Source organism: Kogia breviceps, chromosome 11 (genome assembly GCF_026419965.1).
Source record: "Kogia breviceps isolate mKogBre1 chromosome 11, mKogBre1 haplotype 1, whole genome shotgun sequence".
Lineage (NCBI taxonomy): Eukaryota > Metazoa > Chordata > Mammalia > Artiodactyla > Physeteridae > Kogia > Kogia breviceps.
This window is the reverse complement of record NC_081320.1, coordinates 4,504,139-4,792,496: the sequence shown is the minus strand read 5'-3', so window position 1 is coordinate 4,792,496 and position 288,358 is coordinate 4,504,139. Positions and strand designations below refer to the sequence as shown.

At 43.7% G+C, this 288,358-nt stretch overlaps 4 protein-coding genes and 1 long non-coding RNA gene across 9 annotated transcripts; 4 read left to right on the top strand and 1 right to left on the bottom strand.

Annotated features, from left to right (window-relative positions):
- Nucleotides 1-5,674: 5,674 nt before the first annotated feature.
- SLC9A4 (solute carrier family 9 member A4) lies at nucleotides 5,675-68,898 on the top strand. Its single transcript, XM_059079633.2, has 12 exons — nucleotides 5,675-6,378; nucleotides 11,764-12,227; nucleotides 38,280-38,539; nucleotides 40,007-40,224; nucleotides 43,240-43,442; nucleotides 44,015-44,101; nucleotides 47,775-47,845; nucleotides 50,444-50,605; nucleotides 56,157-56,253; nucleotides 61,387-61,518; nucleotides 62,281-62,368; nucleotides 67,907-68,898. Exons 1-12 carry the CDS (start codon nucleotides 6,123-6,125, stop codon nucleotides 68,263-68,265), a joined length of 2,397 nt encoding a protein of 798 aa, XP_058935616.1. The 5' UTR covers nucleotides 5,675-6,122; the 3' UTR covers nucleotides 68,266-68,898.
- Nucleotides 68,899-78,446: 9,548 nt separating this feature from the next.
- On the top strand, nucleotides 78,447-113,700 carry LOC136792063 (uncharacterized). The gene is made up of 5 exons (XR_010835224.1): nucleotides 78,447-78,513; nucleotides 105,117-105,270; nucleotides 106,055-106,123; nucleotides 108,190-108,338; nucleotides 111,714-113,700. It is a non-coding gene; the product is annotated as an uncharacterized lncRNA (long non-coding RNA).
- Nucleotides 113,701-118,966: 5,266 nt separating this feature from the next.
- On the top strand, nucleotides 118,967-202,801 carry SLC9A2 (solute carrier family 9 member A2). 2 transcript variants are annotated; one of them, XM_067007036.1, is made up of 13 exons: nucleotides 118,967-119,293; nucleotides 150,003-150,466; nucleotides 158,093-158,343; nucleotides 176,284-176,501; nucleotides 176,943-177,145; nucleotides 183,674-183,766; nucleotides 185,984-186,073; nucleotides 186,779-186,849; nucleotides 191,480-191,641; nucleotides 195,632-195,728; nucleotides 197,951-198,082; nucleotides 199,308-199,398; nucleotides 200,413-202,801. In XM_067007036.1, exons 1-13 carry the CDS (start codon nucleotides 119,005-119,007, stop codon nucleotides 200,781-200,783), a joined length of 2,532 nt encoding a protein of 843 aa, XP_066863137.1. In that variant the 5' UTR covers nucleotides 118,967-119,004; the 3' UTR covers nucleotides 200,784-202,801. The 2 variants fall into 2 exon arrangements, with proteins under 2 accessions (XP_066863137.1, XP_058934884.1); XM_059078901.2 differs by lacking the exon at nucleotides 183,674-183,766.
- Nucleotides 202,802-206,852: 4,051 nt separating this feature from the next.
- Nucleotides 206,853-213,182, bottom strand: MFSD9 (major facilitator superfamily domain containing 9). Its single transcript, XM_067008276.1, is given in 7 exon segments — nucleotides 206,853-208,740; nucleotides 208,743-208,781; nucleotides 208,784-208,912; nucleotides 208,915-209,315; nucleotides 210,747-210,988; nucleotides 212,388-212,680; nucleotides 213,086-213,182. Coding segments are annotated over 7 exon segments (1,416 nt in total). The 3' UTR covers nucleotides 206,853-208,525.
- Nucleotides 213,183-221,180: 7,998 nt separating this feature from the next.
- Nucleotides 221,181-283,052, top strand: TMEM182 (transmembrane protein 182). 4 transcript variants are annotated; one of them, XM_059078291.2, is made up of 5 exons: nucleotides 221,191-221,340; nucleotides 238,088-238,187; nucleotides 239,845-239,943; nucleotides 265,936-266,073; nucleotides 282,242-283,052. In XM_059078291.2, the coding sequence occupies exons 3-5, from the start codon at nucleotides 239,901-239,903 to the stop codon at nucleotides 282,460-282,462; spliced, it is 402 nt and encodes a 133-aa protein (XP_058934274.1). In that variant the 5' UTR covers nucleotides 221,191-221,340; nucleotides 238,088-238,187; nucleotides 239,845-239,900; the 3' UTR covers nucleotides 282,463-283,052. The 4 variants fall into 4 exon arrangements, with proteins under 4 accessions (XP_066863135.1, XP_058934274.1, XP_058934272.1 ...); XM_059078288.2 differs by lacking the exon at nucleotides 221,191-221,340 and adding an exon at nucleotides 237,491-237,849; XM_067007034.1 differs by lacking the exon at nucleotides 238,088-238,187 and having other exon boundaries at nucleotides 221,181-221,340.
- Nucleotides 283,053-288,358: the final 5,306 nt, after the last annotated feature.

The following is a 288,358-nucleotide window of genomic DNA, read 5'->3' as shown; positions in this document are numbered from 1 at the left end:
GGACCAGTTTTTCAATTTCTAAAAATAGGAAAAAAGACACCTAGGATTTTGATAGAGATTGCGTTGAATCTGTAGATCGTTTTTGGTAGTATTGCCATCTTAACAATATTGTCTTTTGATCCATGAGCAAGGATGTCTTTCCCTCCTTATCTGTGGTTTTCCTTTCTGTGGTTTTTGTTACCTTTGGTCAACCTTGGTCCAAAAATATTAAATGGAAAATTCCAGAAATAGACAATTCATAAATTTTAAACGAGCACTGTTGTAAGTAGCGTGAGGAAATCTTGAGTTGGCCTGCTCCATCCAGCTCAGGAAGTGAATCACCCTTTTTTCCAGTATATATAGCCTGCTGTTGGTCACCATGTAGCCTTGTCTAGGTTATCGGATTGATCGTCCTGGTATTGCATACAGTGATTGTGCTCAGGTAACCCTTGTTTTACTTAACAATGACTCCAAAGCACAAGAATAGTGATGCTGGCAATTCAGATATGCTAAAGAGAAGCCGTAAAGTTCTTCCTTTAAGTGAAAAGGTGAAAGTTCTCAACTTAATAAGAAAGGGGGAAAAAAATCATATATTGAGCTGGCTAAGACCTACAGTAAAAATGAATCTTCTATCTGTGAAATCATGAAGAAGGGAAAAGAAATTTGTCCTAGTTTTGCTGTCACACCTCAAACTGTAAAAGTGCTTAGTTAAGATGGAAAAAGGCATTAAATTTGTACAATAAGATATTTTGAGAGAGACCACATTCACATAACTTATATTATATTGTTATAATTGTTCTATTGTGTTATTAGTTATTGTTGTTAATCTCTTACTGTGCCTAATTTATAATTTAACTTCATCATAAGTAGGTATGTAAGGATAAAAACACAGTATAGGGCTTCCCTGGTGGCGCAGTGGTTGAGAGTCCGCTTGCCAATGCAGGGGACACGGGTTCGTGCCCCGGTCTGGGAAGATCCCACATGCTGCGGAGCGGCTGGGCCCCGTGAACCATGGCCGCTGAGCTTGCGCATCCGGAGCCTGTGCTCCACAACGGGAGAGGCCACAACAGTGAGAGGCCCAAGTACCACAAAAACAAAAAACAAAAAACACAGTATATATAGGGTTAGGTACCATTGGCTGTTTCAGGCATCCAGTGGAGGTCTTGGAATGTATCTTCCACAGATAAGGAAGACTTCTACATTTAAATCTTCTTTGACTGCTTCCAACACTTTGTTTTTCAGAATACAAGTTTTACATCTCTTTTTTTGAGAGTATTCTTAATAAGTTTAGTTTTTGATGTTATTGTAAATGGCATTGCTCTTTCAATTTTATTTCATTTTGTTCGTTTTACTGTAAGATACAATGTACTTTTGTATGTGTCATAGCTTGCAAATTTGCTAAACTTATTTATTAGATCTAACAGTATTTTAGTCAATTATTTAGGATTTTCTATATAAGAGGTCATGTCATATGTAAATAAAGATAGTTTTACTTTTCCCCTTCCCATTTTGACATCCTTCATTTGTCCATTGCCCTGGCTAGAACCTCTACTAGAATGTTGAACAGAAGTGACAAGATTGGCCATTCTTATCTGGTTTCTGATCTTATGAGGAATTCATTTCGTCTTCATTATTAAGAATGATGTTGGCTGCAGATTTTTTTATAGATGCTCTTTATCATATTGAGGAAGTTCCCTTTTATTCATAGTTTGTTGAGTATTCTTAAAATCAGTGTTAGATTTTGTCAAATGCCTTTGCCTGGTCTATTGAGATGGCCATGTGGTTTTGTCCTTTATTGATATGATGTATTATATTAAATGACATTTGTATGTTAAAACAACTTGCATTCCTGGGATTAATCCCACTTGACGTAGGTTAAGTTTATAATTGTTATATCCTCTTGATGCATTGACCTTTTTATTTTTATAAAATGTCCCTCTTTATCTCTAGTAACATTTTTTTCAATCTTCACGTTTATTTTGTCTGTTATTTGTATAGCCACTCTGGCTCTCTTTGCTCATATTGCTTGTATGGTGTGTACCATTTTTAATCCTTTTACATTCAATCTACTTGTATCTTTGAATCTAAAACTGTACGTTCTGTAGACAGCATAGCGTCTCATTTTTATTATTGTTGTTAAAAACCGGACATTTTATTTTATATATTTTTTTTTTTTGGTAAACAACAGAAATTTATTTCTCCCAGTTCTGGAGACTAGGAAGTCCAAGATCAACACACTGGCAGGTTTGGTGTCTGGGGAGGGCCTGCTTCCTCATAGATGGTCATCTTTTCACTGTGTCCTCACATGGCAGAAGGTGCTAGGGAGCCCTGTGGGATTTTTTTCATAAGGGCACTACAGTTTTGTTCAGAAAACATGTCATTCCTGGAGAAAAACCAGCTGTTACCTCTAACCTTGATCCCTATTCCACTATGATCTTAGAGTTCCTGGAAAAACCGGACATTTTAAATAACTTTGTAGTAATTCTTGATACTGATTCTCCCCCTCCCCTCCCTCCAGGTTTTGTTGTTGTTTGATTGTCTGCTTATTTATTTGTTTAGTAATTTGGATGAACTATTTCAGTAAAGTCTATTTCCCTAGCAGACGTTAATGTTGCCCTCAGTCACTAGAGCCTTGGGCATTCTCATAATCCCCTTGACCTCTTCCTCTCTCACCCAGGATGACAGTGAAACCAGGTTCTCTTGGGCTCTCTCTGATCTCCCTGTTAAGCTTCTATCTGGTCTGCTGTCTCTGTTGATATCACTCCACACCCAGTCATTGCTAGCTGAATGATCTACTGTTTTCTACATGCCTTAGGTCAGAAATTGCTCCACAGTCTGATTCAGTTAAAGTGCAGGGTCATTTTCACAGGAGTAAACTTTGAGGCCAGTCTTCGACACTTCTCTGACCCCCCAATGGTTCTTCACGGCCCTCTCTTCCCATAGTTCTTCTTTTAAACTTCTATCTGGTCTACCCTTTCAGTGTATAGATATCATGGAGCAACCAGCCCTTCCTACCTGCTCACTACTTAAATGTCCATTGTTTTTCACAGTGTCCTTAGGCTTGAACCTCCCTATGCTCTGTTCCAAATAAAGCAAGTTCCCTTAGTGACACCTATGGAGTTCTCTGTTCTATGGGCTGCCTCCCACTTGAACAGAAGCTCTAGTCCACTGCTCTGAAAAGGGATACAGGAAAACAACCTGCTTCTTTTAGAGAGACACCCCTGCTTTAAGAAGGGGGTGCTGAACAGGGGCTGCAGATCCCACCCTTCTTGGCTTGTCTCCCTTTGCGCAGAAACTCAGCCCTATGAGGAAGCCAGGGTGAGAGGGCTCGGGGCCCATTATTCTTGGCCTGCCGTGCCTGGGGTAGAATTGCAAGCCTGTGAGTAGGGGCGTCTGAAAGAGGAGATCTCTCAGTCATATTTGCCTGCCATAGAGCTTGTGCAACACCTTGCTTGGGGCAGGGAAGGGGGTTGATGACAAGTACTGACAGCCTGATTTTCTGGGTAGAAACTGTAGCCCTGGACAGGGAGCTGGGGTTACAAGGGAGCCCCATCCTCTTGGCTGTGCCCACCCAGAGTAGAGCTTTCCTCACACCGAGCTGGGAAGTAGGAGAAGGAAACAGGCCAGGACACAGACTCTTGCAGGTTTTACCAATATTTAGAAGACTGTCTTCAATTGCTGTATGCTCCAGTACCATTTCCAGAGATTGAGTGGTGGTTTTTGTTTTCTGGTTTTTTTTTTTCATTTTTAACACTTCTCACCAGTGATGGTTTTTCCACTAGGGAGAGCATCTAGGGCTCTCAGGCTGTCATTCTGAAAGTGCTTTTCCCTTGATTCCCTTTTTTTCTTACTCTTGCTGCCTTTGGTTTACAGAATTCATGTAATCTTTGTCTTACACTGTTTTGTAAGGAGCCCGGATTAAGAAGGCACTTTAGAAAGAAGATTCAGGCAGCTGTGTGAAAGTACTACTGCATGGGTGGAAGTGATACCAAGAGCTGGCCAGGTTGATGAGAAAACCTCATCCTGGAAGAAGATAGCAGGATGCCACAGAATTCTAGTTTTTCTTCTGTTACCCTCCCTATATTGGCATCACTTCTCTGATACCATCAGCTATCAATTGATTAAAACATGTCAAGTAGTCACAAAGATTCAGAAATTTAGAGCAGGAAAACGATACCTGGTATGGCATCTTCACTGTACAGATGAAAAAACTGAGGCTTAAACAGGTAAAGTAACTTTCTCAAAGTCACTTGGATAATCAATGCCTGAGGACAGAGGCTTCCTGATGCTTTTAGTTTTGGTCTTTCCACAGAGCACCACGGGAAACGCTCTCTCTCTCTCTCATTTCTTTTTAGAAGAAACATAAAATAAAATTCAGATAAAAAGCTAAAATATCTATTATAAAGGAGTCGTCCATTACAAGGCCATTCATACAACCTTTTCTGAAAAAAAACATTGACCCAACACAGACTTCATCTGTGGTTCACCTGATCGTCTCGTTTTAGTGACTGGATCTGGTCAATTTTAGAGGCAAACTGTGAAGGAAAGAGAAGAAAAAAAAAATCCAAATGTGAGCTTTTAATTCTATTGCCTTACTAAGAAGTTACGTCTAGAAGCTAGCTTTCCTCAACATTTTCCACCTCAATTTTCCAGTGATCTTCGCAGGGTGTGGGGCTGAAGTGGGAACCATCTACGTGCACTAATATGAATGAAGAAAAAAGATGCAAATCAGCCTGAAGTTTGATATGGAAGACGTGTTGAGACAGTCTATGGATTATGAATAATAATTCTCATTCTCTATTGAGGATTGTTCACCATTGCAACAGAATTCTTATCCTCAGAACAACAGATGTGATTAATAATAAAAACTAGCATTTATTAAGCATCAGTTATATGCCAGATACTTTACTTGCTTTATCTCATTTAATGATCCTAGCCACTCGATGAGATAGATATTAGTCCGTTCCCTCTTTTTAGACAAGGACGCTTTGAAAGGTAAGTGACTTGGCTACAGTCATCTGGCCAGATGTAGAGGAAGTAGGAATAGATTCAGGGCATCCATCTCAAAATTCTTCCATAAACAGCCTGTTATACTGCTTCTTTTGAACAAATAGGCCATAATAACACGATTCTTTAAAATTAAAAGTTTGGACGTGCCACAGAATTTTTCAAAACTGGTTTTTAGAGGTATTTCATGGAGCTTGTCCCTCTGCTTGTTCTTTTTTTTTTAGTAAAGTTTATGTGTAAAGTTTACGGAGCGCTAGAGCTTCGTGTTTTGAATTACTGTCCAGACATAGTCTATGCTGCCTCCTCCTCCTCCTTCCTCTTTTACAGTGACCACATGACTCAGTTTTCCAGCACTGTTCTGGTTTCCAGCTGTGGTCTGGTATGACTATTAATAGGTCACCTGTACTTTCAGAAGTGCCCTGGTTAGGATGAGAATTACAGGGTCATGCATCCTTGAACCGGTCAAGGTGTAGTATTGTGGCCGCCCACTAGGTGTCAGCAGTGTAACCCCCAGAGAATTAAGGGAAAGCATTTCATTACAAAAGTCAAATCTGAGCAAATAATGAAGTGTAGCTCTCAAGAGCTACCTGCAGCCTCGGCCATTCAAAAGCAGTGAGCTAGCAGGGGGAGGAGAGAAGGAGCGGGTGCAGAACAGGTAGCTCCTTTCCTAGGATCTGGAAAAGAAGGAAGGATTCTCTTAGTGGTTAGAAGGGCTCTAGTGACATCTGGACTGAGCATCGTGGTGCTCCTTTTAATTTTCACTCACAAAGTGAAACCAGTGTGCAGTGAGGTGAGGAAACAGCTTTGAATGAAGAAGTATTTTTGCTTCATAAATTGCTCTTCTAATCACGATCGGATGAAGGGTCGCACAGGTAGTTCCCTGGGCTTTCTCAAGTCTATTGAATGACTCGATGCATTGGGGCCAGAGACTGAGTTGCCTGAACACAAATACTTTAAAGGTGATTTGAAAATATCTATACTCAGAACTCAGTGACGCGCTCAGACTCCTCCCGGAATGGCCCACGGACCGTGCGTAGTTCACCTGTGACCCAGGCGGACGTAGCCGCTCTCTGGAAACCTTCCTCACTTCAGAAGTGCAGCACCCAAAGGCACGCACAGTCAGAGGAGCCCACAGCATGGGTTTTCAGACGCTTGTGCCTTTCGGTCCTTGGAGTTGGTTGTTCTTGCTAGTGGCCCTCAAGTGCGGTGGAGCAGCTTCTGATTTGAATGAATCCAGAAATTCCTCTGCCCAGCATGAGCTGAACGTTCGGTTTGCTGCTGCCAGCTCTGAGCCAGCTGAGACCGTATCTGTTTTCGCACTGGATTATGACTATGTGCAAATTCCTTACGAGGTCACCCTCTGGATACTCCTAGCATCCCTTGCAAAAATAGGTAAGGCCCCAAACACCTACCTGGTTTTGGGGAGTTGTTTTCCACGTGAGATAAGGTGTGTGCAAATGCCTTGTAGATGGTGAATTAAGTGGATTTTAACTCTTGCTGCTATTACATAAAAATTCTATTCCTGACTCAAGGGGAAGTCATAACTGATTCCGGTCAAGCCATTTAATACTTCAGGTTGTGTTTTGAAATTCAAGAGCCTACTTTTGGGCTCTCGGTTGTTTTGATTTCCTCTCCTTTCAGGGTGACAGCCATGTGACATTACTTGGCATATAAAAATCTCAAGTTCTATGCTTTAAGAAATACAGAGTGGGCTTCCCTGGTGGCGCCGTGGTTGGGAGTCCGCCTGCCGATGCAGGGGACGCGGGTTCGTGTCCCGGTCCGGGAAGATCCCACGTGCCGCGGAGCGGCTGGGCCCGTGAGCCGTGGCCGCTGAGCCTGCGCGTCCGGAGCCTGTGCTCCGCGGTGGGAGAGGCCACAGCAGTGAGAGGCCCGCGTACCACACACACACACACACACACACAAATACAGAGTAAAGTATGTCGAGCTTGGAATGACACCATTGGAAATTTCAGGAACCATATGATGATTCTTCTGTAAAATATGCTTCCTTCGTTCTTGACCACGGAGCCATAGGCTTCATCAACGATGTCCATTGTTTGTTCTTTAAAAGCGGCATGTGTGCTCCTTGCAAATGGACAGAAAGCAAGGAACAAGGCAACCAGAAGCAACTCACATCACTCGGTGATGGGATATGGTGGAATAGCGATGGTATCTGTCAGTAAAATCTTTGTTTACACCTGAGTCGAATGGAGCCAGTGGGGCACCCCTGGTTTCCCCTGTGACATAAAGTGGGTTCAAGTTAATAGGTGAAATTCTAGCCAGGGTTCTTTGTGCCCAAACCAAAGTGATGGTTTCCAGTCTGTGACCATTTAATCTCCAAATTCACCCCCTTGTCTCCTTAGAAACAGCGTATTCCAGAGTGCAAGACTGATACGAATATCCCAATTGTCAAGCATAATGTCTCCTTTGCTTTCGTTATGAACTTTGTTATTTGAGTAGATAAGATTGCCTCATTGAAATAGACCCTATGAATCATGTTAGTGCTTGTTTATATGTTTCCTCTGGAACAGCTGCGAAATACGGGGTGAGCCATGAAATCAGGCAGTTAACTCCTTGGCGTCAGAATGGTGGGCTCTGTCTTTTCACCTAAGTCCCTGCCCATGGAGGTTGGGGGGTGCCGGCATATTCATTAGGTGCCCGTCATAAATGCCATTCATTCTGAGCTCATAAGATGTGAAGATTGAATGAAATTCTTAGTTTGAAGACCTCTTGTGCAGTTTATCAAATGACTCAATGACACAGAGCGTTGCACATTATTTCTGAGAAGGGCTCAAGTAAAAAAATGGGTTTCCAAAGGGATGATATTCTCAGTTCAGAGCTAGGGGTCTAACACCTTTCATGCAACCACGTGGATACTGAGAATGTTCAAGTTGGTCTTATGCGATCTTGCGTTTTCCTTTGTCAAAGTGCCAGAGAGTCTGACCCCACCCACTCCCTTCCTTTTCACAGTAATGGGTGAAGTTGGTCTGGAATCGGGAAACTAGCTGATTCCACTAACTCTGTCTTTCTTCATCTCAGTTCGTTCGTCTGTGAAATTATTTCTGAGATCTCTTTTTGGTACGAATAAGAATTTTCTAATGGAAAGAGGCTTCTACTCTATATCAGTGAACATCTCAAGGCGCAAAGTATATGTTTTACGTTAGCATAAGACACAGATTGTCCTTTAGAGGTGTTGTGTGTGCCCAGACTACATCTACAAGTTCAGAGTCCTGTAAGGCCGCTATTGTTCATAGAATTGCTGTTTAAACGTTCTTGATTTTCACGTGGATGCAACTCCACATACTTTAGCAAAAGAAGATAACCGAAGTAGGTTATCAGTGGGATCATACTTATTCAAGCACAATTTCATATTTACTGGATTTTAAGAATTCAGATTATTTTTATATTGTACATGAAAAGAACGTCAAATTTACTGAATATGTTCTGTGATCCAAGTACTGGCCTTGTAGCTTTATATATGGTAGCTTGTGAAAAGAACGTCAAATTTACTGAATATGTTCTGTGATCCAAGTACTGGCCTTGTAGCTTTATATATGGTAGCTTGTTCACCTGGGGCAAAAAAAATAATAATAATGACATAAAACTTTAACGCTTAAGGAAACCATACCGCTTTTTTAGATTCTATATTATAAATCTTGAATCAAAATATAATTAATAATCGCTAGTATCCTTTTATCCCTTCATTCTATCAAGACACCTTCATTGAGCAGCCAGGCAAGGTGTACGAATGATTGTGGCCCCCAGCCTCAAGCGGGAAGATGGGTGAATCTAGCCCGATAGGTGCTCCGGCAGGGCCGTCTTTGACTTTCAGGCTGGACTTTGTTATTCGTGGCCTTTTAAGTTTCAGGCCAGGGAACTAAAACCTCAAAGTGACTGACTCTATTGTCCATTATGGAAGGGGAGAAGAGTTTTGAAATGTGAAGTTCATGTAGCAATTCCCTTAAAGGGCCCCGCCCCGCTTACAGGTTAAACCCTCTTCCTGCTATCACTGTGTAGATGTAACTCGGCTTCAGGCAGGTGACATTGGATCCATTTCAGGAAACTAGATCCCTGGAAGCAGGACCAGGCTGGGGAGACACAGGGCCTGAGAAAATCACACTATGGGCTCTTCCGCCTACCTTACATATTTAAAAATTAAGTGTGATTAAAATAAGCACTAACTCAAGAAGGAGGAGGAGAGAGGACAAGAAGGGAGCTGTTATTAGGAAATGGAGAGAGCAGGACTTTAGAAGGAGGCCTTAAGCTGGTCTTGAAGCCAGTGGGCTGTGTGGTTTGGAATAATGTCTCTTGACACTCCATTGTATTAACCTGCGTGCTGATGGTGGATGGAGAACTTCAAAGCTGTGGTCAGGGAAACCCACGTGTTCTTTGGATGGCTGAACCTAAAACTTCCTAAGGAGACATTCCATGGCCCCAAGACCTATGGGTGGGAGCCTACCTCCTTAGCCTTGAATTTCAGGCCCTCCATTGCTTGGCTCAAAATCAGTACACTTCCAATAGCCAGGACATGGAAACAACCTAAATGTCCATCAACAGAGGAATGGATAAAGAAGATGTGGTACATATATGCAAAGGAATATTACTCAGCCATAAAAAGGAATGAAATCGGGTCATTTGTAGAGACATGGATGGACCTAGAGTCTGTCATACAGAGTGAAGTAAGTCAGAAAGAGAAAAACAAATATCATATATTAATGCATATATGTGGAATCTGAAAAAATTGGTATAGACGGTCTTATTTACAAAACAGAAATAGAGACAGAGACGTAGAGAAAAAAAGGTACAGATACCAAGGGGGAGTGGGGGGTGGGAGGAATTGGGAGATTGGGATTGACATTTATACACTATTTTTATTATGTGTAAAATAGGTTACTAATGACAACCTACTGTACAGCACAGGGAACTCTACTTAATGCTCTGTGGTGACCTACATGGGAAGGAAATCCAAAAAAGAGGGGATACATGTATACGTAGAGCTGATTCACTTTGCTGTACAGCAGAAACTAACACAACATTGTAAAGCAACTCGACTCCAATAAAATTTGTTTTAAAAAATCAGGACTCTTCCCAATTAAAATTTGCTCTGGCCAGATGAATCTCCTCGGTGAATGTCACAAATATCTGGCTGGGCCGTCCCTGTCTCTCCCCTCTTTCTCCTGGAGTTCTCCCCTCCTAAAATGCCTTCCCTCTGTTGTCCAACTGTGTAAGCCCCACTCACGCTCCAAAACCTGTTCAACTTCTCCTTCCCATGCAAGAGCTTCTCTGATGAAGAGCTGACCCGTTCATTTATTCATTTATACGCTTAAGGAAGATTCTTTTGGCAATTAGACGTGCTGTTATGGACAAGACATCTTGCTAAGCGTTTTAGGGAGATATAAAGATGTGTGCCATCCTGCCTGAGTTTGAGGAGTTTAGACATTAGTAGGGGAGAAAAGTCATGGACCGAAAATGGTAGAAAGGGATCGTTGTTAAACGGGTACAGATAAAATGTTACAATAATTCAAAGGAGGACATATTATTTCTTTGGGACGAGATTGGGAAAAGCTTAACCTCAAGGATTGAGCAGGACCAAAATAGGGTGGAGAGAAGGACAATGCAGGCAACAACAATAATAATACGTAAAGACAAGGAAGGAGGCCTCCAGGATGCAAAGGCGTGAGCTTGGCCATAATGTAGGATGCATGAACACAGTGCAGGGTGTGTGGGATATGGACTCGGGGGGAGCCCAGGTGGCCTGCTGTGCCTGGGTCTCTTGTCATATTTGTTGATGGATTCAATATACAGTTCTCTGTATACTTATACATTATCTTGGCTTTATCTTCTTATTTGTTAAGAACGTTTCTAAAATTTCATCAGTAGTTGGAATTGCAGAAAACACGTTTGGTCCTCCGCCTCCCAGGACTTACAGTGGGTTGTTCTTGTCACAGGGATGCTTAACAGATATTCTCAGTTTAAATTCCATGAGACGCGTTGTGTGCCTTCAGAGTCTTAGGTGGGGAATTGAACAATCAGGTAACGTGGTGTAGGACAGTGATCTGGCAGCAGGATGCGGAATAGACGGGGACGGGGAGGGAGAGGGAAGAGATCAGGAAGACACAGTAGTGAGTAGGATGAGAAGTGGGGAGGTCCTCAGTGAAGGCAGTGGCCGCAGGAGTGGACAGGAGCAGACGGACCTCCGGGGCAGCTAGTGGGAGACGTAACTGATGAAATAGGTTGCCAGTTGCATGAAGGGGCAAAGGTGATGGGGTCCCCATAAGAATGCGACTTGATTTCCTCTCCAGTGGCTGACTGGGTGGCAATGTCATTGGTTAAATAAAGGAAACAAAATAACGACTCTTCATTCTTATTCATTTGTGTGTGGTGGAGAAGGAAGTGAGGCAAGGTAAGCTTGCAAGGAGCTGGGGTTTAGGTCACTGTCACAGACTCTTGCAGGAGCTTCAAAGGTGGGCTTTGCATGAGAGCAGAAGAGTTCCTCCGCTCAGATCCCTCAGGATGGGGAAAACTGGGAGGAGGAAGCTGGAGGGCACGGCTGGCTGAGAAGATGCTGGAACCTGCACTGAGCCTGGGAAGCACTTCATCACATCAAGCCGCAGCCACGCTGGCAGCTCCTGCTACAGATGGGTGCTGAGGCTGGGCCCGGAGATGCTGCCATCTGCGTGGCTTGGAGGGGCCTCTTGCACACCCCTCCCCTGCTGTCCTGGGGGCCAGAGCCGGGTTATTCGCCCACATCTAAACGCGGTTCTCTGCTCTCCGCAGGCTTCCACCTCTACCACCGGCTGCCAGGCCTCATGCCTGAGAGCTGCCTACTCATCCTCGTCGGGGCCCTGGTGGGCGCCATCATCTTCAGCACCGACCACAAATCGCCTCCGGTCATGGATTCGAGCATCTACTTCCTGTACCTCCTCCCGCCCATTGTCCTGGAGGGCGGCTACTTCATGCCCACCCGGCCCTTCTTCGAGAACATCGGATCCATCCTGTGGTGGGCAGGGCTGGGGGCCCTGACCAACGCCTTCGGCATCGGCCTCTCGCTCTACCTCATCTGCCAGGTCCAGGCCTTCGGCCTGAGCGACGTCAACCTGCTTCAGAACCTGCTGTTCGGGAGCCTGATCTCGGCCGTGGACCCCGTGGCCGTGCTGGCCGTGTTCGAAGAGGCGCGGGTGAACGAGCAGCTGTACATGATGATCTTCGGGGAGGCCCTGCTCAATGATGGCATCAGCGTGGTGAGATGCGGCGCCCCACCGTCCCCCGGGGGAGACAAGGGGCCTTGGGGGGTGGAGAAGGCCAGGCGGGCCTGGGCCTCAGCAGGACAGAGCTGGGCCAGGGCAGTGTGGCCCCGGGTCTGGCCACCGCCCTGGGGATCTGCGCGGCGCCCACGCTCGCTCACTGCGCTGCTCGCCGTGCACTGGCTTCTTTAAAGGAGAAGCAGGAGAGAGGAAGCACGATTCTTTAGTGGATTCGGTGTTTCACGGAGCAAGCAGAAACCGTGGCTGAAGGCTCTTCTGGGTTTAAGGCTCTTCTGGGTTTTCACACTAGGACAAGCAGTACTTGTGCTTTTATTTTCTCTCAGTCACGGGACCTCACCCTCCTTCCCTTTATATGCTTTTTTTTTTTTTTTTAAGCTCTGTTTTAGACGATGGAATTAAATAAAAGAAAGGGGTAGGGAGAGAGATGACGGAGCATTTGCACAAATGCATCGGCTTGTATATCAGTCTCAATTGCGTGACTCCCGCGGAGAATGTGATGGAGAAGCTTTGCTTAGGAGTCCTTCCAGAGAGAGGCCGAGAAGGGTTGACAGGCCAGATCAGCGAGAGCATTAAGGCCCAGAGATGTCTTTGGCTAGAGGTGCTGAAATATTCCAGATTGGCTGCAGCATTGCCCAGTTTCCTTACGTTACCGCAAACCTTCACCAGGAGTTAGTCTATGTGATTTTGTATAAACTTTGATGTGCTTTTCTTATTCTTACATTTATATCACGTCACATAAGTAATACTAGAATGCATTTTCAGTGTAAAAGACTACAATAGTACAAAATCATACAGCATAAAACACTAAAGCCTTCGCCTGACCCTCTGCCCTCCCCCTTGGATCCAGTTTGCGTTTTTCCCTCCACATTTTTATCGTGGACACATGCGTACACGTTCGCAGATATAGATGTATTGATACATCATTCTACAGAAAGTGGGTGGCATTAAAGCATATGTACTGCTTAGATGTAACAAATCTTGGACTTCTTTCTAGGTCTTTTCCACTGTTTCAGAGTATTTCATAGATTACGTTTATAAAGATTTATTTAACCAGTTCTTGATGGGTGAATTTTCAGGTGGTTGTCAATTTTTCACTCTAAAAAACAGTGTTGCGATAAGTATTCTTGTTTCTGCATGCATCTCTTTTCGCACTTGTGAGTCTTTTTCTAGGGTATATTCTTGGAAGTGAAATTGTGGGGTTAAAAAGTAGGTATACTTAGAAATTTGAGAGATGCTGCTATAATCGCCTCCTCTTCAATCAAATGATGAGGGAGGAATTCCCACCAGAAGGTTACGGGGTGACACCAACGCTAAACAGATGAGACTAATGACAAGTGTGTTCGTCACCTATACTCACAGCCCGGGGTAGGGGGCCACCGCACACCAGGCCGGGCCACACGGGTGCTGCACTGGGGAACAGTGAGCTATCAGGGGCTGCGGGAGGAACTAGAAGGATGGGCTACCTCCTGGTTCCTAGGGGATGATGTGATTGACTTACTATTTTTTTATTCAACAAACTTTCATTTGGTACCTGTCGTGTTCTGGGCACAGTGCTAACTGCTTGGGTGGCAATGATGATGAATGAGACGAGGTCCCCTGCTCTCTTTTTTTTGAAATGTTTATTTTCTATTGGAGCATAGTTGATTAACAATGTTGTATTCGTTTTAGATGTACAGCAAAGTGATTCAGTTACGTATATATATGTATCTATTCTTTTTCAAAGTCATTTTTTTAAAAATCCCTTTTAAAAATTTTTATTTATTTTATTTATTTATTTTTGGCTGCATCGGGTCTTCGTTGCTGCGTGCGGGCTTTTCTCTAGTTGCGGTGAGCGGGGTCTGCTCTTTGTTGCGGTGTGCGGGCTTCTCATTGCGGTGGCTTCTCTTGTTGCGGAGCACGCGCTCTAGGCACGTGGGCCTCAGTAGTTGTGGCGCGGGCTCAGTAGTTGTAGCCTGCGGGCTCTAGAGCGCAGGCTCAGTAGTTGTGGCACACGGGCTTAGTTGCTCCGCGGCATGTGGGATCTTCCCGGACCAGGGCTCGAACTCGTGTCCCCTCCATTGGCAGGCGGATTCTTAACCACTGCACCACCAGGGAAGCCCATCAAAGTCTTCTGAGTAATTCCACAGGCTGTCAGGGAACTGATCCCCAGTACACATGGATATACGAGTACTGTGCCTAGTCCCTTGATAAGGAGGGTTATTGGGCTGGGGACCTTACCGTGGGGTCAGATTGCAGGGGGAACTTGTAGTACAGCCGTTCAGGACCCTTCTCATTTTACCAAATATATTAAACCTTAATTTTAGTTTTTATGCATGCAGCTGCCAAGATTTTCCAGAAATCTTTATGGGCTTGCATTTCCATACATGGTGTGTTAAGTGCATATTTCCTTGTATCATTGTCAACAAGGGGCATTGCTTTCTTAATGTTTTCCCATCTAATGAGCAAAATAGGATGACACATGTTTGCTATAATCTGCATGATGATATTAAGCATCTTTTCAAAGATTGTGGATCATTAGTGTTTCTTACGCTATGAATTGGAAGTTCATGTTCTTTCAGGGTTGCCAGACTTAAAAAAATACAGGATACCAGTTAAATTTGAATTTCCTATAAACAATGAGTAATTTTTTATCAGTATGTCCCAACTATTGTATGGAAATATTGCTTCTAGTCAATTTTTCTTTGAGATCAGTTGCTGTTTTTTTTCTTTTTTAGTTGATTTGTACAAACTCATTAAATCATCTAAACTTCTAGCTTTAGATAAACTTTAAATTATCTAAACTTGAATGTTACATAAAAAGCAAATATTTTGGGCTTCCCTGGTGGTGCAGTGGTTGAGAGTCTGCCTGCCGATGCAGGGGACACGGGTTCGTGCCCCGGTCCAGGAAGATCCCACGTGCCACGGAGTGGCTGGGCCCGTGAGCCGTGGCCGCTGAGCCTGTGTGTCCGGAGCCCGTGCTCCGCAACGGGAGAAGCTACAACAGTGAGAGGCCGGCATACCGGAAAAAAAAAAAAAACGCAAATATTTTCTCCCATTCTGTCACTTAAATTTTTTTAAGTCATGTATCTTCCATCTGTAAAAGTTTTAAATATGTATGTAGTCAAACCTACTTACGTATTCTTTTATTGCTCTGGGTTTCACATTTTGCTTTCTGAGACTGCCTAACCAAAGAATGTGCACACACGTTTTGTTTTGTTTTTTAATTTTTCTCCCTTTTGCAATTAATTATTTAAAACACCTGGCACACAATTTTTTTAGTGTTGTTATTCATAATTTTCTTTATTTTTTCTTTTTTTAATTTTAATTTATTTTATTGTAGTACAGTTGATTTACGTCGTGTTAATTTCTGCTGTACAGAAAAGCGACCTAGTCATACACATATATACATTGTTTTTAAAATTCTTTTCCATTATGGTTTATCCCAGGATATTGAATATCATTCCCTGTGCTATATATCAATAGTAGGGCCTTGTTGTTCGTCGTGGCACACAATACTTTATCATGAGGACTTTATGCCAAAATGGATAGTACCGGGGGGAAAAGCATTTGAGGATAATCCAAGATATCCGGGGTGGATTCACCAAGTGGAGGAGACCCACACTTGAAGTCAGAAGCCAGGTTATTCATTCATAATGAGGATCTCTAACTACTGAGCAAGATACTAGACTCATCAGACCTGCCTGTTCTTCCCCGCTGGGCGAGCATCTCAGAAAGCCAAGTTGCCAGGGGAGCCTGGACTCCAGCCTGCCATCCCATTTACGTATCTCATTTCTCAGTGTGTGGCCCTCAAGCCACGTGCCTCAGAATCCCCCAGGTGGGCTTGGTGAGCGCTCAGATGGCCACACCTCAAGCCAGGACCGCTGACCCCCGCTCTCTGGGAACAGAGCCTAGGAATCTGTATTTTTAACCAGCACCTCAGAGGATGGCTGATGTTTGGGAACTACTTGTGCATGCCTTTAGGTGGCGAGAGCTGATATATCTTGATCGAAAAGGATGCTACGTCTGGGAAAGGGCTGGGCTAGATTTGTCTCCACCCATTCTTTCTTCAGGTGCTGTCCTACTTTGGCTTTTGTTACAGCGGAATAAGTCCCCTTGGCTGGGAACCGATTCCACCTCCTAAGGCACCCCTGCGAGCCGGGATGCCTCCGTTTCACAGTTTATGCAGAGAGCATCTCATTGTACTCATATCCAGTTCCTTGGGGTCCCTCGCTGACCGTGACCCCACGAAAGCGATGCCCTCGAGGGCGCTCACCTGTGTCAACACCAAGGCCACCGCCTGGCACCCCATTCTGCGGCAATTAGCCCACTTCCCTTCTTAAATCGTTAGAGAAATTTTAGCAATGACAATAGCACCTCACTTACTTTTCACAGACCAAGCTCTTTCTCGATACGACCCACGAAAGCAGTGGCTCTGTTCCCTCTGTGGTGCTGCCCCTGAACTTGAGACTCACTTCAGCCTGACTTTTCTCTAGACTTTACATCTAGAGCCAATCACGGCCTGGGGTTTCTTTGCTAACTGCATTTGTTTGACTTTCCCAAAGTTGAATTGTTTCCACTTGGACTTTTTTTTTGGAAAGGATCATTTCCAAATAAAATTGTAACTTGCAGCTGACCAGAGTATCTGCTTGAGGGCACTGCTGTGGCCTCCACGCGGTGGAGCTGCTGCGGTGCTGGCTCCAGGGTGGGCATGGAGGTGCCCACATGTCACTCTGGGTCACCTCGGGGTCACCCTGGGGTCGCCCCGGGGTCACCCACAGCGCAGTGATGTTAAGTGTGTGCTGGGGCACTTCTGCGTCTCTGCGTGAAACTGGAGAAGCTCGGGGCCGGATTTAGAAAGCAGTTTGAGAGCAACTGGTATTTAATGCAGCGCAGGTGTCTTTTGAGCCGAGGGCCTTGGACTCACCCTTTCATTGAGGAGGGAGCCTTCCCGAGGGCAGCCATCACAAGCGGGCTCAAGTCTGAGTCATCCAGAGAGAGACCTGTGATTAGTGGGTTACATGTGACAACTGCAGATCCTTATCCCACGGAAAGAGCTGCCTCTCACTAAAGAGGAGATGCTCCAGAGGAGATGCAGCCATCGAAAGGGCAATGAACCTGACCCTCCAGGCCTCTTGTCCACTTCTTTCTCCCTCTGGCGGGATATTTTAGGTTACGACTCCAATCACGAGAACTTCCTTAATGGTAGGCAAAAGGAGAAGAGACAAAACCCCGGCAGCTTTCAAATGATAACTAGGATCCCCAGTTGAAATCTCATGGCCAGTATCATAGCAGTAAGAGAGATGCAGCCACTATACCCAGGCCCTGTATGGGGTCACTTGTACATTTATTATTTTATTAAATCCTTAGCTTTTCCTGTGAGGCTGAATTAATAGTCACATTTCACAGATGAAGAAAATGAGGCAAAGGGAGTACAATAAATTGCACCAGGGCATCCTGTCTGGCCATGACAGAGTGGACATGGGTGCCCAGGTCTGTCTCTTCCCAATCTCTTTTCTTTTATTCTTACCTTTTGAATTTTCAACTCATGGAGCTGAGAGGAACAGGAGAGAACCCACATGTTACCTATGAAGAGACTGGGCTCATGTCCAGCTGGTAGGAAATCCAGTGCCCTTTCTCCAAAACAGAACTGGCTTGTCTGGCCAAGTCCAGTATGGGGCTCGGGGAAAGATCCTGGTCATCTCCGTGCCTGATTTCTGTAAAATCGGGATGATGGTATTACTTAGCTCGTAGGGTCCCTGGAAAATTCCCATCAAGCTTTTAGGATAGTGAGTGTTCAGCATGCGGTGAGAACTCCAGGCTCGCTGGCTATTATCTTTTATCACACCAGCTCGGGGACAATGCATGGTGGTTGGCTCCCTCTTAACAAGCATTTGGTTTTTGTTTTTTTTTTTTTTTGTGGTATGCGGGCCTCTCACTGCTGTGGCCTCTCCCGTTGTGGAGCACAGGCTCTGGACGCGCAGGCCTAGCGGCCACGGCTCACGGGCTTAGTTGCCCCGCGGCACGTGGGATCTTCCCGGACCGGGGCACGAACCCGTGACCCCTGCATCGGCAGGCGGATTCTCAACCACTGCGCCACCAGGGAAGCCCCAAGCATTTGGTTTTAAACACGGCACTGCTTCATGCATTGCAGCAGATCGTTCTTATATTTGTATTCCTCCCTGGTTTTCCTGCATCAGTTTGCTGCATAAGCAACAAGGTGATGCCACCACGGTTTCTAGCATCTCGCCCCGTCTCCCCTCCTCCACCTCACCTGGGAGGTCCCGGCATCCCCCCCCCCCGACCCCCGAGACTGGAACCCAGGCAGCCTGGCTCCAGAGCGTCTCTGCTCCTAACTCCTACTCCATGCTGTCTCTTCACCCCTCCCTCTCTCCCCACCACTGTCTTTTCCTCCTGCCTCTGGTGATGTCTTCATTTCGCATCTTGCTGCTACTGCAGCCCCCTCTCTAGGCAAAAGGTGGACGAGACAGCAGTGGAGGGAATGGCGATAAAATTTCTGGGCAGGACCCTTGGGCTGGTCACACTGGCAGGTATTTTATCTGCTTTTTCTTCTTAGAGCTTTATAACAACCTACTGTGGCAGGATTGCTGTCCCCATTTTGTGAAGGAGCAGGGCACAGCGCTTAAGAGCAGGGGACCCCCCGACCCCAGATGTCTGTCAACGGAAAAACATTGCACAACGTGAAAGTCGTGACTTAAGTTGTTTGGGGCAAAATGTGGACCATAGCCTGGGAGAGAGCCTCTCGGAGAGCTTGGACAGACCGCTCCAAAGAGGTCAGAGGGGAGGTCATATATACGTGATATTGGTGAAGGGGGTTCGTGGAGTCAAGCCCACACTTTGGCAGAAGGTTGCCGCTTGTCACGAAGAGCAGATGTCACCGTTAATGATTTTAGTGCTTTTCTAGATATGAGAAGACGCAAGAAGTTGGGCTCATAAACTCTTCTCCTGAAACTATCTACCTGGAGCACAGAGAGCCTCATTCCAGATCTCTGCCCTGAACTCCTTTCAGGGGGTGTTTTTTTTTTTTTTTTTTTTTTTTTTTTTTTTGCGGTATGTGGGCCTCTCACTGTTGTGGCCTCTCCCGTTGCAAAGCACAGGCTCCGGACGCGCAGGCGCAGCGCCCACGGCTCACGGGCCCAGCCGCTCCGCGGCATGTGGGATCTTCCCGGACCGGGGCACGAACCCGCGTCCCCTGCATCGGCAGGCGGACTCTCAACCACTGCGCCACCAGGGAAGCCCTCAGGGGGTGTTTGAGGTCAGCGGCCGTTGGTTTCATCCACGTAGAACCCGCCGGCGAGCAACAATTTTCAGTTGGCACGTCTGTGCTCACATGTCTGTACTGGCCCTTCTTGGTCCTTTGAGCCTCTCAGGTGAATTACCAGATCTCCAGGTGCTTAAGTTTCTTCATTGTTATTTTTATCATAAACACACAGACGGTCAGAGAAGTCATTTATTGAATATAATTTATTCTCTGTAGCTCAACATCCAAAAGATATAGTGGAAAGCTGTCCTCCACTGCTTTTCCCAGCCCACTATCAGTAACAACAGTTTCTTAGCATTGACCTTTCATTCAGCTTGCCTCTCTTATTTACTATGCATTCTTACTGCTGGCATCAGAGCCTGAATCTCCTGATGCCTTATTCTAGAATTCCTCTGACCTCTTCTCGTCTCCTCTTTGCATCCCTTTATCAGCCCAGCTTTGCTGACTAGTTCCCCGTCGACGCTCATGATTTTTCTCCTAGGGCCTCCCGCCATCATCGTAGGACCCAGCAGGTAGCTCTGAGCATCACGGATGCGGATGCTGCCTACAGAGAGGAGAACTGAATGATGGAAGGAGTGATGGGGACCGGGAAAGGCTGTGCCCAGGCTGTGCTGTGACCACAGCCCTCCTCCTCTGATTCCCAAGAGTGACACTTCCGTTTGAATTGGGATTTGTCGGGGAAGCTGCGAGCAAACCAGGGGGCTCCCTCTCTGACCAGCTCCCATCATGGAACTTTGGAATTGCTCCCTGAGAGTAAAGGCTAGAGGTGGGATGCCACCAGGGGTAGGCACGCAGGGAGAGAAGAGTCCCAGTGTCCTCCCTCGCCACACCTTCCTGTTGCCCTGTCTGTGGACGCTGTCCTGGGCGCTGTGAGTGCGAAGATGAGCTGAGTGTCTCTGCCCGTCACTCAGTGGTGGGGGACAGTCATGGACCCTGCCGGTGTGAGGATGCCATGGCGAGTTCAGACCAAGCTAGACGGCAGGGAACAGCTTGCCAGAGGAAGCTGCGTCTAATCCGGGAAAGATTTTTAAAAACATTCATTTAAGGGTGAATTTTCCTCCAGGATTCTGCCTGGTTTATATTTTCCTACCTCAAAGAAGTCCTAGCTCCAGGAACATCCCATTCAAGAGGCAGTAAACTGTGCCCAAGAACATGGACAGAGAGGCCAAATGCCTTCGTTCTAGTCCTGGCTCCTGTACTAGTAAACTGTGTGACTTCAGATGAGTGACTTAACCTCTCTGGGCCGCCTTTCTGTAAACTGGAGATCAGGTTGTTTGAGGGTTAAAGTGAGTTGATACAGGTAAGCATTTAAAACAGTGCCAGGCACGGGGTTCAGTACAAAGTGTTTCTAATATTATGATTTATAAGAAGAAATATATATTTGGTCTTTGTCCCCATTCAGGGCACAGAGCTCATTAAAACCCTTGAAATTTCCTAAGTGAAGAGAGCTGCCTTTTGTTATGATAATGAGGCGAATTTTGGAAAGCCCCTAAGTAACCTTAGAAAGGGGGCTGGTTGCCAGTGGAATGGAGTTTGTGATTAGGGAGTTGGAGCTTTCAGTCTCCCTCCCTAAACCACCCTCAATCCCCACCTCCAGGAAAGGAGCTGGAGACTGAATTCAGTCACCCATGGCCAGTGATTTAATCAACCAAGCGCACGTAATGAGGCCTCCATAACAACTCCAGAGGATTGGGTTTGGAGAATTTCCAGGTTGGTGGAGTTTCGGGGAGGGTGGAGCTCCTGGAGAGGGCATGGAAGCTCCTCACCCCTGCCCCATAACTTGCCCTAAGCATCTCTCCCACCTGGCAGTTCCTTTTTTTTCTTTCTTTTTTTGGCGGTGCACGGGGGCCTCTCACTGTTGTGGCCTCTCCCGTTGTGGAGCACAGGCTCCGGACGCGCAGGCCCAGCGGCCACGGCTCACGGGCCCAGCCGCTCCGCGGCACGTGGGATCTTCCCGGACCGGGGCACGAACCCGCGTCCTCTGCATCGGCAGGCGGACTCTCAACCACTGCGCCACCAGGGAAGCCCTCCTTTTTTTTTCTTAATTAAAAAAAAAAAAAAAGTGTTTTATTGGGGTATAGTTGATTTACAATGTTGTGTTAGTTTCAGGTGTACAGCAAAGTGAATCAGTTATGCACGTACAGATAGGCCATTACAGAGTATTGAGTAGAGTTCCCTGTGCTCTACAGGAGGTCCTTATTAGTTGTCTATTTTATATACAGGAGTGTGTATGTCAATTCCAGTCTCCCAATTTATCCTTCGGCCCCTTAACTCCTGGTAACCATAAATTTGTTTTCTACATCTCTGTAACTCTACTTCTGTTTTGTAGATAAATTCGTTGGTACCCTTTTTTCTAGATTCCACATATAAGCGATATCATTTGATCCTTTTGTAGTAAACTGGCCATCTAGTGAGTAAAATGTTTCTCTGAGTTCTGTGAGCCATTCTAGCACATTAATCAAACCCAAGGTGGGATTGTTGGAACCTCTCGACTATGGCTGGTGGGTTAGAAGCCCAGGTGACACCCTGGACCTGCGATGGGCATCTGAAGCGGGGAAGAGGCTGTCAGGTGGGGCTGAGCCCCCAACCTGTGGGGTCCGACCCTGTCTCCACGTAGATGGTGTCAAATTGAGTTCATTGCTTGATGCTGTGAGAAAGAAGCACACACGTGGGAACCCGAGTCAGGGTCGGCGTGTTATTTATAGACGTCCACCCCCATGAGTGCCTGAGAGCCACAGAAAGAAGCACACACGTGGGAACCCGAGTCAGGGTCGGCGTGTTATTTATAGACGTCCACCCCCATGAGTGCCTGAGAGCCACAGAGCCTTCCTTACAGCCTAAGCGATGCCGCATCTGTCTGGACTTGGCGGTCTCAGCTTTTCCGCGAGAAGTGCTGCACACACAGACCTGAACAGACTCTCTCTGGGGGAGTGTCGGGGCATGTTTTTCTCGCCTTATTTACCTTCACTTTTTGCAGGTTCCTAGGAAAGGAGGAGAGAGGCTTGCAGATACCTTTACAAGTAGACAGTTTCCTCTGGCCAAGGATGTGGGTTTCTACAGGGGAGGCGTGAACCCAACAAGTGTCATCTTGAGCAAGTGACTCCATCCTTTTGTGCCTCCACGTCCTCAAGTGTAAAATGGGAATGTTTAGTCTGACCCCAGAGGGTGTTTTTGTGGAGGCTGTGAAATCAGACACACAGACGCCGGCACCTAGTAGGTGAGCAATCAGGGTCCTGTTGCCTTTCCCAGGTTCGAGGGGAGGTTCCACGCAAGATGGACCATCTGGGGCTTCCCTGGTGGCGCAGCGGTTGAGAGTCCGCCTGCCGATGCAGGGGACGCGGGTTCGTGCCCCGGTCCGGGAGGATCCCATGTGCCGCGGAGCGGCTGGGCCCGTGAGCCGTGGCCGCTGAGCCTGTGCGTCCGGAGCCTGCGCTCTGCAACGGACGGGAGAGCCCGTGACAGTGGGAGGCCTGCGTACCGCAAAAAAAAAAAAAAAAAAGATGGACCGTCTGGTTGGTGTCTGTTGGCCTGGAAATGGGGATCAGGCGTAAACGCCAGGTGGCCACTAGGTGCACCACCCTCCTAGCACCAACAGGGAAGCGCCCACCAGGGCGCCCAGGCCGGCCCAGAGCCCGGGCATGTAACTTCTGGCCCGACTCTCTTCAAAGCCTCTGGAGGTCTGCCTGGTGAGCTTCTCCTTAGCTCACAGAGGCCACTGGCCATCAGTAAGGGTACTGGCCGTGGAGCCCGCGGGGGCGTGTGTGATGCAACACCCACGATAGCTTGGGTTGGCACTTAGGCAGTGGGGGTGCTGGGAGAAATGAAGGGCTGAGAGCAGCCCAGCGCTGGCCCCAGCAAACAGGGATGTTCGAGGGGTCAGATGTGCACCAACAGAGAAGCCAAATTTGACTCCTAAGCTTTCCCAGCTGGGAGACACCTTTACCTCCCCGCACCTGGGGTTTCAGCCGTAGGCTCCTGTTAACCAGAAGCCTGAAAGGTCTGCTCCCTGGGCCCGTATAAATAATTCAGAGATGCGCGCTCCGGCAGCGCAGGCTCGCAGAGGGACACTTCAGCCGCAGGTCATTGGAATTCCTCAAGTCTGTTTCAGAAACACTGGTTTGGTTCATTGTCTTCTGGTTGGAGAAACAGACTAATTGAAGTCTAAGGGTTACAAGAGGGTTTCCAGCAGCCCGCGGCGCTGTGAGCCCCTGCTGGGTGGTTAGAACTACCTCCAGGTTCACAAGGGCAACAAGAAGAACGGAACCTCGCTGGCTATCAAGTTGTCCTTCCTTTGTCAGGAGGTAGGGTTGAGCCGCTATGGACATGGATTTGGAAAAGAAACACTTCTGGGGAGAAAAGCAAACTCTAAGCCTGGGACTCTGGACAGCCAAGAGAGTTTCCTAGTTCAGTGGTTTCCAAGAGACTCTCCCGCCCCGAAGAGCACGCCTGCATGCGTTCTCAAGGGTGTGTCAGGTGAGTCGGGCTTTGCTGTGGAAAAAAATCTGCTCAGGGTCACGTGAGCAGCGCCCCAAGCTGGCAGTTTGGAAGAGGTGGTGAGCAGCTAGTCTGTTCCCCCGTGGCTTCCCCAATGATTATGTAAAACGAACGGGTCTCTGGCAGAACCTGTCCTGCGGGCCCGGCTCTGTCACATCCCATCCAGGTGATGGGTCAGAGACGGAGCCCTTGGTTCTATCCCCAGGCAGTGGTTTGCCCCAGTCCCCCCTGCTCACCTGGGATCACGTAAGTGATCGTTGTACTAGCAGCACATGGGAGAAAACGGAGAGCTCACGGAATGCAACTACTTTATTTCAAAGTTGAGTCCTGTTTGATTGAGCCTTGAGTTTGAATCTTTCATTTATTCATTCGTCATTCATTCATTCATGAAAAAAAAAACGCTGAGCAGTACTTTTTCTCAGAAACTGCTCTTTCTGTAACAGAGGAGAGCCACATCCCACTTTCCGCTGCTTTTGTTCACTGAAAGGTTACTGTCTATACACAATGGCCTGCCTCGGGGAACCCCGCCCCTCTGCCCGAAGGTTAAACCGAAGTGCCTTTGTTCAGGCAAGCGGTCTGGCCTGCGGATGGCGGCAAGAAAGAAGAAATGAACACATCCCTTCCCTGAGGCTGGCCATTCCAGGGGATATTTGCAAATCTTATGGCCTTTTTACTTGACTTCCTCATCTCCTCCCACTCTGTGCTATAGCATCCAAACCCCGAAAAGATGGTTATTTTGAGACATTAGTCCGCCATCTTTCTGTCTGCCCAGCACCTCGTCTCCAGTTTATTAGCCACGGTGCCGGACTGACCCTCTCAGAAGAAGCAAATCACTGAGTCTTCAGTGAATTGACATCTACTGGTCACAACTGATGTTTGCTTTTACAGTTCAAAAAGTTTGGAGGTTAAACAGCCTTAAAATGACTTTTCCTGTCCTGCAGGTGTACTAGCACCAGATGCTGAAAGTCAGTCCTCTGGGCGTTTGCTTCAAGTTGGCCTGGAGGTGATGGGAGGGGACGATTGCCCAGACTCAGAGGGGCCAGGCTGGGCGGCTCCCTGAAGAGATCATGGCTGAGGAACAGGGGTGGGGGTGGGGGTGTGATTGCTATTAGCTCTGAACTGCTAAGTTTCATTTACCTACAGGCCACTGAAAAGAAATTTTCCATAGTTTTAGAGATAGAAGTCTGGAGCCTGGGGGAAAGATTGAAGGGAGATAGTATGTAGGAGCCATTGGCAGGTAGGCGGGAATAGCAAATATGAAATATGGCCCGTCCTCTACCCTGCTGTTCTTCAGGCTGAGAAGAATGTTCAGACTTTTTAAATTGAAAACAATTTCCTTAAAGAAACATCTTTGCTGCTCCCTAAATCAATAAAATCCTGCTGCATCTTCCTGGCCTTTCTGAGATTATAAGCAGCTAATGATCAAGGATGTCAGTCCTAAGAGACTCAGGAGATCCCACCTTTAATCTCCTGTCCTGAGTTTCAGATCTTTTTTCCCTTCCTTTAAGGAGTGAAGTATAAAAGCTTCCTACCTTCTGTCCCTTTTTTTAAGCTTTTTTAAAAAATTGAAATAGAGTTGATTAACAATGTTGTGTGAGTTTCAGGTGTTCAGCAAAGTTATTCAGTTATTTTTTTTCCAGATTCTTTTCCCATATATAAAATGTTGAGTATAGTTTCCTGCTATAAAGTAAGTCGCTGTCGGTTATCTATTTTATACATAGTAGTGTGTATATGTTAATCCAAAACTTCTAATTTTTCTCTCCACCCCCTTCCCCTGTGGTAACCATAACTTTGTTTGCTATGTCTGTGGGTCTGTTTCTGTTTGGTAAATAAGTTCATTTGTATCATTTTTTTTTTTTAGATTCCACATATAAGCGCTATCATATGCTATTTGTCTTTTTCTGGCTCTATCATTCTGGCGGCTGCTAGGTAACTGCTGGGTTTCTTGTTTCTTAGTTAATTTTCTTTAATAGTCAAAGAAAGTGGTTACCAAGGAACTGCTCTATGACAACTTAACATGCCAGTGCCCTTTCATTATTTAATTTCCTGTGTCAGGTTGATGCATACAGTGTGTGTGTGTTATTCTCTGTACCTTTCCAGCATCTGATGTACAGTGAAGATCATTTCTGCTGTACTGTGCTGTGACTCTGAACTTAACAATGTTTTTTTTTTTTAATAGATCTTTATTGGAGTGTAATTGCTTCACAATACTGTGTTAGTTTCTGTGGCAGAACCAAGCAAATCAGCCATATGCATACACCAAGGCTTTTTGTTTGTTTGTTGTTTGTTTTTGCGGTACGCGGGCCTCTCACCGTTGTGGCCTCTCCCGTTGCGGACACGCAGGCCCAGCGGCCATGGCTCACGGGCCCAGCCGCTTCGCGGCAATGGCCCCACCCTTACCTCATTTTAACTTAATCACCTCTTAACAGACCCTATTTCCAAATCCAGTAACATTCTGCAATTAAGACTTTATGAATTTTCTTTTATAATTTTTTAAAATTTATTTATTTACTTTTGACTGCGTTGGGTCTTCACTGCTGCGCGCGGGCTTTCTCTAGTTGCGGTGCGTGGGGGCTACTCTTCGTTGCGGTACGCTGGTTTCTCACTGCAGTGGCTTCTCTTGTTGTGATGCACGGGCTCTAGGGGCGCGGGCTTCAGTAGTTGTGGGGTGTGGGTTCAGTAGTTGTGGCTCACGGGCTCTAGAGCGCAGGCTCAGTAGTTGTGGCGCATGGGCTTAGTTGCTCTGCGGCATGACCAGGGCTCGAACCCATGTCCCCTGCGTTGGCAGGCGGGTTCTTAACCACTGAGCCACCACGGAAGCCCAAGACTTAAACATATGAATTTTGAGGGACATAATTCAGCCCATAGAAGACCCCGCAGTAACCCAGGAATAGGAAGTGCTTTACGAGGGGTCTCACAAAGGCTGTAACTGGAACCTAGCTGGTTTTAGTGATTTCAGATCTTATCTTACAGTCAGGATGGACCAGGTTATGTTCTGGTAATAAACATCCCTCCAGACCTCAGTGGCCCACAGCAACAAAGGTGTATTTCTTACTTATACTTCTTGTCTTCTATTGGCCAACAGAGCCGTCTATCTATTCAATTCAATTCAATTCTATTCTATTCCATTCCATTCCATTCCATTCCATTCTTCAGGATCTAGGCTTATAGAGCAGCCATGTACTGAGCATTGCCGGTCTCTGTGCCAGAGGGAAGGAGAGAAGATTCATGGAAAGCCTCACCTCAGCAGACAAATGCCCAATCCCGTAAAGGACACATCGCTTCTGCTCAAAACTCATTTAAACACAAAATTTGGCCAGGCAGAGTCACATGGTAGAGGCTGGACATGCAGTCCCATCAGATGCCTTGAAGGGAAAGAAATACTGGGTGAACAGTGCTAATAACTGTCATATTCTTACTCCAGAGCCCCTCCACTGCATTTTTGTAGATCTTTGCATTTCTCTTCCCTCTCCAAGTAGCTTCCACATAATCTCCTCCATCATCTGTCCCCTACTCCTTAGTTTTTATTATTTACAGTTTTCTGGGGCTCATAACCCCTCCCTCCTTATGGCCTCTCATAATCTCTTAATCTGCCTCCTTAGACTTCTCTGTTCATCCACACCTGGTCCATTATCTCCGTACTTCTCAGAAGACGTGGTTGCTACAGCTCATAACTGGACAAAGGTTTTCACCTCAAGCTACTTCGTGGTCCCTAGTCGATGAACACATTTCTCAAGGGTCTGTCAACTCCTGTTCTTGGATGAGAGGTGTCTGGTTGAAAGTACTGTAGGCACGCAAGGCTCCTCCTCCTCCTCAGATGCTTTGTCATAGATGTTACCCTCACAAGGAGCCATGGTGGGGACTGTGGTTATCAAGTCTAGGAGGACTGGTAGTCAAAAGTCTGCAATCAGTTATCATTAAGCTATCAGCTCTCAGTGTCAGAGAAATCCAGGAGGTTTAATATTGTGAACAGCTTTTTCACTCCAGTTCCTAAGGATAGTTAAAAGTCAGTATGTTTAATGAACCTACATGGTTATAAGTGTTCTTTATTTTCGTGAAGTGGTATAATGTTAACGCAGAGTGTCCTGTAAAAAGTTAAGAATGTTATAGTGTAGAGTGCCAGTGAACATAATGCAAAGAGGTATGGCCCATAATAAAATTATAAAAGAATTTTAAAAGTATTCAACTAATCAGAATGAATGCAGGAAAAGAACAAAACCAGAGGAGGAAAAGAGAAAACAGCTAATAAAACGGTAGATCTAAATCCAAGCAAGACAATAATTATACTAAATCTTAGTAGACTAAACACTCCAATTAAAGGTCAGAGGGGCTTCCCTGGTGGCGCAGTGGTTGAGAGTCCGCCTGCCGATGCAGGGGACACGGGTTCGTGCCCCTGTCCGGGAGGATCCCACATGCCGCGGAGTGGCTGGGCCCGTGAGCCATGGCCGCTTAGCCTGCGCGTCCGGAGCCTGTGTTCCGCAAAGGGAAAGGCCACAACAGTGAGAGGCCCGCATACCACACACACAAAAAAAATGTCAGAGATTATCAGAATTGATTATAAAGCAAGACCCAAGTACATCCTATTTGCAGGAAACATAACTATAAAGATGTAGATAAGCTGAAAATAAATGAATGCAAAACTATACCAGGCATATGGTAGACCAGGCATTAGAATGCTGGTGTGGTCATATTAATGTCAATTAAAATAGACACAAAGGTAGAAAAATTTACAAAGATAAAGAGGGATGTTTCATAATGACAAAAAAAAATGTCAATTCATCAAGAATACCTAACAATTATGCATGTGTATGCACCCAGTAGTAGAGCCATGAAGTAAAACTGGACAAATTTCAAGGAAGGAAATGACAATTCCACAATCACAGCAAGAGTCTTAATACTTTTCATTTAGAAAATGATAGAACAAATAGGCAAAATGTGAGCAAGACACTGAGGAGAGGTGAACACTGTCAACCACCTTCTTCTAAATGATATTTCTAGAGCTCTGTGCCCGGCAACTACAACCCATACATTCTTTTCAAGTTCAAATACCATGTTCATCAAAACTGACCACGTATTTGACTGTAACAAAAAGCCTCAATAGATTTAGAAGCCATGCAATCAGAGTGTGCTCTCTGTCTCCAGCAGAATTAAATTAAAAATAAATTACATTAAGGAATATCCCAATATTTGGAAAGTAAACAATACACTTCTAAATAATCCATGATTCAAACAAGAAATTACAAAGGAAATTTAAAAATACATTTAACAAATGCTAATGATGTACCAGAGGAAAATTTATGGCTTTAAATGCTTATAGTAAAGATTTTAAAGTTCTAAAATCAATGACATATGTTCTACTTCTTCAGGTAATTTCTTCAAACTAAAGAAAGGAGAGCAAGGTAAATCTAAAGTAAGTAAAGGCAATAGTAAAAGTAATAATAAATGATAATAATAGAATAAATAATAAATTAAAAGATATAAGACATCTTGCCTGTATCTTAAGGAAAAACTAATACTTATTCATCATAAATGCTTTCAAAAATAGGAGTGATCACTTTTCAACTCACATTTGAAGCCACCTTTACCCTGATACCCAAAGATAATGAATGCAAAGAAAGAAAATTACGGAAGGAATATAGACTAAAATATACTTAAAACATTAGCAAGTCAAGTTCAGCAATATATAAAAAGGACAATAAGTCATGGCCACACAAGGTAAATACATCCCAGAAATAGAAGTTTCTTTAACGTGGAGAAAAGTCTATTAATGCAATTCAGTGGAAAAAGTGATTGTATCACTAGATGCAGAAAACCTTTTGACAAAATTCAACACCTGCTTATGATGAAAACTCCTGGCAAGGTAGAAAGAATAAATAACTTCTTCAACCTGATAAAAGATATTTATGAAAAACTTACAGCTAACATCACATCTAAAGGTTAAATATCAAACACTTTTCTTCTAAGATCAGGATCAAGGCAACACTTCACTCTCAATGCTTCTATTTTTAGAAAAAAGCATAAAGACAAGATCACTAATGAAATAATATATATGTCTCTATTTGTGAATGACATGATGGTTTATGTAGAAAATCCTAAGGAGTCTATAAAACAATTACTGGAGTTAATAAGTAAATTTAACAAGGCCATGGGATATAAAGTTAACATACAAAAATGAAAACACTTCAATATAGTAGTGGCAAACAACTTTAAATAGTAGTGGCAAAAGGAAATGTTAAGATTCCATTTATAAGTACTGTCAAAACAAAAGTACTTAGAAGTTCAACAAAGTTGTGTGAGACCATTTCACTGAATGTTATAGAACATTGCTGACAGGAATTAAAAGACCTAAATAACATCACGTTTGTTAATGGAAGACTCAATATTATTAAGAGGTCAGTTTTCTCCCAGTTGATCTATAGATTCAATAAAATCCCAATCAAAATCCCAGGAGACTTTTTCTTGTAGAAATCAAATCGACAATCTGATCCTAAAATCTTACTGGAAATCCAAATGACACAGAGTACACAAAGGAATTTTTGAAAAGAACAACAGTAGAAGACTTATTTGAAAACTTGCTTTAATGTACAAAGTTACAATATTGATTAAACAATAGACGTGACATTGTGGAAGAGGATGGAGAGTCTGAAATAGACTTACACATATATGGTCAACTGAGTTTTGGTGAAGGGACCAAGGCAATTCAATGGGAAAGGAAGACCTGGAGCTGAAATAACTGGATATCCATGTAGGAAAATATGGAAATTACTCCTTACCTCAAACCAAATTCAAAAATTACCACAAAATGTACTATAGACTAAATGTAAAAGCTAAAATTATAAATCTCTTGGAAGAAAACACAGGGAAAAATCTTTACGATGTTGGAGTAGGCAAAGGACAGAAAAAGGACAAACGAGAAAAAAGGTAATAAACTGGTTCTTATCAAAAGAAAAAAAAAATTTGCTTTTCAAAATACACTATTAAGTAAACAAAAAGCCACAGAATGGGAGAGAGTATTCACCATGCATGTATAAAAGACATCCAGGGTATGTAAAACATTTTATAACTCAAAAAGAACTCAAAAAGGAGTAAAATATTTGAACAGGTACATCATAAAAGATGGTATATGAGTGGTCAATAAGTGCATGAAAATATGCTCAACATCTTTAGTAATCAGGGAAATGCAAATTAAAATCATGATGAAATAACGTCTATACACCCATCAGAGTGGAATTCCTGGACATCTCATACATTCCTGGCAGGAATGGAAAACGATCCGGTGTCTTTGGAAAACAATTTGGTAGTTGCTACTGAACGTCTGTGTCGCCCGGAAATTCATACGTTGGAATCTAATCCCCGGTGTGATGGTATTTGGAGCTGGGGCCTGTGGGAGGCAATTAGGTCATGAGGGTGGAGCCCTCACGAATGGGATTAGCGTCTTCATAAAAGAGACCCCAGAGAACTCCCTCGTCCCTTCTGCCATGTGAGAACACAGCGAGGAGACAACTCTCTAAGAACCAGGCTTTCACCACTGAATCTGCTGGTGCTTTGATCTTGGACTTGGCAGCCACCAGAATTATGAGAAATAAATTTCTGTTGTTTATAAGCCACCCAGTCTATGGTATTCTAGTATAGCTGCCTGTATAGATGTAGACAGCAGTTTCTTACATTTTTAACTTGTATCTACAGCGCTGCCTACCCATTCTACTCCTGTATATCCAGGGGAAATGAAAACATAAGTCTGTGCAAAAGAGTTGTACGTGAATGTTCGTAGCAGCAATATTCCAAGAGCAAAAGCTGGGTGGTGCGCAGAGCAGGAAACAAATGTCCTTCAACAACAGAATGGATGGGCCAATTGTGCTTTAGCCACATAGTGGAATACTACTCAGTAATGAAAAGGAACGAACCACTGATCCCTGTAACAACAACTGCTGAGTTGAAGAAGCCAAACACAAAAGAGTCTGTACGTTATTATTCAATTTATATAAATAAAAATTAATCTGTGGTGACAACAGTAGCATGGTGGTTTCCTGGTGTCAGGGTTGGAGGGAGGGATGGACTTTTAAAAAGAAATGAAGAACCTTTCTGGGTTTGTGGAATTGTTCTAGATCTTGACTGTGGTTATTTTACGGGTGTATACAGTGGCCAGAATTCATTTGTTTTAGATGCAGCTTACCATATGTAAATCATTCCTCAATAAAATTGATCAAGAAAAAAATATCGGGCTTCCCTGGTGGCGCAGTGGTTGAGAATCCGCCTGCCGATGCAGGGGACGCGGGTTCGTGCCCCGGTCCGGGAAGATCCCACATGCCGCGGAGCGGCTGGGCCCTCTCCACCTCTGCTAAGGCTTGGGTGCTGGGCTGCTGCTGTCCTAAGTCATCATTCTGTGTGTTGAAAGGGCTTTGAAAACTTTTACAGTGGTATCCATAAAGGGTCACCAGTACTATGATCTTGGGAGGTTGGTGAGCTTGTTAAAAGTAATAGGAAAGGACCGTTTTCTGAGCCTTCTCTGAACTGGTTTGTTTGTTTGTTTGTTTGTTTGTTTGTTTTACAGCATCACGTCTGACACCAAATGTGTGCGTGTTTCTTCCCATACCAACTAGTTCTCCAACTCTCCAGATACCAGCTAGGTGACTTACAATTTAATTCAGTTCTGACACTAACCACCTAGAATTAGCACAAACCCCCAAACCCCACAGGCTAAGGGCTCAGTCCCATAAGACTCCTCAGCTTCAGACACCAGTTCCAAGACTGGACCTCTCATGTGTCTAACTGACGGGTTGTAAACTTGGGGGGGGTTCCCACAAGCCCTCCTCAGGTTTGACAGTTTGCTAGAGCAGCTCACAGAACTCGGACAACCAGTTTAATTTCTATGACCCGTTTCTTAGGAAAGATGCAACTCAGGAAGAGCTGAATAAAAGGGATGCGTAGGGCGAGGTACGTGGGAAGGGGTGCAGAGCCTCCCCAGGGGCACCACCCTCCTGGCACCAACCTGGAAGCGTTCTGAACCCCGTTGTTTGGGTTTTTCTGGAGGTTCTATTACGTAGGCATGACTGATTAATTTATTAGCCACTGATAATTTTTTTAACTTTTTATTTTATATTGGAATATAGCCGATTAACGATGCTGTGATAGTTTCAGCTGTACAGCAAAGGGACTCGGCGATACCTATGCATGTATCCATTCTCCCCCATGGCCACTGTTTATTGAAATCAAGCTCCAGCCCTTCTCCCCTTCCTGGAGGTTAGGGGATGGGGATGAAAGTTACAACGCTTTACTCACTTGGCTGGTTTCTATGGCAACCAGTCCCCCTCCTTGGGGTGGGGTGTGGGTGGGGTGAAACCCAGGCGAGAGTCACCTCATTAGCATAAACTCAGGAGTGATTGAAAGGGGCTCATTACAAATAACAAAGATGCTCCTCTCATCCGTACCACTTAGGGAATTACAAGATTTTTAGGAACTCTGTGCCAGCTGCTGGGGACAAAGACAAAATATATATTTCTTATTATGTCCCAATATTGCACCTCCCCACTGAGTGAAGAGGGTAAATCTAATCTTGTTTTCCCTTAGTGCCAAGGACGTGTTTGAGCTTTAGCATTGGCTTGAGTTTTCCCTTTCAATATGTAAGAAATACACACACATGATTGTGATTTGAAAGAAGTCCAAAGAAAATCTTTCAGACCCTAATGACATCCAGAGCCGTATACTTTGAAAGATAAGAATTGTTTTTCATGCAGTCATATGGATTGTGTCTGTAACTGTAGTCTTCTTAATTACATGTACTACTTTAGCTTCTGAAACTGCCATGGCCTCCTCCTGGCAGGGTGCACTGGTGTCTGGGGACAGGGCTGGCCCCGTCGACTTTCCCAGGCCCTAGGGACAGATGGGGTAGCTACTTATAATCTGGAGAGCTATGCAAGAGTTTTCGTTTGTGGCCTCAACATGCAAATCTTTGTGTCTCGATCCTATTCCCCGAGTTTCCTGTGGGTGTGAGAGTCCAATAAACTCCCAGGTCCCAATTAAACTCATTCAAACTCGCCTTTTTTGAGTCTTGGGCAAGCATCTGGCTCCTTGGACCATGAGCACAGCTCCAAAGGTGCAACACCGAGGGCTTTTAAGACGCATATGTGGGTTGCTCCGGGGTCAGGCAGAAGGTGAAATTGAACTAAACAAACTCACTGAGTTGGGATACAACCACTAAAGTTCTTTTGGATTTGTTTTGAAACCATAAATCACAATTTTCTTCCAAACACTCAGCCAAGATTTTTTTCTTAGAACGTGGCTTCACTTTGCTTAAATAAAATAGACCCATATTACAGCAGTTTTGTAAAATATGGTTGATACACAATGAGACAGCTAGATATTGTTCAGGCCGTCCATGCATCAGACACACAGAGGGTGTTAGATGTGCAAGAGATTTATAGGGGAAACTCTTGCCAGAGAAAATGGGGAGGGAGTTCAGGGAGAAGGGAGAGCAGAAAGACCCCGGGGAAAAGAGAGGGATGGAGGGAAACTGGATGCGTTTCTACAAGAGTTTATCAAGCGCGTCCGGAGTCTTCAGGCTAAGGGCACCCATCAGAGGAGTCCCGCACCTTCCAGAAATGGACCTGCCTTGCCTTAGTAACCCTGCCACACTAGGTTTTTGGCTGAGATATTATATTATAGATAATATTGTATATATATGTATATATACATATGTGTGTGTATAAGTATATACACACACACAATGTTTATAGTGGTTTTCTTGGGAAATAGTAGGTAACATTTTTGTATGGGGGGAGGTTCCTTTGTACTTTTATATTTTCCAAAATTTCTGCACTTCAGTATGTGTATTCTTAAATCTGGTTTGAGATTTCAACAAGTCTCTCTCTCTCTTTTTTTAAAAGTAATCCGTCTCCTAATTTCAGAAATTGGTAATGCTTATGGCGTGGGCGTGTGCACGCTCATGTGTGTGAGTGTGAGAGTGTGTGTGTGTGTGTGTGTGTGTGTGTGTGTCCTTGCTTGGGCCAATTTGCACCAAGCTTCTTGATTCTTCTTTTTCACCTTCCCCAGATTGTCCTTCTTCCAGAAAATTCACTGGAAACATCTCTTTGGGATAAGAAACAAACCTGTTTATAAACTTCTGTCACTTTCCCTTACCTAAGTGAGTTTGTAGGTTATTGTACACTAAAAATTGAGAACTAATCCAGACACAGAAAACCATGTGTCCTGGGATCTCCAAAGAAGCATAATGGATCCATTTGGAGGGCAAGCCCCAGATTAGGGTTTTATGAAGTTCAAAATGAAGTTGTGCCCTGAAAGGATATATAACTAAGACCTTCTAGCCTATTTTACAAGTTAATTGCATTGTAAGGTCATCTGGGCTACCAAAGCTGCATTGGGTTCAATAGAGTCCCTTCCAAAATTCACGTCCACCCAGAACCTCAGGATATGATCTTATTTGGAAACAGTTCTTTGAAGATATAATTAGTTAAGATGAGCTCATTTTGGATTAAGGTGGGCTCTAAATCCAATGACTGGTGTCCTTATAAGAAGGCAACGTGAAGATGCAGGGGAGACACATCCAAGGAAGGCTAGATGAAGACAACGGCAGAGACGATATTGATGTGTCTACAAGCCAAGGCATGCTTTCCAGATTGCGTCCCCCCACCAGCACCTTCAGAGGAGGCATGATCCTGTCCACCCCTTGATTCTAGACTTCTATGCTCCAGAGCAGTGAGAAAATAAATGTTTGCTGAATTAGGCCACCCAGTTTGTGATACTTTGCCACAGCAGCCCTAGGGAACTAACATAGAAGGCAATGTGACAAAGCTGCTCTGGAGAGGGTCACGAGGACGGAGAACTCATGAGCAGAGAGGTCATCGCATGCCCTCCTCATGTTCCCTCCCCTCCATCAACAAAGTTCGCCAGATGAAGCATCCTAGATGGGGCTCGGTAACACCTGAGCTACGTGGAGGACTGGTCCTCTCTGCCAACTCACACGCCAAAGCCAAATGCTGGGCTGGATAAGATTCTTCATTTTCATGTGCCAACAGACAGCAAGAAGTGTATAAAGAGTTTCCTGCGTGGCTCCGGGTCACCCAGGAGCAGAGATGTTCATCCTCACAGACTAGCTGGCTCTTCTGTTTCTCTCCGTTGACTGGAGAGTGCAAATGAGATGAAGGGGGGCTTTGTTTTCAACGCACCCTGACAGTTTCTGATCATGAACGTGAACAAGGTAGCAGCCTAGGGACCATTTGCAGGCGATGGTTCGTTGCCAGCCTCTCGGTGGGAAAACATCGATCTTCAATCACAAAGGTGATGTCGTGGGAAGTCAGCAGAGGCCATGCGCGCGGGGGACCTGGAGGGGCCAGGACTGGGAAGGAGGACTGGGAGGCTGACGGGTCAGCCCGCAGTCTGGTAAGCCCTGGGGGTGAAGCCAAAGCAGAATCCAAAGGCTGTCAGGGCACCCTGAAGAACGGAGGGGCCGCGGAGTGTCTCTGTCAGGAAAGACGAATTGGGGATGGAGAGGGGGTGAGCAGGAAGCAGAGCACAGGATGACGCCCAGAGGGGCGGGGGGAGCGGCGTGTGAGGGAGGAGAGGGAATGACCGGGGAGCAGATCCACCCGCGCTGGAGGGCCCCCACAATACTGCTGCGGCTCTTCAGCACGCACAATACCAGCACGGACGTGGTTTCCTTGAGTTTAACTTCTGCCCCCTGCTCTGCTTTTGTCTTTGGTCTAAGCAAAGTTGATAGCTGTGTGCTGTGGTTTAGCAGGACCCTTCAGGGTCTGGGGCTCTCAAAGGTCTTCATTTCCTGCACGGATCTTACTTTACCTGTTTATGTGCCTCCCTGTGTGGCGGGCGGCCACTCTTCAGAAGTCCAGTCCGAGTTCTGGGTTGCCAAGTGGCATGAAATAGCGTTAAATCGATCCCTGCAGCTTCATATGAATGTGGAAATAAGCAGAGAAAGAGTAGGAGAATTGAGAGTGTGTATCACACGGACTGGAGTCATTTGGGGGATTCTAATGAGACACTGTATATGGAAAGCAGGTGGGGTCCTACCAAGAAAGAGAAAGCACACCGTAGGTTATACAGAGAAATTTTAATATCAAAATTATTAGCTATAATAAAGGAATAGCTACGAGCCATAAGAGAACTTTTTAGGGTACCCTAGGGATGAGGGATGACCCCCAAAGGAGGACCAACTTGGAAGGGGTTCCGATCTCCCTGGAGAAGGTGTGGATGGGCCACTGGACAGCACAGAAGCCGGCTGATTTAGCCAAGCTAGAGCTGGTCTGGACTTGATGGGCGAGCAAGGAGGGCAGACGAGAGAGCAGTCTTCTGCAGTCAGTGGCACTGGGCTGTGGGATCCCGGGCTCAAGAGGGCCCAGGGGGCCTTCAGAGGAGCAGGCTGCGTGGCTGGGTTCACAGAGGGAAGCCTGCGGAGGTGGACCCCTGGCCACAGGCAGGCTGCACCAGGGCCATGCCGGGGCTTTCTTGTCCTGTGCCAAGAGGTGTGAGGATAGTTCGTCAGTCAGGTGGAGGGTGCGGGGTGGCAGGGGACCACCCACTTCCAGCCCCTGTGGCCCTGTCGGGACCCCCGGGAAGTTCTCACGCCCACATGGCTGGTGGCTCTCATCCCTCCCACGGAAGTTGCAGGAAGCCCCTACCTCGGTGCAATGCCCCTCAGCTGAGCAAAGCTTAACGTGGTGCTCTTTTTTTTTTTTTTTTTTTTTTGCGGTACGCAGGCCTCTCACTGCTGTGGCCTCTCCCGTTGCGGAGCACAGGCTCCGGACGCGCAGGCTCAGCGGCCACGGCTCACGGGCCCAGCCGCTCCGCGGCATGTGGGATCTTCCCGGACCGGGGCACGAACCCGTGTCCCCTGCATCGGCAGGAGGACTCTCAACCACTGTGCCACCAGGGAAGCCCCGTGGTGCTCATTTTAAAGGAGAAATAAAGGAATGTCATTTTATATTACCAAGCCTATGTTGAAGGGTGCATCCGGAGCCAGAGGAAATCAATTGATGATGACACAGAGCTTAGTGAAGAGACTGGCATGTATGTAGTAGGTGCTCCGTGATTGAAAGCTGTGAGTGTTCTACGTCTTACTCGGAGAAACTGAATACATTTAAATCATTTGGAAGGCATTTCAATGTTAGGCAGCCGTGTTCATATTTCTTGTTGTGTAATTTTTGTGGTGGATTATTTAACTAGACGCAAAGTTAAGAATCTGTGTGTAAGCTGTTTCTCATTTCGAATTCATGTTTACTTTTTTTTTTCATTTTCTTTTTGTCTAGGTCTTATATAACATATTAATCGCCTTCACAAAGATGCATAAATTTGAACACATAGAACCTGTGGACATTTTGGCTGGATGTGCCCGATTCATTATTGTGGGGTGCGGGGGAGTATTTTTCGGCGTCATTTTTGGATTCATTTCTGCGTTTATCACACGTTTCACTCAGAACATCTCCGCGATTGAACCCCTCATCGTCTTCATGTTCAGCTACTTGTCCTACTTAGCGGCTGAGACGCTCTATCTCTCTGGCATCCTGGCGTGAGTACAAATCAAGGACCAACTCTCATCCAATAAAAGAGAGCTTAGGACCACAGATTGTGGACCAGCCTTTGAGAAAGGCCTGACTCCTAAATGCTAATCTTCAAAAGCGTTTCAGGATTCAGGTTTTTTGGAACTTTTGTAAAATCCAATTCAGGTCCTTTGCCAAACAAATGTTCTCTCCAGCATTTGCTTTTGCTCTGTTCTGGTGATTTTCCTGCATAGTAGTTATAAGGTCAATTTATAACTCTCAGAAAAACTGGTGCAGAGAAGAGCTGGGGGAGGTTCAAGGTTAAAGTCTCACTTCAGTCGTTATTTTTTTCCTTGAAGAATGCATTATTTTTTAATTTTTATTTATTTATTTTTTTTGTGCTAGGCGGGCCTCTCACTCTTGTGGCCTCTCCCGCTGCGGAGCACAGGCTCCGGACGCGCAGGCTCAGCGGCCAGGGCTCACGGGCCCAGCTGCTCGGCTCTGCTCGGCGGCATGTGGGATCTTCCCAGACCGGCGCATGAACCCGTGTCTCCTGCATCGGCAGGCGGATTCTCAACCACTGCGCCACCAGGGAAGCCCAAGAATGCATTATTTTAAAGTTAAAGGGAAGCATGCCATGAGCTACTCTCATTCCCGAGCTCTGTCTTCTGCTATCTCCCTCAAATCACATCAGAGCTCCAGGACTGCTCAGTGTGGAGTGAAACTAGGTAGATGGGATAAGACTAGCAATTCGGACTTTTTTTCCTAATGAAAATGTTTTTGAAATGTTTATCCCTGCGTAGATCTTGGAATGAGGCTTCTCAGCTTGGCTTATTCTACCCGATCGTGTTGCCTACTTTAAGACCTCACCCTCATACCCAGCCACTTGGGCACGATGTTATTGTATAGAAATATTTATCTTAATTAAATACAATAGTGTAAAGTCTAGGCACTCATCAATTTCCCACCTTACGAGTGAGCCAACCACTAAAACAAGGCAGAGTCCTTTCTTTCCCATCCAGACTTGCTAAGTGGCTCTAGAACAAAACATTTTAAAGGAAAAGTGTCTCCTTAAGATTTTGCAGGAAACATTACAACATGAGGGGGTCTCGCTGAAGTATTCTTTCTAGGTAACTGCACTGGGTTATTTTGGTTTAAGGCAGGTGAAGTAGAGAGTGCGAGGTGGGGGTGGAGGGAGCTAAATCAAAACAGTCCTGCTTCTGGCTCTTGCATGAATTGTGTGCCTTTTTGTTGCGGGAAAACCGTGTCATGCCCACCTTCCCTGCCACACACCCAACTTGTGCAGACCCCTTAGGGAGGAAGAAGAGGAAGAAAGAAAATCTCAGGAAAAACCTGCAGCCAGAAAGAGGACTGGAGAAGATGTTCTCTCTGGATAAAAACAGGATTTGTGTCTCTGTGCCATCACCAATAGGGAGGACTTTCCAATGAGGGGTAAGGCCTTGTGGCTTCTCCCTGAGACCCTTTTCCTTTTGCAGAATCACAGCCTGTGCAGTGACGATGAAAAAGTATGTCGAAGAAAACGTGTCCCAGACATCCTACACGACCATCAAGTATTTCATGAAGATGCTAAGCAGCGTCAGCGAGACCCTGATCTTCATCTTCATGGGCGTGTCCACCATTGGGAAGAACCACGAGTGGAACTGGGCCTTCGTCTGCTTCACCCTGGCCTTCTGCCAGATCTGGAGAGCCATCAGTAAGACACAGCAGGGCCCGGAGAGTCCCACCTGCTTCTTTTTTTTAATTTTTCTTATTCCTTCCTGCAAGGTTAAAGCATAATTAATGAGGTGATGCCAACTGGTTTTACTGGTTGGGGGGGTTGGGGTACCTTGTAGTGACCAGGAATGTTCTCCGTTTGCTTCCTCAATCAGTTCAGAATCATTACTGGCCAATAAGGTTGTGCGCTGAAGCAAGGCTGGAGCAGGGGCACTTTTTTTGAATTGAGAGGAAACTTTCACATCTACACGTTTAAATATAACTCGGTACATTTATCCCTTGCTCTTCACTTCTTTGCCAGTTTATGAGTTCTTGCACCTTAAATCAGATATAGATTATAAACTGCGGGCTTTCTTTTATACTTTGGTTACAGCAAAAGTGAGATCTCACAAACTGTAGTCTTTGTAAGGCAAGTACTGTTAGAAAAGTCTCCTAAATATTACAGGTGGTTTTAGTCAAGGGTTGAGTGTGATATATAGAAAACAAAGGAAGTGAAGCTCTCTTTTTGAAAAGTGCTTAGTAAAGGCAACTTTACAATGTAACTGGTATCACCCCTATAAAATATGCCTAATTTAAAAGCACGAGGTGTCTTGACTAATGGCTTTTAATTTAACTTGTATATTTATGTTTCTGGAGCTAGAAAGAACACTTAGTACTGAACTACAAGATACGCTTTACCTTTTGATTAGAAGCGATTATATTTTTAAATGACTTTAACCAGTACTTGAAGCATTTTTTTTTACATGACTTGGATCAGTATTTTCAAGCCAGTTGCTCAAAGAGAAATTAGGAGAAATGGCTCAGAACTCATCTTGAACATATCCATTCTAAATTTAGAATGATTTTTAGAATTTAGGCAAGAATAACAAGAATGTAGAAATATTTAAAATATTCATAAAAATAACTCTGAATATATGTGCCTGTTGGGTCTCCAAGGATTCTGTGATATAAATTTATAATCTCACAAGTCCTATCGGTATTACTAACTAGCTATTTGACCTTGGAAAGATAGTTAACTACTCAAAATCTTCTTCCCCAACCACAAAATGGGGAGTCTGGACAAATTTCATAGGTCCCTTTCAGTTCTGATGCTGCAGGGACCTACAGGAGAGTAGGGTTAATGTCAAGAGGAGCATCACCTCAGAGCTTCCGCCCAGCCGACAAGCGTAGAAACCAGCTGGGAGATGAATGTTGGGGAGACCTCACGATGCTTCACCCTTGGTGACCAGCCACCCAGCTCCTTCATTGTCCGTCCGAGGGAAATGATGTAACAGTTCCCGGGAGAATGACTTGGCCACGTCACAGCGAGGGACAGAGCCAGGTGTCGGAGTCCAGCTCTCCCACTCCTGCCTGACTCATCGTAGCTAAGAATAGTTCACACTCATGAAGGCTTATAACAGAGAAGGTCATGCTTTATGTTATTCATAGATATTAAATTCTTAAACCTTATGTCCACCTTCTGGTGTAAGTACTCAGTACCTCCAGAAAGCAGATGAGAAGACTGCGTACATGAAAAGATTGACTTTTGCCCAAGGTCATAGAACTAGCCCGTGTCCGGGACAAACAAAACAAAATGAGAAAAATTAAATTTTACTGCCTCCTGCACTGTCAGAGTGTCCCTACTATCAGAGGATGCTAGGAAAGAATAACAAGAATGTAGAACTATTAAAAATATTCATAAAAGTAACTCTGAATATATGTGCCTGTGGGGTCTTCAGGAGAGAAAAGAATTAAGGGTACTCTGGTATAAATGTATAATGTCACGTCAAGTCCTATCACTGTTACTAACTAGCTATTTGACCTTGGACAGACAGTTAACTACTCAGAAGCTTCTTCCCCGACCACAAAACAGTAGGTGTGGACAAATTGGTTAGGTCCCTTTCAGTTCGAGTACCGTGTGGATCTAGAGGGCAGTAGAGTTAATGTCAGTGATGCTTTTGCTGTGATGTCTGTGCGATTAGAAGCCACATGAGGATACCGAGAGGTTTATTGTTCTCCAGGGAAACCCCTGCTTTGATGAGTCACAGCATCTGTGAAGGGACCTTTCTCACTAGGAACCACTGCATGGGTGGCAGCTCAGCCACACGGGGATGAAAAACCAATGTGGTAGAAAACACCTCTGTGTTTTCAGCAAGCTCTCCTGCCCTCCACCTTCTACCTACTGACAGTAAGAAGCCCCCCCTTGGACCCCTTGCCAACTTCCTTTCTTTTTTGCATTGAGCCGCAAGAAGAACCAAACCAACCACCAAAGATCTGCTCACCTGCACAGACCCCTGGCACTGGGAGGGCTAATCTCACCTTCAAAATCACACACCTCCTCTGCTGACCCAGTGAGAGTATGAGCTGAGAAAAATGCTTCTACCCTTCAAGTGATACCCTTGATTTTCTTAGTTTTGAAAGGCTGACCAAAACTTATAAAATAGGTTAGAAAATATATACCATTTCTTATATCAAAAGTATCAAGAGGGCTTCCCTGGTGGCGCAGTGGTTGAGGGTCCGCCTGCCGATGCAGGGGACGTGGGTTCGGGCCCCGGTCCGGGAAGATCCCACGTGCCGCGGAGCGGCTGGGCCCGTGAGCCAGGGCCGCTGGGCCTGCGCGTCCGGAGCCTGTGCTCTGCAGCGGGAGAGGCCACGACAGTGAGAGGCCCGCGTACCGTAAAAAAAAAAAAAAAAAAAAAAAAAGTATCAAGATTTATTACTTTAAATACACACACACACAAACACACACACACACACACAAACACACACACACACACAGAGGCAGTCATGCTGGGAAACTACCAGAGAACACTTCTGACTTGAAGCACTGCTGTCTCACAACTACCCAAGAAGTAAAAAGTTTTGTAAGCTGTTCTGTTTGGGACAGACTGCCATGGGTGTGATGGAATCAGGTTGCCTTGTTTTGTGGGCACATGCACACGACTTGGGTTCACTAACGCTGCTGTGTCTTCTCATTCGTGACCCTCTGCTCTAATACGTATTTCCCCCCTTCCAGGCGTGTTTGCTCTCTTCTATATCAGTAACCAGTTTCGGACTTTCCCCTTCTCCATCAAGGACCAGTGCATAATTTTCTACAGTGGTGTCCGAGGAGCTGGAAGTTTTTCACTTGCATTTTTGCTTCCTCTGTCTCTTTTTCCTAGGAAGAAAATGTTTGTCACTGCTACTCTAGTAGTTATATATTTTACTGTATTTATTCAGGTTGGTAGATTTCTTTCATATTTGAATTAAGTCGATTCTTCTCAGGATTGTGTATTAAATTAGTAAAATACCAAGAAAGGGCCGCTTTATCTGATTTTCGGACAAGTGCCCAATACCCAAACTAAATTCCCAAATATTCCTAGATCATGATTTTGGTCATCCTGTAACCTCAACATTTTGTGACCTTTTAATTGATAAAACATATTAATCAAAATATCCCTTTGTACAGGTGAATGATAGCTCCCCTAATGTCTATTGCTGAAAATGAGATAACAATTAGTGCTAAATAGTTTTTATTATAGCTGGTATTAGCTCTCAGCAAACTAATGGGAGGTTATTTTAAGGAATGAAACTAAATCCCTGCTTTAAATTATAGACCTCAGGCCTATTTTTATTGCAGAGTGTAAAGGTATTAAGGAAGAACTAAAGTAAACACTGGAGCATTTATCCAGGAGAAACTAGTACAAAACAAAGACATTAAAATTGGAAGTTTTAAATTTGCAATAGATTTGCTCTCTATCCTGACAGTCTTCACTACAACAAAATGCTTTATTTTGTGGTTTACGATCTAGGGAATCACAATTGGCCCTCTGGTCAGGTACCTGGATGTTAGAAAGACCAATAAAAAAGAATCCATCAACGAAGAGCTTCATACCCGTGTAAGTTATCTCTTGGTCATAATTAATAAGTTGATAAGACGTTCCCTCTTTGTCACCTATGGGAGTGATTTAGAACTTTGAAGAGGTGTGTATATATCACTAGACATGGCCTCTTTCCTCTCCAGCTCCACCAACAGTGACCGTACTAGTTTCCTGGTGCTGCTGTAGGAAATGATCGTAGACTTAGTAGCTTACATCTTACAGTTATTATCTTACAGTTCTGGAAGTCAGAAGTTCACAATGGGTTTCACCGGGATACAATCAAGATGTAGCAGGGCTGCATTTCTTTCTGGGGGTTCTAGGAAAGGGTCTGTTTTCTTGCCTTTTCCAGCTTCTAGAGGTTCTTGGCATTCCTCGGCTTGTGGACCTGTCCTGTCTTCAAAGCCAACAATGACCAGTCAGGGCTTTCTCACGCTGCATCACTCTGATACTGACTCCTCTGCCTTCCTCTTCCACAGTAAAGATCTTTATGGTTCTACTGGGCCCATGTGGGTAATTTAGGGTATTCTCTCTATCGTAAGGTCAGCTGAAGAGCAAGCCTAAATTCACCTGCTATCCATTCCTCTTTGAATAAAAACTAACATGTTTGCAGGCCCTGGGGATTAGGACTCTGGACGTCTTTGGGGACCATACATTCTGCCTATTGCATCTGTCCTTTGCCCTTCAAAAACTCATGTCTGTTCCACATGCAAAATACATTAACCGATCCCAACATCTCAAAAGCCTCAATCTACTATAGAATGAACTCAGAGACCAAACATCTCTCCTACATCTTGTGAGTTCCCAACTCTCAGCATCTCAACCATCTAAATCCAGGATGGGTGAGGCTCTGGGTATAATCTGTCCTGAGACACAGTTCCTCTTCACTCAGAACCTGTGACACTCAAGAAACAAGTCATCTTCTCCCAAAACGCACTGGTAGGACAGTCATCAGATAACGGCTATAGATCTTCCCTTTCCCAAAGGGGGAAATGTGGAAGGAAAAAAGGAGTCATCTACCCCAAGCAAATTTCCAAGTCTGCCTGGGTTTCCAGTCCTGGCTTCCAGTCCTGTGGACAATCTTCTATGACACTTTGCCCCACCTTCTGTGTTCTCCCCTCCACCCTCTGAGTCATAGTTCTTTTTTCATGCACAGTAGCAGGTGTTTGTGACTTATTAGTTTTGTTTTGTAATTTTTATTGGCGTAGAGTTGATTTACAATGTTGTGTTAGTTCCAGGTATACAGCAAAGTGAATCAGTTAATGTATACATATATCCACTCTTTTTTAGATTCTTTTCCCATATAGGCCATTAAAGAGTACTGGGTAGAGTTCCCTGTGCTCTACAGTAGGTCGTTATTAGTTATTTATTTTATGTATAGTAGTGTGTATATGTCAATCTCATTCTCCCAGTTTATCCCTCCCCCCCTTTGGCCCCTGGTGTAACCATAAGTATGTTTTCTACATCTGTAGCTCTAGCGGCTTATTAGTTTGATCAGCCTGCTTCTTGCCTGTAAAATTTGGGGCCCAGTAGCTTTCTTTCATTTCATCTTCTCTCTCTCCCTTTTGGGTCCCAGCTAGCAGTGTTTCTGTCAGGGTTCAACCAGGGGAGCAGAACTGGTAGGAGATATATATTAACAGCTTTGTTGTAAGGAATTGGGTCACCTACTATGGGTGCTGGGAAGGCAGGTCCAAAATCTGTAGGACAGGCCATCAGGAAGGGTGGGCTGGAACTGTCAGGCGAAAGCAAGTGGAATTTTCTTCTGCTTTGTTCTTCAGGCCTTTCAAATGATCAAATCAGACCCACCCAGATTATCTAGGATAATATCCCTTACTTAAAGGCAACTGATCAGTGACCTTTAATCCTATCTACCAAATACTTCCACAGCAACATCTAGACGGGTATTAATAATAGCAGGGAGAATAGCCTAGCCAAGTTGACACCTCAGAAAACTATCACAATGAATAATGTTCAGAGTTGCCTGACTTGCTTCTAAAATCATTGTTCTAAAAAAGAAAGGAAGGAAGGAAGGAAAGAAAGAAAGAAAGGAAAGAAAGAAAGAAAGAAAGATCATTATTCTAGTGGAACATGGGATTTTCTGCTCTTCCTGAACTTATAATAAAGAAGGGGTGACAGCTTCCACTTCAGTAGACATGGCCTAGTGGCAGTTTTGATGAAAACATCCAACTCTGATAAAAGTGAAAATGAAGTCGATCATGGTTTCTGCCAGTTTGTTTTAAGTCCGACACAGTATTGAAGGGATGGCGTTTCATGTGGCTACAGGAAATAGAAATGAGAACTAACGTATGGAAAACATAGGGTGAGAGGCTTCAGCTCTGTTAATGAAGAGGGTTTGGACGGTTGCTTGTATGGCTCACGCGAAGGTGAAGCAGATGCGTGCAAAAGCAATAACCGGAAACACGTGGCACAGTGTCTCTACAAGAGATTCAGCCTTGGAGGGGATGATTGGCCCACATAATCTGGAGGTTTCTTTCATGCTTGAAAGTCCATAACTTTAATGCTGGAGAAACTGATGAAGTCCTTCAAAAGTCAGACCTGAATTTCATGGCCAAAGTCACCTAAGGAAATTAATTTTAATTCCAGGAAACGCAAATGAAAATTTTTCAAGGCCATTTGAAACTATTCAACAGATGGGGATAGGGAGTGAGCATTTAAAAATAAGTAGTGCTTTAACCCGATTGAAGATTTTTGTCTCTGTCTTCATCCCCTCTGTCCATTATTTTAAGAAGTTAGATATATACCTAGGACAATAGAACTTGAATATTTCACCCCTTTCTTATTTTTCTTTTTCTCAGACAAAGGTATAATTATTGGTAGAGAGTACATCATTATTTCAGAATTAATTTAGTATTTTAATCTATTTTGCAAAAAAAAAATTTAGAAGCCATGTTAAACTTCAATGATTAACAATTTAAATTATTTGTAAGGTAATAAATTATGAAGAGACGGTGCTTTTTCCTAAATTCCTATAAACAATTTGGGTAAAGCAAATGTAGTATAATTGGCTTGGATGGTGAAATATAAATACTGGGACAAAATGATCAGATAAAAACTGAGGCGTGGGAATTCCCTGGTGGTCCAGTGGTTAGGACTCTGTGCTTTCACTGCTGAGGGCGCGGGTTCAATCCCTGGTCGGGGAACTAAGATCCCGCAAGCCGCGTGGCACGGCCCCCCCAAAAAAGAAAAAACAAACAAAACAAAAACTGAGGCATATAGATACATTTTGTTGTTATATGTTGCTACTATAATAGAATACCTGTAGAATTATATTTTCAGGAGCTGTATAAATCGGATACTGGCATATTCTTTTCTTTCTCAATGAAATTAAAGGAAGAGTTAATTATTAGGCTTTATATCCATGTGATTTCAGTAATGAGAAATTTCCTAGATCATTCTAGAAAAATAGTATTCAAAGCAAAGCAGGTACCTTGTTTTCATTGCAAGTTATGTGCTTTATTAAAGAAATTGTCTCTAGAGCCTTTGCATCATGAAGCTAAGTGGTGTTACTGGGAAAGGCATTATAAGCGTCAGGTACATGAACAGAGTGATAGAAGAGAGGGTATGCTCCTGAAAGTAAAGCCCCCTTTGTTTTCCAAGGTGTATTAACCTTCCTTGTGTGTCTTGTAGGGTTAATGTTTCATCAGCACTCATTTTCCTGTGTTTGGTTTGGCAGCTGATGGATCACTTGAAGGCTGGAATTGAAGATGTGTGTGGGCAGTGGAGCCACTACCAAGTGAGAGACAAGTAAGGAGGCAGAGGTCTCACCACCGAGGAGGGATATATGGGACATGGGGAACCCCAGAAGGTTCCACTGGAAGCTGAACATAAAACTAGAAGGAATCCTGAGGAAGGATGCCAGGAAGATAAAGGACCTGGGAGCCGGGCCATACGGGAAGCAGGCAGAGGTCCTGGGAAATGGAGCGCTACCAGGTGGAGGAAGCAGTGAACTTGGGCTTGGTTGCTTTCGAGGAAACTAGTACAACGGACAGGTGGAAATTAGAGGCCCCAGATTGAAGTTTAAAACAGGGGCAGGTTTCCCAGTGATACGAGAAACACAACCAGGGAATGACAGGCTTCAAGAGGCTGCAAAGGAGGGTTGGCGAGAGTCATCAGGGATTCTGGGAAAGAGATTCCTCCATCGTGGGGGAGGTCCTTCCCGCATAACGATTCTGTAAGGAGGCCGGGGGCCCTCTTCTCCACCACAGCTCACATTTCGGAACTCATCCCCTTCTGGATTTAGTCTACAGCCATATTTCTTAATGACGTGGCTCTGAGGAGAGTTTATTGAGGATGAGGAAGACGAGATTTTTGAAGTTTTACACTGCTGTTTGGAGGATTCGCAGTAGTTCAATTAACCAAATGGGAGGCATTCCCAGCACATTGATGTTGGTGATGCCAAGAGAGACTAGATCTTAAAAATTCTGGCTCTTGCATGGTGGTGGCACAGAAACTGAGAGCTTCTGAGTGGGATTTTTTTTTTTTTAAGATTTTTTTGATGTGGACCATTTTTTTTAAGTCTTCATTGAATTTGTTACAATATAAGTTAGTTCCCCGACCAGGGATCAAACGCACGTCTCCTGCATTGGAAGGCGGATTCTTTACCACTGGACCACCAGGGAAGTCCCTAGTCTCATTTTAAAGATGAGCAAACCAACGCCAAGAGGTCGATTAACCTGTTGTACGGCGCAACCTTGATGTGGGTTCAGGTCTTTTGTTTTCAGTGAGCTGCAGAGCTTTCCGACTCGTGCGGGTAAGGAACCAGCAGAAGAGGTACTGAAATACTTCGCGGGTAGACAGGCTGGCTATGGCGTAAGGGGGGGAAGATGAGGAAGGGGAGAATGAGGGTGACCGTCAGATCTTCAGACACGGAACCTAGGCAGGTAACGGTGCCGTGGTTAAGCTTACGGTCTGTAGAAGAATGTTTGGAGTTAAATAACAGATTCTGTTTAAGATGCTTCAGATACTCACTCAGCCCGCGTTTGGAAGTTAGTCTCAAGCTCAGGAGGAAATCGTGTCTGTGATAGAGGTTGTGAGTTGTCACTGAGTATTTGGTAGCCAAAGCCGTGGGTGTGGGTGAGAAGACGACCAGCTAGGGAAGAGGGGAACCTTCCCGGGGACGGGACTCTGAGAAGCTTCCATGCCTCCGGGGCAGGTAAGGAAGAGCAAGGACAGAGGAGGCTCGGAAGAAATGGTGAGCAAGGCTGGAAGGGAAGCAGGATGTGCAGGGGTCAGAGTGAGTGACCCAGGGGCCCATCAGAAGCAGCCAGTGGCTAATAGGGCAAGGACAATGGCAACCACTGGCCTTGACCAGCCCAAGGTCAAGGTGAACCCGAACCCAGGGTGAGGAGCCTCAGGGAAGTCCTGATGGGTGCGGTTGCCGATGGCAGTAGATCGAGGAGTAAACAGCAACAATAGCTTCTCATGAAGAAAGGCAGAAAGCGAGAAGGCTGAGAGGTGACCCAGTTGGAGCCAGAGTGAGCCTGGTATGAAGCAAACACAGATCACAGAGCCCAAGGAATCACAGACTGCTCAACGCAGAGGAGCCTCGGCTGATACGGAGTCCATGCACCTCACAGACCAGGAGACCAACCAACCACCAGATAAGCCAGCATCCCAGAATAAATCAGGCAGCAAATTACTCTTCAAACGGAAAATGATTGAAGGTGTGGAAAATTCCTCCTCCAGACAGATGGTGGACTCTGACTCTGAAGGCACCGTATGCTCCGTGTGGCTCCGTCTAATGGGTCGGCCGGAGCTTTGGCGCAATAGTCAGCATCCATCAGCGTCTGGCCTGTTCAGATGCTCCATCACTCAGACTGTCAGGGTATAAGTGGGTTCTCCCCACACCCCGCCTAACTGGCGGGATTCAAAACGATCTGCAGCGTAATGGACAAAACTACTGAAAGTACGAGGCTGTTTAAACTTGTGGGTTCTGGTTGAACAGGCCAGCATCACTGTGCGTGCAGCTGCCGCGGTTAGGAGCTGCTAGGGTGGTACAGCAGACCCCCGACCCCGTTTCTTCTCCCGCAGTTAGAACTCAGCTGGCCTCCCCGCCTCCCCACTAATGCCCACTTTCTGCCCTGATTACACCTTGTCCCTTCCTTTTGTTTGGTTGATTTTCAATGTATTCAGCTCACTAGGCCATTCTTTCTTTATTTTAAAAAATGTATAAATGCTATGATTATTATTATTTTTTAATGTGTTCAAAGTCCCATGTGTTCCAGGCACCGTCATGGTGTTTTTCAAAATAAATTGAAGTGTAGTTTGTTTCTAGAAAAAGTAGATACTTACATAACACATACAGAGATTGAAGATTTCCAAACTGTTGGTTTCCATTTTTAGGTTTAAGAAGTTTGATCATAAGTATTTACGGAAAATCCTAATCCGAGAGAACCTGCCAAAATCGAGCATCGTTTCTTTGTACAAGAAGCTGGAAATGAAACAAGCTATTGAGATGGCAGAGACCGGGATACTAAGCTCTACAGCCTTTTCCATCCCCCATCAGTAAGTGACATCTGCCCCGGATCTAGACGTTCAATGTCAGAATTACAAGGGGCACTAACTCGTGTTCCATTTAAAGGTACTATTAGGAGTGAAGAGGTGGAGATATGACAAAGGAAAAATGGAAGAAATAAGATCTAAGTCTTGGCATCTTATAGCTTGGTCCATGCTCAATCTGTTTCACCTAGTTTCTGAAAATTACTTTCTAGCAAAAAGATGAGAGTTTTTTTGACATCTTTCTTTGGGAGGGTGGGGCAAATGAATTTATGGAAGATTTTTAGCGTATGTTACAAGTCTTCCTGTTTAGACATGTCTACCTGTAACCCATGCTCATTTGCTTCTGCTAATCTTGCCATTGTCTTTCTCCCATAAGTCATCTCTCTTCCTGTCTTCTATCAGGAGAGACCAGGTCAGCATCCTAGGGCGCTGACTTGGATTTGGGCATGAGGGGTGTAGGAGCAAGAGGTGTGGTGATTGGTGGGATATTTAAAGAGAAGGCCGTGTTTGTAATTGTGTCTCAGGCAAAGATCTGTGTGCAGCTGGGAGAATGCCGCGTCTGTGTGAGACCAGCTGTGAACAGGAGGAAGGAGGGAACTGGCTACCGGTGGAATGGAGGGTGGGCTAAGCCTGGTACACACCCCGTCATTACAAGATGATGCCCTTTGAAGCCTGGTGCTTCAGCTGGAGCATCTGGAAACCAACTGTCCCAAGAGCCGGTTAGACATTTTGTAAAGCTGCTTCAAGTCTCTGACATTTAACGAGAACTCCTTGAATGTCATAAGAATTAATTCGCCCCCTCCCCGAAGGTGCCCAGTTTTCTCCCAAGGAATGGTTTACGAATTGGGGAAATTAGTCACAACGTATATGTAGCATAAGGAACACCAGCCCCTCCATCCTGACGTCTTCAGAAGGTAATGAGTTTCAATTATCTCCCCACATCCTCACCTTAGAAAAGCGAGTTGAGAGCAGAGCTAAGAATAGATAGCAATGAAATTGTCATTAACACCTGAGTGTTATTTCTCATCCCTTAGTTGCTAATAAATCAGAAACACCATCATCTTTGTTACATGGGGAACATTTCCAGCCAGGGAAAAATCTAAAGGAGCGCCCCTGAGGGCATCTTTGTATAAACAGAAAGCTTTCTGCCTTATTTCTCAGTGAGACTGTTTTTGTGGTTGGTTGGTTGGTTTTGGTGCTGCCCGCTACATGGCTTTAAGGACATTTCTGGTCCTACAATGGGAATGTGCTAACAAATATTTATTGGCAACACCGTGCTGAGCCGTATGAGAGCCTGAGGCAGAAAGAATAATCGGGGATACTGATCTCGTCTCTATTTAAAATGTTGATATGTCACTCATCATGGATAATTTTGCATTCTTTTTTTTTCTACAATGTTGCCTTCAAATCCTACTTCACTTGATTCGGGAACCTTTGGGCATCCCCTTAGCGAAGGGGAGTACCAGGGCACCTGTTATGTGCCACGGCCTGTGGAAGCAGACGGTCCCTGCCCTCAGGGAGCCCAGCCCCGGAGCAGGGTCCTGATGGTAATAAAATAGGGCACACAAACTTAGGATCACAAAGCCCAGGGAGCTGTGAGAGCGTGAGAGGGAACCTCGTCTGGTTCCCAAGCATCTGACCTGCTCACTGAAGGATGGATGAGAATTAACTCAACGCTCAGCAGGAGGGCTGGACCCGGAGGGGGGCAGGCAGCTTAGACCAGGAGGAACTTCCTCAACCTTCTGCTTACTAGTGGATGCAAGCACTTGGTCTAGGAATGTAGGGGCACTTATCTCAAATGAGAATCAGTCTCTCATGTGCTAAAATATATTTTGAATCTCTGTACATTACGTTGCACTGGTCATAAGCAGGTTTCCCAGTTCCTAAACTCAAGGCAATTTTTAAGCCAGTTTCATTTAGAGGATGCCCTTGTGTTGAGTCGATTATTTTTCAGACGTTGACTCAAGATTAGTAAGAGAGCCTTCTAGGTTGGAGACATTTCTTCCCCCTATAGCCCAAACCAGTTAGTTAACCGAGGTGGGAGAGGAGATTTTTTTTAAACCGATACTTACTACAAGTTTAGTATTTAAATTGCATTCATTTGATCTCATCAGAAATCTGTAGGACGTCAAGCAAAAAGGAATTCCTTTCCTAAGATCAAAGCAGTAATTTCTTTAAAAACAAACCTTCATACAATAATAGGAAAGAGAAGTGTGTACTCAGCTCGCTGTTTGTGACTCCGTATGAGAGGATAACAACAAAACGCACATATATTTTTTTTCTTTAGAAGTTTAAGCGATTGTTCTGCGAGAGGTTTAGATTTCCAAACTCTGTGACCTTCAGGGGAACACTACCCCCAGAAGCTGTCTATGGCACACTGCAGACAATGCTGATTCTAGGGAATTCCTTTACTTTTACATACATTATTTTATTTGACTCTCAAAACAACACTATGGAATGAATAGACTATGTACTTGGATTATTATTCTAACTATGAGGCACCTTGCTTTACCCATGAGTAGGAGGTTCAGGGGGTAGAGGCTCAAGCCGATTAAAAAATATTTGGTTACTATTAAAGAGAAGAGATTAAAATATTTATAATAAAGATGTTAAAAAAAGAAGAAAATGAAAGATAACAAATATATATATATAGTCAATGTATAGGCATAACACACTACAGCTGTGCGACTTCAGGATATTGTCTTTAGAAACTCCCAAATAATTATGTCATTTTTTAAAAAGCACAAATTAATTTATTGCAGTTGAAGAATTTTTAAATTGATCACATATTGACAGGTATAAGTTCACAGTCATGCATTCTGACACCAAATAGTATGAAGATTCTGATGCCACGTTCACTTCCATGATGGAATGTCGCCTTGTAGGGAGCTGGGCCCACAGCTCTGCATTCTTCACTCGTTCTCAGTGTTGGTCACCTTGGTGACCTTTGTAAGAAGACACAAGGCAACCACACACACAGAAGATCTGTTACTACCATTGTTTACTTAGTGGACACATCCTTCAGTCAACATACATTTCCCTGGATTTCATGTATAAAGCTACTAAAAGAGGATGGATTCTTCCAAATAAATCAGGATATATCTGATCTTTTGGGACTCCATCTTATGGCAGGAAGATAACATCTACTAGATTTCATATCTCTATTGCTGTTTAGAATTGAAACCTCTTTTTACCGCATTATAGCATCTGATTTTTTTAAGTTTAAGTAATGTGAGCCTTTTATTCAAATACATTTAGATTCAGATTTCTCCAGTTTGATTTCAATGGCCATGAAATTACAAGTGGTCTTTTATTTAAGGTAATAGAGGGCTTCTTTTATATCTTGTTCCAGTGGCGAGACTTTCACTTTATAATTTTACTTTTTTGCCCTAGAGGTTACTAACATGCAGTTTTTCTGAGGATTGTATCTTTTTTTTTTTTTTTTTTTTTTTTTTGCGGTACGCGGGCCTCTCCCCGCCGTGGCCTCTCCCGTTGCGGAGCGCAGGCTCCGGATGCGCAGGCTCAGCGGCCACGGCTCACGGGCCCAGCCGCTCCGCGGCACGTGGGATCTTCCCGGACCGGGGCACGAACCCGCGTCCCCTGCATCGGCAGGCGGATTCTCAACCACTGCGCCACCAGGGAAGCCCCTGAGGATTGTATCTTTCCTGGACTCATGATATGATCATTTCAGGAGTGATTTTGCTAACGAAGTAGCAGGTAGGAAAGTCCATGAACCAGTAATTGCCCGAATCGATAATTCATCCTTCTGATTCTATAGCTGCAGCTTCTCAGTGTGGATAAATACGAGGCAGTGCTGCCGGAAACCCTGTACTGCACATCCAGCCAGCAGCCTAAACGGGCTTGAACTAAGTCTGGTCCTTCCCAGAGTGGTTAATTATAAACTGGGGAGAATGCCAAGTTAGATTTCCTATCTCAGGTTTAACTTTACCATTTCCTTTACCCATAGTTTTTTTCCTATTTGGTCATTTTATTATGAACACACAAAGTGGAACTATTTGATTAGCTGTTGTTTCTGTTTAGCAATAGATTTAAAGGAATGTGTTCAGATTGTGGGAATGCGTGGGTGTATCTAAATCAGAATAAATTTTATTTGAAAGACATTTAAACAGTTAGGTTGAAATGCCCTGATAATAATGTTTAACTCACCGAGGGCGGTAACTGAATATCAATAGTGTTGACGTGTGCACCTCCGCGATATGGAAACTGATTTCAGGGATTTTGCAGGAAGGGCATTAGTCAGTCGACGGATCGCATTGCTAAGTAAATGCTGGCGTCCTGTGATATCCAGCATCCAAGCCCTTAAAAATCTTTTACCCATTATGCATTACTTACAAAAATATCCTTGCTATTTATGGCGATATCGCTACCAATGTTTGGGGAAAGGGACTTAAAAAGTGGCCTGTCTTGAAGCCAATAACTTCTTGTCTCTGTGGTCAATTATCATAAGACCTGTGCTAGCAGGTACCAGCACATCAGCACATGTGTGCATTTCAAAAAGCTGCAGCCAGAGAAGAAAAAAGAATCACAGCTCTGTAAGGGTTTATACCAATATGTCAAGGGAGGTAATAGTACTAAAAGATGGGTTTAATTGTCTTTAGTTCTCCTTTTTTTGTTGTTCCTATGTTCTACAGTGAGCGTATATTATTCATACAATAAGTTTCGAGAAATTACCACCACTAGACCGAAGTGATTGAAATCAAATATGTGTGTCACATGAGAATTCTGCACATAGCGATGTCATGACTGAAATCCTCAGAGGACAATTGTTCATTGACTGCTAACCTGGCCATGACTTGGCTTTTGAGCCTTTTTTGGTGGCGGGGAAGGGAGGGGTGCTCATGGTGAAGAAGGCAGAAAGAAGTCAACTGCTTCTAGAATCTCAGAGCGTTCAGTGTCTCTGAGCTGGCCTGATTTTCATGGTGGCAATGGTCTAATTCTCCTCGTAAAATATGATTTTAGTTTCTTACCATTATTCTTTAACCAGAGATAAAGTCCCTAAAGGGACAATTCCAAGATAAATGTACTTATAAAGGTACTCATAACAATTTAGTACTGCATAGATTAGTGCTATTCAAAATGTGGTTACTACATGGTGTTGTCCGTGAGCCTTGAAGGAATAATCTTATTTCTGTTGAATCTAACAGTGAAACATTTGGTTTGCCCTTTGTGGTATCCTTTCCAAAAATGTATTTCCTGATCATTGATTTTTATTGTTTTTTACAAACGTGTCTGTTCATAATAGATACGGAGGAAAAAAGTAACTGGTTTGCCGTGACTTTAAACTCCTTTTTAAAAATGGGTTAGAGAAATTCCCATATACAAGCTATATAGGCAAAGAAGCCACATGTTCAAAAGGTAAGTCAAGACACGCGTGCTGACATTTCATATGAATTTACTAAAACAACAGGAAAAGTTATGTTAAAAACATAACCTTTATGTTTATCAATTAGAACTCCTGAAAGTAAATTGATGCTTTTGTGGTCCCCTTGCCAAGATGGAAGAATAATGCTTGACTTCCCTCCAATGATGTTTCCAGGGACCAGAGGACACAAGAAACCAAAAGACTCTCCCCTGAAGACGTGGACTCCATGAGGGACATTCTGACACGCAACATGTACCAAGTTCGACAAAGGGTGTGTATAAGACGTGTCCCTGTTGCCTGTCCTCGGATCCAGTCCTCCAGGAACCAGTTCTTGTTCATGTTATTCTCTCCAAAGCGGTCTTCTTGATGAACAGTTTCTCTCTGCTTAGTTTGGAGAACAGAAAGCTAATTGTTATGTTTCTGCAGCAGAATTGGCACCCGTGGTATAAAGAGAAATGCAAATCCAGTTGCTGGCCCTAGGGGTCAGGCTGCCCTAGCCCTGCGGCCCCAGAGTTTTCCAGAACCAGCAGGGCTCCCTCCCCCTCCAGAGACTGAAAAGCAGTGACACTCATCCACCACCGAAGAAAGATGGCCCCAGGATGCCTGGGATGGTGGAGTTGTCTCAGCGTGGCTGACTGTAATAGAGCTTAGAAAACTGAGATGGTTTAGATTAGAATATCGAAACCACAGTGCTGAAAGCCTAAGGTAAAACAGGGGACATTTCAGGGAATTTCCTGGCGGTCCAGTGATTAAGATTCCAAGCTTCCACTGCGGCGGGGGGAGGGGGGAGGGGGACATGGGTTTGATCCCTGGTCCGGGAACTAAGATCCCACATGCTACTCGGCCACAAATGTATATATATATGTACACACACACACACACACACACACACACACACACACACACACACACACATATCCACAAAAAGGAGACATGTCAGGCATAGTATTTTTCAATTTTGGCAAAGGGTATGGAGGGTATACTAGCACTTGGGACCTGGCCCAAAGTTCACAGCAAGAACGTTTCACGGGCAGTAAGTGAATCCTCCTGAAACTTTGATTTAATCAAATGGTATTTTCACCTGTGTCCTCTAATTAGGAGTTATTTAAGTTTGAGGAGCCAATGGAACATCTCAATTGTTGAGTAGGGTTATAAGTGAGTTCACTGCTAGGACCTTGGTTTTTTGGTATTTTTTTGTTTGTTTTTTTGTGTGTGGTACGCGGGCCTCTCACTTTTGTGGCCCCTCCCGTTGCGGAGCACAGGCTCTGGACGCGCAGGCCCAGCGGCCACGGCTCACGGGTCCAGCTGCTCCGCGGCACGTGGGATCTTCCCGGACCGGGGCACGAACCCGCGTCCCCTACATCGGCAGGCGGACTCTCAACCACTGCGCCACCAGGGAAGCCTGAGGGCCTTGGTTTTTGTGACCATGTCATGGGACTCGAAAAACTCATCTAGTCAAAGTTCCTCATTCTCAAGTAGAAGATGCTGAGGTTAGAGGAGTTGTTTTTCTGACTTGTTTAAGACCTCAAAATGAATTTGAGTTAAGAATTCAGGTCTGCCAACTACCCACCCACAGCTCTTTCCATGACTTCAGAATTACATGATCCAGGGCAAGGGAATGTCTTCTGGCTGCTGTTTCGAGAAGGTCAGTGATGAAGGGGAATGTGTCAGCAAAAAGGCCCTGCACCTGCTGGAGGAACACAGGTCAGCAGCACTCATAGCACACTTCGAGTACATTCAGCAGCTTTCAAATCGTTCCAAGTGAAACTGTTTCAGCAAGACTATCACATTCCACCTTAGATAAGTAGTTAAGAGCTTCCTGGTTTGAAGAATGCTGGCCAGCTTAGCGAGGGCCAGAGCCCAGAGGGTGCCTGGTACGCAGACTTGCCCCATGGTGGTGGGGGTTGAGTTTAGCGAAAGTCCAGAAACAGAGAGAGAGATTCGGGAGCTCCAAGCCGCCCGAAAATGAGGCTGACGGGCCATTCTCTCTTTTTTATCAGGTTGCTACATAATCACCTTTCTTCCTCTTTCATCAGTGCCTACTCAGTCCGATCTCCAGGTTTCTCCCTTCTAAGCTGTGCAGGGTCCCCCTTCCTTGTTGATCAAGAAGAGCCAATAGGTGACGGAAAGTCCCACGGGGAGAACATACATAGTGAACAGAGGGGAACTCCACCCCTGAGATGGCTTTTGCTTCCACTTTTATTACTTGGGAGCATGAGACTCACCAGTCTTACCCTTTCTGTCTTTCCTTTCTCATCCTATCCTTTTTATTTATTTATTTTTTTTTGTGGTACGCGGGCCTCTCACTGCTGTGGCCTCTCCCATTGCGGAGCACAGGCTCCGGACGCACAGGCTCAGCAGCCATGGCTCACGGGCCCAGCCGCTCTGCGGCATGTGGGATCTTCCCAGACCGGGGCACGAACCCGTGTCTCCTGCATCAGCAGGCGGATTCTCAACCACTGCGCCACCAGGGAAGCCCTCATCCTATCCTTTTTAAAAAAAACTTTTATATTTTATTTAAACCACTATATCAAAAATATTATTTCAACACATCATAAATTTAAAAAATTACCAATGAGATATTTTATACTCTTTTCTTTGAAATTAACGTCTTCAAAATCAGCGTATAGCTTATTCTTGCAGCACATTATGATGCGGATTAGCCACGTTTTTTTTCCTTAAAGCCTCCTTTATTTTTCTTATTTTTAAAAAATTTTTATTTTATATTGGAGTATAGCTGATTAACAATGCTGTTGACTAACAACGGTGTGCAGCAAAGTGATTCAGTTATACATATACAATGTGTCTATTCTTTCTCAAATTCTCTTCCCACTTAGGTGATTACAGAGCATTGAGCAGAGCTCCCTGTGCTACACAGTAGGTCCTTACTAGTTACTATCCTGTCTTTATGTAGTTCGTGTGACTCCTCTCCTCCGCCGTGGTCCTCTTGTTCTCTTGAAGGAAACAGCAAAGATGCTATCCAGGACAACCGTCTGTCTGCTTTGTTGCTGGTGGGAAGTCTGCAGTTTTGAGGCCTGTCACAAAAGGTGACATCTGTAGCCCTCTAGCTTGGCTGATGGGTCCTCAGGGCCCACACAGTGCCGGGCGGATGGTCGGGGCGTTTCTCAGTCCATGTCTTGGAAGAAACCATCTCGGGAATCAGGGGTCACTTCAGGGCAAGGCAGGCGTGAGTGCAGGGTGTGATTCCGGGTGATCCTAATACCTAGTCCGTCTGAAACTATGCGGGTCCTACTGAGTCCGCTGTACCTGAGACGGCTCTGGCCACTCCTGTTGGAAGTCACACCCCTCGGCGCGTCCAGCACAAGCTCTTCACTGGTGGAGAAGCTGAGGAACTAACCTCTGGAGGTTCTCAGCGGGGCAGCCAGCAGAAGCCCTGGGGAATGCAGTGGGGAGGGAGTTTGAGAAACACGTCCTGAACTTACCCTCAGCCCAGACCCTAAAGATAAGTCAGAGATGGATGGGTAGCACACTCCGAATTTCTACATACTTTCAAAGAAAGAAAACAATTTATTCAACCTCAGTTCCCTTCAGCAAATATTAAATGCACGTCTAGGATGCATCATCTTTCTCCCATAGAGCTCAAGCTTTAGTGGGAAATACAGGCTTTGAAAAACCACCAGCTCCTTCACTGAAGCACGGACATGGAAGAGAGGAAAGAAACTTGCCTATACATTAAATGCACAGGACCTGCTATGCTCCCTGCAGACGGGCAAATTAGACAAGCACCTGGGTGATGTGGTATGAGGCCGAGGGGAAGAGAAAACGTCTAAATGTTCCTTAAAGTACGGCCTCCCCTTAAGCCAAGGTGTAGGAAATTCCCACTAGCAACGTATAAATACACACACACACACGTACATACACATATATGTACATACACATACATATGTGTACGTGTGTGTGTGTAAAAATATACACACACTGGATGCCGTTTTGCATGAATTGAACATTGATGAAAAACTGTAAACGTTTTTCTTGGTATTCTAGGTACTTAATTTTTAAACATTTTTTAATGATAATGCTGTATATAATTCTTCAGTATCTCATTATTTAATATTCTTTAACATCATCTTGGAGTGGCATCCCTTGGAACACGTGTACCCTGCCTGAGAGACCCTTGGCCTGGAGGGTGGAACGTCCTCTCCTGGACGGTCGCCCCCAGCCCCTTCCTGCACTTCTGGTCTCATCTCTTACCGCACTTTGAACAAAGAACTTCATTCTCCTGTGATAACAGATAAAGTCCCAGATCCGCTCTTCCAGTGGCCCCTCCTAGCTCCCTCCAAGTCGCCTCCCAGCTCCGACTTTTCCCTCTGCCTGGAGGGAACGCCCACACATCTTTCACCTCTCAGGTCAGTGCCGCATGCCTTTCCCAGCCAGACTGCACCGAGCGCCCTTTGCCCGTACACCATCACTGCCCGAGGACCCCAGTGTCTTTTCCATTTACCTGTGCACCAAACAGTACATGCTTATTTGTTTGCCTAAGCCTTTCGAAGATCATTATTCATAATTGTTAACACTCTGGGCCTCCCATGGCACCTGGCACACGGAGCATTTGCTCTCCTGCTGTCGAAGTGAAAATCCTTAGTAAAGCATGCATTAACCAGGAGCGTCCTGATCCTATTGTCCAATGGGACCTATTGGCCCAGGGAAAGCAGGAGATTCGTGAGGAACCCTTAGCGAAAGAGGGAAGAAAGGGACCCCCGTCAGGCACTGTGTAAACATCTGAGGGCCATGCTGGTCTGTGGTTCAGGACACATGTTCACTGGCCTCGGTGAGGATAAGGAAGACATTTTTCATAAAACTAAACTGACTCAATTTGAAAACCTGTTCTGTATCTAAAATTATTCCTGTCCTACTGCTTTGGTTAAAAGACTTTTTCCTTTTTGAACCGAGGGTGGTGTTACTAACAGGCTGATATTTTGTGCGTATCTTTGGTTGGCAACATTTTAAAATAGCAACCTTCTAGAAATTGCCAAAGTCGTTTTCAAATTCCCCTGATGCCTAACCATTCAGTAAGCGCTGGCCTAGCATAACACACATGACCTGGGAAAGAGAGTGTGTGTTGGCTGGGGGGGCGCCGAAGTCTGTGGGTGCCTCAGGGGTGATCCCTGTGGGAGGGTCACAGGGGGACAGCACAGATGGGGGCACTGCCCTGTGAGCCAGAGGCGAGGCTCCCAACGCAGCTTGGTCCTGATGGGCCGGCCCCGAGCACAGGCCTTTCCTCCGGGGCCACAGCTTGTGCCTGTGTCGCTAAGCAAGTGCCCAGGGGACCTGAGCATCGCCTTCTCGCTCTACTAGTCTTTGTTCTCGGCTTCTCCATGGTCTCCTGAGGCTGGAAGCTGTGTTGAGATGTCTGTACATGGGTGACATCCCCTTCTTTCTACAGACCCTGTCCTACAACAAATACAACCTCAAACCCCAAACGAGTGAGAAGCAGGCGAAAGAAATTCTGATCCGCCGCCAGAACACCTTCAGGGAGAGCACGAGGAGAGGTCACAGCCTGCCCTGGGGGAAGCCGGTAAGTCGGGGACACTGACTCCCCTGGGCTGGGCCGTCCCCCGAGCAGGGCCCCGTCAGGTGACTACCTCGGCATTTTAACAAACAAACGAAACCACTACCTCGTTGCCAGAAAAAAGACAAAACTAAGGGGGTACAGGACACCAGACACCCCCTTCTCTGGGCCTGGGCCCTTTGGAGCCCAAGGCATCCGTCCACGGGGTATGTGGCAGCAAACTGCCCCCCCCCCAGGATGGGTCAGTGGCTGGAACACACTCCCTGGGCTGTGAGGCTAGACTAGCTCCCACGGTGGCCTGGGACTGGACATTCCAGGGGACCCTCCATGGACGGAGACCCTGGCTCTAGGAAGCTTACCCCTCCCCCAGGGAGATACAGGGAGGAATTTGTTCTCCCCACGTCTCTTGGACCCTATCTTCATGGCAACCACTGTGCCTCTGAACTACTCCATCTGAGGCCATATCCAAGCAATCTTACTGGGACTTTGAATGGAGGTTGGGTCTGGAGTAGCCCCTAATCTCTCCCCTAATGTCAGTGGGGCTGCAGGAGAAACTTTGAGAGGTTTATCATGGTCTATTTTATCATGAGAGGGAAAGGACATATATTGAAGGCAGAGACATTCTGTTTTCCTTAAACTGAAGTCACTGAAAGGCAGTGATCCAAACGCGATGCTCCAGGGTGGGTCTGTATCTCTCACTTTGTTTGTGGTGTGCAGCTGTCAGTTGTGTGGCTAACTCTGCTTTTTATTTCTCCTTGTTACCCACAGGCTGGTACCAAAAACATCCGCTACCTCTCCTTTCCTTATAGCCATCCTCAGCCAGCAGGCAGAGATGTGAGGGTGGCTGAATTCACAGGTAACCTGCATCCCTGGCTGCTTCTCTTTTCTGGAAAGGTGCAGATGGTAAACAGTTTCAGGCTTATGGGCCAAAAGGCAAAATCAAGACTCTTATGTAAGTACATATATGACAAGAAAAAGAGAACACAAGTATTTTATTAGTTGAATTCAAAACTGTAGTGATGAACACTGAAATTTGAAATTCATATAATTTTTACTTAACAGGAAATATTCTTAAAACAATTTTTTTCAGCCATTTAAAAGTGTAACAACCATTCTTAGCTCAGGGGCCATACCAAAAGATGCATCAGAGAGATACACCTGGGGGTCATCAATTGCTGACCCCTGTCTTAGGGAAACATAAAATGGGCACTTCTTTGAAGTGGTGGGATTCTCCTGTGTTTTATAAATTAGCAAAATTCTCCAAAGTTGGCTAAATTTTACTAAAATAACTTCATCAGATTTACTGATTGGACGTTTCCCATTTAATACCTATTACTTAAATAGAATTCTTAGAGTTATTGAAACTGACTATTGTGCTCATAAAAGCTATTATTTTTTAAACGTGTATATAAAATGATTTTCTATTAGCATAAAGTGGCATATAATAGATATGATACGCCATGTTCTCTAGTTTAATATTCCTAAATTTTTAAGACTTGGAATCACATTGGAAATTTGAATAAACTAAACACATAGGATTTGAGAATTAAATCTTTGAAGAGGGAATATAATCATTCCTTACAATGAAACTTTATTTTTTTCTGATATAAAAACATGCTTGCTATAAAATCAAAGTCAGCCAGTGGAGAAAAGCATAAAAAAAAGTTTAAAAGCACTCAAAACTCCAACACCCAAGATAATCACTATAGAACATTTTGGTAAGCATCCTTCTATAATTCTATCTATATCATCCTGATCTCTACCCTACCTGGACCTGATACAAACAAACAAACAAAAATCACAAACACACAGGAAGGTATTATACATAAACTCAAAATACAGTCATTGTTTTTCAATATTTATAAATTGTCTAGTTCACTCAACCATATGTTGTGGACATATTTCAGTATCAATAGATATGAACCTAGTAATCACTTCATGACTTAATAATAGTCAATTATATGAAAGCCCCCTAGCTTATTTAGCAAAATCCTTATTAACAAATATTTAAGATGCTTCCAATATTTAATGAATAATAAGCAATGATATCTGATCATTTCTTTGGATTACTTGTGATTGATTTTTGCTCAAATAACCAATTACTCCCTTAGTATAGTTTCCTGGAAGCAAAATTTTTAGATCAAAAATTACGTATATTGAAATTTACCTTCAGATCAACAATTGTGAGAAAGGTAATTTCTGAACATTATCAGAATCACTGGGCTATTTTGAGTTAACGTTTGAGTAGTCTACTATATGATAGGATAAAAATCTATATAACATAGTTAATTTTCACCTCAGTCTTTTTGATTTTCAGTGAGGTTGAACATCTTTTCATATTTTCAGGGGCAACCATATTTCTTTTGAGGAAGTTTTTGTTTCTGCCGTTGCCCATTTTTTCTGCTTTTTTTTCTTAAAACGAATTTGAAGAACACCGTATAATAGGAAGATCACCCATCGTTTCATATTTGCTGCCGATACGTTTTCCGAAAGTTTCACATTTATCATTTAGTTTTTAGATATACTTGTCTTGAAATTTTTGTATTCTGATTCATCGAATCTGCTCAACCTTCCACAGAAAAATTAGAAAAATGATTCACCTAGTAATTTAAAATCTCGAACTTTCATAGTTTAATTTTTTCAATTTCAAGCCAAATGGCTAATAGTTATTTTGATGATAAATATAAAGGTATTTATCTTTGTGTAGGTTAAGACAGAGACACATTTCAAATTGTTTTCAAATGGCCATGCTCCTGCACCAACACCTTCTTTTCCACTTTTGTTGTACTAGTCATTTACCCCTAAACTAGAGAGTTTGGACACTTAATTCTGTTTCATCGATCTAGTCATCTATTCCCAGGTCACACTCTTCTAAGTAGTATTATTTTATGTTAAAAAGAGCTATAGCACAAACAAAACAAAAGAACACCAAGTATAGGGTGTATAATAGATTAACTTTTAAAACTCTTCCTGGTACAAGCAGCTGGTGCTATTTACGTTGCTTGAGTGATAGAAAACACGAAAGCCTCACAGTTATTTCTTGAGATGAATGTCAATACCACAAGCTACGGTAGCAAAAAATAATCACACAGCAGCCTCAGCTGAGCACTAATGTACAAACACGTTGTAAATAAAATACAGCAGGATAGTAAAAGAATACTACACCTTACAAAGTAGGACTTATCCCAGAGGTGGGGTTGTTTAACATTTGGAAATGCATTTACATTATTCACCAGATTAACAGGTCAAAGCATCCTTTCAATAGATGCCCTAAAACACATCTCACTCACGCTTTCAATACAAATCATAAAATCCTAGGAAAACATATATAGGACTTATATGAAGACAACCAAAAACTCTCCTTTTCCATGCTTCATTTCCTCCCTGTAAAGAGGAGAATGTTGGTACCTCCCACATACAAAAGTGTTGCCCTGAGTGAAGCCATTTGGTGCAGGTAAGACTCTTAGAACAGTGCCTGCAACCAAGTAAGTGGGCAAGAAATATTAGCCATTATTAATTTTATTACTAGTGAGGGGTATCGAAGAAGACTTGACTTGGGTAGCTAGAAGACAGTACTTTAGAAATGTCAGTTCTACATGAGTTAAGCTAGACGTGGAATGAAATCTTAGTCCCAATGAATTTTTTTTTTTTTCTTTCAAATGTGCTCAACTGGTTCTAAATTTCATTAGGTGAGGGAAAAGAGTGGGTGACCTAGAAATCTGTGAAGGAAAAGTAATGAAGAGGGACTTATTGTATCAGTTATTCTTAAGTTTTAAAGAATTATAATACTAACCAGGATTAGACTGAGATAGTCCTCCATGGGTATCTGGGCACCATTATTCGCATTCACCTTCTCTCCAAATCTGAAGCCTTTAAGCACCAGGACACGGTCAGGGAATGGCTGGAGGGGCTCTCGGGGAAGATGTAGAGGGAGGTGTAGCATCCATCAGGCAGTCCCCCGGTGCCCCCCGCAGCTAACCAGGCTGTGACTGCAGAGCGCCGTCCCTCTTCGTTCCCCCCTTGTCCTCCCGCGTTAGGACACCCCTTCTCTAGATGTTTGGGCGCTCCCTGCTGGATCGCACACTCTTCCTAGCTCCTTTGCCTTTGGGGCTCCCTTGGGGTTGTAAGTGGAGAGGTCCTGCCCGCCCAGCCCTCCTAGAAGCCAGGAGCACTGGGGAAGGTGAGCGACTTCTGTGGCTGGACTGTGGGCGTGGTTGCCCTACTATGTGTATGTATCTAATGCCACAGAACTGTACACCTCTAAATCGTTCAGTGGTAAATGTTATGTTTTGTGTCTTTTACCACCGTTAAAACGAAACAAAACAAGACCATGGGGAGGGCAGGATCTGAGTTTCTAAACAGCCTTTGTTGTATCAGGTGTGGGTCAGGCTCAGCCCCGCCCTGAGGAGAAGCCCTTTCCCTGTCTCTCCTTCACCGCCCCCCCCCCCCCGCCACCGGTGCCCATGTCTAGATGTCAAAGCTCTCAGCCATCTGGAAAGTAGAGGAACGGACACTCAGATTGTGCTGCAAAGGTTTCCATTGCTCTCTCCCTGGGACTGCGCTGCCTGGTGCCAACCTGGAGGAGGACCGTGCAATAGGAGAGCCCCCACCCTTCCTCCTTCCACCTTCCACTTTCCAAGCAACTCCTTCCTCCCATTTTGACTTAAGTTGAGTGGAAGCTTGCAAGTCACCTGCCCAAGCCTCTCCCTAGTTCTAGGACCCCGCTCTTCAGTACCCAGAAGGTGGTCAGGAGACGCAGCTGGAATCTGTCCTCTGAGGGGGGCCATAGCTCAGAAGGATGGTTGGAAACCAAGAGGGGGGCTGAGGAGAGAGAGAGGAAGGAACGGCTCTTGGGGGCGTGAGGACCAGCTGTTGTTTTCTTAGCTAGTGTTCCAAGCGCCAAAGGATCGAGAGGAACGCTGGTTCCAGACCAGATCGTAAAGCACAAATTAGAGGGAAGTCCTGAAAAAATGGACAAATATTTTAACTAACTTTTATTTTTTGTTCAAAGCAGCTGATTCCCCTCCTCTCAGCTCCCACCCCCTCCTCAACTTCCAGACAACCTTCTCAGGATAATTTGGTCACATTTTGGAAACATAGTATTGAACAGGATATTTTAAGTTTTTCTGATGTCCCACACTCCAAACACATTTTGTCAAGTATAAACCTGTGTACATATTAGTTCTAGCTGTGAAGTTTTTCTTTTGTTTTTTAGAAGGAAGTAGAGAGTGGGAGAAAGAACCCTATTTCAGATTTAAATATAGATGTCTTAAAATACCTAAGTTTTCAGGAGAAGATTTGAAGGGAAAATAAATGTATAAGGTTAGAACTTGAAGAAATGAGAAGAAATGAGATTTCTGAAAAATAGTCCCTTGAAGGCATGTGCACAGTGAAGGAGGGAAACACAACGTCCCGGACATGGTTTAGGTTTTTGGAGGGGACATGACACAGGTACCCACTCCGTCCTGGCCCACACACAGCTTTTATAAAGGAGACCGGGACAGCCTGGGGAGGGGCAGATGCCAGCTTCTCAAACAGACTCTGCACAACCCGCAGCCCCATCCTCACTGTGTGATACTGAAAGTCACTTAACCTCTTAAAAACCTCAGCCTCTCACCTGTGAAATGAGGCTCGCAATCTTCCTCCTCCCCAAGTGCTGTTGTGAGGATTGAATGGCATAACATGTAAAGAGGTCAGCACCGTGACAGCGCAGAGTAAGTTCTCGGTGAGTGGACGTCCGCAGCCCTTCTCATTGCCGTCGTGGGCCAGATGCAGCCTGTTCACCCCTCACCCCCTCTGAAAGGAAGGCATCACGGCTATTTTGCTACTCGTGACTCGGCTCTGGTCCTCTCCCATCCCTGTTTCTCTAAGATTAGCTATTTCAAGGTCCAAAGGATGAAACTCAGATTTAATGATTTCTGGTAGCCACTGATTAAAAAACAAACGTAGAGTTAAAAAATGAAAAAGAAAACCAAACCGAAAAACCACCACCAAACCTAGATAAAATCCACCCTTTTCATATCATAGTACCTTGGGACCTTCAGTTTAGCGTTGGTCTTTGACAACACAGAGCATCTTTTCGAGCTTTATGGCTAATGGATCTGGTTTTGTGAGAGACACTCCCCCACTGCCCTGGGAGAGACGAGCCGGACGCGCAGGTTTCCGTGCGTTTCTGTTTATTGCGCACACCGCGTCTGTAGCTTCTATTCCAGCCCACCTGCAATAGGTGGGTAGCAACCTGGGAAAGGGGAAGCCGTGCTGAGGAGGAAGGTGTGTGTAGGAGCTGGGACAGCAGGAGGACACTGCTTCCCTCTGAGTCCTCTCGCCTGGATATGCAGTCTCCACTCTCTGATCTTAAGTCCTCTTGTTTCCTCCTTCCATCATCCTTTCTCAGATCATGACGGCGGTGACGCAGAAGCCCCCTCCATCATGTTCTTCTACACACGCTCTCCAACGGCGTCACTTCAGGAAGGACGAAGGACACAAGAAATAATCCCGATGAAGAGCTTACGCAGAGCAGGGAAGCCACCCCACTTGGGTTATCAAAGAAATAGGAGCCAAGAAGAACAACCGGGCAGGGGCAGAAGGGCGGTTTTGAGGCCCAAACCGCTCTTTCACGCAGTAGATGAAGAGTTCGAATCTGGGGACGAGAGTGAGGGAGAAGCCTCAGCCATTGGGTCCCGATGGGCAGCGGAGCACAGACCCGGCAGGGACCTCCACAGATCCCATAGCCCTTTGCTCCAAAGAAAGTGACGTCATGGGCCACAGGATTGTGTTGGGTTTTTCCAGAGTCCATGTTCCGATTATTGTGAAAGAAGGATGTTCAGAGTTCTGAAGAGAGCAATTGAGTTTTGTTCTTGTTTATTTTTATTTTTTTGATGTGGACCATTTTTTAAGTCTTTATTGAACTTGTTACAATATGGCTTCTGGTTGTTTTTTTTTTTTTTTTAGAGAGAGTTTGGTTTTTTGGCCACATGTGGGATCTTAGCTCCCCGACCAGGGATCAAATCCGCACCCCCTGCATTGGAAGGCAGAGTCTTAACCACTGGACCTCCAGGGAAGTCCCTTGGGTTTTGTGTTTGTTTCTGGTTTTTGGAAGCTATTATGACTCTCCAAGAGGCAAGGAGATTTTTCAGAGGACTCGGAGCAGACTTGCAGGCTCCTCCACGTTCTTAGCTGTGCTTAGGTGTGCTTTGTAGATGAATTCCCTGCGAGAGACAGACGTCAGTCACCCCAGGAATGATTCACTAAATGTGTCATTCATGTAATTGATTGAGATACAAACATGATTGGTCAATAATTCCCCTTGACTCTATGCATGGGCAACTTCTGGTCAGGTCAGAAGCAGGAGGGGCTTTGGAAACGGCCTGGCTCAGCGCCCTGTGTTCACAAAGAAGGACAGCTTGCCCAGATCACGTGGTGAGCTGCTGCCTTCACAAGCCGATTGTCCTGCCTCCCAAGAGAATGCATGCAGTTTTGATTTTGATATGCACTATGCAATAAGTTATATGTCTGGGGAGAGGTAACATTGGTCCTAACATTGCTATATTTAATCAGTAGCAATAGTAGATGTGCTACAGAATATAGAATTAATCCTGTCAACTGTGGGCTTGTAGTCTTTCTTGTGCTTGGAATGCTTCTTTGAAAAATAAGGATATTAGAAACAAAACGGCCATAAACACGCTTTAATAGCAATGACAGAAACAATGGGTATTTATTAAATGTGCGTTTGTAGGGTGTGACATTTTCCTCTAGGGTTTGCAGCTAATTTCCAATTTAAGTTTCCACCCTCATCCTCCCCAAACTTGACCTTGAGCTTGAACTTCACACTCCAGCTCACCAACTTTGCTGCCTAACTTTTCTTTCCACGCTCCTTCCAGTCTCTTCCTCTTCTCTCTCTTCTGGCCACCCACCCGTAGGTTAACAAGAGTTTCCAAGAGCTGTCGATTGTGCCAACTAACTAATCCGCACTAATCAGCTAGCCAAAGTCTCTTTTATCATTGCCACTTTTGATATCTATAACCGTCCCCAACTGATTTAATCCTACGCATATTTAAAGGCAACCATCCAGTGCATCCCAGGAGTCCCCAGACCTGACTTGATTCCCTTAATCAGAAGCCATCAAGTGATCCTCTTCCTCCTAGGAGAGCCCACGTCACTTTGCATAGGTCATAGGACTTCTCTGGGAATTACACTTATACGTGTGCATGTGGGTCGACCGTGGTCTGAAGGACAAAGAGGATCCCCGGCCCACTCTGGGGGTTGGTGGAGGGTGTAGTAGGTACCCCGGGAGTGCTCTGGGGTATCAGTTTCGCATGACGAGTTTTTCCCAATAGGCACCAAGCAGTGCAGCAGAGACGATTTCCTCTTGAGTGTTGAGAAAGATCTGGTTCTTGCTCCCTACTCAGCTCAGGAAGGGGGAGAAACCCCTGGGGGTCTCCTGGGCCTGGCCACCGGCTTGCTGGGCGGCGCACCTCATCCAGCAAGGGCAGAATTCGTTGTTTTATCTTTAACCTCAAAAACTCGGACACACATAACAAACTTATGGTCACCAAAGGGGAACATGGTGGGAGGCATAAATTCGGAGTTGGGGATTAACATCTACACACCACTATATATAAAATAGATGAGCAGCAAAGACCTACAGTGTAGCACAGGGGACTCTACTCAGTACTCTGTAATAACCTATATGGAAAAGAATCAGAGAAAGAATAGATACATGTATATGAAAAACGGAATCACTTAACTGTACACCTGAAACTAACACGACATTGTGAATCAAATATACTCTAATGTAAAATTAAATTAAATTTCAAAAAAAGGAAAAAGTTTTTAAAAATTCCTACAGCTCAAAAAAAAAAAAAATTCGGACACACAACCTACAGGATCCTGCTTCTCTCCATACGTTTTTTGTTTGGTTTTTTTACTTTCTCAAACCTGTTTCTATTGCTTGCCTGAATGGTCTTGGATTTCAGTGAATTCTGAAGTTGGGCAAAGAGGCATTTCCTTGTACTCATCCTATGCAGAGCCTTTCCCCCTTGAAAGGGATTCCACATGTTTTCTGGTGTTTGGGATGTGGTAAATGTCCTTATTTATCCTCCCCAAACCTGATGTGATGCCATGGGACCTCTTCTGTCTTTAATCAACCTGGTAAAGGAGAAACATAGGCTGTAGAAGGGAGTCCGCCGTGACCAAGTGCAGATGAGACTCTGGATACTTCATTGTTCTTCCTTCATGCTTTTCTCTCTCTCATAACGGCCATATACTTCTGTGCTTCTCTTCTTGGAAGAAGCTACAGGGTCACAGGCGGTAGAGCTGTAATTACCACCTGAGTTCAGTGATGATTAGAATGACCCTTCCTACGTAGGGGGTGAGTGCTGTGACCGATGTGTAGCAAAGCTCAGGTCTTCAGCCTGCAGGGAGGCTTGCAGAATACTCGTCACCTACTCCGGTGCCTGCCACTCAAATGATTTGGCTTTTTAAATCAATATAGTTAGTTCAGAGCTCAGGCCCTGAAGTCAGACCACTTTTAGCTGTGGGACCCTGGGTAACTTAATTATCTTCCTTAAGCTGAAATTTGCCAATTGATAAAATAAGGTAATAACTTTATCTACCTCCCAGAATGATCATGAGGATTAAATAAGATAATATATGTAAAATGCTTAGCTTAGTGCTTGATCATTAATGGCTATAATTATTTAGGCTAAAATATATGTGTTCATGAGAGAGGACATACATTGGTTTAATCACACGAAGAGTGATAACAGACATCTGAGACCTTTCTGAGAGGCAGTTTGATTGACATAACAAAGGATACTTCGGGCCACTGGGAGGAAGATGTGACAGAATTAGAGAGCCTTGAAAACCATCATCACAACTCTACCCGGTCGAGGCTCCAGCCATCCATCAGCCAATAGCAAAACCAGAAATAAGGTCTGGATATGGATTCATGTTTTTCAAGCAAACTCATTTATGTTTGTGTCCTTACCTCAAAATTACTGCATTTTCTTGCTTTGGAGACACTTACCCTGGTGTCCAATTCTAACCATCGTTGATTCTCAGAGGTCAGTGAGTTGAGAGCCCTGCCTCTGCATATTACGATAGGCACCCAGTGAGAAAGAGAAAACTCCTCTTTTTGGGGGAAACATCAATGGGCTTTCATTCTTCAACTTGGAATCCTTCCTATATGGAGATCTGTCCTCCAGAAAAGTGATTCCCTTAACTTATAAATATTAACTAGAGAGATAGGTGTTTAAGAATTTTAAGCACAAGCACGGGAAAAAAATAGCTTCCAGTCATAACTTTCCAAACTTAGGAAAAGTTAGTTTTTAACAAATAAAATCAGTGAACGTATTGATGTTGTCTAAAGTTTTTGCAAGTAGATTTTATCCATGAATAATACAGGTGGTTTCTTGTAGTTTTTAATTGTTCTCGCCTGACTAAACTCTGTCAAGTATCTTATTTCTAACTCTTCCTGAGAAAACCCAGCCATGCAGACAGAAAGGTTCCTGTTAGAACATCAGTCACTGTTAATTGTTAATTGGGCCATAAGCCAAGGGGAATAAAAGAGATGCCTGCTCCAGTGCTATAGCCACTCCTCTAATTAGCAAGGGATATGTTGTTTCATCTGGCCACAGTATTTGATTTAATAAATTCTTTTTCTTTCTGAGACTCTAACCAGCTTCCAAGCCAGGGATGCTCAAGAAGTATGACAGGTGAGAAGTCACAATTGCCACCCCCCAGGCTTCTTACTCAACAAGGTAACCGGAGCCATGTTGTAAAATGAACCAAGAGGGTCACTACTCTGTTTCCAGGCAGAGTAATACAGATCGCGAATCAAAATGGGGGGGTCCTAAAATCAAGGTACATACTCCGTGTGCTAAGAAATCAGGCTTGACTAGAACAGTCATAATAGGCGGCATTTACAGAGCGCTTACTACAGGTCGGGAACTATTCAAAATGCTTTTTATATGTAGATGCAGCATCACCCCGTCTTTGTTGTGTTGTTGTTTGTTTGTTTTTTGGGCGCACAGCACAGCTGGCCGGATCTTAGTTCCCTGACCAGGGATCGAACCTGTGCCCCCTGCAGTGGAAGCTTGGAATCCTAACCACTGGACCCCCAGGGAATTCCCAGCATCAGCCCATCTTAAATCAAAGGATACAGGTTTAGAGAGATGCAGTATTCGGTCCAAGGTTTCCCTGCTTCCAAGGAAGACCTTGGAAACCAGGTCTGTCTGGTTTATAGTCATTGATGTAAACTTTTTCCCTGAGAAGAATTGGTAAGTGTCTCAAATCCATACATCGTTATATTTCTCACTTGGGAAGGATCCAATGGGAAGAAACAGAAACTCCACCCTGCCAGAAAAGAACGTTGCTTTCAAATGGAAATAAATACAGTGGAAGATGATGTGATTTTGAAAATCTGTTTTTACAAACTTCATAGATGATCTAAAAATCAGATGACAAGCAAGATTGATCACTTGTGTCATTAAGATTATTTTCTGAAGACAAATAAAATGTTTGGTGAGTGATTTTAAACTGAGCCTCTTTTGAATATCAATTGTATGTTGTTTCCAAAGACCTTTGCTCTTGGTTCCCAAATGAGGTCCCCAACCAGACAATCTCCACAGCCCTGGGCGGCTCTGAACCACTGCACTATGCTATTTACTTACGATGGAAATAGAATCTGACAACCCACTGAAAGGATGGAAGAGGGCAGGGAGAATGACTTTGACCGTATAATATTTAAAGAGGAACCTATTCTTGGTAACTGTACCATTCATTGAAAGCGTACTTTGTGCCCTGCTTTCACTAAGAACAGTACATACACATTTTTAAACATTTAATTCTTAAAACAATCTTTAGAAGTATTTATTATGATTGTTATCCCCACTTTGCAGAGAGGACACTGAGTCTCAGAATAGCTTTCACCGAGACACAGAACCGGCCCAAGTTTTCATCAAAGACACACAAGTGGTGGTATATCTACGTTGAGAGCTGTCTGACTCCAGAGCCCCTCCCTCCGTCCACTAAGCTGTAGAAACAAGCCTCCTAGCTGTTGCAAAGAAAACAGAGTAACCTGAAAAGATGAATATGCCTTCTGCCACCACCATATGAATTCTTAAGATCACTTCACGAAATCAAGTAACAGTTTTGGTCTTGTTTATGGGCTACTGCCACTTTCCCAAGGTTCCTTTCTGTCTTACATGATGCTGAAGTGCTAACTGAAGCTGACAGTGGCCACAGCCAAATTATTGATTCGGGAGTCTGCGTCTTGGATTCAGTACAGTGAAGTGGAAACGTGAATTATCCTTCAAGCGATTTTTTATTTCAATATTTTTATTCCTATCGGCATATTATCTTTGAACTAATGGAAACACTAGAAATAGAACCAGTTAGAAACTTTAAAAATAAGGGGTCACCTAGCACCATGGCCCTGGACCAGTTTAAAAGGAAGGAAGGCCCCACAGGGTTTCATTTATTTTGTTTCCTCACAGGAATTTTTCTGGGTAACCAAGAGCAAGTGAAACTCGGATTCTGGGTTTCGCTGGTGTACTGTTTCACGGGTGAAGGCTGCCCTTGTTCTGAGTTTGTGCTTGTCCTGGACCTGGTTCAGGAAGCAGCCCTGTTATCTGACTATGCTATCTTCAAAAGGGGTTGTGTGTATGGGGAGGGGGGTGTCCCCAGAGTTACAAAGGCAGAAGTTAAAAAAAAAAAAAAAAAAAAAAAAAAACAACGAATCAGAAAGAGGAAAGGGGGGAAAAATTCTGTCCTCCAAAAAGGGGATATTCTTACAACAAGAGGACAGAAGGACGGGTCCTCAGCCAGCGACCCACCCACTGGAAAGTCACACAGAGCAGGGTAGTACAAGCCAGCAGTCTTAAGAGCATGGGGTTTAGCAAACAATGCTTGCTGTTCTCCACCCACACCCCCGGGAGCTGAATTTCAAGTTCTGAATGTGGACAATACCGCTGGAATTCCTGCCGTCTCACTGCACCGTACCCACGGGGCTTCAGGCAGCTCTCTGTTAAAAATATCTGGAAAGATTAGGGAGTTTGGGATTGACATGTACACACTTCTATATTTAAAATGGAGAACCAACAAGGACCTACCATAGAGCACAGGAAACTCTGCTCAATATTATGTAACAACCTAAAGGGAAAAGAATTTGAAAAAGAGTTAAAAAAAACCCAAAGACTGATTAGGTTGGTGAATAACAACATGTCAAACTTGAAAACACTGGAAAAAAAGTCTGGAAAGAATATTCATTACCTCTCATTCGTTACAAGAATGAAAATGAATATTTGCAAAGTAAAATACATCTATGGTGAATTGAGGTAATTCTTCCAGGTAGAATGAGAGAAAATAAGCTCTTTGAAGAGGACCTCACAGATGGGGGTTAGGAATCTCATAATGACTTGAGGAGGGAGGATGAATTTGTTGGAGGAGAAAATGTGTAATTGGAGTTACATCTCATTGGAGTCTTCCTAGCGCTTAGGGTAGACTCAGGAAAACTTCATACCCAGAAAGAGAGTTTTACATTTGATAAATTATTTTCAAGGCCAGAGATGCCACCCACTGTCTGCTTTTAGGTTATAAACTCTTTGAATGCCAGATATAAAGAAAGTCCTGGGGAAATGTTGCTGCATTAATGTCCTAATAAGTCCTAAGATCTTTATCCATTCCTCTGTTGATGGACACTTAGGTTGCTTCCATGTCCTATTGTAAATAGTGCTGCAATGAACATTGGGGTACATGACTCTTTTTGAATTATGGTTTTCTCAGGGTATATATATGCCCAGGAGTGGGATTGTAGGATGACATGGTAGTTCTAGTTTTAGTTTTTTAAGGAGCCTCCATACTGTTCTCCATAGTGGCTGCACCAATTTACATTCCCACCAACAGTGCAAGAGGGTTCCTTTTTCTCCACACCCTCTCCAGCATTTATTATTTGTAGACTTTTTGATGATGGCCAGTCTGACCCGTGTGAGGCGGTACCTCACTGTAGTTTTGATTTGCACTTCTCTGATAATTAGTGATATTGAGCATCTTTTCATGGCCAAGACATGGAAGCAAATCTAAATGTCCATCAACAGAGGAATGGATAAAGATGTGGTATGTACATTCAATGGGCTATTACTCTGTAGTAAAAAAGACTGAAATGATGCCACTTGCAGCAACATGGATGGACCTAGAGATGATCATATTAAGTGAAGTAAGTCAGACAGAGAAAGACAAATACCATATGATACCACTTATATGTGGAATCTAAAAAATGATACAAATGAACTTATTTACAAAATAGGAATAGACTCACAGACATTGAAAACAAACTTCTGGTTACCAAAGGAGATAAGGGGGGAGATAAATTAGGAGATTGGGATTAACATATACACACTACTATATATAAAATAGATAACCAACAAGCACCTACTGTAGAGCACAGGGAACTCTACTCAATATCTTGTAATAACCTATAGTGGAAAAGCATCTGAAAAAAAATATATGTGTGTGTATACATACATATCTGAATCACTTTGCTGTACACTTGAAACTAATAAAACATTGTAAATTAATTATACTTTAATTTTTAAAAAGGAAAAAAAATAGTCCTAAGATCTAAGTGTCTTAGAGAAGTGGTCCAAGCTTGGTTGAGCCTCCATGGTCAGTTCTTGCAGAGCTTCAGAACTGAGACAGGATATGTGGGGGCACCCGGCGGTCAACTCCTCCTCCCTGGCCTGTCTAGGGGTGACCCCACAGCCTCCTCTTCCAACGGAGCAGCATGGAAGAATTCGGAATCAGAAGGTCCGGGTTGGAGAAGTAGCTCCATCACTTGGAGTCTGTGAAATGTCGACCGAGTCCTTGAACCTCACGAGTTACTCCATGTAAGTAACTTGAGGGTGATGACGTCTACTCTCCTTACGCTCCGAAAGGCTTGTGACTTCGGAATGAGGCCAAGAGATGAGCAAACTCTGAAGTATAGAGCCTGAATCAGTCTCGAGCAAGCAGAAAATTTCTGTGGTTATGAAAGTACTTCAGGAATAAATATAACACAGCAGTTAACAGCTGGAGCCCAGGAGTAAAGCAGACCTGAATTTGAATCCTTTTTTTGTGGCTTTGTAAAACTTTACTTAGGCAACTTGTTTTAACAACTTCAAGCTGTTAGCAGAGCTATTGTGATCTACTTAGTGCACAGTAAACTTTGCCTATTACCTCAGTGAAGGTGTTAGTATAGTTTTGCAATTAGGGGTGGGCAAATGGAGTCAAACTGCTAGACTCTGTGAAAGGGTAAGGTGTTTTGGGTTTTTTTTTTTTTTTTTTTTTAAGGTAAAATCATGACTCTCAGGAAAAAAAAGAATAATTTGTTAAAGATTATATTTAACTCGTTAATTAATGAGGGAACCAATACGGTGTATCAAAGGAAAATTCAAAACACTCCTCATTTATAGGAAATCAGAAATGCTAAAAAGAAATTACTGATAGATGCAAAATAAGCTTTTAGCACAGAGGAAGAGAAATCAATTGTCTCTCCCCCTGACGGAATCCACTTGCCTGTGTGGGCAAAGAATACTTGGCAATGCTATTAGTTTTCTACAATTTATAGAGCTGTAATTAGCTGAAAGACTAAAACAACAGCGCTTATAGCTGATTAAAGTTAATCTAGAGATAAGAGAAAGTGACCTTTTTTGTACTCTAATGTGAATTTAAATTCCCCTTTGCTAAAAACCGACGGGAGGGAAATACTATAACCCAGAAAGTTCCTGTTTCTCTGGCAAAGGGGATAAACAACATTCAGATTACAGCTATCCCTTGCTTTTAGAAAGTTTACGCCATTTTGCTTTTATGAAAGACCTGTTTTATCAGGTCCTGTTTTAAACAGGTCCTGTTTTATTAAGACCTGTTTTCGCTAACCGGAAGGAATCTGAAGAGGATTTTTGCTTTTATGAAAAAAGCCATTAAGTGAAAACAGCTTTCAGCGTTTGTTTTGCAGCGATCCCATTACAGAGGCAGCGTGCACCCGGAGCACCTCGGAACCACCAAGTTCCTTCCCGGGGAACCACACTCGCCGCCTCAGCATCAAGCCCCCATGGCTTTGAACTATATCTGATCATCTGTGCTTTATCTCGCTTTATTTTAAGCATCCATTAGCAAGAAGTGTCCTAAGGTAATTGCTTCTTTGCTTTACACCATTTCGGCTTAGGAAAATTTCATACTGAAGGCTCTACTTTCAGATACCGGGGGAAACCGGTATTGCCTACTCTTCAAATTTGCAACTAATTCAAATTGGATTCCTTTGTCTTTTCAGTAGACTTGACACTGTGATTTCAATAGATTTGATACTTAAAGAATCCATGTAGGACTTCCCTGCTGGCGCAGTGGTTAAGAATCCGCCTGCCGATGCAGGGGACACGGATTCAATCCCTGGTCGGGGAAGATCCCACATGCCGCGAAGCAACTAAGCCCGTGCGCCACAACTACTGAGCCCTCGCGTCACAACTACTGAAGCCCGTGCGCCTAGAGCCTGTGCTCCGCGACAAGAGAAGCCACTGCAATGAGAAGCCCGCGCACCGCAAAGAAGAGTAGCCCCCGCTTGACACAACTAGAGAAAGCTCGCACGCAGCAACGAAGACCCAACGCAGCCAAAAATAAATAAGTAAATAAATAAATAAATTTATAAAATAAAAAAAAAGAATCCGTGTAGTCTACCGATCCAGCTGATACTCAGATCAGCAGTGCTGCCTTCGTTTGATTGTTGCTGACTTTGTCAGCAAATACCCTAGGATGCACTTCATTTTAGTTGTCTGTTTAAAACTCTTCCTTAGGGCTTCCCTGGTGGCGCAGTGGTTGAGAGTCTGCCTGCCGATGCAAGGGACACAGGTTTGAGCCCCGGTGCGGAAGGATCGCACGTCGGCACGTCGGCACGTCGGCACGTCGGCTGGGCCCGTGAGCTGTGAGCTGTGGCCGCTGAGCCTGCGCGTCCGGAGCCGGTGCTCCGCAAAGGTAAAAAAAACCTCTTCCTTACCCTATGAATTGTATTTACATTTGTTTTGAAGCTACTCCCGACTTTCACAAAGCTGTCCTAAAATACAAAGTTTTCTCCTATTCCATTATTCAGGTTGTTCATTTCATTTGATGTATTGGGTGCAGCACTGGTTTGGGGGTGTAATTGATGCGGTATCAAATTACAGCTGTGTAACCTTCAAACTGGGGGAACTTAGACCGGTTACCGTAACACTTTGAACCTTGTTTATTGATATATAAAATGAGAACAATAATATTACCACTAGTGTGAGAAATAAATGAATTAATGCATGTAAAACCCCAGGTAAGGTATCTATCAGGCCCTAATTGAAAAAAAAAAAAGTTACACTTATCCTCTATTTATCCAGGAAGAATGTGTGTGTGTCTGTGTGTTTGAGAGAGAAAGGGAGAGAGACAGAGAAGAAGAGAGAGAAACTAAGGCACTAACGATATTTTCTTTGTGTAACTGGTTTTGGGCACTCAGAGCTCGTCCCTGGACAAGGTTTCTGTGCGCGCCCATTTGCCCTATATGGACAATTTTCCCCACGCTTCCTAAAGAGAGAGAGCTAGTTAATTATTCGCAGCACTGATAAAACCAAATCAGTATTTTTCAATTTGTTTTTGTTAGCTTTCAAAAAAAATAAAATAAAATAAAATATTTTGGTATAAGGCACCATATGACAACATTTTAATGGAACCACTGGCCTGGTGATGTTTGCCTGTGTATACTTTTCTTCTTGGGGTCACACGAGCTCCCAGCTCTGCATCATTTGCTTAGATGATTTTTTTTCTTTATGATTGGTTATAATTTCTTGTGTGGGTGCTGGGATTCAAAGAAAAAAGTCAAATAGCATAAATTGTAATGTATATAAGCGTAGCTAGAAGATTCCGATTATCCCTCATGTGTCCATCACCAGCTTCATCGAATACTAACACATGGCCAAGCTTACCTCACTCTACCCATACACTGACACCACATCCACATCCATCTGATGGAAATTCTCACACATCAACTCATCTGTACATAGTTCAATATTTATCACTCAAAAATAGTAACGGTAGTATTGTGAAAACAAAACTGTTAGCATTTTATACAAAGTTTAAGTAGGATTTTATCAGAATTAAGAAAATTTTAAAGATTAAAATAATAATTCTTATTTTTACTGTATAATAATTGATACATTAAAAACAATATCTGTAGCCCAATGTACATTATTAAGCAAAACAGTAAAATAAATATAGATGAACCAACAACTCACTTGAAGAGCTAGAACGATCCTGATGTCATTGCAAGCATTCTTTCTTTATCCCAATCCCTGCCTCTCCACTCTGTCCTGTGGTGACCAATGTTCTAAATTTTACATTTATTTTTCTGTTTGTGGTTTTATCCCAGATGTTTGCCCTGCTGACACCTTGGTTTTAGCCTCATAAGACATATTTCAGGCTTATCACCTCAAGTGTTATAAGAGAATACATTTGTGTTGCTTGAAGTCACTGCTTGTGAGATACTTTGTTGCAGCAGCAATAGTAAAGTAATTGTTCATTTTTAAACTATAAAGTCGTGGTATAGCATATTATACTCTTTTGAAACTGACATCCGTTAACTATGTATTAGATTTCTGAGTCCTCTAAATTATTGTAGCTAGCCACATTCATTGTTACTGATGCATAATTTTCCATTGTGAAAATGTACTATGGTATGCCCACTATATATAAAACCTATCAAACATTCTCTAGGAAAAGCTCTTAAAAATACAATTGTTAAATCACAGAGTACATTAACGGTAAAATTTAAAGATTTGCCAAATAGCGTACCAATTTACACCACCACCAAAAGTGTTTTAAATGTTCTTGTTATTTCCTATTTATACCATTCTTTGGTATGATTGAACATTTTTTTTCCTCTAAAAAAAATAGTGTACAGACTATTTTGGAGAAAATTCTAAAATTTTTTGAGATTATATTAATGAGGACCCAGTTCAAGTGAGAGGATGGTTGGAAGACTCAACATAATAAATATATTAATTCTCCCTGAATGTGTCTGTATATTTAATGAAATCTAAATAGAAATATGAACATGTTTAATACAGGATTTGTCAATATTTAAACATTTTAAGAGTAAAAGGAGACTTTAAAATTAAAATTTATGTGAAAGTGCAAAGTCTCAAGAGTAGGCAAGGTAAAGAAGAAGGAGGAGGAGGGGGAGGGAGAAGGGGGGAAAGGAGGAGAGAGAGCAGGGGAAAAGGAAGAGGAAGAAGATTTGGAGGACTAGTTAAATTAGATCTCAAGTCTTTTTGTAAATCTACAGTAATTAAGACAGCACAGTCTTGGTGAAGGGGTAAATACATTGACAAATAGAACAATGCTGAAGACTCTAGAAATGGACTCACCCATCTATGTAAACATATTATCAATTAATGTTCATGAGAAAACTGGCTTCCATCAGAAAAAAAAAATTGAATTGCTATCTTTCATCCTACATAAAAATCAATTCCTAATTATTTAATACTTAAATATGGTAATATGGCAGACTTTTCATTATAAATAAGACCTTTAGGTCATGTAAAGCCCAATGTTAATGTGGTAGATAGCATTCTAAGGTGGCTCCTGTGCTAGGCTGGCTGGATTATGACCCCTAAAATATGTCTATATGCTAATTCTAGGAACCTGTAAATGTGTTACCTATAGGACAAGAGGGATTTTGCAGGTATATTAGCTTAAGGATCTGGAGATGTAGAGGTGATCCTGGGTTACCTGGGTGGGTCCAATGTAATCACAAGAGTCATTATAAAAGGAGGCAGCAGGGTCAGAAGGCAGAGGAGAAGATGCTGTGATGAAGGATGTAGAGATTAGAGTGATATGGTCATGAGCTAAGGAATGCCAGAGGCCTCTAGAAGGCAGAAAAGACAAGGAACAGATTCTCCCCTGGAGCCTCTGGAAGGAGCCAGCCCTGCTGACACCTTGACTTTAGCCTCATAAGACATATTTCAGATCTATCACCTCACGTACTGATACTATAAGAGAATATATTCGTGTTGTTTTAAGTCACTACATGTGAGATACTTTGTTACAGCAGCAACAGTAAAGTAATTCAATCCTTAAGATTTCCTATTAGCGTAATACCCTGCATAATCCATGGGACTGTGAATAGGTTAGATTTTACTTCTGGGGTTCAGTTATGTTATATGACGCAATTGACTTTAGGAGATTATCTGGGTGGGGCTTATCTAATCATCTTTGAAAGCAGAGAGTTTTCTCAGGCTGGTCACAGAAAGGATGCAAGAGAGAGGCATTCAACTAGGGTGAAATTCTCCATTGCTGCCTTGATGATGAAGGGGCCGTGGGATGAAGAAAATGTTGAGGTCCAGAAGCTGAGAGTGACCCCTGGCTGACAGCTAGCAGGAAAACATGAACCTCCATCCTACAATGGCAAGGAGCTGGATTTTGAAAAATAATAATAATAATAATAAATGATAGTAGTGGGCTTGAATGCAAATTTTTCACCAGAATCTCTAGATGAGAACTCAACTTAGGCATGTGTATGTGTATATATATATATATATATATATATATATATATATATATATATTTGCCATCCACAAACTGGACACCCAGGAAAGCCAGTGGTACAGTTCCAGTCTGAGTCCAAAGGCCTAAGAACCAGGAATGCTGATGATGTAAGTCTCAGTCCAAGGGCAAAAGAAAATCCATATGTCAGCTCAAGCTGTCAGACAAAGAGAGAGAATTCAACTTTTCTCTGCCTTTCAGTTCTGTTCAAGCCATCAGTGGATTGGATGATGTCCATCCACAGTGGGGAGGGCCATCTGTTTTACTCAGTCCACCAATTCAAATGCAAATGTCTTCCAGAAACAACACCACAAACACACCCAGAAATAATGTTTAACCAGATATCTGGGCATCCTATGGTCCAGTCAAGATGATACATAAAATTAACCATCATACTTCTGACCCCAAAAACTGTGAGGTAATAAACTTTTGTTGTTTTAAATTGCTATAATTGTGGTAATTTGTTACGCAACAGTTGAAAACTGATACACTCTATGTTGCAGTTCTATTTGATGGTTGAGTGCTGTTTGGCTTGGTGGTTCAGGTAAAACCCCATTTATGATGAGCAACTCAGACAGCATGGCCTCCTGGTGTCCCATAATCAGGCACTCTCAAAAGAAATGCAGTTACTTGCTTAAAAGTTATTTGCATGGCTTAACTCCAAACTCTTAGGGGGTTCTGCTATGATTTTTCTACTAGGACTTGCCACAGGCTTTAAAGGGCTCTGATCTTTCATAATATTTTAAGCATCATTGAATTTGTGATAGCATAAGGGTCAAGAAGAAGAGCTGCTTGTTTTATAACCTTAATTATCTGGAGAGCCTTCTGTTTCTCTGTGCCTCACTCAAATTTGGCAGTTTTGTGAATCACCAGGTAAATATATCAGAGAAGCACTTACAAATGCAGCATATGTTACCTTCACCTCCCAGGGTAAATATTATAAGGAAGCCCTGAGCCAGCCTGATTGTAGTGTTGCAGAGTTGAATCTCCAGTTAAATGCTCAACCCTACCCGGTCACTTAAGCTAAGAACAGGACAAGTGTAGAAACCTGAGACCTGAGATGGCAAAATCTGGGTAGACAAAAATGAGTCTGAGAACTTGAAGCTGCAGAGCATCTTCTGCACCCATTAATAACAGAAGCAGTCTCTGTCTTCTCACTACAAAGAGCCAGCTTTCCCCTGTATAAAAATATGTCAATAACTTTACCAGTGTTTATGGTAAACAGAAAAGTGAGGCAGCCAGAGCCTTAGAAGGGCAGGGTGAGTAGTAAGTCAAAGCCATCAGGGATGTGGTATGAGCCATCCTACCAGAAAAGCCACCTAGATGAGCAGCAATGACGGATGACAGTGAGGGAATCCAGAATGAATAAGGCAGGAGGAAGATGAGGGTATTAGTTACAGCCCCAAGACCAGCTAGAGGGTTGGGGGCCACAGTTCATCCTACTAACCTTCCTCTTTTAAGATTCCCTTGGAATCCTGAATAGGGGCAACTTATTTTACAGGGCAAGTGGATTCAAGTGGTGCTAAGGGTGGACTATATTGGATCCTGTAGTAAACTGCCCAGATCTCCCTTCAAAATTTTGTACTCATACTTCCAGCTTTCAGAGGTGTTGCTCGTTGATGACTGAGTCCTTACCCAGAAACTATCCTCAGGTGAAGAGAGCTGCCTTGTGAAAGTTTTCTCCCCCTCCATAGGGGCTGACTGCATCCAGTGACTCATCTGTGTGGAGACAAAAAGGCCATCCCTCCTACATAATTCAGGACATTTCTGAAATTTTTCAGCATCTGAACGCCCTGTGAAATCAGCTGAAACTTTGTTGCAACTACATTGAATTTAACTTCTCTCTGTGCCCAAAATGGCCTCCACCTGTTTCTCCAGACACCAATCTCCAAAAAATTTCCTGCACACAAAGCTCCGTCTCAGAGATTGTTTCCTGAGGAAGCTGACATAAGAAAATGGATCTGGGACGGTAACAGTGGATTATTACAGGCTTAATCGTGTTGTGTCTTAAATTGCAGCTGCTGTTCCAGATCTGGTAGATTTACTGGAAGAAATTAACAGAAGCCCTGATCTTTAGTATGCAGTTATTTAATTCAAAAATGCCTTTCTTCTCTATTCCAATAAATAGGGAACACCAGCAGCAGCTTTCTTTTCCTTGGAAGGGGTAGTAGTATACTTTCACCATTTTGTTCTCGGTTATAACAACTTCAGTTCTATTCCATAAATTAGACTGTAAGGACCTTGGTTATTTTACCATCCCAGAGGACATGCTTGTCCACCACATTGATGACATTCTTATAAGGTTAGGTGACCAGGAAATAGCAAGGAGTATTAATGTCTTGCTAAGACATATATGTGTAAGAAAATGGGTACTTCATTCAGTAAAAATCCAAAGGTCATCCAAGTAAGTCACAAGACGGTGATAGTTACAACAAAGCAGGGTAGGTACACCAAAATAGAGTTAATTTATTTGCTTATTTATGTAATTATTGTTTGTTTCTTCTGTCTGTAGTGTAAGTTTCATGAGTCCTAGAAGTATCATGTTCATGAATGTATCTTCTAGCCCTGGCTAGGACAGAGTCTAAACCATAATAAATACTCAGGAAATAGTTATTAAATGATTTAAGAAATAAATGAATAAATACCATCTAGCTAGGCTTCTTGATATATGGCCTGCTATGATGTACACCAATGAGTTCAAGGTTTACTATTGTTTTTTCTAGAGTCTAAAATTAGTGTTTGAAATATAGCAGCTACTCAATTAATGGTAATTATTCTTTTGAAGTAGAACAAATACTATCATTTTACTTTTAGGAAAATAACCTGTCTGAGACTACCCAGTTAGTGAAAACGTGATATTGGTGATAAAGATACAGATTCTGTAGTCAGAATATTTTTAATTGAAAATATGGTTTCGTCTCCTCCAGCAAGGTGACCCTGAGCAAGTTACTCTACTTCTCTGTGGCTCATTTTCCTTATCTATAAAATAGGGGTTAATAATAGTTAGTATCTACTTTCTAAGATTGTGGAGAGTTTTTCAAATTCCACTTAAAGATCCTAAAACAATGTCTGCCACATGGTAGACATTCAACTGCTTTTTTTTTTTTTTTTTTAACAAATGACCAATTCATGTGAACATATATGGAGATGTGGTTTCTGCAGTCATAGGGTCTCAGTCTGGAAGTCAGACTGGGTTTTCTTCTCTAGCCTTTTCTCTAACCCCACACAGGAGTCTATTAACCAGTCTGCCACTAACTCATTCATTAGCTGCTTGAGGGCAATTACCAGGTTTTCTTTACCTGTATTTCTTCAAAGCCTAGTATATGGTACCTGACACATTTGGCAGAACGATTTTCACCTCTACATTAAACAAACTCAGATAAAGGCGTCACACATACCAAGTTCTTACTTCAGCAGTGTTGTTTAAATACAAGACTTTTGTAAGTTTTCTGAAAGAGTGTTTGGTTTGGTATAAGATAAGGAAATGAGCAGGAGTTTCCCTGAAACTTAGACATCTCATACAAAGGACAATATGGAAACCAAGACATAAAAATGGTAAATATGACTCAGAAAGAGAGGTAAGGAATCATACTCAGAAAATGTAGCAATTCAACCCTGCACAGACTGGTAACAAGGGAAACAGGTTGAGCACAGGGTGCGGAAATGTTTGTCAAAGGAGGTTGGAAAAAAATGAGACTGGTGTTTTTGATGTGAATGTGATGTTTAGAGCACTTGTGCCTCAGTATTTTGCCAATGATCCAATTACACACAACCTGTGTAGAATACAAATGGAGAGGACATTTGGTAGAATTTTATGAAAGCTTCCTCAAATACATATACCTCATGGCTGCTAGGGCCTATTTTAAAGTAGTGTGCCGAGTGGGGAATGAAACAAGAAATTGCAAAGATCAAATGTGGGGAAAGGGCTTCCCCGGTGGCGCAGCGGTTGAGAGTCCGCCTGCCGATGCAGGGGACGCGGGTTCGTGCCCCGGTCCGGGAGGATCCCACGTGCCGCGGAGCGGCTGGGCCCGTGAGCCGTGGCCAATGCGCCTGCGCGTCCGGAGCCTGTGCTCCGCAACGGGAGAGGCCGCAGCAGTGAGAGGCCCGCGGACCGCAAAAAAAAAAAAAAAAAGTGGGGAAAAATGCCAAGGAAAGGAGGCGTCAAAGTGTCTATTTTGGAGGAGTTGATACCAGTGGTTAATTAAGGGTGTAGCTCTGGAGCCTGAATACCTGTTTTTTTTATATAAGCTTTTATATTGATTGGTTTTGATGTTGGGCAAGTACTCTTTGTTTTTCTCATCTCAAAAATGATGATAGTGGTCATGTGAGTTGGGAAATTAATACACTTCTTGGAAAGCATTCAAGATATTCTGGCCTTAAATTCCAATATAAAATGAATACTTAAGCACTTGAAACAGTCCCATGATTTTTAAATAGGCATCTTAGCAAGACTACAAATAGCAATGGAAAGTTTAAAAGGATTGAAGTTTCTGGGACTTCCCTTGTGGCTCAGTGGTTAAGAATCCGCCTGCCAACGCAGGGGACACGGGTTCGAGCCCTGGTTTGGGAAGATCCTACATGCCTCGGAGCAACTAAGCCCGTGCACCACAGCTACTGAGACTGCGCTCTAGAGCCCGCAAGCCATAACTGCTGAGCCCACGTGCCGCAACTACTGAAACCCACACGCCTAGAGCCCGTGCTCTGCAACAAGAGAAGCCGCCGCAATGAGAAGCCCATGCACTGCAACGAAGAGTAGCCCCTGCTCGCTGCAACTAGAGAAAGCCCACGCGCAGCAATGGAGACCCAACGCAGCCAAAAATAAATAAAAATTTTTAAAAAATCTAATGGGTTAAAAAAAAAAGAGGACTGACGTTTCTCAACAATTACGAGTTTGATTCGTCAGATGAGGGCCAACCTTAAATGTTTAGAGAAATAACTGTTTGAATTTGAAATGTGTAACTTTAGTAAATTTATTATCAACTTTATAAAAGCAAAGTAAACCTCCAAATAGCTTTTGCATGTACCATACTGCCCTGCAGGGCACCGAAACACACATATTTAATATGAACTAATCTCTTGCTATGCTTTCTGCCTGTTTGGCTTCCATTTGGCTGTTCTTCAAATCCTCCTAGAAAACGCCTTCAGGCTTAAGGATGTCAGGTGGAGCTGAGGACAGAATCACCCGGTGACATCCCAAGACCACTAGCAGGGGTCAGCACTGCGAGGCTCTAAGCTGAAGAGAACCAGAGGAGGCTTTGGGAAACACTGGAAAGTTTTCAAGATATTTCAGATGACCTCTGGTTTTAATTTGGAGAACACCAACTCCGTATGCCTAAGTACGTGCTGTACCCTTCCACCAGAGGGACCCAATGTTTGGTCTTGTTATCTTCAATGATAAAGGATTAAGGTTTCCAGTGTGTTTCTGAGATTACCTTTTGTTATTCCGTGCTTGTTGGGGTTTTGTCTCTCCCTAAGGGTGAATTCCTGCATAATGGCCCACTCCCTTCTCTATGTGGATGCTTTAGCTGGCAAAAGAACTGAGGTTGAAATTTGAGATTGGCTTTATGGGTGAGGTTCCTGTTTGTTCAAAGCCACCTCCTACCTTTCCCCTCTGAAGCCACCAAAGAAAACTCAGAAGATCCTGAAGTGACCCTTAATTAGCTCAGCTTGGGGAGGAGGCCCAGAGGAGCTAAAAGAGAATGCCTTTCTTTTTCCGTATGGCAAATATAGTCTGGCTGAAAGGCTTTCATGGATTAATCAGTTCTCCCCAGTTTGATCTATTATCTGGGTAAAGGGAAACAATCTTTCCTCTGTTCCTTTCAGACCGGGGGCCAGACTTGGAGTTAGTGGTTCCTTTAGCTACAGTAGCTGTGCTTCTGGTAGTCAGTCTAAATGTTCCCTTCTCCGGAAGGCTCTGCATGTGCACCTTACATTTTGGTGTGTTAAGATGTCTCAGAGCCCTAGCATTTGAGCCTCGCTTGAGAAAAATGAATTTCAGGCATCAAAGTGGTTGAGAACAGGGACATCCCTGGCAGTCCAGTGGTTAAGACTCCACGTTCACAATTCAGGGGGCACAGGTTTGATCCCTGGTCAGGGAACTAAGATCCTGTGTGCCTCGTGGTGTGGCTAAAAAAAAAAAAAAAAAAAAAAAAAAAAAAAAAATGGTTGAAAGGGAAACAGCTTCTTAAAAAGAAATGTGATATGCTCAGATCTGGATACAAATCCAAACCAAAGCAGTGATCTGAATCAGATCATTTGAACTGCACTGACCTGACGTAACCACTTGAAACCCAATTTATTGCAATAAAAACTAGAAAGCACTGATGAGTGTCTCTTTAAGCTTCGTTGAAAAGAATATGAAAATATGAAAAGAAAAGAAAATGAAGTTGGTTTTGCCACACAATTTTACACTGCCTTTTTGTGGGGGAGGTCTTCCAATAGAGGCGATTGGACGAGTTGAAAGTTTCAAGGTTATTTTCTGGACTTTGGACACAGGAAATATTTTCTTAAGAACAAGGGTAATTACATGTAAAAACAACGCTTGTCCTACCAACATTTTATCTTAATGATTCTCAGACTTTATTGTGCGTGAGCGTCACCTGGGAATGTGTTCAAAGCACAGGTATCTGCACACCCTCCCTCCCGTCTCCCCTGAAATGAGCCCTTAGGTCGGTGCTGGGGCCCAGGCATCTGCATTTTGAGAAATACACACAGTGTCCTCTCTTGGGTAAATCAGAGGGTGTCATTGGCCTTCGCTGTGTGGGGGACTCTCACGGCCCCTCCTTCTCCCCTTTGCCTGCTTTACCCATTGCCCTCGGCTACCAAGCTCCGTGCACCACACATCGAATCCCTGGGCCTGGACCTTATAAGATTAAAATGGTACAGAAGTTTTCATAGGAGGCAGAAAAAATAGGTTAGCACCTGTTCATCTGGAAAGTCAAAAGCTCCCCAGTAAGACCCCAGACTCAGAAGGGCAGAACCAGTTGGTACCATGGGGCCTGTGGCGTGAGAGCCTCTTACTTCAGAATCACTGAAAAAACCCATGTGTAACAGCAACGCCACCTGGCCTTGACTCCTACGGAAAACGTCCTATCACAGTTTGAGAAAGATAGTTTTAGGAAGATAAATGTATTACCTGAAAAATGATGGATTAAATGTAGACAACTTATTATCAGCAAATAAATCACGTACAAGATTTTAAGAACATTCTGGAGACATTTATGCCAGTTGCAAACACGAAGAAATACTTAAGGAAAATTAACTATGTTCAGACGCTTCTCTAACATTCGAGAGAGACCTGTATCATCTCTCCCAAGAGGATTTCTTTTTTCTTTACTTAAAAAAAAAAAAAAATCACTGGTTTGCTGAAAACAGGCGTTTCTTCTTCAACGAACAGGCGGAATGAAGCCTAGGCTCTCCTGTAAGGTAAATGTCAATGTCGTAACAAGACGTGTGGTGGGCAGCTCTCTGGATCATCCAGCGTAGACGGGACACCAAACACATTCACGAACAGAAAATAACCAGGTGTGGCCCAGCCGATAGCATGAGTTGTAGGTGGGGAGAAGGGCCCGGCCCCGTGAGAGGTAGAATCACCTACTTAGTCTCCAGTGATCTAGAGGCTCACTTCTTCATAGCTTTGTGCCTCAGTATCTTTGTCTGTAACATAGAAATGATGTCGACAGTACTGATACCTACTTCACCAAGGTTCTTCTAAAATCTGATCAACGCACATAAAATGTATGACATCCAGTATAAGAGCTTAATAAATAATAAGATCTTCATTGTCACTGTAGCCTTGCTTATTTGATATTTTCTACCGTTCCACACTTTCTCTTAACTTGACTAACTCTTACTAACCCTTCAAAACCCTGCTTAAATCACACCTCCCTCAGGAATCTGGCCCTGATCCCCCCATCCGATTTTGGAGTGGGTACCTGTCTGTACTGATCACCCCATCCTTGGTCTCCTCCACGAGACCCCGTGCTCCTTGAGGACAGAGACGAGACTTTCTCGGCTGTGTCCCCAGGGCCGGAGAGCATGTCCAACATAGAATAAGTACCAAGCGACTATTTCTTCACTAAACGAAATGGCTTTTCTTAAATAAGGACGGTGGGATGTGCTACTAAATCTCAAAACCCAGGTAGAACCCTGAAGGACAGAAATGGGAGGGGGAGAAAGTCTCATGAGTGAAAGACTGTTGGCTCACAGGCACGTTCAGAAATGCTGTAATCCCCTCTTCCTTCTGGTTGGAAATTTACTTGCAAGAGTGCAATTGTAGTTTGAGTGTTGATGCCTACATTGTTACCCTTTTGCCAAACTACAGAGGCCTGACACAGAATTTCCAATTCGTAAGGTTTTTATTGTCAGTAAATCTAATAATAACTATTGGGAAGCATAGCCACCCAATACCAGTGTGTTGCACTTATATTAATCTAACACTTCTTTTCCGTCTTATGCTTTGCAATATGTGCCCCTGGAATGCAGGGATGGTGTCTTACTCACCACTGTAACATATACCAGGAAGTGTCTGGTCTAAGTAGCTTCTCAATAGATGTTGGCTGATTGAATGAATGAATGAATTACTGGGTAAGAAGGTATGAATTTTTTTCTCAACAAGATGATTTATTTTCACTTCTCCACCATGCCTTCTGCATTCGTGTATTTCTCCCTTTGCTTGATCGGCATTCTATAGGTGGTTAGCCTGCTTTACACAAATATCTGCTTGCTGGTACTGTCCTTTTCAGTTTTATTTCAGATGCTCCCTTCTTCATTCTAAAGCCTTGCTAAATCCTGCAATATGAATGTTTGTCTCTCCATCTCAAGTCCTGTAATAATGATCACCTCTGTTATAGCAAAGAGTGCACGCCACTTGATTTTTCTCATCCTTATCCAGATCTTAAGCAACTCATCTTTGTACCTTGAGCTTGGAGTGGACTCATTCGTGATCATATATATGAATGGCATGACCATTTTTTTATGTTGCTTCACAGGTACTTTTTAAATTATGAAACGAATGGCTTTAACATATTCAGCCTATCAGTAATACCTTGTATGTAGATTTATAATTACTTACATAATGTACTGTTAGATATTTATATTGATTTATTTTCCAAATATTTTTATTTGTGAAGATTTAAATAAATGTATACTCTTGCTCTATTTTCTGATTTTAATTTTAAGAAAAGGTATTGTTTTTGTGGGTTTTCTCTGCATTTACATATGGCTCTGTAAATGTTAAACATTTAGTTTTCTTTCATAGTGTTTAAACATAATATTACATATATCATGTATTATATTACTATTACTTGGTTGTTATTAGTTAGGATATGAATGTCGAAAGCTCTTAAAAAAGTATTTTCAAATTATTTTTCAAATGTTTTCTGCCACTTTATGTGGTCTCCAGAAATGGACAGATATACCAGTTCCATTTACATCTTTACCAGTACTACACACTACAATTTTAAAAATAATTTCAGACTGTAACTTCGTTATTGCTTTCGTTTGAGGTCTTCTACTATAAACGAAGCTGAACAATTTTCAGTCGACTTACACTCTTTTCTTTACTTTCCCATACTTTGTCCATAATGTAGTGGAAAATACTGTAGCAATTTTTATGCATTAAAAAGAATCTCCGCAGATAGCAATGAACTACCTTTTCACACAAGCTTTTTAACTAAAACCGATTCTCTTCGTGCACCTCGTGTTCACATAGCTTAGAGCTCACGTTCATGAAAAGAGTAGTCGTTTCACTTAAGGAAGAAGTAAAAATAAAGTTGTGTACCTTTCCCTGTTGGGATGAGAACCAGCGAGTATGCTGGGTAGAAAGGTCTCTGTAATCAATTACAGAGCAGGGGCGAGAGACAGGAGGCCGTTTCTGTTTGAGACCAAACGGAGGGAAAGGGAGCCCTCTTGCCTAGGGACACAAAGCCAATCAAAACCGGCTCCTTTCCCCCTTTCCCCACCCCACGTTTGTTTGCCTATTTAACCAGGCGAAGAAATACTTAACCACACAGAAAAAACAGTTTCTGCTCTACTGACATAAATCTCATTTCACGTGACCCACGGAGAGCGGTTGTCAGCCTTCGAAAGGGTACGAGCTCACAACCCCACCATCTCCTCCATTTCTGTGAAGTGGGCTCTTTCTTAAATCATTTATACAATCTCATTTTCAGTGTTGGATGACAATACAATTTGATGACCACAGCTGTAGCCATCCTCGGGCAGAGGCTGTCCGCCCTGGCTGCACCCTGGACTCTCCCGGGGGCTGCAGACGATACTAATGCCCCCCACCGCACCCTCGTGGTTCTGGTGTAATTGGCCTGGGGATTTCTAAAAGACCCTCAACCAAGTTTGAGAGCCCCTCCGCACTCTGGGGGGGCCGGGGTATGGATAACGGATATGGGTTGACCGTTGTTCCCTGATGTAGGGACCTCCGTTCATAAAAGACGGATAATAACATAGGGGTTTATTTGTCAAAGGAAGAGACCCATGAGAATTATTTGGTCTGTTTACTTGCTTGTTTTGAAGAAATGCCTCCAAGGTATTTTGAAATATAGACAGGATTTGAATGATGCGACTTAATCCAATCTTTTAAAAGGTAGCTCTTCCTGTTTGAGACGTTACATGAAGCTGTTAAGCACAACGCCTCCCGAAGGCAAAGAGGGTATTTGTGCTTTTGCCAGTGATCTGGTCCAAATTCGCCGGTTTAGCCTGTTTAACTGTATCCTCTTTTCCTCCTTCCCGACATTCCCATGCGATCCAGACCACATCCTTTACCCACCTCTTCGCCCCTACTGCCTGGCTATGGTGCCTGATTCCATCCAATACGTGGTTGTTGACTGACTGATTGACTGCACTTCTCTATTGTTTTGGGAGCTGAAGAGAGTGTTATTAGTAGTAGTGCCACAGTGACCTCTCTTGATGAAACCAGAAAGTGCAGTGAGAGAAACTCCAGAAAGGGGTCAAACTGAGGTTGAAATGTGAGCTATTTCCAGTCTCAGACGGAAATGCTATCAGAGGTGAACGAGCTTAAGGCAGAAGGGGAGGGAGACCAGCACTGTGCTCTGCAGCCCAGCCCAGCGTTTTTCTTAACAGCTTGTCTGATTCTGTCTCTCCGTGGCCACGTTCCAGAGGCACGAGCTTAACTTCGCTCTTTTAAATGATTTTGCTAGTTTTTCATCATTTAAAGAATTAAATATTTCGTACTGAGCGTTGGTTTTTTATGAGCTACCCAAGGTATTCTAGTTAAGGAAGTTTAAAAACTCCATGCCACATTTTTTTTTTTTAAGTCACGGTGCTTTAGAGTCGTTTTAAAAAACTATTCTTTTAATTTTTATTTGTTCTCATTGCTTGTGTACTGATGCGTGGAGCCATGCATCCAATTCCACATCTCCAACTCCCCCTAACTTCCCACATATTCCTATTACTTGATGTCAACCGAGAGAAAACGGAAATGGAAGAGACAGCCTCCCGTGACATGGTCAAGGTGATAGCTTTTATAAGCCATTTAAGAAATTCGATACAAAGCAAGACATGGAAGCAACCTAAATGTCCATGGACAGATGAATGGATAAAGACGATGTGGTCCATGTATACAATGGAACATTACTCAGCCATAAAAAGAAACGAAATAATGCCATTTGCAGCAACATGGATGGATCTAGAGATGATCATACTAAGTGAAGTAAGTCAGACAGAGAAAGACAAACGTGATGTCACTCATATGTGGAATCTGAAATACGACACAAATGAACTTATCTATGAAACAGAAACGGACTCACAGACATAGAGAACAGACTTGTGGTTACCAAAGGGGAGGAGGGGTGAGGGAGGGCTGGATTGGGAGTTTGGGATGAGCAGATACAAACTATTATATATAGGATGGATAAGCCACAAGGTCCTACTGTGTAGCACAGGGAACTATACTCAATATCCTGTGATAAACCATAGTGGAGAAGAATATGAAAAAGAATGTATATATATGTATAACTGAATCACTTTGCTGTACAGCAGAAATTAGCACATTATAAATCAACTATACTTCAATAAAATAAATAAATATTTATTTATTTTTAATACATCTTTATTGGAGTATAATTGTTTTATAATGGTGTGTTAGTTTCTGCTTTATAACAAAGTGAATCAGCTATACATATACATACATCCCCATATCCCCTCCCTCTTGCATCTCCCTCCCACCCTCCCTATCCCACCCCTCTAGGTGGTCACAGAGCACCGAGCTGATCTCCCTGTGCTATGCGGCTGCTTCCCACTAGCTATTTTACATTGGGTAGTGTATATATGTTGATGCTACTCTCACTTCACCCCAGCTTCCCCTCCCCCTGCCGCCGTGTAATCAAGTCCATTCTCTGTGTCTACATCTTTATTCTTGCTCCGCCACTAGGTTCATCAGCACCTTTTTTTTTTTTTTTTTAGATTCCATATATATAAATATTTTTAAAGAAATTAAATGTAAGACACTTTAAGCCAGTGAAAGTAGTAAAAATGGGAATGCAAATCATAAACACTTTGCCGTGGGAGATCAGTCAGCCAAGAGTTAACTTGGACTCCGGCTCTAAACTAAGTGCTCGAATTTTAACCTTTGCACCGACTGAATCCCTTAATTTTCTGCCCAATTAACTCGACTTTCACATGGGACTACACACAAAGCATCCCATATGGACAGCCGTCCTGTTTCCCCATCAACAAGGAGGTATAAGATGGCTTATCTGTGTACTGATAACTTAGAGGTTAAAGAAAGAAACAGGAGGTAGGATATTTATTTGGCTGGAAACGTGATATTAATACAAATGTTATTTGAACAAAATGATGATTTTAGAGGTGGTAATGAAGGAAAGAGGCTACAAAACACCAGGTGAAAAATTCAGACATTTTATTTCCTGAATGGAGCATGGAAACACGCTGGGTCTTTACTCCATGGCCAGCTTTGGGACTTCAGCTGTGGGACCACCTTCAAAATGGACCCAGGTCAACCTCCTCGTAGCAATTCAGTAAATCTTTCGTCACAAAACCATTTTAGATGCAATTCAAAATAAAGAATTCCACGCCAAATTATCAAACTATTTTTGTAATAAGGCTGCAGGTTTAGTCTGTTTATTTTTCTTCACACACCCTGTCCCCAAGACTTTTGAAGAGTGCTAAAAATGATAACAAAAACTGAGAAAATAACAATAACAAAGTAGAAGCAACAGAAGAAAGGAAACTCAAGATGGGGCCAGAAAATGGAGCCAGAAAAGCAGCTAAAAATATGCATAAACATGGTACCCACGTGCTCTCTTACACTTGCATGGGCCACAGAGGTGGCTCCAAGACTTCCAGCAGCCAGGGTGAAAACAGTAGACTGATGAAGGGCTCCTGTGCCTTGACCAAGACCTTCTAAAATAAAAGCAAATAGTTTCACAGAAGACAACCAAGGCTCCCTGGCATTAAGACCAGGAGAAAAAAAAACCACAAACAAACAAACAAACAAAAACCCTATGTTTGGTCTCTGTGAGAAAGAAGCTACACAGTAGAATAAACAATGTCCTCAACAATGTATTAATACAAAGTTTCATGGGACTTTTCCTAAAATTACTCCTCAGGGCCCAGTTTAACTTGAATTCCAGATAAACAATTGAGACATACTCTCACAAAACAATTATTCATCGTTTAACTGTGATACAAGTTTAGCTGGCACCCGGGACATTATTCGTGAAATCTGGCAACCCTGGATAAAGGCCTCATACAGAAATGCAAATCCCTAGGTCTGTGCATGTTTTCAGTATTGATCAAAATATAAAACAGCTTGCAGGGACAGGCAGGGCAGGGCTATAGCTTAGTGACCTTGAGTATCCAGGGGAAAAATATTCACACAAATTCAGAAATTAAAACACTTGATAGGAAAGCACTTTTTGGGGTAGTTGAGAATTGGAAGAGGTTTTATTTTAAAATGCACATAAATCTACTATATGGGCAGGTCATTACTGCTACCCTACAGTTTGTGGAATACCAGTGTGTTTGCTTGTTTATTTTTTCTGTTTCTGGTGCCATATAAAACGATTGGACACCAATGTAGATTAATTTCTTAAAATAGAGCTTCCGATCAATCTAGTGGAGCATGGGAACCCATATAATGGAGCGCGAGAACCTAGTAAGATGTTCAGATTTTTTTTTTTTTTTTTTTTTTTTTTGCGGTACGCGGGCCTCTCACTGTCGTGGCCTCTCCCGTTGCGGAGCACAGGCTCCGGACGCGCAGGCGCAGCGGCCATGGCTCACGGGCCCAGCCGCTCGGCGGCACGTGGGATCTTCCCGGACCGGGGCACGAGCCCGTGTCCCCTGCATCGGCAGGCGGACTCGCAACCACTGCGCCACCAGGGAAGCCCTCCAGATGTATTTTAAAGCATGAATTGCTAATAAAAAGGCATTTGACAAAAATGGCATTGCACAAGTTTTTAAAGTATTTTTAACTTTGAATGCATTCGAACTGGCTACATGTAAACTAAAGCTCAAAACTATTTCTAAACACTATTAAACTATTTAGTACCACATTTTAAAACTAAAGGTAGATGCTTAGGAAGACTATCCTGTCACCAAAGCCATCTGAGTCCCCCCCCTTTTTTTTTCTAGATGGATTGCCCCTATCATGGTTAGTTGTTGTTATCAAGAAGGATAAATGTAGCTACTTATTTCATTCGATAACTTATTCTATTAATTTTAGTCTGAAAAAATTCAAGCGTTGCTTGTTCTCAACGTAACTGCTTAAACACATAATCAAGGTGGGGGATTGAATTTTCTCTTTCTTCACATTCAACTCACTAAATATGCTTAAATATAGTTTTCAAAATCTGCCTTCTACAACTTTGTATGTGTAATAATAAAATGTACTCCCAGTACTTTAGAATTCAAAATTAATCACTGATTTGACAATCAAGAATGTTATTGAATTCGCAAAACAAAACGTTGAGTATAAAATTGCTTGACGTTTATTAATCTGTTGAGACACGGGTCCATGGAGGGGTCAATTCTTTCAGGTGGATTAGTGGTAAGTTTCTTCACGAAGCTATGTGAACATCAGTTCATCAGTATTTATTGAGGGAAACAACACAATTTATCCTAGTTAAGTTTGTATTGAAGCTTTGGGAGAAAATAAAGTTGCTCTGTCAGCTCAGTCGTGTCTTGGGACAAAAACGGGATTAGCAGTCTGATCAGGAATATTCTTGACCCACTTGCGCTGCTTCTGATGTTCCAATCACTTAACTTCTCTGATTCCCAGTTTTGGACAGGAGTTTCCTGTCAGTAAACATTATATAGCTTATAAAATTTAATTTATATACGTAATATGAGCTACTTATGGTTATTATGGATTTTGCAATAATCTAGCTTTGCTTAAGGAATTTGACTCCTCTTCTTTTACCAATTATTGCAGGTATTTCCTTCAGTAAAAGATACATGTTGGGTATTCAGCTTACAAACATATGCAATGTAAAACCCCTTTTATTTTTAAAATTTAATTGAAAAAGTATTACAATATGTGTTTTAAAAACACTAGTTAGGATTTACAATGAAAAGTTTCTTTCCTACTCTAAACCTCTTGTTCACTCTCCAGAAGCAAAACCGAATGAGAGTTTCTCGTGGATCCTTTAAGAAGATGTCCACGTATGTATATAAGCATAGATGTTATATATGCCTTTCTTTTATCCGCTCTTTTGTCTTTAACCTATTTAGTTTAACACACGTGTCCATAGTATACATGATGTTTTACAACTTGCTTTTTTTAACACAAGATTCTGTGGAGATCTTTCCACGTCTACGAAGTTTTTAAAAGCTGTCTATTGTTTCATTGTTTGGAGGTCGCATCTTTTGCCTGTCAATGTTTCTCTTGATGAAGACAATTTAAACTGCTTCCTCCGTTTTCTGCTGTATAAACAATATTGCCAAGATCACCCTCGTAAATCCATTTTGCAGGTATGTGTTAGGAGAGCTGTAGGTGAAACCTTAGAAAGTCAACCGTGATTCAAAGCGATAACACAGTTTTAAATGTGTTAGACATTGCCAAGCATCCTCTATATAGGTTAAATCCGTTTACAGGCCAACTCACAGAATAAGAGACTACTTTCCAGAGCTCTTAGTAACTCACCATGGGTATTTTAATCTTACGTGTCTTTTAGTCTTATAGGTAAAAGAAATTATACCTCCATATTGAATGGACTTGAGGCTCATCAGTTATGGAAGAAGTTGTAGTTGACATTTGTCCATTTGGGGGCTGCTCAGCACCCTTCCCTCTTTGCCAGTCCTTTTTCACACTTCGCAGTCCCTAAAGGATCACTCTTTAGAGGATGTGACTTCCTGTGCCTTTGGATCGGTGGGTAGAGTCCAAATCTCTGGAACGTGTGGGGTCCAAATCATCCTTACTCCCCATTCATCAAAGCAGGGGGATCCAGGTCGGGGACAGTCCCTTGGACGGTCGGACCTTCTGGTGGCCTCTGATGCCGGAGAGAACAAGCCAGGGGCGAGGGCGCTGGATGAAGCCGCGGTCACTCTAGTGGCCGCTGCCGTGTGCGTGTCCTGTGCCTGCATGTGACTTTCTTTGGCTGTGGTTCTCGCCACACGGTGTTCTGGGGCCGTTACCTGGTTTGGAACATACGCTGTTACTCCTCTGAGCCCCAGATACCTTCCCAATGCATTCACTTCCTCTTTGAGAAAATGAACGTACTCCTTCTTTTGTAACCAGGGACACTGCCACAATTATATAGAGGTTCTGAATAATATTTCTCTAAATAGCAAGTCCTTTAAATAGAGTCTTGCCAGTGCATGAAAATGATTTGACAAATGATTTATACACAATTTCCTCAGAAATTCATCTATGGTATTAAGCAAAGAAAGTGTAAATAATAAAGGAAGAATGATTAGGGCGAACCCATCTAGAGGGCAGTGATATCAACTCTCATGAAGGATTGGGGCATTTTAAACAAAACTATTACACCATAGTATAAACTGGGGCAGACGTGCGCGCACACACACGCGTGCACACACGCACGCGTGTTCAGGATTTAGAACATGGAACAGAGTGATGAGAGCTAAAGTTTGTTGATCCCTGGGTTCAAAGATTAGTAAAAATAAGGACTTGGCCCTAAATAGAAATAGTTTCATTTCATTTCATTAGCTAGCGTAGAGGATCACAAGGTACCATATACCCCAATACACCACGTTGGCATATGGATTATTTTGAGCCGGAGGCAAATGAGAATCAAGTCCCCTCTCCTGGGGAAGCTTTGTGGCCGTAAAGATGTAAAGCAGGCCCCGAAACGGATCTTACCAACCAACCTCGCTCAGATGCCTTATCGCCAGTTAGTTTCCCCTGCATATTTACCTCCCTACAGCTTTGCAGCCCCTAGAAGCCTGAAAACCATTTTCTTTTGTCTTATCCCTTCCCTACACTGTTATTTCCCTTTGTTAAGATCCTCTATCGGTCCAAGTTCTAACCACCTCTGAGTTACTCATCACTGAGTTTCTTCCACAGGTATGTGTGTGCTGCGCATGTTAATAAGCTCTGTTGTTCTCTGGTCAATCTGTCTTCTGTCAGTCTAATTTTCAGGCCCCAGCTGGAGAACGTAGAAGGGCAGGGGAAAAGTCTTTTTTTCCTTCCTCACACTAGCAAGCAAACAAGCAGTGCCAAGGCTGTACCAGATAAAAATGTCCAGTAAGGAGATGCAGCTGCCCAGGGCCATTCAATTCGAGGAAACCTGACTCCTGAGCGTTAGCTCTACCTGTGCTCTGCCAGGCAGGGAAGGGTCTGTCCACCTCAAGCATCTCCCTGTCTCGTGCTACCTTGTACAGTTACGTCTTGTTGAGACCAAATTGTGCTCTATGTGTTGCTGTTTTTCTTCTTGAGGCAGTAGGTCTTTGGAAGGTCACGCTGAGGCTCCTCAGGACCATTCGAAGCGTTCACTCATTTCACAAAGACCACGTGTACTCTGTAAAAAGCACTATTTCTTTTCGTTATTAAATTTTGTGTAGGGAGAGCACCTTCTCTTATCTTATGGTGCAACTTACGGTAACTATCACCTTGAAGTGTCGTTTTGAATTTCGATGATTGCTTTCTTTCTCCCTGTGTCACTGTGTGCGTTTCTCTGTCTCTCTCTCTTTCTCATCTATCTGTATATTTTCCCTACCCTCTTTGGCCAGGACAAGCTTTATTGATGTAGATATATAATTTAAATACAATAAATCATAGAACTTAAATATTGAGTCTAAAGACTTCTGTCAATTGTATACCTGCATTTAACCACCACCCACCAAAGATAGAAAACGTTTCCAAAACCCCAGAAAACCCTCTCAAGCCCTTTTCTAGTCAGTTCTGTGCCCCTCCCCACCAAGAGAAAAACCACTACTTTAGTTTCTATCACATAAATTCATTTTGCCTATATTGAACTTCACATAAATTGAATTGTACTATTTATGGGTTTTTGTTTTTTGTTGTTTGCTTCATATAGTGTTTTTGAAATTGATCCAAATTGTTCTGTGTGTCAGGGGTTCATTTCTTTTTACTGAGAAGCATTCCACTAGGAGTATACAATTTACTTATCCATTCATCTGTTAATGGACACGTGGGATCTTTCCAGATTAAGGTAATTATGAATAAGCCTGCAATAAGCATTCTTCTCTAAGTCTTTTTGTGGACAGATAGTCTTTACTTCTGTTGCGTAATACCTAGGAGTGAAATTTGGGGTCATGGGGTAAGTTTATCTTTATGAGAAATGGCAAAGGAGCTCTCCAGTGTGGTCGGGCAGTTCTGTACTCCTACCAGCAATAAATGAGTGTTCCAGTTTTTTACAGACTCCCCAATATTTGTTTTGTCAGGATGTCAGGCTTTGGCGTAACAGCTGCACTAGTGTGTGTGAAGTAGTATCTCATTGTGGTTTTAATTTGCATTTCCCTGATGGCTACTGGTGTTGAGCCCCTTTTCATATGCTTATTGGCCATTTGTATTCCTTCTTTTGTGAAATGTTCCTCCCAGCCTGAGGTGGGTTTTGTTTTTTTGTTTTTGCCATTCTAAATTGTTTGTCTTTTTATTTTTGCTTGCAATGAGTTCATTTTTTTCTTTTCTTTTTAAAAAATTTTTGGCCATGCCTCACGGCTTGTGGGATCTTAGTTCCCCGACCAGGGATTGAAACTGTGCCCCTTGCAGTGGAAGTGTGGAGTCCTAACCAGGAAATCCTTGATATATTCTGGATTTAACTCTTTAGCAGACATATGTATTGTAAATATTTTTTCTACAACTTCACTATTTTTTAATGAACCGTGGCAAGTATATATCATAACCATTCTCTGGAATAGCTGTACCCAAACATTCAAGTGACAGACATATCAGGAAGTTACTGCTGCAAGACTTGGGTGTTAAGAAAACTACCCCAAAACTCAGTGGCTTAAATCCATAAGCCTTTATAGAGCAACAATGGGTCCAAGTCAGCTAAGGTCAGCTGAGCTAGGCTGGGGTTAGCTGAAGCATCCTGGCTGGGGGACCTCGACTCCATGGGTCTCTTATTCTCCTCTGGAATCAGTGGGTCTGCACAGCCATATTCTCCTGGCTGAGGCTGAGGCACAAAAGGACCAGCAGAAACACTCAAGGCCTCTTGAGTCTTAGACTCAGAAGGACACAGCATCATCTTCACATCAATCTATCGACCAAAGCGCACGTTGTGGTTGAAACCAGAGTCAAGAGGTAGGGAAATGTGCCCTGCCCACAGTTAGAGACCTGTGCAAAATTATGTGACAAATGACACCGATACTGGGAGGAATGGAGAATGAGAATAAATGGAATCTATCATAAACAAGTAAAAGTCACGTGTTTATAATGCATTTTAAGAATGTATGATAGAACACAGACATAATAAATAATTTATAGACTATTTTGTCCTCATGCATCACTTTACTGAGTGAATGATTTTCTTCCCTCAACCCAACTTATTTCCATTTAGTCTTCAGCTAGTTCTAAAATGATTTGCTTATCTAGGAATTCATGAATTTATTTAAGAATTATTTGGAACATTCCCTCCATGCCAGGCAGTGTATGCCAGGTTCCAGAACCACAACAGTGAACAAGATAGGCAAGGTTTCTGAAATTCAGTGGATGCAGACAACTAGGTAGGAAGCTTCAGTTCAGTAGGATGCGACAGGAGCCCACTGGAAGGGCAGTTTACCCAGACTCATAGTGTGAAGGAATTTTTTACAAAGAAAGTGACATCTAAGCTAAAGCCTAACCAATAAGTGTGAGTTAAAAAGGCAAAGGTAGAGAGGAATGTGTTAGCATGTGCAAAGGTGATGCAGGACAGGATGACTTACAAGTTAAATTTGTTGGATGTAGCATGGTGGTTGAGTGGAAAGATCTCCGTGGCCACAGGAGGGAGAGTAGATCTCAGACGTGGAAAAACAGGAGGCAGGGAGGCTATTGCAATATGTAGGCTAGAGGTAATGGTGGAACAAGAGGGTGGATGCAACAGGGATGCAGGGATATGAATGGATTGCAGTGATATTTGGAGTCACGTTGAGAAGTGGTGGAATTTGATTCTATGTAGGTTTAAGGGGGAGTGAGAAATCAAGTAGAATGCCAAAATTTCTTGAGCCATCCACACACGGTTTTGCATTTAATGAAACAAAGATTAGGGTCACATTGGACGGATGGGAAGAAAAGATAATACATTTTATTCTAAAAAGATTGTTACCTGTGTTAAAAGATAAACTGAGGCAAATTAAATATTTTAAGGGTTCATTTGAGCAAAAATTGATTCGAATCAGGCAGCATCCAATCCAACAGAGAGAAAGGAGTTCTGAGGAGGTATACAAAATGAAAGACTTGAATCGGGCGGAAGGGAGCAGAAACAAGGAAGTTACACTTGTTGATGGCAAAACAAAAACAAAAACGGATTGGTTATGGCAAGATTACATTCCTTTAAGGGATAGCAAGGGTCTATCAGTCAGATGACCTCCCTAGTGCTGGTGAGGTAATTCCTGATTGACTGGTTTAAGATTCCATTTCTGGGAGAGCTGAAACTGTAATTAAGTTAAGTCTGTTTTTGGTGACTTGGGGCTTAGATAAGTGACTCCATTTGGGGCTGTTGTCTTATCTTTAACAACTGTGAGATACCCTGGAGGCATTGTCCCACAGTAAATGTGAATTTGAGTTCTGTAGAGAATTTAGGGCTGGTGGTCGATTTATGTATCACAAGTTCTGGCAGACTTGAACACCAGGGGAGAAGGGGAAAATGCTCGTGGAAAATACAAGAATAAGAGGACAGAAGGATGAAGGATGTTGATCAACAGCTCAATGATTAAGGGGCAGGTAGATGAGGGGATCTTGCCGGTTGGGGGCTAGGAATGTGCCTCCAAAGCGGCAGAAGGAAAGCTGTGGAGGAAGAGGGGACCCCTGCTTGTACAGAGGGAGAGACTAACTAGCCAAGAGCCAGGGAAACGGCAGGATAATAACTTCTTGACAAGACCCAAGAGAATGAGATTTGAAGAACAAAATTTAGGTAGGCGTTGAGGCCCCCATCCGTAGGGACAGAGAAGAATGCGGGTATGCAAGCAAATAGATGGTTAATCTGGTGTAGGAGAGAGAGCTCTTGCTGATGCTTTCTCTTTCTTTTTTTTTTTAAAGGAGGACAGAGCGGTGAGGGGAGGAGGTGAATTGCTATTCTTGAGAAAAGTAGAGAAGGTTTGAAAAAAATAAACACAACAAATTGGGAGAGAAAACTAAGAAAACCCAGCTGTTGTCCTGGCAGCATGAAGGGTCCAGGAGTGGTGGGAGATTGTGAATTGATCATGTCCCAGACCTTAATACCTGCGATGTTTTCCACTGGTGTCTGTGTGTACGTACAGAGAAGCCAGACGTTTGGCTTAATTCAGGTAGCAGTTTGCCAAGTGCCGTGCCTGCCAAAAGGACAGTGCAGCACAGGATTTGAGGATGTTGGATTTGCTCAAAACGAACTTCTTATTTTTGTAAATATTTTCTTCGAATTGATTGAAAAATTCCAAAGTTTAGTTATTTTTGATGCTTCTCAAAAATAATCAACTGTTTAGTCAATGGTAAAGAAATAAAAATGGGTTTTCCCATAATAATGCATGCTTACTTGTTCAATCTCGTGTTGATATTCTTATATTTCTTTTCAGGTGACTTCAATGGACACGATGAATTTCTTAGTTTTTCTTATTCTCTGTGTCCAAATACCTCGGGACAAAGCCCATATAGTAATAGGTTAATTTACCACGATACTTTCAAATTTTTTGAAAAAATTTACATGGATCAACATCTTACATGTTAATACATCTAACCAGGAAATATTCCTTTAAATAGGCATCATTTCAACCACAGGCTTTCAGACCAAAGTACAACCATGCCTGATGAAGTATTTTCCCATTTCCAGGAGTGTAAACACATCTCAGGATAGAAACACACTGAGATGTTGGTGGAAAACATGAGGACGCCATGACATTCAAAAATTGTGGTGAAGCGTCTTGTGATTAAGTCATGGGTTGCTTAAATGGGAACTATATATACAACAACTACAAAAAGGTGGACTGCAGGTACTAGTAGGAGAATATAGGTCTATTTACAGGACAAATACATAATCTAATAAAAAGATTTATAGAAATAGGTTCTTGTCTTCTTGTTACAGACTAATAGAGGAACTGGTTTTACAGCTTTGTTTGATGTCTGTGAATTAAACAACTGGTCTTAAGAACAGGTTTATAACTGGTTCTTAAAGACTAACAACTGGATTGCACTGTAGGCATATTTTTCAAAGGTAAACTAACTCTTACCTTGAGTTGAATATACACAAGGTGGGTAAGCCAAATAGCCCATATATTTTGGTTGTGTTCATAATCTATGACTCAGGCCGCGAGCCACACTGTTTGTGAAAAATGACTCAAACATAAGCCAAATCACTTGTTCTTGTGAATACTGACTAAGCACTATTTTTAGGTTAATGGACATATTCTCTTCTTTTTTCTTCTTGAAGTTTAATTTCCAGGTTTTCCTGGCCATTTTACAAGCCTGAATCCTAGAGACCTTCTCTCTGAGACCATAGCAAATGATTTTAATGAAATGAAGAAGCTGAGAGTAATCAGAGATCACTCTCTGACCAGCTGAAATATAGTGAAACCCTGGAAAAGGTTAGATTTAGACTGGATTGTGAAGAAAAGGAAGCATGCTTCCTTGTTTAGATATGGAAAAGTTATGGGGGTGGAGATAGATAGATACATAGATACATAGATACATAGATGGATACATAGATAGGTGGATAGATAGATACATACATACATACACACATATATATAGATGGATACATAGGTAGATAGATAGATAGATGGATACATAGGTAGATAGATAGATAGATAGAGCAAGCTGGATATTAACATATTATCATCAGATGAAATCATTTAATTCTCTATACATGGCTTCAAACTGAAGTATGTAAGTATGTATATAATAGCGCATGTGTATGTGTGAAAGGAAAGAGAGAGAGGTGGAAGGAAGAGTTAAAGGAGGAGAAGGGGGAGGATAGGGGGAGCAATGTACAGACCTACCATGAGAAAAACGTGTGAAAAGCACAGGGCACAGTCCCTGCCCACCCTAAAGGATAATTTTAGTTTCCTACCCTCTTTTGTGAAAATACAAAGGGAAAGACAAAACACATAAACATACAGAAGTGATTTAAAAAATAAATAAATTTAAGAGTGTGTGATATGCATTTAAATGCAGTGTATAATATGGACCATACACAGAATGAGAGAGTCATATAGGAATGGGGAGTGTCTGCCTCTGCTGGGGTTATATTGGAGATCAGTTCTTCATCAGAAAAACCACATGGAAAAGAGAACCAATTGTACAGGTAATGGGGGGGGGCAGTGTGTTAGTGGACATAACCATTTCTTTTCTTTTACTTCATTCATCCAGATAATGAAAACTTTTTCCACTTGTCAACAGACTGGAAGTTTGAAAAATAGTAAGGACATCATTAAGTGGGTAAGTACAGAGCACGGGAACAACGGGGTTGAGATTTCTTTTCTAATTTTGTTTCTTCCTCATCCACAACTATGGAGATTCTTATCACAGCTGACCTTTGTCCCAAGCTTTACCACATGGGAACTGTTCTGCTTAGTCACCAAAGGCTCCTCTCGGCAGCTGTTTCCCTAAGAGAGGCAGGCAAAGTTGTGGGCATCTAGAAAATAGGGCACAGAAGGCAGCAGGTGCTGGTGTCAGTAAAGGCCCTGCTTGACTTTCCTGCTGAGAATCCAGGCCACCACCGAGCTAGGGGTGTGTGTGTGTGTGTGTGTGTGTGTGTGTGTGTGTGTGTGTGTGTGTGTGTGTGTGTGTGTGTTGCAGTATAAAGTTTCTTGAGTTGAGCTTGATTTGGTTTCAACTCCTGAGTGAGCTGTATTTTCATGGAAAATTAACAAGAACTTTCTACAATTCTTTCTTTTCTGTAGGTCAGGAGGATGGACTAGGCTATTCTGCATACTTGGGGATTAGAAAATCATTTGCGTTTCTCTTCTCCTAAATCTCATTTACTTTGATAAACTCTTAGCTAACTCTTTCTTCCGAAATCTCATTTTCCTTGATAAACATCCAATATTTCAAAATGATAATCTAGTAGTGTGGAATCTCATTGTTTGTACGATTTCTGTGATTATGCTTTATTCATATTCAAGGGGAAAATTTTCCAGCCAATTCCAGATAGATTCCTGGAAATGTTTAAGGTTCATTAACCTTTTTGGACCATCAGCCACAAGGATTATTAAGCTGAATGGCAAGAGACCAAGCTACCGAGTCAGGAGGTCAGAATTTCCTACTGGGATGTGGCACTGATCTTTGATTAAGTCAGTGCATCTTTTAGGACCTTATTCATTCTCTTTGCCTGTAAATGCAAGTGTTGGAATGGAAAAGATTGTTCGCGTGTGCGTGTGCACGTGTGTAAGTGCTCCCCCGTAAGAGGAAGACCCAGCTCTTTTTTTTCCAGCTTCTTCCTTTTCAGCTGGATGTTTGGAGATTGATTTATGAGAGGAGAGGCGTTGAACACGCTATTCCTCAGAACTGGTTTATGGACATTTCGCTTCCTTGTTTCCTCTACTGTTTCATATCGTGGAGACTGTCACACCCCTCTGTGAGTGCTGATGAAAAGGATTCTGAGCCCTTTCGGCTTCAGTGATTCATTTGGTGCTAGTTTATAAGCCTGGATCATCTGGCCCCTGCCTGTGATGTAATCACAAAGCACGAACATCTGGGAAAACAGGGTCCCAGGCCCAGTGTAACTCTTCACTGGCGGCCCCCCTGATGGCTATAGTTCATATATTCTTAACAAATCGTTGTTGGAAGTCCACTCTGCTAGCCTTTAATGTCAGGGACTACACAAGGTTCCGGGATAATTGAACCATTAACTCCTTAGATTAGTAACTAGGTCAAAGTTTTCAAGTAGTTGGCCATGAATCCAAATAAGCATGAATTTAATCTAGAAATCAAAGCCTGAATTTAAACCTAAATAGACCTGAAATTAAGTCTAGTAGAACTAAAGTTAATTTGTTATTTGTATAGCCAATAGGGTTTAGCCATTCTTGATGTACGGTGTACCTACAGATTCAAAGGCAAATGGTGGATTGAGTACATGATAAAGACTGGTGCTTTGGCCAATTAAACCCTCCACCTTCATTATTTTTATTTCCATCGGATTGTTTCCATAGTGCCTACATAATTTAAAAAAATAGAAATAAATTACAAGTTAATTTTGAACCATTGACAATCTAAGTCCCTTGGATCCATAAAGGCAAAGGATTGCATTTCCTATCCACACTTGTGAAGGAGGTATATTTCTACCAGTACAGACTGGCATCCCCTGAGTTAAGTGGAATGAGGCCTCGTCTGAAAATACATTCTTATGATTTTCTGGGATGCATAGAGGACCCAAGTGTTACTGACCAGTATGGATGGTCATTAGGCATTGCATCATGTGACACAGAGAATCTCGGGGCTGGCAGGGACCTCCAGGGGCCATGTAGGAAAGATAGCCATATTCATTTAGTGTGTACTCTTTGCAGATCTGGGCCAGGTGCTTGTACATACATTTTCACAGTCAATCCTGACAGCAGCTCTCGACAGTAGACATTATTACTTCAATTGCATAAATGAAGAAATACAGAAGTTGAGACCTGGGAAGCTGCAGAAATGTGCCCACCTAAGGATGCATGTAAGTATCATGCACCTTCATGATCACTACCGTGTCTTCCTTACCATTCATTCATTTGTACCTGTGTACCATTTTTTTCTCAACTAATTCCAAGATAAGAAAGATATTCACACTTATAAAGAACAATTCAAGACAAAAATATAATAAGTATAAAATTTTAGTTGAATCATCAAAGGGCTGGTAACAATAATATGCACTAATAAGTCTACTATTTGCTCCATTATTCCAGAAAAGGGACTATTTACAGAAGGGTCACTTTACTTCCTCAACAGAATTCTCAGGGAGCCTCACTGTATAATGTGAAATTTCATTCCTCGGGCCCGTGGTTGTGCACATTTGAGTTATTTATGTTGATGATGCCATATTGCCTCTTATAAAGGAATCCTCTTTGGATGTTTATAGCCTGTTTATTTTATTGGATATATAATTTTATTTTACTTATTTATTTTTTTTTGTGGTACGCGGGCCTCTCACTGTTGTGGCCTCTCCCGTTGCGGAGCACAGGCTCCGGACACGCAGGCTCAGCGGCCACGGCTCACGGGCCCAGCCGCTCCGCGGCACGTGGGATCCTCCCGGACCGGGGCACGAACCCGCGTCCCCTGCATTGGCAGGCGGACTCTCAACCACTGGGCCACCAGGGAAGCCCGCTGGATATATAATTTTAAAATGCAGTAAGAGGGTAATATTATCATTTATATCATCATATTATCATCATTATTTCTAATACAGCAAACTACATTACACTTATCTCATCAAAGCTACTGTAGTATTTTTCATAAAATTAAATCTGTATTCTAACCTAGAAGAACATGAATATATTAAATGCATATCATAAAACATGCATCTAAAAGTAGTTTTGAAAAAAAAAATAAATAAAAAAAAAAAATAAAAGTAGTTTTGGGGAGTAAAACTGTCTTGATATTTGAAACACAATTTGTGTGGAAGCTGTATCAGGTATCTTGGCAAACAATGTATGTGAATCATCTCAGTTCTCTAAACCCGCAATGAGTCGATGGTTCTCTCCCTGAGATTGGGGCATAAGCACGAAATTCACACTGTTTTCTAAAAACGTAAGAAATTAAACATGTAAATAGCATATTCATCAAATCAGACACCATGGATAGTGTGGTTCTGCATTACTTTCCAATTTTCTCTCCAGAAGGGAACGTGCGGAGCCCTCACGTGAGGTAGGCGGAAACCGATGGCCCTGATTTTGTATTTAGCAGGTGCGTCCATTCTGTATCTCCCATTGTCAGAATAAATTGGAGATCTCATCTTTATACTTTTAAGATTTAAAATACAAGGATTTGACTCACCTGGTCCATTTGTGAGGATCTACCACGCTGCAGGCACCGCCTGACCTGGGAGACCAAGAAAATGCACTCATGGGACCCAGGCACCCGTGGAGAGGTGACGGCAGCAACGCTTTCCTTTTAGCAGGGTTGGAGAGGTTACGTTTTTGAAAATGTTTCGTTTTCTGAAGGAAGCTCCGCAACAACTCGGTTGGGAAGGGTAATGTGTACAGCACGGCAACGCCATTGGTACTCACCTGAATGACAGTGTGTAATTGCTTTTATACTATACTTTCCATTGAGGTTTTCTTGTACCTCGACCCTTTCATTTCCTTTCAGTTTAATCAACTGGCACCTTAAATCGGAGTTTTAACGTCACCCCTCTTGGGACGAGAAGAGAGAAGAGGGACTGTCCCCCATGGGGTATAAGTGGGGAATGCTCTGCTGTGTCCAAAAATCGGGACTAAGGTGGCTCTGCCCCAAACCGTGCTCACCCTCAGCCTTTCTTGAGATGATCCTTTTGCTTTGCCCAACAACAGACTTGGACGGCGGGCAAACCTAGAGACACACCAAGCAGTGCTGCTTTGAAAAACCCACTCTACATGATGTTGTAAGCTATTATTTTGCTCATCACATGAACAAAAAAGGATATTCCGGAGAAGCCATCAATTGCTTGAAGAAGACTGGTTCCACAACTCCAGAAGCGGCCCCGGATGAACTGTCTTGGGTGTCCCACAGTCATTTTCACCTCAGGAGGGAAGCCATGCATGGGACAGTTATGATTTGTGCAGACGTTCTCAGGACTCCAGAGCAGAAAAAGCCAGTTCCCAGCTAGGACTTGTGTATTACAGGGCTCAATTTCTTTTTCCTTATCTGTATACTTTCCAAGAATGAGAAAAGCAAGTGAGAAAGACTAATGTAGAGAGTTTAGACAAAACTGCAAGGAGCAAGCAAACCTTTGACAGGGAGGAGAGTCATCGGTTACCTTGTAAGCAACTAATAAGTGCTGTGTAAAGTCATCTGCACAGATTTTCTTCCTCATAACATTCCTCAGAATTCCAAAATTGCAAAAGTACCTCTAAGCGATGTCTAGACCCAGAAGGAAGTAGGGTCCTAGAGGTCAGGGTGATTTTTTTTCTAAACAAGAAATTTTAAATTTAAATCTAATTTTTCCAAACTAGAAATTATTTGGAAATATTTTATTGATTCAGCACTACAGGGTATTTAAATCTTGCTCTAAATCTGTATAATTCTTGAAATGTATATGCTCATGTTAGGGATGAATTACTATTTAATACAAGTAGCACATTTGCTCAAGCACAGCATTCTGAAGAAATCCCAGGCTCTGTGCCATGCAAAAACCTCTTGCGATCCACATTTTTGGTTTATAAATTTGAGCTTTCAAGGCCAGTATCTTATAGGCAGTTCACTTGCTTCTACAGCCAGAACTTCCTTTGAGCTTGAGTTACCATGTAAGATTTATACCAACCCATGAGAACATGAGTTCCATTAATGAAAACACTTTCTGCTGCTATTACAAAGTCTTCAAAAATTCAGTTGAATAATCACGTGTTGAATGAATATGAATATTGAATGAACACATTCCAAAATTTATTTACATCATAAACCAAAGTATATATTAAAATAAACAAATTCAGAAAGAAATAAATTCAAACTGTAAACATTCCACTCTCTACTCCTGCTTCTTATCTTTTGAGCTGACTCCCCCCTAGTCCCCCAGTGGCATCTACCCTTGCTTCCACTGGCACTTGAGTCCAGTGATGCTACCTGATGTAACTGCCCCAGTCCACGTAATATTACAAGCACGCAACCTCGCACCTTCCCGCACGCCTGGTGAAAGCACAGTGCAGGTTAAGCCTGATCTCTGCCCACCGCATGCACAAGAGAATGTAGATACAGAAAACCCACCATTGAGCTGACTGGTCCCATTTTATATTCACAGTTATTAACCTCAAGTGTGCTCTCTTTCTGTTTGGAATTCATAATTTATATCCTTAGTCACCTCCTCTTCCATTCCCCTTGACAAATATTTCATATTCTCATTTTCTCCTCAAATCTCCAGGGCCTCTTTCCTCATCCTCAGTCGCGCTGGAAAATGCAAGTGATGAGACCAGAACTTGAGAAAGCTGCTCTCATCGCAAAGGCTCACCGACCTGCCCCTCTACCTTCCTTTCGCATCGCTGTGGATAAACTCCCCTCGCTTCTAGCCAAGCCCAATCCCTCCACCAGCACACTAAATACCATCTCTCTCAGCTAACCGGAATAGTGAAGCAATTCCCCTTTTCCTCCTCTAAGGCATTTATTTTTTCCCTTTCATTGGCTCATTCTCATCACTATGCACATATGCTGTTAGTTCTTCAATCTTTACAATTTTTTCTTTCTTTGACCTCATGTTTCCCTCTGGCTACTGTTCTATTTATTTCCTTCCCCATTCAGTAAAATCCCTGAAATAGATGTTGATACTGTCTCTAACTTCTCTCCTCTATTTCTTTCTTGACTCCATTCCCATCAAGATTTTACATCTGCTGCTCTACAAAAATTGCTCTTCTCAAGGTCCCCAAGCCGCCATGTTTCTGGATCAGAGGCCCTGCCTGCATTCTCATTTGGCTGGACCGTCAGTGGTGATGCTGACCGGCGAGCCTACACGAGCCTAGGCCCCTGAATAACCATGTGGGCTCCTCCTCCTTCTCCCCATTCCCACTGTGGACTGGACTTTAAAGGGAATGAAAAATTTCTATTAATTTAACCCAGTAAGGTTTTGGCTTTGAGTTTCAGCTCTGTCAATTAGAGGCTGTGTTTTCTCTGTAGTAGAAACTGGTATGTCCTAAATTAATACACCAATCTATTGGCTAATGCCTCACAGATTTATTTATTCATTCTGAGTCTCTTCCCTATACCCCAAACCTGAACCCTTCAGCCGCCTTTGGCATTTCCACTTGGAGGTCTAATATGCACCTCAAGCTTACTGTCTCCAAAGTTCCTGATAAACAGCTCTGTGAACCAGTTCCTCCACAGCCTTCCCTGTCTGTCCGAAAGAATCAGAACTTTCTTCAGGCAACGTCATTCTTCCAATGGCTCAGAGAAAAAAATGTTTATAGTTTACCTAGGTTTTTCTCTTTCTCTCACTTTCCAAATCTGAACTTTCAGGTTACAATTTAGCTCTACCTTCAAAATATATCCAGGATTCCAATATTGTCAGAATTCAACCATTTCTTACCACCACTCCAGCCACCACCTTGAATCCAACTAGCTTCGCCTCTTGTTTGGATTATTATAAAAGCCTCCTGACTTACAGTCTCAAGGCAAGAACTGGAAGAATCCTGCTAAAATAAAAGTCAGGTCATCTCTCCTGTTTCTGCTCAAAAGATTTCCCATGTTCGTGTAAAATGCCAGTGTCTTTGTCAAGACCTCCAGAGCCTTCCATGATAAAGCCCGTTTCCTCTGTGATTTTCCTACTTCTGAATTTCTACAAACCTCTGATATTTATTTCTCTGTGGTTTCTATCACATTTGATGCACTTTCATGGCTACGTAGGCACAGCCTTGCAAAGTAGAAAGAGACTTCTGTTCTAGTTTCAGCTCTGTTACTTAGCAGCTGAATAGCTTTTGATCAACTTTCTTAATTTTCCTGAGTCTTACATTTCTTATATCAAAACTGGAGGAAATAACACTCATCACACAGGATTACTGGTTTCTAGTGAGTAAAAAAAAAAAAATATGAAAGCTCCAAATTCATGCTGATATCATAATTATCATCACCGTCCTCCATCGTTATAATCACCGGCTTCATTAACATCACCAGTGCCACCAGCATCACCACTATCACCAGCACCACTGCCATCATCATGACCATTGTTCTATGGCATAGTGTTGAATGGTGTAGCTTCTGGGTTAAATTACCTGTATTAAAATCTTGACTAACTCTGTGACCTTGGGCACATTACATAATTTTTCTGTCTTTAATTTACACATTTGTGAAATGAGCTGTACTAAGAATATCTATACTGTAAGGTATTATGAATACTTAATGAGATGAATGACGAAGTGTTTGAAAAAGAGTCCATCTCGTTGTGTGTGCTCAGTAAACGTAGCCATTGCTAGTATTCTATCTTTTCTACCATGCTGTGTGGTCCTCAAGGGTAAGATTCATATGGCCCGTCTCTGTATCTCCTGCAGGAATGAATACCTAGCACTTAGTAGGTTCTCAAAAAGTTAAATAAATACTTGATGTTTGGTTGTTTGAAGAGGTAAATGGATGGATGGATGGACTGAAAACATAGGTCAAAGATAGGCATGGAGTAATGAAGCCCACAGTAAGCTTCAAGCCAATGTTGTCTCTTTAAGCTGTTTTCAAGTTTTAAGGCTGATCATAACACGGTAGGTGCTGAAGGACTGTACAAAGCCCAGAGATTCAGAAGTATATCCATTAGATTTTGCTCCTCCCCATTGGGAAAGTACTAGGAAACCACAGAAACAGTCAGCTGTGACCAGTCTGGACCACAGTTTACACTGGAGGCAGCTGATGAGATTTTCTCAGAGTAAACTCATTAAATAAAATCTGCACAAGCATGCTTTTTAACAGTGACCTTTGGACAGATAAATGGAAACTCAGAAAGCTTTAAGGAATTACTCATGATTCAAGGGAGTGGGAAGTGGACGGAGATGCTTAGATGAAGATCAGTGTTTTAAACTCTGCTCCTTTTTTTCCAGGTTTGGGTTTGGTCATATCTCTGTCTGTTTCCACTACGGTAGACATTGATTAAATTCTAGAACACTAAGCAAAATATACATTTGCAAAGATATTCCTCATCTCCAAAGGTGATGAGGTGAAACATCCAAAGATGTTTCTAGAAACATCTTTGCCATGATCCTGAAGGGTAGCAGGATATGCAGCCCCAAATCTGCCACTTTGGTATATTGATTATTTTGAGCTGTAGCCACTTGAAAAACAGCCAGTGCAGGGAGAGGCTTTCTCTGAACTTGCCTTCCCTGCCCAAGGACAGATCCTCTAAAAGGAACTCAACGGTCATAAATCTTCTCCCTGGACGTTTCCTCAACCAGGATAGATTGGTCACAGGAGAGGAGACTAGAAGTTGACATCAGACAAACTGTGTCACCAGCTGTCATATCTCCCATCTCTTCTTCTAAGGGCCCATTCATTTTTCCTAAAAATAATCTATTCTCCTCTAAAAGGCTGCATCCCCACTTCCCTTTCCCTACAAAGATGGTGTTTCATCCTGAATCTCACCCCGGAGAGGGATCATTTCTCCCTGGGTAACTCTCATGTATACATGAGATACACATGTTAATAAACTTGTTTGTTTTTCCCTTGTTAACCTTTAGGGGTCTCAGCTAAACACTCAGAAGGGTAGAGGGAAAATTACGTTTCCTCCCCCATAATCCCCTGAAGCACTCTTACTTATTGGGCTTCCAAACGTACCACGAGACTTTTAGTTGCAGGTGCCCAGCAGCTGTAGGGACTCTACAAATATATGTTGAATCGATGAATGAACGTGCCTTAGGTTGCATAGTGGGAAAGTACTCAGACGGTCCTATGGCTTGTCTTTTTGCTCTCTGACTGCATTGCACATCAGAGTTCAGACACAACGTGGCAAAGCTTAAAGGACAGGGCGTCTCTCCTCCCACAGGTGACATCAAGGTGCCTGAGGAGGGTGAGGAAGGATTTAGGTGTATGTCCTCTTCACACAGATGTGTTGGATTCAAATTTTAGATCTGTAAAGTCCTTTATGAGGAAAGAAAGTTTCCTATTCCAAGTCTCTCATTTTGTGGAGGAAAACTGAGGCTCTGAAAAACTTCCTGGTTGAATGTCTGAAAACAGAATCTCATCTTAAATAGACTAGGAGATGTTGATATTAAAAGTACCACTCGGGCTTCCCTGGTGGCGCAGTGGTTGAGAGTCCGCCTGCCGATGCAGGGGACACAGGTTCGTGCCCCGGTCCGGGAGGATCCCACAATGCCGCGGAGCGGCTGGGCCCGTGAGCCGTGGCCGCTGAGCCTGCGCGTCCGGAGCCTGTGCTCCGCAACGGGAGAGGCCACAACAGTGAGAGGCCTGCGTACGGCGGAAAAAAAAAAAAAAAAAAAAAAAAAAAGTACCACTCATTTATAACCTTGAATTTGCAGAAAGTAGCTTTTCAGATAGTAAAACATTTCTCTGCTGAAATGAAACAAATACCTCTGGCTAAAACGAAAGAGAGAAAAGCATTTAATTCCACGAACAGCAATAAAAACCACCAATAAAAACCAATAAAATACCACTGCATGATCCTTGATAGGGCTGCTCTCTAAGAAAAGGGCTCCAGCTTTTCGCTGAGGACTAAGCCTTAAAAAAAAAAAAAAAAAAAAAAAAAAAAAAAAAGGAAGCTAGTTCGGACTTTAAGACCTCAAATATAACAACAACAACAAAATTCAACAGTACTACAAGCATCAACTTTTTACAGGCAAAGGTTTTTGAATTGAAATATTATTATGAAACTAAGGGTTTGTGGTTGTACAATGCAGATTTCAAAGAAGGGGGAGTTAAGGTATGATTATAAAAATCTGTAAAGAAAAATAGTGTGAAATATCAGTTCTAACTATCGCTAGGTGCTCTCCTGACTATTATACTAGCACCTGACAATGGAGGCTTTCCCTGTCTCCCGTCTCCTGATCAAGCTCACACACAGGGCTGGACGCTCTGGGAGCCGCTGACCCGTGGAGAGGGTGCTGGCGCCGCGCAGCGGTGCAGGGAGGCCACTGCCACTTAGGAAGCCAGTAAAGTACAGTAATGGGTCGTGGTATCACCTTCAGGGGCTGAGTTCCAGTCATGGGGCCCTTTGAAGAAATGGCTCTCAGCCAAGTCCTTGTCAGCAAGCCGGTGCAATTTAACTCTTTCTTATCTGCTTTAGGGGAGAAATGACAAAAGTGTTTTTTAAACCAAGTTGTTCATCTTCCATGGATAAGAATAAATAAAAGAGCATTTTTCTAAGTGTAAAAAAAGGTTGATAACCTTTAGCTACACTAGCCTAGATTCATAAAGTTAAAGCGATCCTGGATTCTGTAGTCACTACAGCCACCATGGGCAGGAAGGCCTCAGACACGTAGATTTGTCATTCATCTTCCTGGGCCTGAGGCACAGTTATTCTTAAAAGTATTATGTGACTCAAACTTCTAGAAATTATTGTCTGAATGTGCCCGTGCCCTTGCCCTACCATTATTTCACTCGATGTGTAGAACTGGCCCGAGTCACTTACTGGAAATGAGACTTTATTCTGCTATGGCTTTTGTGGATAATTCCTATAATATTCTCCACTATTCTATCTGAAAGCACCTGAGAAACTGACCTGCTGTTTTGGGGCAAATAGTCACAGGGTGGAGGGTGGGATGGAATGAGTGTTACATGGACAGGCGTGGGCTTGAATTCCTTTTGGACCTTTATTTGATCTGTACACTTGGGTAAGTCTGTTTGCTTGTTTGATGGTTTTCAAACCTTTCTGCATCTATAATTCTTGACTTATAAAATGGGTACAAGAATGTCTGTCTCTTTGGCTTTTATGATTAACAACAACAACAAGAAAAATACAAGCAAAACACGTTGCATAGAGCTTCCCACGTAGAGATGCACTTTTTTTTTAAGCAGTTGTCATTTGCTGCTCCTTCCTTATGAGGAATGTGACACCCACCCTTTAATACAAATTTCCAGCAGATTTCCAGAAATTTTCCAATAGAGAAGAGGAGGCAGATTTTTGCATGGCTCCATGATTTGTTTTTGTTTTTTTTTTAAGAGGATAGAACATCCTTACATTCTGTTCTGTTGCACTTTTGAAACAGTTATGCTTTATAAAGTATTACGTGAACTGTTCTGTGCCAGCTCCTAGAATCCTCCCATTTTTATCCTGGACTTGTCTCTGCATTACTTTCAAGGTCCGAGGATGGCTGTTCCTTATATGGTTCTGTTTAGGTGGAGGATTCTTCTTCTTTTTTTCTTGTACCTTCTGCTGACATTTCACGGATTCCCTGTGTTAGAACTTTGAAAAGAAAATCTGCTTTGAATGTTGAACTGCAGGGTGTTTAATAGCAGGAGCCATGTTTGGACACATTTTAAAAAATGAGAAAAGAGAAGGATTTTATTTCCTAAATATCGAAGGGAAAATGGGTTCAGTTAATTGAGTGACAACTGGTCAGCTTTTAGGGTCCCTTCAGTTCCTGGTGATAAAGATGCTGGGACAGCAGATTGCAGGCAGGTCTAAGACGCCTTGTGCGAACCAGGAGGACTGGCTGCGCTGGCGGATGAGCCTCTTTTGGGTGCAGAAGAACCACGCTTCCTCCCCACCCCCACCCCGCGCCCTGACCACAGCCCGTCCTGTAATTAGCGGAGCCGGTCAATCTGAGCTCTCGGCCAATCACGGGCTTTCCACGAAATAATGGTGGTTTTGCTGTTCGCGGACATGGACACCTCGAAGCCTGAAAACAGAGAGGATGTTTTTCTTTTTCGTGACCGGGGCGGGGAGGAGAAAAGTGGAAGCGACAGGGGCCCGATGAGTGACACCCGTACACGGTGGAAAAGAAAAGAATGGGCTTCGATGGGAGCGTGGGAACCGGAGTTCTGCGCGGGGAGCTTCAGCGCCCCGAGAGCGTGCCCTGTGCGCGACCTGATTAAGCCCAGGAAGGGGAACGACAGGAGGCTTTTCTGAACCTTCCCTACGGGGCACGGAGGTCCGCGGGGCGCGGGCTGGGCCGGCGTCTGCGCCCGGCCCCGCGCCCCGGGTCCCCTGCGCGCGCCGCCTGGGTTGCGACGGCCCCTTCCCTGGATGGACTCCCGCCGCGGCCTCCGGGGCGGGGACAGCTCCGGCCGCGCGCGCGGCCCCTCCGCCCAGAGCTCGCCGGCTCCGAGGCTGGCGGGTCTCGGCGCGCGGCGTGGGCCCCCGGCGAGCGCGGCCGCCGCCCCCGCGGCTCCGGGCCCCGCTTCGCCCGCGGGCTCGGCCGGTGCGTCGCGCGCCCGCCCCGGGCCCGTCCTCCCGCCCCGCGGCCCCGGCGCCGCGCCCGCCCCGCCCCGCCCCCGCCCGCGGGCCGCGGCGGGCGGCGGACGGGACATGGGCCGGCTGCTGGCGGCGGAGGGCGGCTGAGGGCGCCGAGGCTCCGCGCCGTGGCCTCGCGTCCCGTGCGCGCCCACCAGGCGCCGCGCCCGCTCGCGGCGGGGACCCGGCCGGTGCGCGGCAGACCTCCGGCCCCGCGGCGGCGCCTCTCGCTGCCCGCTCCGTGCCGGGCCCGGCGGGCGGCGCTGCCCGCTCCGGGGCGATGCGCTGAGCGCGCCGAGGGCCGAGCTCTGGGACGACGGCGGCGGGTGGAGCCGAGCCCATGGAGCCGGCGGGTACCCGGCGGAGCCGGCGGACGCCGCCGCCGCTGCTGTTGCTGCCGCTGCTCGTGCAGGTGGCGGGGCCGGCGGGCGCCCTGGCCGAGACCCTGCTGGACGCGCCGCGGGCCATGGGCACCAGCTCCATCCCGCCCAGCCCCGCGAGCGTGGTGGCTCCGGGCACGACGCCGTTCGAGGAGAGCCGACTGCCCGTGTTCACCCTGGATTACCCCCACGTGCAGATCCCCTTCGAGATCACCCTGTGGATCCTGCTGGCCTCCCTGGCCAAGATCGGTGAGCGAGCTGGACCCGCGGGGTGCGGCGGGGACCAAGGCCGGGAGGGTGCCCGGATCGGCGAGTTGACCTCTGGGTCGTGGCCGCCTCCCCGTGGACCAGGGCAGTGACGACAGAGCAGCTTCAATGAAAGGGACCCCGGGAGGGGCGGTTTCATGCTTTGGCTCTTGAGTGGACCTTGGCCTGGAAATAGCCCCGGAGTTTTAACCCGTACAGACTTAGCGATTCGCGGCTTGCTCTGCCTGGAACGCCGAGTGTGACAGCCCTCTGCTAAAGCTGAGACCTCTTTACTGAGGAAGGAGGGCAGTGGCTGAAGTTCATGGGTCTCACCTACTGGGAGAGGGGCGCCAGCAGCACCCAGGCTAGAACGGTGGAAGCCCTGGATGCTTGGGAGAGAGACGTGCCTTGGCAGGGACGCAGACCCTGCCGTGCACCTGACTAGTGAGGGGCCTGGAAGGGGACCAGGGACACCTGAGTGCCTGCAGCACGACGGGGACGCCCTGTCTCCTCCCTTCCTCTGGGCCGAGGCTGTCACTCTCCAGGAAGCGTTTTCGTGGTGACTGAGGCCAGTGGAGCCAGATGCATGTTTAAAAATAATTAACCCACGTTTCCAAACTACATTTTAGTCTCCTTTGGAAAGCAGGAGCCTCCGAATGGACCTCATCTTCATTTATTTTCACCCCACATAAACTTTTGCTAGGATCGTGGAGCTTTACGTTATTTGTACCTTATATTTTAAATACCTTTTAATTTAAAATACGGCAACTACCGTTGTTGTAATGATTCCAAAAAGTTATCAGGTCGACAGAATTTATGCGTGATTGCGTCTGTTTTATACATCTGCTCCTTGAGAGGTCCCATGCTCTGAGGCCTCCATAAAGGATGAAAAGGAACATTGCTGCATCCCCAAGCCTAGAGATTGGTGGGAGAGATGGCACCCACGTACACAGCACCCCTAATCCAGGAAAGTGCTAGGTGGGATAAGACATTCAGAAAAGATGATAATGCGGTATAGGGAGAAGGGAAGCACTTCCTCATATGCCGAGGATGCATTTAAACTAGGTTAGCAAGGATGTGCAGAAGACGGTCAGTTGGAGGTGAAATGGAACAACATTCCAGAGAGGAATTAGCAGAGGCCTAGATTGAGAGGGAAGCGTAAAGCAGGGATGGTTTATAGAAAGTGCAGGGTGCAGGAGGTACGCCCGAAACAAACCTTCGATGTCAGATTAAGTTAACTAGATTCTGTTAATGGTGACCAAAGGAGGCATGTGCTATTTAAGGGCTTTGCAGCCTGTAATCGCCTGGTTTTGATATGGCTCTACTAGTTGAGTGTTTTAATTTCACCTGGGAAATGGAATAAGGGGGAAAGGGTGTCCCTGTCCATTATGCACGTTTGCATGAACTCGTTGCCTGTCATAGTAAACGCAGGTGCCATCTCATGCGGCCCTCACAGCAGCCCTGCCAAGTAGGAAGGGCAGATATTAATACCCACTCGGTAGAGGTGGAAACTGAAACTCAGAGAGTTTGCCCGAGTTGCCCACGGACGCACGAAGTGCGGAGCCAAGCGCGGGCTCTGTCTACTCTTTCTCTCTCTGAGCCTCTGTCACCGGAGGGGTGCTTTCAAGGCCCTGTTTCCATGACCGCGTCTCTGTTGCCATTTCTATTCAATTACAGCTCTTTCTTCTGTTCCTCACTCCTGATGATTTTAATCCGATCAATCACACTAATAACAGCCGCTAGTAGTCACTTAAGTTCATTATCTCTAATTTTCACAACCACCCGGGACAGGTATGATGACCCGCGCGTTTCAGACACGAGGAAACTGAGAGCTGGGGAGGTAACCTTGCTGCCGGATGGTGAGCCAGAATTCCAGCCAGCTCTGCCCGGTGACTCATCTTCCTGTCTACCCTGGAGGCTTGTTTGGTGTCAGGGTTAAATGAGAAGAGATCTGTATACCCTTCTTAGGACAGTGCTGGGCCTGCAGTGAGTGCTGAATATGGTCACCATGAGGGGTGGTGGACGGGTAGCAGGACTTACTCAGCCAGTTTTCTGCCACTACGGTTCCTTTTCCCCTGGACTGGGCTGCCTCTTGCATTTTCCTGCTTCTGTTTTAGGCTCTGCCTTTTCCAAGCGTTCTTATTCTGAGCGTTGCCTTTTTACACTTGCTTTTTTCTATCACAATTCTGTTCCTCTTACGTGACGTTATCATGTTCATGGTACGGTATTTTATTAGAAGGCCTTCTTGCTTGTGTGAGCTCATAGGCGTATTTATCTGCCTGTGGGCAGTTTTCTCATCCAGATGTGTTTCTGTTCCCTGGCACTTGCTGTCCTGCCTGTCTCTTTGCCTGTACCCAAAGTGGACCTTCTCTGACTACTGTTTCCTCTTTCCTCCCTGCACCTGAGGTGGCGCCAAGATGGAAACAGACAGATGTTCGTGTATCCCAGCCAGAACGGTCAGCGTGGAGTGGAGGCCGCCATGGTGGGGTGAAGGCTACGGTTCTCAGAGAAATAAGTGTAGGCTGCCAGCACCAAAAGCTAGTGCTTGAGGGTCTTTTCTAGGTGCTGCCTTGATATAATCCAGCCCTGTCCTCCTGCTGTGGCTCTGATCCTAGAGGACCTGGGAAATGCCCAGGGATCCCCCCTCTACCTCCCCTAGGCCCTCAACCTTCTTTTTGGCTTTGGAGAAGACTGTGCCGGTACCAAGGGCACTTTTACAGCCCATTAAACTGTGGTCTGGCCATTCAAATTCTATTTTAACTCTTGCACTGGAAAACCTATTGCTTTGGCAGGACTCATATGACTTAATTGGCTCACATTTGGGTAGGGTGATGAACTGAGCAGCGGGCGGGGCGGGGGAGGATGTGAGGCTATAAGGTAACAGGAGTGTTAACGCATGCAAAATGCCATGGTTTCTATTTGGGGTACTTTTATGCTGTGTACCTAATGTACCTGCGCTTACCTGCCCCAGAGAACATGGAGAAACGTTGCTAGTGATTAAGCTGACCGGGGATCACAGATTGCCCCCAATGGAGGCTCTTAATAGCATTTGCAGGAGGTTGAAATCATGCCCGAGGGTGAATTCAGAATCGTTTTTCGAGATTGCTGCACAATATAAACTTAGAAATAACTACAGTCAGAAGTGAGAATGTGCATTTTTGGCAGAGTATTGAATGATTCAGCTTTTCGTTGCTTTTCTTGATTATCAGGGATACTCGACTTTCTAATTGTTGGGTCAAAAAGAAAGTTCTGTAGAAAAGAAAGTCTCCTAAAATGATGACGGTGGTGATGTTGTGTATGTGTGTGTGAAGTAGGTTAAATAAATAGAAGAACATAGCAAATTCAGTCCTCCTTTGAAAAGTCCTTAAAAAAAATTTTGGCAAGAAACATCTCCCAATTTGTTTTTCCCTTAGATCCTCATGCATGTGAACTCTTATTGTTCTTTCATTTTGAATGTTTATATTTCAAATGAACTGTTGATTTTTTAAACAGTTATAAATGCTCACTTCGCTTGGTAAATCCTGTATACAGGGATGGAGTTCTACAGCTTGGAATACTAGGTAGCCAAAGAATGAAGAAGAGAAAATTTTCCTAGAGTGTTCTAAGATCGTGTCCTCTGATATCCTTGCCCATGACGTGGGTCAGTGAGATTTGTCCTAAACTGGGTAAACTTGGGCATGCATTCTACCTCTGTTCAGGGTGCTGGGACAAAGCAGTGGGTCCCCTGCTGTTTAAAGTAACAAAGCCCCCTTCTGTGTCCTCAGGGGTTCCCCAGACACCCCCTCATTTATCTTGCAGTCTTGGGAAGCTGGCCTGTTTCCCTCTTCTAGGTGTCAGCTCTCATCTGCTCTTTTCACTTCCTTTACCCTTGAACTTGGGCTTAGGATGCAGCATTTTCCACTTCTCTTCATCCTGTTGTCTTGAAATCAAATAACTTGTATTATTATTTTAAGGGAAAGACAAAGTAATTTGGTCCATGAAGGTTTCTCCTGTGGGCTCCAGACTATCCTGAATTTAAAATAGAAACCAGACTTTCTTTGGTTACTATCCACCTGATTACTGAGATCCTGCTCTCTGGAAAATCCTATCCTTGCCTTTGATCTGTTTCTTTTTGTCATATTTTGTTTTCCTGAAGCACATTTACTGGCTGGTTGGTCAGTGGATGAAGCTCACGGTCTTCACTTATTATTTGAACCACATCTCACTTTGAACATACGCCTAAAGCCAGGCCCTCCTGTTGGCCTGTGTTTGTTCCTGACAAAGCTCAGAGAAGACTTCTAATTTCTTACTCTCTCAAAACCTCCAACTCTTTCTATTGGGCCAGCCATACATTTCCTGTTTTCTGTCCGAAGGATGACTTCAGTGGGTCTCTTTCTAAAGACTGTTTCAGGTGTCTTCTAGAATTATCACTGCACTCTACCACAGACATATTTTTGTACCTTTTAAAATAATAGCAGGTGATTTTCTACCAAAAATATTACTCTTTGTATCAGCTTTAAGAATGAGAATAATGTTTATCATTAATAAGATGCTTTATTTTTTACACAATTCTTTCATATAGCTTGAAGCCCTAAAGAGGTATACAAAGAACCTTTTGTGTAAACTTATTTGTTTCTTGTAGGGCTTTAAAAACTCACTGTAAAACCAAGTGAATTGGATGGTTTGTATATGGGTAGATTTTCACCAATGATTTAATTGTTTTAAAGTTTATAGTTCTGTTTGGCTTATCTCTGTCCTCTTAGTTCAGTTTTGGAATCTGTATTTTTATTTTTCTAGAAAGTCATTATTTCATTTGTGTTTTTAAGTTTATGGGAAGAAATTTATATTTTATGATTTAAAAAATCTCCACTTTGTGTTTAAGTTCTACTTTAGTATTCCTAATATTGTTATTTTTATCTTTCTTTACTTTGATCAAAATCCATAAAAGTTTATGAATTTTTCTGGTTGGCTTCTTTTTCAAAGAATTAGATTCTGGTTGGCTTCTAATTGATCAATTCCTGAACTTTATTATTTAGTTACTCCTACTTTATTTGGGTGTATTTTGTTATTTTTTTAAAAAATTGTTGAATTAAAGCTTAGCTCATTAATTATTGAATTTACTTGCTTTCTGATATGTTGACTGCCACCTTACAAGGGTAATTAATCCCTGAAAAAACACAGTTGAAAACATATTTAACATTGTTTTCAATATTTTCAATGATAAATATTTTTATGAACTCATAAGCTCCACAGTTGGCATGGCTAAATGACATTAGTCTTATTAAAATGGACAAAGGTATTTCAGTAGTTTACTTTAGTTGTTATAACTTCTAATAAGCCATTTTCCCTTAATACATTTTTTCAAAATATGACTACTTGTTCTCATTAAATTCAAAGCAATGAAAAACTGACACTTGACTATGTTACAAACAAAACATATTCATGATACTCTAAGTTATGTAAATTTATCTTTATTGCAAATTATAATAACAATAAACAACATGGCAAAGACTAAAGAATTCAGGGAGATGATGCAACTATCTGTATTCTGAGGAGAAGTTAACACAACATATTAGTGATAAAACTGAAACGATGACTGCGTGATGTATCAGCCACCAATTTAAAGTCTATAAAATCCAACTTGGTCTTTATAAAGTCACATAAATGCTTTATGAGATGAAATAGGAGTATTAAATGAAACTTCTTAAATATGAATTCTCATGATCCAAATGGGTCTAACTTAGAGGAATGGCAATATATGTATTTAAGGCTAGAAGTATATCCTTCTGATCCTATTTTAGTTGCATTGCATAGATTTGATATAAAGAGTTTTTGCTGTTCAGTTTTCAGTATTTTTAAATTTCCTTGAGATTTTTTTTTTTATTGTAGCCCGGTAATTATTTAGAATTGTAGTAGTTCATTAATAAACACATAGAGATGTGTGGTTATTTTTTATTTTGTTCATATTTTAGTCCATTTTGGTTATATAGACCTGATTGATTTTTTGATATTGATTGAGATGTTCTCTGTGACTTAATAGGTGGTCATTTAAAAATACATTTCAAGGCTTGCTTGAAAAAGATTGTGTATTCTCTCTTTATCGTGTGCAGGGTTTTATACAGGCACATGTGCACATATACAGACATACATATGTACATACCCACAGAGGACTAGATGAAATTTCAAATTACGGTATTCAAATCTTTAATAGCGTTACTAATTTTGGGGGCTACTTTATCTTTTAGGTTCTGGGGTACATTAAAGTCAACCTCTAAGATTGTGATGTCAGTTGCTGTTTGTAATTTTTTGCTTTATATAGCAATATTTTGACGGTATGTTACTAGGTACATACTAGTTCAATATTGTTATATCTTCTGAGTGAATTCTTCCTTTACTTTTTTTTTTTTTTTTTTTTTGCGGTATGCGGGCCTCTCTCTGCCGTGGCCTCTCCCGTTGCGGAGCACAGGCTCCGGACGCCCAGGCCCAGCGGCCATGGCTCACGGGCCCAGTTGCTCCGCGGCATGTGGGATCCTCCCGGACCGGGGCACGAACCCGTGTCCCCTGCATGGGCAGGCGGACTCTCAACCACTGCGCCACCAGGGAAGCCCTTCCTTTACTTTTTAAGTTACGTATTAACTTCTCTATTTTAAATAATTTTCTTGTGGCTCAGAGTCTATTTTTTATTATATTCCTACTGCTATTCAAAATAAACTTCATTTTGCATATGTATTTTTTTCTGTATCTATGTTTTTCACATCTATATTTTCCAGACATATCTTTTCCCTTACCATAACTATCAAATCAACTGGGTAATTTTCCTTTAACTGTAGCTCATTAAACCACTTGTAGCTGATTTTGTATCTTTAATTTAAAATTTCAAATATCTGTAGTTTAAGGAGACATATAATTACATGTATTGTGCGTAATGATATATTTGGACTTTGCTCTCTGTTTACTGTGCTTTTACTCAGTGTCTTCAGTTTTCTTTTCTTGCCATATTTTGGCTTAGTCAGATTTTTCCTTCATTTTTTTATGCATTATCATACATTGTGTTTCTATTCCTTTTGTGGTTACACTTCAGTTTTAATATGATTACCTGCTTTAGCAGGAGCCAGGCCAGACTGCCTTGGCTCACGTCCCAGTTACATTTTCCTACATATTTTGTAGTTGTATGATTTTTGGCGCATAACTTAAATTCTGAGATGTTTTCCGGGATGTTTACTTGGTAGTGGTCTGTTTTCCTCATGTTGTGAAAGGTTCTTACAAAATGGTTTTGAGTGTTCTTGCTGGGACCCAGGGTTTCAGTGATTGGTTTTTAGTGTTAGCTTGATTTTAGCTTGGTTCTCAGTTTGGCTTTCCTATATGACTCAAGAATTTTGTTTTCCTAAATGACTCAAGGTAAATAGATCTTATATATATCTTACAAGGTGGGGTAGACCTTGAATTTTATACTTCACAGCTGAATTTTTCCTCTGCCCAAGGCCATAAAAAGTTGACATGTTTCCTTCCATTTTTCCTGGCTATAGGCGACTTTTACTATTTATTTTTTTATTTAGGACAGAGTAGCTCTTGGAACTCGGGAATTTATGCATGAGTCCTTCCCTTACTGGTGTGAAGTCACATTTCTTGTCCTCATGTAGGTATTCAAACGCCAGATCCTGGCACACAGGGCAGGTATTTTGTCTGGAATCCCCCTGGTTCACTGTGGCTTGAAATCCTACTGACATCTCTTCTTTTGATTTCTCTCCTTATTCCTGGCTTCCTACACATTTTCCTTTCTTTTGAGTGTGGCTAGATATCAGTCGTGTATGTTTGTAGTGAGAGGAGGCTCTGTGTCCACATTGTGGGATTACTCAGTAACATTTTACATGATGCTTTAAAAAAAAGGGCTTTCTATGTAATATTTAAAGTCCGTGGATATGTCCTGCTTATGGGTTCTCTTTAATGTAAGGTGAAAATAGTATGCATTTTCCTAGTTTTTCAGTATGAAGAATTCGAGTATTCTGCCTTTGTTTTATCTGCTATATTTCCATACTTGGATAGAAGAGCAATAGCTCAGCAGTTGAAGAAGTGTTGGACCCACATTTTGGAAAAGATATGGAAGTAGGAAGACCCTGTTCAGTCCCACCTCCGCCATCACCTTTGCGTTGCGATCCCGGCACGTCTTCCCTACTTGGTTCTTGCATTTAATTAGTAGAAGTAGGGATCTGTATCTGTGTCATCTGTTTAATATTTCCATGGGGATAATATGAGATACTCTGTAGGGAAGGAAAACATTTACAACTAAGATTTTACTTCTATGGCAAAAGAAACTTAGGCCAAGAGAAAGGTGTTCATTACATTAAAGTGTTGTGTGAACATGGGTGTCTTGTCGTGCTAAATGAGACACGCACAGTTAGAGTTTACTGTCTTGCAGTTGCATCTCTTAAATGTAACGAATCATAATTGATGTACTTCCTGCAACAATCCTGCACATTGTTCATCACTGTCCAAGGGCTTTTTCTTCATCTTGACTTTTATAGTTTTTTCCTGTTTGAAGATGTGTGTATTCCTCTCCCTCTTCAGTAGTTCCAGGAGAGGGCACAGGAATCTCTCTGAAGGCCTTCTTTGTGGTTGTGACAAAATCATATATATTTTTTTTTTTTTTTTGCGGTACGCGGGCCTCTCACTGTCGTGGCCTCTCCCGTTGTGGAGCACAGGCTCCGGACGCGCAGGCTCAGCGGCCATGGCTCACGGGCCCAGCCGCTCCGCGGCATGTGGGATCTTCCCGGACCGGGGCATGAACCCGCGTCCCCTGCATCGGCAGGTGGACTCTCCACCACTGCGCCACCAGGGAAGCCCCAAATCATATGTTTTAATTTCTTTTAACTTAATTTTTTAATTGGAGTCGAGTTGATTTCCAATGTTGCATTAGTTTCAGGTGTACAGCAAAGTGACTCAGTTATTCACATACATATATATGTGTGTGTATATATATATATATATATTCTTCTTCAGATTCTTTTCCCTTATAGCTTATTATAAAATATTGAGTATAATTCTCTGTGCTATACAGTTGGTGTAGCGACTATGGAGAACACTATGGAGGTTCCTTAAAAAACTAAATATAGAAATATAGAGGTACCATATCATCCTGCAATCCCACTCCTGGGCATACATCCGGAGAAAACTGTGATTCAAAAATATACATGTACCCCAGTGTTCACTGCAGCACTATTTACGATAATCAAGACATGGAAGCAACCTAAATGTCCATCAACAGAGGGATGGATAAAGAAGATGTGGTACATATATATACACCACTCCTCCTCCTCCTCCCCCTCCCCCTTCCTTCATATATACACATATATGCGTGTATATGTATATATATGCATATATATGTGTATATATGTGTGTGTACACACACACACACAGACACACACACACACACGATGGAATATTACTCAGCCATGAAAAAGAATGAAATAATGCCATTTGGAGCAACATGGATGGACCTAGAGATGATCCTACTAAGTGAAGTAAACTGGACAAAGGCAAATACCATAGGATATCGCTTATATGTGGCATCTAAAAAAAGATGATACAAATGAACTTATATACGAAACATAAGTAGACTCACAGACACAGAAAACAAACTTATGGTTACCAAAGGGGAAATCGGGGGAGGGATAAATGAGGAGTTTGGGGTTAACAGATACACACTACTATATATGAAATGGATAACCAGCAAGGACAAAGTCGTATTTTAAAGGTGAATTTCATGTCATTCCTTAGTGTCGGCATCCAAAGGCTCGCGTGTGGAAAGACAGAAAAATCAAATTCACCGTTACGTTTAGCAATCTCAACTGAAAAGTGAAACAGAGTACACATGCCCACCCTGCATTGGAGGAACGCCTCTAAGGCAGCCTGAAGGTTTTGTTAACCGCTGGACTCCCCTTATAGAGGCACAGGGCCGTGAAACTCCCCGTCGCCATATTTCCGTGACTCTGCCACTGCTGTTTCTGCTGCTCCGGATTCCTGAGCTTGTTTCCTGTGATCCACGGGCTGGGAAACCTGAGGGGTGCGCTGCGCCCCAGCACAGTCTTCTACTGGGGCGTGGAGGGCGGGGATGGGTGAGGCTGGGTGGTCCCGCTATGGTGGCTTCTTTCATAGACTAGCAATAGCTAACAAGGATGGAGCCTTATTCCATGCCAGGTATTTGGGTCAGGTGTGTTACACCCGTGATCTTATTTAATCCTCACAGCAACTCCGGGAGGGGGGCACCATTAGGACCCCCGGTTTTGAAAATTAGATGAGGAAACAGGTTCAGAGAGCCTAGGTGTCACAGCCGTGAAGCGGAAGGGGTGGGTCTGCGGCAGGTGTACTCGGTGACTCCGCCGCGCCTCAGCCTGTCACCCTGCCTTCCGTGGAGACGGATATGAAGTTCTAGACCTCCGCCCGTGGTCTCCGGAGCGCCTTGCCGTGCCTCGTCTTGCTCGCCCTTAACCTGGACCCGGGGGCCTGCGCTTGAGTTTCCTGCTGGAGCCTTATTACGTCGTTTGGACCGTCTCAGATTTTCACTGTGAAGTCGGACAAAAATAACATCCTGCCTGCTTCGTAGGGTCATTGTGTGGACCAACTGAAATAATACGTGAAAGCAAGTTGTGACTGCAGAGTTAAGGCGAGTGTGATCTCACGGGGACTCTGCACTGCGTAGGACAGAAGGCGCTACGAGAAGGCAAAGTCACCTCACTCCTAAGCAGTATCAGAGCTAGAACGTGCATCTAAAATTCCTGAATCTAGGGCTTCCCTGGTGGCGCAGTGGTTGAGAGTCCGCCTGCCGATGCAGGGGACACGGGTTCGTGCCCCGGTCTGGGAGGATCCCACATGCCGCGGAGCGGCTGGGCCCGTGAGCCATGGCCGCTGAGCCTGCGCGTCCGGAGCCTGTGCTCCGTCCGCAATGGGAGAGGCCACAGCAGTGAGAGGCCCGCGTAACACAAAAAAAAAAAAAAAAAAAAAAAAAAATTCCTGAATCTTGGTCCAGCCTTTTCCACCTCCCTAGCTTAGGGAATGTAGAATTCTAATGCTTTTGAAATATATTTTTAACATATTAAGGATTCATAGGTTAGAGGTTCAACCCATTATAACTTGAGCTACCATGTAAATTTTAACAGGACAAAGTTCTATTTCAACAGATTTACAGGAGAAAAGATGTTAAATCTGTTTCACTGTTGCACACGCATATACACTTACTGAACTGCTCACGCACACGTGCACATGGACACATATGCACACTTTAGGACGTAAGCTCCATGAAGGAAGGGAATTTATCTATTGGACTCACTGTCTAGAACAGTGCCTGGCACGTAGTAGGTACTCAATAATCATCGTGTAAATAAATAACTGAATAATGTTTAAAGATACTTTTTGTTGCATCTCACTTAAATCAGGTGGTAGCGAAGGTTACCATGCATCCTGGTTTGTCCATGGTGTTCATGGTTTACATTTCTTGTCCTAGCATATATCTTCATACTGTGCCCTTTCCCTCGGAAATATACTAGCTTGTACGGTAATTCACTCGGTCACTTATCATGCATCTGTGTTTATTGCATATGCTTGGAGTGGTGTCTTGGGCTCTGTTGCCCAAAAATCTGAGCTCACCCACTTACTAGCTGTGGATCCGGGGGTGAGTTAAGAAACCTCTATAACCTCAGTTATTTCATCTGTAGGATAATGACAGTGGCTTCCTGATAAGGTTGTTGGGAGGATACGGTTAATCCGCTTAGAAAACTTGCTGCCTTACAGGCCTTGGAGATTTGGTTAGCCCTTGGATGAGAACAGATGTCCTGCTTCCTTCTGCAAAGCCTCAGAGCACTATGCCCCCCAAAGTCTCTCCTGTCCAGTGGTTCTGTAGCAAGTCGTCAGATGGTCTAGATGCTCCCGTATCCTGCTGTGGGTGTTATGCAAAGGTTTCTCTCTAAATCATGTATATTTTGGTTTCTGATGTTGCATACATTTAAAAATCGTCATTCTGCTTTTGTAAGCTAATTTGCAATGGACAAGAAAGTGCTTCATTTTATGCCAGCTTCCTGTCTTGAAACTGAAGACTCAGGGTCAGGTGAGCCCTCCTCTGCAGGGGCAGCCTCTCTTCCAGACCCTCATCCTGACACCCCTGAGCTGCCGACTCTACTCAGTGTCATGGGGGGTCCCCAGACATGTCCACTCACACAGAGGCAGGGGAAATGCGCTTTTCAGTAGATTTCCACGTCCCTTTGTGTACAGACGGGGCTCCTTTAGGAATCTGGATGGGAAAGAGTTTTGAAACAAATGCTACCCGAAGTCATTACTGCTATTTTAAAACTGTCCACCGACCCTCTCTATCACCAGTATCCTAAAGCAGAATTACATGTTGGCTGACTGTACATCTTCTCTAACAAAACACTGGAATGGTGAGGAGGAGGGATGATGAGAAATCGCAGCCCCCGCCCCCCCTTCCTGTCTGATTGAAGTTTCCCTTCTGCGGGGCTGGGAATGATACACTGTTGATATCCGCTGGTCTCCGTAGGAGAATGGGCATCATTCTTCGTGCCTTCTCTGGCGAACCGTCCGTAAGGCCGGGAACATGCCGCCTCTAGCTTGAGCTCACACTTCTAAGGGAATTAGAAAATATACAGGCCAGCCTGCAACAGCCCCGGCGCCCGTCTCTGCACCCCGTTGGTCCCGGCTGAGTTGCTGTAGAGCTTTTATCACTATCTGACGTGTGGCTGTTTGTTTATTAGCCGCTCTGTACTCACTGCCCCCGCCTCCTCCTGTAGAGGTTTCCGGGATTGATACGTTGTATCTTTTGTGTTTGTCTACCTCTGTGGAGCTTGGAACGCTGGGTGGTACAACCTACCATGTCTACATTCTCAATACTGTTTTATATTTTCAGTTGTTTGACATCTAGCATCAGTGTTGCTTCTCACAGGAGTCTTTCCTTTATTTTTCCTCATCCTTAACCCGGGTTTTAAGTGCTAATGGTTTTGCCAAAGGGATCGGTTGATTTGATAGCTAATGTGTGTATTTAACGACTTTGCTCTCTGCAGTGACTTTTGTTTGTATGTTTTTTTCTTTTCGTTTGGTCTTGCTGTTTTCAGTTTTGTGTTTTGAAGTCACGTGGCATCAGGGGAGTTGTTACTTACTGATCCTAAATCTTTGGACAAATGTACATGGTTGGCAGGACCCTGGTCCTCCGTTTTTCCACTGAGGGCGTTAGTAGGTTTGACTGTTATCTTGATGAAGCATATGATGAAGGTGGAGCCCTAAGAATGTACGTAACGATCCTTCAGTTTCCTACATCCCGATGCTCCTTGAAACCCTGGTGGTCTTTGCAGTGAAAGGCAAATGGTACCACACGTGGGTGTTTGAAGACCACTGAGCTGGTAATCAGAGGCCAGGGAGGAAGCAAAGTGGACAAAAATGTTATGGCTCTAGGACGTTTGGAAAAGAGTGTGAATTTGCCAAATAGGGCACTTTCTTAGTTTAGCCCGAGGCCCCAGTATGCCCATAGGTCCCCACCATGTAAATCACTGCTGACTAGAGTTGAGTGCAAGAAACCACTTGACTGAACAATGAAATCAGGTAGCAATTACCGGCACTTGTGGGTTCCTTTCCTATACTCTGATCTGCTTATTTTAAGCAAGTGGTCAATTTGTTTGGAAGGCAGGCTCTTCAAGGACTGAAAACCAAACAGAAAATAAAACTCTGGCACAAGGTGGTCGGGTGGATGGGGTAGGCTCCCTGGATAGCCTTGTACAACTTCACGATGACAGCAGGCAAACAGCAAAACCCAAATGGCCATAACTCATTGCCCAACGCATGGGCTCAAAGACAAATCCCAGGATTTAACATCCAACCCGGGGCAATAAAAGAAAAATTGCTTTCAACTGTTGCCCTGCACGGAGAATTTTGAATCTAGGTTACAGTTTTATCAGCGCTTCCCAGCTCAGAGCTTCCTCCCTCCCTGCCCGCCCCCGTCTGCCAGCAGGCTCTACAAAGGGTCTGTTCTGCGACAGTCACCAGAACTTGACAACTCCCTGGATTCTGTAATTCCCCCTAAACACTGGAAAGCTTTTACCCTCCGAACGATCTCTTCCAAACCTAATCCTTTCTTGGTCAAACCCCTTCTGTCACTAAAATGGAAAATGAAGAGAAAAAAGAAAAAAGAACAAAGATGGGGGTCTAGAGCCACAAGGAGATGAAACCCAGTCAAATTAAGGGTGCTGAGCACCGAATGAGGGCTGCAGGATTTGCTTCATAGTCGTACAATCTAAACCTGCAATCCCGCCGGAGGCAGAACAAGTTCTGCCACCGTTCTGAGCCGCAATTCACATGAAACACAAGCTGGAGACTTTTCTAAATAAGAATACTCAGCGTCTCAGCGTGGCCAGGGCCGGCGCTCAGCATTTTTCCAGCAAGGATCTTGTTTCCCACCTGGCTGTGTGAGAAACTCCCCCAGATCACTTTACTCCTCCGGATGAGATACGCGTTGGGAGGCACGTATTTCACGCCCAGGCGTCATGTATGCAGAAATACTTTGACGACTGTCCAGTGTCATGGTTATTTCTTGAGGCAGAGTTGCTGCCTTGGTGAGCTTTGGGGGTGATCTTTGCCAGGCTGTCTGTCTGGATGGTGCGGGATGTGTATCCCACCTCGGCTGCACTGTGCTCACGGAACATTTTGCAAAATTGATACGATACAAACCTCACGTCGTTCCGCTGTTGGCTGCCCTAGAATCTGAGTGTGCTGATAGCAAGAACTGAACATCCTTGGAACCCATCCCCCTGTCCCCTTGCTCCTGTGGCTTCAGGAAGGAGAGTATGACCCGTTACCAGAGTAATCCAAGATGGTCTGTTTGGCAGGAAGTAGCCAAGGCAGTAAAGTACATAAGTGGTTTTGGTTTTTTGAAAGCCAGCTAGTGGTAAACAACTGAACAGAAAATTCAAAACCATAAATAACTCTAAGGAAGACGTGAGAAATACGATTACAGAAGAGTACAGTGTGTTTGTTTATTTATTTACTGTTTCTTCACTGGTGTCCCTCAGACTTCAAGCACAGTTTCTTATCTTGGAAAGGAAGAGATTGATTTGCTTTTTACAAGATCGTTATGCAAAATAATTATCATACGTATACTTTACACTGAGGCTGATTAGCCAGCGAGTCTCTTGCATGTCCATCTCTTGGAAAATCCCTGGACAGATAGTGACCTTGTGGACCATGGACGTAGCCCTCTAGTGAATGGGGCCTGTGCTTGTCCTTTCATTGGAATAGATTTTAAAGAGATATTGGAGGGTTCTAGAAATTCCGTGAGGCATAAGATGGGGGGCTGTGTCAGTGGGTTGTTTATTTTGCCATGTGTTCCTCCCAAACATCTCCATGGGTGGGACCAAAGAATTCTGTCATTTGAAGGGATAGCTTGTTATTTTTTCGATTTGTGACTTTTCCTGAAATCCAGAGAGATATAGTCTCCCCCTCCATATGTATGTGTATATATATATATATATATATATATATATATATATATATGAGTGTGTGTGTGTGTATATAGATAGATAGATAGATAGATAGATAGATAGATATAGATAAAGCAGCATCTCCAGCTGCCTCTGCCTTTGGCCCCAGCAGATGTGTCCTTTTGTGACAGGAACCTCTCCGTCAGCTTTGGATACAGTATCTCACATGAAGCACCATGAACCTGAAGGGCTTCATGGATGACTCTGTGTGTGTGTGTGTGTCCTTGTCTGCGTGTGTTATGCACACCGCCACACACACACAGACACACACACAGACACACACACACACACAACTTTTAAGTCTGTCATGAGGCTGCCAGTTAAAAAACTAAATGTGAAATTTCTAGCTATGGATGTTTGCAGAGTCTATGCAGCAAAAATACTTTTCCTGCTCATTAGATACAGGCTAATTCTCTGTGCCCAACTCCTTATACAGAGGAGTATATAATACTGGGGACTGATCTCATCTGACTGGTGACCCAGGAGTAGAAATGATGAGTCTGAGATTGAAGGATGGTTCAGCGCAGGTGGTGATGAGACCAGGGCGTGAGTCGAATCCGTGCCCAGCCCTGGCTCCAGGCTTGGATCAGGATATGACCGGCCTCCAGTGGACAGGAAACTCCCAGGCCAGTGGCAGTGTACCCTCAGATGTTACGTCCGCCTGCAGAAGTGAACGTCACCACCTCCACGTGCTGGCCGGCACGTGCCAGAGAACTCAGCCCGTTGGCAGAAACCAGCCCAGCAGGGACAGGGAGGCCCCGGCCCCTCACTCACTTGCTTCAGAGATGGGAAGCCAGATGTTTAATTCAGGGAATCTCAGTGCCTGAGCTGGGATCTCATTGCCACAGCTGAGACTTGAAGTCAGGAGTCCAAAAAGACTAGTAGTGAGGAGAAATAGAGTGGAAGGTCTCCCCGCTGCCTCCCCTCCCCAGTCTCCATTACAGTCTTAGTAGCGTCTGAAGATTGGCTTTTGGACTTGAGGTCTGGACAGGTAGCAGACGGAGTGGGCCTAGTGGTGCGTGAGCAGGTCCTGTGAGATGCTTGTAGCGGCGCCAGGGTCGGGGAAGCAGGCAGGAGAGCTGGAGGACCGACCCTTGTCTTGGTTAAAGCTGGTTGCCCCCCTGCACACATTGGTATGGAGCGGGGGACAGAGGGCCCAATCTGCTGAGTTTTTTCAAGATAAACCAGACCAGAGAATTTGTACGTGCAAACTCTGTTTCCAGATATTAGCTCAATATTTAAAAACACCAGATGAACACAATAAAATAGGCCTGCCGACCATGACGGCCCGTGGCCTGCCAGTTTGCAACCTCTGGTCCAGACTTTTTCAGGTTATTTGAAATTTTGCTTCTCGGATTTATACCTGGTTATACTGAAGGGAGCAGAGTCTGTTGTTTGGGACACTTATGCACTCAGGATCACTTGGAATTTGTTATATAGTCCACTTAATAATAATCAAAATAAGTGCCATTCTCAGAGTGGGATCATGTTACAAAAAGAGAGATAAGTAAATACAAACGGTGACATACTCTTACCATTGAGGAAAATGGGAAGGCTGTTATGGAACATCTAAGGGAGAGGCTTTCACGTTTTACACCTTGAATAAGGATCCCAGGCGTGGGAACGGTGCTGGGACGGCTGTCAGGAGGCCGGCGGGTCCTTCTCACGCCGCCTCTGATGTTTAGCTAAATCACACAGTAGCTTCATCACCTGTGAAAGGTAAATTTGTGGGTAAATCAAATATCATCCTGACAGTTATTGGTACCCTAAGTGAAAGTGTTACTTACCCTTGAGAAAACTTCCCTGTTTTGTCAATTTAGATAAGAATATCTCTCACTTACATGTGGAATCTAAAATACGACACGAACGAACATAGCTGCGAAAACAGAAACAGACTCACAGACATAGAGGACAGACTTGTGGTTGCTGAGGGGGAGGGGGGAAGGGATGGAGTGGGAGTTTGGGGTTAGCAGACGCACACTATTTTACAAAGGATGCATAAACAACAAGATCCCTATAGCACAGGGAACTCTATTCAATATCCTGTGATAAACAGTAATGGAAAATAATATGAAGAAGAATGTGTACGTGTATAACTGAATCACTTTGCTATACAGCAGTAATTAACACAACATTGTAAATCAACTATACAGCAATAAAATTTTTTAAAAAAAGAATATCTGGTCTTAGAGTCTCAGATTCTCAGGTCCCATGTAGGCACTTTCCTTTAAAATATTTCAGTGAATAAAATAAGTGAATTTAACAGTTTTAAATATAATTAAAACAATATTGTAACTTCTTGTGCCCTTGTTCACTGACCATTATTTTGAATAAACCCATGGAAATATTGATATAATAAACACATGTGCAGCAGTAGATTGTTATATCATGTTAATATGTTATAAAATTCCCTCACCCATTTCCCTCTTTTTGATGTCTCACTATGATCATTTTTGTAAAAATTACTTTTTTTAACCCTTTGAATTGCAGAAAAATTCTTTTTTGCTTCTAATTTTTGAACAGCTCAGACTTTGCCCATTTTATATCACTGCTCCTAGAGTTGCCTTTCAAAGGCCCAGTTCAGAGGCCGGGGATCAGCCGAGCAGTTAATATTTGGGGTGATATGCATGGGGACAATGCCTACCAGCAGACATCAGTTTTAGCAACATCACCTTTTCATGCTTATTTGTTTTGCAGTGTTTATGCAGTTCTGTCAATGTTTCATTTTACTTTGCCATAATTATTTAAATAAAAATGAGTAGGAAAGTGAAAAATGAAAGTGAAGATTTTTTTCCATGGACGTAAAATATATGTAACACAAAATTGACCATTTTGACCATTTTAAGCGTACAATTCAGCAATGTTAAGTACATTCACAGTTTTGGGCAACCATCAGCACTATAATTTCCAGAACTTTTGCATCTTCTCAAGCAGAAACTCTGCCCATTAAACAGTAATTCCCCACCCTCCTTCTCCCAGAGTCCCGGGTAACCTCTATCCTACTTTCTATCTCCGTGAATTTGACTGCTTTAGGTATTTGATATAAGTAGAATCGTGCAATATTTGTTCTTTTGTGTTTGGTTAAAGTGAAGATTTTACTCTTATAGTGTAGTTCTTACAACCTTAACAAAATTGAGACAAAGGTGCAAATTGCCAGCAGTGATAAAAGCATAAACCTTTAGTGTAATCAGATATAAACCAGTTGGCTATGCATTCCACTGGGAAACAAAAGAACAAACTTAAAGATGAAAGAAGACAGCTAGAAAAGTTGGAAGTAGGCAAGTGAGGGACTGTAATAAAAGGTGAGGCACACAAGTTTTAGCTTTCAGGTATCGGAACCTCCACAGAGAACACGTGCAGCTCATACCTTTTCCCTGTGTGTCTCTCCGTAGATGTGGAGTAAAATCCCCGGAAAAGAGCCAGATCAAAGGCAGGGTCAAGTGCTCTAGTGCAAGAAACCTCTTCTCAAGACTTTGGCGCAGTGTTACTGAGGGCAGAGAGCTCCGTGGGTCAACACTGTCCTCTCAAAACACTTTGTCAATGTCTTGATTGAAAAGTGTACCTGTTTCTTCATATCCTTGACCATGTCGGGTGTTACTACTTCCCACTAATTTGGGGTAAATCCAGGCTGTGGACGACAAGGCCAGGACTGGTCATTCTCACCCTGTCTCTTGGATTTCTGGCAGCACCTCCGATGGACCACAGTCATGTCCACTCCAGAGAGTTTTGCATGTGCTGTTCCCTCTGCCGTGGAAGACCCTTCCACCCCTCTTGGCTTTGACAATTCCTATTCCTCTTTATTTCTCAGGTGAAATTTTGTTTCCTTAAGGAGCCCCTCCCCCATGGGGTAGACAAGATAAGGCCCCCCCCACTTTCCGAATGTGACCTCATTAACATAACAAAAGACATTTAGAAAATACCAAGGGTTTTAGGAGCTCTGTGCCAGGAACTGAGGGTCAAAGACCAAAAACATATTTTTTATTTTAAAACACAGTGTTTGCAATACTCATAAAGGATATTGGTCTCTGGCTTTCCTTTTTGTCCTGTCTTTGGTTTTGATATCAGGGTAATACTATCTTCATAAGATGAGTTGGGAAATCTTTCCTCCTCTATTTTTTTTTTGGAAGAGATTGTATAGAATTGGTGTTGTTCTGTAGAATTCACTGGTGAAACCATCTGATCCAGGAGATTTTTTTCTTTTGATAAGTTTTAAGTTACAAATTCAAATTTATTTTACAGGGCTGTTCAACTGATCTCCTTCATTTTGGGTGAGTTGTGGTTGTTTGTGTTTTTTAGGGAATTGGTCCATTTCATCTAAGGTGTCATATGTGTGTGTAGAGTTGTCTGTAGTATTCCTTTGCCATCCTTTGATGTCCGCCCGCTCTGTAGTGGTACCCTTTTAAATTCCCAATGTTGACAATTTTTTGTCTTCTCTTTTCTTGGTAGTCTTGCTGGAGGTGTGTCGATTTTATCACTCTTTTAGAAGACCCAGCTTTTTATGTCACTGATTTCTTTTTTGTCTATTTTTCTGTTTTCAATTTCACTGATCTCTGCTCTTATCTTTAGTTTCCTTCTTTCTTATTCTTTTGGGTTTATTTTGCTCTTCTTTTTCTAGGTTCCTGAAGTGGAAGATTAGATTATTGATTTGAGACTTTTCCTATTGTCTAATGAATGCATTAGTGCTATCCATTTCTCTCTCAGTGCTATTTTAGCTGTGTCCCACCTTTTGATATGTTGCATTTTCATTTTCATTTGCTTCAATTTTTTGATTTCCCTTGAAACTTCCTCTTTGACCCATGGATTTTTTTTTTGAATAGTATCACTGAGATGTAATTTACAGAGCATGTGTTTCACCCATTTAAAATGTACAATCTGATGGTCTGCAGTATATTCACAGATGTGCAACCATCACTACAATCAAATTTAGAATATTTTCACCACTCCCAAAAGAAATGCCATATATTTTAGCTATGCCTGGGCAATTTCCCCATCCTGCCCCAGCCCTAGGAAGTCCCTAATCTACCTTGTCTTTGTAGATTTGCCTATTCTGGACATTCCTATAAATGGAATCATACAGTATGTGGCTTTTGTGGCTCCGTCTCTCACTTAGCACATTTTCAGGATTCATCCTTGCAGTAGCGTGTGACAGTGCACGCCGTCCTTTTTATGGCCAAATCAGGTCCCGTTGCATGGTTTTACCACACTTTGTTTATCCGTTTGTTAGCTGATGGGCATCTGGGATGTTCTCACCTTTTGGCTGTTATGAATAATGCTGCTATGGATGTTTGTGGCCAGGTTTTCACTTCTTTGGGATATATACCTAACAGTGAATTTCCTAGGTCAAATGATAAGCCTTTAACTTTTTGAGGAACTGCCAGACTGTTTTCCAAAATGGCTGCACGATTCATATCCTCACCAGGACATGAGGGCTCTGATTTCTCCACATCCACAAAAACATTTGTTATTATCTGTCTTCTTGATTACAGCCATCCTAGTGGGTGTGAAGACCCATAGATTATCTAGAAGTGTGTGGTTCCTGTTTTCTGTATGTTACTGATTTCCAGTTTGACTCCGTTGAGATCAGAGAATGTACTCTGTATGATTTCAGTTCTTTTAAATTTGTTGAGATTTATTTTATGGCTGAGGAAATGTTCTATCTTGGTATATAATTTGTGGATTCCTGTTCATTGATGATCTAATTATTTATTTTACCAATTATTGAGAGAGGAGGTGTTGAAGTTTTTAACTATAATTATGTATTTGCCTATTTCTCCTTTCAGTTTTATCAGGCTTTTTTTCATAATATTTTATAGTTCTGTTATTTGGTGCATACACATTTGGGCTTGCCTTATTTTCTTGGTGGATTGGCCCTTTTATAATTATTTAACGTCCCTCCCTGTCTCTGGTAATGTTCTTTGCTCTGAAGCTTACTTTATTGGATATTAATATAGCCAATCACACTTTCTTTTAATTAATATTTTAATGATGCAACTTTTTCCATTCTTTAATTTTCAGCCTGCCTATATCATTGTATAGAAGTGAAATTTTTTTAGACAACATATAGTTGTATCATGCTTTTTAATCCATTCTACTAACAGCTGTCTTTTAATTGATGCATTTAGACACTTTACATTTTTTGTAACTATTGGTGTGCTTGCGGTGTTCGGGTTTAAATCTGCCACTTTTTCTTTTGTTTTCTCTCTGTTTTTCATTTCTCTGTTTTCTTTTCCTGTGGGTTACTTGAACACTTTTTAGAACTCCATTTTCATTTATCAATAGTGTTTTTGAGGGTATCTCTTTGTATAGCATTTTTTAGTGTTTCCTCCAAGTATTACATCATCAGTATGTGTATATGTATGTGTATGTGTGTGTGTGTGTGTGTGTGTGTGTGTGTATATGTAACTAATGGCAGTTTACTCATGTGGTCATTTACCAGTGTGAGTGAAGTAAAGAAACCTTTCCTCCTTTTATGTTTTTTTACCTTCTCCCACTTATAATATAGTCATCTTCAAAACATTTTCTCTATGTACATTGAGAACCACATCAAACAGCATTGTAATTTTGGCTTCAGTGGCCAAGCTTAATTTAGAAAATTCAAGGGAAGAAAGAAAATGTATTGAATTTCTTGTATTTTTACTTTTTTCTTAATTCCTCATGTTCCAAGATTCCATTGCTTTCCATACTGAGAATTTCCTTTAGCCATTATTTTGGGGCAGGTCTGCTGGCAACAAATTTTCTTAGTTTTCCTTCAAATGCGAATGTTTTGATTTCATCTTCATTACTGAAGGCTGTTTTAGCTGGGTATAGAATTCTGGGTTGGCAGTTCTTTTTTTTTTTTTTTTTTTCCTGCATGTGAACAATGTTGTGCCACTTCCTTATAGCCCCCACGATTTTCAAAGAGAAATCTGCTAAAATTCTATTTTCTCATCTGTAGATAAGGTGTCCTTTCTCTGTCTGCTATCAAGATTCTTTTCTTTTTATGTATTTTCAAAAGTTTGAGTATAGCTTGTCTTGATGTGGATTTCTTTGGGTTTACCCTTTTTGGGGCTCATTCATATTCTTCATTCTGTAGGTTTATATTTTTTGCAAAATTTTGAAAGTTTTTAGCCATTATTTCTTGAGTACTTTTCCTGCCCCACCCTCTTTTCTTTTCTCTTTCTGGGACTCTGATGACATGAATGTTAGATCTTTCACTATAATTTTACAGGTCCCTCATGTTCTAAGCCTGTTTTTTTCTCTGTCATTCAGATTGGTTAATTTCTACCATCTGTCTTCTAATTTAGTAATTCTTTCCTGTTTACTAATTCATACTTTCAGTTTACTAATATTCTGCTGTTGAGCCAATACAATTGAATTTTTTTAAAATAAATTTATTTATTTATTTTTGGCTGTGTTGGATCTTTGTTGCTGTGCACAGGCTTTCTCTAGTTGCAGTGAGCAGGAGCTACTCTTCATTGTGGTGCGTAGCTGGGTGCCCTGCAATTCAGTTCAGTTCTGATATTATCACCCTGGACTTGGCATCAGATCCCATGCATCCAGGGCTCAGTCTCACAACACTGCCCCCATTGCGGGTGCCACATCTGTGAGTCCCAGGTGGCCACCTGTGCTTCTCACTGGCTGACTATACACTGGGGTTCTCACGATGCCTTCCATGGGTTCAATAATTTGCTAGCACAGAACTCAGGGAAACAGTTATGTTGACTGGGTTATTATATAATAAAGGATACAGATGAACAGCTAGATAGAGAGATACATGGAGTAAGGTCTGGAAGGGTCTTGATTTCAGGAGCTTCTGTCCCTGTGCAGTTGGCATGTACCACCTTCTCAGTGGTTAGATTTGTTCATCAACCCAGGAGCTCTTTGAACCCCATAGTTGAGGGGCTTTTATTGAGCCTCCATCACATGGGCCAGATCAATTAGTAAGGCCATTGCCAGTGGTGGGGGAGGGGTGGAGCTGAACATTCCAAGCTTCTACTCATAGTTGGTCTTTCTGGTAACGTATCCAGGAGCCTACCAAGATTAGAGCAAAAGATGTTCCTATCACCCAGAAAATTCCAAGGAAGTTAAGAACTCTGTGTTGAGACTTGAAGGCAAAGACCAAATAGTAGAACAAAAGAGGATCTTAGCACCTTTATCACTTAGGGAGTTAGCAAGGTTTGGGGAGCTCTGTCCAGGAGCTGGGGATGAAGAACAAAATAGCTATTTTTTTTTTATTATATCACAGTATCACACTCACACCCCTCATCCAGGCCAGCAACACATTCTGTTGGAGCAACTCTCAGAATATATCCAGCATCCAACCCCTCCTCACTCTCCTCACCACGTTCATGAAAGCCACCCTCATCTCTTTCCCGTGTTACTGGAAGATTCTTGACTAGTCTTCCTGCTCTTTTTCTTCCACAGCAGCCAGAATGACCCTGTACAACTGTGAATCTGATCATGACACTCCTCTGTTCAGAAACCTTCAGTGGCTCCCTGTTGGCCTCAGAGAATATCCAGAGTCTTTCTCGTGGGGACAGGCTTGGCATGCTCTGGCATTTTGCTGCCTCTCTTTCATCATTTCCTACCGTGTTCTCCTTACTTCCCTTGCTCAGGGCCCTTGTTCCTCTCTGTTTTAGAAAGTTCTTCCACCATGTCCCACACCCTCACTTCATGCAGGGTTTTGTTCAGAGGTCACCCATCAAAGAGGCTTTCCCTGCCCACACTGATGTCAGATTCTACCCCGACCTGTCCTCCTGGATACCCTCACCCTTCTCTGCCTTTCTTTGTAGTGTTCATCAGCACCTGTCAACTGTGTATTTACTGGTTGATTTATATATTTTATTGCCCATCACTGAAGCCGTCCAGTGAAAAAAACTTCCTTTTATTCACCACTACATCCCTAGTGCTTTGATATGGTACCCAGCACATAGTGGGGTCTCCATAAATGTCTACTGTATGAAAAAAAAGATTGAATGAGATGGATACTTTTCATTGCTTGCTTTTTCCCTGTCATATATAATGCTGGAATGTAGTTTTTTCTTTTGTTATATGTAACTGTTTTTTTCTTTTTTTCATTGCTAAATAGTAGGATTCTGTCATTAACCCCTCCTTGTGCTGAGTGGCTCTCCTTACAGACTGGACTTTATGAGATTATGTATAGATCCCTTTGGAGTTTGGGCTGTTCTTACACTTTTTAGTCACATGTTTGCGTCAACTTTTTATTTATTTCTACCAACGGTTAATCACATACATCTGGTTTAAAACTCTAACTGGACAGCCTTGATCCTCTCATTTCCAAAGTCTGCTCTCTGGTTTCTTGGGAGGAGCTTGTCCACTCCATGTGTGGAAGACAAGGATGGTTTGAGACACCCTCACTGGCTCCCCCTCCCCTTACCCACAGAACAAAGGCGGGTTGTGAAGGATCAGCTTTCCAGGCCTTCTACAGTGTGGCTGCTCCCTGTTTGATGGCCCCTCTCCGTTGACTTGCCCTATACACTTCATATTCAGGCCAGCCCTGCCACCCTGTCCTCAGGATGCCCAGCCTTTCCTCCTGTCTTCCTTGTGCTTCATCCCCTCTGAATGGAAATATCCACATACAGCTATCTCAGTGCCACCTCCTCCAGTTCCTTCTTGAATTTCCTCATCTGAATTAATTTCCCTCCTCTCCTTACTTCCCTAGTACTTATTATACCTCTTCTTTTAGAGCATGTATCACTTTCTATCTTGTACTGTGATTACTTACAGTCTTATCTTATGTGCCAAATATAAGCTCACTGAAGACATGGCCCATTTGTGATCCATCTCTGGGCCCCTCAGCGTCTTATACAGGGAAAGTACTCAACAAATACCCTCTTAAGGGTTTAACTCTGCTTGTTCCTTCTCAGGTTCTTCATGGACAGACTAAACACATATTGGTTTTCTCTTTTTTGCAAGTGGTCAAGTCATTTGGAAAAATTAAATACCATCTAAGTTCTGCTTTGGGATAATCCCAACAAAATTTTAATGTTTCCTTTGTAATTTAATATTTTTCAATTAATCTATTATTATAAGTCCTTTGCAGATCTCATAAGTGGAGCATTTTTTATTTTTTTTATTTTTTTAATTTTTTTAATTTTTTTTTAATTTTTTTATAAGTGGAGCATTTTTAAGACCTCTGTCTTCACAGTTGTGCTGCGTTTTCATAGAGAGAAATTAGATGTATGTTTCAATCCCAGCATGTGACTAAGTGTTGTGAGAAATCCATATTCACAGGTTAAAGTTACTGACATAGAGCAGTTTATTCTGCTCTATTTACTGACTTTTGTTCTTTTTATGTATTTATTTGCTTATCTTTTTATTATTTCATTGTATTATTTATTTACTCAATTTGATTCTACTTATTTTTAGAGTTAAATATTCTTACTTGGTCTTTGTCGACTAGAGTTATCATGCAGTGATAGCAGTTTGTTTTTATGTATCTGATCAGAGTGGTATTTCTTATTATTTTCTCTCTGCTTCTGCCTATTGCATGTTGCAATTCTATTTTTTTTTTTTTTTTTTTTGCGGTATGCGGGCCTCTCACTGTTGTGGCCTCTCCCGTTGCGGAGCGCAGGCTCCGGACGCACAGGCCTAGAGGCCATGGCTCACGGGCCCAGCTGCTCCGCGGCATGTGGGATCCTCCCGGACCAGGGCACGAACCCGTGTCCCCTGCATCGGCAGGCGGACTCTCAACCACTGCACCACCAGGGAAGCCCGCAATTCTATTTTTTTAATGTATATTTGATTGCTATGTGAATTGGGATACATAAAGTCAGCATTTTTAGACTTGAACAAACTTGTTTATTTCTCTTAAAAACAAGTTTAATGTACTCCATAAATATTTACCTTTTGTTCTCTAACCAAATAGGCATAACTTTCTGAATATTCTTTATTTTAAATCCACAGTTTCCCAGAGTTGCTTCAAGAAGCACCAGCCAGGGAAGCTAGTTCTGGGTCTGGCAGCCACAATGGCTGTCCTCACTGACCTTGTTCCCAAAGTTACTTGTCCCCTACTTAACACGGGCTTGGCATATATTTGTGGATCTAATAAATATCATTATTTTTTTAGGCTCCCTTAAAACATGGAGCGTGAGTTAGAACGTGTGTGTCTGTATTCACCTCCAGTGAGAAGTTTCTCAACTGAAGGTGTTTCTCTCTTCTTAGCTCTGCAGGTTTCCACTTTCCCTTGCTGTTGTGCTGCTCGTTAATTAGAACTGTATTTTTTGCGAAACATTTTGTATTTTTTTGTTGGTGGTGGTGGTGGTGGAGGGGTGGTTTTCTCTGATTCAGATTTTTGCATTGTTGGTCTTTTATGGATCCTGCTCTCTGGAAGCTTCCTGTGTTACTATTGTTCACTTTGCTTTCTTTCCAGAATTTAACAAATGGATTATTTTATGTGTAATGAGAAAATGTAGTGAATTAATTGCATTGCACTCAGTAATACCTAGATCTTTAGTTTTTAAGTTCAGTTCATTCCAGCACTTATATGCAAAGAGAAATGAAGATAGAGTCATTCGACTATGTATTTGGTATGAGATCCTAATTCTGTTCCCTTTCCCACTAAGTGAATTTCTGTTGCAATTAAAATAAAATAAATTTTAAAACATCCATCCTCACAGACTTTTATGTTCCAGAAATAAAAAGTGAATGACACAAGTACAATGCCCCAGACACTCTAAATAGAAGTTAGCAGGAAATACAAGGTGCAAACTGAACCAGGGTAAGTAAACCACATAGACCATATAGAACCATATAGACCATATAGAGCCATGCTGGGGGCCAAGAATGGCTTTGACATTTTTAAATGGTTAAACAAAATCAAAACAAGAATGATAGATATTTGGTGACATATAAAATTGTGTTCTAGTTTCAATGCCCATAAATACACTTTGATCGGAATACACCCAGACCGATGCATTTAGATATTAACTCTGGCTACTTTTGTACTATAATAGCAAAGTATGGCCTGCAAGCTGAAAGCATTTACTATCAGGCCCTTTACAGAAAAAAGTTAACTGACCCCTGGACTAAATAGTGGATTGTACCTTCAGTAGCTCATGTTTAGCCTTGTAAAAATCATCAAAACGTTTTCTCCTGATAACTGATGTATTTGCCAAATACTATTAGGTGGCATAATGATCCTGGTCTATTCAAGTTCATTTTCTCTTCAAGAAATACTTGGTTGTGGCCAGGGGAGCCATAAATATATGCACATGTGTAAACGCTGATTTATTTGTTTTATTCTGTGAACAGTGAAATTTAAGAAGCCTTTATTTTGTTCTGTTTTGACTAACTGCTTTGCTGGGAGGTTTGACTCCTGTGCTTGGTGAAAGAACAGACACTTCCGCACAGAACCGTTTTTTGCCAGGAGGGAGTGTTATAAAATTCAGCGTCTCTGCTTATGTTCCCCAAAAAGCACTGGACTCAGATCTCTTGTGACTGCGCTGCATCTAATCCCTTCTTGCCTGTGGAACAACTGGGCAGGTTCAGTAACTGCTGTCCTATTTCAAGCAAGGGTCACTCAGAGCAGTTCTGAATGGCCTAAGCATTCAGAAGAGAAAGGCAAAACAGCCTTTTCTAAATATAAACACCTGTTTTCTTAAACAAGTGCGCTTGGCCTCTTGCCGTTCTTTTCTGATTTTGGCGACCACGGGATCTTCCCCTGCTCCTTTCCCTTCCTCCAGGCCTCCTTTAGCCCTCCATCCTGGTGGCCCGGCGTCTGCCTGACTGACTGCATCCTGGTTTCCCGCTCACCTGGGGTCCTGGTCAGGATGAGTCACGTGGCAAGCACGGCGGCCATTGGTCCCTCCCTGTGATGCATATAAGTGGGCAGGGTTTCTTCCTTTCTCCCACCCACCTGGCTTGTCTCCCGTGCTCCGCCGTTCTTAGGAGTAAGGATCTCCTTTCAACACAGTGAAGGACGGCCCCCCCGTGTGAGGGCACAGGGTACCAAGGCTGGGTGGCAGAACAGGAAAGAAAAAGGCAGAAGAGGAAGCAGGAGCCCGCCAAAGCAGCCTTTGTCCAGTTTCCAGTTGGTTTGCAGAGATTCTGTTCCTCGCTTCTGGGCCTCTCACCGCTGCATCCTCTCCCGTTGCGGAGCACAGGCTCCGGACGCGCAGGCTCAGCGGCCACGGCTCACGGGCCCAGCCGCTCCGCGGCACGTGGGATCCTCCCGGACCGGGGCACGAGCCCGCGTCTCCTGCATCGGCAGGCGGACTCTCAACCACTGCGCCACCAGGGAAGCCCTGGGCATTTCTTGAGAACCGTTGTCTCTTGCTTTTTCAAGTAGAAGAGAGACAGAAACCAAAGAGCATACGTGACATCGCAGACCAGTGGTTAGTTACTGTTACCGCTCTTTATGGGAAAGGTGTGTGTGTCCCCATTTCACAGATGAGCACACCTGGCCTGGGCCTGGTGGGAACCCCTCCGAGGCCACACGCGGGGAGTCGGGGATCTGGATTCCAAGCCAGGGGGCAGTTGTTATGGCCCAGGGCACACAGGGCGCCCTCAGGTTGGGCCTCTGTGCTCTGCATTCCACCGAGGAGCAGATTTGCACTGGACCCCAGGGGGCCAGGGAGGCTGTACCAGGACACCCTTATCTTACAGGGAAAGTTGGTATAGAAGCAGGAGTCAGCGTGCGGAGGGGTTGCAAAGGTGTGGTTTTCAGTGGACATATATATTTTTTAACTTCTCTGTTTAACATAGAGAGGTCAACAGGCCAGAGGGTCAGGGGTCCGGCGTGGCTGCATCAGCTGAATGCATTTATTCCCCAATGATGATTGGAGCCTGCTGTAGCATGAGTAAGAAAAGACTCCAAGCTGGAGGGATGAATTGAATACCCAATATAAAGATGTTCACTTTATTATTTAGAAATTAATTCTTAAAGAAATTTAAAATTTCTTCAAATTATGGTTACGTTTTGGGGGGGGGCACACATATTTCATGCTATGACTTCAGTATGGTTTGTAGGCTTCTAAGGGTTTACTTGTTAAACCTGCGGTGATTGTAAGTTTCTAAGGACTGACTCTGTCATTTTAATACAATCTTCCTATAATTCAGATAATTTCCATTTGCTGCTTTAATTCTAAAAGGTATGAAATGCCTTCAGGATGGCCCGCTATTGCCTTGCCAATAAGGGCTGGCCGTGCGTAAGCCCTGCCAAGTGACCTCCGTGTGTGAAGTTGCTTTTCCTGTGCTGCCCACATGCTGGTATCACACGCATTTCCCTCCCGTTTCCCTGCTACGGGCCGCCCCCTAACGTGGTGTCTGCGTTAAAGCCACGCTGGGCTCCACCATGAATTAGGAAAAGGCGTTTTCTTCCATTCCTTCGCTTCTTAGGAGACTCTTCCCGCCTCCTCTGTGTGATTAATGCAAGATGCTGCCTCATCCAATGCCATGCCATCCTCAGCAGATTTCCTCTTCGCTGTTCCCTTAGTGCTTGACTGGGGCTCTACCATATGACGCCTTATACATAAACACATCTGTTCCTGCCTTGATTAGAAACTCTGTGACATTGGAGATCATGGCATGTTTATATGCCTCACTTTTCGGTAGCTATCGGATGGACCTTTGATGTTGATTTGGTTGTCTCTGAAGGAGCAGACCTCTGAAAATTAACTGTATTCTGCATTCCAAATGGAGGAATCTGAAATTAGAAATATTGATATTCAGGAAGTTACAAACTCTTCTCAATACCAGAGGGGACAGCGGCAATCCAAAACCTGGCCTGTGATCCGGCCATCATGGCAAAGACCCCGTATCTTTTTGAGCCTCAGTTTCCACTTAAATAAAAAAAGGGGTGAAAATGCCTCCTTGCCTACTCCTTTGGGTTTTTATGAGGATGAAATGGTTTGTGACATCTGAAGATGTGTTGGGAATCAACAATATTGCTTCAAATGTAAAATTGCGGTCTTATTTAAGAAAATAGGCATTTAGATGAAAGCTGTGCTGTTTAGATATCGTGTTCCTATAGTAGTCTACTTCTGATTTAAATTGAAATGTGTACCTGAATGTGCTTTGTGAATAGTTTTAAGGGGATCCTCTGACTTTTGCATCGAAATATCTAAAGCCAGTGTGTAGCCAATCACGTTGACCTGGGAGACTTTGAAATAGGACCTACTGGTTCTGTCAGAGAGAACCAGCTCGCCTTTTCCATGATTCTCACATAACCCAAATTTCGCCTTTATTTATTTCTTCTTTAACAGGCTTCCATCTGTATCACAAGTTACCCACCATAGTACCTGAGAGCTGCCTCCTCATCATGGTTGGACTTCTGCTGGGTGGGATTATTTTTGGAGTGGATGAGAAATCCCCCCCGGCCATGAAGACGGATGTGTTTTTCCTGTACCTCCTCCCCCCGATCGTGCTGGATGCGGGCTATTTCATGCCCACCCGCCCGTTCTTCGAGAACATCGGGACCATCTTCTGGTACGCCGTGGTCGGAACGCTTTGGAATTCCATTGGCATCGGGGTGTCTCTGTTTGGCATCTGCCAGATCGAAGCCTTCGGCCTGACTGACATCACTTTGCTCCAGAACCTGCTCTTCGGCAGCTTAATCTCGGCCGTGGACCCCGTGGCCGTGCTCGCCGTCTTCGAGAATATCCACGTCAACGAGCAGCTCTACATCCTGGTCTTTGGGGAGTCCCTGCTGAATGATGCCGTGACAGTGGTGAGTGACGGTTCACACGACATCACTCCACCAGGCCGGGGCCGCCACCCACCAGCCGCCGAGGGGAGACCCTGTCTGCAGAGCCGGCAGCTGAGCCGTCCCCAGCCCTGCGCCGGGAAGGGCCCCTCCCTCGCTCGGTTCAAGGCTCTTCTCGCTGTCTTAAAATTCCCAGTAAATTTATTATTTGTTATTTATCTGTGATTCTGCAAAGGGCCCCTCACTTCATTCTGCCTGGATCCTGCCAGCTATGTGGCTGGTCCCTGCTTGTACGGCTTTGCTGCTGCCAGAGAAGCATCACAGTGACCGTGACCTGTGTATCCCTGGAGGCTTTCTCGCTGTGACGGCTTCAACAGTGATGGTTGTTTTTTTTTGCGGTACGCGGGCCTCTCACCGCCGCGGCCTCTCCCGTCGCGGAGCACAGGCTCCGGACGCGCAGGCGCAGCGGCCACGGCTCACGGGCCCAGCCGCTCCGCGGCACGTGGGATCCTCCCGGACCGGGGCACGAACCCGCGTCCCCTGCATCGGCAGGTGGACTCCCAATCACTGCGCCACCAGGGAAGCCCAAACAGTGATGGGTTTTGATCAGAATTCAAAGGACTCCAGGTCCCAGCGTTCTTTGCGAGAAGTACTGCTCTCAGTATGTGACGTGTATAGCACAGGTGAAAGGATCACGCCCACTGAGGGCTGTTCTCTCTCTGGGGAGGGTGTATTTTTTATTTCCAGATTGGAGGCAAATTTTTCATCACACGACTCACTTCCTCTTCTTACTCAGCCAGGAGACTTTGGGTCCTCACCATTTTCCCATAAATGGGTATTTATTCAGAAAATGCAAATTGTCTTTGATTCTCACTAATTGCCACAAAATTAGAGTCAGAGGCAGTCATAAGCTTAACGTTAGGAGGATTGACCTGCTTCCTGAGCTCAGGCGAGAAGCCTCTCCCCTCACCCACATGGCTGTGCAGACCTTCTCCACCAGTCAAGGACGCTCAGGTGACCTTGGGCTCGTTAACCAGTCAGCGGGCACTGGTGATGCTGTTTTATGTTAGCCGGGATTCTGCAGTAGGGACGGTGATGTAGGAATGGTAGCGAATGCATACCTTGTGCTCGGAGTTTTAGAACAGCCTATGACATAGGTATTCTTCCCATTTTGCAAATAAGAAAATTGAAGGAAATGTTAAGTAAAGTGTATTTAAGTAAGTTAAGTAATTTATATTATCCCCTGTGTTAGTTCCTATTATTAAAACGGTATTCCTGATTCATGTAAAAGTTAACGTAGATTTCAAGAAAAAAAAGAGTCAATTCGCTTCAGTTTTAGTGTGTATGTGTCCCTTAAAGAGTGCCTGATGAGGGTCCTTCCATCTAAGTTGGAGAAAGGATTCTTTTGGTAATTTGTCACTTTTTTTAATTTTGAAAAATTTATTTATTTATTTATTTGGCTGCATCGGGTCTTAGTTGCGGCACTCAGGATCTTCGTTGCGGTGTGCGGGCTTCTCCCTGTTGTGGCTCGCGGGCTCCAGAGCGTGCGGGCTCAGTGGTTGTGGCGCGCGGGCTCAGTGGTTGTGGCGCGCGGGCTCAGTGGTTGTGGCGCGCGCGGGCTCAGTGGTTGTGGCGCGTGGGCTCCAGAGCATGCGGGCTCAGTGGTTGTGGCACGTGGGCTTACTTGCTCCGCGGCATGTGGGATCTTAGTTCCCCAACCAGGGATCGAACGTACGTCCCCTGCCTTGGAAGGTGGATTCTTAACCACTGGACCACCAGGGCAAGTCCCCGGGAGGGTTCTTTAAATGATGTCTTTTCCAGTGTATGTCACGTCCTGTGTGCAGGTCGTGGGGCATCTGATCCCCACCCAAAGATGGATTACTGTGATCAGCTTCAGAAACAAGCTTAGAATATCCTTTTAATAATTCAGTTAAACTTTACAATAATGTGACACACAAAAAACAGGTTAACATAGAAACCAACATTATTCTCTGTTAGCCTGTATTCAGACCCTTGACCTGAATAAAATATCACCTTTAAGGATGTTCGTTAGCTCCATGTGGATATTATTACATAACAATAATTTACTGATAAGGAAACGCCATTTTTTAGTATAGCTAAGAGCTATTTTGAGACAGTGCAGTTACCTCACTCAAGTAACAAAATCCACTTCATTTATTCCATTATTCATTAACGGTGCTTAGTCATTAACTCACCAGTATTAAATTTTAACTGGGAAACTGCCTTAACAATGAAGATGTTTTATAACTCATTCTCATTTCCGGAGGCATGAAGTTTTCCATTGTGACTAATGTCTGATGTATACATTTTTACCTTGGTTCTAGGGAGACTGTGGGAATTTCAGTGTGGGAAATCTTGGGTCTACTTAGGATATAGGAAACTCTACAAAGAAATAATGGCACCCTGCTGCATTCCTCCTAGGGCAAGGTAGCAGCGTCAGGTCAGTTTCGGAATGACCTGCTGAATCTTTGCACTGCTTTCCCTTCTCTTCTGAGATTTCTCATTCAGTCGCCTCGGTGGTCCAGTCTTTTTTTTTTTTTTTTTTTTGTGGTACTTGGGCCTCTCACTGTTGTGGCCTCTCCCGTTGTGGAGCACAGGCTCCGGACGTGCAGGCTCAGCGGCCACGGCTCACGGGCCCAGCCGCTCCGCGGCACGTGGGATCCTCCCAGACCGGGGCACGAACCCGTGTCCCCTGCATCGGCAGGCGGACTCTCAACCCCTGCGCCGCCAGGGAAGCCCGGTGATCCAGTCTTTGAGTGTGTCAAGAATCAGATCTCAGCAAACGATCTGGCTAAACTACCCTTTAAAGTGTGCCTTCCAGAGGCACATCCTGTGCTTTCTGTCCAAAGGCTCGAAGCCATCAGATGCGGTTTTACGGACAAGATGGAGGGCTGACCCAGAGAGGGCAGTGAGCCAGGTTGAGAGCCAGCCATTCCACTGCAGGAAGCGGGCCAAGGACGGAGAAAGGGCATGGCTGCCCTTTAGATGTGGAGCCCTTGTTTCCAGGCCAAAGCCTGTAAGTCAGAAGGACTCTGGTGGTTTCAAATGAAAGAGGCTTCGTTGGTAGGTTATTTACCCTGGGCAGAAAGCCATGTGGACCCTTAAAGGCACCTCCCACAGATATCAGGGCATGCTTGGGGGGGGGGCGTTTGCCCACCTAACACTGAAGAATAACCCACCAGGTGTTTCCTTCACCAGACTGGCTGAATAGTGGGCTGAATTAACCAGGTGTTAGGAACAATTCGAAAATGGTATAAAAAATTATAATTTTGTCTCCTAGTCAGGTGTTCTCAAAGAATAGAGGTAGAGATGTTTTATAGAAGATTCTTTGATTCATTCATCTAGTCTTATGTCTAGGAGAGGTTTAAGGAACTCATGGGTTAGGGAAAGGTATGAAAAACATAGACCCTGCTGCATACCTGGAAAAGGATGAGTCACTAAATGCTGCAGCGAGGAGGGTAGAGATGAAACAGAGACGTCAGGTTAAAAACGTAGGCTGGAGCATGAGCAGAATTGAAGGTCAGGCAATTAACCGATAAGTTCAATAGTGAGCTTAGAAGATTTGGAAGGGAGAAAATCTACCATAAAAATGTCTCAAAGCAAAGGGAAATTGATAATATATAATATAAATTGAAGTCAAAGTCTTTGTTCTATGGTCTGGGGCTATCATAGATTGGAATTAACGGGAGAAATGACAGTCAAAAAAGAAAAAGCTGAGATTTTTATTTTTATTTTTTTTAACATCTTTATTGGAGTATAATTGTTTTACAATAGTGTGTTAGTTTTTCCTTTACAACAAACTGAATCAGTTATACATATACATATGTTCCCATATCTCTTCCCTCTTGCATCACCCTCTCTCCCACCCTCCCTATCCCACCCCTCTAGGTGGTCACAAAGCACAGAGGTGATCTCCCTGTACTATGCAGCAGCTTCCCACTAGCTATCTAATTTACATTTGATAGTGTGTATATGTCCCTGCCACTCTCTCACTTCGTCTCAAAGCTGAGATTTTTAAATAGGATTGTCGTGCTTTCCCTTATAAGAAATATTTTAAGAAAACCTTTCAAACTTTCCCTTATTGGGTAAAGGTCGTTCGGGTTCTCAGGTATCTGAGAAGTACCGCTGTTTCCATTGCAGTCCATGATCGAATGAGTTAGGCTTACACGGTAATTTCTAGAAGGTGTGAAGGCAACCACTGAATATTCTGACACATTTTCCGAGGACACTTAGAGAGTTTCTTCAGTCTCTACCCTAACTAGAGTTGGTTAAGGAGAGCTGGTTCTTAGGTCAGAAGCTAGGGATACACGCCAGTGGCCCAGACATTATGTGCCGTGTGCAGTGGAATGTAACTCAGGAAGAAGCTGGAGAGTAAAGAATGACCACTTGGTACTTAATTTTGCTTTTGCAAATAGCAGAACAGATTTAAAGTTACTTATGCAAAAGTGATTATCCTTTGTGCTTCATATCAGGAAAAGTGACCTGAAAACTATTTTCCTGGAACAGAGCTGCGCCTAACAAAAACTCTGTATTTTTTGCATCCTTGCAGTACATGATTTCACTGCATTGTTGCACACTTTAAATCAAAGTTCAAAACAGATCATATCTAATTTTAATATACACAAGTGTTTTTTTAAAAATAATAATGAATAGAAACATTTGAAAGTACTCAGCTGTCACATTAGCCTGTTACATTGATAGAATCCAGCAAACAGGCACCCCTGGCCTTTCGGTTTCCTAAAGATACAGTTGTCAAGTTGAGGTCAACTTTGCACAGACCAACTAGAGACATAATTGTAGCCACATACATAATACATATACATGTACTACATACAAATGATAACTTCAAAAGCACCTTTCTGTATAGATTCCCTCGTGGTAAAATTAAAGGACGTAACCGGCATGAACTAGCTGCGGGGCTGTGGCTGGTTGTAACTAAAAGAATTTTATCTTGTGCCCATCCCTAGGTATCAGGTTCAGTGTACAACGGGTGGGAGGTTATGGAAAGCTTTCTGGTTGTCAAGGTAACGTCTCTACCTAAGCGAGTTTCTTGTAAGGTGGCCCCAGCATCCGAGGAAGTGGAGTGATGAAACTGGAGCTTCTGACAACGCACCGAAAGTGAGGAGCCTGTGACTCAGCTTTACTCTTTGCAAAACCTAAAGGGACATTAAACGCAGGGTGTACGTTTGAGAGATGCCATGGCTGGGGCTGCCTGGAAAACAGCTTGGGAAAGATTCCAGTGTATTCCCGTTGTTCCTTTGGAATGAGTACCTACCTGAGCTTCCTTTGGAGGCCTCGTCAGTGTCTAGACGGGCTAGGGAGGGGAGCTGAGACAGAAGGAGGAGAAGACATGGGTTCTGTGCACAGGGAATTTCTAATCTCTCGGAGGAAATGAGGTTGGCATTCAAGAGGCAGCACCAGCAACACAGGATGGTGTGTCCCCCAATGCTGGACGGTTTGGGGCACCATCTGTGTTGCAGGAGGGGCAGAGGGGAGGGCGACTTGCAGGCGCTGTGGGAATCCAGGAAGGCCGGAGAGGAACAGCCCCTTGAGCGGCTCCATGGAAGACAGATAGAGTTTCCCTCGGTTCAGGGGCTGGGTTTCTATCAAGAGAAGCCAGGGACACGGCTGAATACATACGGTGTGCTTTGTAGAGCCGTGGCGAGACCCTGGGTGTCACAGAGCATTTAAAAAAATGCATCAGGTGTATCGAGCCTTCTTCCCTAAGTCAGGCAGCCAACGATTTTCAACTTGAGAGTGAGGAGTGGAATAAAGGAAGTGAGTCTTGTAGTAGCTGCAGGGGGCACTCAGCTGGCGTGGGCGGGAGGCAGGCAAGTGGAAACCGGGGGTCGGAGCCCGAGTGGCCCGGGGAGGCTGGCTATCTGTGCAGGGCTGGAGGCTGGAAAATCTGTCCCTCTCCCTGGGCAGCAGGTGACCGGTGACCGTCACCTTTTGGCCTGGGCTCTTTAGAGGCAAGGGGTAAATATAGAACATCTCTGATCCGCTCTCAGGAAGTGATCATGGCGTGTTGATGTGGATGAAATGTGACATATGCAGCAGTCTCCGGATGCAAGGAAGCAGCACGGCTGGAAGCCAGCTCTTTTCTGGCAAATGATGGTCCTTCAGGATATTTAAGTGCTCGGGCTTGTGAGTTGATTTTTTTCTTCTCTTAAACTCAAGTCATTTCTTGGTGCTCCAATACCAAATGCTCTCAACTGTTACCCAACAATCGAGAGAAGGGAAAAGCCCACTGCTTTCTAAGGAATAATCCACCGTTTTGTTCTGTTCTGTTTTTGTCAAAACCAACAGACATTTATTGTCATCTACTAGGCAACATGGAAGAAGTAAATCGTAATAAGGCGAGATCCTTAATCACAAGGAGTTTATGATCCAGTAGAAAAGAGGGAAAAGTTCCCTGAAACCTGTAATGTGTAGGCTATAAAGGACCGTTCGTGAAGTAGAAAAGGGTGAAATGGCTTTCTGCCAGGACACACTCTGCTTAGCAGCGTGTCTGACTCATCCTCATGGTTAAAATTGAAGAACTGACCCAGAGGTAGGAGACCTGGATCCTGGTATCGCCTCTGACGTTTTGTGTGCCCGTGGACGGATGGGTTTAATTTTGAGTTTCTCAGAATCCCAAGGAGGGTGTAGCACGGCCTGTACTCCAGAGGTGTTCATCCAAGTGTCCCATTAGCCAGCTTTCCTGGAGATTCCCTCTGCAGGTATCACAAGAAGCAGGGCACGTGCCTGACTGTATTTCACTTGCTGGCTTCATGAAAAAATTACTCCGGAGGAAGGCATCACTTCCCGTGCCATTTGCTCAGTGGTCCTTGGACACATGTGTGAAAGCATCCTGCCCGGCAGGTGTGAAGGCCTGACATTTTTGAAGACTTAATTAAACTATGTAAAAGACAGTGTAAATTTTTCAGAAACCAAGCAACAGTGTAGCCTCATCACTTTAGAAGGACAAATGTGCATGGAGTTACAGTAGACACACACACACACACACACACACACACACACTCACACACACACACACACACTGGTTGCTGCCTCTTGGCTTGAAGGAAACCCCATCGGGTCTTGTGTTTCACCAGAGGTACATGTGTGGGCGGGGCAAGGACCTCAGTGACCTGGGAGGAGGATGTCTTCAGGGAGGGGACCTGTATGGATGGGTGGGTCCCTTCCATGGTGCAACCCCACAACAGGGACCTTGAAGTGTCCCTAAATTCACAGCCAGCACTGACAGGCTTTCTCTGGGACATACTCCTTCCCAAGCATTGGCAACGCAAGCAGGGTATGTTGAAGGGCAACCAAGCCGTTTAAAATAATCCTTTAGGATCCGAAAGGTGATGTTTTAGCAGGAAATCATGTAAATAACTTTGAAGTCTCCTCTCTCTCCCGTCTAGAAATCGTTTTCTTGATGACACGCTTTCACCAGTGCTTTTTGTTTGCAGCTATTAAATGCACTGTTAAAATACGAGATACAGAGACGCCAAGTCACTGCCACCGATCGTCCACTTGGGGGCCCATAAGACACGCCCTTGTTAGGAGGCAGGAAGATCTCTGGGGCCGTGAGGATGTCGGGGAAGTCGGGGGGTCCTGACTTGCTCTCCGCCTCTCCCGCAGGTCTTGTACAACCTTTTCAAGTCTTTCTGTCAGATGAAGACCATCGAGACCATCGACGTGTTTGCCGGAATCGCCAACTTCTTCGTCGTGGGGGTTGGCGGGGTGCTGATCGGCGTCTTCCTGGGCTTCATCGCGGCGTTCACCACTCGCTTCACACACAACATCCGCGTGATCGAGCCGCTCTTCGTCTTCCTGTACAGCTACTTGTCCTACATCACAGCCGAGATGTTCCACCTGTCAGGCATTATGGCGTAAGTATTGAACTCCTTGTTAAAAGCGCTTGGTGGCGTTTCGTGGAATTCATGTGTTCTAAGCTGCGATGTGAACGTTGAATATTTTATGTAAAAGAGTAGATGTCCTTGAATTCTTTTAAGAAAAATTAAAAGTAGATTTTCATTACTCTTTGTTTCAAAGAAATGAAAGTATGGATCAGCCAAATGTATCCTAAAATGGAACTTCCCTGGCGGTCCAGTGGTTGAGACTCTGCGCTTCCACTGCAGGGGGCCCAGGTTCGATCTCTGGTCTGGGAACTAAGATCCCGCATGCGGCCGAAAAAAAAAAAAGTGTAGGCAAGTGATCTGGTGCTAAAATGGAAGCCTTAAAAGTGACCTCTTGGGCTTCCCTGGTGGCGCAGTGGTTGAGAATCCGCCTGCCGATGCAGGGGACGCGGGTTCGTGCCCTGGTCCGGGAGGATCCCACATGTCGCGGAGCAACTAAGCCCGTGAGCCATGGCCGCTGAGCCTGCGTGTCCGGAGCCTGTGCTCCGCAACGGGAGAGGCCACAGCAGTGAGAGGCCCGCATACCGCAAAAAAAAAAAAAAAAAAAAAAAAAAAAAGTGACCTCTTGGGGCTTCCCTGGCAGCGCAGTGGTTGAGAGTCCGCCTGCCGATGCAGGGGACGCGGGTTCATGCCCCGGTACGGGAGGATCCCACGTGCCGCGGAGCGGCTGGGCCCGTGAGCCGTGGCCGCTGAGCCTGCGCGTCCGGAGCCTGTGCTCCACGACGGGAGAGGCCACAACAGTGAGAGGCCCGCGTACCGCAAAAAAAAAAAAAAAAGTGACCTCTTGGATCTCATGAAATAAGTCAATAAAGTGTTGGGGTGGATGGTCAGGCACCAGGAATGTTCTGAGTTTGATGCCCGTTCAGTGTTGCTCAGGTCCACTAACTGCACCCAGGCTGTATCCCCCAGACTTCGTCTGGAATTCTGGAATTGCTTATGTCAATTCCTTTGAACAATGTTAGTAGTAGAGAACCTTCACTCTGTATGATAGATTTGATTTGAGATCATAGCTTTACATCATTCAAAGCAAAATTCAGTGAATAAGGCACGCCATCGTGTACTTTTGAGTTTAGCTTCTTAAAGAAAGAGGCATGGTTAATAAAGCAAGAAGTGGATAAAACAAGAACTTATTTATTAAAGACGCAGTTGTGTATCATTCAATAACTGATTTGGAAGGATGTTCTCAGAAAGTTCTGCAAGTGGCCGAAGACAGGTAGCGTTTGGATCCAGTTTTAGCCGTTGGAGGGTCACTTTGAAGGAGGGTACTTGTTGGGTGTGGATGTTTCTACAGCTTCCAAGAATAAGCCTATCATATGATGGCCACACCTTGTATAGGGCCAGTGAGAAATGCTTACTAATGGAATGCCTTTCAAAGTTTTAATTTTGGGGACTTCCCTGGCAGTCCGGTGGCTAGCACTCCGCTCTTCCACTGCAGGGGGCCTGGGTTCGATCCCTGGTCGGGGAGCTAAGATCCCTCAAGCCTTGTGGCCTAAAAAAAAAAAAAAAAGTTTTAATTTTGACAAATATTTATTTACAGCATAGTACATGTTAGGCTCTCCCGCGGGGGCCTGCTATGCTGTTTAGAATTTTGTGTTGTAAATGTAGGTCTAGTTCTTCCTGAAGTTTTCTCTTGCACCCTGATTTAGGTGATGCTTTTTTTTTTTTTTTGGTGATATGCGGGCCTCTCACTGTTGTGGCCTCTCCCGTTGCGAAGCACAGGCTCCAGACGCACAGGCGCAGCGGCCACGGCTCACGGGCCCAGTCGCTCCGCGGCACGTGGGATCTTCCCGGACCGGGGCACGAACCCGTGTCCCCTGCATCGGCAGGCGGACTCTCAACCACTGCGCCGCCAGGGAAGCCCTAGGTGATGCTTTGATTAAGGTTTGTTTCGCTTCTGCGCCGCATCACCACTTTCATAGCAGAAGCAGATGAGGATTGTCTCCCTCCGCGAGGAGAGTGGAACCCACTGTAGTGACAGCCGTGTGTTAGAAGGTTGTGTGGTTTTCTGTATCCCAGGGAACCTAAATAAAGCACCGTATTAATCCAGTCTGACCCAGTAATGAAATGGGCAGTGTCTTCCTGGTGGCTCTTCATATCATTTTTGTATGACTTCCAGTTTCCTCACTGTTCTTTGACTGGTGTCATTGAAAGTGTCCGATCAGCTGGTGACAAGGTCTCTGCAAAGATTACAGGGCAGGGACTTTGTGTCTAGTTTCCCAGCAGTATTGTAGCAATGGTTGGTGTAAGAACCTTGAATATATTTCAACCAAGTGCATATGTCAGAGTTCTAGAACCCTCACGGAGTTCTCTAAGTATGCTTGTCCCGAGTGTGGGGAGGACAGGTGAAGTGCTGGATGGGGCTGGAGTGCTGGGGCGTCTCTGCTTGGAAATGTCTGGGGGCGCCCGGAGCCCACAGAGCTTGTGATGCCTCACGGCCCTGACCTCCTGCAAAGACGGGATCAGGGCTTTCCTTGCTCTGGGAGTTAGGACGTCAGACACAAATGGGGCCACGTATTCCCGGGGAACTGCGCGGGTAGTTCTCTACTGCGGTTTGTTGGCAGATGAAAAACCTCACTTTTGTCCACAGCTTCAAAGTAAACGTTTACCATACAGCTTAGTGCACAGAAAAGTCCTTTGTTACATTGACGTGAATATCGTCATAGCACACAGTGAGTGCACCACAACTATGTTAACAATTACATGAAATATTCCAGGAGATTTAAATACTTTTGCATTTTACCATGCACCCCTGTTAATGCTGTGAGAGCGAACGAAGGGACAGATCTCCGTCGAAGCGTGTGTGTTCTCAGAAGTCACACCCTGTTTCCTAAGGTGGGGTGATTAGTGTGGTCTTCAAAACCTGACCGTGTGTGTTGTCTCCGTATGGGGTACATCACAGACGTGCACGTCCGCCCTTTGGAAAGGGCACCGTGTGCACTTGCACGCTGTAATCCCTGCCCTTGCTGGCGGAGGTTGGCCCAGGGCATCGGTGTCATGATGTAATTGACATTGCACATCCACGGACACCTCTTTTATAGAACTCGTAATGTTTTCCGCGTTTAACTTGTACCGAGCGTAGGAATTCCTATCGTACTTCATGCTGACGGCACCTTCTTTTACCGTGGGAAAGCCGACGTTAAGGTGAATGGGAGTGAAGGCACGTGACTTCTGAGCATGCTCAGTAGAGTCCCTTTTTGTTTAAGAGAACTGGGAAAGGGAAATCGGCAGAGGGGGTCAGACAGCTGGGGACCTGAGAGAAGGGTTGAAGCACCTCTCTCTGAATCTGTCAGAGTGTGGAGCGTGAAACCTGGTCCTCCCAGGGTTTGTCCTCCCCTCTCTCCCACTTCTCCATCGCTCTCGCCTTCTTCCTTCCTCTTCTTAATGCCTTTCCGATGCCCCCGTGCTTCAGCTTTGTCTTGTGCGGACTCTTGGGCAGCCTGTCTTAGAATGAGATCATGTAATGAGCAGGTAGTTGTTGCAAAAGTCTGATGAAAAAGAAACATCTTTCTGTAGAGCAGAAGATGGGTCTGGGTTCAAAATGCAGTGTCTTTTTTTGGTGTGTGTGTGTGTGAATGTTTACAGCAGCTTTATTCATAATCACCAAAACCTAGAAACAACTCAGATGTCTTTTATCTGGTGAATGAATAAACTAATTATGGTACATGTGTACGATGGAATCCCACTCAGCAATAAAAAGTAATGAACTATTAACATATGCAACAACGTGGATAAATCTCAGATACGTTTTGCTAAGTGAGAGAACTCAGATTCCAAAGGATAAATTCAGTGTGCTTCCAGTTATAAGATATTTTGCGAATGGCGAAACTATAGAGACAAAACAGATCAGTGATTTCCAGAGGCTGGACATGAAGAGAAGGGTGGACTAGCAGGGGGCAGATGAGAGAATTTGTGGGAGTGATAAAACTGTTCTATATCTTGATTGTAGTGAAGGTTCTACAACTGTATGTATTTATCTCACTTCATAGAACTCTATACCAAAGAAAAGTGAATTTTACTCTATGTAAGTTAAAAAAAAATTTTATTGGAGTATAGTTGCTTTACAGTGTCGTGTTAGTTGCAGGTAGGAAATCACTGGGCAGGATTCCAGCATTTTGATTTCTTTGGAAAGATGTTGGAAGCAGTGTATCTTGGCATCCACAAAGCCCACTATCACTGCTGTTGGATTTTTGTCATGAACTTGTGATCTGATACGATTTTCACTGACAACAAGTAAATTAATAGGCGGTGGAGTTCCATCTGTCTTCTCGTTCTTTGTCTTAGAAGCTGTTGGCAGAGCTGACTTCTGGACAGTTTGAGGTTTTCTTTCCCCTTTGTGGCCTCTCCTAATACTTCAATTGTTAATTTAACGTTAAGGAATTATTTGTGTCCACGTGTTCCTGTGTGTTTAGGAGAGTTTTAGCTTCAAACACTAGGGGGTAGATGAAAGTTCCTGTTTCCTAATTTTCTAATATCTTTCTGCTCATTTCTATACTGGGATAAGTTGTTGAAGTAGGGAAAGCGTGTACATGTGCATGTGTGTGTGTGCGTGTGCGTGCGTTTCCACAGCTCTAGAGCTAAAGTTAAGGGCAAGTTTCTAGTCTCTTAAACAAGACCCGTCACGTCTCAATAGCATTGGACCCTTCGAGGATCACAGCTCTATAGTTGGGGTTGGAGAGGGGACTCATAGCATTGATTTTAGAAATTTGAGTCTTGGCTCACGTGTTTTGAACCTTATGTTCAGAAAACTGCGCAGAGTTAAAACAAAAATGATTCCCACCGTCCCCCTTACCCAAGGACACTAACAGATGCCTAAGGGTTTCCTAAGTTCAGATCCACACCGACATGAACTGAGCTGGAACTCTGTTCCCCCTCGTGGACGTCAGGCACCTTTCTGGTCCTCACCTTGTACCTTGCCCTGGGCTCCAGTCATGGGATGCTGAAAACCCAGCGTCCTGAAGAGGGAGATGCTTGGCCCCCACAGCAGCCGGCAGCCTGCCGGGAATCACTGATATCTCTCTGCTGTGCTCTACGAATATATTAAAAAAATATGGCCAAGTGCTCCTTCTGATAGGACAGCAGGCACCCAATATTCTTTAGTTTTGTTTTCATGGGTTGGTAATTCCTTAGTCTTTCTTCTCTGGAGGGCACTTAAAATATTTTCAATTTGCTGTTTCAATTCTAGCAGCATTATTGCAAAGAAAGTAGGAAATGGTAATTACCAGTTCCATCTTATGAATGAGCAAAGTGAGGCCCTGGTGGGCAAAAACCATGGCTGTAGGGTGAGGCCTGGGCCCTGGGTCTCCAGGTAACAGGCCCGTCCAGGATATGTCCCAGTATCCACTCTAACAGTAAAAACAAGCACCTTTGAATGGCATTTTAAAAATGAGACTTGAACAGGAATTTCCAGAATGATAGGCTCAGGGATAAAGTCAAGGAGCAGGGCTGATCTTGCTGAAAGGAAGCGGTCACTGCTGAAGCTGTGAAGATCCTGTTCCCCTTCTTTCCTCTTTTCCTTTGTATGAATTGGTGATTTTGTCATGTATTGAAAACTTTGAGAACAATAAGAAGGCGTGCTTTTGCTGGCCATCTTGTAGCTTCTTCTTCTGGCTGCTCCTGGTTTGCCCACCAGTTGTAGCAGTGAGAAGACCATCTCTTCAAGACACAGTCATACGAAACCAGAGCCCTACAGGCCAGAATGACTAGTTCACGTTTACTGGTCTTCTCAAAATATGGGGGAAAAGAAAAGAGCACGTGACATTTCAAGACATTCATAAAACATGGTCCAAAGCCTCATGTTTGATCATTTGTTTATTTTGAGTGTGAGACAGGTATCTCTTATTAACTTTCCCTAGCCTTTTCTCATGTTTACTGGATGTTTTTCTCTGTGTGAGAAGGTGACCTGGAGCTTTAACAAAACAATCTGGATAACACAACCTGGATAAATGCTAGTCTGCACACAAGTCATCAGTTATCACCTCGTCTCTGGCCTCCATGTAAATGGAATGAGTCTTAAAGCCTGAAAAAACAGAGAGCAAGCAGGCCACATCTCTTATTTCTGGTTGGAGCTTTAAACTTCAAATTCACCCTAACCTAACACCCACATCTTCCCCTGAAACAAAAAAAAATTTCTTTTAGAAGAAATGGCTATTAACGACTGAGTCAGTTGCATAAGAGTTGGCTTAATCCTGCAGCCAGCATGCAGAGTAGCTATTGGCTTCACTGCAGGCCAGCGGGGGCTCTTGGAGCAGGACAGGTAGCGAGGATGCTTTAGACCAGGGCTAAGTCCAGGTGCTGGGGGGTGTCTGTGCATGCCTGCACGTCACGTAGAACAGCAGGGAGGTAGAGTTTGGAGGGAAAGGAGAGAGGGGACCATAACGCGGGCTTCCATCTATGGCTCTGGGTCTCATGCTCTGGTCATTGTCTCTTTGTACCTTATATTGTCTTGGCAAATAAAAGCTTTGTTTTTGATGACGCTGTATGCCTTCACCGATGGCTCTGACTGGTCAGAACTGACCTCTTTAAAATCTTATATGGGGACTTCCCTGGCAGTCCAGTGGTTAGGGCTCCACGCTTCCACCGCAGGGGCCCAGGTTCGATCCCTGGTCGGGGAACTAAGATCCCACACCCCGCATGCTGCGTGGTGCAGCAAAGAAACAAAAACAAAAACCAAAAGAATGAGTTTTTACAGTGACCAATTCAGTTCTGTTTAAGTTAAATCACATTGTAAAATAACAAACCTATAAAAGTGGAAGAACAGTATGTATTTCAAAACTGCCGAAATAAAATATTTTTTAAAACCCTTATACGACCACCTCAAACACTAAATGGCACAGGGGCAGTGGGTAAGGGAGGAAGATAGTCAACTGAGGTAGGAAATTAGTTAAAGAATAGAAAAAAGACAAATCGTATCTCCCTTAATTTTCTGGACACACTCAGGAAAAAAGTGAAAAAGAAACAAACGAAACTGTATTATATTTTTAATGGTGACTCACCTATCTTTTGTTTTCTTTTGTATAATTTTGCCTCACCTGCAGGGCAAAACTAGAAAAGGCAAGAAGGAATTTGAAACTATAACCCTTTTTTTTCCCCCTAGCTTTACTGAGATGTGATTGACACACACCTTTGTGTTAAGTTTAAGGTGTAAAAACGTGATGATTAGATAATATATGTATATTACAAAAGGATCAGCACCATAAAGTTAGCTGACATGTTCCTCACCTCACGCGTAGCTACCCTTCTTTGTGTGTGTGTGGTGAGAATTTTCAAGTACACAATACAGTATTGTTAACTGCCTGTACTATCGAATGTACCATCACGTCCAGAATTTTCCAGTCACCATACTGCCCCTTAGATCCCAGAACTTATTCATCTTATAATTGGAAGTTTGTAGCCTGTGACCACTGTTACCTGTTTCCCGTACAACCCCTGCAAGCCCCTGGCAACCACCAATTGACTATGTTTCTGTGACTTTGCTTTTTTTAGATTCCAGATACGTGAGATCACACAGTATTTGCCCAGATTAGTGTAAATGATTTGGGAACTTATTTTCATTTATTTTGATGTTTAAACTTTTTTTTTTTTTTGCGGTACGCGGGCCTCTCACTGCTGTGGCCTCTCCCGTTGCAGAGCACAGGCTCCGGACGCGCAGGCTCAGCGGCCACGGCTCACGGGCCCAGCCGCTCCGCGGCACGTGCGATCTTCCCGGACCGGGGCACGAACCCGCGTCCCCTGCATCGGCAGGCGGACTCTCAACCACTGCGCCACCAGGGAAGCCTGGTTTAAACTTTTAATGAAATAGATTCAGCTGGTAAACTCCAGTATTTGCTTGGTTTTTTGAAGAAGGAACAAAGCCGGTGGACTGCCACTTTTTTTGTTTCCCTGAATATAGTCCACTGTTGTGGTCATGTACTACATGTGGCTTTTGAGCACTTAAAATGTGGCCAGTCTAACTTGAGGTGTGTTCTAAGTGTAAAATAGACATCAGATTTTTAAGATTTAGTGGGAAGAGATTGTAGAATATCTCATTAGTGTTTCTTATATTGCTTGCATGTTGACATGACAGTGCATTAGATCTGTTGCATTAAGTAAACATATTATGAAAGTTGCCTTCACCAGCATCTTTTTACGTTTTTAACCATGACTGTTAGGAAATTGAAGATCACATATATGGCTGGTATCGATCTCTGTTAGCTTTGCTCCACAGAGCTCACCATTAGTTTTTACTGTGTGGTTCTGCCATCACTTTGCTTTTCTGGCTGTCTCTTGACTGGCCTTTGCCTTTATCTGACAATGATTCTGTTACTGCTGACCTGTGTTCCAGGTACATTCTAGAAAATGATTTGATGATCAAGTCATCACTACGTTGCCCTTGGTCTAGAGCTTACAATTTAAAGTGGCGTTTTCGTCTTTCAGACTCTGAAGGCTAAGCAACAATAGGCTAAAGTTATTTTCTAGTAATATGTAGGCCAAGGTGCAAAGTAGGATTATAAACAGAAATGTAAATATGGTATAATTTCCGAGAATAATTCCCTTTTCTGTTTTAATGAAAGCATTTGCAGAAAACGGATAGTGAGACACACTGTACGGTGACCACCCAGCCCGCCCTTCTGAGCACGACAGTCGTGGACACACGACTAAGATCACATTTCCATTCCTTTCATGGGGGCCTTAGACCGGGGAATTCAGCTATGGGCGGGGGGGTCAGGCTTTGCTCCTCCAAGAACAGATAGTCGCCCAAAGGGAAACCTGTTGCCCCTTGACCTTGATGGAACCTCCCTCGGTGTGGTTGTTCCCTGCTCAGGGGAGGAAGGCAGCCTGGTGTGAACCCCAAGCCTTCCTCGCTTGGTTCCCTGGCCAGGAGACTCTGTGAGCGTTCTGATGCTCTAGCGTTTCTCTTCGGGTGCCCTCCCTCTCTGCTCTCTCTTTCCCCGCAACCGCACATGGCCAGACATCGTCGGTATTCCCAGGCCCGAGGGGCCATGAGTCTGTCTTCCCCCTGCACTCTCACAGCTAACCCCCAGCTGTATAACTTGAGTCACCCGGGGTCTTTGTAACCAGGAGCCCAGCTCAGGCAATAGAGGGAGCCTCTGGGTTAGTAAGGGAAACCCACATCAAGCCAGATTACACCATAAAGGGGGAACGTGTTGGCTCATATAAATAAATTCTTGTAGATTTGGCCCTGAGTTGATGGGACCAGGGACCCCCATGTCACCTGGGCCGTCTTTCTCTCTCAACTTTGTCTTCCTCTATGTGATGGCTTCCTTCTCATCGAAACAAAGGTCACAGACAAATTGGGTTCTATATCTCTACAACCTTGTCCCTATAAAGAGACATCTACCCTGCCAGCCCTGGTTAGAAGACGTTTCAAAGGAAGGCCTGTGATTGGCCCAGGGATTTGGAGAACCGTGATTGGATCAGACTGTGTCACATGACCAGCCCTGCGGTTTAAGAAATAAGTCTGTTGGCAGAAGAAAGCGGTGAACATAAACTTACTTGGGGGGAGATGGCCATCCCCATCTGTGTTGACTACAAGTCAAGGAAAACTCGGTCCTTGATAATAAAGCATAGAAATGATACAGTGGAGGTGGGGCTGGTGACCCCCCGGGCGTTGAAGCCCTAGTGATGGCGAGAAGGGCATTTTGGGTAGAGGCAGAAGGCCTCGCAGTTGAATTGCTGGGCTACATCCAAGTACTGAGTCGAGGGTGATGAGAGAGGCGGATACCTAGTCTTTTTTTGTTTGTTTGTTTTAAAATTTTATTGAAGTAGAGTTGATTTACAATGTCGTGTTAATTTCTGCTGTACAGCAAAGTGACTCAGTTATACATATATATATATATATTCTTGTTCATATTCTTTTCCCTTATGGTTTATCCCAGGATATTGAAGAGAGTTCCCTGTACTATAGAGTAGGACCTTGTGGTTTATCCATCCTCTGTATAATCGTTTGCATCCGCTGACCCCACACTCCCACCCCCTCCCTCCCCCACCCTACCCCTAGCAGATGCCTAGTCTTGACCTGTCTTGTTCTGTAGACAATCAGGAGCCTTTGGAAACGGTATTAAGCAGGGAGGTGACACGCTTTATTTCTGCTCTCTAGTGAAGAATAAGTGATTGGAGAGCTTCTAAACCCTTCTACACCATCCCGTATGACACTGATAATATTTGAATAGTACTCTGGGGTGGAAGCTGGAGGGCATGGCGTCAGGCTCACTGGACGCCCCAGGGCTGGGGAATCTGTCTGGGCAGGGGGGGTGGGGACGTGTGGCTGGCAGCAGGGTGAAGGCACCGGTGCACTAGTCCAGGCAAGAGAAGGTGGGAACGTAGAGTAACGGAATTTGAAAGAAGGGAAGGGAGGGGAAAATAGGTGGGAAAGTGTAATTAAATCCACGCTAGTCCTGAAATCTCACGTTAGCCCTTATTTTCACTCCCCAATAAATCTTTACATAACAGGATTCAAATGTCAGCTCTTTTTCTCATTCATTCATCCGCCTCTGAACTGTCTGCCTGTGCTCCCTTGGTTTCCACAAACTTTGATGTATATTTAGGAATCACCTGGAAAGGTTGTCACAGATACAGAATCCTAGGCCCCCGCCAGAGATTCCGAGTCCACAGGTCTGAGAGGGAGCCTTGGCATTTGCGTTTTGCCGCGGACGTCTCGTGATCACGTGGTCCACAAACCGCACTTTCAGAAATACTGCTCTGCCACTCGTGCGAGAGCTTCCGGAACAGAACAACTTCCGCCGACGGTCCCGGTGCTCCTGTCGAATCCTGAGAACACCCTGCATGCTCATTGGTGAGGGGTGGTGGCATGGCTGTTTCTCCTACCCAGCTCCCACCTGCAGCCCACCCCCAGCGCCCACCGGGCATTCTCCAGCTGCAAAACTTTAATTCCATCATCAAGATCTTGGTCGAGTCTTCCTCCCTCTCATGGCTTTGTCAACAGTCCTCAGCTAGAGTCAGTGGATGCCGTGGGTCCCTTGATGCCTTGTGTTTCATCACACTTTTGACCCTGAGCTGTGATCTCTTATGTGTTCTTTCCACAAAACCATGCTTGCTTCAGGAGGCAGGAAATGAGCTATGAACAGTAGTTGAATTGAAAGCATCTAAAGTAGAAAAAAACACAAGATGTGGAAAATCCATGAAATGGGCAAGACTGCATGAATAATCAAGCATCTATAATTGTTGGAATTTATTTCATTTTGATATTTTAAGAAAGGTTGTTCAGTTTTGGTGGTTGGATATTTCTTCGAAAAAGAATTTTTCAAAAAATGTTCTCATATGTCAAACTCGCTTTCTCTTGGTTGTCAGGTTTCCTGGAAGAGGCAAATCCATTGTATAGTAAATACGTGCCCTGGAAGAATTAATTTGCCTCACATGAGTGAGTACTTTATGCTGAGAACATACAGTGTACCCTGAGTCACCACAGACCTGGCTTTAATCAATACGGAGAAAGCTTTTTAATTGTCCTTCATCTTTGCTAGTGCTTGGCACTGGTTAGTAGAGGATGCTGTTACGTTTGGCACAGTCTTTATGGAGAATATGCAATTGTTATTTGGGCTGTATTTTCCTGCAACTGAATCCATACTTGTTAAGATCACGCACAGGCATGGAGCAGGCATGAAACAATTTTGCAACGTTCTTTCTGTCAGCTCAGTTCTAATTCTTCACAGTTCAGATTACAGAACAGGTCTAACGTGGGAATCGAAATTAGAGAACCGACCACTCTTCAAAAAAAATAAAAGTACTAGTATTTATAAACCGCATTAACCGAGTCATGGCTACACCATATGTAAGTGAACACAGGCAAGGTATGTGTACGTTTTATCTTCACAACCAGAAATCTGCCTTCACCGCCCGCCATCCTTACGGATGCCGTCCCCTTTGGTTCTACAGATGCCGACCGCCTGGTGAAGGGCTGTGGATCTCCATTAAGCTGGACTCAGCCAGCATCGGGCGAACATACGCTTGGTACCGCTGCACGCAGGGGGCCATGCTACCTGTGGAAGCAGGGTAGCCCCTGCTCTCTCAGAGTGTGGGTTCTGGCGGAAAGGAAGTGAACATCCGTAGAAGTGAACGTAGATTCATTGGCTGCCAGGGTGGAGTCGTGGAGTACTGTAGGAAAAAGTGTTTGTAGGAGTTTTCTATTCAGAAAACAGTCCAATGACAGATTATCTGAATAGAAAGTCTGTTTCTCCCCGGAAGACCGCTGAGACAGTATTAGCTGGCCTGAATTTTTTGTATGCTGCATTGAGAGTGATACGGTAATGAAGAAAACCTCAGTTGCCGGTGAATGTAAAATTCGCTAATTATAGCGCTCCAGCTCCTCCGTCTCGAAATTGGTGATAATCACCCTCCATTTATGTGAAACCACCATGCGAGGCAAGATAATAACAAGCAGAGGCCCCCAGTGAATGATCTATGAACCTTACCTCCGCGTGGTCCCACGGAATGGAATCCGACACCTGTCCAAACACAGACCTTTTTGGGGGAGGTTATACGGGCCGGCTGCTGCAACGGATTTTGAAAACCGAACGAAACACCACTGTGGGAAACAAATTGGCTCCAAGCTCTAGGTCTTTCCCCTCCAGATCTGTCCTCCACACGTCCTTCAGAGCTCTCTTTCTAAAATGCACATCTGTCCGTGACACAGCACCCTTCCGATGAATAATCCATCCTTGGATACATGTCGTCCTCGATTCAAAACACATTAATGAGGTGCCAGGCACTGTGATAAGCACTGATGACACTTTTTCCCCCATGAAGCCTCCAGTTGGTTTGGGGAGATAAACATTAATTACATGGTGGAAGATATAATCTCTCATTTTCCCCACCAGCCTATACAATAGGCTCCTAAGCATAACATATAAGAGTCACGTCACATGGCATTACCTGGCCCCTCACTTCCGTGTCCTCACCTGTTAACCTTCTCCTCCTCTGTCTCCCCTGCAGCGGAGTCAATTCTGCAGGTCCCTGAATATACCAAGCTGTTCATTTCTTTCATGGCTCTGAATGTGCCCTCTTCTTTTTCTGGATCATTTTCCTCTTCTTCCTGCTCGGGGAGCTCTCACTTGCCCAAGAAGATTCTGCTCAAATGTCCCCTCTTTCGTGGCAGAAGCAATGGTTTCCTGTCCTGTGCTCCCAAAGCATCCTTCCCCTTCTCCGTTCCTGGCACTTGCCATGCTGTGTTACAGTTACCTTTCCACGACTCTTTCTCCTCTTAGACCACGAACTCCTGAAAGTAAGACGCAGCCTCTTACTTGCTTCCATCTTTCCTAGATCCCAGCCCAGAACTTGACCCAGAGTCGATGCTAAGAAGGTCTTGGTTGATGTTCAGTTGTTATTGCTGATCACATGAACTAAGTTGGAAGATTAGGACGGAGAGACCTCCATGGAAAGCGGGGAGAGAGACGATTCAGTGACGTGAGCTGACAAAAGTAAGGTCAGACTGGGAATACTGCAGGCCAATAGTTTTATGTTTGAAGGAGCTTTAGCGTTAAGAAATTCAACTAGAGTTTTCTAAAATGTCGCGAGTTATTTTGGTTATTACTTCGGTGTGGCTATTATCACGCTAATGTTCAGAATGAGGGCAAGAGGCTGTGGGCTTCAGGTGTGAAAGTTTCACGAGTTCTCTTTGGTGGAGAAAGAAACCTGCCGTCTCTGTACGTGCTTCAGTGCCACTGGGATTTGCTATGACGTGACCTCCTACCCAAGGCACTCCTGGCCACGAGCTCCACACCCAGTAAGGCTCCAGTCTGCACCATTCCCCAGCTCTAGAAGTATCTCATAATTCTTTCAGAAAAATCAAGGAGAGTCAAACTTACGGTGATGGTTAGTACTGTCAGCTATAGGTGATGATCCAGGAAAGGGGCAGGCAGGTTTTTTTTTTTTTTTTTTTTTTTTTTTTTTTTTTTTTTTTTTTTTTTTTTTGCGGTATGCGGGCCTCTCACTGTTGTGGCCTCTCCCGTTGCGGAGCACAGGCTCCGGACGCGCAGGCTCAGCGGCCACGGCTCACGGGCCCAGCCGCCCCGCGGCACGTGGGATCCTCCCGGACCGGGGCACGAACCCGTGTCTCCTGCATCGGCAGGCGGACTCTCAACCACTGCGCCACCAGGGAAGCCCCGGCAGGCAGGTTTTATTCTTCTCTCTTCCGGGGAGACTGTATTATTGTGTGTACCTCCCTAATTGAAGGGAGACTAACTCGTTTGTAGTTTTGTGTACTTAGGATGTTACTGAAGGTGAGGTGCTGTGATGTAGGTTAGAGCATCCTACAGCAAAAAAGACCCCTCTTTGCAGTGAAACACCTCCTGGCCTTTGCTTGAGAGGCTGTGTGCATTGAGCTGTACATGACAGACCAGAACGCGACCTTTGAAACATTTGTCCCCAGCCTGTACTGTGCTTCCACGCCACAGACACCCGCATTTCCTGAACAGGGCATTGCCGGGCTCTGGGGCCTCTGGTACCTGCTGAAGGTGTTTTTCCCCCCGGAGGCTCGCGCCTGTGCTGTTCAGAGGTGGTGTTGAGTTACAGGGAGGCGTCTGGCAGACAGAAGCATCACTCTGGTGTCATGTTAAGGATACAAAGCAATGGAAAATGATCCCGTGAACATTCATGTATAATTCGTGTATTTTTTTATCCCTACATCAAAGCTATAGTTTTCAATAATTTCTGAATAGAAATTTTTGTTGAATCGCTCATTTAATGAGCTGAAGATTACTTTTTGCCTGTACGGTTTGTATCTTTCCCAGTGAATGATGTGAACTATTTCAATTAATGATGTGAATTATTTCCCTCAGAGGGAAATAATTAGCACATACACAAAAGCAACTTTCTTTAGCCTTTTAACAATCACTTTTTGAATGATAAACAAAAAATCCAAATCCAACAGGGACAGAGGAAATAGGGTTGGTATGAGAAATGTAGGGGTTTCAACTCTATAGCTGATGCTTTATTGTTAAAAGTGAAAGTGATTGGATAAAGCTGGGTGGTACCTACTTTGGTGTTTATCATTCTCCATTTTTGTCTTTAAGTTTAAATGCCTGATAGTCAAGCCATTTTAAAGCATCTCTTGCATACGGGATAAGAGAATTCAAGAAACAATGATGGCCCTTCTTGGTTTTGTTACAGACTTTCAACTTGGCAACATTTAAGAAAGGTTCATTAGTGTGTGCTGCTGTGTATGTGTCTTTTCTTCATAAAACATAGTATGATTCAGATTCTTCTGGCTTTTGCCCTCAGTACTTAGTATTGGGCAACTTTTACTTTTTTTTTTTTTTTTTTAATTTATTTATTTATTTTTTTGCGGTATGCGGGCCTCTCACCGCTGTGGCCTCTCCCGTTGCGGAGCACAGGCTCCGGACGCGCAGGCCCAGCGGCCATGGCTCACGGGCTTAGTTGCTCCGCGGCATGTGGGATCTTCCCGGACCAGGGCACGAACCCGTGTCCCCTCCATCGGCAGGCGGACTCCCAACCACTGCGCCACCAGGGAAGCCCAACTTTTACTTTTTAAAGTCTGATTTAAAAAAAAACACGAGCCAAAATATGAAAGATGAAAATGCTCAGAAATGCCGTAAACGAGCGGTTTGCATTCAGGTGGTGCTGGCAGTGAGGTCACCTGCCACTCTGGTCCGCAGTGTCTGCTGCCCGCTGTGCTGGGGGAGGGTCCAGGCTTTCATGTCAGGCCAGTGTGACAGAGCTGCCGCTAGCTTCGGTCACCAGGCCCACGGGGGACGTGCCCTTGGCCGTGGCCACCACACAAGGGAGGTGAGGGCCAACAACGCCGTGGCCAGCTGAGCGATGGCCCCCAAAGGTCCGAGTCCCCAGAACCTGGGGATGTGTTACCCTGCATGGCAGAGGGGACTTGGCCAGTGTGATCAAGTTAGGGTCTTGAGATGGGGAGAGAGCAGAGGATCATCCGGGTGGGCTGGATGAAATCACAAGGGTCCTTACGAGAGGAAGGCAGGAGGGTCAGAGTCAGGGGAGATGGGACCAGGCAGGCAGAGGTCGGCGTGACGTGGCCACGAGCCACGGGACGTGAGCAGCCTCCAGAAAGTAGAAAAGGCAAGGAACTGGTTCTCCCCGAGAGCCTCCTGAGGTAACGCGGTCCTGTCGGCACCTTGACATTAGCCCCAGATCAAGAAGAGAATGAAAATGATTTTGGACTTATGACCTCTGGAAGTATAAGGTGATAAACCAGTGTTCCTGTTAAGCCACTAAGTATTTGCTAATACCACAGCCATAGGAAACCAGTGAAAGAGGCCTGTGCTCGGGAACGGAGGCACACGGGCCTGGCAGGGGAGGAGGACCTCACTTTCATCAGGGATGATCGAGCTCACTGAGAGCTCAGGAGGAGCGAGAGTTAGGTCCCTAACAGCGCTGGCCTTGAGTCAGACTGCCTGGGTTAAAATCCTGGCACCAGCGGTAAGTTAGTTGTGTGACCTTGAGTCACTGGACCTCTGTCTGCCTTTGTTCTCTCATCCGTAAAATGGGAACCGTGACGGAACTTGCCTCAGAGGCTTGTGAAGAGGTTTACTGACATATAACTCATACAAAGCGTTTTGCACCGCGTCCCTGGCAGAGTAGAGGCTCTGTAGACACGGGCTCTTATTGGATAAGCCCTCCGCTCTTCGCAGGCTTTGCCGTGTGTTTGTGCTGCTGAATTTTACTGGCCCGTTTATTAAGGCTCTGTTTGTTTGGGGAGCCACAGGAATTATGCATCCCTCACTCATATAAATCTGAAAGAAATACCTGCTCATTCTACAGGCAGGGACGTTGAGGCCAAATGCGTGGTCCTTGGCTTGGTGGGGTCTTTGTTGTGTTTTCACAGGGGGCCCAGAATAGATATACATGCTTTCTGTGGAGGGAACAGGTCGGTTCCTTGCAATGAGATATATCCATGGTTACCTGTTTGGGTCTCAACTCAGAAGGCCCTTAGATTTTCATTCTTTTACTTATCCTTATGCTTACAGTAGGAGGACTTTGGTAAAACATCAGACATCTCAGGGTAAGGGAGACTAAGTGCAGAGGTTGAAGGGGGTTGGGGGAAAGCTCGTAGGGTCATTGCAGCTCTAGAGCTCTGAGAAGGTGGGAAACGTCACAGATCGTGACCAGCAATTAGCTCACAGCGCAGTTATCACTCAGTGGACGGCAGGCAGCTCACTCAGATTCTGTCCTGTTTCACTCTACAGCACCCTTGGATAATGGTGCCTTTTTGTCAAGGGAAAGGGACATGAAGACCTCTGTGGTCCCAGAGTTTTGGAAGTGCTGGGAAAACAAGCAAAACCGTTTCTTTCCACTGGGCATTTTCAGAGCCTGTGAATACGTTTTGAATTTCCCAGAAGTGGATATCGTAGATAAGTAGAAATGAGACCCGGAACTAAGGCATCGGGGTAAAAAAGAGTGGGTGGGTCCAAGAGATCCAGGATGAGGGTTAGAAAACCATTGGTGACCAGTAAGATGGTGAGGGGGACAGCAAGGAGATGCAGAGAGAATTCCAACGTGACCATAGTTTCAAGCTTAGGATTTTAAGCGGTAGCTTAGCATTTGGGGCCCTAGAGGAATAGAGAAGATGGAACCGGCTTTATAGGAAGATAATGGGTTTTGAGTGTATTATGGACTTGTTTATCTGTATCTGTGATACTGGCCGTATAGCTGATGATGCCAAAGTCCACATCCCCAGGCCAGAAAGCTGTATAGAGCCGGGCAGTGGAGCCACGGGTATCCATGAAGACCTCCAGAGACAGTAGGGTTTCCAAGAATGCAAATCACATTCACTTACAAAAATCAGTCCGTGGTGCTGTAGTCGCTAGTCGCTAGCAGGTGGAAGGGTGGAGCCACCGGTTGGTTAGCTGAGTGCTGACTCACGTTCCGATTGGGACCCTTGTCCTGCTAAAATCGAGGCTGCCTCTCTCCCTGTAGAATCATAGCCTGTGCCATGACCATGAATAAGTACGTGGAAGAAAACGTGTCTCAGAAATCCTACACGACCATCAAGTATTTCATGAAGATGCTAAGCAGCGTCAGCGAGACCCTGATCTTCATCTTCATGGGCGTGTCCACCGTCGGGAAGAACCACGAGTGGAACTGGGCCTTCGTCTGCTTCACCCTGGCCTTCTGCCTGATCTGGAGGGCGCTGGGTAACGAGCACGTGTCTCCTGCGTGAGCGCTGGGGGTCGCGCGTGGAGAGATGGGCCCTTGCCCCGGCCCCTCCCCTTTGTGGCTGCTGCTGCTTTCCTTCGTCTTGGGTCCCTGTCTTTCTGATCTCCTTCCTCCACCCCCTCACTCTCCACGGCCTCTCCCTTCTCCTCTTCCTCCCGCTCTCCCCTCATCCTGACCTACTCTTTCCTCCCCGGAGCATTTTCATGCGTTTGCTTTCAGTGGAATTAACCTCTCCTGGCGTCTCTGATTCCAAGAGCCCAGTGATGCGAGCCAGGAGGTGGAATGCGGGCAGGATGGTAGGAAAAGGGACCTGTTCTGAAATACCTTGCCCTGAAACAGAAGCCCAGAAAATGCGTCTTCACGTTCCCGTGTCCTGGCCTCACACAGTCTGTCTCCTTTGGTTTTGTTTTTCTTCTCAGGTGTCTTTGTCCTGACTCAGATCATTAACTGGTTCCGGACGATCCCCCTGACCTTCAAGGACCAGTTCATCATTGCCTACGGTGGGCTCCGCGGGGCCATCTGCTTCGCGCTGGTGTTCCTCCTTCCTGCCGCCGTGTTCCCCCGGAAAAACCTGTTCATCACGGCGGCAATAGTGGTCATATTTTTCACTGTCTTCATCCTGGTGAGTAGAGCTCAGTCTCCCAGCAGAGTCTCTCCCTTTATCGGGAGGAAAGAAGGTCACGCAGATGCTCATCGTGAACTCCTTTTCCAAGATGCCGAGGTGCCTTGAGGCTTAGGTAGTTAGGACATGAGGGAAAATGGTGTTTCCTCCCGTCACTGGACTGTGCAGGGGCCTGAGCGAGTCCAGTTTGGCCACTTGGCTGACACAGGAGCATTACTATTTAAGGGAACTCAGCTGTGCGAGCCGAGCTCCCTCCTGGACACGTACGAGCCGCACTTGCTGGTCTTTGGCATTTGTCTTCCTCTCTGACCTAGTAAGTGTGCTCACTAAATGCTGGTTCTGCGACGACCTCCCAGCAGCTCTTTGACGTGGGTTCGCTGCTGAGCTGTGCGTCCCTTGAAACGATGGGAGGGGTGGCTACACGTTTAATATGGGGAGGTGGAGGGCTGTGGTAGGAGGGCGTGGGTCTGGGTCAAGATCCCGACTTTGCAAGTCAATCAACCCCTTCAAGTCAATTATCCAGCCCCGAGGAGATTCTGTTCTGCGGATAGTCATTTAGAAATTACGTCTGGGGCTCCTCTGTGTGCCTGCCAGACGGTGCTTCGGGTGCTTAGGATCCAAGAGTGGACAAAACCCAGAAATGTCCCCGACCCTGCAAAGCTTCCATTCCGGTGAAAGTAAACAGAGTAAGCGAGGGAATTAAGAGTCTGTTAAGGGGGTGAGAGGCGCTGGACAGTAGGAAGCTGTAGGGCGCAGGCCTGGTGAGGGTGGGGTAGTGTTACAGTTCTGGAGGGAAGAGTCGTGGAAGGCAACGGTGAAAAACGTGCTTGAGTAAAGGTTTGCAGGGGGGAAAAGCATTAGCTGAGTGGAAGAACATTCCAGGCAAATGGGACCAAAGCAAAGGTCTGGAGGCGGTGTGTCTGTCGCCCGCGTGGCCGCTGGAGGGCAGTGTGGTTTAGGAGAGAGGAGGTGAGGGAGGGTCCGGAGTCCTGGGTCTTGTGGGACCGGCGGGGGCCGCGGGGGCCGCGGGGACCGCGGGGCCAGTGTCAGGACGTTGGCTTCGGTCCAGGTGAAACGGAAGCATCCAAGTTTGGGGCAGAAGCGCGATGTGTTTTACTTGGTACCGGGAGCCCCCGGCGGCTGTGAGAAGAGGCTGCTAAGAGGAAAGGGTCCCCGTGGGAAGGACAGTGTGGGACCCAGAGCAGTGATCAGGCGAGACGGCGAGAAGGGGCAGAGGCTGGTGAATGACGGAGGCTGGGGGTGAGCCCGGGACCCGGACTCCAGAGGCCAGCTCGGGGCTGCGGGGCGCTCTGCTGACCCCCGACTCCCCGCCCCGCCCCGCCCTCCCGCTCGCGCGAGAAGACAGTGTTACCCGGTTACGGTTAGGGATATAGTTCCAGTTAGAGGGACACATGCTAGTTTGGGTCAAACATCCCAGGTTGGTTTGAGTTTCTCGGCGCGGGGAGACGGTGCCCCAGGGGTGCAGAGGAGAAGCAGACTCCCTGCCTTCACCTTTTCACGGCGTGTTTTGCAGGAACCTTGGAACAAGCATCCAGTTAGCTAGTCCCACACGTCTGAGGCGGCGTTGTGAAGGGAATGCGTGTTTTTAAACTTTTCATTTTATATTGGAGCAGAGTTGATTAACAATGTTGTGAGAGTTTCAGGTGTGCAGCAAGGTCATTCGGTTCTACATATACAGATATTCTTCATTTTTTTCAACCCAGTTTTTTTGTTTTTATTGTGGTGAAATACACATAACATAAAACCATTGTAACAGTTTTAAAGGGCACAGTTCATCGACATTAAATACATGTACATGTATTAAATACATGTACATGTATTTAATGTCCATGCAACCATCATGACCCTCTAACTCCAGAACTTTTTCATAACCCCAAACGGAAACCCCATACCCCCCAGGCAGTCACTCTCCTCCCTTCCCTTCTTCGCCCGACCCCCGGCAACCACGAATGAACGGGCTTGCTCATTTGCCCGTTCTTCTTTTTTTATTTTTTTTGACATGTTAGAAACTTTATTAAGGAAAACTTTCAAACATACATTAAGTGTAAAGAGGATAGTATAACAAACGCCCCGCGTTGATGACACAAATTGTTTTTCAAACTCTGCTCAATATTATGTAAAAACCCAAATGGGAAAGAATTTGAAAAAGAAAGGGAATCTGTTTTGCCTTGAGCGCTTTAATGTCTCAGGAGCAGCCTCGGGCAGAGTGCTTGAGGGGGACAAGTCAGGCCTGGGAGTCACTCTCCGCCTCTTCCCAAGCCAGCTGCCCTGTCCTAACGCCCCACAGAAAGCCCTGCCCGGCCCGAGTCAATGCTCTGCACTCTTCTCCAGGCTCTCAGGAGTCAAGGTGTCACATCTGAGTATCAAATACAAAAACAGAACCATGTCAGTCTAGAGCACCTAAGAACCAGGCCGTTTGGAGATGAATCTAGCGGCCGTTATGTCTACACAAATATCCATAGTGTAACACCAGCCCCGCACCCCCAACCCCATGGGTCTATGCCTTGTAAAGTGAGATTAAAAAAAGACTGAATAAAACGATGTAACTCCAGAGAGGACACTCAAAACGCGAGCTCAGGTTGTTTAGTGATCAGATTCGACAGACGTAGCATTGCACTTCTGCATTCAGAACAAACATCACATAGGAAAAAGAAAAATATTACAATAAATGTGTATTGTTGTTCATTGAATGTGTGCGTACAGGTGGTTAATATGAGATATCATTTTTACACGCTTCGTATTTTGGCTTTTTGGAATCATTACTCAGGCATAAGGTCTAAGGGAAGTTTTGATCTTCCATATTAAAGGACTACACACCCACTTTTTTAAAAAAAATCTTTATTGGAGTAAAGCTGTTTTACAATAGTGTGTTAGTTTACACACCCACTTTGGGTGAACACCGTGTACCTCAGTAGTGAACATGGATTAAGAAAGCTTTTAATGTGACAAATTAAAAAGAGTAGTGGCGACAAACAAAATAGTTGGGGTGGCTCTGTTTGGTGTTGTAAACGAATCAAGTAAACCCTTCAGTGATGGAGATGTTTTGGGGGTCAGTGTTCGGCATCTGCAAGCGTGCCCCGTGGACCGTCACTGCTCTGATTAGGTTTAAGTATGACCCTGCGACGCGCACTGTGACGCCCACGGGGAGAGGAACCGTGTGGTCCCACGCCCCCTGCTCCCTTCCCCTCGCTGTTGGCTGCCCCACCCCTCTCTGTGTGCAAAGACTGGAGACTAGGGGCGATCACTTGGGTCCTTGACCTGACCTCTGTCCCTCCCATTTTCTATCCCCCACTGGTCCTTAGGAGACGATGAACACACACGTACACAAACACACAAACACACACACACACGGTGCCTTCAGAAAGGTTCTTTTTTTTCCAGAATACATCCATTATTAGGGCACGCAGGGAAAGGAGCCTGGGAGGAGAGACTTAGTGGGTTCCTAACATAGTGGAAATAACTGTCATCCACGCATACAATTTTGCCTTCTGATTAATAGCGATGCATTCTTCTCCAAATGACAACTTTTATGTGGATGGACCTATCATTAAACATTAAAATGCCTTTTTCCCTCTTATTTTAGTATTTCTTGTAGGAAATATTTTAATACTTCCATCCTGATCCTCTCGAGTTAGCACCATCTTCTAAAGCAGAATTTCCTGGGACGCGTGGCTTATTATTTGATACTAAGATTTATAATGAGAATTTTAACGTTCCTTGAATCCCGTTGATAATTAGAGAAAGTAGCCTCTTTTTTTTTTTTTTTTTTTTTTTTTTGCGGTACGCGGGCCTCTCACTGCTGCGGCCTCTCCCGTTGCGGAGCACAGGCTCCGGACGCGCAGGCTCAGCGGCCATGGCTCACGGGCCCAGCCGCTCCGCGGCATGTGGGATCTTCCCGGACCGGGGCACAAACCCGTGTCCTCCGCATCGGCAGGCAAATTCTCAACCACTGCGCCACCAGGGAAGCCCAGAGAAAGTAGCCTCTTGATGAAGAGCCATTAACATCTTCCCGGAAAACAGTCTTGCTTGGAGAATAGTGAATGAGTAAACGATTCTGATTCCTTGGACGTGTATGTTCATTTTCATAGAAATAAGTTGGTAATGATATAGAAAATATAAGCTATCTCTCGTTTTAAAATGACATTCAAGATTGAGGCAGGGTAGAATCCAGCAGTGGAAAGCACAGACGTTGGAGTAGAGGCTGTCCTGGGTTAGTGTTCTGGCCCAGCTGTTAATAGGATCTGTGAGCATCGGTTTGCTTTGCTGTAAGATGTGAATCGTGGTACCTCCCTCCCAGGCAGTAGAGAGGAAATATGTATGTAAATACAATACCTGATGCAAGGTTTTAACCTGATGATTTGCTCTGTTTGCATGATAACATTAAGTGAAAGGATAATAGGAGAAAGAAAAACTGAATTCCTTTCAATGTATTTCAGAGCCCAATAATTGTTATTCAGTTAGTCCCTATAATTATAGGGCAGATCCTCACAATTCTGCAAATTCGTTGAGTAGTTAAGGAGATGTCCATCAAGGAACACGGTTGACTGGAATTCCAAGGGCGGAGTCTCTGTTTGCCTTCACCATAGATTAGCGTTGTATCTGCTGTTAAGTCATTGTCCGAAACTGATGTGTCTGCATTTCACCCTACTTGCAAGGTAGCAATCTCCTCCTTGAATACTTTTATGGTTTTCATCCCATTTACCCCATTCTAAAATAAACACTGTGTGTACAACCGGATTTATGATCTCTGTGGTCAAGTTTGGAATGTGAAAAAGCCTTATATAGGATAGCATAGCAATGACAGTCATATATTTTTAATGAATGAAAACAGTTTCTTCAAGTCTTTCTGGAAATTGCCTGTAAAATCAGCACAGAAATATAAAGCCGTTCTCTACCACCTGCCCTCACTCCCCCTTTGTTTTTTGCAAAATTTAATTGCAAAAAAACAAAAATGAAAGAAATCATTTTCTTCCAAAAGAACAGACCCAAAGATGCTCCTTCTTTTAATCAGGCAGCAGTGCCTTTTTCTTTCTCACTCTACTGGAAGCAGAAGTGGGAAGGTAGGCAGTAAAGCAGAGGTGGCGGAGGGAGAAAGTAAAGCTTACCTGGCCGTCATTCTTCCTGGGCTGCTGTGTAACAACAGTTCCCCTCTGCCAGGCCTGACTCTGGGGTGTTGTGTTTATTGCGCTAAAGCCAAATGAATGGGTGAAAATTTAACTTGTGCTTTGCAAATATGTTTTTCATTGGTTTGATGGAAAACTAAGGGGGTTCTTTATTTTTTAACCCACATGGATGGTAACACGCTGTTTTTCTAAGCCTTGTCAGGCTGCTCCCCAGGTGACCAAAATGAGGAATTTTGCAATGTGGTAAAATAAGGTGCATTTTCAAAGGTATTCCTTTCTTTTTTTTTTTTTTCTCCTGCGTCCCCCAACCAGTGACCCAGGCTCTTAGAATATAACATCCAGCTTGGGGAACTTAATAGGACATTCGGATGCTATGTACTCTCCCTCCAAAATAGATGGATTGAGGAAGGAACGAACAAAGGGAGGGAGAGAAAGTAAGGCAGAACCTATCAAATAATTCCATTTGAGCACAGCATGACAACTGCAAATAATTCTAAGAGAGAAGGGGGACTATTAAAAAGGAACTGTTTAAACAAATACTTCTTTTGGGGGTTTAACTTAATTAATTTGTTTTAATCAGGGTATAGTGGCTTTACAATGTTGTGTTAGTTTTTCTGCTGTACGATGAAGTGAGTCAGCTATGTGTATACATATATCCCCTCCCTCTTGGACCTCCCGCCCATCCCCGCATCGCACCCATCTAGGTCACCACAGAGCACCGAGCTGAGCTCCCTGCGCTGTACAGCAGGTTCCCACTAGCTGGCTGTTTCACACAGGGTAGTGTATTTATGTCAATCCTAATCTCCCAATTCACCCCGCCCCTCCTTCCCCCCTCCGACCGTGTATACATGTCCGTTCTCTATGTCCGTGTCTCTGTTCCTGCCCAGCAAATAGGTTCATCTGTATAAATATGTATTTTTAAATGAGACGTGCCATTGCATCTCATCCATACTTTTATTAATTATAAACTTAATTATGTTGTAGTTTTAGAAACTCGACTTGACCTGGGCGCTGGGCCGCACTTGTTTCCTGTAGTAGATCAGTTTTGTTTTATATATTCTAGGTTATCCGTCTAGTGGCAGAAATCAGCTTAGTGACCGGGGCAGGCCCCGTGTCCCATCTTTACCTTTATGTCCTATATTTACAAATATAAGGCACTCACTTACTATTAACTGAATGAATACCTGGTAGAGAAGAGCATGTGAAACAACACTTAGTATCCTCAGAACACATTGTGTCATTTTATAAAGAGCGCTCACTTTGTTGATTTTTTTTTTTTTTTTCCTGGAGCTATTATTAACCTAGAGGCTTCATGGAATCTGAAACTCCGTGAAATCACCCATCACTGTAAACCACACGTGGACACCTATTTTCATTTACATAGGTTAAAAATTACAGAATATGTGTTGATTGGAAAACGGTTATTACCTCCTGTGTTATTTCAAAGTGTCAGACTGAACTACAAGTAGGACACAAGGTGCGTCATGACAGACTGGCTCAAAATCGGTCATGTTCTAGAAAGTGAAAGTGAAGCTGAAAAATGCCCCAAGCTGGACTGATGGAACAGAACTAATGACCTCCTTTACAAAATGTGTGTGTGTGTGTCACAGCTTATATTGTCAGAAACATTCTTAAAGACTTCAAGACGTGCAGAGAGGTGAGCGGGGAATCAGTCGTGTCCGGAAGCTTCTCTCGACCTCCGCACCCCTCCCCGTAAGTCCGGTCGTGAATTCTTCATGCTCAGTGGTGGCAGCCGTCGGCCAGCCAGGCAAGAAACTCGGGGACCTTCCTGGACCCTGCGTTGTCACCCCTCCTCCCTGGGCCTATTTTAGTGCCTGTATCACATCATTTTAAACATAATAGCGATAGTTTGTTTGGGGAGCTGTTAGTTCCCCATCATTCTCCTTTCTCTAAATTTTTCTGGTGCCATTTACTCTTCCACATTAATTGGGAACATTTTCTCAACTTCTAAATATTCACGTTCCTTAAAAATCCTTTGGAATATGTTATCGAAATTGTATTGCACGTACATTGAGATAAAATTGCCGTCATAATATTTGTTAACTAATCCCACCTGGGAACTGTGTGTGTCTTTTTCAAACTCAAATCTTTTTAATATCCTTTAATTACATTTTACAGTTCTCTTTGTAAAGGCTTTTTGTGCATTTCATGATAGGATTATATACTGTATTATATACTTCTGTAGAGAGTATAAAAGTATGTGTGTGTATATATATATATATTTAGTATCCATATAGTATGATAGATAATATAGTAATATATACTAGTATTAAATATATTCTCTCCCATTCTGTCTCTCCTCATACATGTATGTTTCATTGCTATTTTGTAGGTGTTTATTCTGTTTATTTAAAAAATTAGTATATGGGATGGATTTGTTTATGTTCTTTTTATGTTTAGTCGCTTTACTAAACTTTCTTGTTATTTTTAAATGAAGAAAGATTGTTGTCGATTTTTTAGGACAAAAACTAGGTCATCCTTGAGCAACAAAAACCTTGTCACTATTTTCAGTATCTATGCTTTCCCCTCTGTCTCCTCCTATTTCCTTGACCAGGACAAGCATTGTGGAACAGCAGGTTGGGAGTATATGCTTGTGTTGTTCCTACTTCTAACGGAAATGCTTTCAGTGTTTCATTATTAAGTCAGATGTTCACTAGAGATTTCTGGCAGATAGTTTTTATTATATTAAGGATTTTTTTCTCTTCCTCGTTTACTAAATAGCTTATGTTTCTCTCCATTTCCCAAGTGCCCTGTGAACATGCCCAAACCCACACTGGGTCCTTTCTCACGGCTGGATCTGTGCTCCGATTAGGTCTCTGCTACGTTCTGCTTCCAACGTGTTGTAAGACTCTGATCCAGGGTTCCCTTTCTGCAGAGCCTTCCTTGACCCGTTCCCCGTGTATCTCTCTCATTCCTCCTGTGCCTACTTTGTAACTGGTTTTGTGCATATCCTTCTCCTCATAAGACTATGAAGTCCTTGAGCTGAGGTCCTTAACTATCCATCCCTGTGTCCCAAATGCCCGAGCCGCCCGACATGTACGCCATAAAAGCTCAATTAAAATTGTTTAGGGCTTCCCTGGTGGCGCAGTGGTTAAGAGTCCGCCTGCCGATGCAGGGGACGCGGGTTCGTGCCCCGGTCCGGGAAGATCCCACGTGCCGCGGAGCGGCTGGGCCCGTGAGCCGTGGCCGCTGAGCCTGCGCGTCCGGAGCCTGTGCTCCGCAACGGGAGGGGCCGCAACAGTGAGAGTGAGAGGCCCACGTACCAAAAAATAAATAAATAAATAAATAAATTAAATAAAATTGTTTAATAGATTAATGAATGAATCATTGAGATGTTTTCTATGAATAATACAAGTAGGTGATTCCTCTGAACTGGATAATAGTTTAGTATTTTTTAGAATTATTTGCTTTTTCTATTTCTTAGAATTACATAGAATTACGTTTTCAATTCCTTGCAGTCTGTCCACTGTTTTGCTTCTAGTAGCAGGTTTGGGGACATGGCCCTCTGAAAATATGCCAGCTGTTAGAGACACGTAACACAAAATGTTACGTGTGCTGTGTTACGTCTTGGGGGCAGGGTATCTTTTGTCAGTTATCAAAGTTTAGGAGAATAAAAGTTATTCTTGAATTTGACAAGAAGTCCCCCCCCCCACCCCCGTGTTTTTCTGTGCAGGGAATAACTATCCGACCGCTGGTGGAGTTCCTTGATGTTAAGAGGTCCAATAAGAAACAGCAAGCAGTCAGTGAGGAAATCCATTGTCGGGTAGGTGTTAATGTATCCATAGTGTAACAATTTAAATGGTCAAAGGGAAAATTATTGGATTAAGTCTGACTGCTTGACACCATGGAGCTCATTTCCTGAAGAGGTAACTGGCAGAGGGGAGGGGGGTAGGGTAGAGGGTGGGCGGAGAAGGGCGTGAATTGGGGGTAGAATGAACACAGCCCCACAGAGGCTACACTGCTTCAGCAATACAGGAGGATTACTTCCTTCAACCTGAAATGTTTCTACTGGAAAATTATTATCATATTTCATATTTTCCAAAATTATGAACAGGCTGTTTTATTGTTTTTAAACTTTTAATTTTATATTGTAGTATATCCGATTAACAATGTTGTGATAGTTTCAGGTGCACAGCAGAGACTCAGCCATACATATACATGATGAGAAAAATAATCTATGAATTGCCTAAGATTGATATGACAAACATCGCATCAATTTGTTCGAAGATGAATTGTTGTTTTATTGTTTATTCAAATAAACAAAAGCAAAAACTGTCAGGGTCTTTGAAGTTTGAGCTTGATATTAAGAGAAATTTCTATAATTAGAATTTCTACAGATAAAATGTTTGCAACTATAAGTAGAAATAAGAATTAGAATTTCTGTAAATAGAAATGCCTAATTTTTATAAATAGAAATGGAAATGACTGATTTGAGGTAAAATTAATCAGCCTGCTTTTTCTGTTCTAGTTTTTTGATCACGTGAAGACCGGGATTGAAGATGTTTGTGGACACTGGGGTCACAACTTTTGGAGAGACAAGTAAGAAGGCCTTTTGCCATTATTTTATGACGGGGCTCTGAATCAGTCTGGAAGCAGGACATTTTTTTTTTGAACAGGAAAGTCAATTCAACAAATATTTATTGAACACTTACTCAGTGCAAGGCATGGTCTGTATATTAAAATGAAAAATGGTATGGCCTTGAGGTGGTGGAAAATATAAAAACATGGTTCAACCAATTTGTAAATGCCTGGGACAGTACAGGAAGCAAGGAAGGCTCCATAGGAAGCAGGGCATATTGACTTGTGTTATTTTTCAGAGTTTCAAATCTTTCCTGTTGTGCCATAGTATGTCCTTTAAGGTAAAGTTCAGCCGTTATAGAGACCTGGAACAATAGTAGCTTTAACAAGATAGAAGCTTATTTCTCTCTTATGTAAATATCAGGTAGGCAATGTACCTTTAATAGATGAGCTACACTCCACAGATTCCTCAGGGTTCCAGAACCCTTCCATCTAGTTGATTCCACCAAGAACCTCCATTTTCAAGGTTGCCTCTTAGACCAAAATGGCTGCTGCTGCATTAGCCATCATGTACACATTCCAGGAATAAAGTCAATGAAGAGACAAAGAATATGTACTAGCTTCCTCCTAACCAAAGTTATCAGAACTCCCACACAATTCTTCCAGTTGAATCGCATGGCCTGGCCTTGTATGACCCAGACTAATTATATGGGTGGCTGAGGAATGCAGCCTGTTTGGTTCAAAACTGGGGGCTCCATTATTATTTGTTCTCCCGTACATGTTGAGGGGCTTTGTCAAATGCAGAACTCCAGAGCACCTGAGGAGATACATAGACTTGCCAAAATAACAAATATTTTTAAAGCTACACTTCTCTGGAAGATTATGTGCAGTTACATAGATGTGTCTCTCTCTCTGTTTACATATGTGTATGTATGTATGATAATTAAGATTCAGTGCCTCTCTTCAAGGATCTCATAGATGAAATACAAGAGGTAGACAGGCCAGGCAGAATTAGGTGCCCACTTTAATATATTCTGAAAAACAGACTTATGGGATCAAGAAGTAAGGATTGATCCTGGCAGCAGGGTTAGGGCCAGTGGGGTGCGGGAGGAGCTCACGTGGGCTGGTGGGCGCTGACTGTGTGTATCTCCTCCCTGATCTAAGTTCAGTGCCCTCTACATTGGTGACTTGAATCAGCCGTGGTGGTGACTGATAAATGTTACAAATCAGGGCCTCTGTTCTCAGGAAGTAATTTGTTAACAGTCACGGCACATCACTGGCTGGGAAAGCCTTTTGAAGGCGTGCATTTCAGCTGGTCCCTGAAGAGAGATGGACGGGCTCCAAACTGCACTTGGTGGATCCTTGTCACCCTCTTGTTTTTTCTTTTCTAACTTGCTAACAGATTTTCCCCACTGCTGAAGTTGACCAACCTACCAATTGATGTAATTGAACATAAGTGCATTTTTGAGTGCTTTACTGTTTGCTCAGGTGTTCTGACATGATACTGGAGTACGTGAAGAGTGCAAGCCGTAGACTTGGGCCTTTAAAGTTTTGCAATACAATAAAGGCAACAAGACAGTCATACAGCAAACGGGTGTGTGTATGTGTGTGTGTGTGTGTGTGAGACATGGGTAAGTAATGAGTTGCAGAGACTGTAAGTGATAGCACAACCTTTACAAGCCTGACCACATTGTTTACTAATGTAGAAAGGCCCCTTGGATCTAGCCTGACTTCATAACTAAAGGAAAAATATTTTGTTTGTATGGACAGAGGACCCAGTTAGCCAGATGGGGGCACACAGTAATAAAATAAAGCAAACTACAATCTCCATCGTAAAAGTATGAAACAAAAGGCCATTTATCTTGGGCAGAGAACCCTAGCTGTCTGCCTCGTAACTCTCAGTGTTAGCCTGTTTTACGTCCCCGGGACCTTCCTTGTCTCCGGTGTTTTGCGCAGTGGCCAGTCAATAGCAAAGCCCTTTTCAGGATGAATCTGTAATAATTCTTAGCCCTCCAGTATTTGGAACAAAGGGCTAGCACCAGGAATGTGGGTTAGCATTGCTTCCTTTCATAGCACAGGTGTACCCGTAAACCTCTTTGGGCTTATGGGGATCACTCAGATACATTAATCTTTTTTTCCTCAACAAATAGTGCACGCTGATTCACTTGAATATTGGCGTAACAGTTACGTAACAAACCAGCCCAATACCCAGCTGCTCAAAGGAACGGTTACTTGTGATTCAAGTACTTGAGGCAGGAGGCTGAGAGTCAGCTGATCTGGGCCGGTCTTGCTCCTGCTTCAGAGGGTTGCCCGGCCATCAGCTGACCCCGGCTGGCCTTTCCTGGTGTAGGCGGAGTGACCCAGCTCTGCTCCATGCGACATCCACCTTTGTCCTGGGGCTAAGGAGTCACTCTCCGTACACATTCTTCTCACGGCGAAGCGGCAGCCCAAGACGTGAGCTTCAGCGAACAAGCCCATTCATAGCCTCTGCTCTCATCATTGTGTCTGCCAATAGCCCGCTGACCAAAGCAGGTGACGTTATTGGACTCGGTGGCAGGAAGCTGGACAGAGCAGGGCACCTGGGCCATGGTGGAAGGCCATTGCCAAGTAACTTGATATGTTACGGGGTGTGGATCCAGGGAGGAATTGGGACCAGATGATCCAGTCGGCCTACGTGCTTATGGTGTACCTGGCACTGTTCTAGGCACTGGTGAGACAGGAAAACAAACAAACAAAACAAAAAACTGCCCATGTGGATCACTCTACTGCTAGGAGACAGAAAATAAAAGTACATTATATAGCCTGTTAGAAAGTGACGACTGCTATGGAGAAAAATACTTCTGGGAATGCAGTTCTCATGGGATGGATAGGAAAGGCTCTTTTGAGAAAACGACTCTCAAGGAAAGACTTAAAGAAGGTCTGTGAACGAGCCCTGCAAGTGTGCGGGGGAGAGTGTTCCTAGTAGAAGGAATCGTTAAGTATAGGGGCCCGGAGGCGGTAGCAGAGCTGGCACGTTTCCAGCCCAGGAACGACCTCAGAGAGGCTGGACCTGAGTTAGGGGAGCACGGCACTGAGAGGGGCAGGGCCTCCAGGTCACTGTACTTTTACTCAAGTCAGGACATGCATGGCTTGACTCACATTTTCACACGATCACTCTGGCTTGCGTCGAGACTAGACCATAGGAACACAGTGTTCCCAGCGGGGAGACCAGTTGGGTCCCTGTTGCAGGAAGCCACTGAGAGACGGTAATGCTGGCACCGGGGTGGTGGCAGGAGAAATGGTGAGAACTGGTTCGATTTTTGTGCGTATTTCAATGGTGGAACCAACAGAAATTGTTGGCCGAATGGATGTGGAGTATTACTTTGCTAGGGCTGCTTATAACGAAGTACCACACGTTGGTGGCTTAAGTAGAAATTTATTTTCTCATAGTTCTGTGGGCTAGACGTCCCAAGAGCAAAGCGTCAGTAGATTTGGTTCCTTCCAAGGCTGTGAGGGAAGGGTCTGCTCCAGGTCTCCTTCCTTGGCTTGTAGCGTGTCCTCCTTTTTACTGTTTCTTCACACGGTCCCCTCCCTCTGTACGAGTCTGTGTTCGAATTTCCTCTCACAGTACACACACCAGTCACATTAGATTCGGGCCCACTGGTGACCTCATTTTAACTTCATCTAAATACAGTCACATCCTGAGGCCCTGGGGACTGGGACCGTAACATATGATTTTTTAAGGGGACACAGTTCAGGCCATAACATGGAACAGGGGAGAAGGAGGAGAATCAAAGATGACAGCAGGGTCTTTCACCCGGTGGAGCTGTCACTCAGGGAGCTGGGGAGGACTTGGGAGAAGATCCTTTGGAGCACGCCAGGTTTGAGACGCCTGTGAGGTGTCCAAGTGGAGATGTTGAGCAGGGAGCTGGACACTCATTTCTGGGCTTTGGGAGAGAGGTTGGAGTTGCAGACGCCAATTTGGGGATTTGGGGTATAGAGATGCTATTAAAATCCACGACGCTGGACAAGACAGGAGAGTGGTGGAGAAGGGGACCAGGACTGAACCCACTCCTACATGAGAGGACAGAAAGAAGGAAAAGAACCAGCGCAAGAGGCTGAGGGAGTGGTAGGAGGGAACCCAGGGGAGTGTGGTGTCCTGGAAGCCACCGTTTTAAGCAGGAGAGGTCAGGAAAGGTGAGGACTAGGAGTTGACCACGGGGTTTATTTCGTGAGGGTCACTGATGACCTCAGTGTGAGTAGCTTCAATGGACAGTTAGAGGCAGAAGCCTGACCTGTGGATGTTCAAGAGAGAATCAGAGGAGAGCAATTGGAGAAAGGGAGGATTAACAACATTTTTGAATAATTTTGCTGAAGGGGGAAGCAGAGACATAGGAAATGTAGAAATATCTGCATTTTAATCTATAATTAGTGACTATTAGATATATGTATGTTGTGGCTATATACAGAAATATACTAATATGTGTTCTACATATACATGTATGTTCAGGTATGAACATATAAAAATAAATATAATGATCAGAGTAACTAAACACTGCTGCTAATTTTCTTCCCTGGGAGTTGTGGAAATGACTTTATTGGTAAAACCGGGTTTTTCTTCTTAATCCGTGGCATGTTAATTCATCGAAGCTTTGCTCTTCTTTATTTCTAGGTTTAAGAAGTTTGATGACAAGTACCTGCGGAGGCTTCTGATTCGGGAGAACCAACCCAAGTCAAGCATTGTGTCTTTATATAAAAAGCTTGAAATAAAACACGCCATTGAGATGGCAGAGACGGGAATGATGAGTACTGTCCCTTCTTTTGCATCTCTGAAGTAAGTGCTGTTTTGCAAATGAAAGTTAGTATTACTAACTATGTCTTTATAGTTTTGTGAAACCAGTAAGAACAACAAATTTGACTTACTTCCTAACGTGATTGCTTAAGACCTCACAGCAGAACAAGATCCTGGTTAAAACGTGAAAGCCTGGAAGTGTGTCCATTATGTTATGTCCTGTCACCTCACATCACACCATGTGGTGTTATTGCAGAGTGGACTAGTCAGGAAGTACTTTGTCATGTTTAGGATGATTATGCCTTTATGATATTTGCTTTGGGCAATTCAGTGTGTTCTGAAAGTCTAGCCTCGTTAGCAGGCATTTTGAAGTGGAATACTTTAAGGTGTGTTACAATTTGCAATTATAAATATGCACGTAATTACAAAGCTATTTCCTCATGGATGATTTGCAGAGTCGTAGTTTAAGTCTTGGAAAGAACATCAGTGATCATCTCGTGCAGTGGTTCTCAACCCAGGCTGTACATTAGAAATACTGTAGGAGCATTTAAATAACACATATGCCTGGGCGCCCCCGCCCCCCCCCCACACACACACCGAGACCAATAAAATCAGGATCTCTGGTGTTGAGGCCCAGGTATAGGTTTATTTATAAGTATATAGTAAGCTTATGGAAGTTTCTAATATGCATCCAGGATTGAGATGCATTGACCCAGTCCGTCTCCCTAATTTTAAAAATGAGGAAATGAAGACCCAGAAGGTAAAGAGACTTAAAAGTCTTACAGCAGACTCTTACAGCAAATCCACAGCAGAACAGTAAATACCGTTAGCAGATTAGCAAACGAGTTTATCATGTAAGCATCATTGCTCCTCTACACAAAAATGACAGATTGCAGGTTCCACTGATTTCTTCTTTCACTGATGTCAAACTAAATCAAAATGCTATCTATGGGAGGGTTGAAATGAGAGAGAGGCTCCAAATCACACCCAACCATATAAACTATGATTTCTACTAGGACTATAGTCCCCTATAGAAATTGTGGTAGTTTACACAATCCAGAATAAAAAGAGGGTGGTGGTCAGGATGGCTCAGAAGTAAAGGCGTTATACTGACTTGGAAATAGTGGTGCTTCAGCACAACGACTGATTTATATAGTCCCAGCTCTGCAAATAACTCACTGTGTGACCTTAACTGGTCCGTCTGTTTCCCTGATGTTGAGTTTCTTCAAGTAGAGAATGGGGCTAGACTTGATCCTAAAGTTTATACTCTAGCTTTACAATTTACGATCTTTCTTATGCACTGTTCCTTCTGTGCTGGCAGCAAGGAATAATTCAACTATCCAGCTTCTCAAAAGGGAGCCATTGCCTTTGTGGTCACAGAAGAAGGAAATCGCACTTTTACCTCTGTTCACAGTTCATTTTGAAGCCAGTGGTAGAAGCCAGTAGAGGCAAACGTTTAGGGTTAGGGAAAGTAGTTAACAAAATGAATGGCTAGCTACATAGTTGGGTAAAAGATTGCCATATTGACCATTCCACCTCTCCTGAAATGTTTTCTTTAGAGGAAGGTAGAAGCAAAGAAGGGAGGCAACAGGGAGTCATATTTCTGGCAGTAATGAACTCGGGGCTACACCAGCTACCTTCGGAGAAAACTAGAGGAAAAAGGACAAAATCTGTTTTGCCCCAAATATATTTTAAATATCTGCTTGAAAGCTGGAGAGTATGCTTACAGTGAGGAACTTCTTGGCCAAGAGTCAAAAAAGAGGGAAGTTCAAGAGGATAGAACTGGTATTTGTTGCCGTTTTCTCTCTGGAATACAGAGAATGTATCTGAGACTCTAAAAAGCTAAAACAGAGGTTTTGACAGACTAATTGGTCTTAGAGAATAAAATGGGAATTCAGAACCTACGAAGGAGGAGCATTTGTATGTACTCGGCTATAGGTTTTACCTTCAAAATCCTACACCTTAACCCTCAAAGGAGAGAAGTCCAGCCTAGAATTATCTCAATTCATGATTGTTTAAATCATCAGAGACTGAGATTGCCTCTATCTCAGCTGCTCAAGAGAAGTAAATTTAAATCTTCTCTGGAGGAAATAATATTGTAAAGAGCGTTAAACTATCTCCATGATTTTTTAAATATATAATGTCTAGCACTCAATCCAAAATAACCAAGCGTATGAGTAGACAAGGAAATGTGACTGGAAACGTTGAGAAAAAGATCAACAAAACAGAGTAATAATAGGCACAAAGGGGATTCAGATAATTGATTTATCAGACAGTGACTTTAAAATAGAAATAATAACATGTTTAAGAAAATGGCATTGACACTTTTGGCATCCTCATGGAGATTATATAAACAAAAAATATCTAGGTGGAATATTTGAGCTAAAAATAAAGTAACTAAATTTAGGATCTCATTTGATCTCACAACTGAAGAGAGAAGTGAGTAACTGGAAGATAGGACAGAAGGAAATAAACAGAATGAAGAACAGAGTGAAAAAAAGATGAAAAAGAAAGTGAGAAATATATGGGATAATTTCATATATATGTAGTGAAAAGTTCCAGAAGGAGATGAGAGAGAAATTGGTAGAAGTGATATTTTAAGAGATAATGACTGAGAATTTCCCCAAATAGATAAAGGATATGAACTGTGACAACCCCAAGCAGATTAGATAGGGAGAGAACCAAATGAGATACATGCTAGTAAAACCGCTAAAAGTCAAAAATACAAAGAGAAAATCTTAAACATACTCAGAGGGAAAAAAAAAAGACTTATTTTCTTCAAAAGAGAAAAAAAAAAAACCTGGCAACTGATTTTTCAGCAAAACCAGTGGACACCATTGGTAGCTTCAAAAATTCTGAAAAAATGTAACTGAACCTAGAGCTCCACATCCTGCTTAAATATCCTTCAGAAAAAGTAGAGTTAAAACTTAGGAACTTCTTGCGCTTAGGAACACTAGACACAGCACTTCAGAGCTACACTTGGGGACCATTTAGAACAGCAAGATCACCAATAAAAAGCACAAAAATGTGAAAAACATGGCACTAAATAGGCTGTGAAAAGGACATTTTTTTTTACAGCATGAGAGCTGAGACAAGGGGGCAGATGAGTTTGGCCTCATTTGGGAATGTGCACGCCCAACGACTCAAGTTTTTCTCCACTTTGCACATGTCTGTGAATGACTGGGACAGTGCGTGCGCTGAGTACTGATAATGTGTTTATAAATTTTAGCAAGTAGTTGAGCTTGCAAATACGGAATCCCTGAATAATGAGGATCAATTGTCTGTACATACATGTTATAAATGGTGTCTTTGTAAATGTTTCTAATGAGGTATTTAAAAGAATAGGCCATAATAGCAAAATGCAGCTAAAGTTTTTGTTGGAAAAAAAATCCTATATTAATTTATGGAGTATTAGAAATAATAAAGTGATAGCATTGCAAGCTACTCTGGTCTTTCCTCCTTAAATACTTGCATGAATAGACCCTGAAAAAACTTGTGCATGATTAAACTTGTATGAATGATTTTGACACTGAAATCAGTGTTTTAGATTTTTGAATTATTTAAAAATATTGAATAATTCCTAAGTGTTATTCTTTAAGATTCTTCTTTTTTTAAAAATTAATTTTTTATTTTTGGCTGCGTTGGGTTTTTGTTGCTGCGCGCGGGCTTTCTCCAGTTGTGGCGAGCAGGGGCTAATCTTTGTTGTGGTGCATGGGCTTCTCATTGTGGTGGCTTCTCTTGTTACAGAGCACGGGCTCTAGGCGCGTGGGCTCAGTAGTTGTGGCTCATGAGCTCTAGAGCTCAGGCTCAGTAGTTGTGGCCAACGGGCTTAGTTGCTCCGCGGCACGTGGGATCTTCCCAGACCGGGGCTCGAACCCGTGTCCCCTGCATTGGCAGGCAGATTCTTAACCACTGCGCCACCAGGGAAGCCCCCAGATTCTTCTTCTTAAATGATGATATTATATCTCTAAGAAAGAAAATTGATGAATTTGATACATGTTGATTAGTAAAATTTTTTTTCTAAACTTTCAGTGACTGTCGTGAAGAAAAAATAAGGAAGCTCACACCTGGTGAAATGGATGAAATTCGAGAAATATTATCAAGAAATCTCTATCAGATCCGTCAGCGAGTAAGAATAATTTATTTAGCAAAATATGTATTTGCCTTTGGCTAAAAATATGCCTTCAGATCAGATGCTGTCCAGTTACAGTGGCTGTTGTCCCACCGTCATGCACCCTCAGCAGGTCCCACACCAGACACTTCCTTCCCTCAGACCCACCCCAGGGTCTGTCCTTTTAGGGTGCTACCCTCCTCCCAGACATCTGGGTCAAGGCTCTAGGCTGGCGACCCAGTGAGCTGGGAGTTCTGCTACCAAAGGATTGGAGATTAAAAAAAAAAAAAAAAAAAAAAAGTGTGTTATCTAACGGTGAAGAAAGCAATTGATTGCTTTTTAAAAATTTTTTTAATGAAATAGCTTTATTGCTTAGAAGCCTTTTAAAAATATATTTAACCTTCTTTGTTGTTCATAAAGTGTGCTCGTTTCTTCCTTTCCTGTATCTTCTGAGTCACTTCCTTCAAACCATTTCCATTTCTAACACCTCGTTCTCGTAGTTTGCTAATAATACAGTTAACAGTGCATACAGTTTGCCAAGCCCCATTTCTCTGCATCGCGTGTGTTACCTCTTTTAATCCTCTAACAAGTGGTGTTATTATTGTCTCCATTTTACAGATGAAGAAACTGAGGCACAGTGAGGTGAAGTGGCCCAGGGACACAGCAGTTGTCAGGGGTCCCAGTCGACTTCTCACATCAGGGTCCTTTCTGTGGCTTCTTAACTGGCCTCCCCACAGACCATCCTGTTCCAAGCGACATTACGGCTGCTCCATTCTTTTCCTCAAGCCCTTTTTAACGCAGCATCCTCCTATTTCAAATGAGACAAAGCAGTCGTGGCTTTCAGGCTAAACTAACTATTCTTTCAGCCTTTGGGATCTATTTGCAAGTTCCCCTTTCTACCTCTCCCTCACCCACCCAGACACCCGCGGAGGACAGGTCTGGATCCGATCCTTGGACTGTGTCGCTCTCCCCTGCGTCTCCACTTGGAATGCCCCGCTCCTTCCTGTCAGTCCATCCACATTCTCCGATTTTTAAGGTTTCCCCAACACCCTCTATGTTGTTCCCAGACCTGTCTCTGAGTGGGATAGCACTTAGAGCTCCTACATGCCACGTAGTTTTAGTACTTCCTTTCATGATTTCGTATTATTTTGTTAGCTTTCAGTGCCCAACTAGATAGCCAGTTCCTCAAGGCAGGAATTGAGTGCCGTTCTGTGTTACTTCTGTTTCTCTCTGCTAGGCCGGATATAGTTCTGGGGATAAGGATATTCCCAAGAAGTACTCGTTATTTCTATCCGAAAATGAATTTAATTACTAAATACAATTTATTTAGGAAGTGGATTTCTCTAGAGCTTGTAAAACTAAAAATATTATGCCCTGGACAGCCCTCGTTTATAAATTGTATGGCTTCAAATACCAGGACATGATCATTACTGAGGGAGCCAGCAACTTTTCTCAATTTGAAAAGAAGAAATGTTCTTGACTTAATAGAGGGTCATGGCGCCACCAAGTGGCCCAAAGTGGTTGGTTTTTATACTCGCGATTACTATTCAATAGGGAAGGTGTACTTGTGTTTTTTTCCCCAGCAACTACTGATGGGTAAATACAGACAGGGTACTTCAAGGTAGTCGAAGGTGCTTGATGAATTCGATCGTTTTCTCATTTATAAAGATCACACTTTTCAATGAAAAAAAGGTATTCACCGACTCGTATGAGAACATGAATTCTTTTTTCTTGAGTATTTTATTTGGTTGAATCGAATACATAGTTATTGAATACATGTGGATATATGTATTGAATATATCTATGAATAGAACAAAGCACTATATTCCCTGCATAAGATACAAATGAATAAAATACAGCTCCGGCTCTGGCACATTTAGACGACCACACCACCATCAATCATCATCTTCATCACAGCTAATAACAGTAGGTAATATCAATTGAGCACTTCTCTGTACCCAGCACAGTTCTAAGGGTTTCTGTGACACCCATATATCATATCTCTCTACAAATAACTTGAAATTACTACCACTGTTACCCTTAAATTGAGATTTGGTAGAACATGAATTCGTTCAACATTTGAAAGAATGTTAACTTCTATAACTTCTTGTTTTTCCCCTCTGCACATTCATTGTTAAGTACCTATCAGAGGTGCAAAGCCAAAGAAATGTAGTAAAGTTTTGGAATTTCCAGGCAGTGATCATCGTTTTTGTAAAATGTTGCTTGTATTTTCATTTCAGACTTTGTCCTACAACCGACACAATCTGACTGCCGACACGAGTGAGAGGCAAGCCAAGGAGATCCTGATCCGGCGAAGGCACAGCCTTCGGGAAAGCATTCGGAAGGACAGCAGCTTGAATCGGGAGCACAGGGTAAGGGGGCTTCGTGGCTCTGGGACCCAGAAGGCTTCCAACAGCAAAGCCAGGATGGCCTTGGGGGGCTGATTCACAGGAATCCTGGGATGGAGTTCGTCATCACGTCTTTCCAGACATTGCTCAGACACCTGTCACCTTCCAGACACTGTCTAGGCACTTGGGATACGCTGGTGAACAAAATGACAAAGCTCTTTTGCCTTGTGGAATTCACATTCTAGGAGAAGGCCATCAGGAATGGACAGAGTAAGAAAATTATCTGTTATGTTAGACGCAGTAAGTGCTGTGGACAAAATAAACCTAAAAGGGCTGAGGAAGGAGATTTGGATGGGGAAGGGTCATACAGGGTGCAGTTTTAAACTGAATGGAAGGGCCAGGCTTCATTTGGAGAGTCTTGTTTGACCTTTCCAGGGAGAGGGTGCAGCCTGAAGGGGCTGGGCTGCCATGCATGCATGTGTGGAAACTTCTAGGAGGCCGTGTGTGTGCGCGCGCGCGTCAGGGGAGTTCCAGATGCTGTGTGCTCCGCATGCTACTTGGTCCAGGGCATTGCCATAGATAAGGAAGCCACTTTAAAAGGATATTCTGATTGATTGATCGGACATAGCAGGCAGTGCATCTCATTCTCAATAATGTTCTATACTGAGCTGTTGAGAGACCAAAACGGTTATGTGTGAACAATATTATTATTTTTTTTACATGTGAAATGTGGCAGCATCGATCAAAAGTTAAAGAAACTAGACACTGTGGCTTTGGAAATGCCAGCAAGTTAGCTATAGTAATACTTTCTGTTCTGTTATTTTCAAGATTTGTGAAAATTAATACAACTTAAACATGCTACATTTTTCATATATCTTCCTCCCTATCCATGTAGGTTCTAAGTCTTTTTTAGTAATGCTTTTATAAGTGGGTGTTTCTGTAGCTTTTCTTTAAGAAAAGCTGGTGGTTTTCATACCTTGTTCCTAAGGGTCCCACTTTATTTCTGTTTTCCTTAGTAGTACTGATTTCCATGATATTTTAGGAGAGGTTTTATCTATTTTAAATAAAATGACTATTACTTGGAAATTTATTCCCCATCCCTACAGCTCCTCACCCAGTAGTTTTGGAATCCAGAGCTAAAATTTTAATTTTTAACACCACGGTTAGGTTTGACATAGAATTCTAAGCCTGTAACATACAATAAATGACATGTGTGTCACCTAAATAAGGTTATCTTTTTTTTTTCCAGGTTTCCACCTCCACCTCCCGATATTTATCCTTACCAAAAAACACAAAGCTTCCAGAAAAGCTACAAAAGAAAAAGAATGTTTCTAATGCAGGTATTGAATAAAGCTGGAGCAAAAAGACTTTAAACTTATTTATTAGTGTTTATAAAATAGAAAAATTTTCCTTCTTCTTTTTTAAGGACAGTGAGTGCAGTCGTTTGCAAATCTGTAATAATAATTTGCTGACCTTTTATTAGTGTTGCATCCTTCTGGAATGGAGTTCTGGGCACGTAATCAGTTGTTTGATTCTATTCGATATAGCAAAAGCAGATGTCACTGTGTGTGCTTGGTGAACAGGTAAACAGAAAGTTGTCAGTCTTCAAAGGTCTAAGTGTAACTCTATCATTCTTACAACATTTCTAACTTAAATGTTCATAATAATTTTAAGATATTTGCATAAAGGCAACTATATAATTGACTTCTGGCTGTAGTTATTAAAGCTTCGACATGACGGCTAATATCTCTTCATTTGATGGTAATCTTTATGTAGATTGCAAGCCATATTGGTGTTTTGACCATTTTATGAAAATATAAAGGAAATAAAGCTGTGTATGAGATTGTACATCATCCTAGATCAAGACAAGGATCTTCATAACAGCAGCTAATTATCGATCTGTTTACCGTGTGCCAGACACTGAACTGAGCCCCCTGGGGCCGTTCGGATGGGGCAGGTGAGCGCACAGCTGCAGCCAGGTGGTCTCAGTTTGACACCCAGCCCCGCCGCTTACTAATATCTCTTGAACCTCAGTTACTTCATGCGTAAAGTGGGTGATGATGAGGATTCAGTAGGCTAATGCCTTTAAAAGTGCTTAGGACAGTGGCTGGCACATGGGAAGCTCTTCAGAATTAGCAAGGGTACACGCTTGTGGACACGCGTGCTCACGGGACTTATGCACACGCCCAGGACTCGGCTGGAGTCGGGGTGCGCCCTCCGGCCTCCCTGCCCGACCCCCAGAGCCCCAGGGAGGGCACAGCAGGTGCCAGACCCATGAATGTATCGGCTAGTCACCTGTAACGCCCTCTCCCTAAACGGCCCGCCCACGCTGTCCTTCTTTTGCTCCCTGGCAGGTGGCAACAGCAGCGACTCAGACCCAGACGGCGGGACCACCGTCCTCAACCTGCAGCCCCGAGCCAGGCGCTTCTTGCCGGAACAGTTCTCAAAGAAAGCCCCCCAGGCCTATAAAATGGAATGGAAGAACGAGGTACACGCTGATTCCGGGCAAGGGCAGCCCTGCAGCTCCCCAGCCGCCCACGGCAAAGAGGGGGGCCCCCAGGCCCCAGGCGTGCTCTGCCAGCCCCTCCTCTCCGAAGGCCACTTTGGCTCCGTGTGGGGCGACCCCATGAACGAAGGCATCCGACCCAAGGCGCCACCTAGGCTGGTCCGAAGGGCATCGGAACCTGGAAACCGGAAAGGTCGATTCGGGAGTGAGAAGCCTTAATGGAAATGGCCAAAGCGGACCTGGGGGGCCCGGCCCTGCCCAGCTGTGGCCGCTTACCCAGCAACCTGACACAGCAAGGGACTCCACTCCCAACCCTCTGTGCATCTAAATACTGTCCTTGGGTGGCAGAGCCATGCCTTCGATCCACGGGGCGGATGCTTATCCCAAGAAGAAGAAAAGCAAACAGGCAAAAGGCCCCTAAAATGTCTCATGTGACCTGTTGCTAGCAGTTGTATTCTTTGCAAGCCTGAAGAAAAAAAAGCCACGTGTGCCTTTATTGAACTTGAAGGACAGAACTTGAAATTTTTAACACACCCTTGTTGGTGAAAGTTTTAATATATACATATATGCCTCAGATTTTATTTATGAAAAAAAAAAACATGTATATCTGTAATTAGTTTTTCAGTGAACAGCACTAAAAATACTCAGAAACACCTTCGCATGGCATCCAGGGCAGCTCCTAGAGGATGGGGGTGGGCATCAGCTCGGGGTGGAGGTGTTTCCCGGTCCTGAGCTGATGCCAGCTGCTGGTTACGGAAAAGCACAGCACGGAGCTGGGACCCCCGAGCACGGCAACAGCCAGGGCATCCGGGCGGAACCTCGTGGCCTGGCTCCCAGAGCGCAGCGCCTATGAAATGATGAGTCAGTTGGTTTTCAATTTGTCACTCGTTCTGCTGCGTGTTTTGGGTGACACCTAGATTCCATCGCCCCGTCGTGTTTAAATGGTACAAAGAGAAGGGCTGTGTGGGTGAAACCAGCTCATGCTGTATGCCAGACTCGGAGCCAGCTTGGGATGACGTTTGGTCTCACGTGGTGGGTGCGGAGATGACAGGGCAGCGCCTGCACAGCTGGCCGCCGGGGTTTTATATTGTGCAATACTGGGAGGAGGGTGCAGGAGATCCCCTGTCACGCCCACCTGCAGCCACCTGCTTTAGACCTTTCCTGTAGCACATTCTAGAACTTTGAATCCAGGACAGAGAGAGGCTCCAAGCAGACAAAGATAAAAGTAGGGATAAACAATATTCCAATGTTTAACAAATTGGTGAGAATTCAGGTTTTGAATTTTATGCAGGAAGCACTTTGGAGAATGTGGGAGTTCTCTTTTTTTGCACTAGTCTGTAATCTCTTACCTCTCCCCCCTCAAGAAAGGAGTAGCTCAAATTCTTCATCTAAAAACGAATTCTCCTCATCTGAGTACTTTTTAAAAGTACAGCAGAAAGACAAGAAGTGGAACATAATCATTAAAGATTAATGTTGGAATCTCTCAGACTATAGATTTTATTGGCCTGTCACTCTTCCCAGAAAAACCCCCTCTTTTAAAACTTGACTAGAACAAGACTCAGAATTTCTGGGTTTAGATATGAGATGAAGCCACTCATGTGGATTCACACTGGAGATACAGCAAAGGAGACACGTGACCACATACAATTGCTGGAAAAATATGAATAAATTAAACAAAAAGATCCGGTACTTAGAAATCCTTAGCCGTAAATCTCCTCCCTTCCTTCTTCCTCCACCAACGTGAAGTAAATCTTCTACCTTTTTTTCTCATGTTCTAAAATCTTGGAATACTGCTGGATCTTTGGGCATGAGACAGAGGGAAGGGTAAACACACAAGGTACAAGTTCAAAAGTGCACGATTTCTTTCCCAAACTCTCCCAGGTTGATCAGTGGAAAGCAGTGTAGACGTAATTTGAAAACTACAAGGTTAGGACCCTGTGCCAAAATTCTTAATTTTAAATGGAAATATTTATATATAAAATATATATATGTATTTCATCTGCTGGAAATAAATGAAAACTGACTTTTCATTTAGAATTTTCATTTTAGGACTATGATTCATCAAGAGATGTGATGTGTATTTTTGAGAGTTTGAAGACTAAGTTACAGTTTATGAAATCTGAAAAGGAAGGTTGAAATGTGAAATGATCTTAAAAATGAATGTCCTGACTTTTCTTGGTGTCCTAGATTAATAAATATTAGAAGGAGTCTAACGTTCTGGAACGGAAGGAGAAAAACATGGAAATGTTTATTATGATACTTCTTGTTAAGCACGCAGACCAAATTCAGCTTTCACCAATTAAAAGTCAGGTAAAACACTTGGATGACATTGTGTACATTTCTGAAAAGGAACACTTATGTCATTTTATCTTTATTATCAGTTTAAACTTATCTGTGGAATGATAAAATCGATGAAAAAGGAATTTGACTTTAGTTTTTTCTCTGTACCTTCTTTTTATGAAATTATTAATTTCTAGACACTACAGGAGGAGAGGGTATGGAGTTTGAAACCCTTTAACTAAATGTCACAACAATCTAAATTTCTGCAGGACAGAAACATCCCTGCCCTTGTAAATGATTCCCTTGTTTCAGACAACACTTGATCCAGCCAAAGTTCCAATGTGACTGTGGAATTTTGATGGGTCTTTAATATTTGTTGTAAAAAAAATTGATTTGAACTGTTTACAAAGTCAGGGCTTATTTCTTTATATGTGACGCTAAGGCCAATTATTGGGAGCAGTTGTGTCAGCTAGCAAACGATTAGAAACTGGCCCCGAAGTCTGACACTTTAGAAACGTGTTTGCTGTATATGCCCCCAAACATTCAGGGTGAAATTCCCTTCGGCTTTTGCTAAGTTTTGGTGTCGGGGTGTACCGTTTTATTTGGGGGGGGCATGTTTGTTTATATAAGAAGCAGTTATTTATTACATGTCTCAGCACATTTTGCATCTGTTGCATTGCCCAAATCATGTTTATGTTAAAACTGGAATTTCACAAACAAGTATAAGAACTATTTTATGAGTTCCAAGTGCATACTTTACTGTTTCAAGAGGGACTGGAGGGTTTCTTTGTGCAGCTGAAGTAGCTGTGACATTATCTGTTGAGGCCTGAACACTGAATATTGATTCCCTTCATTAGCTTAAACAAGTCAGGCTCATGAATCAGAACTGTCTGGTGATCTGGGGGGTTTTCTGGTTCATTTTTTTTCCTCCACTCTTAGAGCAAAATGGGTAGTTTGCTGGGTGTTTTTTTTTTTTTTTTTGATGTGAACTATGTTTTTTTTAGTCTTTATTGAATTTGTTACAATATTGCTTCTGTTTTATATTTTGGTTTTTTGGCGGCGAGGCAATGTGGGATCTTACCTCCCTGACCAGGGATTGAACCCGTACCCCCTGCACTGGAAGGCAAAGTCTTAACCACAGGACTGCCAGGGAAGTCCCAGCTTGCTGGTATTTTGTATCCCACGTTTTAACCAGGTCCTTTCTTCAACCTACCTGTAAGGCAAGGGAGAGCCCCAGCTGGTAACTGCTGCCTGGCAGGGAGCATAGCTCTCGTCCACGAGAAATGACAAGAAATGACAGCTCCCTTTTGGAATTTTTCCCAGTGTCATTCACTCCCCCACGTGGCTGACACCCTCAGACGGTCGGTCAGCAGGTGGTGGCCAAACACCCACATGGTTAGTTGTTGAGTGTTTTCAGTGTTCTGCTGGCACATCATTTTCCAGTCCCTTTTATATTTCTAGTTTTCTACGATTTTTTTTCCAAATAAAATTCTACTTGACAACCTCTAAGAATCAAGTCAATATTAACTGTGGGTCAGTTTTCATACCGTTCCGGTCAGGTAATGAGTTTTTCTGCGTGCAGAGTTAACCTAGCTACTGTAAATGGACGGTCACGTTTCAACCCGCACGGCGTATTGACTCTTTTGGATGGCTCGGGACGTTTCAGTCTGTCACAGAGGTTTTATGGGGACCCATCATCCTCGTATTGTAGGGTGGAGAAAATCCCTCCGTGAGATGCCCTGCCGACTTAATGCTGGACATACTGGTGGCGACTTTTCTGATTGTCACTTCTGTAACGAAATACTTTGAATTAAATATTCAAATGTTTTTTCCCCTTTTTTATTTCATTGGGTCCTGCTGAGTCATAAGTACAAGTGGTAACTGAACTTCTAATTTAAACGAGGCCTCCAGTTACAGTATCTGCCAAACAGAAATTTTTATGTGTTTACGCTGACAAAGGAGCGCTTCTCCTGGTTTCTGTGAAATGTCATACAGAAGTTTAAGATATTAAGTAAGATGGAAACGTTTAATTAATCACTATGGAGAAAATAATACATCACATGAAACTAGGAAAGCCCCAGAAATTCCAACTTTTATATTTATACATCAAAACCATTCTCATTTGTACTAAATGGGGTCATGAGAGCTGGAATTTGTGAAAGAAGAATTTTTAAGAGTATTAAAGTAGTTTCAGGGCCTTCCCTGGTGGCGCAGTGGTTGAGAATCCGCCTGCCAATGCAGGGGACACGGGTTCGAGCGCTGGTCCGGGAAGATCCCACATGCCGCGGAGCAACTAAGCCCGTGCGCCACAACTACTGAGCCTGCACTCTAGAGCCCATGAGCCACAACTACTGAGCCCGTGTGCCGCAACTACGGAAGCCCACGTGCCTACAGCCCATGCTCCACAACGAGAGAAGCCACTGCAATGAGAAACCCGCACACTGCAACGAAGAGTAGCCCCCGCGCTCCGCAACTAGAGAAAGCCCACGCGCAGCAACGAACACCCAACACAGCCAAAAACAAATAAATAAAATAAATTTATTTAAAAAAATAGTTTCGGATACCTGTATATCTCAAAGTAGGCTAGCACTGCTACTGCATTAGGGAACCCGATTAGAGGAATAAAGATTTTAACTGGTCCATTAATTTTCTATATGTAAACAGGCCCTGGCCAAGCGCTCAAAGATAACATCTGCTCTGAAACATTAACTGCTGCTTCTCAAGCCAGTCCGAACAAAACACATTAGGTTAATACTGACCTTTGTCTTACGCAGTGACTTTAAAGGTTATGGAGAGGTACGTTATCAACCCACCAAATTTTAGGTTTTCACAATCACAGTTTTTGGCACCTGACAAAACTGTTTACGTATTATATTTGCTACCTTAATGACCTCTTACTTAACCTTTAGCTAGAAAGTGATTCTGAACAGCGGTTCCAACTTGGCATGTTTCAGTGTGTCATTTATTCCAAAGAGATGGGGCGGTGAAGGTGATTTGAAGGTGACGGGAGAAAATGCTCACCCCTGTCAGTGACATCATGGCCTGGCACTGTCAGAAGTGAGACTTCAGGACGCCCAGGCCTGCGCTTCAGCGCAGAGCACAGACGAAGGCAAACGCAGAACCTGCGCCCAGCTCCGTGCACACAGACCCACGGGGGCCAAAGCCCCACGGTCGGCAACTGAATGCGTATTACATCAGGCTCGGTTCAGATATTTCACATGGTTTCAGCCTCATTAAAGCAAACTCAGGATGGGTTTAGGTAGGGGACGTAGCACGGGAAAAAGCAATTCTCAGTCTGGATGAGAACCTGAGTCCCGGCCATTCAAAATGGAACAGAGATTCTCTGCGAAGCCCCAAGAAAGGTCGTGTCGCACATTCCGCGATGTGATCTGCAACTATTAATAGCTTTCCTTTTTTTTCCCCAGTGTGCTTTGGGAAAAGTTTTATTTATCAAGATGTTGTACAGTTTAAGAGTGATCAAAACACAATTTTTTCTAACAAGATTCTCACAGCCCACTTTTATACTATATATGATTAATAACGAACACTCTTTTATGTTTATAATGATCTTTTCCCCTTGAGGAACAATGCAAACTGACAGTATCCGTTTTCAAAATAAGAATCTGCACAATTTCTTACAATGTACTGAATCAAGAAGATAGTAGAAATTTTAAAATTTTTATTGTTTTCACAGACAGCTATTTGTAAAATGGTGAGTTTAGATGATGTTTGAGAAAAACAGATTTCAAGTAAAATGATGTTTTAAAGGAAGTATTTATGCACCTGATTAATTAGAAACAAATCCTTCTGTGATGACATGCTTTCCTGAGACTATCTGCTCACCATCAGTATAGAATAAATTTCAGATTATGTATATATTTGGTGTTGGTTTACAAGCCAAAGACATGTGTTTTTACTATTAAGATGTGTGTTAGCATATAAAAGGCTAAAATTTAAAGCACCGATTCAGGACCCTGAAATCAATAAATATACATAAGGACACAACAATAGCTTCTATAAATTACCATTTATTAGAATAAATAATACCTCATGACAATTTTAAAGGAATTTTACTATTAAAAAATCACTACCATATAACTGGCAAATTCTTCAGGAAAAATAAAATCAGGGATGAAAAATGTTTTCTCAGCCCATCACCCTGTTCCAAGAAGAGCTGCATTATATATCATCCTGGCTAGACATGCAGGAACCTTATTTCGGAGACTCCTTAAAAGCTGGCTCCTAGGGGCACAGGGCTTATGAAGCATCACCGGGCTGGCTTCTGAAGTGCATTCCAAATAAAAAGCTGTGCTCGCACAGCAGGTGCCCAAATGCCTAAAATTTTCACTCGAGTGGGCTGCCTCTTCTCCCAACAGATTTCTCCAGCTTACAGACGTGTCCTCAGGATAAGACGCCTTCTTAATGTTCTTTAAGGTCCCATGAATGCCCACAGGTGTTCCCCGCCAGGTGACAGAGGAAGGGCACGCCGTGCTCAACACTCAGGACCAGCCTCTCTTACCCGGCCGAGCTCCGTCAGACCAGACACCTGGGTGGTCCAGTCCCTCCCGGGGCCTCCCTGAGGCCTTTGGGACTCCCCCGCCACCCCCCTCCCCAGTCCCAGGCCTACGTCTCCCCCGCTGCTCTGGGTTACTGCCCCAGACTGCTCCCTTCCCGGCCTCCCGAGGGTCCTCCTTGCTACAGCCACAGTGGGCTTTCTGAAACGTGAAGGTCCTCGGAGCACAGTCCGGCGTGAATGCCTGGGGCTCCCTGCCATCTGTCGGCACGCGAGGTCACCCTGAGCATGGTGGGTGAGCCCTTCGTGATCTAAGCCCTCGAGGCTCAGCTCTGGGCGTGCACTGAGCACCCGGGGCCCCCGAGGTCTAGGGCAGGCTCTGGGCATCAGGCGACTCTGACATGCAGCCAGGGCACAGCACCCCTCATTCTAGCCCCTTCCCCTCGCTCCAGGATAACTCGCCAGACCTCAGGTTCCAGGAGGCCACAGGGCACTGGGTGTGGAGCCGGGCAGCCGTCACTGCCACGCCAGGCATACCCTGCTCCCTTTCTGCTCTTTGCTCATCCCTCTGGGCACAAGCAGAGATGCAGCTTCCTCCGTGGAAGAGGCCAAGTCTTCAAGAACCCCAAGCCCCGGGCTGCTTCAGAGCACGTACCAGCTGTGGCTGACACAGTGCTGGAAAGGATGCCATTGCCTTTATGAACTTTTCAGGTTAAGTTCAATGCCTCTGAAGTAAGAGTCCATGTCATAGTATTGGGTTAGCCAAAAAGTTCGTGCGGGTTTTTCCCGTAAGATGGTATGGAAAAACCCGCACGAACTTTTTGGCCAGCCCAAGTTGAACCAGATGCAACTTCAGATATTTTTCACTTAACAAAAAGAGCGATTTCATGTGGCTCAACCCAACGCACTGCAAACGAGTACAGAAGTCACTCGAGAGAATTTAAAAAAAAAAACCCACGAAGTTCGAGCAGATTTAACTTCCCTGAGGTCATATGCCATAAACTATACAAATACTGTCCATCAGACTGGTGGTTTTCAAACTTTCCTGTGCAAACAAAGCACCTGGGTGTCTTGTGAAAGTGGCCCCCGCAGGTGTGAGGCGGGCGAGTGTCCGCCTGTCTGAGGAGCTCCAGGGATGTGACGCTACTGGTCCCCGGTCCCGATCCACCTACTCCCTTTTTAACTCCTCGGCGCCGTCACCCGCAGCGCGAGGTCTGTTTAGTGACATGATGACAACGGCCACCAAGGCTAAGGCTGCCCCCAGCCCTGGAGGACCGCAGGGGCTGACCTCTTGGGCCACCCCGGAGAGGAGGGGCCGAGGACACGGCCCACGGCCGGCCGTCACGGACCGCCCCATGCCCAGCAGGGAGCCGCTGGCCCGGGCCCGCCCGCGGTCAGCCGGAGGTCGGTGATGCAGGCCCCGCGGACAGGAGCGTGGAGCAGGCGGCCACGAGGCCCAGGCCGCGGGCCGCGGCGAAGAACAGCAGCAGCGCGCAGGTGAGCACGCCCGAGTGCAGCAGGAGGTGCCGGGGGCGGTGCCCGTACAGCTGCAGGAGGGGCCCAGGGCGAAGCCGGCCGGGACCCCCGGGGCGCCGCTGCAGCCGATAAGGCAGCCCACCGCCCTGGGCCTCACCCCGAAGTGCTCCTCCAGGGCCAGGACGAAGTTCCCGTGGTACAGCATGGCGGCCATGGCCGTCAGCAGGTGCGCCAGGAACACGTCCCGCACGGCGGAGCGCGCCAGGCCCTCGAGGCCCCGCAGGGTGGCCCCAACTGCGCCCGGGGCCGCCTGGCCGCCGCCCGCGCCGCAGAGTCTGTCCTGCCCCCGGCGTGCCCGGTTCCTGCCCCACGGCGGGTCATCCTCTGGACTCCTGAGTTCTACTTCACTCCATGGAAACAGCCGCAGGAGACCTGCTAACATGGCACCGAATTCGTGCACTGCCTGCTTGGGGGTGGCGCACCTGTGTGTGTGAGGTTGCTACTCTGTATTTCTGTGTTAGTCAGTTTACTCATCTGGATTTTTGAAACCCGTTTTTAACCATTCCCACAGCTACTTAAGACTCCATTTTCATATCAGAATTCTGCTATTCACCTTGAGAAAAAAAAAAAATCAACAGCTACAGTCACTTACAAAACAGCCCAGCTCAGGAGCCTACGACGGTTTCTTTACCGCCATCGTTTCACATCTAAATTCTCACGCTTCACGTGTAAATCCTTCCCTTCGGGACGGTTCCAGTTCTCTGCCTGCCCACCATCTACCCACCCGTCGCCCATTCACCATCCTTCCTTCATCCATCCAAACGGGGAAGACCTACGCTTTCTAAACGCTAAACCTTGTAATCAAACACTAGGATACATTAACAAATGAGAGCTATAAAATCCCTGCCCTCAAGGAATTTCAATCTAAAAGGGGGTCTGGACAAGTAAACAGGGAACCGGATTACAGGGGGCGTGCTGTGGGGACGCTTGGATGGAGAGGCCCTCCCCCGCATGGGGGCGGGCGGGGGAGACACAGCTTCACTCCAGCAACCTGCGGAGAGGGGTGGCGCCTGCCCAGGGCCTCCAGGTGCTATGCTAAGTCACCTCACGGCCTTGGGGGCGCCGTCCCGTCCCCAGAGACCGGGACACAGCGTGACGCAGCAGCTCTGACTTATGTTCAGAGCATCCTGTCCCGCCCTCAGAAGCCTGGCACGTTCCTGTCTCGGCTGTTTTATTTATCCCATCCCGTCCAGGGAGTACGGCCTCTTGGCCATCTGTGCCCCCAACTTTCCCTAAAACTAAACTCAAGCTTGCCACGCTCGGACACCTTTCCAAACTCATCCCTGCTGGCTTTCAGTCCCTCAGAGTTTTCAGCGCCACGTGGACCAGCACTAGTCGGCGCTACTCAGGGCTGAGCCAGGCTGTTCTCAGCAGCTACCCTGGTGCGTGCGGTGGCTCCAAGTACCGTGTAAGTGGGCTGTGAGCCAGGGACTATTTGTGGCAGAAAACCAAGCACGGGAGAGCGCAGGCCTGGACGTACTCTTCATCTGTTCTCATGCTTCAAAAAGGGCCCCTGGACGTTTCACAGAATCTTGATAAAAACGGGAAAGGACTGCTGCTGACGAACTAAGGGGAAGGATATAATTAAAAGGACCAATAAAATGATCACGATGACGGCAAACTAACGTTTACTGAGCGCTCGCCATACAAAAGGCAGAGAGAGGGGTCACCTGCTCGTACAGAACCTCCTACAGCGGTCATAACACGTCTGCGCTGCGTTTCCCCATTTTACAGACGAGGAAACAGAGGCAACTCCCCCAAGGCCCACACTAGGAAGCGGAAACGTAAAGTCTGTGGGATGCCAGGGTTTGAGTTCTTAACCATGAAAACAGAAATCACGGAGAAAAGGACACGACGGGCCTTTCTCGGGCGAAGTGGCAATCAGAGCAAGGGTGCAAAGGGCTGAGGGGATCAAGAGTGAGGGAACGGCCGTGGTGGCCGAGGAGACACTGCGTGCAAAGTGGCGTGAGGACAAGGAGGCCACGGCGCTCACGACCTGGCAGGCCACCGCCGCCCTGAGACCTGGCGGCCGCCCGCCCCGCCCCCTCTCCTCCTCCCCACTCTCTGCAGCAGCCTCGTCCTGCCCCCAGCGTGTCTTACGTGGGGGGGATAAACCTCTGATGAATCCCTTTTACGTTAAGCCAACGTAGCCAGATGGGACGCATTGCCAACGGACTCAGATCCATTCACAGGCTTAGGTTAGCACAAAGTATCACACAGCATCGTTGCTGCAGAACCTGAAAGAGAGCTCCATCACCTGTTCTTTGGTCACATGCTGACCCTTGACCTCGAGGGATACCACATCGTGCACCTGCCTTTATACGGGGAGGCCCCCGGCCACCCCACCTGGTCACGTGCTTGAAGTCATTTTATCTAGATGTACACTAATCCATCAGACCTCGCCTCCGGGCTGGAGTTACAGCTTAAGCTTCCGGCAGAAAATCATAAAGTATTTCAATGAAGATTGAAATTAAACTCATGAACTTTGCCTCCCGAGTCTGGTAACCCAACTGAACACGGAACTGATCCCTCATCCTGGAGCCGTGACTATGAAGACTCAAAAGGCCGCGTTAAATTTAAAGAAAATCGAACGGCACAAATATTCTTGTTTATAAAGCTGTTAATCTGAGGGTCAGCCGAGCACCCGTCTCTGAGCAAAGAGGTTCATCCTCTTTCCTAAAAGCAGCTGGCCCTGCGTCCCAGGAGCTCCGCGCTCAGCGTGTGCTCTTTTATTCATTAAACATTACTGAACACCAGCTCCAAGCCTGGCCTGTTCTGGGTGGGGGTCATGGCAGCGAGCGAATCCCTCCCCTGGTGGACTTGACTTTCTCACTCGTGTGTGTGTCGGAGGGGGAAGAACCTGGGGACAGAACATACGCAAGAAAACAAACTTATAGTTTCAGAAGTGCTACAAAGAAAATTGAGTTATCTTAGACAAAGATCAGGGACGGCCTCTCTAAGGAAGCAACTATCTGAGACTTGAATGATAAGAAGAGTCTGTACAGACACATGGAAAGAATGCTGCAGGTGAAGGAAAGATCGGGTTGCGATGTTCTGTGGGAAGGAGCCGGTGTCCACAGGGGAGGTAGAGGGTGGCCGGCCCACACCCTGCAGGCTGTGACACACACACACACACACACACACACACACACACACACACACACACACACACACACACACACACAAGCTTCAGCAGACAGTCATCCCTGCAGCAGGGATGATGGGACCCGACTGTCCTCTGTGAGTGATGAGTCTATCTATTTTTTTTTTTTTTTTTTTGCGGTACGCGGGCCTCTCACCGCCGTGGCCTCTCCCGTTGAGGAGCACAGGCTCTGGACGCGCAGGCTCGGTGGCCACGGCTCATGGGCCCGGCCGCTCCGCGGCACGTGGGATCCTCCCGGACCGGGGCACGAACCCGCGTCCCCCGCGTCGGCGGGCGGACTCTCAACCACTGCGCCACCAGGGGAGCCCCGAGTCTATCCACTCTAGGAAACACATTGTAAGTTGAGAAAGTCGGTGGATTGGTTGGGTGAACACATCGACCAAACCGTCTTTTCATGACTAAACATCAACTTGCCAGCGCTGAGAATGAAGACAGAAAAACAGATGAAGGCTATGAGATAAAATGCACCGTCCAGTTCAGCCAGATACCCTCCAACCCCGGGGCCCAAGATGAAGCCCACACCACAGGCTGTGTTGAACTGTCCGAGCACGACTGGCCGTTCCTTGTCTGTGACCGGGTCAGCGAGCAGAGCCCTTGAGATGGACAGCGTGTGCTTAAAAATCCCTGCAAGGCGGGGCTTCCCTGGTGGCGCAGTGGTTGAGAGTCCGCCTGCCGATGCAGGGGACACGGGTTCGTGCCCCGGTCTGGGAAGATCCCACGTGCCGCGGAGCGGCTGGGCCCGTGAGCCATGGCCGCTGAGCCTGCGTGTCCGGAGCCTGTGCTCCGCAACGGGAGAGGCCACAACAGTGAGAGGCCCGCGTATCACACACACACAAAAAATCCCTGCAAGGCGATGAGAAACAGGTTCTGTGCATTCTCCACATCAGAAGCATCTCGCTTGGGATCCTGCACTTCATCTCCATCCCTGATGGAGTTCTGATCACCGTTTTCTCTGACCCTCTAAGGCCGGCAGGTCCCACCCGACCATGACTGGTCTCCTGGCCCAGCCCCACGATCCGAGTCGGTCACCTGCGCCTGAAGCAAGGCCCTGACCCCTCAGCTCGCCCACCTTCCGTGACAACGTCCCAGGGTCCCCAGCCCCGTCTGCTATCCACGAGCAGCTCATGGCGGTTTCTATACAGAGATGGATCACTCTTTGTTTGTTCAGTGAATAAACATTTCCTGCACGCCTTCTACATGCCCAGCACTGACCTTGACTCTGAGGATAACACAAGGAACAGAGGGCAAAAAACTGAAATAAAACAGACACACACTGCTGTCCTCACAGAGCCTGCATGTGTTACACACACACACACACACACACACGTACACGCGCGCACGCACAAGGGTGATAAGTGCCACAGAGAGAAACAGAGCCGTGACATGGAGGATAGGGAGTGAGTAAAAGTATAAAAACATGACGACGTGGGCATCTAACCAATGCCAACTGACTTACTGCCGCAAGCAGCTTGTGAATTTGATGACTAAACAAACTGAAAGCTGTGACCCACTTGCATAAGAGATTACAGTGTATGTAACAACTTTACATTCCTCATACTTGCGCTGATGTAACTGACGGGCATGTATCACCATCTGCTAATATGCACACTCACACGTGGACCGAGGGATTCTGGTAACACAGGTCGCCCACCATCTTGATCAATACACAGCAGGCCCGACTAACGATGCTGCTGGAGGTTTTGCCCGAATTGCTCCCGACTGCTTCATGGCACAGGGGTTTCCGGGGATCTCCTGCGAATCTCTGTGCCCACATGTGTGTAAGCACTTTAGTCCTGGGCTCCATACCCAGCTTTGCCTCAAAATTAGAGCGGGCATGCACCTGAACACCAGCGTCTGGGGAGCAGACCTGTAAATGCCTTTTGGAATCGTGTAGCTGGACTCGCTCTAGATCTGTTTCCTTAAACGTGAGAAAAGACTGAGCTAGAAGATGCCTCCCGAGAGGAAGGTCTTGCAGGAAGTCTGCGCTTACTTCTGAGATGATACTGATGGTGGGGAGGGGAGAGGACTGTGGAAGGGCATCCCGGGGCCACCCGGCCAGCCTCCTCCTGCCTTCCGGAGGTGGGGCTGGGGGACAGAGAGAGGAGGGGACACCACATGTCTAACCCTGGTACGTCCACCTGAGGCCCGCTTTCGGGACACGAGGGCCTGGCCCACGACTGGCCCTGGGCAGCAGAATCTGGTGAAGCTGCCCAGGGCGCCCCGTGTTCACAGACCACCAAACGCTGCAGAGGTTCCACGGGCAAAACCGACTTTCTGTGTATAGCTCTCCTTGTTGGCGAAGAGTAGGACGTTCACATAACTGTCTCTACTCAAACCTGGCTCCTTTCCTGTGAAGTAAAAGCATTTTAACCCTCCCGATAAACCTCCACCCATCCTGGAACAAACGGGGCTTCTATTCATCTCAGCTGCTTCTTTAGTATTATGAGCTGCCCTGCCACCGAACGGTGGGGTGTATTACACTGTAGAAAGACACACTGCCACCCAAACCGACTCCTGACAGCAGATGCTCACAGAGCAGCTATCGGTTGGATTTTGTGTGGTTGCCGGGCTCGTGAAGATGCCTGATCACACGCAAAGCAAAGACGTTCAGAAACCATTTTCTTAAGTCAACAAAAAAGCTCAGCGTGAAGTCCGGAGGCTGGACTCTCAGGACCTTCGGACTAAGTATGTATGTCACAGAAACGGTGCTGATCATCAACTCTATGTTAAAGTGGCTTATTTTACGCTCTAATCCTTTGGGGTTTCGTTAAAAACAAGTAGCTGAACTGAACGTGGGCAGAGGTCCAGCGCTGCAGGGTGCCAGGCCCTAACGCGTAAGCTGAGAAAGAGTCGCCGAAACTCCAGGGCTCTGCTCACTAAGAAAGGCAAAGAGGGAGTGAAGAGCCGGCGAGATAACTAGGTAACTACCAACCAGCCACGTCGCCCGGCATTCGAAGAATGGACAAAACATTTCAACGAGTGCACAACATGAAAGCTGTTTCAGCAATGGTGGTGGACACACCCAGGACCAGTCTGGAGGCAGAGCCACTATATTATAATCCTTCATCTATCTCCTGCCCCGGTAATGGCCGGACTGGCAGAGGTTGCAGGACAGCTACACGGCAGGTCTCAACTTGCAGTCAGGAAGCCCGAATTCAAAACTGTAAGCTTGCCGAGGGAGAGAATAGGAACCATAGCGCTGGCTGAAGACATCTAGGGAATTGTTACCCGCTGGATGTAGAGAGAGGTGGACAGGAAGGAGACAGGTCCTGTGGCTGTGGCATGGATGCTCACGCTGACAGGCGAGGAGGGCTCCGGGCTCCGTCACGTGCGAGGTTTGCAAGCCCTGGACAAGTTAGCAGAACCTGGCGGATGCTAAGTGCTCGGTGGACGCCAGCTGCTGGTGTTACAGTCATTCGGTCTTTTACATAAAGTCTAACCGAAGAGGCACTGCCGAGCGGGGACAGGCTCTCTGATTCTGAATGAAAACCCAGGCACAGGGCGAGAACTCACCCACAGGGGCTCTAGCCAGGGCAGAGAGGAACACGTTGGTAGCTGCTCCAAGAATGACACAGCCCAGGGCACCGCACAGGGCGCGCACCAGCAAGGAAGACCAGCTTCCGACGACATCACTCCAGCAGCCCTGAGGACGCAGGGAGAGCAGAAAGCCTCTGCCTTCCCGTAAGCAACCATACCACCCCGGAAATGCCCCCAAAACGTGACCCGGGGGGAAACAGCGGGGGACTGGGTTTCAGATCCTGAGTTCAATTCTGTTATGCCATGTGACACGGTAAGTTATTTCCTCTGATCTTTCACATGTCGAGTGGGGAAACACAACATCGTTTTTTTTTTAATCACCCAAAAGTCTAAGATACCAAAGAAAGCATCTATGATAATCTGATAGCAAAGAGTGGCCGGAGGAATGGTGAAAGAGAATTCTTAAAGCCTCGTTTTGTCTTCATTCTCAGTCCTTTATGCAACTTAACTCCTCAGTAACCACAGTCACCGTTGAGAACTTTAGAAAATACGGAAAAACAAAATGAATATAAAAATACCTCATAATCCCAAATCTACATAACGTTTTTAACAAAACGACCATACTGTACACATTTTGTAGCTTGCTTTTCCATCCTGAACATCATTCCATGTCATTAAAAACTTGCCTTGGGCTTCCCTGGGGGCGCAGTGGTTGAGGGTCCGCCTGCCGATGCAGGGGATGCGGGTTCGTGACCCGGTCCGCGATGATCCCACGTGCCGCGGAGCAGCTGGGCCCGTGAGCCATGGCCGCTGAGCCTGCGCGTCCGGAGCCTGTGTGGAGAGGCCGCAGCAGTGAGAGGCCCGCGTACCGCAAAAAACAAAAACCAAAAAACCAAAAAACCCCCCAAAAAACCTTGCCTTTACCTTTCCTCAATTTTCATTTCAATGGATTTTAGAAATTCTCCACTCTTTTGACCTGGGAGAGGTCACCGGCCTCCCATGTTCATAGGGCAGTGATGTAATCCGGCAGCTATGCCCTGGGCCCTGGGCCCTGGGCCAGGCTGTCCGGGTTCAGCTCCAAACTCTCCTCATCCCACATACTCTGCACGTGTATCAGTCAATATAATTACACACAGAGGCACATCTCCGAGCTCAGCTTCTCTACTGTAAAGTAGGAGTAATCATAATATCTGCCTCGGGGATTCCCCTCCCCCGTCAACACTTGCTATGTGCTTTATGTAAAAGAATGAATCATTAAAAGCCCATAACCCCCAGACTGGTGGTTAAGACTGGTTATTATGAGGATTAAATGTTATAATGTGCTTAGAACGGGGCCTGACACATCATAAGTACTTGATAAATACTAGTCACTTTTATTAAAATACATATAGTAAAAAATATTAGACTAATCTGATTTAGCAAACCTTTTCTTTGCAAAGATTTGTTTTTAAAATTAAAATTTTTTATAAAACTTTTAATTAAAATATGTATTTACGGGCTTCCCTGGTCGCGCAGTGGTTGAGAGTCCGCCTGCCGATGCAGGGGACGCGGGTTCGTGCCCCGGTCCGGGAAGATCCCACGTGCCACGGAGCGGCTGGGCCCGTGAGCCATGGCCGCTGAGCCTGCGCGTCCGGAGCCTGTGCTCCGCAACGGGAGAGGCCACAACAGTGAGAGGCCCGCGTACCGCAAAAAAAATAAATAAATAAATAAATAAATAAATAAAATATGTATTTACAAAAGTTGTGGTTAAAGAAGACATTTTAAGTAGGTATTCCTCTATCTGAAGGTTTTCTAAGGAAGGTTCTCATTAAATTACAGCTATGAGATATATGAAATGTGCTTTGTAAGCACCTACATAATAAAGCAAAGGATCAATTTGAAAAAGAGGGTTGGGCCATAGCTGGCAATAAAAATTCATAAAGTGCTGCTGTGTTCCAGGTGCTCCGATAAGTCCTGCTGATAAACATAAATAAACAAATCAAGCCTGGTCTTTATTCTCAGGGAGGATGGAGTCCAGTAGGAGAAAGGCACTTGAGTAATTAAAATACACCGTGATTTAACTGACCAAATATGTACACACATATCAAGTATTTTGGTAGTGAGTTTCCAAAGAAAACAGAAAAGACGTTTACTAAGATGTATCCTAAATTGTTTTCTCACAAGAAAGAATATGAACTATGACATGTCACCCTACAAGCAAATGCGTTAGTTTCCTATATAATCCGATACACATCTATTAAGGCAGTGACAGATGGTGTGTAGGGAAACAGTAATACGTGCTTAGAGTGTAGATACTGAGATTAGGGGACTTCGTCAAATTATTTAAACTTTGTAAGTCTTAATTTCCTCCTACATAAAAGGGAGACACCCGAATACTCTCTTGGGTCACTGTAAGGATTAAATGCGAACATGACTATTACTGTTAGGCCAATTTAAAACATGAAAGACTTCCCCAAAGAAATAATCAGGGAGTAACTAGTTGGTTATTTAAGAATTCGTGATGGGATCTGACTGAATTCCTCTATTTTGAAGTATATTTTAGGGACTTCCCTGGTGGCGCAGTGGTTAAGAATCCGCCTGCCGGTGCAGGGGACACGGGTTCGTGCTCCGGTCCGGGAGGATCCCACGTGCCGCGGAGCGGCTGGGCCCGTGAGCCATGGCCGCTGAGCCTGCGCGTCCGGAGCCTGTGCTCCGCAACTGGAGAGGCCACGACCATGAGAGGCCCGCATACCGCAAAAATAAATAAATAAAATAAAATAAAATTGACTTCTCCATGACTACAAAAGGCAACTTCTCCCTTCTTCTGAAGCCATAGCTTCTTCAAAACCACCCTCTTTTGAGTGCACTTCAAATCTGGCAACTGGTCATGTGCTTATAACCATTTATAAGGAAATCAGGTGACAGGGGACCACTTAAACCTTTCTCGGGGAACATCTACCTCTCTCAGTGATATCTGATGAATACATTCTAAAGTTTCAGGACCCTTTTCAGGGTAGGAACCCAAATATTTCTTGATTAGTGGATTATCTTTTTTTAAAAAAAGAACTATCACCTGACTAAAGCTGATGAAACGGAATCTAAATCTCTCCGGGTATCTGGAGGAAAGAAAGGACCGCAATCATAGATCTTAGCATCATCTTAGGATGCTAATCAAAAAGTACCTAGAGGGTCATCTTAGTCTTCCTTCCTAAACAAATTAAAACCTGGAAACACAGATAAGACCTAAAAACAAAACATTTTGGCAAATGCTTTAATCTTATTCCTTTCCTCTCCCAATTGGAAACCATCTTCCTAAAAGTCTTAGGGGTCTTTACATCCCTAGGTATATTAAAAATAACAACTAAATTATGTATAATATTCCTTAGATGTTAGCTAACAAAGGGCCTTTAGATTCTTCAAGGATACCCAAAGTGGCATATATTTTAATTGTTTACAACGTTTTCCATTAAAAAATTCCCTATTCTCTTTTAACTCTGGGAAATCTTACATTTTCTCCTTAAGATATTAGAGACCTAATGCTTCTTTCTAATTATTAAAATTATTAAAACTTTCCATCAGGCTTGCTAGATCAGAGTGTGCCACGTGCACAGCACGTAGCCAACATACGAGAAGCTTGGGATATTCAAATCTGTATCGGCAGGCCCTAGTGAATGATCTGCAAATTTATTTTAAAAATCTCAAACTATTTTGCATTCTCGTCAAAACTCTCTGAACCCTGGTCTGGACTTTCCAGGTAAGGGTCCAAATCCTTCTCATCTGGCAGAGCCAGATTCCAGTACCATCTGAGTTAGGGTTGGTCTCCATCCCCTACCAGAGCATGGATGACACAGAACTCCCTTTCCAAATTTGAAGCACCACCCACAGTGGACGGTCCTGAATCCTGGGTGACTGGATGGGAAGGCTGAAGAGGCACCACATCCTGAGACAGAACTAAGATGAAAGAGGTGGGATCAGAAGGAGAGCCAGGATCTGAGCCCAAGCACTGAGCCTGGGGTGGGGTCTGCCACGGTAACTGGAGACACAGATCCTGGTGCAAACATTGCCCTCTCTCGGTGTCTCACGGTTCTGTGTCTAAGGGATCTGATGAATATGCTTTCATCGTTGTCTTAACAACTACTAACTCAACATTAAACTTTACAGACTGTTGAACACCTTGCACTGAGGATGGGGAAGGAGGCTGTCTCCCCGCTCCTCTCCTAGCTAAGCACAGCTCAGCAACTCGAGTCAGCCATCAGACTGGGGAGTTGTGATCTTCACGTGCCTCTGGGCAGAAAACAGTAATTCCTCTTTGCCAGGACCCAGTGCCCTTGGGGATCGTCTTCAAGGCCTCAGAAGGCAGCCTTCTCCCATTGACACTTAAACCTGACCAACTCCTTTTGTCTTCAAGATAAAGTCCCAGGCCCAGCAAAGAGGAAAGTCTCCTGGGTCCTTGTCCCAAGGCTGCCCTAACTCGGATTCGCTCACAACCAGGGCAACTGAACCAGGCCTAGACTTGGGAAAAGAGGGGTGGAGAGGCAGATGTAGGGTTCCTGCATATAATGGCACAGGAATTACCAACACAAGCTTAGTTAGTAATACTGCAAGGTCTTCCCGGTTGGGAATGTGTATTACAGTGCCTGGAGCTCCATAACCCCTACCCCATAACAGGATTTCAGAAATTCCATGAAGCAATGGAGGGCCAGCTGGCTGGATGGCTTACCCTACCATACACTCAGTTTTCTAATCTTCCCATTCTACATGGAAAATTAATAATTGTCCTTATTAAACCAGGACGCGCACACAAGTCGTAACAAAACCGAACCTGTCTTGTGCAATATATAAACAATTTGTCGAAAGGCAGATGTGTATAACTCACTGTGATTTGCATTTTTAAGCATTCCACTCTACCAGGAACCCTAAGGAAAATGTACCTAATTCTCCCCAAGCGCGGTGATCAATAGAACTTCCCCACCTGGCCTGGTAAAAAGGGCCTGTGTGTTCCTACCGCTCCCGCAGCTACTGCACAGCTGGGCTTCCCCAAGCTTGCCCCGAGCGCCCCCTGCTGTCCAGGCCGCAGGTGATGCACCTGCCACAGGATCTAACACCCAGGGTCACCCTCGAGCGCGACTCGGTCACCGAGTCACACCTGAAGCTGGTGCTGGGGCATCTTAAACAGCGGGGCTGCGCCTGGGGGTCGCGAACTGGACCCAGTGCAGGCGCAAAGGGCAGGCCTCATTTGTGGTCAGGTGCAGAGGTAAGGGGGTTACGGGGCAAGAGAGGGACTGAGAGGTAGGGAGGCATCACCAGGCAGACCGCTGCAAGGAAAAGCACCCTTTATCGGGTTCCAGGTCGCGGACGCAGCCGGCACTTCGCGCCCAGCCCCGCACGCACTCACCAGGAATCCCATCAGGTAGCGACAAAGCAGGAAGCGGCGGGCTCCGACGGTACCGGGGCCTGGAGCCCCCGCCTGGGTCCCTGTCCTGGGCTTTTGCCGCGGCCTCGGTCCGGAGCCATGGCGTCTCGGCCACAGCTTTCCACAGGTTCACAAGCGCGGAGGGCTGCTCTCAAGTGATGAGCCCGCGGCGCTGGCCCCGCCCCCAGGCGGAAGCGAGCGGCTGCGCCTGCGCAGAGCCGAGCGCCGCGGGCGGCTCTTATTGGGCTGTGCTTCCTGAGCAGGCGCGGCGGGGGAGCGTGCATGGGTCACAGCTGGTTCGCGTCCCGCCCGGGGAGTGGACGTGTGTGCGCGAAGCGCAGGTTTTGTGACGTTGATGATGAAGCTCTGCGTATCCTGGGGATAAAGAGCCCGCCGCCCTGTTGGAGGGCTGGAGGTAATTGGGATGATGAGCTTCAGCTGAGGAGTGGTAGGGGTGGGCCTAGGTGGTAGCGCCGGCTTCGGTGGGAACATGTGCAGCCCGAGGGCCCTAGTTGGCTGTGACTGACCTGGAGAAAGTTCCTTTGCCCTCCCCCCCGCCCCCCCCCCCGCCCCGTTTCGGTTTGCCCCCTTGAAACACAGGAGGACATAGTGTGGACCAGCCTCCTGGAGCTGTGAGGATTCTACAAAAGCCGCGAGCGCTTTCTCTGGGGCCCGCGACGGGAACTCATATCTGGAACATTCGGCTGTCCTTTTGGCAAGTTGGAGCCGCCTGGTTTTGAGGTTTTCCATCGCAAGAGGGCAGGGCTTCCACCAGGGGCGTAACAAAGGTTCTAGTGAGAGGAGGGGAGACCATCACATGGGCGTTTGGGCCTCCAGGTGCCACCAACCCGTCCGGAAGCAAAAGGGGTACCTCTCCTGGCTGGAGTGATGGAGCCTGGTTAGCGAGGAGAAATTGGGTGATGTACAGTGGAGTGAGGAAGGACTTTATGTGGAAAATTCCAGAAACATAGAAACAAAAGAAGATAGAACTCTGGAAGAATCAGTTCCTGAGCTCGCGAAGGAAGAGTTTCATCCTCGCGTGAGATAAAGACCCCTGACCAGCTTATGTTTAAGCTGAGGGCAAGTGAAGGAAGAAATAAGTAGGAAAATAAAGTCAAAGAAAAAAAATCTCAGTTTTGGAATCAGTGTCTCTTGTTATTCCTATAATAGCTGTTTCCAAGAATAAGTTGATTAAGGGACACTTAGTTTCAAGCTTCATTTATAGATAAGAAATTTTATATGTTGTCATGCTGTTGTCAATTTGAATTAGGTCATTAACATTACTACTGTTTCTGAACTCTCTAGAAAAGTTTTCTCCTTTAGATAGAGAACCTTGGCAAAAAAAAAAAAAAAAAAAAAGAGAGAGAGAGAGAGAGAAATAGGTAGCAAAAGAAGGATGCCATAGATATCAGCTATGACCTTGGGCCTGGGCCCAGTACAGAAGTGAGGACTTGTAGAAGCTTTGCATATTTTCTCTGTGTTATACATGTGGGTGTTCGCGTATGCTAATCTTCTTCTGTCTTCTTCCAAGTGTAATTTTACATACAAGCAGTTGGAGCCTAACTTTACAATTTAGTCTTTAGGTAACAGAAAATTTAGTAAGACTGACTGAATTTGAGGAGTAACTGAGTAACGTATAGAGCCAGAATGGGTGCAACGACTGTTGAGACTTTTTTTCTTTTGTTAGGTGGAAAAATAGACTTGTTTTATGATAATTGAAATGTGAACAGAGGAATGCATTTGGAAGCTGAGTACCAAAGAATGGACGGTGCCAGTTTTCAGTTTATTGCTATTAGCTCCAAATACACGCATTATTGCCCTGCTGTGTGATCCTGGAGCTGGACCTTGTAAACATATCTTCTTTGCTAGGTGGCATGATGTTAAACTCTTGTCAGCAGACCGTGTTGAAGGACACTGCATGGGGAAGGAGCTTCTCTTCCAGACTAAGGTGCTTTGTGTGGTAGCCATGACAATGCGAGACATTTAGTGTTCCTTAACCCCCAGCAAGGTTCAGTGGAACCCATACAGGCAGCAAGTTCAGTGGGCATCCCAGCTGGTTTCCAGGGGAACCTCCCAGGCGCCCCAGCAAGTAACTTCCTGGCCATTTCCATAGGCACCCCTCTGGTGGCTTCCCAGTGAGTTTCATCAGTTTCCCAGTTAAATGCAGTAGGCAAGCACAAGATATAAAAAACATCTGTATTTGATAGAAAGATATAAAATTGTCTTTATTCATAAACCACATGGTCATCTATGTAGAAAACACTAAGGAATCTACAAAAAAGTGTACTAGAACTAGGTCCCAATGGAGTTAAACTAATAACAGAAAGTAGCTGAAACACTCAGAAATATCTGGAGATTAACAACACAGTTCTAAATAACACATAGTCAAAGATACATTCTCAAGATAAATTTAAAAAAATATTTTCAACTAAATGAAAGTGAAAATACGACTTATCGAAGTTGGCAGAAGGAACAGGATGTGGCCCTTGGAAATTTACAGCATTGAATGCATATGTTAGAAAAAAGATCTAAAATCAATAATCCAGGATTCCACTGTAGGAAACTAAAAGAAGATCAGTTTTACCCTCTTTGTTTAGAACCAAGTTTCTGATCTATATCACATTCCTTCTTCCTGAAGAACTTCCTTTAACATTTCTTATCTTATGTGCTGGCAATGAATTCCCCCTGTTTTTATTGTATGACTAGGCTTGTTTTTTCCTTTACTTTTAAAGGGTATAGAATTCTAGAGTGAGATGTGGGTTTTTTCTTCATTCAGTCCTTAAAAGATTTCACTCTATTGTTTTCATCCTTGTATATTATCTGGTGATACATCTGCTGTATTCTTCTGTAGGTAATTTGTTTTTTTTCCTCTGGCTGCCTCTAAGATTTTATCTTTTTCTTTGATATTCAGCAGTTTGAATATGATAGGCCTACTTGTGTGTTTTTTCTATTTTGGTATTAATCCTGCTTTATACTCTCTGAGTTTCTTTGATATGTTATTTGCTGTTTCTAATTTAGGAACATTTTCAGCCATATTTCTTCAAATATTTCTCTGCCCCATTTTCTGTCTTGTACTTCTGGGACTCCAGTGATGGAGTAGCATGACCTAATGCTATTACCCATTAGACCTTGAATGATGTGTTCTGTTTATTTTTTTCTTTCACTCTTTTTTTCTTTTCATATTTCAGCTTTTCATATTTCTTTTCATATTTTCATATTTTCAGACCCATATTTCTATGGGTCTGTCTTCAAGTTCACTGATTCCTCCCTTGGCTGTGTTTAGTCTGATGATGAAATTGTCAAGGACAATCACCATCTCTGTTATTGCATTTTGATATCTAGAATTTGCATTTGATTTTTTCTTACAGTTTACACCTCTCTGCTGAAGATGCCTATCTGGTCTTAAATATTATCTACCTTTTTCAACATATGTTTTAACATATTTATCATAATTATTTTAATTTCATTGTGTGATAATTTCAACATCTGTGTCATATCTGGGTTTGGTTATGATGATTGCTTTGTCTCTTCAGACTGTGTTTTTTCTTTCTTTTTTAAAAAACAACATTACTGAGATATAATTCACATACTATACAATCAACCTATTTAACATGTGTAATTCAATAACTTTTAAAATATTTACAGAATTGTGCAGCCATCACAAAAATCAATTTTCGAATATTTTAATCACGTCAAAAAGAAAACCTGCACATCTTAAGCATAACCCTCCAAACCCCCAGCCCTCCAAAGCTTAGGTAACCACTAATGTACTTTCTGACTCTATATTTGCTTATTCTGGATATTTCAGAATGCATGGAATTATATGTGTTCCTTTGTGACTTTTTTTTCTCTTAGTATAATGCTTTTATAGTTCATCCATATGGTAGCATGGATGCTGCAGAACATTCATTGTATGGTTACACCACATATTATTTATTCATTCATTAGTTGATGGACATTTGGGTTGTTTCCCATTTTTGGATATTATGAATAATGCTGCTATGAACATTTGTGTACAAGTTTTTGTGTAGATATATGTTTTCATTTCTCTCATAGTGGAGCTTCTATGTCATTTGGTAACTTTACGTTTAAACATGGAGGAACTGTCAAACTGTTTTCTGAAGTGCCTGCACCATTTTGTATTCCTACCGGCAATATATGAGTGTTCTAATTTCTCCACATCCTCATCAACACTTATTATCTAATGATTGTGGATTTACATTTCCCTGATGGGCAATAATATTGAGCATCTTTTCATGTGCTTCTGGGTCATTTGCATATCTTCTTTGAAGAAATGTCTGTTCAGACACTTTGCCCATTTCTAAACTGGTTGGTTGTCTTTTTATTATTGAGTTGTAAGAGTTCTTTATATATTCTAGATACGAGTCCTTTATCAGATATACTTTGCAAATATTTCTCCCAGTCTGACGGTTATTTTTTCACTTACTTGATAGTGTCCATTAATGAACAAAAGTTTATTTTGATAATGTCCAGTTTATCTAATTTTTGTATTGCTTGTGCTTTTGCTGTGACATATAAGAAGTCATTGCCTAATTAATGGTCATGAATATTTATACCTGTGTTTTCTACTAACAGTTATATGGTTTTAGCTCTTACATTTAGGCCTGTAGTGTATTGTGAATTACTATTTTTTGTAAATTTTGTGAGATAAGGAGGGAGTGGGCCATGGCTAAAATGTCAAGGACTCTTGCTGTTCTTGTCAAAATTTAAGTAGATTTTTTTGAATAGATGTTTCTTCATTTTCTCTTTGCTTTTAGGACAATTTTCTTAGACTTTAAATGGTCAGATGTTTTAAATAGATTTCATGAGTTATACTAGTTTCACTGGGGAATGGATCCGTGGAACTGCCCTGGCTGTCATTCTGGCAGAACTCAGACTGGTTTTTCTTGCTTTTCACGTTCCTGTAATATTTTGTTGAAAGCTTGGCATGTTGTATAGGACAGTAATAGTGAAATTATACCATTACATATATATACACACACTTTTCCTCCTGCTGGTCCTTCAGTGTGAGGAGGGTGTGTGTTAATCTGGCCGAGAGTGGTCTGAGATTGTAGTTCGTGGTTGCCCTCCATACACCATAAGCTTGACCTTTCTCTAGTGCAGTGTTTCTCAACTAGCGTGATTTTGCCTCCTGGGGACATTTGGCACTGCCTGGGACATCTTGAATTTGGGGTGTGCTACTGGCGTCTAGTGAATAGAGACTAGAGCTACTGCTGAATATCCTACAACTCACAGGGCAGCACCCCGCCCTCCACAACAGAATTATCCAGCACCTAATGCGCCTAGTGCCGGAGATAAGAAACACTGCTCTAGTGCTACCTTACGTTTAAGGTGTGGGCTGGTTTGCTGGAGCATTTTTCATTACACCTGCTCCTGTCTTTGCTTTGGGTCTTCCCTCTGCACTGCCCTCTGAGACAGTCTTTCTGTTACAGTCCTAGGTGTACTCCACTGTTTTTTGTGGAATACACCCATGTTGGCATGTTGGTGGCTGGCAGGGGAGGGGAGCATTCCCTGGTAACTGTGTCGCAGCCAGGCTCTGTCTGGCTCTGTCGGGCACTGCGAACCTGAGTCTTGGGGGTGTGGCCTTCACAAGTGCTCCCATCCCTCTTGCAGCTGTAGTGCTGGGCCTGGCATCACATATTCCAGTTCCTCTCTTAGGGACAGAGGGCTTTTTTTGGTTTTCTTTTTAGTAGACTTTATGATTTAGAACAGTTTTAGGTTCACAGAAAAATTGAGCGTGAAATACAGAGTGTTCGCACCTACTCTCTGTGCCCCCCCCACACCCACACGCACCCACCCCCCACACACACCCACAGACACCCCCCCACGCACACACCTACACACCCACGCACACGCACGCACACACACCCCACATGCACGCACACACACACACTCACCCACCCACACACAGATGCACACAGACGCACACCCACACGCACGCCCACACCCACACACCCACACCCCCGCCCCCCCCGCACGCGCGCACACACACACAGAGCCTCGCTGATTACCAGCATCCTACACCACAGTGGTGTGTTCGTTACAGCCAGTGAACCTACACCGACGGGCATTTATCCCCCAGAGGCCGTCATTTACTTAAGGGTCACTCTTGGTGTTATATTTTCTATGGGTTTGGACAAACGTATCAGGATCTGTATCCACCATTATGGATTCATACAGAGCAGTTTCACTACTACTCTGCGTGCTCTGTGCATATTCCTGCTTCTCTCTCAGGGGGAGAAAGTTCCTCCTCCCTCCCTTCTTTCCTTCCTTTCTTTCTCTATCCCTTTCTTTCTGGTTTTATTTTTTTATTTTATTTTATTTTTTTTGTGGCACGCGGGCCTCTCACTGTTGTGGCCTCTCCCGTTGCGGAGCACAGGCTCCGGACGCGCAGGCGCAGCGGCCATGGCTCACGGGCCCAGCCGCTCCGCGACACGTGGGATCCTCCCGGACCGGGGCACGAACCCGCGTCCCCTGCATCGGCAGGCGGACCCTCAACCACTGCGCCACCAGGGAAGCCCTCTTTCTGGTTTTATTAACCTCTTGTGTTACTCAGTACTCAGCTACAGAGGGTTTCCACCAGTGCCCTGATGTGACAATTTTGTTGCTCTTCCCCATGCAGATTAAGGCTTTTGTTCCGTAGGGGAGAGAGGTCAGTGGTTTGGCAGTGGCTGCTTTTCTGCTCTCCCAGCCAATACCAAGATGGGAAAGGATCTCAAGGATTGTGGAGAAAAAGGAAGCGGATCAAATCCTCCTTTAATGGGGCCTTCAGGGTCTTCATGCTGACCACACTTGGCCTGTATTGATTCATTAGACGTTTATTTTTAATAGATCTCTTTTGGAGTATAACGGCTTCACAATACCTTGTTAGTTTCTGCTGTACAACGAAGTGAATCAGCCATAGGCATACATACGTCCCCATATTCCCTCCCGCTTGAGCCTCCCTCCCACCCTCCCTATCCCACCCCCCCATCCCACCCCTCTAGGTCCTCACAAAGCACCGAGCTGATCTCCCTGTGCTTTGCTGCTGCTTCCCACCAGCCAGTTATTTTACATTCGGTAGCGTATATATGTTGATGCTACTCTCACTTTGCCCCAGCTTCAGCGTCCCACCCCGTGTCCTCAAGTCCATTCTCTACGTCTACCTCTTTATTTGTGCCCTGCAACTAGGTTCATCAGTACCATTTTTTTTTAGATTCTATTTATATGCGTTAGCGTACTGGTATTTGTTTTTCTCTGACTTCACTCTGTATGACAGACTCTAGGTCCATCCACCTCACTACAAATAACTCAATTTCATTTCTTTTTATGGCTGAGTAATATTCCAAAATGGGACTTAATTAAACTTAAAAGCCTTTGCAGAGCAAAGGAAACCATAAACAAGACAAAAAGACAACCCTCAGAATGGGAGAAAATATTTGCCAATGAAACAACAGACAAAGGATTAATCTCCAAAATATACAAACAGCTCATGGAGCTCAATATAAAAAAAACAAACAATCTAGTTAAAAAATGCGCAGAAGACCTAAATAGACATTTCACCAAGGAAGACACACAGATGGCCAAGAGGCACATGAAAGGATGCTCAACATCACTAATTATTAGAGAAATGCAAAGCATTAGAACTTTTTAGCTGAATATTCTTAGGAACTTATATGCTTGCCCTTCTGCATTTCCCCAAAGCTTGGGTCCCTTTTCTTCCTTTAGAAGAAAGATAAGTTTTCCTCAGAAAGACAAGTTGGTTGATTGTTTACCTGAGACCTTGATTCTCCCATGGGTTCAAGAAAAGTCATTCATTTGAAGTTTGTCTCACCTTTTACGGTGGAAAAGGTGGCAGAATGCTCTTCCCAGTCCTCTAAACTCCAAGATGAAAATGGAAGCCATGTTACTTTTTTCACATTGTAGTATCTCTTTGACAACTGATGCTGAACTGAGATCTGCCTAGAGCATCTAACTCTTGACTCTGTCTCCATGTTCTGGGGTGACACATTAAGGCCTCACCCTTACAACCTCATTTAACCGGAATTACCTCCTCATGGGTCCTGATTCCAAATATAGTCACATTGGTGGTTAGGGATTCAACAGGTGCATTTGTGGAAGAGTAACAAATCAATCCTTAATAACGAACTCTGCCATAAAGGGATTCAGAGTTGCCTTGATTTTCTCGATGATGAAACGGGGGAAACCACGACACTTATCACAGTGGGTTAATGTGGAGGTTAAGTGGGTTATTAATAAGCCCAAAGCTCTTAGAATAATGCTCAGGACAAAGTGAGTGCTCCGTATGTGCTGGGTGTTATTATTTTGTCGCTGTTGTCTTTTTTGTTATTTAGCTTTTGTGCTATTTGAGTACGCTGATAAGTCCTCCCTTAACCCCTTACCGCACGTGTAATTAAATTAAATAGAACCTAAGGGACTTGGCTGAGCACAGCGTGAAGAGAAGTCTGTCTGTAGCACGTGCAGCGATCAGACCCTTCTGCCTGTAATTCCACACCAGTGCAACACCAGCTCCTTTCCCCGCTGAGACCCTTAGGGGACACTAAGGTCACACGGGTGTGTCTCTCCCTGCCTCCCATGCTCTCTCAGGAATTGGATTGTCTTTCCTCTGGGGTCGACCTGAGCTGGCTCACAGACCTGGGGCTCATTTGAGCTTTTCACAAATCCCTTCTTGGAAAAGTCTCAGGAATGGAAATGTAAAAGTCCATCTTCATCTTTACAAATAAAGAAAGACCCAGTGGCAAAGGTATTTAAGGGGAAGGCAACATCCCCAGAGCCAAGGATAAATAAAAATGTCTTTCTCTAGATTAGGACTCAAGTTATGCGTGCAAGATTCATGCAAAGCACTTTGACACCCAAGAGACCAGAGAGGGGAACCTTTTCATTCACAAGGCTTCTGGTATGTGGAGTATACATGTACCCTCCGGAAGAAATCCAACAAGACAGAGGGATGAGTAAATTAAATCAAAATTATAATCGTTAAATGTGTATTTGTTTATATAATACATGCCTATAGGTTACGTAATTTTCATTTCTTTTTTCATGTATCAGAAAATTTCCCCTTTGGTCCTCAGTTTTGTTTCTGAAATGTTTTTTTGTGTGTGTTGATTGCAATTGAAGGCAGGTTTTTAAAAAAATAAGTTTCAAGTTTTTTGCGCCTTTCAAGAGTTGATGCGCTTAAGTGCCCTAAGAGGTCTTTATGGGAATGGAACTTGGAGCTAGGCATCAGACCCTTTTTCAAAGTGAAAGATATTTTTGTAATATAACTCCCTTTGTGCGAGTTACCTGGGTAAGTAGCTCTCAATTTAGTGCAGTGTAAGTTGCCCACATTAATGAAGTGAATGAGCCTGTGGATCCCGATAACAGTTGTGTTCAGCATAAGCTATTTACCAGGGCCTTGGTACTCTGATGGCGCCATCTTCATTGAGGCTGTTCAGCATCAAACCCTGTGAAAATAGCAAATCCTTGCACTACAGTATTTGTGTGATATAAAAACCCCAATAGCAAATCCTTGCTCTGCAATATTTGCATTATATAAAAATCCCAGGGGACCATAGTGTACCAGGGAATGCAAAGTTTTACTCTGGCCAGCAGATGGCAATGTTCAACCCAATTTAATTCAACTCGGTAGGATTGATACTCGGTCAGCTAAGTTTTTACTGAGCACCTACATAAAGCATTGTTTTAGGTGTTAGGGATGTAGCAGTAAACAAAAACAGAACCTCTTATCACCCCCTTGGAGTTTATTTGTTGTTCCTGTACTCTGTGGAAGATGAGAAGGCTTGTGAAAATAATCTCTTAAAATCACAGATTGTGGTCCTATTGTCATCTCGTTGGATGGCGGAGGTAGCAGGGAGGGTGACACACAAGAACCAAGAACCGTAACACAAGACAGAGATTTACAGAGGTCATTAGAGTCACAGAGACATATAGTAATGGTTCATGGGCAGGAAAAATCTGTTTCAACAGTGATCAAAGGGAAGACAGTTAATTTTAGGGTCATCATTGAGTCTATTGTCTTGTGTCTAGGACTGTGGGACCACAATCCTTTATATGTAACCTTGAGGGCCAGGTGTATTTAGAACTCCGAATTTTGAGGATTTTGAAAAAGTAGCAACATGCATATACCGTACATTACTTAACACCCCCCGTGGAACCTGGTGAGCCCTGTAATCAAACACATTCATGCTTGTGAAGGCAAATATGTAAGAATTCACACGATAGCTTATGTGCACCTTCATGCCAATCAGGTTTGCTTTGCCAAAAAAGCCTTTGGTTTTCAGAAATTTTGGATGTCGGAATGGCAGATAAGTATTCTGGATCTGCAATGTATTATTCCAAGACAAAAAAGAATCTACCCCCAAATCTCTAAAAAAACCACTCCAGTTTTCTGAAAGTTTGATTTGTGTATTTCTTTACACACTTGTTCAGCACTGTTGGATGTTGAGCCATTCTTGTATTTTTTTTTAAACTAAAGTGAACCAGAATTATTTTTTTTGGAGAATGTTTAGATAGTTTCATTAGATATTTTGAGATAATTAAGACTATTACAATATCAGGATTAGAAATTATGAAAATTAGAAAAATTAGAAATTATGAAAAATTACTTTTTTTAGAAAAAAGTGTTTTGCTCCTTATCACTCAGAAATTAAGCATGGCTTGGGATTTCTGCTACGTTTTAGTGTATTTACCGATAAAAAAAACACAGCTAACTAAATAAAAAGACATTTAATCAAAATAGGCAAAGCCTTCCATTGTCTATGGTCATCTAGCCTTTGGTTGTCAAGTTTTATTTAATTTGTTAAAAAAAGAAATGACCACACCACCTTGGAACGCTAACGATCTTTGTATCCTCAAGATTTTAAAAGGTTGACTGAAAATTTTTTAGATTGAAAAATTAAAAACATTTTTGCCATAATTTCTCTCAATGACAAGAGGCTCTAAAGGGGATGCTATTTCCAGGAAGTCAGGAGGATTGCCAAGTGAAATTATGACGGCAGAAGTGAGCAGAATGACGGGAAAGAAGGCAGGGACGGACAGAGGATTCAGGGATCTTTCAGAATGGAAAAGCACAGCCGGTACATGGTGACTTCTCACGCCTGATTTCACAAAGTGTCTATGTTTGTCTGCTTCGTTGTTTAGTCTTTATGTTGTTCTCAAAAGTATTTGAAGCTGCTTACATAAACACACACAAAATAATAGGTTAAAACTATGTGTGAGAGAGAGAGAAAGTCAGGGGCACACAGAAAGGAAACTAAGGAAGTCGGGGTAGGGGAGGGAAGCAGGAAGCTGGGACATCACCTTTTGCACATTTGCCTCCGAGCTTACCAAAACGAAGAAAAGGACTCTCAGTGCCATGAGAATTAAGCTCGTTGAGGGTAGAGAGCACATTTCATTCACTGTCAGAGTTCTAGGACGCAGCACTCTGTCTTAGAACAGGCAAGTGATATACATGTGTCAAATGAATCAAGTATAGTGTCTCTAAGATGAAAAATAACAGTAGTGCTCTGTGGAAACACAACATTTTTTTAGCATCCAGAAATTTCCTCCTGGTCTTCCTAATGGGACAGTGTAGATGTTGGGACCAGTGTCCCCAGTAACATCTTGAAGGATAATGGGGTAGATTGTCCATGGGACATTTGTTCATTCATTATTAATTTGTTCATTGAACAAAATTTCTTGACCCAGTTTTTTTCAAGACACAGGAATTCAAAACTGTCTAGAAGAGCAGGAGTGTAGCTAAATATGTGGGAAAGTGGTATAGGTTGTATAATACAGTCTCCTTGGAGAGTGCTGATGGTAACTCAACGCTTAGAAGAGCATATTGCACAGAGTAGCATAATGGTAACTGTTTGTGGAATGGATTAATGAAGAGTTCATCAGATAGGAGGAGGAGAAGGGACTTCTCCTGCGAGGAGGGCAGAATAGGGAGAGATTTGGGGGGGCTGCTGGTGACCCAGGAGGGAGGATGGTGTGTGGGTGTGAGGAGGGCTGAGAGCACTTGATGAGAAGTTAGCCTGTTGAAATAAACCGGAGTCAGATCTGGGATGCTAGCATAGGGAGTTTTATTTTATTTTCGTTTTAAAAATATTGTTTTTCATCAAGAATGATCCCCAGCTAAAGGCAGGATAGAAGAGAAACCTAATGTGTGTGATGCACCAGCTCCTTTGATGCCCGTCCTCTTACTTGATACCCCCAATCATCTTCTGAAGCCTTGTTCCCATTTTCTGTATTAAAAAAACTCAGAGACTCAGAGAGTTGAACCGTTTGCCCAGTATCAGTCACCTGTGAAAGGAAAGTCCCCCTCTTCTAAATTCCATGAAATACTTGTTCTGAAACACCAGTAACACGGGAGAACGTGGGAACGAGAGCTGGTCCCTGCAGTTCCTCTTCTTGTCCCAGCTTCACCGGATCCTGGAGGGTCGTTTCCTGGTCCCCAGTCAGCCACGTTGCCTTCTCGTGCAGCCTCAGGGACCCAGAGGACAGACTGAAAGTTATAAACAAATTACTGTGACTTGCCTTTGGCAGTGGGACCCCATGCAGAGCTCTCTTTGCTTACCTCTGGCCTTCTACATGCGACCAGGAACATCTTTACCTCCTACCAAGAAGACCTTTAGATGCTGAAATTCCCACCCAAGACATGGATTATTTCATATTCTACCTACTGAAGACTGACTTGTACTCAAGACATCTAATATGCTTGGGATGGTGTCTGCCACACAGTAGATGCTCATGAGTGTTAGTTATTATCATTCACCTCCATTTACATTTCTGACCATCAGGGTCTCCCACAGGATTGAACCTGAGACACCATGTTTATGCTTGTGCCCTTGCAGATTTCACTGTGACAGTCATATCAGCGTAAAACAGATTGAGTATTCACCAAAGGAGTGGGCACGTACAGTAGCAATGAAGTTGTTCTGTTATAGGATTACTGTGAGTTGAGGTTGGTGCTAAGGTATGTCTGTCTCCCCTCATCACCTGGTCTAGAAAAGAGGCTGAAAGGGAAGAGATCCAACGTCTGAATTTGTAAAGAGATCATGAGGACACAGCAGCTGTTTAACAATCACCCTGGAGTATAGACAGTTTTTTAAGCTGCCGAGAGAGTAGGAATCATGGTAAATTAGGAGTTTCAAATGGTAGATAAGTGGTCCAGTTTTCTAAAGAAGAAAGATACTTTTTGACCCCTGGATAGTTCTATTTTATTTCTAAATAAGAGACTACTATGGATTCTTAAGAAGGTGGTTTGAGGTTATCTACAGAGGAAGCACAGATCCTGCTAAAATCCACTTCTCCAAGTTTCACAAAGAGCAGGCCAGATCAGAGCCATTTCTTCTTGATGGATTACCAGTTGGATAGCTCAGGAAGCTACGTATTTGTATCACAGCCAAGAGTCCTAATACAAATGGATTTTTCTTCTGTCTTAGTGCCCCTCGTGTGTCAAGCACTGTGAGAAGCCCTGAGGATAACTAAGCTAAAGGAGTTCAGTTTGATGATGTCAGAAGCAGGCTATGGTATCTTTCTCAAATGGATGCCCACGAAGAACGAATGGTTGGAAACAATTAGATTGGTTCCATCAGTAGCTGCTTTGATAAATATACATTTTGATAATGATGCTTATACCTTTTTGGATACACCAAAACATGGTGAAAAAATATTAGTTGATAGACCTCATCCAGAAAGACAATTTTTTGTTTGTGACAGAAACCAAAATTGAAATGAACTGCAGCAATAACAGATCCTACACTCTTTCTCCTTATTTTAAAAATCCAGTTGTTTGTGTGTGTGAATGTGTGTGTGTTAAAGATTTAGAATTAGTCCATAGATTTTTACAAGTCATTACAATATAAATAAAATAAATAAAACCTTCCTAAAAGGATTCCTCTCCCTCTGCAAACAACAGCATTGTCACCTACAGTAAAGCTGCAAAACCACAACCACAGTCGTCTTGGGAGGGGGTGTGCGGCTGAGCAGGAGGATGTGTCCGGGGTGGCCAGAAGCTTATCGTTACAACCTTAGGTACCGCATTCCGAAGAATCTTTTTTCTCACTAGCTCACGAACTCCTCAAGGTCAGGCCCTGCGTATCCGGTAAAATGCCTGGACCCTCGCAAGTTCTCAGTAAGCACTTCTTGAAGATGCATTCTTCCCCCCACAAAAACCCCCTTAATTTGATCTTATATTGTATTAATTATAGAACAGCATCTTTATCAGTTTCCTATTGCTGCTGTAACGGTGTAACCAATTAACACGAAGTCTGTGGCTTAAAACCAGCACAGATTTACTATCCTGCAGTTCCAGAGGTCAGAAGTCCCCAAAGGTCAGGGTGTTGGTAGGGCAACATTCCTTCCTGGAGGCTCTTGGAGAGAATCTGTTTTTTTCCCTCTTCCATCCTCTAGAAGCTGCCCACAATCCTTGGCACGTGGTCTCTTTCCTACATTCTTAAACCAGCGACTCTCCGACCCTTTTTTTATGGTCACATTTCTTTCTGCGAGTACTGTCAGGAAAGATTCTCTACTTTTCTTTTAAGGGTTTATGTGATTAGATTGGGTCAACCTGTATAACCCAGGATATTGCTATGAAAGGTAACGCATTCACAGATTACGGGATTATATTTAGGATCAGGGTAGGGACATCTTTGGGAACCGATGCTGCTCATCACAGCGACCAAATAAGAAAGGTGGTGATATTAACTTCGTTAGATTCTTCCCGGAATATTTCTCTGTGCCTCACCTCAATCAGGTACTTGCAGATCGCAGCAAGGAATCAGAACAGCAAGGAGATTGGGAGTTGTTCCAGTCTAAGGGATGTTTAGCTTAGAAAAACTAAGACCTATATTAAGGGGTGGAGTGGGGTTTGAGGGAGGCACGAAATGATTGCCTCTTCAAAATATCAGAAAGCTCTGTCATACGACAGAGTTTAAACGTGCTGTACAGCCTTGGAGGACAGAATACGATTAAGACTGGATAGGGAAGCAGTTTGGGGCAGAAATTAAGGTGGAGCTATGGACGTTATTGATGTCCTTAAATGAGACGGCTGAGAATGGCATGGCTTGTTGATCTGCAGAATCTTATAAAGGAGATTTGAGCATTAGATGAGGGATCAGCACAGATGTACTGTCAAATTCCATTTAACCCTCACAGTCACTGATTCTATGACTTAGTGAAGTAAGTCAGAAAGAGAAAAAGGAATATCATATATTAACACATACATGTGGAGTCTAGAAAAATGGTACAGATGAATGGGTTTGCAAGGCAGAAACAGAGACATAGATGTAGAGGACAGATGTATGGACACCAAGGGGGGAAAGTGTGTGGTGTGGGGTGGTGGTGGTGGAATGAACTGGGAGAGATTGGGATGGACATACATACACTAATATGTATAAAATAGATAACTGATAAGAACCTGCTGTATAAAAAATAAAATAAAATTCAAAAAAAAAAAGATTCTATGACTTTGAATTCCATTCATGACTCTTGGGCCCTTCTGACTACATATAGCTGGAGCTGGTCAAGGCCCTACATCCTTACTAAGGAGTCGTCTTTTTGCCCTTGCTAATTTTATTATTTGAGGATCTATCCCATGTCAAACAAAAGTGGTGAAGGAGGTTGGTAGAGTTCAGATGCCTCTTGAGAAGATGCAGTGACCCATGTTACAACTGGGAGTATAGAAAAACAATAGCCATAGAGACAGTGAAAGTTTTAAAATATTACACAAATACTTTAATAATGATCTCAGGCATATTTAGACATGGAACAAAAACAAAGAAGTGAACTCTAGAGGCTAGACATGAAGAAAGTATAGATTCATTGCTGTTTGGTGACTTGTATGGGTATCAAGTAAGACCCACATTTTGAGGAGTTTGAGTATTCAAAATGAAGGAAACAAAAAGTAGACCATATTCTTTCATCCTAATCCAGAAAATAATATATTTTTGAGACTTTTTTTTTCATTAGTCCACTTTTGAGATGATTATTTGGAATAACTTGTACAAGATCTGGGAGCTGCTATATAAAGTGCTGTTTTTACGTCATAGTGTATGCTACATAAAAGTATTTTTTTTCTACTTGAAGTAGTTTATGTTACCATATTCTTGATCTTTTAAATACACTTACGAATGTATAAGTTAAAAACCTGAATTGTACTTGCTGTTACATTAGATCAGTCAACCCACTAATTATTTTATATCCCCAAAATATCCAAAAAGGATTAAGATATTAATTACAACTTCAATTATATCCAAGAGAGGTCTTTGTGGTTCTTTATAGCTGCGATTTATATATCTTCAAAGAGAGTCTTTAAGTGTGTTTGGGTTTGTAATGGTCATTCTGGATGCAGAGGAGCTTTTGTTCAGACACTTAAGACTTTGGGCCAGTCCTGTCAGTGACCTCCTACCATTCTGTCTTCTCTCCACTTCCACGGATTACCCAGCAGAAGCAATAGCGATGATTCTCGCCATCTCCTGATACTTCCCTCCACAGTCAGGGGAAGGTCAGTTATTTTTTGATCCCCATGGGAGAGAGACAGCGCCTCAGTCAGTATCCTAAAATAGTCAGCCATTCTCAGCTGCTGGGCTGGAGTCCGGCCAGGGCAGAGCAAAGGCAGTACAAATCCACCGGCTGGGTGCGAGGGCGAAGCCACCCAAACAGGAGCTAAGAGGCACTTCTCAAGAAGATTCTGCCTACTCCAAAATCTTTCTTCTTTTTTGTTGAGGAGCTAAGTGTTAGCTAGTTTTTATTCTCTTATTTTATTTAAAGGGAAACCAGTGAACTGAAAATGAGACTAAATATTGCCATCTTCTTTGGGGCTCTCTTTGGTGCTTTGGGGGTTTTACTCTTTTTGGTTGCTTTTGGATCAGATTATTGGCTTCTCGCGACTGAAGTGGGAAAGTGTTCAGGTGAACAGAATGTGCGTTTCTTCTTCAAAGTATTGCTGTACTTGTTAGTAATGAGGATAGCTTTACGTATCTTCTCGAAATCCGAAAATGGTAGTGGAATGTCTGTTTCTTCATAGAAGAGATATGTAGAAAGCCACTGATCATCATTATGTGGGAAAAAATACATTGCTTAAAAAATTTCCTGGAGGTAATTCTTTAGATTATGTTCCTTGTGTTGCTGGCAAGTTACTTCATCTGTGTTCTGTACAGATAGAAAACGTCACTTTCCACCATGAAGGATTCTTCTGGAGATGTTGGTTTAATGGGGTTGTGGAAGAGAATGATTCCAATATCTGGCAGTTCTGGTACAGTAAGTGGAATTCAGCTTTATTTCCCCCCTTGGCTTTAAAATAAAAGTGAACAGTTTCTCATTTGGTGCATGTCACTTATAAAATAGGATTGGATTCTTAGTTGTAGAATCTCAATAGGATATCTTCCAAATGTTCATAAAGTGATTCCTTTTTATTAAGTAGAAATGACTATAGGAATAATTATTTTATTTTCTAACGTGAAATTGGAGTCTGAATATTTATGGCAAAATTGAATAATCCACTGTTTCCTTGCTCATGTTTAAAATATACCAACCCTAACAAACAGAACAGATATTATCTATAGTATTTTTTTTCGAGTGTCTATTATTGCTGTGTTGCAAATAAATGCTTTTATTTTTTTTGGCTACTTTGGGGGGCTTGAAATCCCAAGTTTAAAAATCCAGAATTAAAGATGTATTATTTTATATTAATAGCTTCAAAGTTTAAAAAAATCTTCTTTATAACAAAACAATGATCAGCAGTGGCAGATGAAAGCTTTTGCTCTATTTGGGCTTAAACCAAGTTTGTGGGCAATATTAAGAAATGCTTTGCTTTTGATGTTTCCATTCTCTCATAGAAACTTTAAAGTTCTTTTTTGAAGTAGAATAGCTCCTTAAAAATATGATGCATTCTTTCAACTGCTTTTCCTGTATTGTGTTAATCTTTGAAAATCAATTCACTGAAAATAGCTAGCCTTTATCTTATTGCATCCAGCAATGAAAGAACTGTTTATTACCTTCAGACTTCTTGTGGGTTGAAATTATCAGTCTTCTTATCAAAATACTCCTGTGATAAATCAAAGTATGGTATTTAAACAACAGTCGAGATCATGGAATATAACATAAAAATATGAGATCACAGAAGACGAGTCAATGGTAAATGGCATATGTAAAGGGAACAAAGTAATGATGAAATGGCATTTTGAGAGAAATATTTCATAGAGTTTCTGATTGTCATTTGGGGGAGGAAAATAAGCCTGTGATCTCCCAATGAGAATTATTTAGACTTTGGTAAAGTGGAGTAGGTCAGACTTTGCAAGAGGAAGAGTTTGCCAAGACTTAGGGAAGGAAAGAGTGTTTTACTCCTTAGAGGGTACATGATGAAATCTTCACGATTACAAACAACATTAAAGTTCTTTCTTGTGGTTTCTTCAAATGCTAAAAATGTACTTGAATTATTAACTTGTATGGTCTATCATTTACATCTTTTTCCTGAAAGTAGAATATAGAAGAAATCTTCTATGAATTAGAACCAATCAAGGTTAAATCTAAGTTTATTAGATTTTTAAATGACTATTTTTTGAATACCTACTATGTGCTAGGCATTATGTTAGGAATTGGAGAATATAGTTGTGAAAACGAATGAAATCTGGTGCTTTCAATTTTAGGGTGATATTAAGGGCATTCTCTCCCTTGAATTAGGTCATGAGCTGGATGTTTTAAATGAATCCACTTTCCTGGTCCCCCGTGCTTTATTTACCGTATGAGGTTTTTAAGGAAGTTTCCTCCCTTATTCAATAATTCTCTGAATTTGTTGATCTAACCTATAGTTTCATTTTGCTTGTGTACCCCCAGATCCTGTATTTCTCTTCTGGTAGGAACAGACCTTCACTCAGCTTCTCAGTAACAAATACCTTTGTTTTGCTCTCCTTCCTAGCCAATCAGCCACCATTGAAGAACTGCACGCATGCTTACCTGTCGCCGTATCCCTTCATGAGAGGAGAGCACAACTCGACCTCCTATGACTCTGCAGTTAGTAAGTACCTCTTTCCGCGGAAGGCCTTGGAGGGGGGCCTGTCTTTCCGAAAGATGCCCACCACAGCATTTCTGTGGGCGAATAGAAAATAATTTAACATTTATAATTTCAACATGTTTTTTGATGCCAGTCTGTTACGTATAAAATAATAAGATGCCATTTTAAAAACACCATTTATAATCTTAATAAAATACAACTTTGGTCTACAATTAAAGGCATTGTAATTTGCTTTCTACTTATAAAGCTAATTTTTTTTTTGATAATTTTTTTTAAAGTGTGTTTTCTGATGATGAAAGTAGTGGTGTACATCAGGAAGAACTGCTCCTTAAGATGTAAAACTGGTCTTACAATGGAAAATATTGTAATGTACACCCTGATTTTAAAACATTTTTTTGCAGTTGTTACACATAAGAATATGGTTATGCTACTGTATTTCTACAAAATGACTGAACTTTGTTGTGTGTGATATCCCATAGAAGAAGTGGAGTCTGATGTCATTAACTGGGAGTCATGATTACCTGAATTCTTTCATGTTTTCATACTATTTCTTCTATAGAAAATATATAAACTAAGTTTCTATAGAAAGTACACAATATATAGTACACAAATCTAATTTTAGAAAGTACATAAGCTCAATATGTCAACTTTATTCTCAGCTGGTTTCATGAAGTTTTTAATATGGTTTATCCAAACCTTAAAACTAGGGTTGGTACAGAGTTTACCAATGTCACAAACAAAGCCAAAAAATATATGTTTTTCGAAGAAGATACTTAATATATTTAACATTCTGTGAATAAATGTGTATTACTCAGGATTCTCTGGACAATCAGTAGGGGATTATATATGGCAGTGTGTGTGTGTGTGTGTGTGTGTGTGTGTGTGTGTGTGTGTGTATACAAAGAGAAAGATTGAGGTTGATTGATTGATTGATGGAGGGATTTTAAGGAATTGGCTCATGCTGTTGTGGAGGCTGGCAAGTCTGAAATCTGGGGCAAGCCTGCAGCTGGAGATTCAGATAAGACTTGATGTTGTGGTCTTGAGTCCGAACACTGGAAACTCGGGTAGAATATCTGTGGTGCAGTCTTGGGGAGAGTTCCTTCTTCAGGAAACCTGTCTTTGTTCTTAAGTCCTTCAACTGGTTGGGTGAGGCCCACCTCCTCATTCTGGAGGATAATCTACTTTACGTGTAGTCTGCTGATAGTAAGTGCTCATCACATCTAAAAAAATACCTTTACAGCAGCATCTAGACTACTGTTTGATCAAGCAACTGGGCACCGTAATCTAACTAAGTTGACACATAAAATTAACCATCACAGAACTTAATGAATTTTTACATCATTCATCCATTTTTTCATCTTTATATAAAATTTGCATTTCCACGCATTATGATTTTGTTCTGAGTTTGTCAAAGGATGTAGCATCTGCTTATATCACATCATTAACATGACGTTTTATGGAGCGGGTGTGGGTCCGGATCGGAAAAGGGGTGAGGACGCAGTTGTGCTTGTCCGCCAGGCTTGCGTGTGCTCAGAGGGTCTGTGGCTGTCGGCCTTGAAGCGTGTGCAGTGGAGATGCTTTTCCCATTGAAGACCTCATGAGGCACCTCATTCACACTAGTCAGACCCTCTTACATTGTGGATGACATGGACCCTCTCACTGACAAGGGAACAGATGGCACGGGAAGAGCAGGATAAACCATTTTTAAAAGAAATTTATTTATTTATTTATTTATTTTTGGCCGCTTTGGGTCTTCATTGCTGTGCGCGGGCTTTCTCTAGTTGCGGTGAGCGGGGGCTGCTCTTTGTTGCAGTGCACGGGCTTCTCATTGCGGTGGCTTCTCTTGTTGCACAGCACGGGCTCTGGGTGCGTGGGCTTCAGTAGTTGTGGCACGTGGGCTTAGTAGTTGTGGCCCGTGGGCTCTAGAGCATAGGCTCAGTAGTTGTGGCGCACAGGCTTAGTTACTCCACAGCATGTGGGGTCTTCCCAGACCAGGGCTCAAACCCGTGTCCCCTGCATTGGCAGGCGGATTCTTAACCACTGCGCCACCAGGGAAGTCCCAAACCATTTTATCATACGCTACAAAAAGTTACATTACAAAAAATTATGAAAATGGTACCCCTTCCTTGTCATTCTTTCTGGAACATTAGGTATTTGCATAAATATTAGTATTGCTGTTGTTGATACTCATATGTTGAGGTCCTGTGATAAGATAGGTGTTGTAAGTACCATATATTTAAAAATGAATCTACATATTTGAAAAGTTTGCACCTCAAGGAGATAGTGGAGAACTTGAAAAACAAGGTAACATTATCTGTGCATAGTAATTACGTTGGAGAAGGATAGTAAATGCATGTCAGAAAAATTACACTGCAATTACATTAGGATTATTATGTGGCATTACATATAATTACTGTGCCATTTTTTGAATCTAGTGACAAAACCGTATTCCATTTTGTTTAAATTGTCAAAGTCCTCTTTGGCACACATATTGTAACTCCTTATTCACTTTAAGCAACTTTATCAAACACTCTAAGTAAAAATGACTGAGGTGGAAAGAGGTATGTCCTACAGCAGAAATACTATATGCAAGTTTCATTTATCTTCATAATACTGTACAATGATATGTGACATTATATTTGGGTGATTATTTTATTGTTTCCTTTATCCAAGAGAAGGACATAGATTTCATCAAAAAGATTCCACCTGATTGAAAGTGTGTGCTTCCTGGTTAATGAGGCCACATAGACTTCACTAGACTCCAGAACTACTCTTTGGCTTCATAGCTTCTTAATTATCAGGCATTATACATTTGCCAGCTTATCTTAGGAAAATTCAAAGTATTGTTTGTGAAATCTCATGTATCGTGGCCTGGCAAATTATTGGTAAAATGTCTGTGTATTCTCCTGATATTTTACAGTTACAGTTAGCCAATATTTGAAATCAGTGAAAATGATACAGTGGTGGATGGTTTTTCTGGACAGTCTATTTTAGAATTATTGGATATTACTGATGAAATTATCCTTTTTCATGATAAGGAGGCTGAGACTCAGAGAAACCATGTGATTCTGTCTTCACACAGCTGATCACTGGCAGATCTAATGTAAGGTCCAAGTCTCTGGGTGTTTATTGACAATCTTATAAACTACAGTGAATGAAAAGGCTGATTTTAGTTCTCAGTATTAAATCTTTTTAAGTATAAGTCTTTTAGTTGGATCCCGATAAATAACAATAAAAGAACAAAGTAAACTTATGTTGGCTTTTTCTGCCTTTCTGTCTGATTCTGACTTGTGTAGACAGTCTGGTCTAATTCATTGTTTCCTTTATTTTTGTCTTATTCTCAAATGCATACAATCTTGGTTCAAATCTAGTCATTTGGATGGTTGACCAAGCTTAGAGGGGCTGATCTAATTCTCAGAATTATTTTCTGAGCTAGGACTGTGTGCTTCAACGTCCATTAAACAATTTCATTACTTTTTGATATGTCAGAATTTAGATTTTCTGGTTTGTTTCGTGCTTAAATTCAGTCATAGTTCATTAATTTGGTAACATTTGGTGATGATGTACTGAATGTAGATTAATTTTCAAGGTAACTCAATCCTTGAGTGAATCAATCATTTCTTTTTGGTGTCCCCATAGCCTTCGATCACACCCATCAGAGTGTTCCTTGTACTTAACTGTAGTTGTTTGTTTACTGGGCTTCTTAGTTATTTATTGTAACTCCCCAAAGGCACAGAATGTAGCCTACTCAAATTTATATCACCAGAGCTTAGTGTAGCGCCTGGTCCCCCTGTCCCCACTAATACTTGGACTAGACCAGGTTCTCCTTTATAAAAACCATGCTTTAATTTGATAATTTGTAGCACAGATTTTAATCATTTACTTGCATAATTATTTTGTTCATGTATTCCTTCCCGATTCAACTCTAAGCTCCACTGCTGTGACGTCTTTTATGTTTGACTCACCATTGTATCCACTGTAGACTGAATATTTTTGTAGAATTAATATTTCTTGAGAGTCTCCACTAACTGTGCTGTACTCTGGTGCTGATACTGATGCCCTGAGTAACTAATGATGTGTGTAGGAATTTTTTAAACCTTCCTAAATGGACTGTGGTTACTCTTAAAAATTTTTTTTTCATACTTTTTGTGATTTTTTTTTTTTTAGGTCTTCAACATTGTTTTCACGTGTCAGCTGTCCTTTGCTTTTATAGTCAATATTTATTTGTTTACTTTTCTGGTCTGTTCATCCTTCACTCATAAAAATGATAGGGTGATGTGAGTGCCATAAGACTAGAAGCAGGAAAGCGGCTATAGGCAAGATCCTAGTCAGCAGTCAGATACTACATCAAGCTGCAAGTAGCAGAAAACAAACAGCAGCTAAAACATAAGGGCTGCTTTTCTCCCACAGTAAGAAGTTCAGAAGCAGCTGCTATAATGCTGCTGTCAGGGACCCAGGCCCTTTCAACCTTTTCTTCCACCATCCTTGGCAGGTGGATAGCCCCTGTCATGTTCTTCCATCTTCAGAAGAGCAGACGTGTCCCTAGAATTCTCCAGTAGATTTCTACCAATGCTTTCTTCACTGGAACTGTGTCACATGGCCTTGTGGGGCTGGGATGTGGAGTTGTTTGCTTTCTAGCCTCTGTGGCAGAGGAGAAGGGAGAAGGGCAGGGAGTGTTGATGGACCAGCCTAGAGGAGCCTCCTCAGGGAACCAGCATCGTATTCCTGCCTGGAAGTTATCAGGGCGGGACAAGGGTGAGGCAGCAAAGGTGAAAAGGGAGTGATGGATAGAAATGATATTTAAAGAGTTAAATGTAAAACTTGGTAGCCAAACAAAAGAAAGCTGCGGGAAGCTAGGACGATGAAGAAATTGCCTTTTGGACGAGATGTAATTCAGTTTAAACAACGTACAATCAAGGTAATCCGGTCACTTGCCTCCAGACAATAAATAGTATTTTAGTGTATTTCTTTCCAGTCTTTTTTTTACGTGCATATTGTACATTGTTTTAATCATTATCAATGCAAATGTATATCTCACTTTTCTATTTTTACGTCAGCACATATGTCTCCATATTTGTGCCTAATGGTTTCTCAGATTTTAAATGCTAGTTGCTACCTCCACATTAACTATAATTTTGTGTGTGTTATGTTTGTCATAATTTGTTTTGGTTCTTCGGATTATGTTTTCATAAATGTGAGTGGTGGTGAATCAAAAGATAGGAATAAAATCGCATTATCGTTATTGTGCCAAGGAGCCAAACCGCTTGCCAGCCAGCACTGAACTGTGAATTATTTCAAGAAAATTTGGTCGGGAGGATAGGAATGTGAGAATCAGGAGGAGGTGGCATGTTTTGAAGTGGAGGATGGGGATTTAGTTTGGATTTAAACGCAGTAAATTTGGGTTGATGGTGGAATACCAGTTTGAAGTAATTCAACAAGTAGCTTGATGTGCAGAACTGACGATTAATTTAAAAGACATTAATTAGCACCACTGATAATGATCAGGAATTGCAGACATGGTTTTTGATATCAGATAGAATCTTCAAGAAAAGTCATAGGAAAGAAGATGGTAAAATATCAGTTGTACGTAAGAGAAGGAAAGAAGTGAGGACAGTCCAGAAAGGAGAACGAGAAAGAGGTATTGAGAAGCACGCCAGTGGGCAGACTGGTGTGTTGTCAGAGGAGCCTACACAGGTGAGAGTCTTGGGGGAGACGCGGTGGTCCTCAGTGCAGGTGTAGCGTGAATGAGAACGGAGAAGGGGCAGGAAGGGATTGGATAACATGCTGATAATGAAACAGTTCTGGTGGCCCCTGGTGGCTCCCTCCCCACCAAGGACCCACAAAGAGGCCAGCAAAGTCAGCTCCTTTGAAATATAAACCCACAGGCCCTGCTGGTTTGGCCTGAGACTTCCAGACCTTCTGCTCTGTGTCCCACTTCTGTGCACGGCCCATCCCCTTGGGTGGAGTCTGAGGGCCCTGCTCTCTTCGTGGCCCTGCCTTTCCCCTCCGTTTTCCTGCGCGTTCTGTCACCTGATCCTCCCGAGAGCCCAGCCCTACCGCAGGCTTCCTCCTCCTCTTCTCCCGGGACTGGTCAGAAGGCAGCCATCCACCTAAAGGGGGCCAGGGTGCACGACGACGGGAACGTGAAACCTCACACTGGGTGTCCACGGGGGGCGGGGGTGCGACAAGTGAGGAAGCGGAGACCTTTGCAATTCGCCAGCACTGGGGCTTGGAATAGCAACCAAAAGAGCACAGCCTTGCAGAGAGCACCAGGTCCTCACAAAACAATCCCGTGCTTCACTCTACGAGGCAAAATAAACCATAAAAATGAATGCCCTTATACACCACAGCTTTAAACAGCAAATAAATGCATTAAGATTTGAGTCAAGAGTTAATATAAATTCTTAAATAATCGAGGAGACACATCAGCATGTCACAGGAATCTAATCACATTGGGATCCCCGCGTCCCAACTCTGCTTACAAATCAATTACGCTAGTGTAGCTGGATCTTATGTTGCAGGTTTTTTGTGTTCGTATATGGTGATTCTGGACATTGTTGTAAATTCACCATATAGTTTTAAATACTTCTGCTCTGCCTTAGTTGTGTAGGAAAAAAAAGCATACTCTGCAACGTTTAATGGAAAATACAGTTCGTCTTTTGTTTTTTTGGTTTTTTTTGGCACGAATGTCAAGTACCTAGATACGTGGAAATACCTTAACGTTCACTTAATTTCCTACTGTTCATTCAGACATTTGGGATCATGCAGCCATGATCACAGACACCGAGTGGTATTACAGGGGGGCTGTACTTCCTGGTCTCCTGCTGACTCTTCATCTGTGGCCCCGGTGTGGGCTCTCTTGTGTTCACGTTTAAAGTGCTGCTCACAGGGCAGCTCGCTCAGGCTTCGAGGGCTGCAGCTCCTGAGGGTGCAGTTGGCTTTTCAGTTCCGGGGCCCAGCATCAAAGCTGTAATTAAAAATCCCTTTTTCAGAGAGTGCTATTTTGCGTTCTCTACAATTTAGTCATGGGCATCTAAGGATTGGTTGGCAGTTTATGTAAATCCCTCCAATAATGGGGACAGTTGCTTTCTATAAACAAGACTGGTTATTTATAACAATGTGGGTCTGCTTCCCTTCACAGAGGACAGGCTGCAGCCTTGACAGAAGCTTCTGGTAACATCTGTGGAGCTGTCAGCCATACTTAGAAGTAGAAATCCCCTCTAATGATAGGGCACCTCCTGGTGCTTAGAGCAGGGCTTCTCAGCCTCAGCATGTTGACATTTGGGGCCAGATAATTGTTGTGGGAGGGATGGTCCTGCGTGTTGTAGGGTGCTTAGCAGGACCCTGGCCTCCACCCTCTAGATGCTGGTGGCACCCTCAGTGTGGCCATCAGAAATGTCTCCAAATACTGCCAGATATCCTGAGGAATCTGGATGGGCACAGAATCACCTCTGACGGGAACCACTGGGACGTTCTAGACGTTTATCCCCAGCACTTCTAACCCAGGGCCCAAGCTCCTCTTCAGAATTATATTATCCGCACTCTGTGCCCAACTCCAACTCTGGACCCCAAAGCACATAAATGATGGTTAGTTTCCTTCCGCCTTCTTTTATATTGAATGTTTAAACCAAAAGGGAACAAGGAGACCATCTTGGCCTCGATGATCTTTAAACAGCATTGCCTCTGCCTCAAGCTTCAGACCTTTTTTTAGAAGACAGTGTTACCTAGATTTGGTGAAAAGAATAGAGTGTCTGTTGTGTGTTGGGCACTGTTCTCGGTGCTCCAGGGTCAGCCCTAGATTCCCACCCTCGAGGGGCTCTCACTGTGGGGCGCAGCAGAAAATACACAAGCCAGTCATGTGCTTGGAGAGGAGTTAAAGGGGAAGGAGTGTGTGTGGAGGGAACCTCAGTATTAAATAGGCTGACGGGGAGGACTGATAGAGAAGGTGACGTTTGTTTTGAGTTGACAGCCCTGGGTTGAATGGGGCTCAGGCACCCAGCTCAGCTGTCCAGTTTCCTGACCCCTCTTCTTGGGACTGGATAGATGCTGTTCAGAGTGCTTATCAGACCAGGGACTGGCTCCTGGTAAGGGTTCTACGGGCGTTACAAGCTGGCCTTTCAGTCAGCGGGTCTGCGTGCACGATCTCCAAACATGACTTCCTGTCTCTAATCTCCCCTCAGATTTACTGCAAAAGGAAGATAAGCTTAGTATCAACCTCATGCAGTTGTTCAAATGAAAAGAGAATACTGCTTAGAATACTACTTAATGCTTAGCACAGTGGTTGCCATCTAGCTGGTATTCAATATATGTCAGCTATTCTTAGGATGCTATACCAATTTAGAACACCCCAAATAAGTCATCCTCAAGGCACGTCAGTTCATCCTAGCTTCTCCCTAGTGAAATGCTTCCTCCTCTCTGAGTGTGTGTATGTGTGTGTGTATGTGTGTGTTTGTATGTGTGTGTTTGTATGTGTGTGGTGTGTGCCCACGTCAAGCATTTGGCACAGTTTCTGGCAAAGAGTAGGGGCTTTATAAATGATACTCACTATTATTATCATGATCCCATCATCCTAGTACATGATAGTTAATATTACCATCTGTACCGGCCAAGATTTTCTACTGCTTATGTGATAATATTGATTAAAATTTACTCAATAAATACTGTGTGCTATTCCCTGTCCTAGGTTCTGGGGAACAGCAGTGAACAAAATAGTTGGAAATCCTTGCCCTTGTGGAGCTGCCATTCTAGTGAGGGGGAGGCAGACAAAGCAACATAAACTAAGTCAATTATATAGTACATTGGAAAATGACCAGTGCCCAGAGAAACATAAAACATGGAAAGAGGCTGGAAACTAAGGGGCCTGGGGTAACAGAGGCGGGGGAGATATGAGCTCTATTATGTGAGGTGTCTGTTAAGTAAGGTCTTTGGACCATTTTTTAAAAATTGAGTTGTCTTATTATTGTTGAGTTTTAATAGTTCCTTGTATACTTTGGATCAGTGTTTTATCAGATGTGTCTTTTGCAAATATTTTCTTCTAGGCTGTAGCTTGTCTTTTCATTCTCTTGACATCGTCTCTTGCAGAGCAGAAGGTTTTAATTTTAATGAAGTCCAGCTTATCAATTATTTCTTTCGTGGATTGTTCCTTTGGTGTTGTATCTAAAACGTCATCCTCATACCCAAGGTTTTCCCTATATTCGTTTTTAAGGATTTTCTAGTTTGACATTTTACTTTTAAGGCTACAGTCCATTTTTAGTTAATTTTTGTGAAGAGTGTAAGGTCTGTATCTAGTTTCATTTTTTTTGCACGCAAATGTCCACTTGCTTCAGCAGAATTTTCTTTGCTCCATTTTATTGTCTTTGCTCCTTTGTCAAATATCAGTTGATTATATTTTTGTGGGTCTATTTCTGGACTCTCTGTTCTGTGCCATTGATCTATATATGTCTGCTCTTTTGCCAATACCACACTATCTTGATTACTCTAGCTTTATGGTAAGTCTTTAAGCCAGGTAGTATCGGTCCTCCAACTTTGATTTTCTTCAATACTGTATTAGCTATTCTGGGTCATTTGCTTCTCCGTATAAATTTTACAATCAGTTTGTTCATATCTACAAAACAACTTGCTGGAATTTTTATTGGAATTGCATTGAATGTGTATAGATCAAGTTAAGAAGAACTGACAGCTTGACAATATTAAGTCTTATTACTCTGGACATGGAACATCTCTCCATTTATTTAATTCTTTGATTTTGTTTATCAGATTTGTAGTTGTCCTCATATAAATCTTGTACATATTTTGTTAGATTTATACCTAAATATTTCTTTTAGGGGGCTCTAATGTAAATGGCATTTGTTTTTAATTTCAAGTTTCACTTGTTTATTGCTGGTATAGAGGAAATCGATTGCCTTTTCTATATTACCCTTGTGTCCTGCAACCTTGTTATAATAACTCATTAGTTCCAGGAGTCTTTAATGGATTCTTTCAGATTTTCTTCCTAGATGATCATGTCATCTACAGACAAAAACAGCTTTATTTCTTCCTTCTCAATATATATAACTTTTATTTCTTTTTCTTATCTAATTGCATAATTAAGATTTCCAGTGTGGTTGAAAAGGAGTGGTGAGAGGTGACATCCTTGTCTTATTTCTGATGTTAGTGGGAAAGCTTCAAGTTTCTCACCATTAAGTATGATATTAGCTGTAGGGTTTTTGTAAATATGCATTACCAACGTGAGGAATTTCCCCTTTATTCCTAGTTTACTGAGAGTTTTTATCCTGAATGGGTGTTGGATTTTGTCAAATGTTTGTTCTACATATACTGATATATGATCATGTGATTTTTCTTTTTTAGCCTGTTGATATGATGGTTTACATAAACTGATTTTTGTATGTTGAAGCAACCATGCATACCTGGGATAAATTCTACTTGATCATGGTGTATAATTCTTTTTATACATTGTTGGATTCAGTTAGCTAATATTTTGTTGATGATTTCTGCATCTATGTTCATGAGTGATATTGATTGTAGTTTTCTTTCCTTGTAATGTCTGGTTTTGATATTAGGATAACACTGACCTCATAGGATGAGTTAGGAAATATGACCTCTGCTTCTTTTCTTCTGGGATATTGTAGAGAATTGGTATAATTTCTTCCTTAAATGTTTGATAGAAATGAACAGTAAGCCCATCTGGGCCTACTGCTTGCTGTTCAGGAAGTTTATTAATTACTGATTCAATTTCTGTAATGTGTATATGTTTATTCAGATTGTCTGTTTCTTCTTGTTTGAGTTTTGGCAGATTGTGTCTTTCGAGGGATTAGTCCATTTCAACTACATTGTCAGATTTTGGGGCATAGAGCTGTTCATAGTATTCCTTTATTACCTCTTTAATGTCTACAGGGCCTGTAGTGATGTCATCTCTTTCATTTCTGATGTTAGCAGTTTGTGTCCTTTCTGTTTTTTCCTTAGAGAGCCTGGCTAGAGACATTGATTTTATTGATCTTTTCAAAGAACTATCTTCTGGTTTTGTTGATTTTCTCTATTGATTTTCTACAAATTCTTGATTTCTGCTCTAATTCATATTATTTCTTTGCTTCTGCTTATCTTGGATTTAGTTTGCTCTGCTTTTTCTAGTTTCTTAAGGTAGAAACTTAGATTATGGATTTTAGATCTCTCTTCTCTTCTAATATAGGAATTCAGTACTATAAATTTCCCTCTAAGCACTGCTTTCCCTGCATCCCACACATCTGGATAGATTGTGTTTTCATTTTCATTTAGTTGAAACTATTTTTAAAATTTCTTTTGAGATTTCTTCACTGATCGATGTGTTATGTAGAAGTGTGTTTCATAATCACTGCGTATTTGGGGATATTTCTGTTAACTTTCTGTTATTTATTTCTAATTTAATTCTGTTGTGGTCTGAGAGCAGACTTTGTTTGATTTCTGTTCTTTTAAGTTTGTTAAGTTATGTTTAATGGCCCAGAATGTTGTCTATCTTAGTGAATATTTCATGTGAGTTTGAAAAAAAATGTGTATTCTGCTTTTGTTGGATGAAGTATTCTATAGATATTTATTACAGTTGTCCCTGGGTATCTGCTGGAGATTGTTTCCAGGATCCACCAGGTATACCAAAATCCATAGATGCTCAAGTCCCACAGTTGGTACTCTGCACCTGCAGGATACACATCTGTGGATTCAACCAACTGTGGATTGCAAACTTAATACATGATCTGAGGTTAGTCGAATCCATGGATGTGGACCTGGTGGCTACAAAGGGACAACCATATATTTTTTGAGAAAATTCCGCATGTAGTGGACCCATGCAGTTCAAACCTGTGTCATCCAGGGTCTCAACTGTATATCCAGTTGATGGTGTTGTTGAGTCTAGCTATGTCCTTACTGATTTTCTGCCTGATGGATCTGTCCATTCTGATAGAGAGGCGTTGAAGTCTCCCACTGTAATAGTGGATTCATCCTTTTCTCCTTTCAGTTCTATCAGTTTTTGCCTCATGTAGTTTGATACTCTGTTGTTAGGTGCACGTACATTAAGGCAAAGTGGACTTTTAATTAGTGTATTGTACCATTTATACTTAATGTTATTATTATTTTTTTTGCGGTACACGGGCCTCTCACCATTGTGGCCTCTCCCGTTGCGGAGCACTGGCTCCGGACGCACAGGCTCAGAGGCCATGGCTCATGGGCCCGGCCACTCCAGGCATGTGGGATCCTCCCGTTCTGGGGCATGAACCCGTGTCCCCCGCATCGGCAGGCGGACTCTCAACCACTGCGCCACCAGGGAAGCCCTTAATGTTATTATTGATATGTTGGGCCTTAACCCTGCCATTTTAATTTTTGTTTTCTATTCTGTCTGTTTTTCATTTCTGTTTTCTTTATCCTGTCTTTCTGTGGGTTACTTGAATTTTTAAAAATTCCATTCCAGGCCATTCCATTTGATTTATCTAAAGTGTTTTAGAGTATATCTCCTCTTTCTATACTGTTTAGATCATCCACTGAGTTTCTATTTTGGGCTACTATATTTTTCGTTTCTAAATTTTCCTTTTGGTTCTTCTTTATATCTTTTATTTATTTGCCAGTAACTTTTGTTTTCTTTTCAATTTGGGTCAAGTATGTACGTATTTACTCTTTGAGATGTTTTTATCATGATTCACTCAAAATCATTCTTAGGTAATTCTAACATCTCTATTCTGTATTGGCATCTATTGAGTGATCTTTTTCATTGAAGTTGAGATTTTTCTGGTTCTTGGATGACTCATCATCTTTTAAAATTAAAACCAGGAATTAAGATGTATTATGTTATGAGACTCTAGATCTTCTGTTTTGATTGGCTTTTTTTGATACTGCTCCTGCAGGAGAAGGGGTGGGCATTGCCTCAATAAAATCAAGTGGGATGGAATTCCAGGCTCCCCATTCAGTCTGTGTTGACATAAGGAGAGCTCTTCTTGGTACTGCTGGGCAGTAGTGAAAGTTCTGGCTTCCCACTATGTTTCCACTGATACCGTCCTGACCAGGAGGGGGCAGGATTGAATCATTACAACTTTAACCATGGTTGCCATTGACATGGTAGGTATGCAAAGGTAGCCTAATTACTACTGGGTGGTGATGAAAGTCCTGAATCTTCACTAAGCCTCCTCCCAGGGGGAAAGGATGTCTAATTTCCACCTTGTAGGGGTGAAAGTCCAGGTTCCCCAGATGGTCTCCGCTGTCACTGTGAATGGTGGCCTCATTACCCTGCAGAGATCAAAGTCCTGACTCCATATTCAGCTTTCTCTGATACATCCATGTGTGTGTGTGGAGTTGGGAGAGGGCCCCTTACCACAGTCTGTCAAGAGTCAAAGACTAGGTTCCCCTCTTGGTCTTTGCTGATCACAGTGGGGTCGGGGCCAACGTTTTATTCTGCAGTGTTTGGTGTCAGGTGGTTTATTTTCTAAAAGTTTCCTGCTTTGATAGGTAGCCCCTTACCTGGTTCTTTGAACAAACAGCTTTTGTTGGGAATTACGTTTTGACTGTGATTGTTGGCATTTCTGGGTTGCTTGCTTTTCCATCCCCACTGACACCACAGGATGGGAGCTGACCATTACCACCTGTGGTGATACAAGTCCCACCTCCCTTCCTTCTCTGGCATTTCCCCAGCACGGGCATTGGGCCTGCTGTGGTCTGTGTCCGTTGCCATTTCCTAGTTATTGGCTCCCCTAGCTCTAGGTAGAGGATGAATGAGCAAAAACAAAACCCAGGGAACTCACCATCACATCATTCCTTGGGTTCCAAGTTTCCTAGTTGCTCTTCTTCCCTCCCTTCTTTCTGAATCTTCTTCTGTTTGCTTCATAGATAATCGGCAGGGATTTTAGTTGTGATTAAAAGAAACAATAGGGAAAAGGTACGTTTGCTTCATCTTCCTGGAAGCAGAAGTTTAGTTTATCTAGTTACATTCTGAAGGAACAGCTGACCAGATTTGCTGATGGTTCATTGTGAGGTGTGAAGGAAAGAGCAGAGTTAATGATGACACTTTTTGTCCTTAGCAACTGGGGGGATGAAGTTGTTATTTTTAGAGATGGGGAAAGCTGACGTAGAGTTGATTGGTAACAGGAAGCTTTGGAGTTTTCAGACATGTTAAGTTGAGGACACCTAGTAGAGGTGTTATGTAGGCTTTTGGATCGCAGAGTCTAGAGTTAAAGGTTGCTTTTTGAGCAGAAACTGTGCATTTGGCAGTCATTGCATGGAGGTATATTTATTTAAACCATGGGGCAAGATAAGAGCATTTGGAGAATGAGTGTAGAGAGAAAGGAGGTCAGTCCAAGCACAGAGCCCTAGGCTGCTCTGTTGTTCAGAGGTCAGGAAGAAGAGGAGAGACCCACAAAGGAGACGGAGGATGGGCAGCTAGGGAAGCAGGAAGCAAACCAAGAGTGTGGTGTCCTGGAAACGAGAAAGAGAAGGGAGTGATAAGCTTGGCCAGATGCTGCTGAGAAGTAGAGGAGGGCGTGGACTGGGATCTGACCCTTGAATTTAGCAAGCTGTCCACAGCAACTTGACCTAGTGTTTTGCAACCTGGATTTCTTTCTTCTTGGGCTCACTACCACTATTTCCCCTTTGACAGATCACATTTTGTGTAATCTCTCTTTCCTTTCTTTTACTTTTAAATGATAATATATGAATGGTAAACATAAGTACTGCTTGATAAATTTCAGTGCTGGCATGAGGGATTAGATCCAGTGAGTTTATGAATAATTGGAGCCATTAATTGCACAAAGGCACCATCATAATTTCTTCAGAGTTGTTCATTTATATCCTTATTTCTTGTTTCTGCGTGTTGAAACCTACTAATCTACTGACAAATATATTAGAAAAAAGAAAAAATGTTATTTATTTTATAAAAATCATTAATATCGCAAGAAAATGACTTATTTTATTTCTTATGATAAGCTCCTATTGTGTGCAGTCATTGGGCTAGCCCAGCTACTTTTTATTTTACAAAGATTGCCTCCTTGGATCTTGATGACAGTGCTGTGAGGTAGAGTTCATTGCTGCCATTTCAAGGCCAAGGAAACTTAGAGCATTTGGGTTTCTCAACTCAAAGTTCATGCTCTGCAGTGAGCTGCCTCCATTTCCATAGTCAGCTTCTTGATAACATTGTAAAGGAGATTATCTTTCATTTTTCTAACAAGCAATATATAGTTTAAAACAAAATCTCATTTTAATTAGGGGAGAATTTGTGAATTCTATTATATTACTTCTTAGTTTTCGTATGGTGACCAGATATGAGTCTTTCGTTTACTATTTATTACTCTTTACAAGCAAGTTTGGGGGTAGAGAAATAAAATAAAAGTGATTTTTAAATACAGTTTTTAAAAATATGATTGATTTTTATAAAGCCCTTTTTCTAGGATTCAGATTCATTGCTTTAAGTCTGCAAGTGGCCGCGGCAATTACTCACATCCGCAGAGTGTTGATTTAGTATCATTAAGGGAAGGGACGCGTTGTATGGAAAGCAAAGCGTTAACTTGTTTCCAGAGCCACAGCTGTTGTTACACAGTATGAAGGGCATTTGCTCCAACAGCTTGCTATGTTGAGTAGCTAGAGAGGGAAGTCTTCCCAAGATGTATCTTATCACTGCAGATAAATAAATACAACCAAATCCCCCACCAGACTGTGTGTAGAGTAGCTATGGGAATGCTACGTTTGATCTTTTCAATGATTTTCTGCTTAAACGTGCAGTTTCAGAAGGCTGGTCTTTCCGAGTGGAGACTTGGAAGTTCAGTCTATGCAGTTCACTGTCAAAGGGAAGTATTGACTATTCACTTGTTGGGACTCTAACCAGAAGAGTTGGAAGTGACTTCTGAGACTGATAGTCTACCTTTTTATCAAGAACAAGCAGAAAACCAGGGAGGCTGGACGAGTGACCCATTTCTGAAGAACACACAGCAAATAGCGGACAAGTCAGTGAAGACTGAAGGCTGCCGATAGGCATTTCTACCCCATTCCTTCCGATTGAGCCCTGGAAGAGGCCAAGTCAGTGAGAGATGCCCAAGAGGGGTTTAGGTCCTTGGTGAATGCTGACTTTGAACAGCAAAGGTCATGTTTCCTGCTCATTGGAGGAAATGTGACTCTGCTTGTGAATAAGCAAAGTGTGAATGTTTGTTCTGGAGTAAATGAGGCTTGCCCAGCCAGGGATGCCAGCTATGTCTCCGCTATCTTGTCTGTCCCCAGGGGATGGTCATTTCACACCGGCTGTGCTAGGACTCCTTGCGTGTGTGGTTCACATCCCAAACTACGCAGTTCCGGATTCTAAGCTGGCTAAGTATTTTCCCAAGGCATCTGCTGGCTGGGACAGGCCACTGCTTATTGCCTGCACAACCCTCTCACCCCAGCAGCCAGTGGTTACTCCCAGCTCTGTACCTTTATTTTGTTGCTAGAAACTTTTTAACTACCTTTCTTTTGTTACTACAATTCCTCGATAAGGTCTCTTGCCCATTTCATTTTACTCACAAGAGAGGCTAGTTTCCATGAAGTATTGCTAGAGTTTTTGGTACCTTTATCTCTCAGTATTTTACCCCTAAGACAAAAATATCAAGAAAATATAAATGCCTGTAATAAAGAAAAGGGAGTAGGTGTTTTACTGCCTTTTTTCCCCCTCTTTTGCACTGAAAACACCTCCCCGCACCTCACAAAACCAGACTGCAAACCTTTTGCCAATGGTTTGATTATTAACAGATTGAAGCTCCATGTGGACAAAACACCTATTCCAATTTAAGCTGCTCAGTGATTGTTCATATTGTTTGTAGGGAAATTTTCATGTAACGTGGGCCAAAATGCTCCCCTGGTAAACGACCATATTCTACAAAGGACCGTCATGATCTGCCTCATACCTTCTCTCTCTCACCACTTTCCCAGCACCCAGGCTTTCCTTCTCTGTGCCTTCACACTAGGCTACTTGCACACGCCCGCTTTCTTTCTTGTTTTTTGTTCATGCTTTCTGCTCTCTGCCTTCATTTCCTGCATTCCTGCTCTCCTGTTTAAGAATCACCTCCTCCAAAGACTGGGGTTGACGCATACACCCTCCTATATGTAAAATAGATCACTAATAAGGACCTACTGTACGGCACAGGGAACTCGACTCAGTGCTCTGTAATGGCCTCTGTGGGAAAGGAATCTAAAACAGAGTGGACATGTGTGTATGTATAACTGATTCACTTTGCTGTACACCTGAAACTGACACAACACTGTAAATCAACTCTACTCCAATAAAAATTTTAAAAAAGAGAGAATCAGCTCCTCCAAGAAGCCTTCTTCAAATATGCCAAGACGGGGGCAACTACCCTTCCTCTGTTCGCGGGTGATACACCTTAGAGCTCTCCCCTTGCCCTTGGCGTAGCTGCCAGTCATCTGATTGTGTGTTTCTGTCCCCTTAGACTGCTTGATAGCACACACTGGACTTTTGTTCATGGCATATCACCAGCATGTACTTACCTAGCACAACACCTGATACAAGATAGATTTTTCAATCAATGTTTGAGCATGGGTAAATGAAAGAGTGGAATTCAATTCAGTTGTTAATCACTTCTTTTGTTGGTGTTTTATGATCAGAATAGAGGGGAAATAGCAAATCATTTTAGTGCTATGCAATTCTCAAACTAACTTTTTTTTTTTTTTTTTTGCGGTACACGGGCCTCTCACTGTTGTGGCCTCTTCCCCTGCGGAGCACAGGCTCCGGACGCACAGGCTCAGTGGCCGTGGCTCACGGGCCCAGCCGCTCCGCGGTACGTGGGATCTTCCCGGACCGGGGCACGAACCCGCGTCCCCTGCATCGGCAGGCGGACTCTCAACCACTGCGCCACCAGGGAAGCCCTCAAACTAACTTTTCTGATAAAGAAATATAGAAACTACTTTTGAGCCCCATCCCTTAGAGAAAGATTCCTGGATGTATTTGCAATGAAAGACCATACAATTCCTCAGAGAAGTGTGATTTCTAAGGTGTTAGAGATTTGTGGAGGCAAGTCATCTGAAAGGTATGAAAATGAAGGCCCAGGAGTCCTAGAAAACTTCCAACAGAATACTTACAATCAAGTAAGCAAGGCTTTGCTATAATTATTTTCAATTGTCTGCTAAAAGCTTTGGGTAAACAGGTTCACAGTCAATGTTTAAAAAAAGTATATGAATAAAGGGATCCTAAAAATGTTCCTCTCATGGCTCAGTATAAAAGACAGCAAGTCTTCTCAGGAATAGATCTGATTTTTTTAAGACGGAATCAGTTAATGAGGAAATTTGTCTCTCTTCTGGCATTTTTAGAGTCGGGCAGGAACGTTTACAGAAGTTCCCAATGTTCTTGATTCATTTCTATGTACTGGGTATTCAGCAGCCTGGAAAGGATGGTTACATAGTCCTTGGTACTCTTACTTAGTATCGAGCTGTTAACATCTCATCACTCGATTCCTCAACTCATTCTCTTCCATGTGCCTGTTTCTCCCTAGTAGGGATTTAAGTGATCCCTAGCCATTGTGATTATAGGGCAAGACCATCAGTTCATTTCCGTTTTGAATGAGTTAGCTTCATTCTATCCCATGGCCATTAAATATCTCACTAACCTTAACTGTATAGAGATTTCAGTGGGGACTGAGTGATAGTGATTGATTATTCATGTATTCATATTTTATTGAGCATCTATTACTTGCCAGCCATAAAGATTCCCCTGGGGTTAGAAAGATGGGCAAGACTGAATCTTTGCCCTGCAGGAATGCACAGGCAAGACGTGGAGGTGGAAATGTAAAGACAGAAGCGCAACGCAGAGTGCTGTCTGGTGACGGGCATGTGTCAAGACCCTGATGGCGTGCAGAGGCAAGGCACACCGCTCGGGGCTGACTCACATTAACTCTTTCAGTCCTCTTAAGGGCACTATAGGATGGGTGTCCTTATTATCACACCTTCGGGAAGGAGAGTGAGGCATGGAGAGCTAAGTAACTTACCCAAGGTCACACAACTGGTAAGAGATATGCCAGCTCTTGAGTCCGATTCTACACTCTCCTGCCTTTTGGTGGAGATGAGGACATAACTCCACTATGTCCTTCTGGGGCGGGTCGGGGAGGATGCTTGATTGGATCTCAAAGGACAAGTCGGAAAGCTGTGTATTCTAGCTGGCGGAGGCAGTATTATGAAAGCCTGCAGGTGTGATAACAGCATCTCCCCACTGGAAACTTCAGTATAATTTCAGCATTTCTGAAGCATCAGGTACGAGGGGCCAGAGTGGGAGGATTTGAGCCTAGAAGCCTTAGGTGGGTCAGTGACAATTTATGGGACATAAACACCACAAAAGAGTGAGGCTAATGGTGTCTGAGACTGAGCTCAGATAGTCCTGAGTTCAGATCTTTACCTTGTCATTTACTGGCTGTTTCATTCTGGGGACTTCACTTAACCTCTCTGAGCCTCATCTATAAAACACAAAATAGGGATTTTTGTGATGACAGGGGAGAGAATACCTGCAAAGGCGGAGCAGCGCCTTCTCAATGAAATTAGTGGCTCCAGAGAGACTCAGCAGTCCAGCGGTTCCCATCCTGGCTGTACATCCCATTCTTCTGGGGGGCTTTTAAAAATATGGCTGCTTGTGCTCACCCTCCGAGATTCTCATTCAGTTGGTGTGGTTTGGAATCCTAGCTCGGGTATGACGTGAAAACCCTCCAGGGTGGCTCTGAAAGCTGAGCAGCGAGGGGAGCCGTGTGTCCAGGCCCCCTCAGGCAGCAGGGGTCGGAGGAAGACCTTGGAGCTGGAGCTTTCTCTGGATGTTCACCTGGTCCCCTGTGTGAGGATCTGAGCGGCTTTGTACACAGTACCGCCATAGGGAAGGAAGAAACTTTTTCCTCTACCCCCTTAGGGTTCAGTAACTGGGCCCTGCAAATTAGATTATAAAAATGGACATTGACATAGGAGAGGTTTATGGTTATGTGTGCATACGGAGGCCTTCATGGAAACGTGAAGACCCAAAGAAGCAGATAGGCCTGGGAACTTAACATACCTGTTAGCAAAGAACGGTGAACGTGGAGATGCGACAAGAGAAAGGAAAAAGAGGTTTGGGCTCGGGTGGTAAACTGTGGGAAAGTGACCAGGAAAAATATAGAAGAGAAAGCAATGGAAGATATGGCTTGTATTTGTAGCTTTGTTTAAAGACCCATGTTGGTGTTGACTTGCTGTCTTTTTCGTGGCCATAAAACTTCCCCGGGAGCGCTCGTTTCTCAGAAGTTTCTCCTCCCAGTTAGATAAGGAAAACTCCTAGGAGGTTTCCTTCTGCATTCATTGATTCTCATTTGCTCCCAGCTCAAAGTAATCCTTATACCAAACTGGCATACGTGAGGGTGGCCTGTTCTGGTCCCCTTCACCTCACTTCCGAGAGCCTGGGTTCCCTCGCTCCTGTGACCTTGAGGGTGTCGCCACCACTCCTACCAGCGTCCGTTCCTGCAGCGCCCCTCTGCCCAGCCCCCTCCCCAAGACTCTCAGGAAGAGAAACTTGGGACTGATTAACGCTGTGAGGAAACCTGTGCGCCTCCCGCTTCTGGGCCTTTCCCAAGGTCACAGCCAGTGTGGGCGGTGAGGGCCCTGCCCCTCCTTCCCCAGGCGCTTTCTCCCTCTCAGCTCTAGCTTCACTGCCAAGTTTACAAGAGGGAAGTCAATAGACTCTGTCGGGGCTCTCAGTGTTCTTTTTGTTCTAAAAAATCAGTGGCCCGAGCAGAGCACGTGGCTTGGCTTGGCCCGTCCCGGCCTGTGGAGCTCCGACGCGGACGCTCTGTACAGCCTGCCCTTCTGCTTTGGTGCGGGCATTGCTGTATTTTTAGACCCGCCCGACATCGCCAAGACAAGTAGTACATGGAGATGCAGGACAGGCTTGCTGGCCTGTGTAGCAGAAGCGTCTTGCCTAAAGCTACGGCGACGACATATGCTGGGGGCTCCCGTTTGCTGCCGAGGATGGCGGAGGGGGTGATGTGTTTTGTTTTGGCTTCATTTAGACCGTTTTATAGCACTTCGCGCTGTGTGTGCTTGAGGATGTGTCGAAATACAGGATTAGCTTTCTGAACTAGCTTTGTGAGGTGTCTGAGGCAAGATAGCAAGTTTTGAAAAATGAATAACACTTAAGTTTATCTTTCAACGGCAGATACAATATTTACATTTTTATATACCCAACAAAATAATTTATCAAAACACTACGAATTTGGAATTGTGACCATTTGGATTGACTTTGCCCCTATGCTCTGTATGAAAGAGGGTTTGTCGCATTAAGTTGAAATATTACAAAATCAAGACGAGATTTCTTAGTATCTCAGCAGAACACACTGTTTTGATATATAAATGAAATCTATGAGGACAGCCTTTATCCTGCTGGTTTCTCACTACCTGTAACAACAGAATCACTGAAGCTCCTTTCACCTCTCCCCCAACCGCCCGGCATTAGTCCCCACTCGGGGGCTGCGATAACTACAGAACTTGTTTTCCCTGTTCTGTTTTTTTTTTCCACCAGTTCATTCTCTGTCCAGTTACAGGAATGATACTCTCATACAAATGTGGCCGCCAGCTCTGATCTCTGACTTCACGGGGCCTCCTAGGACCAGTAGGATAAAGCGCCAGCCCTCGGGTGGCGTGTAAAGCGCTGGCTGCCTTCCTGGGTTCCTCACTGTTGTTCCCTCATCCACCTGCGTGGCAGCTTAGGGAAGCTGCTTTCCCTTCCCCCATCACCTGCCTCCTGCCTCCTGCCTCCTGCCTACCGAAATCCTAGGCAGACGTCAAGACCCAGTTCAACTACACCCAGTACTGCAGGCCTTCTCTTACTAGCATCCAGCCCTGAAACAGTGGCCTCTCCGTGCGGCAGTCATCTGGCTTCTTGATATTCTGTGCACCCCTCGGCTAGGGCACTTAGCACACAGTGTTGACTGGTTTGCTTTTCCCTCCCCGGACGGAACTTGGGAGGGCAAGGAGTCCCTCTTGCTCTAGCGGCTTTTGGTGCCTGGCGCCTGGAGAGCCGTCAGAATATGTTTGCCAAATTAAGCAGCTTCTGGTTGCCAGCAGCGTGCCCATTTACCAGGCAAGCTTGTCGGGGCCCTGCTCAGAGGCCCCTTGTGAGACATCGCTTTGAATTACTGCATGGATGTGAATGACTTGGAATGGGACTTATTCTCAAATAAATCCACAGTTAAAACTTCAGGCTGCTTTTGCCCATCATCAAAACGAATGAGGTTTCTGTACATTTTTAGTGGAAAAGAAATACTGTAGGGTTTTATTTTTTTTAACCCTTTACGTGGCATTTGGAACAGGTGCCACTTCTGCCATTGGCTTCCTGTCTGTGGTAATCTGCACAAGCACACACACACACGCACAGTTACACATACATGCGCACATGCACGCATATTGCTGTGTATAATTAAAAGTCCACTTTATTTCATGGCGTTCACTGTCCTGTCGTTTGGGGTGATTTGTATGTTTCCCACCTGAAGGATTCTTAATAGATGTCTCCCTCCACTTCCTAGGTGTGTCACTTGGAATTAGGCCTTTTGGATACTTTCTGAGACATGAGATCCTTTAGTATTTGTTTGAATCTGAAATTTGAATTTGCAGTACAGTTAAGAGTCTTTATGTTATGCAATTTTTTATGAATGAACTGAGACATCAGGAACATAGTTTTGCATTCATACACACTCTTAGTTAACAAACTAGACAGTCTCTAATGATTTGATGTCTCTTTTCTCTAAAAAAACAACAGGATAATACTGTAAAGGTAAAAGTTTAATTGACTTAGGAACATGAACTGAGTACTTCAGGAGGACCATTTTTATAACGTCTGTTGTTAGACTAAATTATTTATCATCTTCCTCATTACGACACCGGACCAAGGATCGCTTTGTTAGGTCAGTTCGCCAATTTATTTAGAATTGACACTACTTCATTTCTTTGAAAACAGTAGTTAATTTTGGCCTTTCACAGATTCAGATGAAGCTTTCCTTTAATTAATCCAAATTGTGATGATATAGATTACATGTAAATCTATTTACACTGTAAATCTTCATGTTCTAAGGAATTAATAGAAATTCAATATTGTTAAAGTTGAGCTTTGAATTGTATTAAATGGTCAAATTGGATTTTTAGAGCTGTTTTCACTTGGTACAGTCCAAAGCTTTCAAAGACAAAGCTTTGCAGTTTTTATGGGCTCATATTAAAAACAAGGAAACAAATTAAGTGTTCTCAGAGTTACATTCAAGATCTAGGAGTCTTAAACAGTATAAACCACTAAGCAAACAAGAACATCCTTTAAAAGTTTTAAAGTGTCTATATACTAGAACTGAAAGCTTGTCCCCATCCTAGATCCATGAGATAAATAGATATCTTTTAAGTGTCAAGTACATTGTTGACAAGAGTATTTTATTACAAGGCATGTAAAAATAATAGTAATAGCAAATACATTTGATTCCTTAATGCATGCAGCTACTTTTCATATATGTTCTCAATCCTTCCTATAAACTTACTTGAAGGATACTGTGCTTTATGTTAGAAAACTGTGGTCTCTCAGAGTCACCCAGTTAGTAATATCTCAAAACATTCATTTTATTTGGAAAATTCTCTGATTGCCTCAATTTTACTTCAGACAGTGACAGAACTACCCAGTTCCAGGAGCTGATTCTTTGTTACAACTGAACATTTCAATTCTGGAATCAAAGTGTGCCACATATGCAAACTAGGTAATATAATTAGCTGAGAAACAGGAAATTCCAAGAAATGTTGAAATAGGCTTAAAGTTGCGCACTTTGGAATGCTGAAACACAGGCAGAAAATAAAGCCTGTGGTGAGCGCAGTAAGGGCTTTACTTGGGAGCTATGTCTGCATGGCCACAGCTCTGCAGGCAGCCGGGGGCCGCCTCCTGTAAGTAGGGATCTGTTGCTCCAGCCATTCACCGGGGACTCAGAATCAGAAGTGAGGCTTTTCTGCTGGGGCAGACCAAGGGCAGGAAGTAGCAGGTCTCAGGAACAGCAGTTCTGGGGAGCACTTATCCCCCGTTTCCGTCTGGGTCTCTTTCTCTCTCACCCTCACCAGGTGTTTTCTCTTTCTGGCAGCCCCCCTGCTTCTCTCTGTGGAGGGGCGCCTCTGCTTTTTCTGCCCTCTCTATGGCCCGAGTCGTAATTCCTGCCCTCTTGCTTGAGTATGGCCGTGGCTGACCACAGCTCTTCTGGATCAGCTACCAGTGCTTCCTTTTAGCCTCAACTCTGCTGCAAATCCTCTCCCTTTTGCAGTGTTCCCGTTCCCAAGGGGTCACACTGATTTGCTCAACTCCTCTCTGCATGGGTCAGAGGCCACCATGTTTTGGTCTCTGTGTCAGGTATCTGACCCCGTTTGTTTGTGTTTGGGGTGATTAAGAGTGGAGTCATGTGGTGTGAAACGTGGCCAGTGCCTTCTTATTGGACAGGGAATCTTCCCACGGAAGACAGTGTGAAAGCTCTGTGGAACTGTGTGTATTGGCAAACACAACCTGTACTGTATGCTGTAATCTAAAGGGTTTCCTAATGTCAGTGATACATGAAAAACAGTGTGCACGGCTCTCTGGGGGAAGTAACCCACTTTCCTATTACTGAACATAATACCCTCTGCCGTGTCGTGTTAATGCAGTTTTAACAATAACAGCGATAAAAGCGACCACAGAATAAGCGCCGTTCATTGGTCTCTTGTGATATGCCACACACTTCAAATACATTATTAGTAATTCTTCCAAGAACTCTCAAGGATGGACACAAACATGCTTATTTTACAGAAGTGAAGGTTCAGAAAGCATTCCTATTTTACAGGTTCATAAGTTTAAGTAAGCGGTCCAAGGTTACACTGCAGGTAAGAGTGCATACTCAGGTCACTCTGATTCTGAAACCTACATTGCTTTACTGTATTATGCCATATATATATATATATATGTATTACTTTCAACCGTCAAATATATTTTAGAGAAATTAAGATGAGAAAAATAATCTATATTTACACAGATATCCACCTTTTCTGTTTCTCTTCCTTCACTTCTGAAATTTTAAGGAAACCCTCGTGTCATTTCCCTTCAGCCTAAAGAAATTTCATGAATGTGTTTCAGTGATCTTTCCCTCATTTACACACGTAGGAATTTATTTTTGTGCTTTAGCCTTTGGGAAATGATGAATTTGTTTAAGAGATTGGTAATTATCCCCCTCAAAAATGAACATTAGAATTCTTCTTTATTTGATCACTGTATGTCACCAAATCCACAATTTATTTATCACCAGCTGCATCCATTAATTCAGACTTACTGGCCCTGGACTAAGAGACCGCTATAACTTCTCATTTTAAATCTTTCTAGGAACAAATATTAATAGAAAGTAGTAAGCCTTAAATATATCTGATCTTAAATCTCAGTCTGTACAAACCCCCTCTTTTTTTTTTTTTTGGCTTTGCTTGTCGTTTTTATTACCTTAAGACTATTTTCCAGTAGAGTCACAATCTAAATAGAAGTGTACTTTTTTGTGAGGAGATTGGGGGGACCATTACCAGCTTCTAAGGGATCACTGTGGTATAAGCACTATCTTGGCAGGAATTAAGAGGCAGGATTTGTGAATGTGAATGCCTTTTTATGTCCTTGTCCTTTTGGTGTGAACTCCTCCTATGTGTGACCTGTCTGGGAACTTGCTCAAGAGGAGTCTTTATAGAATGTCAGGTGTTCCCACTTCTAACATGGATAATCTGCTTAGAAAAATGAGCTCCCAGAGTATATTAAGCACACATGTGATGTAAATACCAAGCGCTTGTTGATAGAAGTTCGGCATCATTGAGTCCAAAGGCGTCTGGTGAGGCTTCCTTTTAAAGAGAACTCAGGACCACAGCCTGGGATTCCGTCCAGCAGTGCTGGGGCTGAAATTAGAAAACTGAAGAGAGAAACTTACTGTGTGACAGTCTGCTGCGTTCACAATCTAAGTGTGCCTTTCTCTTGTCCTTTTCTCCTGGGGTCTGCAGTTTACCGTGGCTTCTGGGCCATCCTGATGCTTCTTGGGGTAGTTTCTGTGGTGACTGCGAGCTTTTTGATCATCTGCGCAGCCCCCTTCACCAGCCATCTTCTCTATAAAGCCGGGGGAGGCGCCTACATCGCCGCAGGTACGTGCGTTGTGAAGGGTGTGATTTCCAGCCGTGGTTTTTCCCCATATCTTCATATTTTCCACTTCTAGTAGTAATAATATGTTAATATTCACGTACACTATTTCCTGAGTGCTGCCTAATATATGTCACACACTTTTCCAGGGACTTCCCGGTTTCCATTTGCTCGTTGTATCCACATTATATGAATGAAGATACTAGGCAGGAAAGCTCTGCTGTAAGAGCCTTTTTAAATCTCTCTTATCCTGTTAATTTTCTACCTGTAAAAGGGGGTTATAACACGTCTCTCTGTAACATCTGGGCGTCGGTGAAGCTTTTTATGTGCTCTTAAGAAGATAGCCCCGTGTGGTATTACAAACCCTCATGATTTATTTGTTATAGGTGAAAAGCATCTTTTTTTTTTTTTTTTTTTTTTTTTTTTGTGGTACGCGGGCCTCTCACTGTTGTGGCCTCTCCCGTTGCGGAGCACAGGCTCCGGACGCGCAGGCTCAGCGGCCGTGGCTCACGGGCCCAGCCGCTCCGCGGCATGTGGGATCTTCCCGGACCGGGGCACGAACCCGTGTCCCCTGCATCGGCAGGCGGATTCTCAACCACTGCGCCACCAGGGAAGCCCTGTGTAAATATTTGTTTCTTCTTCTTCTTTGCTTTTTAATCTTTAAAAATCTTTGTCAATAAAGGGAATACGTACTAGCAGTAATTTAGTACTAACATTATGGGCAACATAATTGTTTTAAACTCAGAAATGCTCTGATCCTGAGTTTGGTCTTATTAGAGAATTGTGTGTTTCTGTGTGTGTGTGTGTGTTGGTCATTTTTTCCATTTTATACTTTTTCTGAGAAAATAGTATATCTAAAGAATTATTTTGGCTGAGGGCTCTGAAGGGGAAGATAAAGCATCTGATTTGCACCCATGGGCCTGTGACCACTGGATTCTCTTCTTCCAGTGAATCTTTGGCTGCATTGGGTGTGGGTCTGAAGTCCTCTTGGCTCAGGTCTTTATGCAGAAATGCCCTAGGTTGGGAGGGGTCCACCATGTTCTGGGAGCCCATCCTGAAAGCCACTCAACCAGACGATTACGAGGACACTTCTTTTTAAATCTGACTTTTAATTTCCTTCATGGCACTATTCTTTACTGTTTATAGAGGACTATTTATTTCCCAAGAACAGAGAGATATTCTGTTGGATGAGATTAAAAAATTACTGTTTATTTTTTATCAGTTTGGGCAGTAAAAGTGGTGTTCTCAGGAATAACTAAAATTTACTGTCAGGTAGCAATTTCTACCATGAGACACATCTTTTAAAGCAGTTACGGGGCAAATAAATCATCCTCAAATCTGAGTGTTATTGACAGAAGAATTTTCAAAACTTTTCAAGTGTCTATTATTAACACCCCCAGATTTGTTAATAGGCAACTAATCGTTTCAGATGTGGAGATGGAAACTTACATACTATTCTGTATGGACACTAGGAAAATATGTGGCCAAACACTAGGTTTTTGGGGGCAGGCAGCCAAGATTTTTTCTGTACTACGTTTAATATGGAGCTGTGCGGGTAGTCTTCTACTGAGTTAAACTGGATTGAATTTGTCATGCTTGCTTTGGTTAGATGTTATGTTTTCAAAACGAAGAGCTCTCTTTCCACGGAACTCGTATTCCGGAATCTCTCCCTTTTAGGGCTTGCCTTGTCACTCCCCGCCTCACGGTCTTCCTTTGCCAACACTGTGTGCTCAGCCGGGCGTGCGGCCTGGGCCCACGGTTGCCGTGGCTACTTTATCAGTGCCACAGACAAGATTGGCCACTCTCTCTTTATTTGGACAGATGGCCTTAAGACAGGGCGGAACCGAATTCCCAGTGGCCATTGCTGCGTGTGTGCACATAGAAAGGCTCTTGGGCATGGGCAAGAAGACAATTTGGGGGCATTCCGCACGTGGCCGTGGCATGCTGACGTCCCAGCTGCCCGTGTGAGCGAGGGCCGGGGCCCGTGTTTTTCGTCTTTTGCTCTGTCAGTAGCTCAGAGGTCTGGAGGCCATATGTTGCCGCTGCCTGCACTTGGGCAGACGCCTCCTGAGCTTGGGCCGCGTGTTCCGCACGGGAGTTCAGCTCTGGACCAAAGCACGCGGTAATTGTGGGGACGCTGTGACACCCGAGCGCGTTTCAGTGAGTCTCATCCACACCTCCCCGTGCCCAGACAATTGCTGGATTTTCTTTCAGCGTGGACTCCAGGGGTACTCAGATACAAAGGGCTGAGTCGTGTTTTCTCCTAACCCTGTGCTATTGGATGTGTTACGAAAGATGCACGAAGGCGTGACATTGCAAAACATTTGAATTACGTGGAAAAAAATGGTTGTACAGCTGAATATTCCTGACGCCTGGGCAACGCGACATAAACACCGGAATTGTTACACAGGAGCAGGACCCCTAAGTGTACAAGTGAGAATGAGGATGGGGTCTGGATGTTCTGGGACACTGATATTGGGTGAAAAGACATAAAAAAGCTAGAAATTAGTATTTTACCAGCATATCAGGGTAGAAAGATTCTTCTTCCGTAGTTGAAATCCCCTTTTCCTGAATGACAATCTGGGATTACATTTTTCTGCTGGACGTAGAGCCAGACAGAGTCTCACCTGAGTAGAGGGGCCTGGAAAGCTTCTGAATCTTGGCTGAATTCCTTGTTAGAGTCTCACGTTGGTGAGACTACACAGACGTCTTGTAAGTCGGAGGAACGTAGAAGCCCACACTCCAGGCCCAGGGTGTGTTAGCCCAAGGAAGGGACACCTATGCTGCGTAATTAGTCCTTTGGAAGGTGATGTAGGTAAAGTTGTGGCCTGGCTCCTGCCCCACTCCGTGACCACAGGCTATGTTTCTCGCCCAGACAGCTGTTTCACCAGCTGTCTGCCCACCCAAGCTGCTGTTGGTCACCGGGAATGTGCGCGCTGTGAACTGGGGTGAGTTGTATAAACCCCCTGCGGGGTGGGACAGACAGCCTGAGCGCGTCCTTATGGGGCTCAGACCTGCCCCCTTCTGGTCTGGAGGACAGTGCTTTCTAAGAGTGTGGGGATATGGACCCCCTTAACAACACAGTATGGGGAAGGTAAGTGCATATGAAGGGAATGTAACAGTCTTTCATGTAGAGGGCAAAACTGACTCAAGAGTAAACTGGATTTGCGGTTTGTTTTTTTATTTCTTTAAAAAAGATCAGTGGAGTTTGTATAGCTCATGGTAAACATCACTCATTTCTACCTGAGATAAGATAGATGCAGCGGATGCCTAATGCAAGGGACTTTTTTGCCTTTATCCTAGAAAAAAATAGCTCACAGAAGCCAAGGGACATGTTTCAGACGCTCATTTTCCTGCGTCTGAGACTGAACACGTGGCCCACAGGAGGCCCTGGGGGTCGTGTCTTGCTCCCCTCGTCCTCTGTCTTCCTCCAGACAAAGCAGAACACGGCGGCAGTCAGAGCAGGAGAAGAGTATGTGGAGGAAACAGCCCCAAAGCAGGAAGGGATTAGGGGAGAGTTGCTGACAGCCTAGAGGCAGGCATTCTAAACTTTCGGGAAGCACACTCATCTCCCCGCTTACACCTGCTGTCCCCAGGTCTGTATGCTGAACAGTCAGCCTGTAAACAGCCGCTGACCCCGGAGAGGCAGAGGGGGCCTCCTGTGTGAGGGGAACGGGACAGGAGGGCCAGTGAGTGCTTGCCAGCTTTTCTAAAGCTTCCGTCTTTCTTAGCACGCAAGAAGTAGGCTCTCGGGAAAATCAAAAGCATAACTTCGCAGTACGGAACTGAGTATTTCACCAAAGTCCAGGACTTCAGCATTTTATTCAGAGCTCTGGTTTGTTGGAGGTGGGTGGGGGAAAGAAATAGTAACTAATGAAAACTATGTATTACTGACATATCAGCCAGATGCACTTTTGTCGTAGAATTAGTGTCTCCGATGTTCATGAACTGCGGAAGCGCTGCGCAGATTTCCCTTTTGCTCAGTCCGAAGGTTTGGGTATACAGATCTGCGTTCCAACTGGGAGCAGAAGACCCAGTCACTCCTCTGTTTCTAAAACTACCTGCTTTGTACACTTGCTTTCTGCCTTCGGTTGTCATATTTGGGAATTTATTTGGATAGTATCAGTATCCAACACAGATTATTCTGTTAGATGCTGATGCTATTATCATGTGGAATTTTAATGTCCTTGATCTGATATTTTTTATAGATGTCAAGTGCTAGAACAAGTCCACCTTGGTTAATATTAAATAGGAAAGCGCTTAGAAGAGCTTGTATTTACAAAAATACTCTCAAGCCTTATTTTCTTTCTCAGATAGTTCTTTGAGCATTTATTTCTCTCCATGTTGCTTATCAGTTGAAATATGTGTAACAGGCTGTTAGAATCAGACTTGTCCAGACTTGGTTTTGAATAGGAACCAATATGGTAAACACAGGTACACCTTGGAGATATTGTGCGTTTGCTTCCAGACCCACTATGCTGTAATTGATTAGTGTACAATAGCATTATGTCTACAAAATGTACGGACCTTAATTAAAAAATATTTTATTGTTAAAAAGTGCTAACCGTCATCTGAGTCTTCAGCAAGTTGTAATCTTTTTGTAATAGTAACATTAAAGATTACTGATTCCAGATCACCCTAACAGATATAATAATGAAAAAGGTTGAAATAGCGTCGGGATTACCAAAGTGTGACACAGAGACATGAAATGAACAAATGCTGTTGGAAAAATGTCACCAGCAGACTTGCCTGAAAGCAGGGTTGCCACAAACCTTCAATTTATTAAAGAATGCAGCATCCGAGAAACGCAATAAAGCAGAATGTGATAAAACACGGTCTGCCTGTATGTGACACTAAAGTGAGGAAACAGGTTCCCAGAGGAAGAATTCAAAAGGGACATGTCACACCCAGTTCAGTGAGTTTCCAGCGTCTCAACCAGATGAAGGCTGTGGGAAGGAGGGGGTGTGCGAGGGGGGAGAGGAGACCCAGAGCTGGCACGTTCCTGCGAGTCCCACCCTCGCCTGAGCTTGTTACACCGGCCTTGCTGGAGACAGTCCGGTTCCTGGTCGACTGCTACCCAGATGAGTCGAGGTGTGAGAGGCTCGCTCAGTAATAGCTTTGGTGGAACTTTTCTGAAAACTTGACTAAATGCTCCCCACCCCCTTTAAAAATGTACCTGAGCTGTTTTTCTTTCCTTTTTTTAAAAAAAATTATTTATTGATTTCTGACTGCATTCAGTCTTCGTTGCTGCGCACGGGCTTTCTCTAGTTGCAGTGAGCAGGGGCTACTCTTCTTTGCGGTGCGTGGGCTTGCAGTGGCTTCTCTTCTTGTGGAACACGGGCTGTAGGCGCATGGGCTTCAGTAGTTGTGGCACGTGGGCTCAGTAGTTGTGGCTCGCGGGCTCTAGAGCGCAGGCTCAGTAGTTGTGGCGCACGGGCTTTGTTGCTCCGCGGCACATGGGATCTTCCCGGACCAGGGCTCGAACCCGTGTCCCCTGCACAGGCAGGCAGATTCTTAACCACTGTGCCACCAGGGAAGCCCTGAGCTGTTTTTCTGAGAGCTAGAGCAACAGGCCTGGCAAATGAATGCTTTCACTCACATGACATATTACTACGGGGTATAATTAATCTCCACCCTGAAAGGGAGTCTTCAGATGTGTTAGGTGACCAGACTTTCTGGCCTATAAATAGGATCTCTGGTTTGGAATTAATTTTGCCATGGTGGAAAGGCAGAATGAGTTTCCATCTGCTTCATTCTCCTTTTCCAAAGTACGTGTATCATTAACATCTACTGTTTACCCAGTACAGTTAAGGCATTTAGTTTGTTTGCAAATATCCTGTTTCATTCCTCACCCTTCCCCCAAACTGTCTCTTTGCTCTTTGGTTTCTTTACTAGATTATGTTATGCATTTTCTGAGGCTTTTTTTTTTCTCTATACTTTCTCGTGTAGAAGAGAAGCACACGGAGTACAGACTCATCTGAGTGATCAGATCACCACAGGCTGGGGTTGTCCTAGGAAGAATTTTTGCTTCCTGTAACTCGGGCTGTCGAGGAGGGGTGGCAGGTTTGCTTGACTGGACAGTGGAAAAAGAAAACGTCCTTAATAAGAATAAGCCCCAGTTTGGGTTCACCTGATGTTCTTTCCAGAATGTGCCCTAGTGGGGCTGTGAGGTGGCGTGTGCCACCTGGTGGAGAATTCCAGCGAGACACTGGCAGACACGTTTGAAGCGACCTTTCCTTCAGAACGGGAAGGCCCCCTGGCAAGTTGATTCCCTTGCCTCTTGGCCAGCCCTGAAATAGCCTAGTCACATGAGAAGCTCTGACGCTTTAGAAGATTTCAGAGCACAAGATTTCTAGCCGTAGCAAGAGCTCATGCCAAAGCATAACAGTAAAAGTAGCCAGTGGTCGTTATGTGCTAGTCCTGTTTCAGGCATCTTGCTGAGTACTTCACCTCCGTTAATTCCTCGTGACTGCTCTCTGCGGTGGGCCCTCGAATGATCTCTATTTTACCAGTGAAGAAACGGAGACGCAGAGAAGTAAAACACTTGCTCAGTGGTGCTCAGCTAGTAAAGTTTAAAGCTTTCTGGCCGGTAGACCTAGAAGCAGGGCAGACAGATTCCATACCTGTGCTCTTCAACCACTAAATACTTCCTGAAACTCAGTTACCATCAGTAGACACTTCCTTGGCCTTAAATGAAACTGCTTTTCAGATTAAGCAAATAGTAACAAATAGTTACAACTATTTGTAGGGATGGATATAACCTCATGATCATTCTCTATCAATAATTGTTTCTCAAGAGAGTGCAGAGTATTGAATATATAGGATGTTTAATGCCTTAAATTGTTATACCAATCTAAGAAAGTAATAAATATTTGAAAAATCTGATAGATGATAGACATTACGTAGGTTTGGTTGACTAAATAAAACATGAGGCCAGAAAATGAAAGGGCAGAGGCAGTTCATGTATTTGGGATGTAGTATGAGGAGGTGAGGGCAGCAGTGAATACTTGGAAATCAGACAGATGTAACGAAAATGTATAGTCGTGAAGTTATAACCGTGTAAGTTATTCAGGCCATTTCAGAAAATTGGAGAAAAATCAGTGGAAAGTGAGTCAGAAAATGAAGAGTGGAGATAAGCAAAGAATGTTGGCGGTTGACCATTGTGCATTGCTAGCTTTACAGTTTCTGAAATATGATATGTAAAAGCGAGCATAATTGAATTATAAGAGAAGGCAATGTGTATGAATTTAAAGAAGAACAAGCTGTTACATAAATACAATTTAAATTATTTTTAAGAACTTCTAGTTTGTTTTCAGAAAAGCTAATTTTTTAATGAATGAAATATGTACTATATGCAAGACTGCTGTGGAAGTATATTACAGTATAATAACAAGTATTGCTCTTTAGAAAATGTAGAATTGGTAAATTTTCCTTTCCCCATTATATAATGATTAGGGAAAAAAATTAGGTATACATTTAGACTCTGGATGGACCTGTGCGAGTAGATTCAGCCTGCACTAATGCTCGTGTTTCCTCCTCTGGAATGACACATAGGGCTTCCTAGAAGTTGAGAAACACCTCAAACACTGCAATTTTAAAGATTCCTGATGTATTAAAAGTTAACACACATCAAAATTCATTTTCATATATTGTGGAATTTTTTAAGTGTTTACATTTGATAAGTCAGTGCTCCATGCTTTTAAAATACATACATAAAGGTAGTGGCCCTACACATAACAGTTTGCAGGTATTATCCAAGTCTTGTATGAGTCTTGGGCTCAAATCAGACAATCCTAAAAGACCGCAATGTCATCCATATCATGAGGGGGCACATGATTCCATCCCCAAAGGTCAAATCCCTTGCCCGTTTTCAAGGGCGATACCTAAATCTTATCCACTGACTTAAAGCCCAGGGATTCTCTTTAAACATCGGAGGAGCAGCTCTCTTTGCGAAGGAGTCCCAGAAGAAAACAGTTCGTGGATGGTAGTCTGGTTCCTAGGTTGGGGACGACTTCACAGGGGTTCATTGTATAATGAAACTTCCCAGCATTCATTTTTATGTCATATTTTATATGTTTCAAATAATACATAATGAAAGTTTAAAAAAATTAAGGAATTGAAAACAACCGGTTACAGAAAATCCCTGTGCTTTAGGCACTTGGAGAGCTTAGCCTCTTCGTGAGCACTGGTGCATGACTGTCGAAAGTTTTGTTGGCAGAATTGATGTTTGAGGAGGAGAATGTCAGAAAAACAGCTGCGCCCTCGGTAGGGCTTAGTGGGCCTGCTCGGGGTGTGGGGTGAGTCTGGACAGCTGCGTTCTAGGTCACTGCTGTAACAGCAGTAAGCCCGGGGCCATTTTCTCTTTGGGGAATAAGATCATGTTTTGTAAAAAGGTGGGTTTTTTTTTTTTTTTTTTTTTTTTGGCGGTACGCGGGCCTCTCACTGTTGTGGCCTCTCCCGTTGCGGAGCACAGGCTCCGGACGCGCAGGCTCAGCGGCCACGGCTCTCGGGCCCAGCCGCTCCGCGGCACGTGGGATCTTCCCGGACCGGGGCACGAACCCGTGTTCCCTGCATCGGCAGGCGGATTCTCAACCACTGCGCCACCAGGGAAGCCCAAAGGTGGGGTTTTTTGCCAATTTTTTTTCAAAACCATTTGCCTAAGGAAATGCTATTCATCCTTGCAAAACTCACTGTTATTTTCATAGGAGCTTAATTCATAATAGCCCAAACCTAGGAAGAGCCCAAGTGTTCACCAATAGATGAGTGGGTACCACTGGATGAACTGGTAGGTTCCTACGGTGGAATTCCGCTCAGCCATAAGGAGTGAACTGCCAACACACGCAGCAACACGGATGGAGTCTCAGTCGTTGTGTTGGGACAGAACAGACAGAGACAAAAGATGGCACGCTGCTATGATGTCATTTCTATCAAGTTCTAAGGGCAACACTGCGCTATAGTGATAGATGCTTTCGGTGGGTGGGTGGTGCATGAAGAAGCTTTCTGGAGGGACAGTGATGCATACGTTCTATTTTTAATGGGTTGTGGCTACACTGATATTTAAATTTACCAAAACTCATCAAACCATACACTTAAAATCCATACATTTTGCTCTATTAAACTTATACCTCAATTAAAAGACTGAGAAATAATGAGAAACAGTAAACAATAAATAAATGGAATGCTTTTCACCCATTAGAAAAACCTTCAGACCATTGGAGCTTAACATAATACCTTCAGATATTAGTATGGGCTAATGTAAGAAATGTTTGTATGAAGACTGTTGGTGTCTCTTCCTCAAAAACTCCTTGTGGGGATGTTGTCAGTAATGTACTTCAGCGTTCCTGTGCAGATCTGCAGATGGCATTTTTTATATATTTCTTCATGAATTGCTATGATTCCTTTTAGAAAATGATAGTAAATACATAGCTTATCAAGTTTCCTTTTTGTTCTAGGCTTACCATTCCATGAATGCTGCTGTCCTTAGCATTCTTACCCATGCTCCAGGTTGTTTTTCTTTATTTCTTTTTGTTTGTTTGTTTGTTTTTGTGGTGTGCGGGCCTCTCACTGTTGTGGCCTCTCCCGTTGCAGGGCACAGGCTCAGCGGCCACGGCTCACGGGCCCAGCCGCTCTGCGGCACGTGGGATCCTCCCAGACCGGGGCACGAACCCGCGTCCCCTGCATCGGCAGGCGGACTCCCAACCACTGCGCCACCAGGGAAGCCCCTGTTTTTCTTTATTTCTATACTTAGGATGAGCTCTTGCCCTGCCTTCCAGGCAGCTGCACCTGGAGAAGCAACCTAGTCTCCTGCTGCCTCCTTGGAATAGTTTCCATATTGTAGGATATTTTGGAATGTCTTCAACCTAATGTGTCACACCTTCTATCAGGGTTTCAGTTTGAGTTATGCCACAGGCTAAACTTTTGATCTCGGACAATTAACTACTGCAGACCTCATTTCCATCCTCTGAAAATAGACACGATGAGTAAGCTGGTGTTACCATCCCTAAAATGTTACGAAGCTTACTTTCTAGTTCTGTATAGATGCCCTTGCTGAAAATTGCCCTGTCTCCCCAGCGTGTGTGTGTGTCCTCTGAACAGAGAAAAGGTGAGTTCTGCTGATTCTAATTTAGTATTCACTATAACCTCCTTCATGAAGCATTTTTTTTGACTGTGGAATTCCACGGCCTCTCCTATGGCCACTGAAAGCCAAAATGAGTTGCCTCTGAATTTGTGTGGAAGCCAAGATTCCAATGAGTCGTCCTGAATTTATGATTCTTCCCCAAGTAACCAATAACTGTCCATGATTCAATCTATTTAAGTACATTTCAAAGGCAATTCAGTTACATCTAAGCAGCTAAAGATCAAGTTTATTGTTTTTCAGTAACTCCAAAAGGCTTTTTTTTTTTTTTAATATAGGTATATGTACTTCTAGGCAAGTATATAGGGGTTTGGCATTTGCCTATCTTTTGGAGAAGAAAGTTTTAATTTCTGTGGCTAGTGTTTCCCTAGGAATGCCTTTTAAAATTCCAGTTTTTATAATACAGTATAAAAGATCTTTCTAGGGACTTCCCTGGCTGTCCAGTGGTTAAGACTCCACGCTTCCAGTGCAGGGGGCATGGGCTCCATCCCTGGTCTGGGCACTAAGGATCCCACAGGCCCTGTGGCAGCAGCAAATAAATAAATTTTTAAAAATATATAAATATATAAATAAATAAATAAGTAAAATAAATATATAAATAAATAACTAAATATATAAACAAATATATAAGTAAGTGAATGAATAAATAAATAAATAAAATCTTTCTCGTATGCCTTCTTTTCTGTTCTTGTATCTGTGGAATATTGAAGACGTGCAGTTTTTATTTCTAAGTCTGTGACTTGGCGTTGGGGAAATCCTTTTGGTTTTATTTCCATGTTTTTTATCATTAGCAATTGCGCCCCTAATTTGTGACTGATTTTTTTTTTTTTTTTTTGCGGTACGCGGGCCTCTCACTGCTGTGGCCTCTCCCGTTGCGGAGCACAGGCTCCGGACGCGCAGGCTCAGCGGCCACGGCTCACGGGCCCAGCCGCTCCGCGGCACGTGGAATCTTCCCGGACCGGGGCACGAACCCGCGTCCCCTGCGTCGGCAGGCGGACTCTCAACCACTGCGCCGCCAGGGAAGCCCTCTGACTGATTTTTATGTGACCTTTGTTTCAAAAAATGTTTTCCAAATTGAATGTATGGCATTTGTGAGAGAAACTGTGCAAAAACCATCAGCTTGAATGGCTCTTCCCCACACTGCCAATAAAAGAGACCCAACATGTTCTTGACGTGACAATTATTTGTCCATTGTTTCATTGTGATCACAAATCTCCGTGGGCTTGGGGACCATATTTTGATTATGCCTCCATTGAGCAATTTTATGAATTTTTATTGGAGTTCAAAAGATAGAAATTATAAAATTCAATAGGAAATAAATTGTGCTTTCAAAATATATGACCTAATTTAAATATAACTTCATTTAAAGCAAATTATTACCTGAATATTAGAATATTTTCTATTCCTGCTAAAGTCACCATGGCAAGTGGGTTTGAAATGTAACTCACTTGTCACTCAAGACAGTTACTGCTTATGTTTTTATGAATGAGGGTCTTAAGATATCAAGGGAAAAAAATTAAGATTTTTCCATAGTATTAGTATTGCCTCAGAGGAGACTCTTCACTTGGTAGGTGGACCAAATCAATAATACTGCTGTTCATTAATAGTCACGATAATCCCCCAGGAAGAAGATGTGTCTTTCTGGGTGTGTGAAAGAAACACACACGTACTCTCCTCCCACCCCAACATATCCAACGTATGCACTCTCCAACACACGCAGCCATAGACTTCCCCCACACGTTTTTTTTTTTTTTTGAGTAATTCATTTTGTTTCTTGTTTTGAAATATTTTCAGGCTTACACAGAAATTATAAGTCCCTTCACCCAGAGACTCCATTCAAACTTTGCTAATTTCCCCAATAATGTCTTTAATAGCAAAAGAATCCAGTCCTGGAAGACGCTTTTCATTTAGATGTGTCATGTGAGGGTCCATCAAACCAGAATAAATCCTTCTGTGACCTTCAGGGGCTTGGCTCTTTTGAAGAGTACAGGCCTGTGATTTTCTAGAATGTTCCTGAATTGATTTGTCGGATGCGGCGTCATGATTGGATTTAGGCTCTTCATTTTTTCGCTGCAGTATCATAGCAGTGATGCTGTGTTCTCATTGAATCTCATGAGGTGGTGAGTGACATCACTTTGTCATGTCCTTGGTGATATTAACTTTGATCACTTGAGTAAGGTGGGATTTGCCAGGTTTCTTTAGTGTGAAGTTACTATTTTTTTCTTTATGACTAATATGTGTTTTGTGGGAAAAGACTTTGAGCCTGTGTAAATATTTATTTCTCATCTAAATTTCATCCACTAGTTTTAGTATCTGTTTTTGCTTCTTGCCTGAGTTAATTATGACTTAAATGGTTGCCAAGTGGTGATTTCTAATTCAGCTATTCCTTCTACATTTATAAGTTAGCGTTCTCAATGAAAGGCATTCCCTTCTCCCCACTTATTTATTCACTCGCTTATTTATATCTCTGTTGGCTCATGTATTCCTGTTTCATCTGATGAGATGTAATGGGCCTCTATCACTATTAGTTTGATAATCAAATGTTCTCAGAATTGGCTAGCAGAAGCCCCATGATCTGGCTTCTGAAATGCCCACTTTATTCTCTGAGCACATCTGTACTTTTCTGGTATAGCATGATGTTCCAGATTCCTGTGGTACTTTCTGTCCCAGCCTGCACTCAACTATTTCTTAGAGATGCCCTAATTCCTGGTATTTAGAAGCCAAGATCTGGACACTTGGTGTCCGCCATGCTACTGGGGGTGTTGTTGCTCCCAGACCCCTTCATGAAGCAGAGCCAGAAAATATATCTAGGTACAAACACGCACAAAGGTATATTTTAAAACAAACATATACTTTTACTTCTATATTCATTCATTTATCTATCTAAAACCATAAATTCACACTGATACATTCAATTCTAAAAAACACCATAAAGTTCATTCTGGCTTTCCCCCTTTTCAAATTTGTAACTCCCTTTTCAGGCAGTGAAGAACTTGACTCCAATTAACCTCAATATATGTATTTATTTGATTAGTCTAGCTATAAGTACCAGTCTCCTGACTCTTAGCCCCTTACTTCATGCAGGCCCCCATCATCCATTTTTGCTGCCATAGTAGCTAAACTATTGGCCTTTGGTACAGTTTCTCCATGTTTGTTAGTTCATTTTCCTTCTGTTTATCTGCCTGTCTTTACCTACACACACACACACACACACACAGACACACACACGCACACATGTATACATATAAAACACTGGCAATTTAATGGGTAGGGAAAGTAGGGAAGTGCTGTTTTACTCCATGGGTATAATCATAAGCTGATCTGATATGAATTAAATGGACTGTATCTCTAACTAGTGAACAAGTTAAAAGGTTGTAGTGATAGAAACAACTGTTATTCATTGCTTTCAGGCTGTAATTGCTCTTCAAGTAACAGCAATAATTAAATATAAGTTAATTCTTCCTTATTAAGAATCATCTACATGATGTCCTGCAATACTTTTAAAAAAATACTCTAAATTCAGTAATGGGTTTTACAATTTTTGAAGAAAAGGTGTATAAATCTACTGGTTTTTCACAAAGTAAATTTTAAAAAATGAAAATACCTGAAAGCACAAGAGAGTCACATGATGTAAGGAAGACTAAAAAAATCAGGGGGCTTCCCTGGTGGCGCAGCGGCTGGGAATCCGCCTGCCGATGCAGGAGACACGGGTTCGAGCCCCGGTCCGGGAGGATCCCACGTGCCGCGGAGCGGCTGGGCCTGTGAGCCGTGGCCGCTGAGCCTGCGCGTCCGGAGCCTGTGCTCCGCGCAACGGGAGAGGCCACAACAGTGAGAGGCCCGCGCACCGCGATGAAGAGTGGCCCCCGCTCGCTGCAACCAGAGAAAGCCCTCGCACAGAAACGAAGACCCAACACAGCCAAAAATAAAAATAAATAAATAAATTTAAAACAAACAAACAAAATATCAACAAATAATAAAAAAAGGTTTGCAATGTGTTGGCATAAGGCAAATGGTATGCAAATAACCAAGGCAAACCTTTACATTAGCAGAGCATACTGTCTGTATATTTTCTGAAAAAATGTTTTGAAATGCTCAGAGTTGCTAGACAACACATGGCCTCACCATATTGTTGTCAAAATCTGAGGCACGGCTCGGCTCTGTGAGGGGTTTGCTCGCCGGCTATGGCTTTACTATTTTTCCGTGATGCATTTGTCGTTCAGTGGTTAAATTGCTCTCTTCTGTGCTCCGGTATTTGCATTTACATTACAGACAACAGAGTGAAGGAGGATGCGTCTTCTTAGTGAAGCATCTACATTGATTCTTCACAGCTTTGTAGTTTGTATCATGATTAGGAGAAAGTTCCAGCTCTGATGCTGACATACTTCAACATACATATGGGCCCTTCTTCCATGTTTACTTGTCAAGATTCTTCATGAAACTAATGACCCGAGAGGGAGAGGACACCCTAAATGCTGTAGGAGCACAGCTCACCCCAGAAGAGTGATCGAGGGCTAGGCTGGCAAGAGCCACTCTCTCCTGCCCACACTCCCCAGCCTCTGCTCCTGGTCGCAGGGCTGCGTTGACCTGCTGGACAGAATGTCGTTAGGACACGGAGATTTCATACCTGATGGTTCAGTTAGTTAATTCAGAGAGTACAGTAGATCCTTGACGAGTTTGGATTGAACTTTTGGACAAATTACAAGTGTCCTGAAGTATATTTTGCTTTGGGGCAAATTCGTGTGCGGGGACCTCACTCACTAGTGGATCAGCTTAGCTGGCTCTTCTGAAACTGCAGCTCAGTGCAGTGGTATCGCCTCCTTCTGTTGCTATAGTAACAGTCACATGGAGAAGCATATGCTTAGTAGTATTCTCAAATATTAGCATTCATAAAACTCTTCTGTCATATTGCTTGTTAAGGTCAAAGGTCCCACACCACGGTACTTCTCTACCCTTATAATTCCAGCAGTAGTTTTGAATAGGTGGATTGCAGTTACATTGAAATGGTTGATAAATTATCTTGCCTTCTAGTTAGTGGTTAAGCATTTTCCATCCCTCCCTCCCTTCCTGCCTCCCTCCCTCTCTCCTTCCCTCCTTTCTTGCTTCCTTCCTTCCTTTTGTTTAATAACGCTCTTGATCTCAAACCTGAGGTTTTACATTCCACAGAATGTTTCTTAAAGAGTCGTCTATATTCTTTTACATTAGTTCAGTGCTTCTGTCTCTGTTCTTGTCTGGTACTTACCTTGGCTTCTATTTTCACTGCCATATGTAACTGCAATACCAGTTAGCTGTGTTATAATAATATAACAAAAGTCAGAAAGACCTGAACTGAAAATCAGCTATGAAAACTACCAGCTGAGTTTGCATATACTTAAAACTGTGGGTTAATAGTACCTGTTTCACAAGTTTATTGTACATATTGAAAGAAGTAATGTATAACAGTGCTTGTCACAAACGAGGCATACAGTAAAAATGGATAAATGTTAGAAAATAAATTCCGCTAGGCAGGGATCTTTGACTCTTATAGTTCACAAGCACCTAATACAGTGCCTAGCACACAGTAAAAGCACTCAGTAGGGCTTCCCTGGTGGCGCAGTGGTTGAGAATCCGCCTGCAGATGCAGGGGACACGGGTTCGTGCCCTGGTCTGGGAGGATCCCACGTGCCGCGGAGCGGCTGGGCCCGTGAGCCATGGCCGCTGGGCCTGTGCGTCCGGAGCCTGTGCTCCGCAACAGGAGAGGCCACGGCAGTGAGAGGCCTGCGTACCGCAAAAAAAAATAAAAAATAAAAAAATAAAAGCACTCAGTAAATACATGTCAGCTGTTGCCATTTTTCTTCTGCAGCTGTAGCCCTCACCTCGGTGCTCTGAAAACTAAAGTGCCTATAAAGCATACAATAAAAGGTCTGACACAAAGTAGGTGATGTAGCTAGAATTATATTTTTATAGTTATATCATCAGGCGTATGATTGGTCTGATACAGCCAGCATTCTGGGGCAGACATCTTCAGAAAGGCTAAAGGTCTTTTGTTTTGTCCTTCTCAGGCATCCTGTTTTCCCTGGTGGTGATGCTGTATGTCATCTGGGCCCAGGCAGTGGCTGACATGGAAAGCTACAAAAACATGAAAATGAAAGACTGCTTGGATTTCACCCCTTCTGTGCTGTACGGCTGGTCATTTTTTCTGGCCCCAGCGGGGATATTCTTTTCTTTGCTAGCTGGATTACTATTTCTAGTTGTTGCACGGCATATTCAGTTTCATCACTAATCAAACTGTTGCCACCAGTATTTTCTTGAGAGATTTTAACTCAGAGCATTAAAAAAAAAAATTTGTCTCCATGATCCTAGCATAGAATGAGTTGATGTAACTTTTTAGCTGCTATGTGAATTATCCATTTTACTTGTGATCTTCTCTGATAAGAGGGTCCTAGAATCTCTCCAGACTCCATCTTGCTTTTATCTTATCTAAGTGCTCTCAAGAATCTAGTTTTTTAGGGAACAGGTAACATGGGCCTTCCCTTCACTGCACTTGTTAGAGTTTGCGGGTAACAAAGGCCTGGCAGTAGCAGAAAACAGTCACCAGGGGCAAATCATGATTTGAGTTAAGTGTCTTCCTTGGCATTCACTTCTGCTGCTATTAAAAAAACCCTTTGGAATCCCATATCTGATAAGAGGTTAATATCCAGAATATATTAAGAACTCCTACAGCTTAACAACAATAACAGCAACAATAACAAAGCAAATACCAGATTTTAAAAGGGGCAAAGGACCCAAGCGGACGTTTCTCCAAAGATGATGTACAAATGGCCAAAAGAAAAAATAAAGTCCTTTGGAGATTAATTAAGAACAACAAACAAATGTTGTCAGAGAATTTACTCCATTTCTTCTCCACACACATAAATATCCACATACACGTATACTGACACCTGTGAGCAGATTATTCCTTATTTAAAAATAGCAGTTGTTCTCGTAGCAGGGGCTGCGTGAATTCATCAATTACAATGGGTCACAACAAAAACAACACGTACTTATTCCGCTTTCTTACCAAAAACAAGTTTGGTTATGTAATGTATTCACTTAATTGTGCATGCTTACATAAATCTTAAACTATATTTAAAAGAAGCAAATCTGTACACCAAACCACATACAATGAAGATTGGATTTTTATGAACTCAAAGTGGGTTAATTGTATATGTAATATGGTTGAAAACATGTAAAAACCAAGCGCCTTCACTTCGTACATAATTCTATTCGATATTTTTAGATTTCATTTAAAAATTATATTGCTAATATGTTCAGCATGTGAAAATTTATTGATGAAATGTGCTTTTAATATGCACTCAACTCTAAACTTTCGAAATACTTCCAGATGAGGATGATAACAGCCTTGCTTTATTAAAGACCATGAAATGTGAACTTTTCCCAAGGTCTTATGGGTTATAGTTCTTCTGATCTTTTGATTCCCTTAACTATCGTCCCTCCCCGTCTTCAGCTTTACAGCAGGTATGTTAACATTTACAGATCTGCTATTTCCTTTAACCTCTTGGAAGATAACTTTCTGGGGATGGTTGTGGGAATGATTCTTTATTATTCACTAGAGTAGACATTTTGCATATCAAAGATTTTTGTTTGGCACTAATTTTGATTGAAATCAAATCCATCTGAGAAGCCTAGGTCGTATTTGCATTTTGGAAGCCTCCTGACAGAGGAGTTCCCTGTTAGTGAAGGAACGGAGGCCCTGCGTGGCGTTCGGACTGTGTTTCAGGCACAGCATTTTAGTCTGCAGCTGTTTGAATACCGAGGGCCTGACTCGGAGGCACATGAAAGGCTGACCACCTAGAAGCCGCTGTAGGATAGAGGCGTGGTTGCTTTCACCCCCGGGGTCCCATGATGGGGAGATTGCCCGAATCTTCTCTGCACATCTTGTACTTTCCATTAAACCTTGTTTCAGTGAGAGGGCGCTCTGGGGGAAGAGCGAAGATCTGAGGTATCTGCAGATCACCAGGGCATTTTAGGGGTTAGTGACAGGGCTTGCCTGTTTAAAAAAAAAAAAAAAAAAAAAAAAAAAGACTTCAGGGCCTTAACTGGTCTCTCAAGCCATTTCAGTTTTATCATAAACGTTTCCCTGGTCCTTTCCTTTGTCTTTTTCTGTTTCATTTTTATATTGCTTCATTTATTTCTTTGCTTTGGCTTGATTATTACAAAAATAATTATGGGTTCTGTTATGCATATTGACTGTGATATTAAGTTGTGGCATGCTTTTAAGTTTTCCAGACGATACTAGATGTATTTGCTTATTAGTTCATGTCATCTGTAAATACAATTCCTTTTTGTAGAACTTTGGAAGGGAGCCTTTTTCTATGTATTTTACATCATTTAAATTTCACATGCAAGCTGCTTTTAGTAAAGGTTTGAATATTTGTAGTTTTCAGATGGTTAATCTTACTTTCTAATACTTATGCGACTACCATATATTTATCTTAAGGCAGTTGGCTGAATATCTGATGTACATGACACTTTTACACAGATCCACACTTTGGAAGTGTTTCATAGGTGTAATGCATCGGTCACATGAGTTCAAACACATTTTCTGACCTATTTCACCAGCAATCCATGGAAGAAAGGAAGGTGAGTTGTATTTGCTGTATCAATGAGTAAAATATACTTAAAAATAGCAGATATATTCTCATCACAGCCTTCTATCTCATTGGGGGTAGTATGTTTCCTTTTATTTCACTATTTGGTATATTGATTTATTTCCAAAAGCTTTCAAATGAAGTGTTAAAAATCTTTTTAAGAGGATTGATTTTGCGTCATAAAGTTTCAGTTCAACAAATAAGATATCTTTTTGGTGACACTTCTAGAAAAGAGTGAGGAAGGAGGGCAGTGAGTTATGTCCTTGGACTTTGGTGAAGGCTGGGATCTCTCCATATTGTGTTTGCCCAAGGAGTTTAGTTCAGTCATGTGGCAGGGAGCACAAGAAACTGGCTAGAAAAACCTTCCAGAGACAATGAATGAAGATGTTCAATTTGGGGTTGAGCGTAGGACTTTAAATAATACTATTAGGTGTGCTCTTACTGGTCATTGGCTGCTTTTATGAGTAATCTATGAAATGTATTTACTGAATTTGAAGATTAAATCCACTTATAAGAGTATATTTATATGATGGAAGAGGTGTCGGTGTTTGGTAATTATCTATCTATCTGTCATCAACTTTGTGTGTGTGTGTTACATTTATAAGTTTGGATAGAGTTAAAGTGAATAGTGGAAATCAATATATTTGAGTAGCACATTTTTTTTTTTTTTTTTTTTTTTTTGTGGTATGCGGGCCTCTCACTGTTGTGGCCTCTCCCGTTACTGGAGCACAGGCTCCGGACGCGCAGGCTCAGCGGCCATGGCTCACGGGCCCAGCCGCTCCGCGGCATGTGGGATCCTCCCAGACCGGGGCACGAACCCGCGTCCCCTGCATCGGCAGGCGGACTCTCAACCACTGCGCCACCAGGGAAGCCCTGAGTAGCACATTTTTTAAAAATTCAGTTTCTCAGGGACAGTAACATAGTTGTTTCCCTGGTGGGCTCTACCAGGAATGGCATCTCATACGAAAGAGATGAAATAGAAACTAAATTTGTATTGATTGTCTGAAGGAGTTAAATATCTGGAGACATTTTTTCAGTGATGATCAAGTATAGGCAGAGAAATTCCAACAAAATCTTAGGAGTAAAGGTATGTTAGATATGTTAAAAACCGAGGAGGGCAGGGAAATAGTTAACATCATACATATTATGATAAGCATAAACTAAACAAAGGAACATTTAATCTGATGAGCAGGGAAAGAGGAAGGAATAAAAACATCCAGTTAGAGCTTAGAGCTTCTGAACTGGCCACCTTAGGCAAGTGGTAGGAGCTCTACCCTCAGGACCATTACGATCAGCCAGGGCTGGCTGTGGACGTGGGATTATTAGAGAGAACAAGTCTGAAATGACAGAGGAGCACGAGAGGCCCCCTCTGGCTTTCGAAGTGTCATTTTTTTCCCCTCACGTGCAAAATTGAAGGGGCAATTGGATGGTTGAACTTTGTAAAATGATCCATCACTGGTTGTAAAGAATCCTATGGTGGAGCTAGTAATTCTATTGCACATGTATATGTGTGTGTGTGTGTGTGTGTGTGTGTGGAGAGTGGTTGTAAAGAATCCTGTGATAGAGCTAGTAATTCTATTGCACATGTATATGTATGTGTGTGTGTGTGTGTGTGTGTGTGTGTGTGTGTGTGTGGAGAGGGGGAGTGTGTGTATGGAGAGAGAGAGTGCCTTTTCCCTCACTACCTCCGTATCCATGGGACTGGTTCCAGGACCCCTGCAGCACCCTACCAAAATACACGGATGCCCAATCCCTCATATAAAATGGCACTGTATTTGCATATGACCTATGTATATCCTCCTCTATACTTCACATCATCTCTAGATTACTTTTAATATCTAATACAATGTAGGTGCTATGTAAATAGATCCCAGCATGGCAAATTCAAGTTCTGTTTTTTGGAACTTCCTGAAATTTCCTTCTAGTACTTTAAATCCGCAGTTGAATTTGAGGGTGTGGAACTGGTGGGTATGGAGGGGAGGGCTGATTATACATAAGGTATCTAAAAGCTGCTGTAAGGTATCTATAAGTAAGTAAATTAGAATGATTTTTAATTCTTGAAGTGATGATTTTTCTGGTTCACACAAATGGCAGCGATATGAGATCAGTATGGTTGGAGCCATTGGCATCCTGCACTGCTCCTGACTATTGTGCGGGTAATTTAGGGGGGAGAACACTCACTGCAATAAGATAAAAACTTTTAATGTTCCATTCTTCTGGGAATCCAGGAGTTAATGGTTCTTCCTTTATATGGCAACTCTTTTTTTTCCTTTTCTTAGCACTTCTTTATCCATTAATTCTAACAAGAGACTCTGCCACTGTTAAAAAATTCACCAGTGCTTGCAGATAGCATTGGTATTGCGGACTATCTAAACAAATAGATATTTAAACAATACAGCTTAGAGAAGAGTACAGTACAGCTTAAAGAATAATGCTTGTTGCCTCATATTTTGCTGTGGGATATGCAAGACACTATAAGAAATCCTGGCATATTGTCTTCACCCCCCAAAAATACAAGAGACATTTTTTTCTCAAGATTTTTATGGATATATGTAAATACCTGGAGAGTTGTCAAACAGAAAGTTGGATTAATCTCTGTGTGTGTTGATATGTATATACATATGTGGTATGTATGCATATTGGATACAGATTTGGATTAAACTGCATATTTGTCAGTAGGTATACGTCTGAATACACATGTACCTATATATATAATATATGTGTATTTATAAAAATATGTTTACATCTATAATGTATACATGTATATATATATAAGAAATGCCTACATTTACATCATTGTTTGTGGATTTCCACGTAGCTCTCTGTCTCAGGCATTCCCAAGCTCTTAAGGTTTGCTGAACAGGAGGACACATGTCATCTTCACGCTATTGCATGCCTGTCCCCATGGAGGGTGAGGAGTATCGGGGAGACTCAGTGAGTGGTGTCATGGCCTCTCTCTCTTGGATCCAGGGCATATGTGGTGACGCATGTGCAGTGGACTATTCACTCTTACCCTGTGAAGGCCCAAGGGCAGTGACCCTGTCTTGAACATCTTGTAGCAATTGATACCTAGCAATTGATAGCTGTTGGTGAATATTTAACGGTTATACACTTTGCTGGATAAAAGGATTCCTTACAGCATGCCTTGCTGATACGTTCATTCAGTCCCCCTGCAGAACATTAAGCTGAGTGGATCCCCCCATGGATTCTCTATTTGGTTCACCTTAGGGAGAAGCTTATGGTGCGGTGGGGAAGGTGATAAATCTGCATCTGAAGACCTGCACTCCAATTCTGGATTTTAAACTTCTGGTTTGGAAAGTTATTCCACCTCATTTTGGTGAGTTCTTCACCTAAAATATTTACTAATTTATTCAACAAATGCACACTAATTGTGTAAACACCCATAATTGTGTACACGCCGTATGTCACAAATGGTGCTAGATGTTGGGTAGATGTTGGATATAACTAAACAAAGCAGACATTTAATTGTCACTCTTCAAACTGGGATTCAAGGAAGAAATATAGACA

What these genes read in the sequence shown, in the direction of transcription:
- SLC9A4 (XM_059079633.2), top strand. Translation starts at nt 6,123, where the DNA reads ATGGGTTTTCAGACGCTTGTGCCTTTCGGTCCTTGGAGTTGGTTGTTC. An exon ending in ACGAAGAGCTTCATACCCGT is followed by an intron (nt 44,102 to 47,774) that starts GTAAGTTATCTC and finishes TTGGTTTGGCAG; the next exon opens with CTGATGGATCACTTGAAGGC. An exon ending in CACTACCAAGTGAGAGACAA is followed by an intron (nt 47,846 to 50,443) that starts GTAAGGAGGCAG and finishes TTCCATTTTTAG; the next exon opens with GTTTAAGAAGTTTGATCATA.
- SLC9A2 (XM_067007036.1), top strand. Translation starts at nt 119,005, where the DNA reads ATGGAGCCGGCGGGTACCCGGCGGAGCCGGCGGACGCCGCCGCCGCTG. An exon ending in GGCCTCCCTGGCCAAGATCG is followed by an intron (nt 119,294 to 150,002) that starts GTGAGCGAGCTG and finishes CTTCTTTAACAG; the next exon opens with GCTTCCATCTGTATCACAAG. An exon ending in TGAATGATGCCGTGACAGTG is followed by an intron (nt 150,467 to 158,092) that starts GTGAGTGACGGT and finishes CCTCTCCCGCAG; the next exon opens with GTCTTGTACAACCTTTTCAA.
- TMEM182 (XM_059078288.2), top strand. Translation starts at nt 237,718, where the DNA reads ATGAGACTAAATATTGCCATCTTCTTTGGGGCTCTCTTTGGTGCTTTG. An exon ending in CTCCTATGACTCTGCAGTTA is followed by an intron (nt 239,944 to 265,935) that starts GTAAGTACCTCT and finishes TGGGGTCTGCAG; the next exon opens with TTTACCGTGGCTTCTGGGCC. An exon ending in AGGCGCCTACATCGCCGCAG is followed by an intron (nt 266,074 to 282,241) that starts GTACGTGCGTTG and finishes TGTCCTTCTCAG; the next exon opens with GCATCCTGTTTTCCCTGGTG.